This window comes from Crotalus tigris, unplaced genomic scaffold (genome assembly GCF_016545835.1).
Source record: "Crotalus tigris isolate CLP2741 ecotype Arizona unplaced genomic scaffold, ASM1654583v1 scf7180000017735.2152567, whole genome shotgun sequence".
Taxonomy (NCBI): Eukaryota; Metazoa; Chordata; class Lepidosauria; order Squamata; family Viperidae; genus Crotalus; species Crotalus tigris.
Window position 1 is genome coordinate 199,081 of NW_024096601.1, and position 288,358 is coordinate 487,438.

Sequence of the window (288,358 nt, forward strand, 5' to 3'; positions counted from 1 at the left end):
AGCGTACTAACACTTCACGGGATCTTGAGATTTGCCCTAGCAAAGGAACAACCGAATCCACCTTGGCAAGTGAAGGTTCTGATTCCTTCACTTGTCGAGTCATGCTCATTTGGAGCCTTGCACAGTGCATGAATTTAGCCGCTGCAGTTTGTCAATCAAAGTCGAATGCATTATACAAACTGCCTAATTGCCCTCACTAGGCTGTTGACACAGGAACGTTACCTCCGGCTGTTTGCTAAGCGTTTTCTAAAGACAACAACAGCTCGCTCCATCCGATGGTAAGCTGGGCTCTGCCGAAGCATGCTTTGAAAAGTCACAGTAAAAAAAACCAAAAAAAAAAAAACAAGGAATTTATCGGAATGCAAACGGCATCTCAGAAGTCTCACCCTGACGGAGACTATCTCGCCATTTCAATGCGGCTTGTCGAAACCTTGACCAATCCGATGTTCTTGCAACTGAGGCAAGCCTTAGATGGGTTTGTTTCCAAATCAAATTTAATAGGAATTGCAAAGCACAATATGCCAGCGTGGAACAGAATCGCTGAAAGCACACCTGTGGCACCAGGCGGGAGAAGCTGTGCCTTCTATTACACAAATCCGCTGGAATTAAGCTGGATAAAGATGTTTCTAGCTGTTAGCCATGGAAGATCTCCTATCGGTTAAATAAAACTGATGCATTTATTATGTACCAGGAACCAGGTTTTACCAGTTTGGTGGGGAAAAACTTCAATCTGAATTTGCAAAGGACAGTAGAAGTGTGACAATGTACACCTTGAAAAGCCTTCTTGGCAGCAGTCGTAGGAAGAGGGTGGGTAGAATGGATTTCTCCCTGTTCTGTAACACAAAAATGATTTTTGTTTTCTTTTTACCATCCTATAATCCAGTGGTTCTCAATCTGTGGGTCGGGACCCCATTTGGGGTCAAACAGCTATTTCATGGGGGTCGCCAAACAACGCAGTCCGCCATTTTTTCCCCTTTTCCTTAGCTCCCTTTTATTCTATTGGCTTTTGAAAGCCAATAGAAGAGACTCTCTTGAATAGAGTCTAATTCTATTGGCTTTCAAAAGCCAATAGGAATGGTCCAGGCTGTCTCTGCCCTGCTGAGCCCGCCAAAAGTCCCATTCTGCAAACGGTGCTGCACCAGTTGAGTAGTCCTCGACTTACGACCGGTTGAGTAGTCCTTGACTTACGACCGGTTGGGGGTCGCGGCATTAAAAAGGTTGAGAACCACTGCTATAATCTCTTGCTTCGGAGTGGGGTCGAGGCGACTGAGTAGAGGAGCTGAGCATTTACTGGCCGGATGCCTTTCCTGTTGCCTATATGAAGTTCACAGCATTTATTTTCTCATTGCATCTGTTGCTGCCTAGGATTGAACTCTCAACCTTCCGAGTGGGAGGGGAGCATCTTCATCTCTAGGCCACTGCATCGCTCTCTAGGCAACCGTGCCACTTGTGACACGAAAATGAATAACCTCATAATATTTAATAGGCATGAATTCAATATGGAGATAATTCCAGGGGGTTTTTTATTGAGGGTTTCATTATTTGACATTCCTAATAATAGGTGAAAAAGCATGCAGCTGGTGGATATTTTATTGTAGATTTTAAGGACTGGATCACTCGTTTAAAAAGGAACAAATCCAGAACAACTTTTGACAGTTTCAGAGAGTGGCAAGCAAATATTTTGGTGGACAAATATTCACCTCTAGCCTAAGCTAGACCATAGTAGCTTAGGGCCCTACAGTATTTTGCAGCTGATTCTAAAAAACATGGTTTGAAGTGCGACCATAGTCCTGGTGTGCAATTTCGTAAACCAGTTTTCTCTTTCCCTGAGAATAAATAGTCCTGTTAAGTACTAGTAATTGGAATTTTTTTTAAAAAAAAATCAGCATGGCTGCTAGGTTCATGCTCTACACCAGTGGTTCTCAACCTTTTTAATGCTGCAACCCCCAACCGATCATAAGTCGAGGACTACTCAACCGGTCGTAAGCCGAGGACTACTCAACTGGTGCAGCACCGTTTGCAGAATGGGACTTTTGGCGGGCTCAGCAGGGCAGAGACAGCCTGGACAATTCCTCTTGGCTTTGGAAAGCCAATAGAATTAAACTCTATTCAAGAGAGTCTATTCTATTGGCTTTCAAAAGTCAATAGAATAAAAGGGAGTAGCACAGCTAAGGAAAAGGGGGGAAAAAATGGCGGACTGCGTTGTTTGGCAACCCCCGTTGAAATGGTTGTTCGACCCCAAATGGGGTCCCGACCCACAGGTTGAGAACCACTGCTCTACACTCTCGTTCTGTTTACAGCAAGGTTTTCCAACTTTGGCAGTTCTAAGACTTGTGAACTCCCAACTCCCAGAATTCCCCAGTCAGCATGGCTGCCTAATGAATTCTGGGAGATGAAGTCCACAAGTCTTAGTGGCCAGAGTTGGAGGATTGCCCTAGTTTACAGGATGGACCCCCAGATATTCATTTTCTTGCTTTCACGCTCAACATGCAGTATTTTTCAACAGATTCCTCAACTTGTTACCTCTTGTGGATTGGATAACTGTCAAAACTGAAATGGGCATAATTGCTCTGTATTTCCCCAATTTCATGGAAGCCTCGTTGAGATTCTTGTTGCTATGAGACACCTTTTGATGAAGGACTTTGAGATTTCAGGATTTACTCTTCTCCAGTGTTTGTAAGATGGTCCATCAGGGAGAATCGATTGGCTGCTCACTCACCTGGACTTGAGACAAGGGCGCTGGCTCAGGGGTTAAAGATGCTGAGCCAGGGTTTGAGACCCAGAGCATCACACGATGGGGCGAGCTCCGGTTCCTTGTCCCAGCTCCTGCCAACTAAGCATTTTGAAAGCATGCAAATGCAAGTAGATAAATAGGTACCACTTTGGTGGGAAGGGAACAGCATTCTGTGTGCCTCGGCATATGGTCATGCTGGCCACATGACCACGGAAAATGTCTTCGGCCAACACTGGCTCCCTCGACCAAAAATGGAGGAGCATCACGTCTAGAAGAATTGAGGCCTTTGAGCTATGGTGCTAGAGAAGACTCCTGCGAGTCCCCTGGACTGCAAGGAGATTAAATCACTCAGTCCTAGAGGAGATCAACCCCGACTGCTCTTTAGAAAGCTAGATCTCGAAGTTGAAACTCAAGTCCTTTGGCCACCTAATGAGAATAAATGACTCCCTGGAGAAGGGCCTAATGCTGGGAATGATGGAGGGCAAGAGAAGAAGGGGACAACAGAGAAGGAGGTGGCTGGATGGAGTCACTGAAGCAGTAGGCGTGAGCTTCAATGGACTCCAGAAGATGATATAAGACAGGAAGGCCCGGAGGAACGTTGTCCATGGGGTCGCGATGGGTCAGACACGACTTTGCAACTAACAACAACCACGCCTAGAGCCAGATATGGCTGGACAGGGAAACCTTTACCTTTATTGAGGAGAGGAGAGGAGCTCAAACTTGGGAATTTAATCCTTTTCTCATTCACGCCTCCATTTTGTGTGGGTTAAGGATCCCGTTTGTTGGCTGTATTAACATTAAAAGCAATAGTTCTACTTGGTGACCTCAGGGACTCGAGATGAAATTCCTGCGCACTGAAAAAATTCATTCTGAAATCTGTAGCTTTTCTACCAGACTCTGGTCAATGGTTTTAGGATTTCAAATACGAAGGAAGTAGAGTCCGTAAGATTTTTCACTGTTTTCCTATGCATCCTCCCATAGTCTCTGTTCAAATTTAATTTTGTCTTTCCTTGGAACTGTTTTCCTGGCGGTTCCAGATTTGCCCCCTACCATGTGCAACAACTGCTCAACATGATTTGAATTCCCTATTACGATGCCTCAAGATCCTCTTCAGAGCTGCAGAAGACATAACCAGAGAGCAGACATCACATTCTATGGCATTCTCAGCGCTCAGAATCAAAGACTGACATTTCTGAGGCTTGGGAAAGAAACCAGAGACCTCTGACCAAATACAGACAAGGCCTTTCGGCTTTAATCTAAAGCAGTGGTTCTCAACCTGTGGGTCGGGACCCCATTTGGGGTCGAACAACCATTTCACGGGGGTCGCCAAACAACACAGTCCGCCATTTTTCCCCCCTTTTCCTTAGCTGTGCTCCTCCCTTTTATTCTATTGGCTTTTGAAAGCCAATAGAATAGACTCTCTTGAATAGAGTCTAATTCTATTGGCTTTCAAAAGCCAATAGGAATTGTCCAGGCTGTCTCTGCCCTGCTGCGCCCGCCAAAAGTCCCATTCTGCAAACGGTGCTGCACCAGTTGAGTAGTCCTCGACTTACGACCGGTTGAGTAGTCCTCGACTTACGACCAGTTGAGTAGTCCTCGACCGGTTGGGGGTCGCGGCATTAAAAAGGTTGAGAACCACTGATCTAAAGGCACACTTAAAAGTAAGCCCCACTCAATGAACTGGGGTTGATTTCAAGGTAAACATGAGCCTATCTGCAAAGTCTACTGAAGTCAGTTTTTCACCTCCGTTGGTTGTTGATGTTTTAATTGTTTTAAAGAAAGCTTGCAGGAAGAATACAATCAATTCCCTGTGAGGTTTTCTTTGTGCATCACAAGTGTCTCTCGCTGGAAGGCGATTCCCAAAACTGCTCAAAGGCACTTCTGTTATTCCCCCCCCCCCCAAGTTATTTTGTAAAAAGAAAAAAAAGAGAGAGAAAAGAATCCTATTCCTAATCTTTATAATGTTTGTAGCGATGACTATAAAAAGAAGACGTTAGATTATGCATCCATTTCACTTATGCCCTCTCTGATGGCCACAGTTTTTGGAAGTTTCCAGTAGAAAATAGTTTCAGACACACTTTCTTGAGATGCCAGAGATAATGAGATGGTCTCTTGGCCAAATCCCAGACTTAATTTTGCATCTTGGAGAAGGTAAAAACTCTGCAACGAGAAAGGAAAACTGTTCCCAGATGAAGTGGCATAAAATCCAGTGGGTGAATCCTCATGGGGAAAAAAACTGCAGGTAGAAGATGACAAGAACGACCATAGAAGCGCTGAGCTGGATATGTTCTCTACCCTGTTTGTGGGATCTTCGTGTGGATCCAAATTATGATCACGGGGCAGACAGAGATCATTTTTGGCCCTGTAAGGCCAATGGGGAGGAAAATAAATAGTCTTCGATGTGTTGGGTGAAGAAGGGCCTTGTCCATGTCAACCTTGGGGCAAGGATAGAGCTGGCAAGGAGTAAGTAAATGCTCCAACACTGGAAGTTTTTAAGAAGAGACTGGACAGCCATTTGTCCGAAATGGTGTAGGGTTTCCTGCCTGAGCAGGGGGTTGGACTAGATGACCTCCAAGATCCCTTCCAACTTTATTACTATTACTATTACTAAGTTGAGTTCCAGCCTCTTTCTAAGTCCACGGTGGGAGGGCCAGGTCTGTGGAGAAGGCAAGAATCTGTAAGAAGGCATCTGTAGGTTTTGAGTTGTAGGCTTCAAGGAAGAACACCAGGCAATTCCCTCTTGCACCTTCTATTGTCGATGCTGGAGGAAGATCTGAGGAGTTGGCTTGACAACTTCAGCCTTGAGAAGTGGCTATTGCTTTGCCCTCCCTTATTGTCAATCAATTTCTTCAGCCATATCTGGAAAGAAAAGAACAATAACTTTTCAAAACCCAGATATGTTAGTCTGCAAGTGGGTCAAAAGCATTGGGGTGGGGAAGAAGGGAACACCTGAAAGGGTAGCCTATCCGAGTACATTCCTCATTCCATCCAACAGATTCGCAACCTTGGGAACTTCAAGATGAGTGGACCTCAGCTCCCAGAATTCTCCCAGCCAGCATGGCTGGCTCTGGAGTTCCGGAACTTGAAGTCTTACAAATTGTAAAAAGAAAAAAAAATCATTTTTGCGTCCCAGAATAGGAGAAACCCATCTACCCACCCAAGTAGATAGGACGGGGTGGAAAAGTCAGCATCCTCCTAAGCACACCGATGTGCTCTGAATCCATTGGCGATGTCCATTTTGCTTTCCGAGTTCATGGATCCTAACCCTAACCATAACCCTAAGTGGGTTTGTCCCCAATGGGATTTTCCCATGTATTTTACCAGGAAATATAGACAGGGCAGGCTCCAAATCTCAACACCCTCCTAAGTACACAGATGCACTCCGAATCTATTGGCGATGTCCATTTTGCTCTCCGGGTTCATGGGGACCTAACCCTAAGTGAAAATCCCAATGGGGAAAAACCCACTTAGGCTTAGGGTTAGGTCCCCCGTGAATTTGGAGAGCAAAATCCCAATGGGATTTTCCCATGTATTTTACCAGGAAATATAGACAGGGCAGGCTCCAAATCTCAACACCCTCCTAAGTACACAGATGCGCTCCGAATCTATTGGCGATGTCCATTTTGCTCTCCGGGTTCATGGGGACCTAACCCTAAGTGAAAATCCCAATGGGGAAAAACCCACTTAGGCTTAGGGTTAGGTCCCCCGTGAATTTGGAGAGCAAAATCCCAATGGGGTTTTCCCATGTATTTTACCAGGAAACATAGATAGGGTGGGCTCCAAAACTCAACCAGCTGCTAAGCATACCGATGCGCTACATTGGCGATGTCCATTTTGCTCTCCGAGTTCGTGGGGACATAACCCTAACCCTAAGTGGGTTTTTTTCCCCAATGGGATTTTCCCATGTATTTTACCAGGAAATGTAGATAGGGCAGGCTCCAAAACTCAACACCCTCCTAAGTACACAGATGCACTCCGAATCCATTGGCGATGTCCATTTTACTCTCCGAGTTCATGGAGACCTAACCCTAACCCTAAGTGAAAATCCCATTGGGGAAAAACCCACTTAGGCTTAGGGTTAGGTCCCCCGTGAATTTGGAGAGCAAAATCCCAATGGGATTTTCCCATGTATTTTACCAGGAAACATAGATAGGGTGGGCTCCAAAACTCAAGCAGCTGCTAAGCATACCGATGCGCTACGAATCCATTGGGGATGTCCATTTTGCTCTCCGGGTTCGTGGGGACATAACCCTAACCCTAAGTGGGTTTTTTTCCCCAATGGGATTTTCCCATGTATTTTACCAGGAAACATAGATAGGGTGGGCTCCAAAACTCAACCAGCTGCTAAGCATACCGATGCGCTACGAATCCATTGGGGATGTCCATTTTGCTCTCCGAGTTCGTGGGGACATAACCCTAACCCTAAGTGGGTTTTTTTCCCCAATGGGATTTTCCCATGTATTTTACCAGGAAACATAGATAGGGTGGGCTCCAAAACTCAACCAGCTGCTAAGCATACCGATGCGCTACGAATCCATTGGCGATGTCCATTTTGCTCTCCGAGTTCGTGGGGACATAACCCTAACCCTAAGTGGGTTTTTTTCCCCAATGGGATTTTCCCATGCATTTTACCAGGAAATGTAGATAGGGCAGGCTCCAAAACTCAACACCCTCCTAAGTACACAGATGCACTCCGAATCCATTGGCAATGTCTATTTTGCTCTCCGGGTTCATGGGGACCTAACCCTAAGTGAAAATCCCAATGGGGAAAAACCCACTTAGGCTTAGGGTTAGGTCCCCCGTGAATTTGGAGAGCAAAATCCCAATGGGGTTTTCCCATGTATTTTACCAGGAAACATAGATAGGGTGGGCTCCAAAACTCAACCAGCTGCTAAGCATACCGATGCGCTACATTGGCGATGTCCATTTTGCTCTCCGAGTTCGTGGGGACATAACCCTAACCCTAAGTGGGTTTTTTTCCCCAATGGGATTTTCCCATGTATTTTACCAGGAAATGTAGATAGGGCAGGCTCCAAAACTCAACACCCTCCTAAGTACACAGATGCACTCCGAATCCATTGGCGATGTCCATTTTACTCTCCCAGTTCATGGAGACCTAACCCTAACCCTAAGTGAAAATCCCATTGGGGAAAAACCCACTTAGGCTTAGGGTTAGGTCCCCCGTGAATTTGGAGAGCAAAATCCCAATGGGATTTTCCCATGTATTTTACCAGGAAACATAGAAAGGGTGGGCTCCAAAACTCAACCAGCTGCTAAGCATACCGATGCGCTACGAATCCATTGGGGATGTCCATTTTGCTCTCCGGGTTCGTGGGGACATAACCCTAACCCTAAGTGGGTTTTTTTCCCCAATGGGATTTTCCCATGTATTTTACCAGGAAACATAGATAGGGTGGGCTCCAAAACTCAACCAGCTGCTAAGCATACCGATGCGCTACGAATCCATTGGGGATGTCCATTTTGCTCTCCGAGTTCGTGGGGACATAACCCTAACCCTAAGTGGGTTTTTTTCCCCAATGGGATTTTCCCATGTATTTTACCAGGAAACATAGATAGGGTGGGCTCCAAAACTCAACCAGCTGCTAAGCATATCGATGCGCTACGAATCCATTGGCGATGTCCATTTTGCTCTCCGAGTTCGTGGGGACATAACCCTAACCCTAAGTGGGTTTTTTTCCCCAATGGGATTTTCCCATGCATTTTACCAGGAAATGTAGATACGGCAGGCTCCAAAACTCAACACCCTCCTAAGTACACAGATGCACTCCGAATCCATTGGCAATGTCCATTTTGCTCTCCGGGTTCATGGGGACCTAACCCTAAGTGAAAATCCCAATGGGGAAAAACCCACTTAGGCTTAGGGTTAGGTCCCCCGTGAATTTGGAGAGCAAAATCCCAATGGGGTTTTCCCATGTATTTTACCAGGAAACATAGATAGGGTGGGCTCCAAAACTCAACCAGCTGCTAAGCACACCGATGCGCTACGAATCCATTGGGGATGTCCATTTTGCTCTCCGAGTTCGTGGGGACATAACCCTAACCCTAAGTGGGTTTTTTTCCCCAATGGGATTTTCCCATGTATTTTACCAGGAAACATAGATAGGGTGGGCTCCAAAACTCAACCAGCTGCTAAGCATACCGTTGCGCTAAGAATCCATTGGGGATGTCCATTTTGCTCTCCGAGTTCGTGGGGACATAACCCTAACCCTAAGTGGGTTTTTTTCCCCAATGGGATTTTTCCATGTATTTTACCAGGAAACATAGATAGGGTGGGCTCCAAAACTCAACCAGCTGCTAAGCATACCGTTGCGCTATGAATCCATTGGGGATGTCCATTTTGCTCTCCGAGTTCGTGGGGACATAACCCTAACCCTAAGTGGGTTTTTTTCCCCAATGGGATTTTTCCATGTATTTTACCAGGAAACATAGATAGGGTGGGCTCCAAAACTCAACCAGCTGCTAAGCATATCGATGCGCTACGAATCCATTGGCGATGTCCATTTTGCTCTCCGAGTTCGTGGGGACATAACCCTAACCCTAAGTGGGTTTTTTTCCCCAATGGGATTTTCCCATGCATTTTACCAGGAAATGTAGATAGGGCAGGCTCCAAAACTCAACCCCCTCCTAAGTACACAGATGCACTCCGAATCCATTGGCAATGTCCATTTTGCTCTCCGGGTTCATGGGGACCTAACCCTAAGTGAAAATCCCAATGGGGAAAAACCCACTTAGGCTTAGGGTTAGGTCCCCCGTGAATTTGGAGAGCAAAATCCCAATGGGGTTTTCCCATGTATTTTACCAGGAAACATAGATAGGGTGGGCTCCAAAACTCAACCAGCTGCTAAGCACACCGATGCGCTACGAATCCATTGGGGATGTCCATTTTGCTCTCCGAGTTCGTGGGGACATAACCCTAACCCTAAGTGGGTTTTTTTCCCCAATGGGATTTTCCCATGTATTTTACCAGGAAACATAGATAGGGTGGGCTCCAAAACTCAACCAGCTGCTAAGCATACCGTTGCGCTATGAATCCATTGGGGATGTCCATTTTGCTCTCCGAGTTCGTGGGGACATAACCCTAACCCTAAGTGGGTTTTTTTCCCCAATGGGATTTTTCCATGTATTTTACCAGGAAACATAGATAGGGTGGGCTCCAAAACTCAACCAGCTGCTAAGCATATCGATGCGCTACGAATCCATTGGCGATGTCCATTTTGCTCTCCAAGTTCGTGGGGACATAACCCTAACCCTAAGTGGGTTTTTTTTCCCAATGGGATTTTCCCATGCATTTTACCAGGAAATGTAGATACGGCAGGCTCCAAAACTCAACACCCTCCTAAGTACACAGATGCACTCCGAATCCATTGGCAATGTCCATTTTGCTCTCCGGGTTCATGGGGACCTAACCCTAAGTGAAAATCCCAATGGGGAAAAACCCACTTAGACTTAGGGTTAGGTCCCCCGTGAATTTGGAGAGCAAAATCCCAATGGGGTTTTCCCATGTATTTTACCAGGAAACATAGATAGGGTGGGCTCCAAAACTCAACCAGCTGCTAAGCATACCGATGCGCTACGAATCCATTGGGGATGTCCATTTTGCTCTCCGAGTTCGTGGGGACATAACCCTAACCCTAAGTGGGTTTTTTTCCCCAATGGGATTTTCCCATGTATTTTACCAGGAAACATAGATAGGGTGGGCTCCAAAACTCAACCAGCTGCTAAGCATATCGATGCGCTACGAATCCATTGGCGATGTCCATTTTGCTCTCCGAGTTCGTGGGGACATAACCCTAACCCTAAGTGGGTTTTTTTCCCCAATGGGATTTTCCCATGCATTTTACCAGGAAATGTAGATACGGCAGGCTCCAAAACTCAACACCCTCCTAAGTACACAGATGCACTCCGAATCCATTGGCGATGTCCATTTTACTCTCCGAGTTCATGGAGACCTAACCCTAACCCTAAGTGAAAATCCCATTGGGGAAAAACCCACTTAGGCTTAGGGTTAGGTCCCCCATGAATTTGGAGAGCAAAATCCCAATGGGATTTTCCCATGTATTTTACTAGGAAACATACATAGGGTGGGCTCAAAAACTCAACATGCTGCTAAGCATACTGATGCGCTACGAATCCATTGGCGATGTCCATTTTGCTCTCCGAGTTCGTGGGGACATAACCCTAAGTGGGTTTTTTTTTTCCCAATGGGATTTTCCCATGCATTTTACCAGGAAATGAAGATACGATGGGCTGAAAAAGTCAGCACCCTCCTAAGCTTACTGATGCGCTACGAATCCATTGGCGATATCCATTTTGTTGTTCATATTCATGGGGGCCTAACCCTAAGTGGTTAGGGTTAGGTAAGGTGACCAACTTTTTTACAATGAAAAGGAGGACACAAATAAATTGAAGAAAAAAATATTGTAGATAAAAGAAACATTTTATTCATTGCAAAAATAACACAGACAACTTGCATGTGCAAAGTTTGCCGGCTGGGTGTTTTGGCGCGCTCAGCAGCAATTCCTATTGGCTTTCAAAAGCCAATAGGGGGAGTAGCCCAGCTCATGCAAAAGTTGAAAACAAAAACCATCAAAAAAAGGTGCCGGAACGCCGTTCTGAGCGTTCTATGAGGAAAAAAAAAAAAAGCCCTGCAGATTAGTCTTCAAATATCGAAAAGGAGGACATGAAGGAGGACACTTTTTGAGGGAGGACAGAGCTTACAAAAGGAGGACTGTCCTCCCTAAAGGAGGAAGGTTGGTCACCTTAGGGTTAGGTCCCCATGAAATAGTTTTCAATGATTTCGGATCAAAGGCTGTTTCTTGCTTGCTTGGCTTTGGCTTTGAGATAAGAGCGAAGGGTGGAGCCTAATCCGAGCGAGGGAAAAGCACCCGGTTCTTACTTTTGTGTCCTAATCAAGGCAGGGGGAAACACCTAGGAGAAATGCCACGCCATTTGTTGCAAGAGAAGGGTCACAGATTTAATCCGGATTGCTCTGTACGCAGAGGAAATGCACCACTGAGTTATGGCCCCATTCTCACGCTTTGAAAGGACCTGAAGCTGTGGCCTTGGATCGATGTTTGCTACAAAGGGCAACTGCCTTACCTTCTTTGGCATCCATGTTTTTCAGAGGTTGCAAGGCTGTCCATGCAATTGAAAAAAAAGAAGAAAGTGTCAGTTGATTGAGCCCCAAAAGAGGGTGCCGAACGAACAGAGTGAAAACAGAAACGTGAATCTTAGTTGAGTCTGAACGTCTCTCTAGCAGCGTTTCAAAGCGAAGAGTTGGCTGTACTCTCCGTTATTAGACCAACTTTCAACTTTTACATTATGTACAAAAGCAAGTACTGCACTGCCCCCTGCTGCACATTGTCAAACCTGCAATATTCTTCCTTGGAGATATCAGCAGAATGCCAAGGAATTCTCACTCCTTTATCAAAATGCCAAGGAATTCTCACTCCTTTATCGAAATCCCAGCTCAGAGAGGGCTGCAAAGCGCTGTGAAGCCATATATATGTGCTCTTGTGGAGGGAGGGAGGGAGGGAGGGAGGGAGGAAGGAAGGAAGGAAGGAAGGAAGGAAGGAGGGAAAAAGGAGAGGGGGAGAGAAGGGAGGGAGGGAGGGAGGAAGGAAGGAAGGAAGGAAAAAGGAGAGGGAGGGAGGGAGGAAGGAAGGATGGAGGAAGGAAAAAGGAGAGAGGGAGAGAAGGGAGGGAGAGAGGAAGGAAAGAGGGAAAAAGGAGGGAGGGAGGGAGGGAGGAAAGAAGGAAAAAGGAGAGGGGGAGAGAAGGGAGGGAGGTAGGAAGGAAGGAAGGAGGAAGGAAGGAAAAAGGAGAGGGGGAGAGAAGGGAGGGAGGGAGGAAAGAAGGAAAAAGGAGGGAGGGAGGGAGGGAGGGAGGAAGGAAGGAAGGAAGGAAAAAGGGGGGAGAGAAGGAGGAGGGAGGGAGGAAGGAAGGAAGGAAGGAAGGAAAAAGGAGAGGGAGGGAGGGAGGGAGGAAGGAAGGATGGAGGAAGGAAAAAGGAGAGAGGGAGAGAAGGGAGGGAGAGAGGAAGGAAAGAGGGAAAAAGGAGGGAGGGAGGGAGGGAGGAAAGAAGGAAAAAGGAGAGGGGGAGAGAAGGGAGGGAGGTAGGAAGGAAGGAGGAAGGAAGGAAAAAGGAGAGGGGGAGAGAAGGGAGGGAGGGAGGAAAGAAGGAAAAAGGAGGGAGGGAGGAGGGAGGAGGAAGGAGGAAGGAAGGAAGGAAGGAAGGAAGGAAGGAGGGAAAAAGGAGAGGGGGAGAGAAGGGAGGGAGGGAGGGAGGAAGGAAGGAAGGAAGGAAGGAAGGAAAAAGGAGAGGGAGGGAGGGAGGAAGGAAGGAAGGAAGGAGGAAGGAAAAAGGAGAGAGGGAGAGAAGGGAGGGAGAGAGGAAGGAAAGAGGGAAAAAGGAGGGAGGGAGGGAGGGAGGAAAGAAGGAAAAAGGAGAGGGGGAGAGAAGGGAGGGAGGGAGGGAGGAAAGAAGGAAAAAGGAGGGAGGGAGGGAGGGAGGAAGGAAGGAAGGAAGGGGCCCCAATGGCACCATGGTTAGAACGCAGCATTGTAGGCTAACTCTGCCCACTGCCAGCAGTTCGATCCTGACCAGCTCAAGGTTGACTCAGCCTTCCCTCCTTCCGAGGTCGGTAAAATGAGGACCCAGATTGTTGGGAGGGCAATAAGCTGACTCTCTCAACCGCTTAGAGAGGACTGTAAAGCACTGTGAAGCGGCATAGAAGTCTATTGTTATACTCTGATAACAACCGAGAGCAGAAGTGTGCCTGGAGGTATCAATCAAGAAACTGATAGAAAATCAAACTGCTGCCTGACCTGTCTTGGAACCTTCTCCATCATTCAATTCTTCTGTACCTGAAGGAAGAAAAAGAACAGGTTAAAAAAAAAATAAATAAATTCAACCACCCTAGAGCTGCCATCAGTGTCAAATTTGCTGGAATGCTTGCTTGTAAATCCATCTTATCAAAGAAATACCCATGAGCCAGGACTCTGGGTTAGATCAAAGACGGATAATTGGAACTGGCTGATGGCAAACTCAAGAACACCATCATTGGTTTATTCTACCTTCAATATTGTTTAATATTTAGAATAATGAGGAGAGTTTAGTGGCAGCACTTCTCCGCAATCCCTTCAACCAATGTTTTTCAATCTTGGCAACTTGAAAATGTGTGGACTTCGACTCCCAGAATTCCCCAGCCAGCAGGGCTGGCTGGGGAATTCTGGGAGTCGAAGTCCACACATCTTCAAGTTGCTCAAAGTTGAGTAACACGGCTTTAAATGAAAAGCATTTTCCCCCAGGACCGTGAGGCAATTGTAGGAGACAGCCACAAACGCACACACCAAAAAGACACGGCTGCTTTAAAGAGTTGCAGGCAGGTGCTAGCTTCCCAGCTCTACGAAGCATCCTTTTTGCCTTCAAACTCCCAGCAGTGCCTAGTCCGAGAACCATCTGGGGGAGGGGTTTGGGGGGTTGAAAAGTTGTGCAAGGCGTGCCTCAAGACAGAGCAAACCTACACGCGAGTAACTCTTACCGGCTTTCGCTTTCTCCTCTTTGCAACTTTGCCGGATTTTCTTCTGACACACGTACGCCAGGACGATCAGGAGGATGACAAGGCAAATGGACAGCCCCACCGTGACCCAGAGAGCTACTGCTGGAAACAGAAGGTGTTGTCCTGGAAGGAGACAGAGAAGAAAAAGTTATCAGATTGGGATGACCCCAGGAAAACTCCACCACGTGGGTTAGATGTCACACCACCACCTGCTACAAAAAGCTGTTGGCTGCCAACCGTTTACTCAGAACCCAAAATCCTAATGATGCAGCTAAACGCTTCAATTGCTGCTGTTCCTCAAGACTTCCCAGGAAACAGCAGGTTGAATTACCCTATAAAGCACTTCATTAACCTTTAAATAATTATGCTAATAAATTCAAATAAATGCTGATCTATCACCCTCTATCGGAGGAGGAGGAGGAGGAGAAGCTGAACAAGGCGGCATTCAGCCTAATGGATTGCCTAGGTGGTTCACCGTCAATGCGAGTTTTCAGAGGTTGGCAAGGCGAATTCATGTCTGCTGATATTTCCAAAAAAGCCAACACAGTGCTGGGCTGCATTAACAGAGGGATAGAATCAAGATCACGTGAAGTGTGAATACCATTTTACAAAACCTTGGTAAGGCCACACTTGGAATACGGCATCCAGCTTTGGTCACCACAATGTAAAAAAGATGTTGAGACTCTAGAAAGAGTACAGAGAAGAGCAACAAAGAAGATTAGGGGACTGGAGGCTAAAACACATAAGGAACAGTTGCTGGAATTGGGTCTGTCTAGTTTAATGAAGAGAAGGACGAGGGGGGACAGGATAGCAGTGTTCCAATATCTCAGGGGCTGCCCCAAAGAAGAGGGAGTCAAGCTATTCTCCAAGGCACCTGAAGGCAGGACAAGAAGCAATGGATAGAAACTCATCAAGGAAAGAAGCAACCTAGAACTAAGGAGAAACTTCCTGACAGTGAGGACAATTAACCAGTGGAACAATCTGCCTCCAGAAGCGGTGAATGCTCCAACACTGGAAGTTTTTAAGAAGAAACTGGACAGCCATTTGTCTGAAATGGTATAGGGTTTCCTGCCTGAGCAGGGGGTTGGACTCAATGACCTCCAAGGTCCCTTCCAACTTTATTATTATTATTATTATAAGGCTTGGGTTCCTGGATAAACAGCATCCTCTTTGTTTTGGGAGGGAGGGGGGCAAAAATCTTTGCCCTCTCTTCTATGCAGACTTAAACATTGGGGAGGGGGTCAGGTGCAAGCAAAGAGAGCCAGACCTGAATAGCCTAAGTCAGCAACTTTATTGATTTCTACCTATATTACAAGAATTTCCCCAGGCTGTTTGCCTTCTCTTGGGAACAATCAAATCAGGTTCCATGGACCGATCAAGTTTATGTCTTTAGTGGCTGCACAAAGACTCAAGGCTAATTCCCTGCTTGAGTCCTCCTTCCATTCTGGCTGGCAGTTTCCCAACTGGGAGTTTCACAGAATTTTTGCGCACACACACACACACACACACACCAAAAATTACTAACTCTCCTAGCATTTCTAAACAACTTCAAGATCATGCAGAATCTTCCATTCAGGATGTCCATTAAGATGAAGTAAAATTAAGTAAAATTTGCCTTCATTGGTGAATTTAAATAATTTCTCTTGCTGTTCTCCTCAAATCTCCAGGGGAGGGGGGAAACACACTCAAGGCAAGATTCAGAAGTACAGTCTCCACTGAAAACCAAAATTGATAGGGTGTAAATGTGACATAGATACCCAAAATATCTGATTTACAAGGACGAGAGTGATCTAGAAAATCAACTAAGTTAAACTAGCAAGAGATGTCTTTAAAAAAAGGGGGGGGGAATGCATTGAAGCTTGGGCACCCTGTGCTTTAGAAAGCACCAAGAAATCACTGTCACACTTTTGTTGAAATTCCTCATATGAAAAAAAGCTTGATTATTTTTGATGTGCTGCCAAGCCACCGCTGCTTTTTAAGAAGCTGAAATCTGTTCAGTTTCTTCCTTTTTGTTCCAAGTTTTAAGACAAGGCTCCAAAGATGAAAGAGTTTGAGTTTGACCACAATTGGGACATCTGTTTGCAAGGTACATTTTCCTTTAATTAGTGAAGGAAAAACTGTTAACACAGCTGATCTGGCCAAAGGTTTGCTCCCAGATGAGAGAAGGCTAAGGAGGGTTGTTTTTCATGCCAAATTTTGGGAAATTCCTTCTCACAACGGTATGCAGGTCCTCCTGGACTTACCACCATTTGTTTAGTGACAATGGCTCTAAAAAAAGGACTTAGGACCATTTTTCACACTTACGACCGTCATGGCATCCCCATGGTCACATGATCAAAATCCAGATGTTTGGCAACTGACTCAGATTTATGACAGTGGCGGTGTCCCAGAGTCACGTGATCCCCTTTTGTGATCTTTTGCAAAGTTAGCCAGCCAGATTCACTTAACAACTGTGTTACTAACTTAGAAACTGCGGTGATCTACTTAACGACGGTGGCAAGGAAGGTCATAAAATGGGGCGCTTCACTTAGCGATAGAAATCTGGGGCCCAATTGCAGTTGTGAGCCGAGAACTATCTGTATATTCCAGTTGTACAACAGCGGTCCCCCACCTTTCCAGTTCTGTGGACCAGCGGGGATGGCGACAGCAGCGGGGGGGGGGAGAGAGTCCGTGTAAGTGGCAGGTGTGCGCACGCTCACGTGCAAAACTCCATTTACTCCATTTGTGTAAATGGAGTTTCGCATGTTTCGCCCGTCACTTGCACGGCCCGGTTCCCAATGGGCAAAGAGGCCGATACTGGTCAAGGGCCCGGGGCTTGGGGACCCCTGGCTAACAAGATGGATGTCGGCTTTATTTGCATCTCCTTTGCTGCCCCCCACAAAGGCAGTTGCAGCAGATGTCCCACCCTACTGGGCTCCATCAAGTGGCATCGTGTGTTTAACCAAAATGTTTATGCTCCCGAAGGGACCTTCTTTCACAAAGCAGCAATTGCTGTGCCAAGGACAATTAAACCCTAATTAATGTTACCGTCAAGTGAAGAAGGTTAGCGAGAGCTTGGGGGAGTCTATAAAAATTGAAATGACTCGAAGACATCTGGAAGGCTGGCAAAGATAGGTTGGCCAGGCGAGCAAAGTTAAGACCGCTCGGAGAAAAAGGTCAGACTTCCGCCAAAGTTGATCCTTGAAGGCTGCAGTCCCGCAATTCGTTCTAGTCTGGCCAGGTTTGGGAAGTCTTGCAGCTGGCAATAACTGCGGAGTGATTTATTTACTTAGCGCACGATAAGAACATGACAAAGAGAACTAAACATAGCCACACAATCTACATAAGTACAGACAGTTGTCGGCTTCTGTTTACCTAACTGGCAGATGCCACTGCAATGCACGTAGTCCTTGACATACAACCACAATCAAGCCCACAGTTTGTTAAGTTGTTAAGTGAATTTTGCCCCATTTTGCAACTATTCTATTCTATTCTATTCTATTCTATTCTATTCTATTCTATTCTATTCTATTCTATTCTACAATCTATTCTATTCTGCAATTTATTCTATTCTATTCTACAGTCTATTCTACTCTATTCTACAATCTATTCTATTCTGCAATTTATTCTATTCTATTCTACAGTCTATTCTATTCTATTCTATTCTATTCTATTCTACAATTTATTCTATTCTATTCTACAGTCTATTCTGTTCTGTTCTATTCTACAATCTATTATATTCTGCAATTTATTCTATTTTATTCTACAGTCTATTCTATTCTATTCTATTCTATTCTATTCTATTCCATTCCATTCCATTCCACTCCACTCTTTATTCCACAGATGTCTGTAGTTCCAGCTAAGTCCACCCTGCATCCCAGAACAGCCGGTGAAGACCCGCTACTCACTGACTGTCCCAGACATTACCCTGTCCCTGCAAGGCACAGACCTGTGATGGTGACGGAAGCGTGGGTCAACTGTTGAAGCAAAGGATTCTTGATCAGGCAACTGTAGGTGCTGTTAGGTTCAAGCATCACCTGGAGGGTACTCTGGACCTCAAAGAGGCCCTGCTTATTGGCCACCTGGGAGGTGGTGATATTCTCAGTGATGTTGTTGCCGTGGCTATCTTGCCAGAGCACAATAGCTTCAGGGTACCCCGAAAAGCTGTGGCATCTCACTTTGACCAGGTCACCCGGCTTCAGGTTCTTGCTGGGTTCCAAATTTATGTTCGGCTTGGAGTAGACAGCTAAAACAGAAGAATGGATCAGGGATGGTTCATGACCAAACCCACCGCAATACAGGAGGCCCTCAATCTGCAGGCCTTTAATTAGCAACTGTCTGAAGCTACAATGGAAAAAAATGAGTTACAATTGGTCCTCGCACATCACTTACCTAACAATCACTTGGCCTGACTCTCAGCAACCTAGCAAACTTTGCCTAATGACCGTTAGGGACTCAGATTCAGAGAGATTTCCACTGTCTGTTTCTTTGGCAGTTTGCCTTAAATCCTCAAACAAGAGTTCTCTTTAGCAAGATTTATGAAACAAGCGGGTGGGGACTTTTAGAAGAATTCCAGCAACTGAACAACTTCCTATTTGGAATCAACACCGGTTGCCTTTGACCTATGACTGTCCCTTAGTGACTGTTCAAACTCACAACAGATCTCCCTGGGAGCCCTCACAACCATTTCCAAAGTTCTGACAGCCACCCCTCGCTCCCAGACATGCGCAAACACTTGACACTTGCAGCTGTTTTCATCCCCTGCAATCCTGTGACTGCATTTCACAATGTTTTTGCCCCAAATTGGCTTTTATGTCTGATTTTTGACAAAACTGACCCACAACAAACAACGGTTTGGCTTAACCACCAGGGCCTTCAGTTAACAATATCGCCACAAGATCAGGTCGGTCATGGGAATAACCCGTTTTAAGATCTCACAACTTACGTTGCAGGGATCCCCAATGGCGCAGGGGTTAGGATGCAGTCCTGCAGGCTAACTCTGCCTACTGCCAGCAGTTCGATCCTGACTGGCTCAAGGTTGACTCGGCCTTTTGTCCTTCCGAGCTCGGTAAAATGAGGACCCAGGTTGTTGGGGGCAATAGGCTGACTTTGTAAAGCGCTTAGAAAGGGCCGTAAAGCGTTGTGAAGCAGTATATAAGTCTTAAGTGCTATTGATATCGCTGTTATGACCTTAATGGGCAGGTTCCATTAAGGCCATAAGTCAAGGACTACCGATATATTCTCAGTCTGGCAGAACAAAGATTTTCTGATCTTCTTTCCAACAGCATCTCTCTGGTCTGGTGAGGAAGGCAGTCTCCTCACTGGCAGCAGAGAAGCTTGCAGTTGACTTTCTACACAGCGGTCCCTTAAAACATCAGCACAGGTGGTCCTCGGCTTACGACCACGATTGAGCCCAAAATTTATGTTGCTAAGTGAGACCCTTAAGTGAGTTTTGCCCCATTTTACGCATTTTTCTTGTTGTTAAACGAATCACTGCAGTTGTTAAGTTGTTAACCCGGTTGTTAAGCGAATCTGGCTTCCTCACTAACTTTGCTGGTCAGAAGGTCGCAAAAAGAGACCTGCGGCCATCATAAACACAAGCCAGTTGCCAGGTGTCCCAATTTTGATCCCGTGACCAGGGGGACGCTGCAAGGGTCACAAGTGTGAAGAACGGTCATTAAGTCACTTTTTTTTCCAGTGCCGTTGTAACTTCGAGCGGCCACTAAAACAAACGGTTGTAAGTTGAGGACGAGAACCAACCTGACCCCTCACCTTGCTTGAATCTCACCTGCCATTTGCAGAGTAACAGCTGCCCGGCTGAAGTCCCGCACTTTGACGAAGCAGGTGAAGCTCCCTTCGTCGGAGATCTGTACTCGGCGCAGCAGCAGGGACATGTTGCCGTGGGCCAGCTGGTCATAGAAGAGGGCGGTGCGGTTGGCGTAAGTGCTGCCCTGGTACGCCGGCTGCTCCTGACCATCCGTGAAGCCGTGCACCAGCTGGTTGGTGTCTGTCACCTGCCAGAAAAGGCTGAGGTCGTTCAGGCTGAAATTGGCCTCTGGCGAGAAGGAACAGGGGAGAATAGCGTCATGGCCCACGAGGGCCACCACGGGGTCTTCAGAGACCTTGATTTCCACGGCTCCTGAAGGGAAGAGGACACAACACAACACAAAGCAAAGACTTCATTGCCGGGTGAAAGGCAGAAACTAGAGGCAAGCTTTGGGGACGAAGCCTCGTTCTCTGGCGTTCCCTTGGCCATCTGCAGTCTCCATTGAGAACAAGAGTACTTAGACTTATATACTGCTTCACCGTGCTTTTACAACCCTCTCTAAGTGGTTTACAGAGCATATTTGCCTCCAACAATCTGAGTCCTCATTTTACCCACCTCAGAAGGATGGAAGGCTGAGTCAACCTTGAGCCGGTCAGGATTGAACTGCTGGCAGGGGGCAGAGTCAGCCTGCAATGCTGCGTTCTAACCACTCCGCCACCACAGTTCTTAATAGCAAAAGCACTCAGACTTATATACCGCTTCACAGTGCTTTACAGCCCTCTCTAGGCAGTTTACAGAGTTGGCCTATTGCCCCCAACAATCTGGGTCCTCATTTTATCAACCTTGGAAGGATGGAAGGCTGAGTCAACCTTAAGCCAGTCAGGATCAAATTGCTGACAGCTGCCAGTCAGCAGAAGTAGCCTACAGTGCTGCATTCTAACCACTGTGCCACCACGGCTCATCTGAGCTTCTGGTGCAAGCTAGGTGTATCCCATCACCCATGGTGCACCACAAACTAAAAATCCACCTTTTGCGCTCCTGCTCAGCTAAGGTTGGCTGGTTCATGCAAAATGCTCAGGTACCCCCTATTTCCTGTCATTTACAGCTCATGCCCAGCTAGACACTGTGGTTTGTGAACCCTTGTTTACAATGTAGTGTGCTGTACAAACCAAACCCATTGTGGCTTGCTCAACAAAGCGTGTTTAAGACACACCTGACTTTCTGCTTTGGGGCATCCAGCCTTGAAGTGTAGACCTTCTTCTGGAGGGACCATGGTTCTGTTCAGAATGGACTTTTGACACCAAAATCCCCAATAAGAGATAGCCTGAAGTCTAGAGGAATTGTGCCCACATATGAACAAGGTAGAGCAGCCAAACAGAAAATGATGATTAAAAAAAAATTAAAAAATCACACAACCGCCCAGAAGCTCAGATGTTCACCTCTAGATGTCAGTCTAGCTTCATCGCAACAGCTTTATGCCTCATCGTAGCTCTGGATGCATTTTGGGAGAAGCAGGCAGAGCTGACTCCAAGGGTTAGCACTCCAGAGAACTAAAAGACACTGTGATCTTTCATTCATGCATAGATGTGCTTTGCTGAGAACAAAGAACCAGCCAGACGTTTGATATGGAACCGTCACTGGAGCAGGTGAAGCATCCAAGAAGACTAGAAGACCACTTTTGGGAGTGGAGAGGAAATGTGTTCACTATCACGGGTAGTCCTCAACTTATGACCACAATTGGGGCCAGAATTTCCGTTGCTAAGTAAGGTGGCTGTTAAGTGAGCATCCTACACACCATATCTAAAAATGTCATTGAAGGCACCTTAAAAAAAATCCTGCTATAAGTAGCTCTCCTAGTTTCTATGTGGACCTTTTACGGAAGGATTGTTGAAGATGTTTGCTCTTCACTTTCCCTTTCTCAAGATCCTTGTTTAGCTTTCGGTTCTAGCCTATAGAACCTTTTTTATGACCTTTTTGATACATTTGTCACAGCAGTTGCTAACTGAGTCCTTTTACTCTCTGGAAAACTGGGGAGGGTCCTTTCTGAAACATTTCCCCTGCTCTCCCACTTTCTCTGAGTAGGGATACACGCAGGTTGTCTCTCCTTTTTCTCTTCCCAGATCATTCCCACAGACCACTACACTTTAACAGTGAGGGGTCCTGGGCTCTCTCTGAGTTTGTTTGTTTTCTTGCAGATGCTTCATTACCCAACTAGGTAACATCATCAATGCTGGAAGAGAGTGGAGGAGGAGGAGGAGGAGGAGGAGGAGGTGGTGGTGGTGGTGGTTTTTGAGCTTGGTAGTTTTCTTGCAGATGTTTCATTACCCAACTAGGTAACATCATCAGTGCTAGAAGGGAGGGGGGTTTGCAGAGTGGAGGAGGAGGAGGCAGAAGACTATGGGGTCCTGGGTGCTCTCTGAGCTTGGTTGTTTTCTTGCAGATGCTTCATTACCCAACTAGATAACATCACCAGTGCATCAGAACACCGAGCTACAAATATTCGCCTTTATTGGTATCATCCAACAATTCCAGAAATATAAGGAGATCTACGTCATCCTTAACCAAATCAAACTTGGAACCGGGAAGGGAAAAATTAAGACGGCAAGTCCATGATGCTCCTCTTACTTACCTAGCCAGGTGGGCAGGAGAGAGCCCAGAAGCAGCAACTGGACACAGAGTTTCCTTGCAACGGAAGAATTCTGGGAGCCAGGAGACCCGCCAGTGTTGGGGCACATGGTCAAGAGAAACAGTGATCCTCTTCCTGAAGGGAAACCAAACAGGGTAAGTAAGACATGTGCAAAACCCCAGGTTTATTCTCCATGTTACAACGCTACAAACTGCGGACAATGCAAACTATGTTTTTATTTGGTTAGTACTTAGATAGGGTGATAGCCAGGAAATTCTAGGGCCGTAGGCTAGAACCGAAAGCTAAACAAGGATCTTGGGAAAGAGAAAGAGAAGAGCAAACATCATCAACAATCCTTCCATGAAAGGTCCACATAGAAACCAGGAGAGCTACTTGTAGCAGGATTTGTTAAGGTGCCTTCAATGACATTTTTAGATATGGTGTAGGGCAGTGGTCTTCAAACTTGGCAACTTTAAGACTGGTGGACTTCAATTCCCAGAATTCCTCAGCCAGCCCTGGCTGGATGAGGAATTCTGGGAGTTGAAGTCCACTAGTCTTAAAGTTGCCAAGTTTGAAGACCCCTGGTGTAGGGTGCTTTTGCCTTGACTTGCCAAATGATGCACATCATTGCCATCTCTGGGTAATCCTCTTTCTTTGTCTCTCTTAGTTTCCATTAGTTTAGTTTATTAGTTTAGTTTATTAGTTTAGTGTAGGAGAAGGACTGGGTAAACCTGTGGTTGGAGTCAAAAGAGGAATCAACCCAGAGTCTCTACATAGCTACAAAGTCCAACCCCTCTTGAATTCTATTGACCCTTATCTAATGCCACGGTAGTGTTAACCGTTGAATAGATAAATGTCAGGTGTGAAAGATCAGGACCATACGTGAAAGTCCAAATAAACTGATTGATTACATGAGTAGATTCTTCTTCGCACAAGAATCTACTCAACTAATGGTTAGCACTATCTTGGCATTAGATAAGGGTCAAGAGGGGTTGGGTTTTCTTTGTGACTATGTAGAGGCTCTAGGCTGATTCCTCTTTTGACCCCAACCACAGGCTCAGCCAGTCCTTCTACATTTACAAAGAAACTCCTTCCCTGGGGATTCATCCATCTGGGTGATCAGAGAGATGTTTGAAGGCTAGAAACAGACATCAGCACACCAGCAATTCCAGCAATGGTGTTTTCTGCTACCTTCAACAATCAAGTCAGCTCAAGAACATCCTAACAAATTCTCGTGGACCTCCCAAGAATAAGATAGACAAAACCTTTTTCAAGGAGGGGAGAATTTTAGAAAAATGACTGTCTGACACAACACTAAGGTGGGTTTCAATCTTCTAACTGAAATTCACTTCTGCCCAAGAAAATCCATCAGCTCTTCTGCAAAATCCAGATAGTTATATCCGTTTGTTTTTCTTCTTCTGCCTTATCTCCACCCATTCTTGGCCCTGTAATTATGATTGTGACAAGTCTATTTATTCAACGTCATCAGGACTTCTCTATTGATGAGGTCTTCCATGCTTATATTTTTAGCCTCCTTCTACTTTCTCTTTCCCTACCAACAGAACCCTGTAATTGTCAAGGCTATTTTTTTTTCCTGCCAGAAAAGTGTGCCAGCTGCATTACATGGCAGAAAATACAAGCGTGCAAGATAATGCACAATGCCAAATTCTCTTAGAAGGAGCCACGGATTGGGGAAAGATACACGCAAGCTTGAATTACATAATATTCTCCCCCCCCTCTGGAATTGTGCTTGGATGGTCGTCTTAAAGTGTAATGTCCCAATTAAATACATAATATAATTTCTGTATCTCAACTGGGACAGCAGATTTTGAAACGCTTGATTCCATCTTTTGATTCATCTTTCCTGTTGCGATTGAGCAAACAACCTATCTCTGGGCCAGCCTTGGCAAGCCCAGCTGTCTTATGCAGTCCTCAAAACATGCAAAGAGCTATCACAAAAGAACAGCCAGGACTTTCCCTATTAGTCAGGCCCCTTCTTTGCAGAAGTGAAATTGTCAAAGCTTGGTCAATCGGCTTCAAAAACCAGGAGGATGATTTCTGTTGAAAAAGGGATTTTGTGCACCAGTCTTTCCCAACTGGCCTTCAAGTAAGTTAGAATTACAATTTTTCAGGATCGATGGCCAGCAGTGAGGGCTGAAAAGATTGGAATATGTAACCCCAAGAGATCTGGAGAACGTTATGTTGGTCTGTGTCAGTGGTTCTCAACCTTTTTAATGCCGTGACCCCCAACCGGTCGTAAGTCGAGGACTACTCAACCGGTCGTAAGTCGAGGACTACTCAACTGGTGCAGCACCGTTTGCAGAATGGGACTTTTGGCGGGCTCAGCAGGGCAGAGACAGCCTGGATAATTCCTATTGGCTTTTGAAAGCCAATAGAATTAGACTCTATTCAAGAGAGTCTATTCTATTGGCTTTCAAAAGCCAGTAGAATAAAAGGGAGTAGCACAGCTAAGGAAAAGGGGGAAAAAAATGGCGGACTGCGTTGTTTGGCGACCCCCGTGAAATGGTCGTTCGGCCCCAAATGGGGTCCCGACCCACAGGTTGAGAACCACTGCTCTATGTGTTCCCATTGAATTTGTCACTGGAAGTTCCTTCTCAAAAAGGTATAAATGATTAGAGGACCGGAAGCTAAAACATATAAAGAACAGTTGCAGGAATTGGGTATTTCTAATTTAAAGAAGAGAAGGACTAGGGATGGCACAATAGCAGTCTTCCAATATCTAAGGGGCTGCCAAAAAGAAGAGGGGTCAACCTATTCTTCAAAGCAGGGGTCCCCAACCCCTGGTCCGTGGACTGGTACCAGTCCATGGCATGCCAGCAACTGGTTTGCACAAACAAGCAAAGCCCCATCCACGAGATGCAGGTAGCACCCAAAACCACACACTCTCTGGTCCATGGAAAAACCTCTCTCCACGGAACCGGTCTCTGGTGCCCAAAAGGTTGGGGACCCCTGCTCCAAAGCGCCTGAAGGCAGGACAAGAAGCACCAGATGGAAACTAATCAAGGAGAGAAGCAACCTAGAACTAAGGAGAAACTTCCTAACAGTGAGAACAATTAACCAGTGGAACAACTTGCCTCCAGAAGTTGTGGGTGCTCCAACACTGAAGGTTTTAAAGAAGAGATTGGGCAGCCATTTGTCCGAAATGGTACTATAGAGTCTCCTGCTTAAGCAGGTGGTTAGACTAGAAGACCTTCAATGTCCCTTCCAACTCTGCTATTCTGTTAAATTACACTAACAAATCAGTAGGGCTACGGCCGTGATGCCGAACCTTTTAGAGGCCGAGTGCCCAAACTGCAACCCAAAACCCACTTATGCATCGTCGGGTGCCGGGTGTGGCTCATTGAGTGGGCGTGGCCCATTGGGTGGGTGTGGCCCATTGGATGGGTGTGGCTGCAGTGGTAACGGCAGACTGGGTGGGACTAAAAAGTTCAATCAATCAATTCCAACTTTGCAAGATCTTTTTTTTCTCCGCGAGAAGTTGAAATTGACTGATTGATTGAACCTTTTTTTTTTTTGCACACGGCGGCAGAGGCCTAAAGCGAAAAGGTTTTATAAAACCCAGCTGAAGGCCTAGGACTGGGGCGACGGCGTGCGTGCCCACAGAGGGAGCTCTGAGTGCCACCTCTGGCACCCGTGCCATGGGTTCGCCACCACTGGGCTAGGGAAACTGCCCAACCCTCTTCCACCAGAGAAAAGGGTGGTTTCTCTTTGGCTTGATCATTCTTTCCCCTTGACCTAATGACATCCTGTTGGTCTCTGGAAAGAAGATGGTGTAAACTGAGAACCACAATCCAATCAGTCCTAATGCACAGCCATCTAGCCAACCTTGCATAATGGAGCTATCCCGCCAAAGGAAACAGATGGCCAGCTGTGCCACAACAGAGGCATCCTATTCCGAAGGGGGGGGGGGTGATCAGGAAGTGAGGAATGATACACGCAAGTGAGGAATGATACACACAAAGAGACAGACGCCCTTTGGAACTGGCATCCCCAGCAAAGGCTGGGAGATGCTTCAGTCCAGATGTCACAAAGTCAAATTGGGTTGGTTCTCCAACTGAGCCCAAGAAACGGCTTTTGCACTCTTGTGCGGCCAGACCTGAGGAGCAGTTGATAGGGAGCCCACAATCTGCTTTGCTTTGCCAACTTCACCACATCCACCCCATGTGGTGGTCATTTGTCTGGCTCCAAGCCCAGCTGGCCAGATGGAAGTTCCCTGGTGTAGCCACGGCTTCAGATTTCTAAACTAACATTAGATTCTGGAGGTCCAACTTTCTGAAAGGTTTGGGCAAGCAGGAAGATCAGAGAAGTAAGAGGAGGGGGAACAGAACAGAATGTGTATTTTGGGGGATTCCCAAAGCCAATTTTGAACACACTTACACACACAAACACACACACACAAACAGGAATTCCAGTCTACAGTATAGCTAAGGTCACAGTCACCATGCAAATGAAAAGTTTGCTGAACTTCTCTGCTGAATACATTGCAGTGGGTTTTTATCCCACTATCTGTCTGTCTGTCTGTCTGTCTGTCTGTCTATCCATCCATCCATTCATCCATCCATCTAATAGATAGATTCTATCTATCTATCTATCTATCTATCTATCTATCTATCTATCTATCTATCTATCATCTATCTATCTATCCATCCATCCATCCATCTGATAGATTCTATCTATCTATCTTTCTATCTATCTATCTATATCTATCTATCTATCTATCATCTATCTATCTATCCATCTATCCATCCATCTGATAGATTCTATCTATCTTGCTATCTATCTAACTGTCCATCTATCTATCTATCCATCCATCCATCCATCCATCCATCCATCTATCTATCTACCCATCCATCCATCCATCTATCTGATAGATAGATTCTATCTATCTATCTTTCTATCTGTCTGTCTGTCTGTCTGTCTGTCTGTCCGTCCGTCCATCCATCCATCCATCTATCTGATAGATAGAATCTATCTATCTATCTATCTATCTATCTATCTATCTATCTATCTATCTATCTATCTATCTATCTATCTATCTATCTATCTATCTATCTATCTACCCATCCACCCATCTATTCATCCATCCGGCTTCTGAACTATCCTACCATCGCCACACTCTGCAGGGCAAGCCGAATTGCATTTCGGATCACGACACCACCGCCAGCAATAACCCTCACCTTCCCCTTTCAGCCTCCCAGACTGAAGGCCGTTTGTTGATCCCTGCCCGTTTCCACGGATGCGGGACCCTTCCCGACCCCTTGTTCTTCCCGGAGAGGGGCTTGATGGGGCTGGTAAGGTGAACCGTGGGTGGGTGGGTGGGTGGGTGGGTGGGAAGCGGGGGGAAAGCGGAGCCGTTTCCTCTCCCGGCTCCTACCTTTGCAGAGCTACGTGTCCGGCCAAAAGCAAACGGCGGGAACGAAGCGAAAGGGAGTCGCTGGCTCGGATGCCGAGAGGGACGCGTGGCCGGAGTTTCCACGAATCGGGGATCCCGCGCCGGGCTTTGTTTTTAGCGAGTGGGCGCGGCGACGGGAAGGGGGGGGGGAGCAGGAAAAGCCCCTTCCAGCTGCCTTCTAGACCCGGAGAGAAAGAAGGAAGGAAGGAAGGAAGGAAGGAAGGAAGGAAGGAAGGAAGGAAGGAAGGAAGGAAGGAAGGAAGGAAGGAAGGAAGGAAGGAAGGAAGATGAGAAAGAGGAAGGAAGGAAGGAAGGAAGGAAGGAAGGAAGGAAGGAAGGAAGGAAGGAAGGAAGGAAGGAAGGAAGGAAGGAGAGTGGGTGGGTGGGTGGGTGGACAGGAGAGGGTCTGCTTCCTTTCCTCCGGCTAAGACTTTCCTTCTTTCCCTCCGCCCCCTCCCCAGTTCAGATCAGAGAACTCACCCTACCCCGCAAGCCAAAGTCCGTCTAAGTTGCGCCGGCCAGTCTAGGGAGCCTCGCCTGCAGCCTGGCCGGAGTCGGCTCGCCTTACTCGTCCTCCTCCTCCTCCTCCCTCCTTCCTCTTCTCCTCCTCCTCCTCCTCCCGCCGCCCTTCCTTTCCAGCGCCGGCAGACAAGGGCGGGTCTCCACCAGCCTCTCTGCGTACCCTCCGGGCGTGCAGATCCCAGCTTGTCCAGACCCCGCCGGGAGCCTCCCTGCGCCCTCCAGGGTGGGAGCCGAGCCGAACCGAAAGGGAGGCAATCCCAGCCCCCTGGCTTCCGGGGTGGGGAGAGTGAGGATCTGGGACGGGAACGGGGAGGGGGGGCGAGAGGGAGGAGGGGAAAGGGGAGGGGAAGGGTGGAGAGGAGCTCGTGGGGAAAGAGAAAAGGAGGAGGACTAGGGATGATGACCTGACAGCCGTGTTCCAGTATCTGAGGGGCTGCCTCAAAAAAAAGGGGGGGGGGTCAACCTATTTTTCCAAAGCCCCAGAAGGTCAAACAAGAAGCAACGGGCGGAAAACTAAATCCAGGAGAGAAGCAACCTGGAGTTAAGGAGCAACCTCCTAACAGTGAGAACAATGAGCCAGTGGAACGCCTTGCCTCCAGATCTTGGGGGTGCTCCAACGCTGGAGGTTTTTAAGAAGAGATTGGACAGCCACTGGTCTGAAATGGATCAGGTCTCCTGCCCGAGCAGGGGGGGGGCTGGACTAGAAGACCTCCAAGGTCCCTTCCAGCTCTTTTCTGATTGAAAAGGCTCGACCAGGTTGGACGAAGCGACTCCTGGCCACGCAAGGCTGCTGGTTTTCAGCTTGGACAGCTCGCCTCCCCTCGGACGGCCAAACGGGAGCCCCTGCCGTGGAAGCCAACGCTTTTCAGGGCTTCCCCCCGGGAAATGAAGAGGCTCTTGCAGACAGAACCCGACTTCCCGCGACCTGGATCCCCATCCACACGTTGCACTGAAGCCGCTGGCTTTTAGCTTCGGGTTTTGCCGTGTTAAAGCGGGCAGGGCTGGACTCGCGCGAGCTGGACTTCAACTCCCAGGATTCCTCAGGCAGCAATTGGCATGGCTAAGGATTCTGGGAGCTGAAGTCCACCCAGCTTGGAGAGGCAAGGCTGGGAAGCGGGGCTCATCTAGATCAGGGGTCTTCAACCTTGGCCACTTTAAGACTTGTGGACTTCAACTCCCAGAATTCCTCAGCCAGCTTTGCTGGCTGAGGAATTCTGGGAGTTGAAGTCCACAAGTCTTAAAGTGGCCAAGGTTGAGGACCCCTAATCTAGAGATGACCTTGACATATTGTTCGCTGCTTCTTAGCAACCGGGACTGCACAACATGGTTTACATTGGAGGAAATGGCATGGTGGGCATATATGTGCGTCTGTGGTTAGACACCTTTCATCTTCGCCGTATCCTGGTGGCTTAGCAGACAAAGAAAGGAATGGAAAAAGGGAGGAAGGAAGAGACAGCAGGAATGGAAAAGTTTGAAACAACTCTGGCACCAATCCAATAACTCATTTGTGCCAACCACTTGACCGTAGGGTGCCTACTGGGTATTATTGCCTGTCTGGGACTGAACTATAAACTAAATTTAGCAGCACTGGAGAGAAACTGCATTTCCTGTGGAAAACCTAGTCTGAGTCATTGGCTGGTGGACTTTTGAGCAAAGAAAAGCATTCTGAGGACACTAAGGAAGCTGGCGGATAAATAATCAACATGATACGGCGGATTCCAGAGTGTCTGTGGGTAGGGCTGGCCTTTGATTTAACGCGGAGTCCCAAAGGTGCTTTTTCACGAGACAACTGGACTTGTTCTTTGGAGACGTTTCACTTCTCATCCCAGAAGCTCCTTCAGCTCTGACGGGATGGCGGGGAATGGAAGAAGCCTCTTGGAGGAGAAGCAAAACGTCTTCAGAGGAAAACAAGAAAGTCCAGTTGCCTCGTGAAAAAGTACCTTTGGGATAACTATGACCTGGGTGACTGGGAATCTCCATAGTCATTTAACACGGAGCTTTTTGTGTTACAACCTTTTGTGTGACAACCTTACAACCATTCATTTAATGCAGGGGTCCCCAACCTTAGCCACTTTAAGACCTGTGGACTTCAACTCTCAGAATTCTGGGAGTTGAAGTCCACAGGTCTTAAAGTGGCTAAGGTTGGGGACCCCTGATTTAGTGGACTCCTGCGAGCTGCTGAATCCATCATCGGGTGGCCCTTTAGATCTGCATTTCTCAACCTCGGCTGCTTTAAGAGATGCGGACTTCAAATCCCAGAATTCCCCAAGCAGCATGGGCGTGGCTAAGGATTCTGGGAGCTGAAATCCACCCAGCTTGGAAAGGCAAAGGCTGGGAAGCCGCGCTGATCTAGAGAAGACCTTGCAAGCTGATATATTGTTTGCTGCGACGGGGCACAAGCGTTCAAAATGGTCCAGCCCGGAAAAAAATGGCATACAACTGTCAGTCCTTGCACTTAAGACTGTTGCAACGTCCCCATGTTAACAGGATCAAAATTCAGGGCGCTTGGCAACTGATGTGTATTTACAACCGTTGCAGCATCCTGGATTATGTGATCACCATTTCCGGCTTCAGGCAAGCAAAGTCCATGGGAGAAATCAGATTCACTTTAACGACTGCTTGATTCATTTAATGATCGTGGAGAGTTGCTTAACAACCCGTGGCAAAAAAAAGGGGGTTACAGAAACAGGTGCAATTTACTTAACAAATGCCTCTTCCTCCTTCAACATGGCTTGGACATAAAAAGAGCGATAGAGAAGAAAAACAGAGGGAGAAGTGAACAACAGCACTGTCAAGGTCCAGAAGAAAGGAGAGAAAAACAGTGTTTTCTTATTTTCTTTGCAGTGGTTACAAATATATTACCATTTCTGCCCTCCCAAATAATATATTATGGTTCCCTTCTCATACACAGTCCTTTATAACCAGTAAATCCAGAGATCACCCATTCATTTTTATCCAGCAAAAAGTTCATCAAGGGTTTTCAGACTCTGCTAAAAGTAGTTATTGCTACTTCTCTAGTCAAGCAATTAAATTTATGTGGCTTATGGTTTGATCGAACTGGACCAAGTTGATGATTCCAGTAACACTCCAATTCCTCTCATTTAACCTCCTTCTCCCCACCCCTCCAATTTCATTGTATTTGAGTTTTTTATTAGCTTTTAACAAACTTCTAATGAGCCAATCCATCTTAATAAGCACTGGGAGTTGCAACATTCACTTTGCCATTTTAAATACTGTTTATTCCATTTTTTTAACCTCCCGCTTGTCAGTAATGCATTTTTAATTGGATGTTGGGTTTTTAATAGTTGCTGACTATTTTGGAATTCATTCTGAAGGGCAATGTGTAAATATTTAAAACAAACAAAGATTTAATGGACTGTTTAGATTATTTCATGATGATCACCCAGTCACAACTTCTGGTGAGACTGCATTGAAAACCTGAATCATTTCTAAACAAGCACCTGCGCTTGTTAATTAATATACACAGAATTTATGCAAACCTGTCTCTTCTTTTGAGTTGCATTTATTTACTTTGCCAATTCACAAGTGGCTAAATGCCAGTCAAACCAACTAGGCCTGGCAAAGAACAGGTATTTCTCCCCCTCCTAAAGTTGATTTTAGCTTGTTCTTGACACGAGATGACAGGTTTTTAAGTACAATTTCTTTCTCACTCTCGCTTTTAAATATCAATTGTATTAAAAGGATATAAAGGAAGTATAAAAATGAAGCAAAGATAATACAAAACAAAGAAACAAAGAAAAAAGACAGGTGCAGAAACAAGCAATAAAATTAGAAAAAGGATTCCAATTTCTTTTTTCCACGAACACAAGTATAATCACCAAGTTATCTCTTACTCTATGGTTAAAAAAAGCTCACTTTTTTCTATTACCTATTTTTTTTCTAAACATCAAAGCCACGAGTACGTTTTTTTTCCTGTTTTATGCAAACGTCTATCGATCAGCCATACATTTAAATGCTGCCTTTTCTTTCATCAAGAGAGATGAAATTTAGCCGTCCTTAAAATGCTGGTTTTCAGATTTTTAAGCATATAATAATCTTGCTGCAGATGTAAGTTTTAAGTGCAATTCACATTTGGAAATATGACAGCCGCTTCTGAACTCCAAGGGCAGGAAGAGGCATAATTGCCAGCCCAAAACCACACATTTAGATTTCTTTTGGATTTTTTTTCAATCAGAAAGAGAAGCCCACGAGGCTTAAAAGGGCCAAGGTTGAGAAAAAGACTGGAGCCAGCATCCTTCCAAGGATGCCCGAGTGAATAGACCTGTCGGCTTCCGCTGTCCAGAGGTTCCCGAGGGTTAACTCGCAATCGGCCGCATTCACAAGACCAGCAAAAATCACGGTGGAGAAACCACGCCCTTCACAGCACAGGCTGAGCCCCAAAACCACACCAGGGCTGCCTTCTCGCGCCTTATCCACGCCACCACGGTTGCACGCAAGTCCCACGGTCTCCCTCGCATTCTCACAACCCCCGAAAGCCTCATTACGCTGCCTGGGAAACCCGCAGGGAGGCGGTCCCTTCTCGGAACAGCGGGGAGGGGGGGGAGGAGGGGCAGCCACGCCCTCCCCGTAACGTTGCCACGCAAGAGCCGGGTGGGCGGTGCTTGCTGCCTCCTCCTCCTCCTCGCCCTCGCCTTTCTGCGCTCTGCGCTCTCGGCGGCCGCCTCCGATCGGCTGGCTCTCGCGAGAAGTGAGAGCGGAGCTCTCGCGAGACATCCGGCGCTGCCGCAGAAGGAGCCGCTTTGCCGCGCTGAGGGAGAAGGCAGGCGAAGGCGACGCCGAAGGGCGCCCGAGCCTCTGTCGCCCGCCTCATCCTCCTTCCTCCTCCTCCTCTTCCTCGTCTCCCCTTCCCTCGCCTCTCCTCCCTCATCGGCCGCCCCCGCGCCCCCTGCCCGCCCTTCCTCCTCCTCCTCCTCCTCCGCTCGCGGACTCACCGGGACGATGCTGCGGGGCCCGGCCTCCCTGCCCGCGGCCCTCTCGCTCCTCCTGGCCACGGCGGGGAGCCTCTGGCCGACGCCGGTCGGCGCGCAGAACGGTGAGGGAAGGCGGCCTCGGCGGGCGGGGGAAGCCGGGAGGGGGCAAGGAGCCGATCTGAGGCGACGATTGACAGGGGGCGGGGCCGAGGAGGGCGGGGCGCCTCAGGTGGGACAGGAGGGGGCGGGGCCAGGAGGGTCGAAGGAATTCTGCCGCTCGGCTCGTCCCTGGCAGGGCTGAGCGAGGCCGCATCTGATTGGGTCTTGGATGGGAGACCACTAGGACAGTGTTTCCCAAACTTGACAATTTTAAGGCATGTGGACTTCAACTCCCAGAATTCCACAGCCAGCGTTGCTGGCTGTGGAATTCTGGGAGTTGAAGTCCTCATGCCTTAAAATGGTCAAGCTTGGGAAACACTGCACTAGGACATCCCAAGCCACGTTTGGAAAAGGGAAAGAGAACTCAGGAGGGAGGCAGTGGCAGGAAAAGCTGCAGGGAGGTTATCCAGGGAAGGCCAGTTTGTTATCCCGGTTGCCCTTCCCCCCCCCCAGGGTGGATCTGTTGCAGCAAAAGGCAAAGAAGGGTCAAATGGACAAAGATGCTCAGGGTTTGGGCAAGGACCAGGGGAGAAGTAATGCCCTTGAAGCGTAGCCAGGTTGGGGGGTGGGTGGGTGGGTTACAGGCCATGTGGTCAGATGTGTGCATTTATCTACATTAGCCTGCCCTAATCCAAGCCCTCCAGATGTGCAGACACAAGAATCTGAGGTGGCGCAGCAGTTAAGAGTGCAGTACTGCGGGCCACTTTAGCTGACTGTGTTCACCAGGTCAGCGGTTCAAATCTCACCGGCTCAAGGTTGACTCAGCCTTCCATCCTTCCGGGGTAGGTAAAATGAGGACCCAGATTGTTAGGGGCAATGTAAATATATATATATACATTGCTTACTGGTGTACACCGCTTAGAGAGTGCTTGCACTTAAAGCGGTATATAAGTCTCATAAATAAATAAATAAATCTCCAGGCTGCACAGCTAAGAATTCTGGGAATTGTAGTGACAACAGGCCCGGATAAAATAGGTTGGAGGAGGTTGGGGACTAGAGGCATTGGAAATGGATGCAAGGGTAAATTGCCTTTAAGGTACTCCAGTTCATTGTTTGCATCATTGCTTGTTAGCTGGGAGAAGATGAAAGGGATGAGGAATACAGAAGCAAGAATGAAGAAGAGGGGCCGAGTACTGTTGTTAACATCAGTTGGCTTTATTGGGGAAACTGCTCTTGGATCATTGGCAATAAGTCCTGATAACCAAAAACCCAATGGCATTTATTGCTATAGGATTAGGAAACAGTATTGCTATATTGCTTTTAGTGATAGTCTGAAATTTGATTGAAAACTGCCCTCTATTTATACATGCAGTATGTAAGCTCTTTAATATCAAAATACAACATTACTTGAATTATCTGTAGAGGTGATCACAATGTTTGAACTGAAATACAGGAAGCATGTGGAAATCGGATGTACTTGCTAAGATTTGCTACAGGGCAATGCATAAAACAGTTTCCCAACTCAGTATGTCCTAGATGTGTTAGAACTGCAGTCCCTCAAAGTCCCAGCATGGTCCAAAAGTGCAAGATTGGCTGTTAACTCTGCAGGCTAGGTCCAGATCTCTGCATTGCCACAAGGCTGACTTATTAACCTTAAAATGGCTGATCTAGCTTAGCATGTTCCTAGAAGCTGATGGAAGGAAGGCAATAAAAGATAGATAAAAATCTGTGGCAGTATTAAGAGATGAGTTAGGGCAATAAGAAGACAATTAATTTAAATTGGCAAGAGGTTTAATAATATGGGTGGGTGGCAGCAAGGAAAGGACAGCAGAAGTAGAGGGTCAAGAATCTAGAATACACAAAATATATACAGTAGTTATCAGCTGAACCTTTTGGAGGAAACCGTGCTGCTCATGGAGGACCAAAAGGTTTAAAAAGAGAAAATATATATATTCTCCTATGTCCCTTTCCAGGCAGACAGTCAGTCCTTCTATCTTCAGTTGTTTAATGAGGAGGAAATTGGTCCATTTTAATGAGTATGTTACAGCTTTTCTGCAGCCTTTCTGTTCATTCCCAAGCTTTTTTCCCCCCAAAATGCCTAAGAATAGCTTAAGTATAAAGCAAAGAAACGTGGCAATGAAAATGTTTAGAGATGTCTGCATTGTAAGACAATAGCATGCTTTGTTACTGTCGGGATTCCTAAAGGAGTCTGTGTCACTGCTCTTTTGAATAATGGGTGCATTCTGTTCGATCAGATAGAACATCTGTATGCCTTGTGCTCCTTCACAACACGAGAGTTCTTCTGATAGGAAAATCTTTTCTGCTCCAGAGAACTGTGAGAAACATGAGTTTGCATCCGAGTGAGTGATGATTGTCAATAGAGAGAGTATAAAATGAATACAGGAAAGAAGATTCAGGAAGCATTTTTGAGGTAAAAGACCAAAAGATGAGCACTTAGGAGCAATATCACAATTGAACGCTGTAGTAGAAAATTGATTTGTTGTTTTGATACCAAAATTATACGGGTTTTTTTCCCTTTACTTTCTTCCCAGCATGACCAGTATTTTCAGAAAGACGGTTCTGAAAATGATAGAACGTCGATTTCTGAATTCTTCATTTTAAACAAGAAATTGAAGGGGGAGCTGTGTATGGCTTTCATTTTTTCCTGTGATTGTAGCAATTTGGAAAATGATATCAAAATATGAACTGCTTTAAATCAAGTTGACTAGAAACCAAGAAATTACAAATAAGAGTAAACCTGCAGTACTTGCAAAGAACCAGTTTGGACTGTTTATATTGTGTGCTATCATGCCAAATCTGCATGAAGGCAAAATTAGTAATAGAATTGTAGAGTAAGTGGTTAAATCTTAAAATTGTGGTCTAGAAATTCATTGAACAACTTTATGTGACAGATCACTTACAGACTTTGGATATATATTCCAGCTTTCTGGCAGATCAATACAAGAAGATGGTTTATCTAGTTTGCCTACATTTGGCAGTGTAAACAAGGATTGTTTCAAATCCTTTACAATAGAAATATTCAGACTTTTACTCTTTACTAATATATGACAATAACTGGCTTTGATAGGATGAAACAGTCTGCAAAAGCTAATGATAATAAGCAGGTATCTTCAGAATAGTAATTTACTTATATCATGAAAGTGAGACAAGACTGAAAACCTTTCTTTCCATGCATTTATTTGACCTTGAAAATATTACTGTGGGTAGTGCTAATGTTGAAAAGAACAAAGATCTCCATTTTGGTCATTGTACTACAGAGGATTGCTATTAAAATTAAAATCTATTGTCTTGAGTGTAGCTACTATAAAAATTGAAGTGGTCTGGGGCAAAGATACATTTAAATTAAGAAGTTTGCTAAGTAACATCAACTTATTATGCACATTTCACAAAAGTGTCTTGATAGCAGTGGTTAAATATAAATTCTACTCATTACACGACTTATATTTCAATATATACATTTAGTGCCTGTTCATAAGCACTAAATGTATATATTGCTCTTGGCTTCCATGTGAAACCATATGAAAGGATTAGCCTCCTAGATGGAACCCAAAAGCTTGAAAATACAAAGATCACTCAAGCAGAACTCATTTTGAACAACTCCACTTCTTGCTAACTGGTGTAGGATGCACAAAGCAAAGGAGGGATTCTGCTTGTAGTTTTATTAAGGCTATGTATATTTTAGCAGTACTGTCAGAACAGAGGGAGAATAGCTCAGCAGGAGAGTATAGCTACGCACAAGCCTGTATTATGATTCTGCAACATTATCATTATCCAGCAGAGCTTTTAGTGAGGTGATGCCTTTTGGGCCCATTAATAATTTATTATAATTATGGCCCATTCCATGACTTGCTGCATAGAACCTGCAGACAAAACTACCTTAAGATGCATAATGTTGGGATTTGTATTGTTGTTAGAGGCTTTTTTCAGAACGCCTTTCGGCTTGTAGAAATTATTTGCCACCATCGTGAAGGAACCAATTGAAGCTGATTGTACAAAATATCCAGGGTATTCAAAATTATTAAATAGGTATAGCACTAGTCAAGATTATAGCCATAGTCAGAAACTTACCTAGGTTTGCAGACATTCTGTTCAGTTGTGTTTTTATCAGAAGTCTGTTTCATACCTAGGTGGGGTTCCAGAACTGTGAAAGCAAAAATGTGGCAGCTATAGAATGTTACAGCACAATGCATATATATGTATAGCTAGCTGTACTGATTGAGTTTTTGCCACATTAGGATTGAAAATGTAGTTCCAAAGTTTTAACTGTAATTTTTTAAGAGCTTCTTCACTATTTAGAAGACCAGAAACTTTGCAGCAGCTACATTATTAAGAAATAATCAGCAGTGTAGAGTTAAATCAGCAAATCTTTTATACTTTTCTTGCCACCAAATTTGAAACTTGAATGCTTCCTGATCTCATACTGAGGTGCTTTGTCAAATTGGAGGCAAAAACTGAGTTCTACCTTGGCTTGATTTATACCATATTGACTTCCAACACTAGTTGGCTTACTTCATGGTTGAATGCATATTGGAATATGAGGGAAATGGCTATCTCTAACTCTCCAGGTGACTCAGTATATAAACAAGCAGGTAACCTTCTATGTTATCTTGAAATATTTTGCAATCTAGGTTAGGCATTGTTTGACTAACAGAAAAGTAATCTTATAACTTTAGGTAATTAGTAATCTAGATAATTAGATGAAGTGAGAGCCAGTTAAATGTAGTGGTTAAGGCATTAGGCTAGAAACCAATCTCATCCTGCCTTGGGCACAAAGCTAGCTCACATGTACTTGGACATGGGATTGAGAACAAACAAATTCTTAGTCATTATGCAAAACCACATATCCCTCTTACACTATTTTGGTTCCAGAGCTCAAAAGATACTAATTTAAAGGAACTGAAAATGCTGATTCAGTTCTGAGGAATTGGTTGGGAGGGGGGAAGTAGAGATCTACATGGCACGGGATAATTATTTGGTGTGTGACTATAACAGTAGCATGATTGTATGCCTAATTTTTGCAGCTTTGTGGATCCATTTATTTTTAATCAGCCTAAGTTTACAGTAATACAGCGACTATTGCAACATAAGAATTCTTTAACTGCTGGTTGCTATAAGATGTTTAGGACAATTTATCTGACTATCATACCACCCTCTGGGCTTGAAATAAGAGGAGATCAAACCACAAGCCTAGTGAAGCACTGGTTATAATAGAGAGCTTTTTCTAATCCCAATGTTAAATCCAAAGGAGATAATAAAGGAGAATTATTGAAGTGTAAACAAAAGGAGTTCCTGATAACCCAGTTTTTACCTCCTCCCTTGGAGCTATTATTATTAGATGCAACGAAGAGAAAAATAAATAGATCTCTTTCTGTTGCAGACTATAAATAAATCTGTAAAATCTGATGGCTTGTCTCCCCCCTCTCACTTTTCTTCTTTTGAACTCACACTATAACCACTGTTGTAGATGGGCTTGTCTCTCTTTTTGTTTTGGGTTTTTTTTTTGTGTGTTTCTGGAATTTCATTTGCTTTCTTTATAAGATCTGTTGTTGTTTTTTTTCCCCTGTTCATTCGTCATGGCATTTTTGCTGCCCCTTTCCTTTCTAGCTGGGTTTGTCAAGTCGCCTATGTCAGAGACTAAGCTCACAGGGGACGCCTTTGAACTGTATTGTGACGTGGTTGGGAACCCCACCCCAGAGATCCAGTGGTGGTACGCAGAAGTCAACCGGGCTGAATCTTTCAAACAGCTGTGGGATGGCGCTCGAAAGCGCCGTGTCACCATTAACACGGCCTACGGGGTGAATGGCGTGAGCGTGCTGAGAATCACTCGTCTTACCTTGGAAGACTCTGGGACATATGAGTGCAGGGCGAGCAACGATCCCAGAAGGAATGACTTGAGGCAAAATCCTGCCATAACGTGGATACGAGCCCAGGCTACTATAAGCGTCCTTCAGAGTGAGTTCAGTTCCTCAGAGCAGTAGTGCTGTAGTCTCTAGAGGCACTCCCAGTGATCCTCACCCTCTCTCTTGTGACCCCTTAGTATCACCCACCGATTGTCTTTGTTGGAGGGGAGGGAGGGAAGGTGTGTTGATTCCTTCATTTGTGACGTGTCAGTTGTGTTTTTGTCACCTTCTTAATGTGTGTCCTCCTTCCTAGGATCAGAAGTATTGAGGAGAATCTGTGAAACTGTCTTCTAGGTCTTCTGAAAACAAGATGGTATTGGAATGTTTGTTTCCTTTTGCTTTCATTCTTTTCTTTTTGAAAAAAAAACAACTTTTTATAGTAGGCTTTGTGCTCTCCTAGTTTCTCCACGAGTGCCTTTTCTACTTTGTGTTAATTCTTAACCTAACCATTTCTTTTCTTTTTTTTATTTCATTTATTGGGAAATCATGGAGTTGCCTTCCTTTTCGTCGTGGCTTTAAGTCCATAGGCTCTTGTCTGCATCTTTTATGATCTGAAAAATGTTGGATTTTCCCTTTAAAGCTAGTCAGAAGTTGTTTTTTTATACAGACAATACATACTGAAACTTCCCAGATGTTGAGTCTCTGCTTATAGTACTTTCCTTGGTGCCTCTGAAGCTACTGGTTACCTACAATACAAAAGAGGCAGTCAAAAGCCTTTTCTTTCTCATCCCCTTCCTTTAACACTCACTTATGTATCTTCACGTACAAAGCTAAACGGCATGGGTGATCTTGTAACCAACTTTTTTTTATTAAGCCATTGATTATATCAAATGCCTTAGAAACCATGATTACATTCTAAAATGTCTGAGGTGGGTCCTTAACGGCCCCATCGCACAGAGAACAGGCCAATGAACTGTACTGCGTTATGAAGCAAGCGGCAATAAAGAGTTAATATGTACTGTCATAGGATTTTTATTTTGAAAGGTGGCATATAAATTCTTAAAATAAAAATGAATATTCGGTATACAGTAAATTTCACTTTTAGGAAAGATTGGACAACTTCTTGGGGGATTAGGCAATTAATATCTACTAATGCAAATGGATTACTTCCCGATTCATAGGAAATTTATCCTAAATATTGGAACCTGGGAAGCCAACAAACGAAGGAAAACTATTTCCTCTAATTGAGGACTGTAAACTTCCCAAATGCTTGACTAGAGGGGTCCCAATTTATTTTTTTATTTTTTATTTTTTGCCTTCTGTCGAAGATTCAATTGGTATAGTCAATGCCCTGCAGATTTATTTTGTGTCCATTATGTAGATAATTTTCAAACCTCATTGTTCCCCCCTAGAGCTGCTGTTAGAAACCCTTCTGTCTTACCATTTATGCTGGTAAATCTGGAAGTTTCTAGTTCTGAGGCAGATATGATGACTCTGCATCTGCCTTTTTGAGATTTTTAAAAGTTTTTTTTTAGAGTCCAGGATCTACAAAACAGCAGAACCTATTAGGGAATGAGGCTTGTAGGACATTTGACAACATGGTGTTTAATACCGAAATGGATCTTTCTTTCTTTCTTTCTTTCTTTCTTTCTTTCTTTCTTTCTTTCTTTCTTTCTTTCTTTCTTTCTTTCTTTCTTTTGAGTGCCAGGCCCATCTCCATTGAAGGCAAGGCTTACAAGAGAAATTCTACATTGATCTCAAAAAGCAGGCAAGAATATAATGGAAGTAACCTTGATTTTTTTTTTTTTTTTTGACATCTCAGAGATATGAATCCCTGCTTTCTTTTACTATAATACTATTAATTGGTTAAAAAGTTCAGGGGGAGTCTGTCAGCACCTTTTCCAGCAAGCAGGTTTTGTTTAAAATCATATCTTTTTGTAAACTGTTGCTCCATCAGATTCATGGATTGGCTAAAGTTAAACCAATCATAAACACTGGTCTGTAATGTCAGCATTCATATCAAAAGCATAATCTCAGAAGTAAGGCATTACTTTTAGAAGCTTTTAGAAAGATTACTTTCTTGTAGCAATTTACCTTCTGTATAGGTATGTAGATAAAAAAAATAGTTACATTGAGTAGGATATATTGTATTTTGGTACTGTATCTGTATCAAAATGGAGTGTTACAGTATATCAAAGTGTTACAGTGTATCAGAGACTGATGTGTGAGAAAAAATTGCCCACACAGTATATAAGGAATCATGTAAATGTGAAATATTCAGAAAACAGGTGGAAATTGTTTTTTTTTTTTTCTTATTTGTTGTGGCTTATAGCCTTCTCCTGGGCCATGCCATGAAAATAAATCTGGCAATTTAATCTGGATTTTTGATCATAGTGCTGCACCATAAATGTTTTCTGTGTAAACAGAACAGTACAAAGTATACATTTATTAGGATATAGAAAGCAAGCCTATGTTACTTTCTTTGCAGAGCATACAAGCTCCTATTATAGAAGACTTAAAGAACTTCCTGTAGTATATGACTACAACTGATGGGGAAAGCATACAAAACTTTTTTTTTCATGAATTAACACGTCTCTAGTTAGAAATTGGCAGTAAGAACAGCTAACAGTAGAGGATTATTTTATAAAGAGCAAGAATCAGTTATGTGTAATGCTGACATGTACATTATATACAAACATTATGATACATTTTTAATAACTAAGAGAAATACTGGATGGTCAGTTTGATTTTCCAGTAGTAGTTGCATGCTTGTCTTAGTATCAGTTTTATATTATCATTTTGCTAAAATGCATTAAACAGCATGCAATCTAAAAATTAGTATTCTGAAAGCATTTTTTTAATAATATAGAAGAATAATTTTTTGAAACCCAGAATTCTTGAAACTACAACTGCTTGTATTACCCATTTCTAGGAGATACTCTCTGCTCCCAAAGTCTTATGTAGTATTTTCCCATTTACTTCCTTTTGCTTTGTTTCTAACTCTTATTTTAACAACCAGTAGGAAAATATAATATCAGTCTTACCCAGACTGATGCCCTTCAAATATATTTGGATTATAATCCTCAGAATTTCTAATCAGCATAGCTCTTGCATCAGATTAGAGAATACAAGGCTGATTTATAAATTTCTATGTTGGGTGGAGTTGTTTGTGTTCTTGAAAAATATTATTAGTGCCATATTTCATATTGCATGTAGCTGCTTTTCATCAGGTGCCTCTTGCGCACTTATTTAATGTTGTTTAATCTGTATGGTGGGTTTATGAAGAAATGTTTTAACTCATCAGTGGTAAAATAATGGAACTTTCCAAATAAATTTGGGAGGAACTCTAGCTAGTAATGTTTTCCACTGAGCGTGAGATTTCCTAGTGTTCAGGCTGCAGCGAGAGCAAATGCATTAAGTATTAAGTGTTCCACATGGGCAACTTGAAAATCAGGTTTCCCTTTTGTGGATTTAGTTATATAGATAGCTAGTACAGTCATATGCTACTAACAAGACGTGTCTAAATCTCTCCTGTTCTCTATTACAGTAACCAGCATGTTTATCCTGCCACTCTTTTCTCTTCCTGAAAATAATATGTGTCAGGACCACCCATAAAATCAAATGTGTTTGCAACGCATTCTGTGCCAGAAGTAAATCATGACAAGTCTTTCAAATTCTTGTACTATTTCTTTACGCAATTATTTTTAAATAGGGTGGCATGGCTTTGTACTACATCATCTGAGACACTGGCATGGAATAAATGCTTAGCAGTGGGTCTTTTTTTTTTTAAGGATGTTTTAAGGATTTTTGCTCTACCAGTACTTGGTTTAATCCTGCAGTCTGTGCGTGAACACATGTAATTGCAGAACAAAGATTATACTGCTGGATTGGATGGATTCCAAAGGTCTAAAGTATAAAACACAGCGTAAATATAAAGGAAGGATAAAAGAGGTGCATAGCCTTATTTTGACCTGCACGGTGAAATGTTCTTGCTTCAGAGGGATTTGGGTGGGACTGGGTCAAGACAAGGCACATTCCTTAGTTCAGTGGTTCTCAACCTGTGGGTAGGACCCCATTTGGGGTTGAACGACAATTTCACGGGGGTCGCCAAACAACACAGTCCGCCATTTCCCCCCCTTTTCCTTAGCTCTGCTACTCCCTTTTATTCTATTGGCTTTTGAAAGCCAATAGAATAGACTGTCTTGAATAGAGTCTAATTCTATTGGCTTTCAAAAGCCAATAGGAATTGTCTAGGCTGTCTCTGCCCTGCAGAGCCCGCCAAAAGTCCCATTCTGCAAATGGTGCTGCACCAGTTGAGCAGTCCTTGACTTATGACCGGTTGAGTAGTCCTTGACTTACGACCGGTTGGGGGTCGCGGCATTAAAAAGGTTGAGAACCCTGCCTTAGTTGAAGGGTTGGGATAGCAATACATTGGGAATGTGACCACTTTCTACCTAGTAAGGCAAGTGGCCGTACATATAATCCGAAGTAAAAAGCCAGGCACCTCTGCCCAAGCCTTGCAGAAGACCTTGCTGCTCTAGGACTGAAACGTGTAAATTTGGTTTGCTAACTCTGTGCAGTTCCTCTTTCAAATACTTTATGTAATCTGATCACAGGAAAATCCTTACGTTAATTGGGGGAAAGGTTTCAACTTTTTCTCCCTCTCTCTCTCTCTCTCTCTCTCTCTCTCTTTTTTTTTTTAGGTAAAGGGGTTGGTAGAAAAGGGATCCCAAGGAACACAACAGGGCTCTAAGAAGTTAACGCTGTGGGGCAAGGCAAACTGAGAAAGGGAAGGGGGGAGGGTGTTCCTTACTCATCATCTTACATAGGTTGTCCTCAGTACCATAGAAAATGGGAAGAGTAGATTTGCTACGAAACATCATGGTTGCTGCTGATTCCAAAATGGTACCAGCTCTACTTTGGGGTACTAGCCAAATAAACTTTGTTTTCTATCTCATTATAGTTTAAAATCTGCATTATGCAATTGGTGATTTGAAATTGTCTTCCATTATTGAGACACTGAAGGGTGTAATGGCACGATTTTCTTTGCTAGCTTCTTAGAAGACTGGCCTGCTAACACCAGTTGGGGGGGGGAGAGAAATTGCATTTTATGTTCTATTAGATGTGTTTCTCTTGCAGCAAGATCCTTCAACCTAGAACGATGTGTGAAAGCACCCAAAGATTTTATTTTTTTAAAATGGATTAGACTGCATGCTTGCTATATGTTCTTGTGCTATTTTATTTTTCATTTCCCCTTAGTTAGGCTAAAAACAAAAAAATACCAACATATATTCTTTCTTTCTTTCTTTCTTTCTTTCTTTCTTTCTTTCTTTCTTTCTTTCTTTTTGCCCTTTTGTATCAGTAGACTAGTCCTTGTTTTTTTTTTCCCCCTCTGCTGGTCAGCTGTTCATTGTACGACTTGATGCCATCTGAGCTAGTAAAGTTAGTTTTCTATGTCTAGTTTGTTTCCTTCCCAATTGCTCTGCCTTTTCATTGTGCCATGTAGGGCATTTGAGTCGGGTGAAAACTGACAGCTCTTTTAATATGTCTCTTTCTTCTAGAGCCCCGGATCAATTCCAGTAACGAGGTGACCATTACTTCCCCTGCAATTCCTATCCTACTACAGTGCAACCTCACCACTAGCCCCAGCCCCCTCCTTCACAGCTACTGGGTAAAAAATGGAGAAGAGATGCCAAGTACCATAAAGAATTCAGACATGACAGAATACAAGTAAGTCTGAAAAGTAATATTTCATCTCTGAAAATTCAGTGGCGCTTCTGCCGAAGTGGCCGAGTGGCCTGTTGGTAGCTGAACAGCTCTTAATAATCAAAACGAGCAGCTTTAGCTAAGGAGATTTAGATACGGTGCACATCCAGTCCTCCAGTCTTCTGTAGAATGGCACAAAGAAATAACATCCAAAACTTTACAAATGCTGTTGGTCAAGGGGTAGGCTTGGTGCCATGCGTTGTTTGTTTCTTTGTCCATTAACCAGCAGAATGCAGGTAGTCCTTGACTTACGACCACAACTGAGCCCAGAATTTCCGTTGTTAAGTGAGACAGTTGTTAAGCGAGTTTTGCCCCATTTTACGACCTTTCGTGCCACAGTTCTTACGTGAATCACTGCAGTTGACAGGTTAATAACACAGTTGTTACGTGAATCTGGCTCCCCCATGGACTTAGCTCGTCAGAAGGTTGAAAAAAGTGATACACTCACTTTAGAATAGAACAGAGCTGGAAGGGACCTTGAAGGTCTTCTAGTCCAGCCCTCTGCTCGGGGAGGAGGATCTATACCATCTCAGACAAGTGACTGTCTCGTTTCTTCTTCAAAAATCTCCGGTGATGGAGCGCCCACGATTTCTGGAGGCAACTTCTGTTCCACTGGTTGATTGTCCTCTTTAAAGTAAATGTGATAATTTGATTATTTTAACACAGCTTTTTTCTTTTAAAAAAAAAACATAATTTAAAATAGTTCAGAACTTCAGTTTTAAAGAAGGAAGGTCCTATTTAGAATCCCCATTGGCTCTGTAGAATATTAAGGAAAGTGCTCTTTTCAGGATTTCTTATATAGCATTGCATTTATAGGTGTGGAAATTTTCCAGCAAAGAAAACAACTGAGTATTTGTGGCTTCCTAAACCTGGCTAATTTGTCACCTGCTCTTCTGATCCATGTTTCTTTTTCTTTGCAGAATCTCAAAGCCTAGAGCCGATGATTCAGGCGAATATTTGTGTGTATTTGTATTTGCTGGCTCCCCCACAGCAAATGCTACAATAGAAGTGAAAGGTACCCATCATTTTTAATTCATTTCCTTTGTCTTCCTCTTTTTAAGCCTTAGCTTCTAAAATTCTCCTTCTGCAATTCCTCCTGGAACATTTTGTTGTATTTTTTTTTTATTTAGTGCTTCCAGTCTTTACGTATTATGAGCACTCACCCATCCTCAGACAGTGGAACTTCTGAGAAATTGTTTATCTCCAAAATGCCAAAACCAAATATAGAAAATGTAAACTCTTGCTAGATAACCTCAGTAGTGTGCCTTCTTTCTGTAGGCTTTCATTTTGCTTAATGAGCTAACGGATGTTCTAACGGATCTTTTGAAGCTGCTAAAAAAAGTATCCTTGCTGCAACTTTCTCTAAGACGAAGTGTTTTCCTGTAGGAATAAATGCTATGTCTTCCAGCCTAGTCCTAAATTGTTTAGGATTTTTTGCTCAGAAGAGGATATAGAATTATCTGTCTTTTAAGAATGAGAGCATTTTTTTTCTGGCTTTAGTTTATTGCTCCACGCTGTTCTGCTGTTCAGTACAATCTAATTCCACATCTGAAAGCTTTCCCCCAGACTTTTCTAGACACTAATGGCTTACTCAGTGAGGGGCAAGACATTAAAAAACAAAATCCAGAATTGAACACGAATACGCTGCAGACTCTCCATTGCATAATCGTTCAATGTAAAATGGAAGGACGCTCTAAATAAATAACCAGTGGAAAGCTGAATATATTAAGTCAGCGAAAGGCCCACCGCTGTGCTTTCGTGAGTTTTGAACAGCGGGTGACCATTTTGAATTTCATTATATAGGGTTGTGCCAGTTCTATGGAGGAAATGGACTGAATTATAGACCGTTCTCTTTTTCTTTTCTTTTTTTTTCCCTTTTCCTTTTTTGTGTCTCTTAGCGGCTCCCGATATTACTGGGCATAAGCGAAGTGAGAACAAGAACGAAGGGCAGGAGGCATTGATGTATTGCAAGTCTGTTGGCTACCCACATCCACAGTGGATGTGGTACAGAAAAGTCAACGGGATGTCTGTGGTGAGTAGAAGATCGAACTCCACTAGGTAAGCTCAGCTGTTGGCTGAAGTTTGCAATGCGAGGCCAAGGAATGAAACTGTTCCAGTATTGTTGCCTTCTAATGATAGATAATTCTCTCTTGTTCTGCAAAATGGGGTTTTTTTTGGGTGGGGTGGTGGGGGGAAGCTTTCTATTTGTTCATTAAACTTGAGATATGAAGATGAAAACTGAAGACTTCTTAAGAGCAAAGCCAGGCGTGGTCCCTGCACCAGATGCTAAAAAATGTGACTTCTAGGCAGGAAATCTCTCTCCTGCTTTCAAATGCAAAACAAGAATCCAAACATCCAATCGCGTATGGCTTTCCTCAAGCTTTCTGCATCCTTTTCTGACTAACCCAACCTTGCTTTCCCCTCAGAACTGTTCTTCCATGGCTATTTGAAATTCAGGTAATCCTCGACTTACAACAGTATATTTAGTGACTGTTCGAAGTTACAACGCTACTAAAAAAAAAATGACTTATGGCCGTTTTTCAGTGTTGCAGTGTCCCCATAGTCACCTGTTCCAAATTCAGACGTTTGGCAGCCGACTCATATTTATGACGGTTGCAGGGTCCTGGGGTCCTGTGACCATCCCCTTTTGCAACCTCCTGACAAGCAAAGTCAACGGGGGAAGTCAGGTTCGCTGAACAATCACGTTATTAACTTTACAGCTGCAGTGATTTACTTAACTATGGTAAGAAAGATGGTTAAAAAAAAAAAAAACCCGGTCTCGCTCAGCCACAGCCATCTTGAATAAGATACTGTGTTCATGAGATATGGACTGCCTCATGTAGATAATAAAGCACATTAAATTGCAATTATACAGAAAGGAACACTGCCTAAACTGTGTGATAATTCTGGACCAGCCATGTGAGATAAGATAAAAATTTTAAAAGGGTGGTCCTGTCAATAACAAATGCTCAATTGTGTCCGTAAGTCGAGGATATACCTCTATATTTGTCATCTCCCACCACAAATGAATTTAAAGAGGTTTTAAAAGGCAGGGAGACCTCAGCAAGTTGAGTGACTGTGGTAATGAGTTTGCCATGCTTCCCTCATGCCCAGCTGACCAAGCTTTTGGAACGAGGAACGTTAAGCTTGTTCAAAAGATGGGATGTGGGCCTATAGCAGAATAATTGGAACGCTTTGGTAATTTTGCTGTGGCTTACCCTTTTCTCATTAGGGTATTGACAACTCTTCCGGTCGCTTCTTCATTACCAACAAAGAGAACTACACCGAACTCAGTATTGTGAACCTCCAGATCAACGAAGATCCTGGTGATTACGAATGCAATGCCACAAACCCCGTGGGCACGGCCACTGAAATCACCATCCTGCGTGTACGCAGTCACTTGGCTCCTCTCTGGCCCTTCCTGGGAATTCTGGCAGAGATCATCATTCTTGTGGTTATCATAGTGGTTTATGAGAAAAGGAAGCGGCCAGATGAGGTTCCAGATGGTAAGTTTCTTCCACACCGCTATGTTTACCGGGAACCGGGTCCCTCTTCTTTTTCCTTGGGGAGCCTTCCCTTTTAAAAAAGGTGGCGTTATCGAGCCATAGTTCCAAATTTCGGGCTGCTCAAGACTGCTGGAAAATCCTTGTCCCTCAGTCCTCACATGTGAGAAGCCTTGACAGAGACAATACTGAAATATTTTTATCTTTAAAAAGACTTGTCAGGCGAGGGAAAATCAGGAAGTCCAGGCAGTTCAAACAAATATAAAGGTTTATCGGGAGCTGGTGATCTCTGCAAGAATCTGAACTACAGTCAGGGGAAATTAGCGGGAATTAAGAATAGAAGGAATTCAAGGTGGGATGAGATCTCTTGTGGGCACACAGGGACTCGAGACTGATGACGCATTTGACCCCTCCCTCCCTCCCTCTCTCGGGCTCATCCTGGTTGTGTCCTACAGACTTCTTCCTAGCAAGTGAGGCATTTTAAAGACAAGGTTGCTTGTTACTAAATTTGCCATGCGAGGAAAAGAAAGAGGATTTTTTTCAAACTAATTGATACACGTTTTAAGATCTCATGATCGCAGATACGTGCAACCTGCTTTTTGCATGAAAAAAGATCTAATGCTTTAAGCAACTAAAACACATCGTAATGGAAAGCTTTTGCTCATAACTTGCATTTTAAATGGTAGAGATGGGTAGCCTTTTGAAATTGTTCACTGAACCCCACAGTCATCTCATAGCCATCCCGTAATCTTCTGCTTAAGACACCTTGGCGGGAGTGAAGCTTTAATCTTAATTTTATTTCCCCACTGCATGAAGCCCATTCTTCTCAATATGGCTGTTTCTTTCCTATTATTATTTGTGAGGAGACAGTAGTCTGTTCTGTCTTCTAATTCAGTGTTTCTCCATCTTAGCAACAATAAGATAGGTGGACTAAGGTGTGGAAACACTCCTAGCTAATGGCTAGCTGCCTAAGTGGACCTGTCTATATGACAAGCCATAGAGAGACATTCACAATTGAGGGTTGTCTGTCTGTGTGTGAAATATTAATTTATGAGAAACAATAGAAAACCATGAACGTGAGCCAAAAATAAATGGTATCTTCCTTTTAAATGGGAAAGTTATTTTAGAAATAAATTGTTGGCAACTCCCATCTAACATCTTGAATAAGATACTGTGTTCATGAGATAAGGACTGCCTCATGTAGACAATAAAGCACATTAAATTGCAATTATACAGAAACGAACACTGCCTAAACAGTGTGATAATTCTGGACCAGCCATGTAAGATAAGATAAAAAATTTAAAAGGGTGGTCCTGTCAATAACAAATGCTCAAAGCATCATAATGGATTCCATCTGACAGCCCTGTTTTTGCATAGCTGCCTTGGCAAGATGTTCAGCTTTTGGGAGTGAGCAGGTCAAAAGAAAAGCTGCTTTGGAAAGTTTGTAGAAATGTTTATATACATAAAATCTAATAATGTATTTAGGAAACCTATATAGCTGCCTACTCGCAACTCTAGGTTTACAAGCAATAAGATAACCTTTATTGTCATTTTTATACTGTGGGCACAAGGGCACACATCAAAAATGAAATTTAGTTCAATAAAAGCACAAAATAAAGTAAAAAAAAGAACAATAACGCACAGACACACACACAATAATGGCAGTTTTTGTTCTTCCAGTTTCCAAATACACATGCATCTCTTCTGGCTTGGGCATGAATTTTAGCTTGGTCAACTGAAATATATAGCCTATATCCAGAAATATACAAGTCAAATCTTTTCAACAGTTCCCAGTCCCCTTTTTAAAATGCCCTTTTTATTTTATTGTTCTGCTTCTCTGGGGTTCATCCAGCAGTGGCATTAACTGCTAACCATGACAGCTATACAGTGGCTGAAGGAAAATTGCTTGCTTGTATGTTTGCCTACTACCATGGACCAATGCAAGTTCTTTCCATTCAGCCAAAAGAGGTAGAAAGGATTGTCTGTTTCTGCTGCAGCTTCCTGGCCAGGCAGCTTTTTGATAAGAAAGGAGGTGGGGTGGGGTGGGGTGGGGGTGGGTGGGTGGGGGGTTGCTAAGCTCTTCACTTCTAACAAGATGCAAAGGGAATTGGGTTGGCGCCAGCTTTAAATTTGGCATGAAAGCAGTCGTGCACGGTCTCCTTTTGAAGAGATTATTTTGTTTTGTTTGGAGAAGCATTTCCTGATGCTGGACTGGTCTTCTTCATTTGAACACATTTCTAGACAGATGCACGTGCCAGGAATGTGTGTAGACATTCTGGAGAATCCCTTTGGCTTTTCAATGGCTTGAGAGTTTGCTTCCTGACTATGATGGGATCTGGCAGTGGACAATAGGGATACCCTTAAGGATGCATTTCCTCGCCTTTGCAACTGAAGCTTCCTTCTAAGCTTACGGGGACTTCCTTACTGAGCTTCTGAAGAACTTAATTTCAAGACTTGCCATCTCTCAGGAAGGAATGGCTATTTCCTTTTGGCTGTTTCAGTTTTTGCACGAACTATTGGGGGGGAAACCACACAGAATGCACTAACACCTCTGAAGAAGCCACTGGGTCAGTACTCCCAACCCTAAAATGCTGGGCTTAAAACCTAAAGCCCTTCCTCCCTCATCCGTGGGTATGTGCTTCACCTTTAGGGCCACAACGCATCCTTGGGGGGGGTTGAGTCACTTGTGGAACCCAAATTCCAACAAGCAGGCGAACATAAGAACAAAGACTCCGAGACAAACGTGCACAACTTTGTGTTGGTTTAAATTTATGTGTAATTAATTCAGAGAAGCGTGATTGACAGGACCACGCCTGATAATTTTCTCCTTTCTGTCTGCCAGCTGCAGTGGAGGATATCTGAACCGGGCACCTCCTGCACGGATGTTGGCACATGCTTAACAGAAATGATTCGTGAATAACAGTTACGCATAGCTCAGTGTTCTATTTTGTCACAGTGAGCAGTTACTATCAGGCCCAGGCCTGCCATCCTCCTTGCCCTTAGGATCCCATTTTGAGCACCGAAACCAAGAATAGGAAAGCGAGAAGGCACCTACGGCTAGTCCTCGACTTAACAAAAGTTCGTTTAGTGACCGTTCAAAGTTACAACTGCGCTGAAAAAAGTGACTTAGGACCAGTTTTCATACTTGCGACTGTTGCAGCGCCCTCCCCGGTCACGTGATCAGAATTCGAGCACCTGGTAACTGACTCGTATTTACGACGATTGCAGTGTCCCCGGGGGTCCCCTTTTGTGACCTTTTGACAAGCAAAGTCAATGGGGAAGCCAGATTCACTTAACGACTGTTTGACCCATGTAACAACTGCAGTGATTCACTGAACGTCTGTGGCAAGGAAGGTCCTAAAATGAAGCAAAACTCACTTAACAAATGTTTCGCTTAGCAACAGAAAGTTTGGGCTCAGTTGTGATCCTAAGTCGAGGACTACCTGTATTTGAAAATGCGATTAAACGGATAATTTAGTGGCGTATTAGTGATTCCAAGGGTGTGAGGTTAGTCTCTTGGTTTAATCCATTTATTGCACCTCTGTCTTCCCGGCGAGCTTCTGTTATGTTGGAACTGCATCCTCAGAAATTCCCAGCCAGCCTGCTGGAAAAAAAAAATCCTAATTTCCCTATAGAAATGGCCAGGGCTTGACTGTAACTCTGTTTTGAGCTCTCCAAAGACACCTCATCTACTTCACCAAACCAGCATAAAAATCTAAGGTTGCTGTATTCAAAAGGAGGGTTTGACTTCATTGTTGAGCAGCTATTTGTGCCTTCTTTCTCTGTGTGAGACAGTTGCATGCTGTGTGTGGAGAGTGTTCTTCGATTTAACTCCGTTCTGATGGTTTTGTGAATCGGGCTAGCCTCAGTGGATTCCTTTTGTACTCCCAACGACACGGCAGACCGAATTGGTCCAGATATATCTGAGACATCCTTTTATTACCTGGGTATTCTCAGTGTAGTTGGCGTTCCCTACATGAAAACACTTTTAACCTTGACTTTCCAACGTCCTAGATTTCGGTGTTCCTTGGAGCGGTGCTGAGAAACTGCCTCCTTCACTATTTTATGTTCAAATCAACGGCTACTGATTCAGAGAGAGAAATGTCCTGCACATTTTGATGTATATACCACATGCGCAATGGGCACTTTTGCTGTGTTGTGCTGGAGTTATAAAAAAAGCAGAAATGAATTTCTGCAATCATTGCAGAGGAGGTCTTTGTGATACTTTTCAATAACTCATTGGGCTGTAGCTTTTGTTACACAAACAGGGACATGTCTTCATGTTACATTCAAGTGGTTCCATTCCTCTGGCCCTGCTCCTTTCTTCTTATTTCATTCTATCAAGTCTAGTGTATGATGGCTTCCTTGGGGGGGGGGGTCTTTCTATTGGATTAGTGATAAATCAACAAACACATACTTTTCTAGAAGATATGTGTTTTGAATCAAGAAGTAAAAACTTCAGCTGGTTTTCTTCCAGCTCCCCTCTGTGTTAATTTTAGCCTTAAGGTACGGTGCCATGTCGTTTTCCTGTTTGAATTGTTTTGCAATTTGGAATAAAATAAAGAATGCATGGTTTTCTTTCCTTGGCAGGGCAGCTGCCCCATTTTTATTGCATTTTGTTCTAATACTGATTTTTCTTGGCTTGATCCTGGTTATAAATAATAATGTGAAGAAAGCAATTTAAACATTCCTCTTCTTCCTTCCTTCCTTCCTTCTTGTCAATTCCACACTCATCTAACCTCCTTAGCAAAAAGTGTGTTTTGCTTGCCTGAAAGCAAAGGAATTGTTGCTTACAACTGAGGTTTCCTTGTATGCAGAACGCACAAAAAGCCAAGCTTAATGAGTGGCTTTGTCCTTTTATCCCAGGTATCAATTTTTATAGATGCTCTTTCCAGCCACTTTGATTGATTATGGCCAGATGTTACTGCTATTGTTAAATACCAGTAATGTCCCCAGTGCCCCCACAGGCAGGTTTCTATAAAGGTTTTAATATGTTGCAGGCATGTGCATTGTAGCATACAACTGGGCTATTTATGGGAAATATCCCCCAAGTTTTTTTAAAAAATATGTTTATTGTTCTATGCATTTTGGGCTGTTGAAATGTTAAATCAGGTTACTCATAATAGTTTCAAATTTTCTTGGCTTTTACAATAGTTTTCCCTGAAATAGCTATGTATTTGTCCAACACGGTGTTCCTCCCTTTAAACGATGGTATCCAACTTAACGTGATAGCATACTCTTCTGTAGATTTGTTTTTATACATGGTCCTTATTTAGCGACGACACTTGAGGTCAGCAACTTCGTTGTTAAGTATAGTGAAACCGCAATTGTGTTTACAATCTGACTTCTACTTCCTTTTGCTACCTATACCTGCAAAGGTCATAAATAAGGATTGGTCCTAAAATTACTTTTTCATCACTGAACAGTTGCTAAAGGGGGCAGCCACTAAACAGGCACTGCCTGTACTATTGAGGATCCTAGTCCGCGTTGATTGATGGACCTCCGCAAGAAGATCCACTGATTGCTGCTTAGCAAATGCATGCAGTGTGTGGCCTCTATTCCTTGCGCTAATCCTGGTTAGGAAAAAAAGGGGGGGGGCATTTGTTTCCTTCTCTTTCCTCCCCTTAACGGGGTTCCTTCCTTCACTATCCCCTTGTTTCTGATTTTTATTTTGCGCTCTCTCCTTGTCAGGTTGTGACAGGTCATAAATAAGAGAGATCTAGATCTAGGTTGTAGCAGGGCGTGGGGGAGATTTCCAAACCCGGGTCTCTTACAACATCTGTACATCTGTCTCCTCTGTGCTTGGGAAGAAGACAGGACAAAGATCCTTCTCTCCTGCCGACGCCCGATTACAGAGTCCCACTTTATAAGCCATTCTGCTGCTTGGGCAGAGAAACAAAAGAAAAACGAAACCTGGGTTTACAGTAGTGGCCAAAATTGTGGAAACCTTTGGGGAAAAGTGTACAGTAGGAATGCCACCTTTGGTTAAGTTTCCACCCATTTTCTTCTAATTTCTTTATAACTGTAGGCCTGTTCACTTAATAATACTATTTTACATCGCTTTCTGGGCAACCAGTCAACTCTTTGCACCATGACTTTAATTTTATTATGTTTTACAAGCTTACTAAATGAAAGAACACAAAAAACCCCCAACCAACTTGATAGTGATCACGTAACACCCTGACAAATGTCCTCCTCTCAGCTTCAGTACAGGACATCAATCACTGGATCCTATTGTGATCTGATTGGCCCATTGCCAAAACAAGAGGACACCCGATTGGGTCTCTAAACACTGATCCTCATTGGCTACAATCAGATGAAGGAAAGCTACCTGATATCAACCTAAGCAAGTTGTGCTTCCTTTTTCTGGTTATTTGGCTATACCTTTTCATAGAATACAGTACAGATAATTGAACAAACTATGTTGCATTACGTTCTTTATTAAATTATCTTTCATTGATATATAATTTTATGGTACTACTCAAAAAAAAAGTGGTGCTATTAGCCATCAAAGCTCAAAAATACACTTTTCCCAAAAGATTTCCACAATTTTGGCCACTACTGTAAAATCGACTTACTGATTAGCCTGTTCTTAAATCTCTTCCGCCTCCCCCTGCCCCTAAACCAAGTTCCTAAACCTCATTTCAAAAAAGCGAACGTCCCATATTTTTATATAGCGTGTATAGGATTTATGCTTGTCAATTTTGGAAGGGATGCCTTTGTAAAATTCAGCTTGTGATTTAAAAAAATAAAAAACTAAGACTGCTGCTCGGAAGGCTTCAAAGAAGCCATGCCTTTTTACACGCATGTCCTCTTCAGAGGTTCTGTGTTTTGGTGGCGGACTAATTTTTTTGTATCCTAGCGCCAACGTATAAAATGAGAAGTTGGGAGTCTTAACTTGATGACGTCAGTGGAATGCAAGAGGCAACGGTAGTCTGCACCTTGTAGCCAGGTGGAGCCCAGAGGCCTTTCTTAATTGACCTCCGGCTCAAATGCTAGCGAATTAGAGAATTACTAGAACCTGCTGAGTAATATTGTTATTTGTCAGTTACTATGACTTCTTTTTTTCCCCCTTTCAATTGCATCATTCCTTTAAAAATGGTGGTAAGTGAGAGCTTGCATGCTTTGGAGTTTGTTTCTTCTCCGCTTCAGTCTATACAATGCACAGTTCATGACGTTAACACTTTTCCTTAGTTTTTCGCCATTCCCATCCACCACTAATTTGGGCTTCAGTTTGCTATCGAACCCTCCATTTTTTTCTAAGTTGTTCCATTCTTTTTTTCTTTTCCTTCCTACACTTCTGTTTCTCCCCTTGACTGGTCAACTTCTCTAGGGGTTTGGTCCTTTTTGTCTGTCACGTCCTGTATATGGTGGGATCGATTTTTTGTAAAGGCGCAGTGGCTGACCCAGGAGCTATTGACCGACAAAGGCTTTCTATAACAGCCACGCTTGACTTGACTGGGCATAGAAAGGAGAAATGGCCATCTTGCCAGTCCACCACAGAGTTGCATGTCAACCGTATCTCCCCGAGCTCTGCCACTTAATGCATTCATGTTAGAGCATCCATCTTGCTTCCTCATGTAAAATCCAAGCCCAGTTTCGTTCCATTTGTAAGCTCATTCTTGTTCCACCTCCGTGTTTGAGGAACGGTCTGAGCTGTGCTCAGAATGCGTTAGCCAAAACGCTCCCCCAACCCCCCCCCCCCCCCCGTTTCAGGCTGCTGTGAATTGAAGCGAGGTTTCGAGCAGAATGACGGTTTTGAACAGGCCACTACTAACCCTGCTAATTCCTGGGGAATGAAAACTAAAACTTTTCCTCAATGTCAGCCCCAGCAAAGCTTCTACAATAGACCGTCTCTAGCTTAGGCTGCCTTTGAGAGCTTCGGGGGATTGAAAGATGTCTGTTGGAGGCGAAGCTTAGTTTTATCGTAATGTGCTTCCATGTTTTCAAACCTGACGTGTCTCTGTATATCTCCACTGTATATACAGCACATTGATGTCTGATTGTCCTTACTAGTCCTAGTTCTCTGTACCTTGTTCTGATAGTTTGCTGTGAGCAGCAGACTTCTGTGGACACGGGTGTGTTATTTTGGCTGTCCAGCTGTTAGTTTGTGGTTAGCTCTTTTTTTTCTTTTCTTTTGTTCTTCCTTTTTTTCCGTTCTGGTAACTGTGCGGGCGGTGGCTTAGCCGCTCCGTTGCCTCAAAGGTACTGATGGAGTAATGTTCAGCTTGGACCAACATTACTCCTAGTGTGTGCTCATGCAGTTGCTTACACTGTTAAAGACTGTAGTTTCCATAAATGCTTTGTGTGCCCTAAGTCCCCTTGTGGAATCCTGCTGAGTTTGTATCCAAACCACAAATTACAAGAAAGCTTTTTTTTTTTTAGCTTGCCAACTATCAATAAATAAAATAGTGATGTAATACAGAACAGGTTGCCAGTGAAGGTGTTCTACACAGCACATGTTATGGATTCGGTTTTTTTATTGCTTAAAATCTGCCTCTCTTCTATACTCCGTGTAAGGTAAAGTACAAACGAAAAGTCAAGTTGATCATAAAGAAGCCTACGTGAAAAGGGACAAGTTGATTATTATTATTATTATTTTTTCCTAATCTTCTAAAATTATAAAGGGACAAAATTCTGGCCCTCCCAGGTAACAAGCTGAAATGTCTGTGTATTAGCTGGGTAATATCATTTGTGTATGTAATCACAACAAAAGCTTGCTGCTTTTGGAGGGGCCGTTTTGTATCAATCCAAATTACATCTACCACCTTCTGAAATATTTTATTCAGAACTTCGCGCAAAGTGTCTGAAAGATGACTTTGGAAAAAGAGACAGGACACACATGAAATCATGTACCAAGCATTTCTGGGGAGAGCTAAGATGGTGGGGAAAGCATTGATTTTAGAAACAAACAGCAGGATTTTACAACTGAAATGTTGGTTTGTCTTCTCATCTCTCTTGTAAGATTGAACTACTGGAATTTGGGGATAAGATGAGTATATCCACATTTGCAAGAATCTGTCCACTTAACAGTTACAGTTTTCCACGATAAAGCATTCAAAAAGTGTTGACTGAAATGATTTTGAACAGCCGACTTTGTCATCTAAACTCAAATCCAGGAAAAAAAAAAATCCCTTCATGAAATCTTTGCAATTTCAAATGGAATGGCCTTTAGATAAAGCTATTGATAGACAATATTTTGTACTCTCCCTCAAAAGTTTACCACAGAACCTAATAGCCTTTTTTTTCCTTCTCTCTTTCCTTCATTGGATCACAATCCATCTTCTTGCAGACGATGAACCAGCTGGCCCAATGTAAGTATTTCATGGATCTGGTCCTCCTATCCCAGATCATTTTGTGCTCTAAATGTTCCATCTTTCAGGCAAGTATATATGAATGTAAAGCAAAATATTTCAAGGCAATGAAGGGTTGTTCTTTCGAGAGTTAGCGTATAATGAACATTTCCATGTTGCAGAGAAAAGTCCTCATCCAAGGCAGTGCTTCTCAATCTTAGCAATTTTAAGATATGTGCACTTCAATTCCCAGAATTCCCCAGGGGTGTGGCGATTAAGAACCTGTCACGTTGATTTTGTTTTGTTTTGTTTTTTTGTTTGCTTACTCTGGCCTTTTAAGTCTCATGGTAGATCAGTCGAGATTATTTTTGCATGCAATTAACTATCAGAAAAGGGAGGAGCAATAGAAGTGGTGATGTTAGTGCAGTGGTTCTCAACCTTTTTAATGCCGCGATCCCCAACCGGTCGTAAGTCGAAGACTACTCAACCGGTCGTAAGTCGAGGACTACTCAACTGGTGCAGAATGGGACTTTTGGCGGGCTCAGCAGGGCAGAGACAGCCTGGACAATTCCTACTGGCTTTTGAAAGCCAATAGAATTAGACTCTATTCAAGAGAGTCTATTCTATTGGCTTTCAAAAGCCAACAGAATAAAAGGGAGTAGCACAGCTAAGGAAAAGGGGGAAAAAAATGGCAGACTGCGTTGTTTGGCGACCCCCGTGAAATGGTCGTTCGACCCCAGTGGAATTGCTACCTTGAACAGAGTTATTTGGGGAAAAGAAAAATTACATAAAACAAATCCTTCCCCAGAGAGAGAGGAACTTTTAAAAATAGCAGTATAACAAAGAGTATAATAAATAGAAAGCAGTGCATTGTACCCAAGTGAATGTAAATAATGCGTTCAACTGCCGCTAAAATGATTCTTCTGGAAGGTCATCTCTATTTTCTCCACAAGGTTCTGCCGTGGTTTATATCAGTGCTTCTCACCCTCAGCAACTTGAAGATATATGGGCTTTAACTCCCAGAATTCATCATCTTAAAATTGCTGAGATTCAGAAGCACTGGTCTAGAAGGCCCCTTCCTCTCATCATATGGTAAATATTTTTTTGTTCATAACTTTAGTTTTTTCTCAACTTAATTTGGATGTCATTTTGTTTTTATAGGAAAACTAATTCCACAAACAACCATAAAGATAAAAATCTACGTCAGAGAAATACAAATTAAAAGCAACGCTTATGTAAGTTCGTATAAAATGTTCCTCAAAACTGTGTTTTCATATGTATTGATTTACTTATCCGTTTGGGTTTTTGAAAATGCAAAAGGGCTAAATATAATTGCATAAGACTGAGTCATCTATATATAAGAAATTTGCAGGTTAAGCTGCACTAACACTGAATAGAGCCAGCCCTACTGCTGAACATTTTTTAAACATATTTTTGGCTAGTGGGATAATAAAAATTGGACCCGCATTACACACACAGATGGCCCACATTTATACAGGATTATAATGATCCACTGTGGCATGGCTCTTTAAAAAAAAATTGGTGAGCCTTTTTAAAAACAAGCAAACACAGTGATTCTACCTGTTTTCATTTCAACAAAGAAAACCCAATTTTTATGGTTTTTATAAACGCATACACAGCTTTCCTGACAGTAAACAACTTGTAACAAAAAGTTTTTGTCTTCTGCCATCTCTTTATTTGTGTTTAGAAGCAAGCCCCCTAGAACTTGCTTTTGCTTATCTTTGAGAAAGCGTGTAGCCCTACCATTTTGTTCTAGCTTATTGTAATTAGGCATTTCAGTAATCGCTAATTGTTGTTGTTGTTTTTTCCAGAGCTGTACATTTGAGAGACTGATAGAAACGCCACTTGCTAGACTGAACTCCGAAGGTTGATTTGCAAACACCATTTTTCTCTGATGCTTTCCTTTGAAGTGGGCAACGGTGACCGTCTCAAGCATGCCTTATTTAGCCGATACTTTTACTAATGCTTCAGAATAGAAGATGTAAACTATTCTGGGCTTGATATGCTGTGGGAATGTTGCTTTTTTTTTTCCTTTGAGAACACTAAGTATTACAAGTAAGAAGTCCAATCATGCATGCAGCATTTTATTTTTTTTTTACTTAACGTAGCTATTAAAACAATGAGCTCTGAAATGCACCTGCTGCCATCTAGTGAAAACCTTTTGTAAAGTACAGCAAAACCTAAAATATATACAGTATATATTTATATTTGGAGGGTGGGGAAACCAAACTACAGTGAGTATTTGATTTTTAAGCTGCTGAATTCATTCCTTATATTGTACGTCTGAGAGAATTATGTCCAGTATGTAGGAAGAATAGTGTAAACTGATATTGGTCCTAAGGGCTCAATCTGTACAGAAAGAATTGAGATATCCTATAATTATAGAATGCAGGATGTGATCTAACCCAAAAGACAGTGATGGTGAAATACAGTGAGATACTTTTGTTTATATACATATTATGGCTTTAATTTTACCCCCCCCCCTTTAAATCATGTATATTTTTCATCTTTTTTTGCACTGATGGGTTGACAGTCTTGTACATTCAATTCAGGCTGAATTTTATAATTTCTCCTCCCTTTTTGTTTTGTTTTAATGATGTTGAAACAACATCACGGCATGGTGATACTCTATGCAACTCGTTTGTTTCATTTTTGGCATTATTCCATGTTGATTTAGGATGACTGTAGAATCACAGACATTACAGGGTTTTTAGGTGAGGGGCGTATCTGTAGATGCATGAAACTTGTGGTTGTGTATATTGTGCAACGCTAATGTATAAAAGGGATTCCACTGTTTTTAAAAATAAAGCCTAAATAAAACCGTAGCTCTGGGACCATTTTTAAATTGGAACGTTCTTGAATCAGGATCAAATGGGGTGGCTTCGTGTCATTATCCGTTCTTCTTTACTATCTCCCCAAACAGCTTTGTGACAGTCCTGTTCCTCGAGGTTGTACATGGGATACTCAGCTGTTCTCAAAACCTTGTAGCGTTTCATCTACTTCTCCACCCTGTCTACAAATGCATGGAAGATCTCAAGGAGATAGTCTAAATCCCTCTGCCCCACCCGCCAGAGACGCCCTGGATCGGCCCCAACCCTGCCCAGCTCCCACAGGCGTCTCCCCCCCCCCCACGAGCAACATCGAGATGGTCACGCCCACCTCTGCCATCCCCTCCCAGTCTGCCGTGATCACAGCCATGCCCCCCAATGGGCCACGCCCCCCCCCCCTGAGGGCACCACAGCCCTGGCACTGGGATAAATAAGTGGGGTTTGGGTTGCAGTTTGGGCACTCGGTCTCTAAAAGGTTCGCCATCACTGGTATAGGTTCTGCATGAGCGGGGGGCTGGACTAGAAGACCTCCAAGGTCCCTTCCAGCTTCTATTCCATTCTACTCCATTCTACTCCATTCTATTCTATTCTATTCTATTCTATTCTATTCTATTCTATTCTACAATCCTATTCTATTCCATTCCATTCCATTCTATTCTACAATCTATTCTGTTCCAATTCTAACACGTCACCATCAGATACATTTCTGGGATGTGGAGGCTACTTATCTATCCCACCGGGTCAGATATGGTGAGTGCCCTCCTGGTCCCTTCCCTCAAGTCAGTGGTTCTCAACCTTTTTAATGCCGTGACCCCCAACCAGTCGTAAGTCGAGGACTACTCAACCGGTCATAAGTCAAGGACTACTCAACTGGTGCAGCACCGTTTGCAGAATGGGACTTTTGGCGGGCTCAGCAGGGCAGAGACAGCCTAGACAATTCCTATTGGCTTTTGAAAGCCAATAGAATTAGACTCTATTCAAGAGAGTCTATTCTATTGGCTTTCAAAAGCCAATAGAATAAAAGGGAGTAGCACAGCTAAGGAAAAGGGGGAAAAATGGCGGACTGCATTGTTTGGCGACCCCCGTGAAATGGTCGTTCGACCCAAAATGGAGTCCCGACCCACAGGTGGAGAACCACTGCCTTAAGTGGTACTATCTAGGAGAACTTGGAAGGCCGCTTTCTTGTAACTTGACCCTGTCCTGTGGAACCTCCTTCCCCTTGAGATCCCAGCAGCCCCTCAACCGCCTTTCCTTCTAGAACCCCTTGAAGAGCGGGTCCTTCCCACAAGGGCCGGGGTAGGGTGAGCCTGGAGCCCAGAAGATGGCACAAGGATGTCTGGGAGAGGTTGCCCCTAGACACCATTTCTTGAGGCTTTCTTCTGATAGTTGTGGGGAAGGGTGTTTTCATTGGCTCGCGTTCCACCCAGGATTAAGGTTACAATACGGGCAACGAGGTAATTTAAAAAAAAAACACATCAGGAGCCGGTTTGGGGTAGCGGTGAAGGGGTTGGCCTAGAAACCAGAAGTTGGTACGTTCTGGGTCTCCCTTAGGCAAAGCCTGCTGGGTGACATGGGGCCAGTCTCCTGCTCTCAGCCCGACCTACCTCGCCGGGTTGTTGTGGGGAAAATGGAAGGAGGTAGGAGTAGTACCTAGGTTACAGTATAAAGTAATACTCTTACCTTTGAAAACGTCCGGTGGGCAGCACATACATTTAATAAAAGCTGGATAAAAGAAAAATCAAGAATGAAAGGATTGTGGGGAATGTCTATTTGTATTCTATTTCTCTTCACACACACACACACACACACACCCTCTCCCTTTTCCATCTAAGAGGGGTTATTGTCCAATAGGTCAACATTAAAATTACGTCTTCTACCTTCAGATGGCTGCACCTTGCTACTTTTCCAGGCGAGACCTTGCCTTGCCCTTTGCTTGGCGTGTTTTGTCGTTCCCTGCTGTGACTTTGTCACATTTCTCGGCGCCCATTCCTTCTTCCAGCCAGCTGCTGAGGAATCCCTGGGGCCATGTTGAGCAGCCTCTTCCAAGCTGCATTGAAAACCTTCCCTCTGCCTTTGTAGCAGATGACAGGGTTTGTGTCTCATCTTTTTGAATATACTCAGCATGCATTAAGATAAAGCATCTATTCTGGGTATTTCCAGAGACATTTGAAAAGCCAAGGCCGACATAAAATATGCCATAATAGAACATTATTTGCTGCATGTCTAATGTTAGCTTCCTCCTTTCCTTTCTTCTGTCTCTCCTTCCTTCCACCCTCCCTCTCTCCCTTCCTGTCTCCTTCCTTCCTTCCTTCCTTCCTTCCTTCCTTCCTTCCTTCCTTCCTTCCTTCCTTCCTCTAATACAAGAAAATAAAAAAGAGATGAGTGGAATATACATTGAAACCTTGCAAGAAAGAAATAAAAGAAGACCTGTGAATAAGATCAAATTGTGCTTTTAAAAAAAAAAATCTGGATCACCCAGAATCACTCTTCCATCAGTGCAGAGATAACCAAATGTTGAGAGGACAGGTGTTTTATCAAAATGCACTTGCATTTCTCTCATTAGTGAGATTTCAGAGAACCTTCTGCTAGCGCAGTGGTTCTCAACCTTTTTAATGCCGCAACCCCCAACCGATCGTAAGTCGAGGACTACTCAACTGGTGCAACACCGTTTGCAGAATGGGACTTTTGGTGGGCTCAGCAGGGCAGAGACAGCCTGGACTATTCCTATTGGCTTTTGAAAGCCAATAGAATTAGACTCTATTCAAGAGAGTCTATTCTATTGGCTTTCAAAAGCCAATAGAATAAAAGGGAGTAGCACAGCTAAGGAAAAGGGGGGGAAATGGCGGACTGCGTTGTTTGGCGACCCCCGTGAAATGGTCGTTTGACCCCAAATGGGGTCCCGACCCACAGGTTGAGAACCACTGTGCTAGCGTAACCGTACCATAAAGGTAGCATTAGTACTCATGGTTGGTGTTTCTTGCCTGGACTACCTGGCAGGAACGTCAGAAGGGACAACAGGCCAATAAAAGATGGATATATTAGGAATTTAAGCTTTTCGGGAGCTGAAGGCCTTCGCTGCACCCATTTAAAATCTCGGGTAGGTTTTCTTAGTTTCTAATGGACAGGCGGGCAAAATAGGAACCTTGGTTATATTGTGTCCTTAAAACCACTCAGGCCCTCCAAAATGAAAATCAAAAGTCCAGACGTTTTGGAGAATGGCACCATAGGAAGACAGTTGGAAGGAAAGGGAGGGAGGGAGGGAGGGAGGAAGGAAGGAAGGAAGGAAGGAAGGAAGGAAGGAAGGAAGGAAGGAAGGAAGGAAGGAAGGAGAGACAGAAGAAAGGAAGGGAGGGAGGGAAGAAGCTAACATTAGACATGCAGCAAATAATGTTCTATTATGGCATATTTTATGCCATAATAACAGAGTTGGAAGGGACCTTGGAGGTCTTCCAGTCCAACCTCCTGCACAAGCAGGAGTCCCTATCCCACCGGTTGGCAACCTGTGGCTGCAGAGCCGCATGTGGCTCTTTGAGCCTTCCCCTGTGGCTCCCAGCCTCCTCCGCCATTTGCAGAGAGAGACAGAGACAGAGAGAGGCAATTGCGCTTCCCTCTTCTCTCTCTCTCTCTCTCTCTGTGTGTGTGTGTGTGTGTGTGTGTGTGTGTGTGTGTGTGTGTGTGTGTGTGTGTGTGTGTGTGTAAGTAAAAGAGAGGGCACTCACAGTGTTCTCCGACGAGCTGAAAAGCTTATTTTGGCAGCATTCCTCCCTTTGCTGCGTCCCTGCAGGAAGCAGGAAGGGCAGGAGAGAGCTAGCTAGCTCAGCATGGCTGACTCAGGAATTCTGGGAGTTGAAGTCCATGAGTCATAAAAGAGCCGAGGTTGCCTACCCCTGAACTTGTTGGAGAACAGTTTGAAGCCAGTTTGCCAGGTGAGCAGAAGATTGCAGAGGGGGGGGGAGAGAAAGAGAGAGAGAGAGGGAGAGAGAGAGAGAGAGAAAGAGAGGGGGAGATGAAAGAGAGAAAGGGAAAGGAAAGAGAGAGAGAGAAAGAAAGAAATGAAAGAAAGAAAGAGAAAGAAAGAAAGAAAGAAAGAAAGAAAGAAAGAAAGAAAGAAAGAAAGAAAGAAAGAAAGAAAGAAAGAAAGAAAGAAAGAAAGAAAGAAAGAAGGAGGGAGAGAAAGAGAGACAGAGAGAGACCCTTTTGACATCTCAAATGAAGATAACTGCATATATCCTTTTTTACTTTTATTATAGGTGTATGTATGTATGTATGTATGTGTGTGTGTGTGTGTGTGTGTGTGTGTGTGTGTGTGTGTATATATATATATATATATATATATATATATATATATATATATATATTTGGATATATATATGTGTGTGTGTGTGTGTGTATGTATACACACACACACACAATAAAGGTAAAAAAGGATATATGCAGTGTTATCTTCATTTTAGATATCAAAAGGGTTTTGCGGCTCCTGGTGTTTTGTTTTCGGTGGGAAACGGGTTCAAGTGGCTCTTTGAGTGTTTTGGGTTGCCTACCCCTGGACTAGACATACCCAATTCCTGCAACCGTTCTTCATACGTTTTAGCCTCCAGTCTGCTAATAACGTAACATAAGGGTTGAGCGCTGGGCTTGGCTAGTCCAGCCATTTGTTCTCCTAATGACCAACACACGTCTCTAGACAGTCTTCAGAGACAGTCCCATTGCCATTGAGGCTAATAGCCACGACTTACCCAACTCTTTAGAAAATCCCATTTTTAGCAAGTTTCCTAAAAGCTTCTTAAATGGAATTTCTAAAAGGCACCAGACCACATACTAAGAGGTTGGCAGCTAGTTTTGACATATCTCACGGTGAAATTAGCTGAAATTTAGTATCAATTGAGTAAGTATTAAGGCAGTGGTTCTCAACCTGTGGGTCGGGACCCCATTTGGGGTCGAACGACCATTTCACGGGGGTCGCCAAACAATGCAGTCCCCCCTTTTCCTTAGCTGTGCTACTCCCTTTTATTCTATTGGCTTTTGAAAGCCAATAGAATAGACTCTCTTGAATAGAGTCTAATTCTATTAGCTTTCAAAAGCCAATAGGAATTGTCCAGGCTGTCTCTGCCCTGCTGAGCCCGCCCAAAGTCCCATTCTGCAAACGGTGCTGCACCAGTTGAGTAGTCCTCGACTTATGACCGGCTGAGTAGTCCTCGACTTACTACCGGTTGGGGGTCGCAGCATTAAAAAGGTTGAGAACCACTGTATTAAGGCATTGTTTTTTTCTCAGAAATCTTTTTGTAAAGATCATAGTCCCACTGGTTTATTTTTCTGAATCTTTAATGGGAAATCTTACAACAGCTAAAGGTTAAGCTTTCTAAATTCTCTGCTCACATTATAAGGAGTTGAAGGAAGTTGTTGGGAGTTCAGGCATAAAGTGAATTACACACTGATTATTTATGGATAAATTGCCTGCTTTTCAACAGCAATCACTATCGCCTCCTCCTCAAAAGGGCTGGATGGATCTCCAGGATGTTTGTGTCCATGCACAAAGCTGGCTAAATTGTCTGCCTTCTATCGAATTTCCTTGGTCAAGATCACCAGTGTGGGAAGTCAGCCACCCAGAGAAAGAAATATTTTTTGGAAATATTTAAGAGGCAGAATATATTTCCCTAAAGCAGAGGTTCTCAACCTGTGGATCGGGACCCCATTTGGGGTCGAACAACCATTTCATGAGGGTCGCCAAACAACGCAGTCCGCCATTTTTTCCCCCCTTTTCCTTAGCTGTGCTTCTCCCTTTTATTCTATTGGCTTTTGAAAGCCAATAGAATAGACTCTCTTGAATAGAGTCTAACTCTATTGGCTTTCAAAAGCCAATAGGAATTGTCCAGGCTGTCTCTGCCCTGCTGAGCCCGCCAAAAGTCCCATTCTGCAAACGGTGCTGCACCAGTTGAGTAGTCCTCGACTTACGACCGGTTGAGTAGTCCTCAACTTATGACCGGTTGGGGGTCGCAGCATTAAAAAGGTTGAGAACCACTGCCCTAAAGGATTTTAAAAGCAGAAACCATCCCTGCCCCCAAGTCTCTCTGTCCCAAGCAGAAACCAGCTCTGTAGAAATGCAGATGTAAACCATTCAGGAAAATTAAGAAGACAAAGACACCTAAAATCTACATACCCCACCCAAACTCTAAGACAGGACATAATAGAATTAACACAGAGATGCCAAAGGGTCAAAACTCATGCCACAGGAACAACTCCAAACAAAAGGCTCAAGAAGGTATAAAAACCTACTCCCTACATGTGCTCACTCTCTTTTCTTCTAGAGCCATCTTTCTGTCTGGCTCTCCTCTTCAATAAACGGCAATCTTCTTTCTAAAGCAGTCACCATGTTCTTTATTCACGGCTTGGATTGAACCATGATGAAGACTTTTTTTTATTGAAAATTTTTATTTTTTCCATTTAAACATTATAAAAATACAATACAATTTTAAAATAAGATAAATTCATAACCATTAGTGCGACCTGCCCACTCCCCCCAGGCTGCGTCCACCCTTTCTTAAAACATTCCCTACTTCCCTCCTCTTTGATGAAGACTTTTCCTTCAACACCAGCTTCCCAGGTTTCATTTTTCAGAGGAAAGAGCCTCATCTTGAGGCAGATGGACTACCTAAACAATGTTCTAGCTCACCAACTCTTTTAAAGGGCTGGAGGCTAGCCATGGTTTTCCAGTAGGTTTCCAAGCCCAGAGTTCAAAATGCTGGTTACTACCCGATGGATCCACCTTCTCCAGAATAGTTCATCCCTTGAAATCATCTATGGAAGTTTTGCTTAAGGATTTGCCTTCACAAGAAGTCTATCAGAATAGATCTTGAAGGGACCTTGGAGGTCTTCTAGTCCAACCCCCTGCTCAAACAGGAGAACCTATGCCATTTCAGATAGATGGCTGTCCAGTCTCTTCTTAAAAACCTCCAATGATGGAGCACCCACAACTTCTAGAGGCAAAGCTGTTCCGCTGGTTAATTGTTCTCACTGTTAGGAAGTTTCTCCTTAGTTCTAGGTCAGTGATGGCAAACCTTTTAGAGACCGAGTGCCCAAACTGCAACCCAAAACCTATTTGTGTATCGTCGAGTGCCAGGTGGACATGGTCCATTGGGTGGGCATGGCCCATTGGGGTGTGTGTGACCCATTGGGTGAGTGTGGCCCATTGGGTGGGCGTGGCCCACTGGATGGGCATAGCTGTGGTGGTAACGGGTGGGACTAAAAAGTTCAATCAATCAATTCCAACTTTGCGAGATCTTTTTTTTTCCCGCAAGAAGTTGAAATTGCTTGATTGATTGAACCTTTTTTTTTTTCGCACACAGCAAAGCCTAAAGCAAAAAAGTTTTATAAAACCCAGCTGAAGGCCTAGGACTGGGGCAACGGTGCACATGCCAACAGAGAGGGCTCTGCGTGCCACCTGTGGCATGCATGCCATAGGTTCGCCACCACGGTTCTAGGTTGTTTCTCTCCTTGATTAATTTCCATCTATTCCTTCTTCTCTTGCCTTCTGGTTCTTTGGAAAATAAGTTGATCCCCTCTTCTTGGTGGCAGCCCCTCCAATATTGGAACATTGCTATCATGCCCCCCCTAGTCCTTCTTTTCTCTAGACTAGCCAAACTCAAATCCTGCAACCGTTCTTCATAAGCCCTTTAATCGTCTTAGTTGCTCTTATCTGCACTTTTCCCAAAGTGAACGCAGGAGACCTGCATTTGACTTGTTCACGTTCAACAATTCAGGAGGTCAGGCCACCCTCTTGACCTTTTCACTACCTCTTGTCCAGTTGTCCTTGTGGCATCATAGATTACTGAAATTTCACATTCTCTGCATGTTTTGCCTGGGCTAACCAGGAGAAGACGAGGACAGAACCATCCTTCCTCACTAGGTGGCGCTGTCACATCTCCCAGGAAAACGTGAAAGGCTGGTATGAAAATTCTCCCCCCCCCCCCCAACATACACACACTTTATCTCTGCAGGCAACTTTTAGTGATCGAAAAAAATATGCAATGGAAAAGAGGGCTAAATTTCCAGTTCAGATGACTTTTGCTAATAATGATAACTGACGCAGTATTTTTGCATTTTTTTTTTAGGGCTTTTTTAAAAAATTTTATTATTCCATTTTTGCAGGTCTCTCCTTGGCTCCTACTTTTCTCGTTGCTTAGCAATGTGAGCCCTTGATTTTAAGACATCCCACACAAAGTTGTGTTCTCTTCTGGTCTCCCTGAAGAGCTACGGTTTGTGAGATCAGAGAAGGAAGCTTGGACAATGGACGTGCGCTGACTTATTAAGATCCCTAGGTGACAATGGTCTTCTCTCTCTCTCTCTCTCTCTCTCTCTCTCTCTCTCTCTCTCTGTGTGTGTGTGTGTGTGTGTGTGTGTGTGTGTGTGTGTCTGTGTGAATGATCTTAGTGTCTTTTAAAAGACAAAAATCCAGGTCAGTTTGGAGAAACGTGGATGTCAAAATACTCAGGGGGGGAGGAGATGGCAATTCTTCCCTCCCCCCCCAAACCTAAAAACACACATGCACAAGCACCCCGAGCAACCAAACCATCTGATTACTTCTATCTGGACAAGCACAGGGAATCGTTCAGCAGGACTTCCCTGTGTGCACTCAGTTGCTGTGGATGATAAGAATAGTAATAGTCGCTCCAAGATGTTTCTGTTCCTGTGTCCAAAGTCATGGATGCTTTTAAAGCAGACTCTTCCACTTGCAGGATTTCCTTTACAGTCTTATGGGGGGGGGGAAGGGAGGGAAGGAGGGAGGGAGAGAGACAGAAAAAAAATTCATATGCTTTTCCAAGATCTCTCCTCTCATCCCTTCCTCTCCCCTACTCTCCCCTATCTACCTTCTCCTCTCCTCTCGTCTCCTCTCCTATCCTCTCCTCTTCTCTTCCCTCTCCTTCTGTCTCTCCTTCCTTTCTTGTTTTCTTCCTTCCTTCCCCATCTGTCTGTCTGTCTGTCTGTCTGTCTATCTATCTATCTATCATCTACTATCTATTATCTATCTGTCTGTCTGTCTATCTATATCTATCATCTATGTATTATCTATGTATTTATCTATCTATCCTTCCATCCACCTATCTACCTACTACCTACCTACTTACCTATCTATCTATCTTCTATCTATCTATCTATTATCTATCTACTATCTATCTGTGTCTGTCTGTCTGTCTGACTGACTGTCTATCTGTCTCTCTCTCTCTCTCATCTATCTATCCTTCCATCTATCTGTCTGTCTGTCTGCCTGTCTCTATCTATCTATCTATCTATCTATCTAGATAGATAGATAGATAGATAGATAGATAGATAATGATAGATAGAGATAGATAATGATAGATAGATAGATAGATAGATAGATAGATAGATAGATAGATAGATAGATAGATAGATAGATAGATAGATAGATCCTATCTCCTCTTCACTTCCCTTTTTGCAAAAACGAATACAAACCCAAAAACACCTCGGAAAGCCCCTTCCAAAGGATGGGCTGATTCCACCAAAACAAAGCTCTCTCTGATACCAGGTAGTTCAGCTTAAACTTGTAATTTATGCCCTTGTGGAAATCAGGGTCACTTAGGCTGAAGGTTCCCAGAGGTGAGTCAATGCTCGCTTTTCATCCTCTGTTCATGATGCACCTTTTCTTCAGGGAAGTTTCCCCGTTTCTTAACTGGGTCGATCCATGATGATGCTCACTTGGCGTGCTTGAATAGCCCAGATAAATATTTTGTAGCTGAGTTAGCCCAGCTCTGACACTTGGCTTCTTTGTGGTTAGCGCAGGATATTGATCTGGTTAGCCCCACATCTTGCTTTTAATGATCACGTTGAGCTTTGCAAACACCAACATCGTTATAGGAGAGGAGAATTGAAGCTGGCTATTGCAGACAAGTGAAACCCCCCCCCCTTTTCTCTCTCTAATGCACAGGATTGCAAAAGCAGTGTTGAATATGAGGGGAAAAGGCCTTGTTTGAGGCGAGTCGAAGAAAGCAACGCTTAGAAGAAAACGTTTAAAATGGAAACTTACTCCAAATTATCTTTTTCTTCCTGGTGTTATTCCATGCTGTGGTCTTTTGAAGAACTGAAATATGAAAAACCTGGTACAGTGTGTGTACAGTGCTGTTTCTATAAAGCCTTAGAAAATCAATAGATAGAATAGGTTGCACCATTAAAATATGGATTTTTTTTTAAATCTAGTTTCAAAAGCTACTTTGCAGTGGAATCTAACTCATGCTTAACAATATTGCACCCGTAAGGGATCTCTCTCCTGGTGGCTTCATGAGTTTTCATGGAAACGATTGTCCCTTGTCTTCTTCCAAGGAGTTTTTTTTTCAACTTCCCCATCTAGCCTATCCCCTTGGGATCACCTAATGGTATCCCATCCAGAAAACATTTGCTTTGCTTTTTCCAAGATGAGCCAAAGTCAGTGACAGTGTCAGAATCCAATTATATTTCATCTCTAGTTATCAACTATAGAAAATACCATTCCTGCCTTCTCTGGATTCTGTCATACGATGAAGGGAAGGGGGTGAACAAAGGGGCTTTATGGCCCTCACTTCCTTCGGTACACTTCAAAGAAACTGGATGTGGATATCACCAAAAGGACTAACCATAACAATGGGGCTATTACCTTTCATGTACTCCTCTCTGAAGTCTCCATCCAGCCGGCAGTAAGGAAAAGGGGGTGGGAGTGTAATGCCTGAGACTGTCGCTGGAAGAAGGGGGTGATTGGGTGGGGCTACTGGGGAACCCCTTAAAACCTTGAATGGGAGAGCTTGGACCCTAAGTCCTGTCTAGAACGCCTACAACCATTTTCTCTTAATAAAGGATGCCTGTTGGAAGAACTATTCCAAGAGTTCTGTCTTCTTAAGATGCAAAGTAGGGTGGGTCCTTACAGACAGCAAGGTTTTGCCCCTTAGTTTTGCCCCTCATGGAGGCTTGCTTACCTTTCTACTCCGGTGGAGAGATGCTTGTTTTCAACCAGATGTTGGTCCGCATCAGCTACAACATCGGTTAGCAACGTTGAGAGTTTTCTTCATTAGTCTTTTCCACTCTTCTTCCTGTAGTCCTGAAGCTGCTCAGCCAGCAGTCTTGAGTCCTGTAGCCCACTTGTCACCAGATGTCTAAGTGACACCTAGCATGGACCTTGTTGATCCCCATGCAACCAATGTGATATGAGTTTTTGTCAATTACATTTCCCCATATTGTTTATGGGACAGATGCTCTTTGTCTAGGTTGAACCTCTGGCCTAGTTCTCATCTTCCTCAGACCATGTAAGCTCCACAACCACATCAAGAGATTATTATGATGGGCTGAACACTCAGCCAGATGTTTAGATTGGTTTTGGCATTTTTATCCACCCATTGAGTTCTTTTCAAAGACCTGGGATAGGTTGTTGTTTGATGGTGGTATTCTCACAGGATGTAAGCTATTCCAAATAAAGCTGCCTTTTGCAATTGACCGATGGTGATTTTTGTCAACGCCAATGGGGTTTCTCTTTCAGTTATTTTAGATTTTCATTTTATCCGTCTTTGTTAACATCCACACCTCCTCATCCCCACCCTGAATTTTAAATAGTTTATATTAGTTGTATCAGACAGATTCACATTCATAGGGCAAAAGAATTAGTACTCATAACTCATACAATTTTTTTTTGTCTGATGTTTCGTGCATCTTCCTCTCTCTGGGAAATTCAAATTGATGGAAAAAATACTTATTTTTTTCCTCCAAGTAACCTCATCTCAAACATCTATTATATGCAAGAGTGAGGAAAAATGACCTGAAGCCCATCAAGCCATTAGCTAGGAATGGTAGCTGCTCTTTCGCTCTCTCTTTTTTTTTTTAAGTTGAGATCTAATTTCAAACTGAGTCATTTATTTATTGTTTTTCCATAAGCTTTCTCAGCACTCTTTTCTCCATTTTTCCCCACTATAAGAAACTGGTGGGATGGGCTGAGCTTCAAAATGTGTTTGGTGATGTCACCTTGATATCTGAACCTCCCGGGCATCTGCTAATATTTGAAATGTAATGTGGAACCTCAAGGTTTTACAGAAGAGACTAGACAGTCAGTTGTCTGAAATGGTATAGGTTCTCCTGCTTGAGCAGGGGCTGGACTACTAGACCTCCAAGGTCCCTTCCAGATTCTACTCTACTCTACTCTACTCTACTCTACTCTACTCTACTCTACTCTACTCTACTCCACTCCACTCCACTCCACTCCACTCCACTCCACTCCATTCTATTCCTCCCCTCTATTCTATTCTATTCTATTCTATTCTATTCTATTCTATTCTATTCTATTCTATTCTATTCTATTCTATTCATTCTTTCCTCTATTCTATTCTATTCTATTCATTAATATAAAATTACATAGAATCTCACTTCCTTGGTTGTCCAACTGATATTCTGCCTAAGGCAAGTCGAACTCACAGCCTAGATTCACTTCAAGTGGGAGGCCAAATACTTTTCTTAGGAGCAGGGCAAAATCAGTTAGAATTCAACCCCGGGAATACATGATGGGCTTTGATCTTCTACAGTTTAGACCTTCACCTTTTTGGGGGGGGAGACCAGAACTTCCAAATTAAGATAGAAGGAATCAAAGGAGATTTTGTTTTTATGAAGATTGTGATGAGCTTACCTCCTTCTTAAAGAGTTCAGATACCAGATATCTCTCATCCTACAACCATCAGAAACTTTGAGGAACATGTAAAATAAAATGAAATGAAAAAAATATTTGGAAGGGAAGAAACACCGTTTCTACAAAACAGTATCAGATGCTCAGATACCGTTTTGAGATTACCAGATGGAGCCTCTGCTCTTTTTTTAGACTAAAGAGAAAAAGCAGATTGTTGAATCTCATTTCCTTTCCAGCCACTCAAAGTGGTCATTCTGTTGATGTTCATGTTGCGTTCTTACAAAAATGGGTTCTTATATTCACGGTAAGCAAAGACTGAAAGCAATGAGAATTTTCTGTGTTATTTTCTCTCCTTCTTTCATGCATTTGTTCCCCTCTCTCCAAATATCTCTAATGAGGGTGACTTTGGCAAACCATGTCCCAAACACATCACACAAGGAAATCACCAGGCAAATTTGGTCGGTATGATCTTACATGGTCTTTATGAGTGGATGGGTCAAAAAGATAAACTCTGTTCAGCTCTTCTGGAGAGATAGCTTTAGCGACTGATTTGCGGAGCCATCAGTCCCAACTTTAGCTCTGATTGGCTTGTTTTATTGTGCTACAGTTTCTGTTGTGACAGTGTTCTGTTGTTGTCGATGTGTTTTTAGACTTGTGAACTGCTAGAATCGAACCAAAACTGTGGGAGTAAATCCATTTCATAAACAGAAATAAAAGAAGACTCCCTTCTGCCCAAACAGATCAAGTGAGAAACTGAGAAGCTGCAGATCTGTTTAATAAATAAATAGCCACCATCCCTCTTCATCTCCACATGCGCGCACACACACACACACACACACACACACACACACACACACACACACACACACCATACTACTGACTCTCCTTGGACAGCCTCCAGCCTAGAATGGAAATAACATTTCAAATGTCTTCCTTTGTGGTCTGGTAACATAACCTTATACTGAACTCTCCATGGTCCTGAACATCAATTTGATAAGTGAGGTCCTTGGTGCTTTTTCTCCTTCTCCTTCTCCTTCTTCTCCTTCTCCTTCTCCTTCTCCTCCTCCTCTTCCTCCTCCTCCTCTTACAGATGTTTCATTACCCAACTAGGTAGCATCATCAGCGCTATCAACTAAGAGTGGATTCATGATTTGGCCAAATGTTCTATTTCTTTTTTCTTACTTGGACACTACAAAGTAAATGACTTTGGGGTGTATTTTTAATCTCCTATTTTTTCCATTTGAATTGCTGCCCTGGCTTCTCTTTTCTAACTGTTTGCCATAGAGTGCGTGAAAAGGTACTAAATACCCAACAATTTATATAGAATTAGTGTCTTGTCATTCAGATGGTAATTTCATCTAAGTCCTACAGTTTGCCCAGAAAGGAGGATATCGGGTGGCTCAAATGCCAGGCACTAAAGTAATAGTGAATAAATTATGTACGATTATATAGATTATACAGCAATCAATTATATAGATTGCTGTCAAGATCCAAGTTGGCACGCCTTTGCCAATTGGACATCAGGAAAAGGAAGATCATAAATCATCCACAACAGAGATGTCCCTAAGAGGCCACTATCCTTTTTATTAATTGTCCTACACTTTGGGCAAAATGTGGCTCATCCTGAGCCAGAGAGGCAGGTGGAGAAATGAGTCCAGATTCAAACTCTTGCAAAAGCTCCTACAGGTAGTTGTGGGCTTAACAATCACTATCGGGACCAGACCGTCCATTGCTAAGCAAGACAATTGTTAAGTCATCCCCGATTTGAGGATCTTTTTGTTGGTAAACAAACCGCTGCAGTTGTTAAGTAAACCACGTGGTCATTAACTGAATCTAATCTTCCCCCAATGATTTTCCTTGTCCAAAGCCGGTGATCACACGGGTTGCTGCAACCATTCATGCTGGCTGCCAAGTGCCTGAATTTTGACCGTGTGACCTTGGGGAGTTTTGGAACAGTTGCTAAGTGCCAAGACTGGTTGTAAGTCACTTTTGTCTGTGCCTTTGTAACTTCAGACACTAAACAGGTGGTTGTAAGCTGAGGACTCCTTGTTAAACCAGTTTGCTCCCACTTGGCCATAGTTAAGAAAAAAAAAACCAAGCCTTTTGCAATTCCATCGGTTTTCCTAGAATAACTGGAGAATGTATAGAATAGAGTAGAATAGAATAGAATAGAATAGAATAGAATAGAATAGAATAGAATAGAATAGAATAGAATAGAATAGAAAATATGGAGTGGAGTGGAGTGGAATGGAATGGAAGAGAATAGAGAATAGAGAATAGAGAATAGAATAGAATAGAATAGAATAGAATAGAATTAGAATAGAATAGAATAGAATAGAATAGAATAGAATAGAATAGAATAGAATAGAATAGAATAGAATAGAATAGAATAAGAGAAGTGGAATGGAATGGAATAAGAGAAGAGAAATAGAATAGAATAGAATAGAATAGAATAGAATAGAATAGAATAGAATAGAATAGAATAGAATAGAATAGAGCTGGAAGGGACCTTGGAGGTCTTCTAGTCCAGCCCCCTGCTCAAGCAGGAGAACCTATACCATCTCAGACAAGCGACTATCTATCCTCTTCTTAAACATCTCCAGTGATGGTGGCAAGGACTGCTCAGCGGACACTTCCATTTTTATATCCATTTTGGTCACTATCTTGACTTTCTGGATTCCCCTGCAGGTGTGACGTGTTGAAGGCAAATGGAGGAATTGAGCTGAGCGTCAGGAAAGCCTGGATGCTCTTGAGCCAGTCTCCCTCGGTCCAACCTACCTCGCAGGGTTATTGTTCTGGAGAAAAACTGGGAAAGAGCTTGCTGGAAGTATACACTGTAAGGAAACAATAGCTTCCTTGGCCAGGCAGAAGGGATCTGGACCTCTCACAATCCATTTGAGGTTGTTGGTTTTTTTTTAAAGAAGGCCAGCCCAGGGATTTCTTTTAAACAACCCCTGACAGTGACAGGGATTCCTGAAATGTTTGGGGGAGGGCTGAATAGAGACCCTTTCTTCCCCTGCGTTGCTTTCTAAAGCCTAGAGAGGCAAAGAGATGGTTGAGTTAAAATTGGCACCTGAAGGACAATCTAGAAGACTTTTGGAGTGTTGGGTTAAGCTTGACCAGCTTTTTTTCTTTGGATTCTGGCCATTTCTCTTTCTCTCTCCGTCTCCCTCCCTCCCTCCCTCTCTCTTTGTGTCTCTTCCATTCTCTCTCTCCCATTCTCGTTCATTCTCTCTTTCTCTCCCTCATTCTCTCTCTCTCTCCCCTGCCTTTCTCCTTTCTCTCTCTTTGTGTGTCTCTTTCATTCTCTCTCTCTTTCATCCTCTCTTTCTCTCCCTCATTCTTTCTGTCTCTCTCTCTCCTTTCTCCTCTCTCTTTCATTCTCTCTCTCATTCTCTTTCATCTTCTCTTTCTCTGTCTCTCTCTCTCCCTTTCTCTCTTTGTGTATCTCTTTCATTCTCTCTCTCTTTCTCTCTCCCTCATTCTTTCTCTGTCTCTCTCTCCCTCCCTCCCTCCTTTCTCTTCTCTCTCTCTGTCTCTTTCATCTCTTTCTCTCCCTCATTCTTTCTCTCTCTCTCTCTCCCTCCTTTCTCTCTCTCTTTGTGTGTCTCTTTCATTCTCTCTCTCTCTCTCTCTCGTTCTCTTTCATCCTTTCTATTTCTCTTCCTCATTCTCTCTCTCTCTTTCTCTCTCTCATTCTTTCATCCTCTCTTTCTCGTCCTCATTCTCTCTCTCTCTCTCTCTCTCTCTCTCTCTCTCTCTCTCCCTCCCTCCCTCCCTCCTCGGTGATTCCCCCCTGCCCACCCCGAGGGCCGAGCGCCCGACTCCCCCCAAGGTGTCGCCCCTTTAAGAAGCCGGGCGCCGGCTCAGGTAGACCCAGCCGATTGGACGCGGGGACTCCAGTGGCAACCCAATCGGATCGGCCGCCTTCCTGAATGTGCCCAGGCTCCGGAGTTGCTGCCTGAAGCCGGGGAGACGGGAGCAAACAGCAGCAATGATGTAAGCCCAGCCGGGGCGCGCAAGTCCTGGTGATCGCCGCCTTCTCGGAACCTCGGCCGCCGCTTCGGAGCAGAGCCGCCGCGGGCGGGTGTCGCCCGCTCCTCGCCCTCCTCCCCGGCCTCTGCGCCGTGACGACGATGCCGCCTTTCGGGAAGGAGCCCAGGCGGCTCCGGGCTGGCCCTCGGGGAGACGCCCGGCCCAGGGGCTCCGGCGCTGCCCCCGGCTCCTGAAGCGGCTCGGCCCGCTGCTCCGCTGGGCTCGGCCACGGCCCGGCCTCCCCACCTCGGCTAGCCTCGCAGGGAGAGGAAGGGGCGGCTTCTCCGGCGGCTCCCCCCTCCAACTACCCCTCCCCAGCCAGCAAGGAGATGCCCAGCGCGGCGTCCGGGCAGCTGGCGGCCGCCCCCTGAGCCTGGCGCCAGGGGGGACCGGCCCACCGGCGGGGAGGAAGAGGAGGAGAAGGAGGAGGAGGAGGGCGCAGCCGGGGCTCCCCTCCGCGTGCCCGCAGCCCTCCAAGCCGCGGCTCCTGCTGCTGCCGCTGCCGCCGGGGGCTCACCCGACCCTTCCTCGCTCGCCCTTGGGGATCCGGCCATGGAGCGTCTGCCGCCGTCGATGCGCAAGCGGCTCTACAGCCTCCCGCCGCAGATCGCGCCCAAAGCCTCGCTGGTGGACGAAGAGGAGGAGGAGGAGGAAGAGGAGGAGGAGGACGCGGGGGGCGGCGGCGGCGGGGGCTGCAAGGACGCGCGGCGCAAGAGCATCCGCCTCCAGCCGCTCTCGCCCTCGGCCGTCCCCGCCGCCCCGGCGGGAGCTTCCGCGGAGCCGTCGAGGCCCGGCCGGGGCTCCAGAGCCGGCGAGGGCGGCCCTGCGGACGGGGCCGAGGCGGGGGGCGGCGGGGGCGGCCGGCCGGGCCCCAAAAGCAGCACCAACGGCGACTGTCGGCGTCTGAAGGGCAGCCGCTCCTCGCTGGCCGGCCGCCACCCGCCCGACTCGGGCGAGGGTCGCCGCCTGATCGGCCACGAAGGCGAGGCCGCCTCCCCGGGCGACGAGCGGGGCCCCTGGGGGCTCGCGGACGGTCCGGACCCCGCCGCCGCCTCCTCTTCCTCGCCCCCGGCGGCCGCTGCCCCCCGCCAGGAGCCGGCGGCGGCCGCGGCGGCCTTCGTCAAGGTGGAGGGCGCCGGGCCGTCGGGCGAGCAGATCAGCCCGGACGACGAGCAGCGGCTGGACCCAGCCGGTTTCATGCAGCGGCAGTTCGGCGCTCTGCTGCAGCCCGGTGTGAACAAATTCTCCCTGCGGATGTTCGGCAGTCAGAAAGCGGTGGAGCGGGAGCAGGAGAGGGTCAAGTCGGCCGGCTTCTGGATCATCCACCCTTACAGCGATTTCAGGTATTCCGAGGCTGCAAGTCGCTCCGGATTGAAGCTGCCGGCGGGAGACGACGGGGCGTGGAGCTGCCGGCACTTTCCGTGCTTTTCCGCTTTCGCGCCGGGCTTACATCGAGCCCGTCTCGCTGGCTGGCCGGCCCATGGGATCCGCGCCAGAAATCAGAAATCCTGTGAAAAGCTCCTCAAAGGGCACCCCCAAAGGGTACCCCCCTTTTCGTTAAAGTGATGAGCCGGGAAAGGGGGTCCCCTGATTCTGGAGTTTGGGCCACGGAGACTGGCTCAATCAGGTGGGATACATTCCACCCATAACTCGGAAGGGGGAGCTGGGGTGAACATTATCTTCCTAAAACTCCTGCAAGAGGGAGTGATCCCCCCCCCCAAGGGAGTAGGGAAAAAGGACTTAAGTTGGGTTCTCCCATCAAAAGGAATTCTTTAATCCCAGGAGAAAACTGAATTCGGTGCAGGAGGGTCGCCTCTGGGTTTCTCTAGTGAAAAGTAGGTGGGAAAATGGCCTTGGGGAGGAGAAGACATACAGCCAGAGGGATAAACCAGAGGGATGTGGACAATGGTGGGGTGCGATTGTTTTATGCAAGGCTATTGATCAATGTTTCTCAATCTTGGCAACGTTGAGAGGTGTGGACTTCAACTCCCAGAATTCCTGGGAGGGAAATGCCCCATGGTGGCTGGGGAACTCTGGGAGTTGATGTCCACACATCTTAAAGTTCCTTAGCATGCTGATTGGGGGATTCTGGGAGCTGAAGTCCACACATCCAGTAAGACCCAGTGAATCTTCCTTCCTTCCACTTGCCCAATATATTTGGTTCCTTCAAGTACAAAAATTCAGCTCTCCTGCTGGATCCGATAAACCACCACAATGTCTTTTCGTTGTAAAATTAAGGAGAGATTCATTCCTGGCCTGTCTCTCTAAGGCAAGGATCAACGTCTTAATTTTGTTTTAGGATATATATATATATATATATATATATATATATATATATATATATGTCCTGCTAGCATTGTTTTGTTTTGTTTTGGCTCAACAGACTGCCTGAATTCGGTGGGATGGGGAGAGGTTAAGGGGAAAGAAGTGGGCAAAATTAACTTTGGTGGCTTTTTTTCCCCCCTCTCCTTTTTTCCCATTCCTTGTTTGAGCTCCAGGAGGGGTTACGTTAAAAAGAAAAAAAAAAAGTAGAATTAACTGGTTGCAAAGCAAGCTTTGTGGTGCAATCCAACTTTCCAGGCCTTAAGAGATGGTTTAGCGTGCAATCAAGAGCCCTATGGTGTTGATTTTAATTACAATCGGCTTATACAACAACTTTGTAGAAATTAAAGAGCCGGGCGTCTGGGGCTCTTAATATGTCCACTGGAGGAGGGGGAGAATCCTTTCAGGTTTAAGAAACGAGGCACGTATTGGGGAAAGTATTTTTGATGGGTTTCTTCAGCTTCGCTGCTTGGTTGCTTTCAACCAGGGTTGCCCATTTAATACAGGGGGTCCTTGACTTACAACCGCTGTTGGGTGATTGGCTTAACAGCTGCAGTGGTTCGTTTAACGACCGTGGCGGAAAGGCCATAAAAGCAGGCACCACCCAACCACCTTGCTTAGCAATGGGCCTTCTGCCCTCCTTCCACTGCAGTCATAAGTCTGTGTAAGACAGTGGTTCTCAACCTTTTTAATGTCGCGATCCCCAATCGGTTGTAAGTCAAGGACTACTCAACCGGTCGTAAGTCGAGGACTACTCAACTGGTGCAGCACCATTTGCAGAAGGGGACTTTTGGCGGGCTCAGCAGGGCAGAGACAGCCTGGACAATTCCTATTGGCTTTTGAAAGCCAATAGAATTAGACTCTATTCAAGAGAGTCTATTCTATTGGCTTTCAAAAGCCAATCAAAGAAAAGGGAGTAGCACAGCTAAGGAAAAGGGGGAAAAAATGGCGGACTGCGTTGTTTGGCGACCCCCATGAAATGGTCGTTCAACCCCAAATGGGTCCCGACCTACAGGTTGAGAACCACTGGTGTAAGAAATGGGGGAACGATGGAATTGGTTAGGTCAGGCAGAAAGGATGTTGGAGTTTCTGCTCTCCTCTGGACTGGGATGGGCTCCAAGTTGCACTGGGTTTTTGGAAGGATGATGCAAACGATGGAAGATGCCTGCATTCGTAGGCACGTGCTCCTGTAGTTAAGCAAAGCCTCCCTGTTCTGAAGCAGTGTACCTTAAAATATCCATCCCAGGGAAGCTAGTCATGGGCTAGGATTGTCTTCTTCCCCTGGGAAATGCATGGGGATGATATGAATTGCTCTCCTGTTCCTCGAAGGGTGATTGTAAATGCCTTAATATCTCAGCAGATCTGTAACGCCCATAAAATTGGACAACTCCCCTTATCTGCAAAGGCCATTTAATATTCTTTTTACCACCAACCATCTCCACAACTCAACTCTTGAGTTGAGAGGATGGCCTTCAGGTAGGAAGAGAGAATCCCCTTTATTCCACAGCCTTCCTTGTCTCGCTTCTTGGGTGCAACCTGTCCCAAACAGTAGTAGAACAAAACTTGAAAGTTTTCTTATTAACTCGTTCTGGGTCAGGGTGGGACCACCACTGTGGGAAAAATTCTGAAGTTGGACTCTGGAGTGGTCAGCTATGAACGTGGGCTGTGTTTCTGGGTCGCTCTGTCAGAAGTGAATAAAATGCCTCTTCTTCCTTCCATCTTTCATCTCCTTCCTTCTTTCCTCTCCTCCTTCCTTTCCTTCCTTCCTTCCTTCCTCCCCTCCTTCCTCCCTCCCTCCTTCCCTCCTTTCCTTTCCTTCTTACTTTTCCCTTCCTTCCTTCTTTCCTCCCTCCCTCCCTTCCTTCCTCCCCTCCCATCCTCTCCTCCCTCCCTTTCTTCTATCTTTCCTTCCTTCCTTCCTTCTTTCTTCCTCTCTCCCTTACTTACTTACTTCCCACAGTTATTTGGTCTTTATTCATGAAAATATGACAAAGTTGACTAGGGAGAAAAAAAAAACCCAGGAAGGGCACCAGTTTGGAAAAAGTTGTCCCAGGAAGTATTTTTATTTTTTTTAAAAAAATGCATTTCTCCTTCTAATATTGGGAGCCTGGCTGATTGAATGTCCCTGCTTTTAGTTGATTGCACAACTCAGAAAACACCTCCTGGAATTAGCAACTGGAATTCCTTGCTGTATAGCCAGTGATTGCAGCTCCTGGCTGAGAATGCAAAAGGCAATAGGTCACATTCATAAGGGATATTAATCACCACCAGTTATTAGCAGCCATGAGAGCAAAAAAGATCATGCATATTCAGTAGGTCTCTGAATATTGCTAGTTGTCTAACAGTGAGTCTTTGAAGTCCTCCTGGAAATGTCTAGTTAGTCACTGAGAATGACAGAGCTTCTTAATATTGCAAAGCTTTCCTCCCCAGTTTGGTGGACCAAGAGGATCAAAGATGTAACCCAAACTTGAGACATATTAGAAGCAAACCAGAGTGCCCAATACTAATAGGACCCATAGATTTGCCCTAGGAATAATCTCTGTGATCCCCTGGAACACTGGTTCCCAACCTTTTTAATGCTGCGACCCCCAACCGGTCGTAAGTCAAGGACTACTCAACTGGTGCAGCACCGTTTGCAGAATGGGACTTTTGGCGGGCTCAGCAGGGCAGAGACAGCCTGGACAATTCCTATTGGCTTTTGAAAGCCAATAGAATTAGACTCTATTCAAGAGAGTCTATTCTATTGGCTTTCAAAAGCCAATAGAATAAAAGGGAGTAGCACAGCTAAGGAAAAAGGGGAAAAATGGCGGACTGCGTTGTTTGGCGACCCCCGTGAAATGGTCGTTCGACCCCAAATGGGGTCCCGACCCACAGGTTGAGAACTACTGCCCTGGAAGGACAGCCCATAATCAGAACTCTACTAGCACATTTTTCAACTCATAAATTGTATTAAAAGCTCAAGAAAGCTTATGTGTTTTAATAAAATGGGTTAGTTGGAAAAGATGCCTACTAGAGACTCTTGATTTTGGGTTACCCTAGATTTAGCCAGCTCTCTACCAACAACACTGGAATGGTGTCTGTGGGGCGAAGCAGATCAACATTATCTCCTTCTCGTTCTATCTCTCTGGAGAAGACTCTAAGATTGTGGACAGTGGGGGGAAAGAGAAGGAACGGTTGCTGGAGTTGGGTATGTCTAATTTAATGAAGAGAAGGACGAGGGGGGACAGGATAGCAGTCTTCCAGTATCTCAGGGGCTGCCCCAAAGAAGAGGGAGTCAAGCTCTTCTCCAAAGCGCCTGAAGGCAGGACAAGAAGCAACGGATGGAAACTAACCAAGGAGAGAAGCAACCTGGAACTAAGGAGAAACTTCCTGACAGTGAGAACAATTAACCAGTGGAACTACCTGCCTCCAGAAGCAGTGAATGCTCCAACACTGGAAGTTTTTAAGAAGAGACTGGACAGCCGTTTGTCTGAAATGGTATAGGGTTTCCTGCCTGAGCAGGGAGTTGGACTAGATGACCTCCAAGGTCCCTTCCAACTTTATTATTATTATTATTAAGAGAACAACCTGTAGCAAGTGGAGGGACTCAATGACAGTAGTGATGGAGAACTGTTGGAACTCCTGAAGATCAGGATCCTGCAATAATTGGTCTCTCTCCATCAGCAAGATCAATTCTGGAACCTGAGGGGGATGAGACTAGAACTGGTATTGTAGAAGAAGACAGAGATGACAGTTCAGATCTGAAAACGGGTCAGGCGAGAGGACACCCTCCACCCCCTGCATCTCTAGGATTATAGGAGACCTGTGAGCTTGGAATATGGGTGGCTGCTTCATCCCAGCCCCCTCCCTTCTGTCAGCTGATCTGATCCAGAATGGAGTGTATGCAACTTTTCTGGGTAGATGAGGATTACTATTATTATTATTATTATGCATCATCGCACAGTCAGCCAGATGTTCAGACTGGATTTGGCATTTTGTCTACCTATCGAGTCCTTACCCAGGACCTGGGATAGGCAGAGGTGGATGTTTGATGGTATTACAGGTATCGTCGCAGGATGGAAGCAGTTCCTAGTAAGGCCGCCTTTTGCAATTGACTAATAGCAAATTTGTCAATGCCAATGGTGTTCAAGTGGTGCTCCAGTTGTTTTGGGATTGCACTCAAGGAGCCTATGACTATTGGTACTACCTTTGCTTGCTCTTGCTGCAGTCTTTCTATTTCTATTTGTAGGTCTTTGTATTTTGTTATCTTCTCCAGTTCTTTCTTGTCTATTCTATTCTATTCTATTATTATTATTATTATTATTATTATTATTATTATTATTATTATTATTATTATTATTATTAGGAGACTCCCAAGTTGGCGCTTTAAATCAGCAGTTAAGTTGCTTTCATTAACTGAGTGTCCCCATGGAGAATTTTGGAAAGTATATATCATTTATCTAGTTAAATTGAACTGAAATTAATCTCTCTGTTTTTTGCATTTGGGATACAGCTCTTGGGCGTGCCTCGTCTCACACACAACTAGGTTGCATCGGATCATCCCCTGTCCTTTGGGGGAAGAGTCAGGTTCAAAATGCCACAGCAGGTGGAGACAGGGAAGGCACCAGCTAGAAAGTGGGAGCCTCTGATTTCAAGGGCCTCCTTATCCATGAAAGCCAGCTGGGGAGGGAAGGAAGGAAGGAAGGAAGGAAGGAGGGAGGGAGGGAGGGAGGGAAGGAAGGAAAGGAAGGGAAGGAAGAAGGGAAGGAAGGAAGGAAGGAAGAAGGGAAGGAAGGAAGGAAGAAAGGAAGGAAGGAAGAAGAGAAGGAGGGAAAGGCAGGTAGAGAAGGGAAGGAAAGGGAAGGAAGGAAGGGAAGAAAGGAGGGAGGAAGGAAGGAAGGAAGGAGAGAAGGGAAGGAGGGAAGGAAGGAAGGGGAAGAAAGTAGGGAGGGAGGGAAGGGAAGGGAGGGAGGAAGGAAGAGGAAAGAAGAAGGGAAGGAAATGAAGGAAGGAAGGAGAGAAGGGAAAGAGGGAAGGGAAGGGAAAGGGAAGGCAGGAAGGGAAGGGAAGGAAGGAAAGAAGGAAGGGGAAGAAAGTAGGGAGGGAGGGAAGGGAAGGTAGGGAGGAAGGAAGGAAGAAGAAGGAAGAACGGAAGGGAAGGAAGGGGAAGAGAGGAAGGAAAGAAGGAAGGAAGGAAAGAAGAAGGGAAGGGAAGGAAGGAAGGAAGGAGAGAAGGGGAGGGAAGGAGAGAAGGAAGGAAGTTTGAGTAGACAATATGTTGCATTGATTGACGGTGTTAACATCTTTGAGGGATTTGATTCCGGATGACTTCAGGGACACTTGGATGTGGTTTTCTTGGCAGCAGCAAGGAGATGGTTTGCGGCGACCTTTTTCCAGAGTGTTTTTCAAGTTTGGCATTTGTCTGGCAGTCTCCCATCTAAGTACTAACCAGGTCAAACCTGGCTTAGATTTTGGAAATCAGCCAAAGTCAGCTAGGTGTTGTCAGGGGTGAAGGGCTGGCGAGGTTTTGAATAAAAAGGAAGAAATTAAGCTTTTCGGGAGCTGAAGGCCTTCGCTGCACCCCTTTAAAATCTCGGATAGGTTTTCTTAGTTTCTAATGGACAGGCGGGCAAAATAGGAACCTTGGTTATATTGTGTCCTTAAAACCACTCAGGCCCTCCAAAATGAAAATCAAAAGTCCAGACGTTTTGGAGAATGGCACCATAGGATAACAGAATAACAGAGCTGGAAGGCACCTTGGAGGTCATCTAGTCCAACCCCCTGCTCAGGCAGGAAACCCTATCCCATTTCAGACAAATGGCTGTCCAGTCTCTTCTTAAAAACTTCCAGTGTTGGAGCATTCACCGCTTCTGGAGGCAGGTTGTTCCACTGGTTAATTGTTCTCACTGTCAGGAAGTTTCTCCTTAGTTCTAGGTTGCTTCTCTCCTTGGTTAGTTTCCATCTGTTGCTTCTTGTCCTGCCTTCTGGTGCTTTGGAGAATAGCTTGACTGGCTCTTCTTTGGGGCAGCCCCTGAGATACTGGAAGACTGCTCACAGTTCAGCCCAAGTCGCAATGTGGACCCCAAGATGAAGGAAATTTCCTACTTCCTACCGTAGAGGCTTCTATCTCCATACAGCAGGCTTAAATATGCAACTGGGAGCCCACCGTCTACGCTGGAAACTGAAGCCACGCCATGCCCAATTCCAGCTCTCTTCCATAACTATGTTTGTCTGGGCACAATGGGAGTCACAAAGCCCCCCTCTGGAGACCCCGCTGGTAGGCAGGGCTTAGACGGAGGTGTTCTTCAGACTTTCTATCTGCTCTTTAAATTTTCACACTCTGCATATTTGGTCAATGCACGCACAGGTCCTGATAGCCTCTGCCAAGAAGGTCCCGGAATGCTTCCCGGATTCTCTAAATGGGGAAAGCTTTATCTTCCGTAAGCTGATAAAGCCACATTCTCAGGACTTGTTGTCTCCCTCATAACAGCCCTGATTTCTTAGCTCTCCCAGTTTCCTAGCAAGGTGACTTCTCTCCTTGCCACCCGGACCCCGCTGGGAGTTGGGGTTGCATTTGGCAGCCCCCGATGTTTGATTTCAAATAATTGAATAGCTCATGTCATTGGGATTGCCCACATTTTTTTTTAAATTGAGGGATGTAGTTATTTTAGCAAAGGAAGGAAGGAAAGATGAAAGATGGAGGGAGACAGAGAGAGGGGAAGGAAGGAAGGAAGGAAGGAAGGAAGGAAGGAAGGAAGGAAGGAAGGAAGGAAGGAAGGAAGGGATGGAAGAGAGGAAGAAAGGAAGGAAAGTGGAAGATGGAGGGAGATAGAGGGGAAGGAAGGAAGGAAGGAAAAAAGGAAGGATGGAAGGAGGAAGGGAGAAAGAAGGGAAGGAAGGGATGGAAGAGAGGGAGGAAGGAAGGAAAGATGAAAGATGGAGGGAGACAGAGAGAGGGGAAGGAAGGAAGGAAGGAAGGAAGGAAGGAAGGAAGGAAGGAAGGAAGGGATGGAAGAGAGGAAGGAAGGAAGGAAAGTGGAAGATGGAGGGAGATAAAGAGAGGGGAAGGAAGGAAAGAAGGAAGGAAGGAAGGAAGGAAAAAAGGAAGGAAGGAAGGAAGGAAAGAAGGAAGGAAGGAATGGAAGAGAGGGAGGAAGGAAGGAAAGTGGAAGATGGAGGGAGACAGAGAGAGGGGAAGGAAGGGAGGAAGGGAGGGAGGAAGAGAGGGAGGAAGGAAGGAAAGTGGAAGATGGAGGGAGACAGAGAGAGGGGAAGGAAGGAAGGAAGGAAGGAAGGAAGGAAGGAAGGAATGGAAGAGAGGAAGGAAGGAAAATGGAAGATGGAGGGAGATAGAGAGAGGGGAAGGAAGGAAGGAAGGAAAAAAGGAAAGATGGAAGGAGGGAGAGGGAAGGGAGAAAGGAGGGAAGGAAGGGATGGAAGAGAGGGAGGAAGGAAGGAAAGATGGAAGATGGAGGGAGACAGAGAGAGGGGAAGGAAGGAAGGGAGGGAGGGATGAAGAGAGGGAGGAAGGAAGGAAAGTGGAAGATGGAGGGAGACAGAGAGGGAAGGAAGGAAGGAAGGAGAGAGAGAGGGACGGGAGAAAGAAGGAAGGGATGGAAGAGAGAAAGGAAAGAAACTGGAAGATGGAGGGAGATAAAGAGAGGGGAAGGATGATGGCAGAGGAAAACTCCCTGCTTCAAAGAAAAAATGGATTCTCAAATGTGTTGATGTTCACCTAACCTTGCCATTGATTTGGTCTACTTCCTCATGTTTAAGTAACTTTGAACCTGTGGATCTTTATCTCCAAAATTGATGGTGGGAGTCATTTTTGAAGTCTTAATAAAATAGAATCCAACGGTGTCATATCTGGCACCTCCCTTCCATGCAGAAAGTCCACCAGCACTACGGTGTTAGTTGTAGAAACTTGTCTACTTCAGCCACAGATTTTCCTCCCTTGTCTTGTCTTTTTGCAAGTTGTCCTCCTGCCCTTTGATCATGTTTTCCATCTGTCCTTCAAAAAACTTTGAGAAGTTTGCGGGTATGGTCTCGACTGACATCAAAGAAACTGGATGAAGAATATTGTCCTCAGGTTATCTAAGATGCTTCAAAAAAAGGAGAGGATCCATGAAAGAAAATATATTGCTAGGTTGATTAACACCGCAAAGAATGCCCACTAAACTAACCCAACTTTGCAATCTTGAAAGAATCTGGAGAAAGCTTCTCCAAATTTCTCCAGGAATAGTTCAGCAAACCAGTCCCACATGCATTACTCAATATTTGGGCAACAATTGCCAAGATACAATACCGCCTACACATGTCTCAGCGTCAAGTCCCTGCTTTGCTCATGCAGTTGTTGTTGTTTTCAAGTGTTTGTTTTGCACTGCAGTGGGGTGTCATTTAGAAGGGGAGCCCTCAAGTTGTCCAGAGCCTAGAAGTCTTTGAGATAGGAATCAGACCAAGATGCATAGCTGCTTTTCGTCAAACTCCGATCTCTGCTGCAAATGTGACATGCTGGAGAAAAGAATGATTGCAGAATAGGAAGCAACACAGATTAAGAAGGAAAAAAGGGGGGGGGAATGATTTATTCATTTATTTATTCCCTAAAGGTGCATTCCGCCAGCCCCGAGCCTCTAGGTGGTTGTTAGTGCACAAAACTTGCCATGAAAAGATCTCAACCTGCTAAAAAATTCAAACTATACTAATTAAAAATGATTGTACTTCTCCAATACTAATATTAAAGCAAGGCACCAAAATCCAATAGGAAGCATTTCGAATGCCATTTAATTTTGAACAGCTTGGCAGAACAGCGCTGTTTGGGTTTTGCTTTTTTAGCAAAATCAGCAAGTTGTGTGGTGTCGGGGAATTGGACCTCCGGGGACAGGTGTTCCATGAAGGTAGTTTTGGGGGGAAAGAAATAAAGATCAGCTTGGTATGGAAAAGACGTGAAGTTGGACCTGCAGAGCAGATCAACCTCTTCAGAATTACAGGAGCATGAAATGGCAACTCAAAATAACCCACCTTGATTTTATTAAGAGCAAGATGAGTCAGAAATAAACCTGAACAGGCTTTTAAGATTCTGTGGCTACACAGGTAGTCCTCGAATTACGACAGCTCAATTAGTGATTATTCAAAGTTACAACGGCGCTGAAAAAAATGTGACTTCTGACTGTTGTTCACACGACCGTTGTGACAGCCTCGTGGTCACCTGATCAAAATTCGGTCGCTTGGCAACAGATCCATATTTATGACAGTTGCATTGTCCCAGGGTGTGTGTGTGTGTGTGTGTGTCATCCGATCCTCTTTTTTTTGTGACCTCATGACAAGCAGTGTCAATGGAGAAACCACATTCATTTAACAACCGTGTCACTAATGCAACAACTGCAGTGATTTGCGTAGCAGCCGTGGGAAGAAAGGTTGTAAGATGGGGGAAAAACTCACTGAACAAATGTCTCACTTAAGAATATAAACTTTGGGGTCAATTTTGGTCGTAAGCTGAGGACTACATGTATCCTATGGTAAGCATTTTCAGAAGACACCGAGGTTAGGAACACAAGAAACAGCAGGACCAGCATCGGACCGTTGGTCTAGAGCAGTGGTTCTCAACCTTTTTAATGCTGCGACCCCCCAACCAGTCGTAAGTCGAGGACTACTCAACCGGTCGTAAGTCGAGGACTACTCAACTGGTGTAGCACTGTTTGCAGAACGGGACTTTTGGCGGGCTCAGCAGGGCAGAGACAGCCTGGACAATTCCTATTGGCTTTGGAAAGCCAATAGAATTAGACTCTATTCAAGAGAGTCTATTCTATTGGCTTTCAAAAGCCAAAAGAATAAAAGGGAGTAGCACAGCTAAGGAAAAGGGGGAAAAAATGGCAGACTGCGTAGTTTGGCGACCCCCGTGAAATGGTCGTTCAACCCCAAATGGGGTCCCAGCCCACAGGTTGAGAACCACTGGTCTAGACCAACCTTGGCTCTTTTATGACTCGTGGACTTCAACTCCCAGAATTCCTGAGCCAGCCACTCTGAGGGGAAAGGGAGAGGTTTCCAAGCTGAGCCATGCTGGCTCAGGGATTCTGGGAGTTGAAGTCCACGAGTCATAAAAGAGCCAAGGTTGCCTACCCCTGATCTAGATAGTCCTCAAACTCCAGCTGCGGTTGGCTTTACTGAAATGATGGCTTGACGTGACAGGCTCTGGTTGACAGTGTCAGTGGTTCCTTGCGAGGGAGGAAAATATACCAGGCGTGCTTCCTTGAAAGGATTACAGTGTCATCAAATGCTGAAGAAAATAATCCAGGATGAATTTTGTGAAATGTTTGCAAGGCTTTATTTCGGTAAAACCTTCCTACGGTTGCAAAAATTTCCAGCAGACTGCAAAATCTGTAGAGTGCTTCACTCTTTTTGCTGACTTGGGCCTCTCCTCCCAGCTGGCCCCTTCACTGGATAAAGCACGAGATCTAGTTTTTGAGCAGAATTATATTAAAGCAGCTGAAGAGATGATCCATAATTATCCAGATGTATATGTTTTAGATGTCGGAATGACCTTGGAAGATGCAGGGGATTAGATGCTGCCCAGGGAATGGTTGGAGAAGAGACAGCTTAGCCCTCACTGCATAAAGGGTGGAGAAAGAGACTGAGAAGGGACCCTCCCTAGCTCCTCCAGCTGTATAGGAGATGGGGGGGAGATGTTCAGACTTAACAAGGGTCCCTTAAGGTAGCCTTAATAATATTAAGATTCTCTTAATGTAGACTTACAATAAAATAGAATTAACTCATCTGGTCATATTTCCTTTCTGGTCTATCTGAGAAGGCTGACATTACCAGAATAACAGAATGACAGAGTTGGAGGTCTTCTAGTCCAACCACCTGCTCAGGCATGAAAAACACTGTGCCATTTCGGATGAATGGCTGTCCAATCTGGGAGGGAGGGAGGGAGGAAAGAAGGAAGGAAGGGAGGGAGGGAGGGAGGAAAGAAGGAAGGGAGGGAGGGAGGGAGGGAGGAAGGAAGGAAGGAAGGAAGGAAGGAAGGATAGCAGAATTACAGTGTTGGAAGGGACCTTGGAGGTCATCTAGTCCAACCCCCTGCTCAGGCAGGAGACCCTATGCCATTCCAGGCAAATGGCTGTCCAGTCTCTTCTTAAAAATCTCCGGTGTTGGAGCATCCACAACTTCTGGAGGCAAGTCGTTCCACTGATTAATTGTGCTAACTGTCAAGAAGTTTCTTCTTAGTTCTAGATTGGTTCGAATTTTTCTTTCTGAAAAATCAGATGCTATTCTGCACATAGAGGAGATCTATCATCAAAGTCAAAGTGTAATGAAATATATCATCCATGGAGAGAGTTAAGGACTGACTGACTAACTAACTAACTAACTAACTAACTAACTAACTAACTAACTAACTAGCTACACTTTCTTGACCTTTCTTGGAGTTTGAGTAAGTGCAGGGAGGAGATGAAGAAGGTTGTTCTTAAAAGTTGTGAGGATGGAATTAAATCTAGTCAAGTGAAAAACAAAAAACCAAGAAGTCCAGTCTGGAATTTCCTTAGAAAGAATCCTAGCAGTTGCTCTCTGGGTTTCGTTTTTTTTTTTCTTGGCATGAAAACCAAAAGAAGGCGAAAGGACCGTCTCTTTTAAGAGGCTTTCTCGTTTATGATGAGAACGGTTTCGGAAAGAATGGAACGCGATGTCGCCCAATGTGGTCCATGACTAATTGATGGCTGAGCCCAGGGATTTAATGCAGCTCCTATCTTTTTTTTTTTTTTAATAATTTTTTATTTTTCAAGCTCTCCCCCATCCATATACCGTAATATTTATCAGATGTTAACATACATTCTTTTTACATTCATATATAAGATACTTTTAATAAAATGAAATAAATACATACACATGACTTTTGGTGTTGCTCGCCCATTTCCCCTTTCACCGTATCCACACTCCTTCTTCTCTTCCTTCTTTCTCCCTTTCTTCTCTTCCCTACTTCCCTCTTCTTCCTCTCCTCTTTCCTTCACCACTGTCCTCCCCTTCCCCACTTCTCCTCTTCTCCTCCAACCTTCCTACTTCCTTCTCCCCTCCTTTACTCTTTTCTCTCTCCTCTCCTTTCTTCCCTCTCATCCCTCTTCAGATACAATTCAGGGGTAATGTCCGAGCAACTCCTCTCTCCAAATTTCCCTATCTGTATTATATACAATAAGATTAATTTTCTCTTACATTAATACTTCTATTTATCTAACCTTCTCGGTATATACTTCTATAAACATTTATACAACCTCCAGTTATTCAACACTGTGTCGCCTGGGTCTCCCTCCTTGTCTGCTCCTTCTTCTTCCATCTAAATTGATGTTAACTATCTTTTAACCATATTCTCTTTCCAGCCAATCCTAAGAAGTTCCCCAGATTTCATAGTAGTCTGACTCTGTCTTATCTTTAATTGTCATTGTTAGTCTATTCATTTCTGCACATTCCAGTATTGTCCCAATCACCTCTCCCTCTGGGGGGGCTTTCAGCAATGCAGCCCCTATCTGTCCTAGAGCGTTAAAGCAGATGAGCCGAAAGTGAAAGGGAGCTGAGTAAATTTCTCAGGACATCAAGATGCTCTTCCGTTGAAGAGAGTGTCTGTGGTCGTTTGGGTATTTATGCACATACAGCTCCCGTATCTCCTTTAAGGGTGGAGGATGAGTAGCTATAGAGGGTCCCCACTGGTCTCCCATCTTGACTTGTGGGGGATGGACAACAGCAACCATCATCCATGCTGGGTAGGAATTATTGGGCCTAAGTTACTTGGAAGGTGTCAGAGTGGGGAGAAAGTGTCTACAAGAGGTTGAGGAGAAAAATGTAGGTACAGCTTTAATGATCTTGAATGATCGTCAGAAGCCGGCTTCCCGTTAGCATTTAAACCTGAGGATTGAGTTGCTGAAGGTGATCCAACCTGTCAGTCCTAGAAGAGATCAACCCCGACTGCTCTTTAGAAGGCCAGATCCTGAAGTTGAAACTCAAATACTTTGGCCACCTAATGAGAAGGAAGGACTCACTGGAGAAGAGCCTGATGCTGGGAAAGATGGAGGGCAAGAGAAGAAGGGGACGACAGAGAATGAGATGGCTGGATGGAGTTACTGAAGCAGGAGGCATGAGCTTCAATGGACTCCAGAAGATGGTAAAGGACAGGAAGGCCTGGAGGAATGTTGTCCATGGGGTCGTGATGGGTCCGACACGACTTCGCAACTAACAACAACAATTTCCCCCTGAATTGGTAAATGTGTGTCAGGCTTAGCCCAAGAATGGCCTAAAACAATCCAAAGCTCCACTCTTTATTGGCTTACAAATAACAGACAGAATCTTGCTGGACTAAATCTTTGTTATTCTCACCCTAAAAGATACACTCCCGGAGATTCTAGGGAGCGGCTCCATTTCTTCCTCTCTTTCCTATCTGGTTCTGGGCCAGGCCGTCTCTTGTCTCATCCCCTTCCTTGGCGTGTGCCGGGGAAACTGCCACTCCACTGTAGCCCATCACACCAGCTCAGAAAATCTGGTTTCCCAACCTTCTGGACTATTTACATTTATGTAAGAATGTCTCTGGGCAAAGCTCCTGGGAATACGGTCATGCTCTAACAAGTTGAGAGATTAATGAGAAGAAAAGAGACGACAATATCAATTTTTCCATGTACGTAACTTTTAAGACTGTTTTTTTTAAAATAAAAATTGGCAAGTGGGGCTGAACAAAGGACCCCCAAGAATCGTAAGGTAGAAACCACTACCATGAATACAAGCAGGGGAGGGAGGGAGGGAGGGAGGAGAAGATAGAAAGAGAGGGGAAAGGAAGGAAAGATAGAAAGCAGAGGAAGGGAAGGAGAAAGGAAGGAAGGAAAATGGAGAAGAGAGAAAGAGAAAAAGAAGGAGGGAGGGAGGAAGGGAAGGGAGGGAGGGAGGAGAAGATAGAAAGACGGGGAAAGAAGGAAAGAGAGAAAGAAAGAGAGAAGGGAGGGAGGGAGGAAGGGAGGGAGGAAGGGAGGGAGGAGAAGATAAAAAGAGGGAGAAAGAAGGAAAGAGAGAAAAAAAGAGAGAAGGGAGGGAGGAAGGGAGGGAGGAGAAGATAGAAAGAGGGGGAAAGAAGGAAAGAGAGAAAGAAAGAGAAGGGAGGGAGGGAGGGAGGGAGGGAGGAGAAGATAGAAAGAGGGGGAAAGAAGGAAAGAGAAAGAAAGAGAGAAGGGAGGGAGGGAGGAAGGGAGGGAGGAGAAGATAGAAAGGGGAAAGGAAGGAAAGAAAGATAGAAGAGGGAAGGAAGGAAGGAAGGAAGGAAGGAAGGAAGGAAGGAAAGATAGAGAGCAAGAGAGCAAGAGAGAGAATTAGTCTCATTCTAAATTAGTTTCTGGTATGACTGTAAGCAAATTTGGCTCTATGATGTTGCATTAAAATTCAGTCCAAAATAGCACAAGAAACATCAGTAGAAGATGGAAGAAAAGTGCATGGAGAGGTTGATTCTGGGGAGAAAAAAAGCCTTTTTAGCTTCCCCAGAGACTCCATTTGGGACTGAAAAAATTAACTCAAGAACTTTCAGTTCAGCCCTACCCAAATAATAATAATAATAATAATGATGATGATGATGATGATGATGATCTGGAGTGATGATGATGATGATAATAATCCAGCTGCACACTCCAGATTACTTGGAATTAATGTGGCTTTTGTGACTGATATTAATATTTCAGAGCGTTGCCTTTTGACATGGCCAGAGATAAATCTGTAGAGCATCTCACTGGTTGTAAAACATTGAAGAAATACTTGCTAACAAAGATTTATATAGAGATAATTATAAACTGGGAACAAATTAAGAAACAAAAGTCCTTTTTCTAAAAAAAAAAAATGGAGCCTTTTTGTTGCATTAAAGTTAAATTGCTGTTTGTAATTTCTTTTTATTTGGAAGAAATATTCCAGTTTTAATCTCCTTTTTCAATATTAAGGAATGATGCAAATGTCTGTGGGTTTTTATCTGGGGAAGTAAGCAAGGAAAACAATGGAAAAGCAATGTTAAAAATTGGGACAAAATGTTCTGAATAATGTCATGCATTATTCTTTCATTTGCAACTACACAGATCCTTTGTAGATGAACATACAAAAAATATCTAGCAAGCCTAGATAACTTAATAGGAAATGTTTGTTTTGACCTATATTGCTCTCTAGCTTAGATATAGCTTATATGAATTTATTAAAAGAATCTCATTATCAGAGTTCATCATCAAACATCAAAATGCAAACCAACATAAAGGGAAAAAAAGGAAATGGAATGACAAAACAAGTTAAAAATGACAAAAATATACATCAAATAAATATAACAAAAGTGGCTTCTAACATTTAGTGCAGAGATATTAGCAATGCAACCAGCTTTCTCTAAGTTTAAACAAGTCACCCCAATCTACAAAATATCTTAAAATATCAATAGTTGAATACTAAAAATCCAGTATTCATAAAATGTTCTCTTAATTTCATCTAAAAGGTAGTAAGTGATCATATGTAAATAACTTTATATTTAAAAAGTTAGAAAATTTCTCTAAGTCAGATCTAATTTTCAAATCCTACAGCCAAAAGTTGATTCTTCTGTTTATCCTGCAAGAAATTAGGGGACTGGAGGCTAAACCGTATAAGGAACAGTTGCTGGAATTGGGGATGTCTGGTTTAATGAAGAGAAGGACTAAGGGGGGGGGGGGGACATGATAGCAGTCTTCCAGTATCTCAGGGGCTGCCACAAAGAAGAGGGAGTCAAGCTCTTCTCCAAAGCACCCGAAGGCAGGACAAGAAGCAACGGATAGAAACTAATCAAGGAGAGAAGCAACCTGGAATTAAGGAGAAACTTCCTGACAGTTAGAACAATTAACCAGTGGAACAACCTGCCTCCAGAAGTTGTGAATGCTCCAACACTGGAAGGTTTTAAGTATAGACTGGACAGTCATTTGTCTGAAATAGTATAGGGTTTCCTGCTTGAGCAGGGGGTTGGACTAGAAGACCTCCAAGGTCTCTTCTCTTCTCTTCTCTTCTCTTCTCTTCTCTTCTCTTCTATTCTATTCTATTCTATTCTATTCCATCTCTCTTCTATTCCATCTCTATTGTATTCCTTATTCTATTCTATTCTATTCTATTCCATATTTATTCTATTCTATTCTATTCTATTTTACTCAACATCTAACAGTGGCTTCTGAGTTGCAAAAAATTTACTTAATTACTGTCTCTGAGCAAAGCAGTTAATTTATCAGTCAGTGTTATATCCATTTTTTTTTTTTTTTGGTGTGATTTGTTTCCTGGTCATGCAGTTCCTTTGTGGGGATGACTTGTGAATGGCTGCCCTAAATGATATCCAGTTGTTCTGCAACCGAAGAAAATGTCTGCTTTGCCTCTTCAAGTTAGATGAAAGCTTAAGAGGAAAATTCAGGTCAATCATTGTGGGCAAAGGATAGGGACACGAGCCCTGAGAGCAAGTTTTTGAACTCCATGTGTGCTCAGAGGTATCTTGGTCCTTATTTCTAAGAGGAGTCCTTGGTGCTCTTTGAGCTGGGTGGTTTTCTTGCAGACATTTCAGGGCCAAACTAGGTAACATCATCAGTGCTAGAAGGGAGTGGGGTTTGCTACTTTCCAACACTGATCATGGGAATGAATTGTCTTCAAGAAAACAACCAAGCTCGGAGAGCATCAAGGACCCCACTGTTCAACGCTGAGCTGCAAATATTCTCTTCCACTGGTTATTTCTAAGTGTTCCCCTGCTGTTAATTGTCTAGTAGTTCGTGGACAAAGTTGATGCCTCTCTCAGGTCTTAGATCCCACTGGTGTTTTCTTTCCGTTTGACCCAGGTCTCTATCTTGCTCTCTAGATTCTATTGGGACCTCACCATGTTGCTCCTCATGGTTGGAAATCTGATCATCATCCCAGTAGGCATCACCTTCTTCAAGGATGAGAACACCACCCCATGGATTGTCTTCAACGTGGTCTCAGACACCTTCTTCCTCATTGACTTGGTCCTCAATTTCCGCACGGGGATTGTGGTGGAGGACAACACGGAGATCATCCTTGACCCCCAGAGGATTAAGATGAAGTATCTCAAAAGCTGGTTTGTGGTGGATTTTATCTCATCCATCCCAGTAGACTACATTTTCCTGATTGTGGAGACCCGCATCGATTCGGAGGTGTACAAGACAGCCCGAGCTCTGCGGATTGTCCGTTTTACCAAAATCCTCAGCCTTTTGAGACTTCTGAGACTGTCTAGGCTCATACGGTATATTCATCAATGGGAAGAGGTAAGTAAAGATGAAGTAGATGCTAGAAGAGCAAAAAGGAAGGGTGTGAATGACCAAGTCTCCATTCTAAGGCAGAATATATTGAACACTGATGGGTTGACCTGAATTATTGGTTACTCTCAAGAGAAGCTGATAGAAATGTATTCCTTTACTTCAGCTAAGGTGAAATTCTGGAGTTCTGGGGGCTGTAGTTCCAAACTCTTGGGAGGGCACCGGATTAGCCAAGATTGACAAGGATATTAAGTTCCTTTAGGATTGAATTTAATAATGCAATGGGAACCCATTCAGATAATTGGCATGCAGGCAGTATGTTGTCTGGTCTTCTCTTACGTCAAGATCTGTTAAGCCAATCCTGCAATTCTGGGGCTCTCCTAGTCCTTCTGCAGCAGGAGACTCCGGGTTTCTGTCCAAGTTCTGCCCTTGAAGCCACCACTGGAAATGGCTATTCATCCACTGGTTCTGTTGCTTCTCCAGCTGGATTTCAGAGGAAATGGAATCTCTGCTTCTCCCCTCCTAGTTGTGTTCTTTTTCTGAGCAGCCGAGGAGAAAAATCAGTTACCAGTGGTGGAAGTTTTATAGGCTGAACTCAGACGTTCAACTCTTTGGAGGAAATGTTGAAGGCAAAGGAGATAAAATTCACTGGTGAGTTTTTCATGCATCATTTTAAGGCAGAACCACCACATCTATGTCTTTAGAAAGTCTAGAGCAGTGGTTCTCAACCTTTTTAATGCCGCGACCCCCAACCGGTCATAAGTGGAGGACTACTCAACCGGTCGTAAGTCGAGGACTACTCAACTGGTGCAGCACCGTTTGCAGAATGGGACTTTTGGCGGCTCAGCAGGGCAGAGACAGCCTGGACAATTCCTATTGGCTTTTGAAAGCCAATAGAATTAGACTCTATTCAAGAGAGTCTATTCTATTGGCTTTCAAAAGCCAATAGAATAAAAGGGAGTAGCGCAGCTAAGGAAAAGGGGGAAAAAAATGGCGGACTGCGTTGTTTGGCGACCCCCTTGAAATGGTCGTTCGACCCCAAATGGGGTCCCGACCCACAGGTTGAGAACCACTGGTCTAGAGATTGGTGGTGTCAATGTGGAGTTCTTGATGTTCTCTGAGTTTGGCTGTGTTCTTGCAGATGTTTCATTACTCAACTAGGTAACATCATCTGTTCTACAAATGTTCATTGTTCATTGCTGCAAGTGTTCCCTTCCTGTCATGCATGAGAAATCAGGAAATCCAGACAATTCAAATGAATATAGGGGTTGATTGCAAGCTTAAGCTCTCTACAGCAATCTGAACTACTAACGGTCAAAGCAAATTGATGCTAGATAAGAGTCAGTGGAATTCAAGGTGGGTGGGACTTAGATCTCTTGTGGGCATGAAGGGATTCGAGACTGATGACGCGTTTGATCCCTCCTTCTGGCTCAGCCTGGTCATCTCCTACACTTCCTCTCCCACACCAGAATTTCACTGCAATGAAATGTAAAGGAAACACAGTGTTTTGTCGATCCTTTGGTTTAATCTTCCTCTACATTTAGGCTGGCAATTCTTTGACGAGAATGTATGGCAAAGCACTGAGGGTGAGGTGCAGTCGTGTTCCCCTTCTTCCCTCCCTACTTATCCATTTCTGTGTCCCACCATTCATCATGTGGGTCATCAGGAGCCGTTAGACTTTGGATAGTTCCTCAATATGCCGCAAAGTTCAGATTCCAGGAACAAGCATCCCAGGGAACCATAATGTAGGTTGAATGATAGATTGCTTGCAAACATCACCTTTCCTTTACACTTCCCTCTATTCAGTGGTGGGGCCAGATGTTTCTTCCTGCTCACCCCTCCCCTCCTCTTTAGAAGCTGCAATCTGGTTTTCCAGCAGAGCTAGGACAGTGCCTGATTTCTGAAAAGGCTAATGGAGGGATGGGTAGTGCATAATAGGCTAAAAATCAAAGGTAAATATTTGAATAACTTCATTGCTGCAATCTGGAGCGAGGGTGAAGACAGGAAAGTAAAGTAGGTTTTAACGGGCTAGTCTTGGTAACCGCGGTTTGAATTCCGTGGGGTGTTCTGTGATTAGGGAACTTAATACGGGCAGATGGATAGCCTGGAGATAATAAAAGTGGAGTTTGGTAAGCTTCGTGGGTGGATTTAGGAAGGACCAAGAAAGGATTGTGAAATAGCCTGACTACTGTGAGGTCTCTTATCAAGGACATTCAATGTGCTTGGCTCCTAATAGGATAACAGAGTGAGATTCAAAGCATTGGATTGGTGAGAACTGATAACTGGAAAGAGAACGCTGCTGAGCACAAAAAAACAGGATGGAGAAAAGGCCCAACTTTCTTCCATGGGAACCTTTTTTTCCTCGTGTAGATTCAGATTCTGAACTTCAATGGCAGCGAAATCTCTTTGGTGACTTGAAAGACCAGCTTCCAGCACTGGGGGGAACAGCTGGAGTTGCTTAATTCTGGTGGGGCCAACCCAGCCTAGAATCTTACAATGTCCTAGGCTGAGGACATTGTAAGAACCCCAGCTTGGTGTTTTGTGACTATTTGATCAGTTGCGTGTTATATCTTAGCTTTGTCCAGGTGCTGATAGTGATAGTGATCTTCAAATTAAACAAAAGTCTCAACTTTCCAGACCAGGGGTAGGCAACCTTGGCTCTTTTATGACTCGTGGACTTCAACTCCCAGAATTCCTGAGCCAGCCATGCTGAGGGGAAAGGGAGAGGTTTCCAAACTGAGCCATGGCTGGCTCAGGAATTCTGGGAGTTGAAGTCCACGAGTCATAAAAGAGCCAGGGTTGCCTACCCCTGGTCTAGACTCTAGAAAGAGTGAAGAGAAGAGCAACAAAGATGATCAGGGGACTGGAGGCTAAAACATATAAGGAACGGTTGCAGGAATTGGGTCTGTCTAGTTTAACAAAGAGAAGGATGAGGGGGGACATGATAGCAGTCTTCCAGTATCTCAGGGGCTGCCCCAAAGAAGAGAGAGTCAAGCTATTCTCCAAAGTGCCTGAAGGCAGGACAAGAAGAAGCAACGGATGGAAACTAATCAAAGAGAGAAGCAACCTAGAACTAAGGAGAAACTTCCTGGCAGTTAGAACAGTTAACCAGTGGAACAACCTGCCTCCAGAAGCGGTGAATGCGCCAACACTGGAAGTTTTTAAGAAGAGACTGGACAGCCATTTGTCTGAAATGGTATAGGGTTTCCTGCCTGAGCAGGGGTTGGACTAGATTACCTCCAAGGTCCCTTCCAACAACAACAACATCATCATCATCATTATTATTATTAGCTCTTCCCGTGTTTGCCCAGAAATTCTAACCACTTAAGAAGGAGAAGAAGGTGTAACTTTGATTTTTTGCAACCCATTTTCTCCTTCCTTCAGCTACATCATCCTTAGTTTTCCTTCTGTTCCTGGATTTTTTGCAACCCATTTTCTCCTTCCTTCAGCTACATCATCCTTAGTTTTCCTTCTGTTCCTCTCTTACCGGTTTCACCTTCAGCAGAAAGATATGAGATTGCGTGTTACTCCTTCTCCCATAGAAGATATGCAGTATATATTCTACACCAGTGTTTCTCAACCTCCATAATTTTAAATGTTAAATTTAAATTTTAAATGATGGTGTGGACTTCAATTCCCAGAATTCCCCAGCCAGCATGCTTAGAAGCCAATGAACCAATGGGGAAGCAGGCTTACTAGATGATCCGTTGGCATGTTAACATTCCGCATCCTATCCCTTTTACGTATTTTTCAGAGCAGTATAACTCGATTGGCGTGCACCAGTTTCCGTAAATGATGAGAATGACATTCACACACTGTGAAGGTGGGAAATGATGGAGAAAGCTGATTAACCAGGCAATGTTACAATTAGTGAAGGAGTTGCCAAACAATTATTCATAGCCAGTTGAAGACGGGTTGATCGTTCATCACCCAATGTCGTGTTTTACTTGACTAAGAGGCCTGCAGCCCAGCTTGGTTCTTTTCTTTTGTGCACAGGAAGTAATGAGAAACCAAAGAGGAATGTTACTTTTAGTGGCGGTAAGGATTGTCCCAGGAGAGACAGTTTAGTGTGGTGGTTAAGACACTAGCCTAGAAACCAGGAGACTGTGAATTCTAGTCCTGCCGTAGACACCAATCCAGAAAAGTGGCCTTGGGACAGCCACTCTCTCTCAGATCTAGGAAAAAAGAGGTAAGCCACTTCTGAAATCTTGCCAAGAAAAAACTTCAGGGGCTATCCAGTCACCAGAAGTCAAGACTGACTTGAAGATATAACCCTCCCCCCAACACACAAACAAACACAAAAAGTCCTCAATTTCAAAGTCACTGCCACCAAGAAATCACACCATTCAAATTAAAAAAAGGAGCCCATTTGTAGCTTGTATACAACTTCAGTTATAAAGCAAAAGGTTCAGTGCCTCGTCTGTCATTACGTGAACAAAGAGCAATTATTGTGAAGGCCTTGGTGCTCTCTGAGTGTGGTTGTTTGCTTGCAGACATTTCATTACCTGACAAGGTAACGTAATTGCTCCTTGTTTTATGCAGTAGTTGGTCCTGGCGGTATTGATGCGGATGTGGTTTTCTCCTTGGTAGTTCCTTTATTAGGATATTGTTTTCTGCTTATTTGTCTGGTGTTAATCCCCGCTTATCTGGGTAGAGACTGCTGGAGAGGATGTTTTCTGGTCTTGTTGCTTCCTTCTTATTTATTTTTATTGATTGATTTGTATCCCGCCTTTATTATTTTTTTAACAAATAACCCAAGGTGGTGAACATATCCGACACACCTTCCTCTCCTTATTTTCCCCACAACAACATTCCTGTGAAGTGGGTTTGGCTGAGAGACTGGCTCAAATTCTCCCACCCTGCTTTAATGGCTAAGGCGGGACTAGAACTCACAGTCTCCTGGTGATTGGCCCAAAGTCATCCATCCTACTTTCATGACTAAGGCACTACTAGAACTCACAGTCTCTTAGTGATTGGCCCAAAGTCACCCATCCTGCTTTCATGGCTAAGGTGGTACTAGAACTCCCAGTCTCCTGGTGATTGGCCCAAAGTCACTTGGTCAGCTTTCATGATTAAAGTGGGACTAGAACTCCCAGTCTCCTGGTGATTGGCCCAAAGTCACCCATCCTGCTTTCATGGCTAAGGTAGGACTAGAAGTCACTGTCTCCCACTTTCTAACTTGGTACCTTAACCACTAGACCAAACTGGCTCATACTTGTAGGTCTGGTGTTATGATTTTCTGTTTCTTTCCTGCACCGCTATTTTGGGATATATATCAGAAGTTATAGCGTGGTTTGTATGCTTATCCCACCCTAAAATGATGGGAGACAGAGGTCTCGACGCTTAGCTCTGCTCTGTTTGGGAGCAGAAGCTTAAGGTGCCATCAAAAAGCTTTCGGAGCGACAGGTTGATGATCTGTGGATGGAACCTTCCTCTTCCTTAATAACCTTGACCAATCAAAGAGCTTGAACCCATCTCCAGTGCTGAAGTCCAGCTTTGTCCCCAGGTTGGCTGTCAAGAGGTGTGAAGGTTTAATAGATGGTATCCAGGTGGATTAAAATTATTTTCTGAGCACCACTGTGAAAATAAGCACCTAAGAGACACTTGGTGGACACGTAATTATCATCCTGTTTGCCCGATTAATGAATTCGGGTTCAGCTCAGGGAGGAGCTGTGCTGCTTGTTTTCCATTCGCCCACGAAGTTGCCTTCCGGGGGACGTTTGGGCAGGAACAGCCCCCGTTTCTCACTTGATTCTCAAAAGCAGATTTCCTGAGCAGCCTCTTTTTTTTCCCTTCAGTAAGATGTGATTGTTTAACAACTTGAAATGTGCTCAGTTGCTTGCAGCCGTGTAAGGAAGCCATTTTAGAGGAGAGTGAGGAGACTTTGAAAACCCACATAGATAAACCTCTGAAATTTCTCTGTTGTGGGGTAGAAGAAGAAGGAAGCCTTGGTAAGACCACGTGTGGAAGATTGTGTTCAGTTTTGGTCGCCATGATATTAAAAAAAGGACGTTGAGGTTCTAGAAAGAGGGCAGAGAAGAGCAAGAAGAATGATTAGGGGACTGGAGGCTAAAACATATAAGGAATGGTTGCTGGAATTGGGTATGTTCAGTTTAATGAAAAGAAGGACGAGGAGAAACATGATAGCAGCGTTCCAATATTTCAGGGGCTGCCCCAAAGAAGAGGGAGTCAAGCTATTCTCCAAAGCACCTGAGGGCAGGACAAGAAGCAACGGATGGAAACTAATCAAGGAGAGAAACAATCTAGAACTAAGGAGAAACTTCCTGACAGTTAGAACAATCAACCAGTGGAACAACCTGACTCCAGAAGTTGTGGGCGCTCCATCATTGGAGGTTTTTAAGAGGAGATCGGACAGCCATTTGTCCGAAATGGTATAGGGTTTCCTGCTTGAGCAGGGGGTCAGACTAGCAGACCTCCAAGGTCCCTTCCAACTCTGTTATTCAGTTATTCTGTGGGAAGCATTTTTAAATATTCAGTTTAACATTTAGAAATAGTACTGTAGCTTAAGGGCATTTCCTTGTCAAAAGGGTAACAAAAAAAAACAACAGTCCCCTTTTCAGCAAGCATGCTACAGGTCATCTCAACTTATGACCATTCATTTAGCAATGGTTCAAAGTTACAACAGCACTGAAGGAAGCGACTCACGATCAGCCCTCTCACGCACAACCATCGCAGCATCCCCACAGTTACATGACCGAGATTTAAGCCTGTGCATTTACAGTAGTCACCGGATCACCATTTGCAACCTTCCCGACATGCAAAATCCATCGGGAACCCTGTGATTCACTTAACGACCATGTGATTCCCTTAATGACGGTGGCAAAAAAGAGATGGTGAAATCATGAGGCCTTGCTTAACGACCGCAGCCCTTACTGATGAATCTTCCAGCCCCTATTGTGGTCATCACTATTGAAATTAAGTCATGAGCAACTGGGAGGGGTGTGTGTTAAGGAATACCAAACATGTGGGCTCCAATTGGGCACCCGAAGCTGCATGTGACCACGCACCTGTACCTCAGGTGGCCTGATCCCTTGCAGTTTGCTCCAATGGGAGAGGCTGGAAGTCTCACTCCTCCATCCAGCCTCGTCTGCAGCTTGTCTGATATGGTTTTCTTTTGGAAAATCTGAATTAGACGTTCCCCTCAAGAGGCAGGGACCAGGTGCCAGATCCCATCTTGCAGTCAATTAGCTGCTTTCCTGTTTCATTTCCAGCCTTCATTTTCAGCTCAGCAAGAAATCCTGCTTGGTTTTCGGAGAGAAACCGCTAACAACCCCATTCCCCGGGGTTGTTGTTTTTTTAACAGTTTCTTAGCAGTAGATCTGGGCCTGCAAGAGCCGACCTGTCATTTTGCTTCCAAACAAAAAGCCCAGGTGTTCTTATATTAGACAGGAGTAGATCCCACTTGTCGGGCTGTTGTTTTCTCGTTCTGTCCTGCGGTTCCAGTGAGATGCAGCATTCAGCTAGGAGAGATTTTGGGAGGCCTAGTGCATGCGCCTTTGGCGGAAAATGTATTTGTAGTTTCCTGTCTCTTCTACTGTCACAGACAATCACGCACACGCTGGTGAAACACGGCAAAAAGGCGATCTCGGTGGGACCGGAGCGGTGATCGTAGCAAGATTTTGCCTGCGTCGTATCTAAATGATACTCCTGTCTGCTCCTGTGCGGAGTGCAACACTATCAACAGGGTTCCTAATCCAAATTTTATCACAAGGACGCAGAAGTGTAATGTTGGCAGGGATCACAAGGTGATCTAGTCCAACCCTCTGAAATCTGCAGGAAAAAACAACAACAGCTGGACAATTCATGAGCAGCAACTGTCCAGCCTTTTGTCCAAGAACCCACCATCTCCATACGTAGGTAGACCAGGGTTGGGCAGCTCTGGCCCCTTGACGACTTGTGGACTCCGATTCCCAGAGTTCCCGGAGTCAGGAATTCTGGGAATTCTGGCAGTCGAAGTCCGCAGGTCATAAAGGGCCCATAGATGCCCACCCTGGATATTCGACTGCTCCGCTGTTGATGGATCTTATTGTTTAGCTATTTTTTCTTTAGACCTTCCTCTTCTCTGCTTTAGATTGTGACCATCCATGGTCTGAGTCAAGAATAGCAAAGAGGAGCCTACATTTTCATGGATGGCTCTTCTCCACTTTTACTTATTATTTATTGATTAGATTTATAATGCCGCCCGTCGCTTTGATAGGACAACTCTGGGCGTGAAGTCCCAGGAGTGCGGTGTCAGATGAATGCAGAGTTCACACTCACACAAAGCTCAGCGGCTGGTCTCCTGCCTTCAACAGCCGGAGTCAGACGTTGGCAAGCGGGCAGGGCCGGATCCTCCCACACTGTGGAGTCAGAGGAGTTGGCTCATCTGGGGTGCCCTCAATGGCGCCCGACTGCATCAGCATGCCGGACAAAGCGACAAAGCGTTGCGTTGTGCCTCGTGCGGAGAGAAAATCCCTTGAAGAGAGAAGCGAGTGGGCTGAGCAAGCTGTTTATTCTTCAGCCCCCCCCCCACATCCCAATGCTTTGGGGGAGGGGAGGGAGGGCTGGGGAACAGCTGCCCTCAAGAACACAGCTGGCCCAGAGATGATGCCTAGCCAAGCCTTTGGCCTCCCTGGGAGCAAGAGGCATGGCTGGGAAGCACCAGCACCAGCACCAGCACCAGCACCAGCACCAGAACTTACTTACTTACTTTCTTTCTCTCTCTCTCTCTCTCTATCTCTCTCTCTCTCCTCTCTTCTTTTTCTTTCTTTCTTTCTTTCTCTTTCTTTTTCTCTTTCTCTTTTTCTCTTTCTTTCTTTCTCTTTCTTTCTCTCTTTCTTTTTCTTTATTTCTCTTTCTCTTTTCTCTTTTTCTTCTTCTTTTTCTTTCTTTCTTTCTCTTTTTCTTTCTTTCTCTTTCTCTTTTCTTTTTCTTTTTCTTTCTTTTCTTTTTTCTTCTTTTTCTTTCTTATTTCTTTCTCTTTTCTCCTTTTCTTTCTTTCTTTCTTTTTCTTTCTCTCTTTCTTTTTCTTTCTTTCTCTTTTCTCTTTTTCTTCTTTTTTTCTCTTTTTCTTTCTCTATTTATTTCTTTCTCTTTTTCTTTTCTCTTTTCTCTTTTTCTTCTCTTTTTTCTTTCTTTCTTTCTTTTCTTTCCTTTTTCTCTCTTTTCTTTACTTCCTCCTTCCATTCATTCATTCATTTGGCTTGTTTGTCACCCGTCATGCCTGGAGGCAATTCTGGGTACCTTACAAACATTGAAAGCCAATAAACCAGGGGTTCCCAATGGGGGGGGGGTAACGAGACAATATTCCAGGGGGTGGGAAAACTTGGGTTTTCAAAATTACAGTGTATATGCATAATTTGTTGCCGTCATTCTGGACTTTTGCAAGGGGTGTGAGAATATATCAGGAGCGTTCTAGGGGTGTGGGGTATGGAAAAGGTCGGGAGCCACTGCAATAAGCCCTGGAAGCAATAAGCACTGGTGAGCCTTACATTCATCCAGGTGCAGGTGACCATGGCTTGAGCTGAACCAGCCAGACCTGCCCCCCCCCCCCAAATTCTTTGCCACCAGGAACCAATGTGCTCAGAGAAGAATGGAGAGTCCCTACTTGAGCAGAGAAGGGGGGCTCCTTTCTGGAACAAAGCACTAAAGAAGCGATGGGAGAATCTAAATTTCTTTGCAAGCTGCTATTCTGAGCACACACACATTGTCGGTCTGATCTCCTGGCACTCCGAATGGAATTAATCAGTCCGTGTGGGCGGGCTTTGCCCAAACAGTGGCTGATTTCATGTTTATTCAGCCAGGAATATTGACAGATTATTAGCATATTTGTAGATACCTGGAAATTTCCAGAAGGAGGGGAAGAAAGGAGGAGGAGGGGGGGAAGGAGGAAGGAGGAGGAGGAGGGGAGGGAGAGGAGGAGAAGGAGAAGGAGAAGGAGAAGGAGAAGAAGAATGCTTTTTTAGTGTTTGCTTTCCTTCTCTTTCATCTGTCATAGTTTTGAAAGGAGAGGATCAGGATGGCCACAGGACATGGTTCAAAAAAAAAAAAAAATGACTGTAATGGTGTGGTCCAGGTCCACCTCTCTCCACATCTGTCTGTCTGTCTCTCTGCCTCTCTCTCTCTTGTGTGTGTGTGTGTGTGTTACCCATACAATACACATTAAAAACAAGCACATCTTTGATCATATCAACCCAAATTGAATCAAAAACATTGCTAATATCCTAGTGTCAAGCACAAAAGACTTCTCTGCGAGAAACATTTAGGAGAACATTTGAGGAACATGGATCCAGGAGATCTTGAAGAATTAAGCAGTAACAGATCAATGAGTCCTGATGGCATTCACTCAGGACCCCTTAAAAATCTGAAATGTAATATTTATGATGGCCTAGCAAAATAATTTGATACTCAAATATTTGGATGGATGGATGGATGGAGGGAGGGAGGGAGGGAGGGAAAGAAGGAAGGAAGGAAGGAAGGAAGGAAGGAAGGAAGGAAGGAAGGAAGGAAGGAAGGAAGGAAAAAAGAAAGAAGAAGGAAGGAAGGAAGGAAGGAAGGAAGGAAGGAAGGAAGGAAGGAGGGAGGGAAAGAAAGAAAGAAGGAAGGAAGGAAGGAAGGAAGGAAGGAAGGAGGGAGGGAAAGAAGGAAGGAAGGAGGGAGGGAGGGAGGGAGGGAAAGAAAGAAGGAAGGAAGCAAGGAAGGAAGGAAGGAGGGAAGGAGGGAAAGAAGGAAGGAAGGAAGGAGGGAGGGAGGGAAAGAAGGAAGGAAGGAAGGAAGGAGGGAGGGAGGGAGGGAGGGAAGGAAGGAAGGAAGGAAGGAAGGAAGGAAGGAAGGAAGGAAGGAAGGAAGGAAGGAAGGAAGGGAAGCTTGCTGAAGAAAATCGGCATGGATTCTGCAAAGGTAGATCCTATCTCACTTTCTTTGGTTTTGTCAGGCTTTTTGAGTGTCAATAAGCTTGGGGAGAGAGGTAACACTCTTGACATTATACTCTGATTTTTCAGAAAGCCTTTAAGGATGTTCCTTATGAAAGACTCTTGAGTAAACTTCAACATGTTTCTCCTCTAAATGGCCAGCTTCTCCTCTTAATAGCTGCATGTCTGCCTCAGTCACCCTTAAGGACACCTTGCAAGATTCCTCCCTGCAAATTGCCCTATGAATATTTGACTCTAAAATGGAACTTCTAAATAAATAAATCAGCTCTGCAACACACCTAATGCATTTTAAGTACACTCTGGGTAAACCAGTGCACCACGGACCAGGAAGTACATTTAGAAATCCTCTTTATCTTTGTATGCTTACATTTCCAAGTTGGTTTCCTCCCCCCCCCCTCCAAAATCTCAAACTGAAAATTGCATCAGTGGAAACTGGATGATTTGTGTCTTCAGAACGGGGAAGCATAAAAGTGAGATAACATATATGTATATATAAATAAAAAAAAACTAAAAGAAAGCTAACAGCCGAGAAGAATAGAGAGTCGGAATATAGAGAGAAATAGCAGATTTGTGCAAAAAGATTAGAAACAAACACACACACACACACACACACAAAGACTTCTGACTTTTTTTACGGCAGATAAAAATAAAAGCTGAGCTCAGCCTTTGCTATACAATTGCAATAAACTCCCTTTTCATGATCCTGTAATCCCTTAATTCGGGATAGTATCGGGGTGACTGGATAGAGCTGAGCATTTGCTGGCTGGAGGCCCTTCCTGAAGCCACACAGAGTTCACAGCAGTTTTTTTTTTCCATTGAACCCTGGGAGAGAAACATCTGCCACTCCTTAGGATTGGACTCTCAGCCTTCTAAGTGGAAGGGGAGCATCTTTCACCTCTAGGCCACCATGCCACTCAATACAATTGCAATGGACCCTCCATTTTTATCACTCTACAAATATTGCTAGCATTTGAAAGCAAGGTCTTGATTTAAGAGACCAAAATATCCTACAGCCCATTCCTAGTAAAGAGTTGGGCTTGTGTGTCTTCAGCTCCCAAAAATTGAGGACTCTCCACATTTGGAGATTTGTAGAAACCTCGTTGCCACATCTGTTCCAGGATTCAGCCTCTCTGTGGTTATCCTTGAAAAGGCAGCGGTGTTCATTTAGTGCACGGTGAACTTAGTCCTAGAAGTGTCAGGAATTCAAAGACCTTTCCAGCCATTTATAGCTTCTCCACCTTGGGGGTGAAAGGTCCAGTGGAAACCTCAAGAACAAGCTGCTCTAAAAGGAAGCATATCATCAAATGCTTTTCTCTTATCTTCCATCTCAAGACATTTTCATGCTTGGAGATGAGACTCATCTGGGCTGTCAGCAGCTTCCTTTCTTATCTCCGGCCAATGCAGGGCCCCTTCTAGCTTGGAGTTGACCAAAGGCCCTTCATCCTTTCTCAAGCACAAAGCAGCACAAGAACCTTCGCCCGCTTTTCAGCCAGCTTGTGGGTTGGCAGCAAATCTCCTTGGACAGAGGTCCTTTCCTTGCAAACTCTCAAAGAGGAAAAGATGTAGCCAAAACCACAGAGGAGGGGGGAAAATAGGAATTTTCAGGCTGCTCTGAGTTCTTTCTAGCCGGGGGTACTTAGCAAGTGGCTGTCCGGATGTTGCTAATGGGCAATTCTCATCATCTCATTTTATATCTCATGATATAAAAAAAGATGTTGAGACTCTAGAAAGAGGGCAGAGAAGAGCAACAAAGATGAGGTGGGGCCTGGAGGCTAAAACATATCAGGAACGGTTGCTGGAATTGGGTATGTCTAGTCTAATGAAGAGAAGGACGAGGGGGGACAGGATAGCATGTTCCAGTATCTCAGGGGCTGCCCCAAAGGAGAGGCAGTCAAACTATTTTTCCAAAGCGCCTGAAGGCAGGACAAGAAGCAACGGATGGAGAAACTAACCAAGGAGAGAAGTAACCTAGAACTAAGGAGAAACTTCTTGACAGTTAGAACAGTTAACTAGTGGAATCACCTGCCTCCAGAAGCTGTGAATTCTCCAACACTGGAAGTTTTTAAGAAGAGACTGGACAGCCATTTGTCTGAAATGGTATAGGGTTTCCTGCCTGAGCAGGGGGTTGGACTAGATGACCTTCCAGCTCTGTTATTCTATTAATGTCAGAAGGGCTGAAAACAAAAGGCAATCACTGTAGAAGAGACAGCTATGTTAGATCCCCGTAAATGGGCAATAAATCAGGTGGGACCTCTTTTGGGGCTTGTGTGGATTCTGCACCCTAATCTTTTAGACATCTCTGAGACAAAGGTAGCATTCACATCTCAGCTACTGCAACCGTTAAGGTCCTCTCTCTTTCCTTCATAATAATAATAATAATAATAATTCTCTTTCTTATAAGCTATTTTGGGTAGTGAGAGCCAGGGTGGATAGTGGTGAAAGCCCCTGGCTAGACACTGGGAGACAGTAAGTTCTAGTTCCACCTGGTACACAAGGACAACTGGGTGACCTTCGGCCAGTCCTCCTTTCTCAGCCCTAGGAAGAAGAAGACAAGGTCAAATCACTTCCAAAATTTTGCCAAGGAAACTCAAAGGCACACAAACACACACAGCTGTTTTTACTGCCCATTTAGCTAAGTTTCTAGGTCAGTGATGGCGAACCTTTTAGAGACCGAGTGCCCAAACTGCAACCCAAAATCCATTTATGCATCGTCGAGTGCCGGGTGGGTGTGGCCCGTTGGCTGGGTGTGGCCCATTGGGTGGGCATGGCCCATTGGGTGGGTGTGGCCCATTGGGTGGGCATGGCCCATTGGGTGGGCGTGGCTGCGGTGGTAACGGCAGACTGGGTGGGACTAAAAAGTTCAATCAATCAATTCCAACTTTGCAATATTTTTTTTCCCGCAAGAAGTTGAAATTGACTGATTGATTGAACCTTTTTTTTATTTTTTTGCACAAGGCGGCGGAGGCCTAAAGCGAAAAGGTTTTATAAAACCCATCTGAAGGCCTAGGACTGGGGCAATGGCCCGCGTGCCCAAGAGAGGGCTCTGAGTGCCGCCTCTGGCACCCGTGCCATAGTTCGCCACCACTGGGCTAGACTTATTTTTCAGCTGAGTACCCACCCTATGCTAAGCTCTGGTTACAAACGCACACAGTTGCTGTTTTCATACCATTGTGTAAAAACCATTTTACAGCTTAATAAGGATCATCTGGTTCACACATCTGGCAAAGACAAATGCAACATATGGAATCATAAATTAGCCCACTTTTTTATATCAACTCTAGAGTGATGTTGAATCATGATCAAAACTTTGGAATTTGATTGTTTGTCAGGAATTATGGTTGCATCGTGAATGGAGGATGGTGAAAAAAAAAATAACATTGAGCAATTGAAAAAGGATGATTATTTCAGGTGTTAAGTTTTAGAAATGTATAAGTTACCTGTCTTACAATCATATTCATTAATCGAAGGATGAAGTATTATTTTCTTCTTTGGCAGAGAGATTATATTGTACAATAACATTTTGTATCTGATTATACTATAGTACGACATGGCATTTATTACTAAATCAGTGCCTATCTGCACTGCAATATATAAGGAGATTTTTTTTTCTGGTTTCTCCATTTTTACCTTCTCTTCTTTTTTTTCCTGGTTCTTATGATTTTTTTTTAAAGTTCAGGTTTAGAACATAGACCATACAATAATTGGAAGGGACCTTGGAGATCTTCTAGTCCAACCCCTGCTTGAGTTTGTAGGAGTTTGTTTAGTTAACTTTTTTTTTAATTTGTTTAGTTTAACTTTGTCCTTTTTTTCTTTTTCTTTTCTAAAATAAAGATTCATTTGTTAAAAAGAAGTGATTTGCTTGATAAAACATACATATATGCACACACAAAAACCTTAAGGAGATATATTTGTATCGGGGCAGGCTCTGTCATTAAAGAGAGCCTCAATCGGTGATATCATAAATTAGTTGCAAGGAATACTTTTTTTTTTTCTTCAGAAAAGGTAGGATCTTCTATAAGTCACGGTAGCCTCTTCCTGTGTTTTTCTTGACTGCAATACAAAAAATGGCTTGCTGGTGCTGTCTTCTACACAAGAGGTCCTCAACCTTTTAGGGACTGGTTCCGTGCAGAGAGACTTTTCCGCAGACCAGAGGGTGTGTGGTTTTGTGTGCTGCCTTCATCCTGTGGATGGGGCTTTCCTTATTTGTGCGGACCGGTTGCTGACACACCACTGACTGGTACTGGCCCATGGATGGGGATTGGGGACCCCTATTCTAGACTGATTCTTCAGTTTTTTTCATTTTGCTTATTGCTCTGGACTTTCTTCATGGTCTTCCTTCTAAGCGCATACCAGGTTGGACCCTACTTAGCATCTCCAAGATCAGCCGAGACTGGTTAGCTACTGCCATCTACTGTGTTACTCTGTTAGTTATTTTGTCCTTGTAATTTTACTTCCAGGCTTGGAGAGAAATGTCTTTTGATTTTTGTCGTTGTCGTGGTTTATCTCACATGCCGAAATAACCGTAGCTGATCTTGGCTGCCACTTTGATTTAGAAAGGCAGGAGTGTTAGCTGCTCCTGTTCTTGAATATATACAGATACAGACACACACACACACACACACACACACACACACATGCAAAGCCCAATTTTTCATTCAAATTTAATCTGACTCTTGGGGGGGGGAGGATTTTGGTAATGTTGTTCTCCCTAGGGCAGTGGTTCTCAACCTGTGGGTCAGGACCCCATTTGGGGTCGAATGACCATTTCACAGGGGTCGCCAAACAACGCAGTCTGCCATTTTTTCCCCCCTTTTCCTTAGCTGTGCTACTCCCTTTTATTCTATTGGCTTTTGAAAGCCAACAGAATAGACTCTCTTGAATAGAGTCTAATTCTATTGGCTTTCAAAAGCCAATAGGAATTGTCCAGGCTGTCTCTGCCCTGCTGAGCCCGCCAAAAGTCCCATTCTGCAAACGGTGTTGCACAAGTTGAGTAGTCCTCGACTTACGACCGGTTGAGTAGTCCTCGACTTACGACCAATTGGGGGTCGCGGCATTAAAAAGGTTGAGAACCACTGGTCTAAAGGGATGTTAATCCCCTCTCTTTTGCCTGCTGCCTCAACTGACATTTGCAGAGTTTTGATGGAACAGTTCTACCTTGTGGATAAAATAAGTCACTTGAACAATAGATAGATTTGGCTGCAATGTCCACGTAAATAAGTCATCTACGTTTCCAATATCTCCACACTCTGCCAGATCAACTTCTTCTCCAATAGCAGGAGAACTCTCTCAAAAGAGTCCTGCCAGTTCTCAGAGTTGGCAATGTGGAAGCCGAGCCATCTCATCAATAGATCCCTGGGGTCCAAGAGGCCATTTGCACCAAGGCTAGGCTTTGAAAACTATCCTCTCTTGGCATGCCTTAAGCATCATGAGATACTAACTGTGCGTTTTTGTTTAGAAGAGGACTGTAGACTGGATGGGCTTGTTCTTGAAGCAGAGCTGCTACTTCAGAAGAAGGTGGGGTGGTTAGAGAATGGAACTGGATTTGGAGCAGGGGTCTTCAAACTTGGCCCTTTTATGACTTGTGGACTTCAACTCCCAGAATTCCTCAGCCAGGCACATGTGCCTGGCTGAGGAATTCTGGGAGCTGAAGTCCACAAGTCATAAAAGGGCCAAGTTTGAAGACCCTTGATTTGGAGTATTTAGATTTTCCCATGGAGTCAGGAAACTCCATGGGTGAGGTCAAGCCAATCGTGTCCTGGCCTACTGGCTGGTTAGGTGGTCTAGTTTGAGAAGTCTGTCATCCCAAGAAGGTAACTTCAACATTTCCATATTTTTGGCAGTGAACTTTACTGGTGAATCCTCTTCTTCTAGATCTTCCATATGACCTATGACCTGGCCAGTGCCGTGGTACGGATCGGCAACTTGATCGGCATGATGCTGTTGCTGTGCCATTGGGATGGCTGTCTCCAGTTCCTGGTGCCCATGCTCCAAGAATTTCCGGGGGACTGTTGGGTGTCGCTGAACCGCATGGTGGTGAGTTACTGAAAGCCTGCACGGACCCGCTTGGCACTGGTGAATCACCTCTAGTACAGCAAATAGAGCTGAGGTGTCCCCCAATTTCCATCTAAGAAGCCCACTGTTTGATGATCAAACATTTCCTTCCAACCTTACGTCTAGGTTCTCTGGTTTTATCCATTTTCCTTGCAGGCCAATCAAAATATGGGGAAGGTTGACAATCATGGGAAGCTGACGATCGATAAATCATGTCCTCTTGCAATCACAAAAGTGTCTTCTTCCAGATCATTGCTACGATGGGGCCAGCTTGTTCTCAGCTGGTTTGAGAATGGTTTCCAATTTTTTTTTTCCTACGTGATGCTTCTCAGCTGGGTTTCACAGGCGAGGTGCCATAAAAGTCTACTAAAAGATACTATTTTCAGTTATATTTCTTTCCGTTGTTCGGGGGCTGCCCTAACTGCCCATAGATCCCAATCTGGAAAAGGCCCATGGAAAGATGTGCTAAGGAGAGCTTTGCTTGGGATTTTGCAGAAATGGGGGGGGGAGTCTCTAGATCCAACAGAGAGAGGACTATACGAAAAGAAGCAGGATTTTTTTTAACCATTCCATGGCTCCCTTATTTATTTATTTATTCAATCATTCATTCATTTATTTATTAAATTTTTGTGTCATTCATCTCACCTATAAGGTGACTCTGGATGGCTTACCAATTATAAAACAAGCCCAAAAATGAATACATTAAAAAAGCGTTAAAATTACTTAAGATTATGATGATAAAACTATACCGAAAAGATTTGCTTGTTTGTTTATTTATCAAATGTATACCCCTATCTCACCAAAGGCGACTCTGCGGTGGCTTACGGACGTTGAATAAAACGCAGCATAAAATATTAAAACAATAAATAAGGGAGCTTAAATTCAAAACAAATGAAATTAAATTAAAAGCGAAACAGGATAGAAAGGGAGGGAGCAAATTGTGCTTGGAAAGGAGGTGTGTGTGTGTGGGGGGGTGTGTGTGTTTCTGTGTTCCATCAGCCACCTCCTTATCATTCAACGAGAGCAAAACACAGGACATTCCACCTATTTGAGTTTGCTCACCATTCTTTGCCAGAAAATTCCAAATCCCAGTTCTTTTTTCGTCCATTCCGATAAGAATTATTAAAGGGAAAATACACACACTTCCTCTGCCAGGCACCAACTTCACACAGATGGAGTGTGAAGAATCTAAGGTATGGATTACCAAGGCACGTAGGTAAAAGATTGAATGAAACAGGTCCAGGTAATCAAAGTGCTGGGAACCGATTCACACATGTGCACGCACACCCCAGCAAGAAAAGTCAATCTAAATTTATAACCTCTAAAAAAAAGGGGGGGGGGGATAAATCTAGATTAGGGCATGATCACAGTCTAAAAATACTTCCACATTTGTTTAACGGAGGAAAATGACTTCCTGAATGGCAGGCTTTGTGGTTTTATGAGAGGAACAAGAAGAAACATTTTAAGGAAATATTATTATGACTATCATATCCTCCTGTAGTATGTCAAAGATGTGTAGATGGTCGCTTCAGGGCACCTGCAGTGAGGAAATGATCTTAGCCCCATTTAGAAATTGATTGATGGATGGATGGATGGATGGATGGTTTAATGAATGGATGGATTAATGAATATCAATGTATCAGGAGAGAGTATAAATAAATTATTTCCTTCCCTCCCACCTTATCTTCAAAGTCCTTCATATTTTGTGAATGAATCCTTCAGGTAGAATCCATACATCGGGGGCTGGGAAGCTATGAAATTCAAAGGCTGTAGTACTACAGTTCCCAGCAACTGCAGCCCTCATGGGGAATGGATTACAAATCCTCATGTAATAGTTTATTGAGCCATTTGGGGAAGGAAGGAAGGAAGGAAGGAAGGAAGGAAGGAAGGAAGGAAGGAAGGAAGGAAGGAAGGAAGGAAGGAAGGAAGGAAGGAAGGAAGGACGGACTTATTGAATTGGTTGGCAACTGCTGTATGAGCTTGAGGTAGGGGCCCCAAAGCCTGGTCTGGTTGGGTCTCTTCTGCTCAAGTCAGGATAAGAAGCAAAGTTGAGGTGGATCCAGAAGCAGCTTCCTGCTTTGAGGATCTGGACCCAAATCAATCGGATGAGAAGAGATAGAGCCAGGGGTTGGAGTCAAGAGAGGAATCAGTCTGGAATCATTACTTGTCCATAAGCAAGCCAAGTCTGGGCAAGTCCAGCTCTCCCCTCCCCACATTTATTCCATTAATGGTTACAGATTTAGCAGTTCCATGCTGAACGTTGTTCATTCAGTTCAGTAAAATTAGTTTCGAGTTTCAGAACATCAGTGTTGGCTGTTCTCTTGACTTGGCCCCTTTTGGGGGGAGCGCAGCTTCCGAGCACACAAGCTACTCTGGATTCTGAGAACATTTTCTACCTGACTTTTCAAGGACATTCAGAAATGTGGACTGGAAGGAGCAATTCAGAAAAAGATTGGCAAAGAAGGCAGTTCCGGCCTTTCTCACTTAGCTAAACACTGGATTTGGGATCACACCAAAGTCCACACAGTAGCTAAAAGTGACATTTGTCTTTTCAGGATAGCACCCTGAAGGTCAAAAATGGTAACTCCAGACAGCTTAAAGAAATAAAATCCCAAATAAAAAAACCCCAATAAATCATCACACATACACACACACACACACACACACCAGAGAAATCACTTGATGTGCTCCATATCACCCTGGGGTTCCCAGGCCTGCTGGCAAATCCATGTCTTTAGGGCAGTGGTGGCGAACCTACGGCACGGGTGCCAGAGGCGGCACTCAGAGCCTTCTTTGTGGGCACGCGTGCCGTCACCCCAGTCCTAGTCCTTCAGCTGGCTTTATAAAACCATTTCGCTTTAGGCTTCTACCGCCGTGCGCAAAAAAAAAAAAAGGTTCAATCAGTCAATTTCAACTTCTAGCGCAGCGGTTCTCAACCTATGGGTCGCAACGCCATTTGGGGTCGATCGACCACTTTTCGGGGGTCGCCAAAGGCGGCGATCCGCCATTTTCTCCCCTCCAGGGGCGGCGCCGCGCATGCGCGCTGTGCATGGGTGCCGTGCATGGGGGGCGGCGGCGCGCCTCGGGGGCGCTGCCGCGCATGCGTGCCGCGCATGGGGCGGCGGCGCGCCTCTGGGGGCGGCGCTGTGCATGCGCGCCGCACATGGGGCGGCGCCGCACCACGCATTCGCATAACGTTTGTGTGATGGGGTCGCCGTCACACAAACGTTGAGAACCGCTGTTCTAGCGGGAAAAAAAAGATCTTGCAAAGTTGGAATTGATTGATTGAACTTTTTAGTCCCACCCAGTCTGCCATTACCACCACAGCCACGCCCACCCAATTGGCCACGCCCACCCAATTGGCAACACCCAGCCAATGGGCCACACCCCGGCACTTGATGATGCATAAGTGGGTTTTGGGTTGCAGTTTGGGCACTTGGTCTCTAAAAGGGTCACCATCACTGCTTTAGGGCCTTTCAAAAGAGTATCAAGGTGGATTATCTCTGCAGGGATGATGTTCCACTGGGAGGAAGGTCCTTCTTCTTGGTCCCACTAGATCAGGGATCTCCAACCTTGGCAACTTTAAGACTTATGGACTTCAACTCCCAGAATTCTGGGAGTTGAAGTCCACAAGTCTTAAAACTGCACTAGATGGATCTTCTTAATGATCTGTAACTTACTTTGCCTTATCCAACAATTATCATTGTTTTGTCCTACGTGTGCCTCCTTCTGTGTACATACGGTGTGCTAGCTTGCAACTTCCTTTGCCCTCGTTCCATGCGGATTGCATTTCCTTCATACGGGTGCGCATGAGGCTGTGTGTACATAGACAAGGGGGCCACCCTATCTCCACTCTCCAAAATGAAGAGCAGATTCTTCCCCCTCTCACCCCCACCCCTGAAGTAGTTGCATGGGCACCGAGCCAAAATAACATTTGCCACCTCTCCTGGAGAAGCAGCAGTACAGATGTGTCATCATGCCGCAGGAACAATTTGTTTATTAAAAGAGGGATCTATTTTTGAAGTGCCATCAGCTCCACACAACTCCCCAAGTGGATGCTGCAACAGGACGGGTAGCAGAACGCAGGCTTTTGCAAACGGGTAATAGTTGTAGGGGGTTAAAGCCCTGAGATTGATCTTTCTTTTCAGCCTGGAAGATCTAGAGGCTGGTTCCTGCTTTGCAAATTTGTTAAGCCGCTAGAAGAATAAGAAGAAGGAACATGCATTGTCTGGAGCTCAAAGAAGGAAGAGGAACCTAAAAATAGAAGTTCAAAAAGTAGAACAAATAAAATGCGGAATGATTGATCCGCACAAGGGCAGAACCAGTCCGATGAACACTCTCTCAGTTGCCTCTAAGCCATCTAAGCATCTATGGCAGAGGTCCCCAATCCTTTGGGCACCAGGGACCGGTTCTGTGGAGAAAGGCTTATCCACGGACCAGAGAGTGCATGGTTTTGTGTGCTGCCTGCATCCTTCACATGGGGCTTCGCTTCTTTGTGCGGACCGGTTGCTGGCATGCCGTGGCCCAGTACTGGTCCATGGACTGGGGTTTGGGAACCCCTGATCTACGGCATTCAGCTCAGAGGGCGTATAGATGAATTTTTGGATGTGATGAAGGCTTTGGAAATGAGGGTCTGTCATGGGTTTCTTTCTAATAGTTTTATAAGATGTCTCCTTAGATCAGAGGTCCCCAACTTTTTGGGCACCAGGGACCGGTGCCATGAAGAAAGGTTTTTCCACAGATCAGAGGAGATGTGGTTTTGAATACTGCCTGCATTCCGAGGATGGAGCTTTGCTGGTCCATGGACCAGGGGTTGGGGACCCCTTCCTTAGATGCTAACATATTCTCTGGATTCAGATGGCTTAAATGATCCTCAATTTAGACAATGTGTACATTTAAATTGACTTGAAGTTATTTTAAGGGTGGTAGACAAGGTGCCTTGGATCATGCTGAGATTACATGTTGTTTCATGTCTGTCTATTAGGACATCTTTGTGTTTGCTAAGACTACATTCAAAAGCCTCCTGTATTTGTATCATCTAGAACAGTCTTTCTCAACTTCAATAATAAGATGTGTGGACTTCAACTCTCAGAATTCTTGTGCGTGGAGTTGACGTCCATACAATTTAAGGTTAACAAGGTTGAGATAGACTGATCGAGATACAGATACTTAATGTAGGAAAAAATGCAAGGCCAAAGAGGGACTTTTCAGGAAGATCAGCCCAGGTTCCAAGAGGACCTTCACCAATCTAGGACCATATTCCAAGCACCACAACAGCTTCCTCCCCACATTTCAGACTAGTGGTATACATGGGAGTGGAAGTCTCTCCTCCCCCCCCCCATTAAAAAAAGGCAAGGACAAAACTTTGATTGTACTGTTGTAAGTGCCATCGTGCCTTTTTGGACACCCCCCATGGACACCACTGTTCCAGACGGATGCTAGTCAAGTGCATCTTGAGAACTTAGAAAGAGAACTGGTTACAATTCGCCTGTTCTGACTTGAGGTTCTCACCAACCACCCGTGGTGCATTCAAGCGTGGAACTAGCAAGGTGTGGCAAGCCTGGTGGTCATTTTTTTTAATTAAATTTTTTATTCATAATAAAATTAAAACAAAAATGGACAAACATGACATTCCAGAATGAATTTTCCTATCAGTTTGTTTCTCATGGTACAAAAGTTTAATACATCGTTCTTAACCTCTATATAAGCCTCATTCTTCTATACAATACAATTATATATACAATTATATGTACAGTTATATATATCTTTTAATTCTACCATTAACTTGAAGTCCGAGCAGTTCTCCTTAATTCATACCAACGGTAAAATTTATCCCAGATTTCGAAGTATTCGTGTTCTGTCTGGTCTTTCATAATCATTGTAAGCCTGTCCATCTCAGCACATGATAAAATTTTATGCAGGATCTCTTCTTCCGTTGGAGTTCCCTTATTCCTCCAATTTTGAGCAAAAACCAGTCTGGAAGCCGTTAAAATGTGTAGCATTGAATAAAGTATGCCTTTGTCATGCTTTTGCGTAGTTAAACCTAATAGAAAGAGTTCTGGTTTTGATTCTACCACTTGCTCTAATATTTCTTCCAACCATACTTTAATCCTGTTCCAAAAATCACGAGCTCGCGTGCATTCCCACCACATATGATAGTAAGTTCCACTTGTCAAATTACATTTCCAACATTTAGGGGAGACATTGGTACACATTTTAACCAATCTTGTGGGTGGGAGATGCCATCTATGAAACATTTTGTAGAGGTTCTCTTTGTAAGAGGTGGCCAAAGTAAGCTTCTTGTTTCTTGCCCATAGCCTGGTGGACATTTGACCCTCACTGACCCTTCAGAGTTGATGGGAGTGGTGGTGGAGCACCGAATGCAGGGAAAGTAGTCCCACCTCATCCAATTGTGTCCATCTCATTTTGTGTAACTCTCGTCTGTCTGTCTCTTCAGAATGATTCCTGGGGAAAGCAATACTCCTATGCGCTGTTCAAGGCTATGAGTCACATGCTGTGTATCGGCTATGGACAGCAAGCCCCAGTGGGCATGTCTGACGTGTGGCTCACAATGTTAAGCATGATCGTTGGTGCCACCTGCTATGCCATGTTCATCGGCCACGCCACGGCCCTTATCCAGTCTCTGGATTCCTCACGGCGACAGTATCAGGAGAAGGTAAGTGGCTTCTTAGGGGGCTTTGGTGATGAGGTTCAGCAGCTGGATGACTCTGGGATCCAGGTGCTGCTGAGATGTAGTCTAGGGAGTGGATCCTTCTCATCAGTTGTCCCTTCTTTCCTTTACCCCAAGAACGATCAGAAAGAGAGCAGAGGAAATGGTAGATGATAGATCATATAGACTGATATAAAAGAGAGATAGATGATATATGATAGATAGATGATAGAGAAAAAGGATAGATGACAGATAGATGACAGATAGATATAGATAGACAGACAGATAGATGACAGATAGATGACAGATAGCTAGATAGATAGCTAGCTAGATAGCTAGATAGCTAACTAGATAGATAGATAGATAGATAGATAGATAGATAGATAGATAGATAGATAGATAGATAGATAGATATGAATGACAGATAGATGATAAGAGTTCACTCACAGGAAATATTGCTGTTTCTTTAAAATGCATTATCTTGCAAAGTCAGTACCACAGACACAAGGCTGAATGTATTCAATTTAAAAAAAATTAGCTTAATTCCCAATTAAACAGAACAATCTAAGAATAAGCAAAACACTCAATGTGCTACCAAATGCAAACAATCAAGAAGATGCTTCGTTGTTCCAAAATAACGTTTGCAGCAAATCTTGCCTGCAAACAACCCCTGGAGGACTCATGCGTGATAAGGGCAGAAGGGCCAAAGCAGGGGTGGGGAGGCCAAATTAATGTGTTTGTTGTCTGCTTGTTTCACGTTGGCACTTACAAAATCCCCGCTACATTTGATTACTAGTGACAAGCAGCCTAGGTTCAAAGCTTCATGGCGACAGCATCCCCTTTGCTTGAGTGGTGATTCAAAACTTGACCGTGCTTGGCCCAGGTCAATCCCCCAATCAATTGATTGAGCAAATGCATACATTGGTGAGCTGAAAGGCCAAACCCAACTTAGATATATAAATTAAAAGATATGCACATTGGCATATTGGTGGCCATGCCATCATTGAGGGCTCTTTTGTCATACAGGCTAAAAAGTGTTTGGAAAACCTTGTATGAACCAGTGAAAATTAATGCATAAAATTCCTTGGGGGATGATCAGATTTAGCCATGCAGTCGGCTTGTGTTCCTGTGCTTTTTAATGATCTGTACCTCATTCTGTGGTCTGCCCGGTAGATACGTTTAGTTCCATCTGTTGGTTCCATCCAATTCGATTCGTGCGATTTTTGTCTTTGAAGTCAACCGAGTGTGTGTTCTTTTCTGTGGTCGATGAATTGTCTCGTCCTCCTTTTGTGATTTCTCTTTCCCTGTCCGTTTTGGACTGCTTGTTGGGGGATGATAAGTGGGTAGACTTAATTATGATCATATGTGGGAGACAGAAAAAGAGGCGTGGGTGTTTTCTTCAGCGCAGGGAGAGATCAAATCTGAAGGACCAGCAGCAGTGGAAAGCAAACGCAAGGAATGCTGTTCTAATAAAATTGGTGTGAAATATTTGAATGGCAAAAGGAATCTTTTAGAGGGAAAAGAAATGGATTTGAAAGACAAAAGCTACACTTTTGAAGCCAGCAAAGTCCACATTCTGGACAGAGAGGGGTCAAAGAGGCCATCTAGGTACCTTGCTAAATAGTAGTAACTGAGAGAGGGTTCTTGGAGTCCTAGTGGACAATCACTTAAATAGGAGCCAGCCGTGTGATGCAGCAGCCAAAAGGCCAACACAGTGCTAGGCTGCATTCACAGAGGGATAGAACCAAGATCACCTGAAGGGTTAATACCACTTTACAATGTCTTGGTAAGGCCAGACTTGGAATATGGCATCCACTTTGGTCACCATGATGTAAAAAAGATGTTGAGACTCTAGAAAGAGTACAGAGAAGAGCAACAAAGATGATTAGGGGATGAGGCTAAAACATACAAGGAACGGTTGCTGGAATTGGGTATGTCTAGTTTAATGACGAGAAGGACGAGGGGGGACAGGGTAGCAGTGTTCCAATATCTCAGGGGCTGCCCCAAAGAAGAGGCAGTCAAGCTATCCTCCAAAGCACCTGAAGGCAGGACAAGAAGCAACGGATGGAAACTAATCAAGGAGAGAAGCAACCTAAGAACTAAGGAGAAACTTCCTGACAGAACAATTAACCAGTGGAACAACCTGCCTCCAGAAGCGGTGAATGCTCCAACACTGGAAGTTTTTAAGAAGAGACTGGACAGCCATTTGTCTGAAATAGTATAGGGTTTCCTGCCTGAGCAGGGGGTTGGACTAGATGACCTCCAAGGTCCCTTTCAACTTTATTATTAGTATTAGTATTAGCATTATTAGTATTATTACGTTAAGACTGAACATCCTTCTCTCAATGGAGGGGGAGGGCTGCAATCACCTGTTTACTACAAGGTCCTTTCAGCTGTTCCAAGCAGGCTCCACGCCCATTTGCATTATTCAGGTGACCCCGAGGGCACAGATAAACCTCCTAGTGGCCTCAATAACTCTCAGAAAGAATACTAACGACCAGAGGACTGCAAGGAATACGAATCCTTCCATCCTCCACCATCCAGTCGGAACTAAAGAAGCTTCTTGGATGAGAAGCGAAACGCTTTCAAGGAAAAACAAAGAAAGTCCAGTTGCCTTTTGAGAAAAGCAGCCTTGGGACTTTTGACCAGAAGACACCTGCCCCAAACAAACTGATATTTTGAGGCTTTTCCATTGTTAGGTTTTATTCTTTAAATTCCGCAGATACGGTTCTGAGCTTCTGAATAGGCTTGAGAAGATGAAAGTGGACAACACGATTAGCTTAGCACTGATGACCCACATCGGTGCAAACAATCAAACCTTAGTTTATCCCAGTTTAGACCCCACTCTAACACTAATAGTTAACCACCTTTGTCTAGCAGTAATAGTTAAAAAAGAAAATTATAATCTTGCTAATTTGGGGGGAATTGGCGTTTTTTTCTCTATTTTTTTTTAAACAATTACGATCATTTTAGCCTCATTTCATGCACTTTCTAATTCCAAACAGCTGGTATGGGGCACTTTATTATCAAGGGTGGGATGGGGTTCAAAGGGGTATCAGTAAATTGTTCACCAGCTCTGGTTTGCTGTGGGAATTCCATATTGCTTCTCCAGGCAAAAGGGAAAGGCAGTAATTTGCAGGGTTTTTCATGTGGATCTCATTTCAAAGTCATGGTGTGAACCTGCTTCCTTTCAGCTTGATTCTGTCCATAAAAATGATGGATGGATGTCCCATGGCACAGATGGGGGAGAGGTTGAAAGAGAAGGAGGCACGTGAGCAGAATTGAATGAAAGGCTGCCACCTGACCCAGAGATCCTTTGCTAGCACAGCTTCTGGATGGATTCCTATTGTACTGTCATGGTTCTGACAGATGAAACTCTTCAAAGGACTTTGAGGCATTGTTTACCTTAAAGAATCTTTATTCAAGGAGCATAGCATCTGCACGTACATAGCCAAAGACAAAATCTGAATTCCCCTCCCCTGAGCACATAGTATCAAAGCACAATTCCCTCCTCTAATTCACAGTCATAAATTACATTCTCCAATTAGTTTGTAATATTTGTAATAGTAGTAAAGTTGGAAGGGACCTTGGAGGTCATTTAGTCCAACCCTCTGCTCGGGCAGGAAACCCTACACCATTTCGGACAAATGGCTGTCCAGTCTCTTCTTAAAAACTTCCAGTGTTGGAGCATTTACTGCTTCTGGAGGCAGGCTTTTCCACTGATTAATTGTTCTCACTGTCAGGAAGTTTCTCCTTAGTTCTAGGTTGCTTCTCTCCTTGATTAGTTTCCACCCGTTGCTTCTTGTCCTGCCTTCAGGTGCTTTGGAGAATAGCTTGACTCCCTCTTCTTTGGGGCAGCCCCTGAGATATTGGAACACTGCTATCATGTCCCCCCTCGTCCTTCTCTTCATTAAAATAGACATACCCCATTCCAGCAACTGTTCCTCATATGCTTTAGCCTCCAGTCCCCTAATCATCTTTGTTGCTCTTCTCTGTACTCTTTCTAGAGTCTCGACATCTTTTTTACATCGTGGTGACCATTCCAGTTTGAAATGCAGATTCTCCCTCCAGTTCTCCAGCCCGCCAATTCTTATCATCTCTTATTTCAATAACCTTGGTTCACACACTAGGTCCAGTATTGTTATGTCTAACTAAACTCCCATGCACATTCCTCCTCCCCCCCCCCAAGTATCATCTAATTCTAACTCTAATTCTAAGAGTAAAACACAAGAAGCAAAATGGTTGCAACTCCATATGTTGTCAAAGCAGAAACATTCGATGTTAGCAGCGTTGACCTGTACTGTGTGAACGATGATAGATCAGGCATAAATGTATCCTTCAAACATGTCCTCCCAGCATCTCAGAATTCCCGTTGCTATGTAAGGCGGCTGCTAAGCAAGTTGCATCCAATTTTATTCATCTTTTTTTGCCATGGTGGTTAAGCAAATCAGGGTGGCCATTGGGGGAATCATGAGGTCCTTAAGTGAATCTGGCTTCCCCCATTGACTTTGCATGTTTGAAGCCACCTGGGAAGGTCAGAAAGGGTGTTCACAGACCCCGGGATGCTGCAGTCCTCGGATATACATGCTGGTGACCAAGCGCCTGAATTGCCTTCTAAGTGTCTTTTTATTTATGAGACTTATATACCGCTTTAAGTGCAAGCACTCTCTAAGCGGTGTACACCAGTAAGCAATGTATGTATATATATTTACATTGCCCCCAACAATCTGGGTCCTCATTTTACCTACCCCGGAAGGATGGAAGGCTGAGTCAACCTTGAGCCGGTGAGATTTGAACTGCTGACCTGCTGAACACAGTCAGCTAAAGTGGCCTGCAGTACTGCACTCTAACTGCTGCGCCACCTCGGCTCTATACAGTCTTCCCAGTTGTGAGGAGAAAAGGAGCATGGCGATGATCTAGCAATGTCCATTTCTGGACTGGAGAATATAAGTAGCCTGCACTGAAGTTATGTCAAAACCCGTCTTGATGAATCCTGTTTTTCTCCCCACACAGTACAAGCAAGTCGAACAATACATGTCTTTCCATAAACTTCCAGCTGAGATGCGCCAGAGAATACATGACTACTATGAACATCGGTATCAGGGCAAAATGTTTGATGAAGAGAGCATCCTGGGAGAACTGAGCGAACCCCTTAAAGAGGTGAGCAGTAGAAAGGTGAAGGAAGCCCACGTCAAAGGTACCGACAGAAGAGAAAATATGTGTAGCTCAGGGTTGAACTATGGGGTCTTTGGTGCTCTCTGAGCCTGGCGGTTTTCTTGCAGACGTTTCATGACCCAACTAGGGAACATCATCAGTGCTAGAAGGGGGTGGGGTTTGCATGGAGGAGGAGGAGACGTTTCATGACCCAACTAGGGAACATCATCAGTGCTAGAAGGGGGTGGGGTTTGCATGGAGGAGGAGGAGGAAGAGGAGGAAGAAGACTGTGGGGTCCTTGCTGCTCTCTGAGCTTGGTGGTTTTCTTGCAGACATTTCATGACCCAACTAGGGAACATTATCAGTGCTAGAAGGGAGGGGGTTTGTGGAGTGGAGAAGGATTGTGGGGTCCTTGGTGCTCTCTGAGTTTGGTGGTTTTCTTGGAAACATTTCTGATGATGATGTTGGGTAGTGAAATGTCTGCAAGAAAACCACCAAGCTCAGAGAGCACAAAGATCAAACGTGCTGAAAGAGCTTGGGACTGTCTAGGATATTAAACAATTGTGCTGCTTCACATACTGTATGGGAAGGATAGATTAACCAACTTATACGTAATGTGTTATGCTGGTTAATCGACTGAATGATGAAGCATGAGTCTACATAAGAAAGAAGCTCCAGAAATGGAAAAGATGAGCATCGGTTTTTCATGCCTGCTGCTACATTGCCGATAGGGGGAGGAGGGGTCAAGAAGCATTATTTAAACAGCTAAAATCCCCCGTATCTCACAGGGTTTTTCTGCTTCTGTTGGGACTAGGAGATCATCAACTTTAACTGCAGGAAACTGGTGGCTTCCATGCCTCTATTCGCCAATGCCGATCCCAATTTTGTAACCTCCATGCTGACCAAGCTGCGTTTTGAGGTCTTCCAGCCAGGGGACTACATAATTCGAGAAGGCACCATCGGGACGAAGATGTACTTCATCCAACATGGGGTGGTGAGTGTGCTCACCAAAGGCAACAAGGAGACCAAGCTGGCCGACGGTTCCTACTTTGGAGGTATGGAAAACCATTTCCCTCTCTTGGCTATGCAGTTCAAACAAAGATCAAAGAGTGCCAGATTTCTTTGCATAGAGTTGATTATCTGATCTTGATGTTTTATCGAATAATAGAATGACAGAATAACAGAGTTGGAAGGGACCTTGGAGGTCTTCTAGTCTAACCCCCTACTCAAGCAGGATGTACCATTTCAAACAAATGGTTGTCCAGTCTCTTCTTAAAAACCTCCGGTGATGGAGCACCCATAGCTTCTGGAGGCAAGTAGTTCCACTGGTTAATTGTTCTCACTGTCAGGAAATTTCTCCTCAGTTCTAAGTTGGTTCACCACTTCAGGTGCTTTGGAGAATAAGTCAATCCTCTCTTCTTTGGGACAGCCCCTCAAATATTGGAAGATTGCCGTCATGTCATCCCTAATCCTTCTTTTCATTAAACTGTTAGTTGCAAAGTCATGTCCGACCCATCGCAACCCCACGGACAACATTCCTCCAGGTTTCCTGTCCTCTACCATCTTCTGGAGTCCATTTAAGCTCACACCTACTGCTTCAGTGACTCCATCCAGCCACCTCCTTCTCTGTCGTCCCCTTCTTCTCTTGCCCTCCATCTTTCCCAGCATCAGGCTCTTCTCCAGTGAGTCTTTCCTTCTCATTAGGTGGCCAAAGTACTTGAGTTTCAACTTCAGGATCTGGCCTTCTAAAGAGCAGTCGGGGTTGATCTCTTCTAGGACTGACCAGTTTGATCACCTTGCAGTCCAGGGGACTCGCAGAAGTCTTCTCCAGCACCATAGTTCAAAATTGTTTGGCACTCAGGCTTTCTTATGGTCCAACTTTCACAGCCATACACAGCCATTCATTAAACTAGACAGACCCAATTCCTGTAACCATTCTTCTTTTAGTCTTCAGTCCCCTAATCATCTTTGTTGCTCTTCTCTGCAATTTTTTTTTAGATCTTCCATTGAAGTGCTTAGTAGTTTGATTGACTCTCCGATTGGTATGCTCCTCGCCTCTAACTGTAGTAAGCAACTACTACTACGACTACTACTAGATTACTTGCCCTTGCTGTAGGCCCTGAAAAGCCTGTGGTCCACACCACAAAATAGATTTCAAGGTATTCTTCTCTTGTAGAAATTTGCCTGCTGACTCGTGGCCGACGCACAGCCAGCGTGAGAGCTGACACGTACTGCCGCCTCTACTCACTTTCGGTGGACAACTTCAATGAAGTATTAGAGGAATATCCCATGATGAGAAGGGCCTTTGAAACAGTGGCACTGGATAGATTGGACCGCATTGGTAAGTACACACACACAGATCTGGGATTCAGGAGACAGACTGAATACTGAAGGTTCTCTTCTGATATTGCTGATGTGGGTATTCAAAGCTATCTAAGGTTGAGGAACTCATCTCCAAAGCTTCCCCTAACTCCATTCTTCTTTTCTTCTTAAGCACAGATCAGGTTAGGAGACTATTACTGTGGCATCTTAGAATGTGTGAGATGTAGAGAGCGACATGGATCATGGGAAGAGTATGAAGAAACGTTCTGCTGATGATAGCTGAAGGTTCACCTGGTCTTGCATCTTATTTCCACCCAAATGTTCCCAGGAAGTTCATCAGCAGGGCTCAGAGGCCCTAGTCTTCTTTTGTGGATCTCCAGCAATGATATACTGTATATATACTGTTATATACAGTAACCTTTCCAAACATGGGCCATGATAAATCATCAGAATTAACAGAAAACAGAGTTGGAAAGGACCTTGGAGGTCTTTTAATCCAACCCCCTGCACAGGCAGGAGACTCTATACCATTCCAGACAGTATTCCCTGGCAGTGGCTATAATGGCTAGGAATGATGGGAATTGTGTTCAGATATCTCCTGTAGCACCTACAGAGGTAAGCCAACTCTGAACACGGAGGTCCACTTTAGCACATGACTGAACAACCACTTGAAGGCAAGGAACCAAAGTTGACACTGAGTCAAGGAAGCAAAATTGGATTGTGTGATGTGTCCACACCAGTATTTTTCTCTCTATGTTTTTAGGGGAGTTGAAGACTAGACTAGACTAGACTAGACTAGACTAGACTAGACTAGACTAGACTAGACTAGACTAGACTAGACTAGAATCTGGAAGGGATCTTCGAGATCTTCTAGTCCAGCCCTCTGCTCAAGCAGGAGAACCTATGCCATCTCAGACAGGTGAATGTCCAGTCTGCTCTTAAAAATCTCCAGTGATGGAGCACCCACGATTTCTGGAGGCAGGCTGTTCTACTGGTTAATTGTCCTCACTGTCAGGAAGTTTCTCCTTAGTTCCAGGCTGCTTCTCTCCTTGATCAGTTTCCAACCATTGTTTTTCGTCCTTCCCTCTGGTGCTCTGGTGAACAACCTGGCCCCCTCTGCCTTGTGGCAGTCCCTCAGATACTGGAACACTGCTAGATGGCCTTGTTCCCATAATACACTTATCCCTGTCTGCACTGTGGGATTCAGCCAGTTCGCACCAGTTCAGCAGAACTGGTAGCTAATTTTTTGTTGCCCAGGCCCAGAATGGACTTCCCGAAGCGGCATCCACACAGAGAAACAGTTGTTCACATATTTGAATCCCACCACTGCCTGTCTGCCATTAACCCAATCAGTCCTTAAAACTCTTGGGGAAATCTGGTATTGCTACAATATACACAAACTTCTCTCTGTAGGGGGGTTGGTTTATTTTTTGTGTGTGCTGCTCGTTTCTAAAGGCTCTGGGTGTCTAATAGTTAGATAACGTGGTCCTCATCCCACAATATAAGTCTATTTTAAGGATTTTTGCTTCAATTTCTGCTACGAAATGTTGGGGGCCCATGCCACGCATCGAGGGTGATGCAATTCAGCGCTCAAAGGGAATTCTGGGAGGGGCCATTTGGCCCAAGGAGTCGTTCACTGTCCAGACGTGGACCAGAAATGGCCTTTGAAGTTTTTGTCATTCACCGCAGAGTCTCAGGAGATCCTTGCAGATCTCTCGGGCTGTGGCTTTTGTACCCCCATTTTGATTTCCCATGGAAATGAATCCTCTGCAGACGTTGATTGAGGCGGGCAAGAAAGTCATTCCTGGACTTTTTGAGAAGGACAGGATTTTCACCATTTCTCCCTGGTTGGTGGCTCCTCAAAGACAGCTCTTCAACTGTCCTTCCTCTTCCTTTCAGGTAAGAAGAACTCCATCCTTCTCCACAAGGTCCAACACGACCTCAACTCGGGCGTCTTCAATTACCAGGAGAACGAGATCATCCAACAAATTGTGCAGCACGACAGAGAAATGGCCCACTGCGCCCACAATGTCCAAGCGGCAACGGCAGCAGCAGCCTCGACTCCCACGCCTGTTATTTGGACCCCGCTGATCCAGGCTCCTCTGCAGGCTGCTGCAGCCACCACTTCAGTAGCAATAGCGCTGACTCACCACCCACGCCTTCCCACAGCCATTTTCCGCCCGCCGGTCTCCGTTCTGGGTTCTCTGGGGCAGCCGCAAAGCCAGACTCCGAGGCGCTTGAGGCGGCTCCATTCCTTGGTGTCTTCTGCTGGACCTTCCATCGTGGGATCCCCGTCAAGCACGCCGTCCCAACAGCACACGCCGGGGTTGGAGACCCTTTCCTCCTCCTCCTTCCAGATCCAGCAGTTGGCTGGGTTTTCCGCATCAACCAGCTTGGGTCCCTTGCACCGGTCCTTGGCCAGCTCTCCTTCCGTTGGGTCAACGCAACAAAACCTGGGCAGCCCCACCTCTACCAGACTGGGGCAGCTGTGTCCTGGGCCTCTAGATCTGACTGAAGGGGCCGCTCAGTTGCAGCCTTCAGACACCAGCTTTGGCCCATTCCAGAAGGCTCCCCCGAGTTCGCCACCAGCCACCACCCCCTCCTCGTTCCCTCAACTCTCCTCAAATTCCCCTGTTAGTCCTTGCAGCCGCTTGCAACCTACGGGCAGGCCTCACTCCACGGGGCAGCTGTTGCAGCTCTCAGGAACTGGAGGGACCAACCACTTCCAGTTGCCCCCTTTGTCCAGTTCTCCCTCTTCTGGCTTACGCCAGCTAGCCCAGGCCTCAGGAGGCCCCCCTCCTACCTCCAGCCCCACCCAGCCAAGTGCATTAGGCCCTTCTGCTGAGCCGGCCACTGTCGCTCAGTTGCACCAGGAACGGTCCTCCTTCACCTCCCTGACTCCCTCAAAGCCCGGTTCCATGGCCCCACCCTTGTACCCACGACCATCAGGCCTTAGCCCTCCCAGTCAAAGCTTGCCCTCCAGGACTTTCCAGTGTGGCCCGTTGGGGACGCTGGGTTCTCAAGACTCTTTGCTCCTGCCTCAGACCTCCAGCCCACCTGCCCAGGTGCTCCAGCCTCGGAGTCGACCGCTGATTTTGCCAGGACGATTAACCCAGGACCTCAAGTTGATCTCCGCTTCCCAACCGTCTCTGCCCCACGAAGCAGCGCAGACTTCAAGCCCCCATTCCTCCTCCCGAGAGTCCATTTCTAGCTTCTCCTCATTTTCCGGCGGAGGCAACGGCAGTGACATCAGGGGAGGCCCCAGACCTCTGGGGAAGCCATATAGCTCGGGGCCAGGACGGATCACCTTACCACGCCAAACATCCTCAGGTTCTCTGCCCCAACCCCCACCATTTGCCATCTCCTCCTCTCTGCCCACTGCTGAGAGGAAAGGATCTCTACAGCTGAGTGGGGAACAAGAGCCCACCCGCTCAAAACTTCCTTCCAACTTGTGAGATGCTCTCTCTCCCCCCTCCCCTCTGGCCTGGCCCACCCCCCCCCTTTCTTCCTGTTTCCTGGAGCCCCCTTAACTTTCATTTTCTGCTTTTCAGGTCCCAGCGAACGTAGACGCGCCTCGATTTCCCATTTCTTTGAGTTTAATAACGAGATTAAAAATAAGAACAAGGGCGATATCACACACACACACACACACAGATACACACACACATAGACACACAAGATAACCAGGTATTCTTAGAGCTATAGATTTTCAGTCACTTTCTTTTATAGAATATTTTACTACATGGAGCAAGAGATTGGAAAAGAGGCACGGGATCGATGTGGAGAGATAAGGTGGCACTCGGTGAACTCTTTAGCTTCCAGCTAAAAAAAAATAGCTTTCCTACAGAGAGATTCCACTCCCAGGATTGGCGTTCAAGGGTCTTTTCTCGGTAGGGGTGTCCATCTTTTTTCCTCATTACAATCTGGAGCATTTTAGCCTTCAGGATTGTACCCACCCAGGTTCTGATCTAAGGGAGCTTCAGATGAGACCTTGGGGCAAATATAAGGGTGGGGGAGACAAAAGGATCTTCCCTTGAGGGACATGTAGCTGATGCAACCAAACCTTTAAGCTGGCTTCCCAATTGAGCAGTTATGGAAATTAAAATACCTCCAGGTTCCTATCAAGAGTGTCACATTTTAATGGGAAGATCTTAAGTCCCGATCTAGATTTCAACGCCCCCCCCCTCCTCCAAGACTAAAGATGCACAGATACGGTACTTTCCGTTTCCTCTGGAGAACATTTATTTTTCTCTTCTGCAATGCAAGCGATAGCCACGGTTTAGCTGAAAAACCAGCATAACCCTCCTCCTGCACTTTTGCTGAAAATGACCCTTTTCCCCTTCCCCCCTGCAACATCTGATCCAAGAGAAAACCAACATATTCAGCTGCTCCAAACATTCAGAGCTTCCAAAAATTCAGAGAGAAGGGAAGTCCTTTTAAAACTGGAAGGGGGTGAAATACAGGTAATCCTCGATTTAACAACCAGCCGTTTAGCAATTGTTCGAAGTTACAACAGCACTGGGGGGGGGAGAAGTGGTTTTAATGACGGGTCCTTGCAGCATCCCCAAGGTCACGGGATCAACATTCAGGCTCTTGGCAACCAGCGTGTAATTTACAACTGTTCCGGGATCCCAAGATTGCCAATTACGACCTTGACGATTGGCTTCTGACCAGCAGAGGCAACGAAGGGAAGCTGGACTTAACGGCAATGATTCGTTTAACAACGGTGGCAAAAAGGTCATCAATGGGGTGTGACTCGCTTAACAGGGGCCTTGCTTAGCAATGGGAATTAGCTAAATCGGGGATTAGCTGTGGACAGGTTCCCTTTCTTAACAGAAGGAATAACGCCATTTCTTTCCCGTATGAGTGATATATTTAAAATGGGGTGGGGGTGGGAACGACATGCCACAACGTCAAAAATACATGAAAAGCGCAAGGAAGTGGAGGTCAGAGGTCCAGCCAGAGAGTGCTCTTTTCCTTCTGCATAGCTTCCTTCCTGGTGCCATTTTTAGATTTTTTTTTTAAAAAAAAAACAATCCGGCAGCGACGGCCATTGGTGCTGACCGCAATTTCTCCAGTTATGGGGAACTTATAGAATGGGGAGGTGCTAGCATAGCCCCTCCCCTATTAATTTATCCATCACTTCAGATTGCAGATTTTGCCACTGTTTGGTTGTTTTGCTGCAAACCCCGAAAAGCCGATTCTGCATCTATTCCTCCAGCTAGCGGTCAATTCATCGACCACATAGATGTCACAGGTAGTCCTTGACCATTTGTTTAGTGACCGTTCAAAGTTACAGCGGCCACTGAAGATTGAGACACATGACCATTTTTCGTAGTTATGGCCTTTGCGGTATCCCGATGATCAAAAATCGGAGTCTTGGCAATGGGTTTGTATTTAGGACCGTTGTGCTGTGTGTCCCAGGGTGTGTGTGTGTGTGTGTGTGTCACATCACATGATCCCCTTTTGTGACCTGGACAAGCAAAGTCAATGGGGAAGCCAGATTCACTTAACCGGGTTACCAACTTATCCATCGCAACGATTCGCATAACGACTGTGGCAAGAAAAGTCGTAAAATGTGGTGGTGGGGGGGGGGAAGAAACTCAGTTAAGCACAGAAATATTGGGCTGTCCTGGAGCGTGTTGTTTGAAGGTGGCAAGGTTTGGAACGCAGGAGCCTGCAAAAACATCCCAGGCACATCTGATCATGTATCCAGTGTGCTGGTTTTTAATAGGGGGTGTCTGTTTATGTGTTCATGTGTGTAATAATCTCCAAAGCTCAGTGAAGATGTCCCCCCCCCCCATGGAGATGAAACATTTGCAGCCAAATCGCCAAGCTCGGAGATCAAAGCCAACCAGTAACCTGAGCTACTAATATTCAAACTCATCTCAATCATCACGGTTTCTGAGCAACGTCTGAAATGGAAATGCCATCCCTTTTCATCCGGTGTTGCAAAGTCGACAGCAGCTTCCTGGTTCCAATTTATCCCGCAGGAGTGTAAAGCCACAATCAACAATTCTGGCCAACCTCATCCAGATAATTGGCCTGGTTGTTGAACAAAGCCAGCTAAGGACTAGGACGGCAGTATAATTTGTGACCGGTCTTTTCGCATGATAGTTTTGCAGCTGAAAGAACAACGCTTTTCCGTTGGGCGAGAGCAGGGGTAGGCAACCTTGGCTCTTTTATGACTCGTGGAATTCAACTCCCAGAATTTCTAAGCCCGCGTGGGGGAACTATGTCCCCCTTTAGGACTCGTGGACTTCAACTCCCAGAATCCCTGAGCCAGCAAGGCTCAGCTTGGAAACCTCTCCCTTTCCCCTCAGCGTGGCTGGTTCAGGAATTCTGGGAACTGAAGTCCACGAGTCATAAAAAAGCCAAGGTTGCCTACTCCTAGGCTAGAGCTACAAGTAGATCTCAACTTAAACAACAGTTCATTTAGTGGCCATTCAAAGTTACAACGGCATTGAAAAATTTGGCTTATGATCGTTTTTCGCAATTCCAACCTTTGCAGCATCCCCATGATTGTGTGGTCAAAATTCAGAGGCTTGACCTCTGGCTCACTGATGGACATTGCTGTGTCCGAAGATCACCTGACCTCCTTTTGCGACCTTCTCACAAAGTCAATGGGGAAGCCAGTTTCCTTGAACAACTGGGTTGCCAATTATCAGCTGCAGGGATTCATCTAACAACGGGGGCAAGAAAAGTCGTAAAAGGGGGCAAAACTCCGTTAACCAATGTCTCACCTAACAATAGAAACGTTATGCTCCATTATTGTTGTAAGCCGAGGACTACCTTGTACATCTCTAAGGGAGTTGGTCTACTAGGCTCTTCCTTGACAAAAGAAAATCAAAAGGTAGAAAAGCAATTTGTACGAAGGTGGACGAGATATATGGCTTCACCCTTCTGCCATTACCAAGGGATCATTACTGCATCTTGAAACGACACCGTGAGATTCACCTGCCTACCGAAACCCTTTGAAAAGCTGAGACCTAGAAGTGGTTTTTATTTTTTTTCAGTTGTGCGAGTCCTACAATAGGCCATTTTTTTAAACGAGACACAGAACTCGGACTTGACTGTGTCCTATGATGTGAGCAATAACACTCGCGTTCCTCCAACGCCTGAACTAATTTATGGGTCCCCTGCAAGACCCTCGTGACACTGGAGTTGACTCTCTCTTCTCAAGGAAGACGGGAGCCTAAGATATTGATCCATGATAAGATAAATGGTGTTTCTCAACCTTGGCGACTTTAAGATGAATGGACTTCAGCTCCCTGGCTAGAATTCTGGGAGTTGAAGTCCACCCACCTTAAAACTTGACGAGGTTGAGAAACACTAGATCAGAGTTTCCCAACTATGACAATTTCCAGGTGTATGAACTTCACTCCCAGAATTCCACAGCCAACATAGCCATTGCTGAGAATTCTGGGAGTTGAATTCCCAGAATTCTCAGCAATGGCTATGTTGGCTGTGGAACTCTGGGAGTTGAAGTCCATTCAGCTTCAATGTGCCAAGGTTGGGAAACAATGCACTAGATAAACCGAGGAGGTAGGCAGCTAGCTTTATCCAAGCTGTGATTTCATCTCTGTATCGATCCGTGTTAATCCTTCTCCTCCACCTTCTTTTGCCTTTCCTGTCCTTTCCCCATAATGCTGGGAATCTGACTATCTCCTTAAGAAAACAAGAAGAAAAAGAAGAAATGAGCCATTTTCACTCGGAAGTCCTCCTCTTCTCCTCTGGAGCCCTCTGGAATTTTCTGCCACTGCAGAGAGAGAGAGGAATTCAAGGAAAAAAAACAAGGATCCCTCACAAGGGCGCCCAGATTCACACGGGGGACAATAGCACTGATTCTTTCAGCAACCCTGGGCTCTCTCTAAAATATTTTGCTCGATTTTATACCAAAATGTATCGGGAGGGTCTTTTTTTTTTTTGCACAAAAGAGAAAAAGAAAAAAAAAATCCCGTCAAAGAGAAGCAAGAAATCGACTCTTAAAGATGTGCCTCTTAATCTTCAAATGTTTCCCCCCCCCCCCGAGAATATAGCTAGCTTCTCGTGCTTCAAGTGCTTTTGCTAGGTGGGAAATGAAATGTAAATTAAGCTTTGGTCTTCCTTCAAGGTTTAAGAGTATTCTAGGGAGAGGGAGGTCTTTTTCTAATAAAAATGTTAATGAAAGAGCTACAGAAGTGTGTGTGTGTGTGTGTGTGTGTGTGTGTCCATGCATAGATGCATGCATCCAATTTTTCAGCTACTAAGACTGTCGGGTGAGCAGGCACAAAAACAGCCAGGGAAATGATTGAAGCCTGGGAAACGGGTGCCTCCTTAGTCAACAGAAGTGCTGATTTACCACCAGTCAACCACACTATTACAGAGTGGGAAAGACCAACCTCTCCACCCCTTGCTGGAAAATCACAAGAGGTGCTTGTTCAGCCTCTTCCTGGAGATTTCCAGGGATGGAGAACAACTCAACTCCATAGAGAGAGTGTTCAACTTTTGGATAGGACTGGTGCACGCTGGATGTAAATAGATCTATCCCTCTGCATAGCTGGTCTTCAGAATTACAATTTCACAGTTGTACACTTGGAAGGGACCAACTCTCCACCCTGTGGTGGGAAATCGTGAAAGGTGCCTGTAGAATCTCTCCATGGAGACCTCCAAGGATGGAGAAGCCATCAGCTCCACACAGAGACCCTTCAACTCTTAGATCGCTCGATTTCCCAGGGACTCACGTTCCCACGTTTGGTAACATATCCATCCTAAGCAGCTTTTGATGTATAGGTAGTCCTTGATATCCAGCAGTTCATTTAGTGACTATGATGGCACTGAAAAAAGTGACTTATGACCTTTTTGCACTGCAGGGGTTCCCTTAACAACTGTGGTGTGAAAAGCCGTAAACTGGGCAACATTCACTTAATGAGTGTTTCACTTGGCAACGACAATTTTGGGCTCCATTGTCTGAGGACTACCTGTGCTGAGTTACAGTGCAGTGGATGGAGAGTGCAGATAGCTTCTCTGCCTTAGTAGGAACATGTAGATGATGGTTTTCCTTTGTTTATAGTTATGTTTGTCACTAATGCCTTCCTTGGGAAAGGGCTTCCTTTTTTTCCCATAGCCTTGCCTGTTGTTCTCCAATATGGCTTTCAGGGGTGCCATTTCCACAAACGAGCAGCGGGCGCTGCGGCTGCTCCCTCTGCACGAAGCAAGCAGGGATTTCCCCAAAGTGCCTTTTTGTTTCTGTCTCCTGGCATGATGGATGCTGCTTCAAAGTGGAGCTGCAGCCCGGGAATTGCCGTAGCTCCATGGCAACGGTAAGAGGTGATAAGCAGGCCGGAGTGTTTTTTTGTTTTGCAAACAATTCAGGCGCCAGTCATTAAGTTGTCCAAAGGATTTGTGCACACACTGAAAGAAAAGCAATGTTTGCCCGGCCAGTTATTTTTAAAAAGGAGAAGTTATTTTTAAGAACTCACAGTCAAGGAAGTGAGAAGAGCAAGATGAAGAATAAAACAAGTAAGGCAAAGAACATGTTAATAGGGCAGGGAAACCAAGGTAACAGAGTTGGGAAGGGACCTTGGAGGTCTTCTAGTCCAGCCCCCTGCTCTAGCAGGAAGCCCTATACCATTTCAGACAAATGGCGGTCCAATTGTCCAATCTCTTCTTGAAAATCTCCAGTGTTTTCTGGAGACCAGCTGGTCCACTGGTTGATTGTTCTCACTGTTGGAACATTTCTCCTTAGTTCTAAGTTGCTTCTCTCCTTGATTAGTTTCCATCCGTTGCTTCTTGTCCAGCCCTCAGGTGCTATAGAACCTATAGGGAGACTACTTCATGGGGGGGGGGAAATCCTTTGGACAGCAAAGGTGAACCCAGGTCATTTCTCTCTCCTGCTTGAATCCGGCCAATTCAGGCGCCTGAATTGCAAACATTATCACTGCAGCCGCAAGAGGGCACAAACGTCTTTCCAAAAGGACAGTGCTGAATTTAGTTACAAATGGGGAGATCCCGACGGTTTCTGAGGTCGCCGTGGTCCTTGAATATGTTGGCTCCGCAGCGAAGTATAGCACAATTCAGAGATTCTACCTCTGCCCGATCTGCTGCTCTCCACCTCTGCCTAACCCCTCTGTTCTGGCCATTAATAGTAACGGAGATGGTTTTGCTTCAAGAGTACCAAAATTAAAAAAAGAAAAGAAAAAGTGGAGCACTTAAAATACTAGTTGCTGTGACAACGCAGCAGCGGATGGAGCCTCAACTAAGGCTTAACAGCTGGAAGACCAGGGCTAATTAAATACCAGCCTGACGGAGAAATTAATAGATGAGAGATGAGCCTCGTCCAAATCGGCAGTCTTCAGATTGGTGTGACCTGGACTCCTCTCCTAGTTCCTTTCCTTTCCTTCTCCCTTTACCCTTTCCTTTCTGATCTAAGCTGGTGGTTTGCCCACATATAAGTCCACAGCCAAATAAGACGATGGGGTCCTGGGCAAAATAGATTGAAGGCAAAAGTCCTTTTTGGTTGTTGGAGGGATTTCAAGTCAAAGAGGATGTCATCCCATAGAAGGGTCAATGCTGGTTCTAGCCCAGTCTTTCATGGCATCAAAAAGTCCCTCGTTTCTAGCAAGGCAATTTGTTTTTACAACAAACATCTTTAGGGAAGAGGCAACGATGCCACAGAGAGATAATTGGGCTTCAGAATACTTACCGTGCTTTCCGGCGTATAAGATGACTTTTGGAAGCGTTGAAATCGGCGCCGAAGTCGGGGGGGTCGTCTTATACGCCGAGTCGTCTTACATGCCGGAAATTACGGTAGTTTCCGGCGTATAAGACGACTTTCTAGGCATGTGACTCGGCGCCGAAGACGGGGATCGTCTTATACGCCGGGTCGCCTTATACGGCGGAATATATGGTACTTTGAGTTCAGGAAGTCTCTGGTCCCTTTTTGCGGCCTCAGAAGAAAGAAAGAAGGTGCTCTGAAGAGGAAGGGGGAAAACTCTGGAAAGCCATCAGCACAGATCAATTTTTCCCAAGGAGGCATCTTCCATGTTTGTTAGCCTTCAATTCCCAGTCCCAGCTGACCAAGATAAGGGTGGAAACCCTACTTATCTACCCATCTGACTTCCTTCGCCGCATAAAGTCCGGCACAACCAAGGAATCTTGACCACATTCAGAAAAACTTGCTGATCCTTCTTGTTTCATCCCTCTCCTTTCAGAATTCAGGCGAATGACGACGAGAAACAGCCTTTTTTCAAATTTTGTGCCCGGTTTTTGAACAGCTTTGGCTAGAAATATTCAAGCAGCATCAATTTCACAGATTGCTATAGAGGCCACGTCATTTTTATTTCCTTAAGCCTCCCCCCCCCCCGAAAATTAGGAGAACATATTTTATTGGAAGACATTGAGATTTTCCCCAGGTAAAGCAAAAAGCCCCCCTTGTAACAAAGAAGAGAATATCTGTAGCTTAAGGTCAAACTATGCAGCTCTTGGTGGTCTCTGAGCTTGGTTGTTTGCGTGCAGACATTTTATTACCCAGCTAGGTAGCATCATCAGTGTGAGCGTAAGCATTTCTACATCATGCACTAAAGTAAAAAAACAAAAACAGGAAGGAAATTTAAAAAATAACACATCCCCTCCAGTAGCCCAGATTCAAATAAGCAGGCTTTAACACCAGACAAGCAATCAAACGGAAAACAATACCCTAATCAAAGAACTATCAAGGAGAAAACCATAACCCTATACAAACACTGGGAGGGTAAGCGACTGTAATAAATAGGGAGAAATCCTACACTCATCACACTGAAGATGTTACCTAGTTGGGCAATGAAATTTCTGCAAACAATCAAACTCAGAGAGGACCAAAAACTCAAAAGCTGGTTTTGATCAACTTTGAGAAAATAACGTGAATTATAACCCTCAGGATTCATTTATCTCAGAGGGTGCAGTGTTTAATTTGTGAAATAGAGATAAAAGTATCTGTCTTCCTTACTAAACCCTTAAAATTGTTGATAACGATTCGCATCTATCCTACACGCTTAAAGAGAGTTATGATCCTGTCTCCCATAGCAGCAGCTAAACTACGATGCTTACATCCTGAATTTCTCATAGCACGTGGGGCTGCTGAAATGGGAAGACAAACTATTAAGACCAACCAACAAAAACTCTTGACAAAGTGGGAACTGGATTTAGATTTTAAAAAAAAAAGTGTATTGGAAATCCAATACCAAATAATAAACATGACAGTATTAAAAATGTAGAGAGTATACAGCAAATACTACAGAAAAATAATGTACAGAAAGTCTTCAGAATTCTTCTACATCAGAACTGTAAAGCAATATACAGGAGTCTCTTCTGCCCCCCCCACCCCAAACCGCCCCCCACCCTACCCCATCCTCTTATTCAAGTGGAGGAAGCTGCACAGAGCAGCCATGAGGGTACAAGATACACAATGTCGCAAATTTAAAATCACAAGATATGTAAAAAAACAGTGTTAAAATGTAAAAAGTGCAATACATATTATACACTGGCTTGAATAAATGTTTTCTTTTTTTTGATTCAACCTTAAAAAACCAACTCTGAACAGTTGCTTCATTATTATTAAAAATATTCCCTACCCCAATCCCACCCCTTCCCAGACTCGTGGCGGTATCATCAACATTCTTGATGTTCTACGAAAGTAGCAATATAGTATAATATAACAAGAGCCCACCAACGGGAGGAATACTGAATATACAAGATGATGCTTCTTTGGGTCTAGTAAGAGAGAAAGGCACACACACACACACCTGGGGAGCAGAGTGTGTGCACCAACTAAATTCACTGGATGCGGCGAGAACTCCGAAGATAGAAAAGACTTCATACTCTTGGCTATGAAAAAGGGTCCGTACAATGAAAAAAAAACGGTCGTACAAAACACTTTTGGCCACAAAAAGACCCATCTAATGTCATTTTACCTTTTACATGCCTGTCTTGCCTTTCCACCAAAGGGTGGAGCCGGTTACTGTCACTCACCCTGATGGACACCCAACTTTAGGTCACGTCCATGGTTCGATTCAGAAAATTTCAACATGTGTACGCCTTAGGGTGTTTACGGTCCTCTTTTAGCATCTTCTAATGAGGCAAAAGTTTCTTTAAAAGATGCTTCTGGCTTATGAGGATGAGGAAGGGTGAGATCTTCCACCTTCTAACAGGGAAACTGCTCTCCAAGCTTCAAAAACGCATATAGAAGACATCTAGATACAGGTCAAGGTGTGAATCGTGAATCGTTCCACTCCTTGGGTTGAACTGAAAGCTGGTCACCCTTTATTATTAATTGCTCCACCTCAAACCAAACAGGAGGATCAATTAACTTACCAGAATGAAGCTTACACCTTAACTGTAAACAGCATGGATTATCTCTGAGGTGCCACACAAAGAGTTACTACTGGAAGACAGAGCACTGAGTAAGGTGGTCTACTTTTAGCTTTCATGGCACTTCTTATATAATTGCAAAAAACATTCTTTTAAAAAATAGATGGCTTGTTTGGATTCAGCGTGGCCGTTCTTAACGCTCACGCTAAGCAGTGGCTAATAAGAATGAATCAGTTCAGCTCTTTGGTGCAAACAAAGGCTGAGCTGGAAGGGAAGGAAGGAAAACAGTGTGGGAAAAATGATAGATGGGAGGGACAGAAGACAGACAAAAGGGTGATATAGGTCTCTTCTTACCTGCTCCTAAAAATATTTTCTTCTCTGTACAATTGGCGGTAACATGAGCCAGGTGACTCTAAACTTGAATTGCTCGCAACATGCAATCCAAGCTTTGAACATATGGGAACTTAAAAGAACTTACAAAATCTCTAACTGATCCCATCTTATCATAATCTTGTTATCACGGAACTTGGTACAGCAGCAACAGCCCTTGGACTTATATACCGCTTCACAGCGCTTCACAGCCCTCTCTAAGCGGTTTACAGAGTCAGCCTATTTGCCCCCAACAATCTGGGTCCTCATTTGACTGACCTTGGAAGGATGGAAGGCGGAGTCAACCTTGAGCTGGTCAGGATCGAACTCCTGGCAGTGGGCAGAGTTAGGCTGCAATACCGCATTCTAACCACTGCACTACCAGGGCTCCAATACCACTTAAGTTGGTTACAATAAAAAAAAAATCAAAGCCTCCCATTCTTCGTTATCTTTTTAAGCCAGCATCATTCTATGTTTGTTTTTTTTTTTAAAAAAGTAAAATATTATTTTTTCAGCATGTTAAACTGTCATCGTAGATTATGGGCAGAAAACACAGAGAGGAAACAGAATTTTACCAGCTTATTAGGAATTTATTTATCTCTCCCAATCCACTCCTCTCTTCTACTGGCTTGGGCAGCACCTGAGTCACAAACATACACATCTACATTTTTTTCCCCGCCTCTCTCCTGCAAAGTTAATTTGTTTTGATTGTGGTTCAATACTGGAAGGTATTTCCCCAAAACCTTGAAGATGATCTACAGCTATACAGAATGATGTCTCACATAAAGCTTATGATTGATCATTGTATGCTAAAGAACCTGGAATAAAACTCCCACTTCAACGCAAGTATCAGGAAAGACACAACTTTAAAATCAAACATTCAAACAATAAGAGCGGTGCTGCTAAGGTACGCTGCGGTATCTGAGCTTAAAGAGCTTATTAAGAGGGTTTTGCTCAATGGAGCACCCTTTCCAATTGGCAAGAAACAGACTAAAGCAGGGGTGTGCAATCTTGGCGATTTTGAAAGACCGGTGAACTTCAACTCCCAACATTCCCCAGCCAGCCAACTCCCAGAATTGACTCCCAGTCAATTCTGGGATTTGAAATCCACAAATCTTACGTTATCAAGGTTGAACACCCCTGGACTAAAGGATGAATTTATAAAGGAGATGATAACTTAAGTCTTCATTCCATTTTGACGATTCCCTTTGATGAACTGGGGCTGGTTGAGATGGTATCTTTTAAGCCACAGGTGTGCTGCTCGCTTTCTTTCGCTAAGGCCTTGGATGGACAGAGGTAATGACCAAAGTGAGTAACTGCAATAGAATTACGTCGTAGCCATCCTTCGGAATACTGTGTTATTTTTTCCAAGTCACTGCGATTGGGGAAATTTCTCGTAATAATAATTTATTTAAGTCACAACTGGGCATATTGCAGGGGAGGGTTTAAAAGAGTTCGACAGACAAAGTTGCATTGCATTGTCCCTGTAAACAATGAAACTTCCTACCACTCTGTGGCTCCCAGCCCAAGGCTACTTATTCTACTCCTGTACTGGAAATGCTCCAAAACGAAAAAGTTTCCTCGATGTTACATTTCAATCCAAACAGACAGTTAACCTCACAGTGATGAGAAAGGATCTAGTCAATTATTATAATATAAAAATAAAAAAAGCTTACAAAAAGCAATGCAGCATACCCCAAGGCCATGGATTAATTGCTGGGAGGTGACAGAATTATACACGCTATAAAATAAAAATTAAAAATCCGAACGAACAAATGAACGGAACAATCCACACTGGCAATGAATTCCCGTATACACAATAGAACAAGCAATCGGACATCCTTCTAGGCTGTGGGGAAACAACACAAATTTCTTTTTTTTTGTCAGATTACACTTTTTAATTAAAAAAAAAAGATACAATAAAATAAAAACACACAAATAAAATTTTACATAACTGTGAATGTCCAACACTGAAAAATCAGGGAAGGTCACAGCTCCGAGACAAATGCGGTCTCCGATGGAGGCTAACTTCGTCTGGATGCTGGATTCCATCAGCCTGAGACGTCGCCCCATCCCTTCTTCGCATCAGCATCATCGTTTCAACAGGAAGCGGAAATCCCAACATTCAAAGAGGTCCGTTTCAGCCCCATGAACAAGAAGAGTCACTTGGCTAACTGGAAAGAGGCCCTGATGCTGCTGCTGCGGCTGGTGGCAGGTCTCCTTTTGTGCTGTCCCCTAGTCTTTATACATTTCCTTGTGCTCCAAGGCGAAGTCCCAAGACCTGTGATTTGGAGTCATTCCTTGGGGAAGGTGATCACGCTGTGGTGATGGCGTTAAGGTCCTTCATTAGTCCTTCCAGGTGGGCCATCTCTTTGGTGAGTTCATCCGGTTCGTAATTCTGTAGGAGATTTAACAGGGTTATTGGACAAGATGAACTGCCTTGTGTGGGGAAAAAGGAAGGTTACCAAGAGCCCTTAGACCAGTGTTTCTCAACCTTGACAATTTTAAGGCACGTGGACTTCAACTCCCAGAATTCCACAGCCAGCAATGAGAAACACTGCCTTAGACTTATATACCACTTCCCAGTGCTTTACAGCACTCTCTAAGAGGTTTACGGTGTCAGCATATGGCCCCCAACAATCTAGGTCCTCGTTTTACCGACTGCCAAGCGCCAGGAAAATCAGAAGATCCAGGCAGTTCAAATGGTTATAAAGATTTATTGCAAGTTTAAGCTCTCTACAAGAATCTGAGATACTAACGGCCAAAGCAAATTGGAGGTAGATAAGAGTCAATGGAAATCAAGGTGGGCTGGACTTAGCTCTCCTCGGGCCACAAAAGGCATATATTTATGCAGCATCCTGGTGGTCACGTGATCACCATTTGCGACCTTCCCAACTAGTTGGCTTTTGATGCTAAGCAAGTCAATGGGGGAAGCTGGATTTGCTTAATGACTGTGTGATTCACTTAACAGCCGAAGGGATTTGCTACATAAAGAGGCCAAAAAGGTTGCAAAGTTAGATGGTACTCCCTTAACAACCTCCTTGCTTAGCAGTGGACATTCTGCTCCCACTTGGGTTTATAAGTTGAGGACGCTCTGTATTCAGTCTAGTTCCCCTCTGCCTTCAGTGTGCAGTGGGGAAGGGTCTGCCTGCTATTACTTTTATATTTATACACCGGCACGGAGCCAGATATGATATCGCGTGATCAAGTCATAGTCCAGAAGTACACTTACACTTTCTGTGTCTTCAAGCATCCTTGTGGTTTCCTGCACTTCAGGGGCACTCGGGACTACAACTGGCATGGGAGGCCGAGTCCTGCCTAGAGTTCCAATGGATGCTGTCTTCACTGAATGAACTGGATGGCTAGAAGCTTGACACAGGTATAATCACGGTCAATCTTTTCACTGACAAACGTATATAATGGCATGTGGGTAATGAACCAGATTTGTGGTGATTCAATACAGTCAGATGCAATGACATTAGACGGGCATATCCACTCAGGAGAAGATGGGGGGAAAGAGGTGAGGTGGAAAGAAAAACAAGGGAAAGGGGGGGGAAATCCCCATCCTGGATTTTAAACTTATAGCAACAGCACTCGCAATAGCCCTTAGACTTATATACCGCTTCACAAGGCTTTACAGCCCTCTCTAAGCGGTTTACAGAGTTAGCATCTTGCCCCCAACAATCTGGGTCCTCACTTTACCGACCTCAGAAGGATGGAAGGTTGAGTCTATCTTGAATCAGTCAGGATCGAACTCCTGGCAGTGGGCAGAGTCAGCCTGCAATGCTGCATTCTAACAACTCTGCCAACACAGCTCTTAATAGCAAAAGCCCTTAGACTTATATACCGCTTCACAAGGCTTTACAGCCCTCTCTAAGCGGTTTACAGAGTCAGCATCTTGCCTCCCAATACTTTACCAACCTCAGAAGGATGGAAGGCTAAGCCAACCTTGAGCTGGTCAGGATCGAACTCCTGGCGGGTGGGCAGAGTTAGCCTGTAATCCTGCATTCGAACCACTTCACCACCACGGCTCTTAAGGTTGCCTATTTTCGTGGAATTGAGTCCTATCAGTGCACCCATGGCAGAACCAGACCCACCTAGCCTATACGAGTATCAGTAACATTTATATCCAAAGTGCAAAAAGATGGAAAAATCTTTATCTTTGGAAGAATCCCATGGCAATTGTGGTTTACTCAGGAAGGATTTATTTGTTCCAAATATTCAACTTTCTGCAACCAGCCTTGATTTAGTACTAGCTATATTTGGGTGATGTCATAATTTCTGCAGCATTTTGACCTTGTCTCTGGCCTCACGACCTCAAAATTCTCGTTTGCCTCAGACCGATGGGCAATATCTTATTACTTGCCACTCCTTAGGGCTTTTTCTTCCTTATCACTTTTTATTGGTACAGAACTCTGTACGCACTGAACATTGGACTGGACCCAAAGAATTTAGAACTCCTGATTATCTGAGAAAGCAATGTTTTAATTGTGACGTTTTGAAAAATGCGATGATGAGTTTGAACACAACTCTGTGAGTAGAATTAGAAGGCTCAAGAAAAAGGCAAAATCATTTTTATATAAATTGCACAGAATTTTTTTTTTTTAAAAAAAGCAAAAGGTGGGAACGTGGCTATTTTCTTCTAAACTTCCCTGTTAAATTGGCAAGACAGGAGAGATCAGTTCTTTGCATTAAAGAAAATAAAAGGGTGAGTGTAACAAGAAAAGTGATTTATTCAATACCCCCTCCCAAGACATTCCTGCAGAAGAATGCCATTAAGCTGACCTTCTACAGTAATTGTGACTTTGTAGCAGTTGTCAAAAACTTCAAAGAAGTTCTGACATTTATTTATGGATCAGCGTTTTTCACATTTGGCAACTTTGAGATGTGAGGATTTCAACTCCACACGTGCTGGCTGGGGAATTCCGGAAGCTCAAAAAAAGGAAACACCAATCTAGAACAGGCGTCCCCAACCCCTAGTCCATGGACCAGTACCGGTCTGTGGCATGCCAGCAACCGGTCCGCACAAAAAAAGCCCCATCCGCGGGATGCAGGCAGCACACAAAACCATGCATCCTTCAGTCCACGGAAAATCTTCTCTCCACGGAACCAGTCCCTGGTGCTCAAAAGGTTGGGGACCTCTACTTTACAAGCATGGCTATTGTAACTATTGGCTGTATTTGCCCTTAATACTAAGCTAGCAATTTAAGGATGGTTTAACGCCCTGGCATTGCCTAGTTCAGGGTTCCCCAACCCCCGGTCCGTGGACCGGTACCAGGCCGCGGCATGCCAGCAACCGGTCCGCACAAACAAGCAAAGCCCCATCCGCGGGATGCAGGCAGCACACAAAACCACGCACCCTCCAGTCCACGGAAAAACTTCTTTCCACGGAACCAGTCCCTGGCGCCCAAAAGGTTGGGGACCTCTGATCTAGAAGATCGTGTTAAGGTATCGCTCACCTATCCTCTCCATTCAACTGTCCCTCTTCCCTACTCACCTTGCTGGGATAGTAAAGGGGTGCTTGGCAAGGCAGGGTCGTAAGCGCTGCCAGAGGGCGGGACGGCTGGCACAGCGAAGCTCTTCAGAGGATGAGAGGGACGGACGTGGGCAGTGGGGAGATTCTGGCCCGTTTCCTCTTCCTGGGTACTGGGAAGGTAGGATGCCGACGCACTCTCTGGCTCTTGGTGTTCGGCACAACATGTCTGAGACGAAGAAGCTGGCATGGTGTCTGTGCTGGGCGTATTTCGAATCGTTTCTGGAAATGAAGGAAGGAAGTGAACCGTTAGCTTTAATTTTTCAACCTAACACTCAGAGAGTCCCTGAAATTGCCCGGCGCTTTCAATGGTATTCGTTGGGTCACAAGCTCTCTTTAGTGCCGAAGAAGGCCAACAAACTGAGAGAATTGAAAAAAAATCACCCCACAGCTCATTTAGTTAGCACTTATACGTGACTCTACACTGCTGCTAAAGTTTTATGCTTTTCATTTAGGCTACATAAAGGGTTAAACTGTTTTTTTTTTTTAAATCTTAGCATCTGATATAATCACTGAATAATATTAAGCTTTCCAAATCACCCACTGAATTTTCTATCTTGTTCATCCCTTCAGTGAAGTGTCTGGAGATTTCTTAGTTGGCTAGCTTACAGGTGGTTTTATTAATGCTAGGTATAGATTCCTCTAAGCTGTTAGTTTTTCCATATGCGATGCAAAAACGGGGACTCTTGATGTTGGAAATTAAATCAGATGCTACTAGCGCTCTACAATTAAACAAGGAAGTGTTCTCACTTCAGAGTCATTATTTGCAGCTTTAATAATAAGAGAGCAAATTATGCAAATCTAAATTCTCAACAGAGAAGCTGAATTACCATCAGATACAAGATTAAATAAAATTCCAAACGTGCCGTTAAATGTGCCGTTCACTAAAAACACAGAAACGACCACCTTATTCTCAGAGCTTAAGGTGTGGAGGGCTGTTGAGCAGTTAACAGTTCGACTTCAACAGAACAAAAGTGCGGCAAAACAAACCAAATCCGTCTACAGCGTGTGCCGTTGCAAAAGGAAAAAGGAGCACATAATTCGTTCCAATCAGCAGATACAACCTTCCGAGTTTGGTAGATTTGGGCTAGAGATGGCCATCCCAGCATGTCGTTTGATACCTGCAATTAGATCGTGTGAGGTTCTGGTCCTCACGATTCTCTGGTCCTCCAAAAACTAACCGTCCTTCTCACCTGTGGAATTAGCCCTGTCTGAATGGGACACAGATGTGCCAACTGGCCATAGGTTTGCCTGATGATGGAGATAGTTGCAGGTTGGAGAGGCCAGGCTGCCGGAGTGGAAATGATGGTGAGGGTTATCAAGAGAATGGATGGGATGAGCACTAACCACAGCTGCGAACGAACATAAGACAGAAAAAAAAAAAAGCTTAACAGAAGACCAACCGGCATGCGGGCTGAAGTGAAGCCCCCCACCCCACTTTCATCCACAAAAATGCATTGAAACAAACAGACAGAGAGACCAGGACGCCCGGTTCCAGAGACCTGGAAAAAGAGACCACTGTTCTGTCAAGAAATCCCCAGGGATACAAACATTAGGAAGCAAGAATTGCAGATGCTGGCCTGGCTGGATGGTAAAAAGCATCTGACTTGCTTGAAAGGAAACCTACTGGTTTCCCGGCACCCTACGCTGAGGTGAGACGTGAGACTGAAGCACAGATGATCAAAGTGAAGCGTCTGCCATATATGAGCAAAGAGGAATTGTGGTACCTGAGGATGGATTGGCAGCTAGGCGTTGGATCATAATTAGGAATGGGTAATTTCGAACAAGATGTCTCCAACTTTATGGCATTATATAAACGTAATTGGATGCATTCCGCCACATAAAATTGTTCAGTTGATGAACTCGATTTAAAGTGTACAGAAACACATCCCCAAATAAATCACTGATATGATAATTTCCCTTCAGTTCACAATTTCTGCACTCATGCTAATGCTGAGTTCGTTTATACATCTTCGATTCTTAAGTAACCTTAAAGGATCATATTTTCACTATATAGATTATTTCCTGTGTTGAAATCAACAGAGAAATCCTAGGTTGTAATTGAGCTGGCTGCAGATCCATTACTTTCCGCTTACTGTAGTTAGGTTATGCTTTAACCCATATAAACATATGGGTTATATGTTTATATAACCATATAACCCATATAATGGGTTAAATGGTTATATAAACCCAAAGAAAGTTTAATTCTCTGTTCCCACACTGTGAATGGAAGGGAATATAGTTGTGAGGTCATGATAAATGATAGACCTGCAATGTATTTTATAATGAATAGTACCAAAGATCTGAATTGTTTGGATATATTGCAGACTGGAATAAAATAGAGTATAGCTTACAACAAATTCAGTAACTCAACTATTCTCATGTTACTGGTTCCATTATTCTATGCCAGCCTTTAGCCATAATAAAACTTAGTTTTCCAATAAAAAGAACCACACACAAATGCATTAACAGCACACCATGATAGAAAGAAATAATCTCTGAAAATGAAGGAATGTTACTGATCTCCCTTGATTAATGAGGAAAAAAGCAACAGGAAAGGATTTGTAAAATTATGAAACGTTTCAAACATCTCCACTTGGAATAATGAAAGTTTTCTTACACTATTTGTGAGAAAATCACTGTAAAATATTCCCACCCTCACAATCCATATTAGCCTGAATATTGCATATAAAAATGGTTCACCTTCTTGATGGGAAGACTGACATTTGGATTTGTATAACCATCGGTGTTTCTGAAATACCTTTTAGATCACAGTGATTAATTAATTGTAAGTATCTTTTCCTTGCCTCAATTTCTCAATATATTTTTCTTACTGTTTCACTAACTCGAGTGAGGAGGAGCCATCAAGCATAAACTTGTTCCCTTCTTCACCTCCAATCTGGTAACCTTCACTGTCCAAATACATCTCTGTTTCCCTCTAGCCCTTTCCCAACTCTTTTAAAGAAAAATATATCCATCTAAAATCTTTGTAATTCCGTGGCACACAAATTAGTATGGCATCACTCTAATTATACAAGTTACGATAAATAGAGGCTCTCAACTAACGCCGTTGAAAGAAAAACTACTTTCCTCAGCTTTTTTTACTACCTGTGTACATGATTTGTAATCAGTATTAGCAGGATCTGGCTAATTTACAATTGCAATCTGGCACTGATCTGTAGGGTTCTGGCGTTTATCTACTCCCTAACAGTTAAATAGATTAAATTGTTAGAACCCTCAGTTGTACATGACATTTCTTGGACCAGCCATACATAAACAATGGCTGTGCAAACTCCATTTTTGCTGGTAATATTTGTTATTTAAATCTGCTAGGCTTGTCATTAGCATATCGCTATGGAGAACCATAAATTACATCCCCATACTAAGGTGAAAAGTCCAAGTCGGTTCATTTCCTGGTGTAAGTCTAACCTATGATATAACGCAGGCTATTCTGTTCAGAATATCTGCACGACACACAGACAGGCAGGGTGAATTATTTTCTGCCGCTGGGATGAATCTACAAAAACAAGGGGTTGAAGTCCCAGTCAAAGGAAAATGTAAACAGGCTATTTAGCTAGAAGTTTAATTACTGCTCTTAAGACTTGGGCATTGGACTATTGCTTTAAATGTACGGCAAGCTAATCTTGCATGGATGAGATGGAGCCAGAAACCATGTTTGACTCAATCAAGCCAGCTTTGGGAGATAAACCCTGAAGCTAAGACTTACGTTGAGGAGGTTGAGAATCAAAGGGCATCATCATCTTTGGCCGCATCCCTCTTCTTCCTGCCAGGGTGGACATGCTATCCTCTGACTCATGCCCTGGATTCAGAAGATCAAAAGTTAGGTTCTGCTCGTCTTGATGTCCATGTTAGGAAACAGTGGTGGCGAACCTATGGCACGCGTGCCAGAGGCGGCACTCAGAGCCCTCTCTGTGGGCACACGCGCCATGCCCCGGAGATGGCAACCGTCCCTCTTCAACCAGCTGCCCGCTAACTCGCCGAGGTCCCACGTGGCTGGATGCATCCCGGCACGGCTGGTTTCCCCCCCCCCCCCGTCCCATCCCTCCTGGCCTCACATGCTCTCCTTTTCCCGGGCACAACCCACTGCATCGCCTCCTCAGCTGTCAGCCGGCTGTCCAGCTCAGAGGCGGCTTCTCTGAACTGCTGGCCACGGGCTGTGGAGCCCCAGAGTGCGCTGTTTGAGGGGCCGGCAGGCTGTGGCTCCTGATGGACACTGTCGGCCCCCATGCACTCACTGGCCTGTGTGTGCAGGGGCCGATGGTGTCAGGCAGCAGCCGCCCCGGCCTTGCCTTGCCCTGCGACAATGGCACCCCCGCCCTGCCGTGCCTCACCTCGCTTTACCCCATAGGACGAGCCTCCTGCCCACCGCCCCACCTGCCAGAGACCCCCTGGATCTCCCTCAACCCTGCCCGGCCCGGCCCCGACAGGCGTCCCTCCCCACAAGCAACATCAAGATGACCACACCCACCTTGGCTACACCCACCCAATCTGCCATGACCACCACAGCCACACCCACCCAGTGAGCCACGCCCACCTGGCACCCAGTGATAAATAAGTGGGTTTGGGGTTGCAGTTTGGGCACTCGGGCTCTAAAAGGTTTGCCATCACTGTTAGGAAAGAACCGTAAGATTCAGCAGGGAAGCATTTTAAAAAATGCTCTTTTCCTAAAGAGGGGCCCTTCAAATATTGAAAAAGTATTTTCACTTCCTTCCAAAAAAAAAAAGTTTCATTCAAAGAAATCTGCAGCCTTTACGGCTGAAATTCTCAAAAGTGGGGAAGAATCCACTTTTTAGTAACACAAATGATATGCTCGACAATAATGAGCCGTTAATAGCATTACTACTGCATTTTTTTTTTCTGATTTACATCCTGATTGTCAACCCTGCTAACATCGGATGTTTTTGCATTGACAAGAGATGGAAATGTAGCCATCTTTTACCTTTTTGCTTTTAGAGTTAGATGATTGCTGGGAGGGGGGACGTGAACGAGAGTCCAGCTAGACATAACAACACTGGACCCAGCGTGAGAAACAAGGTTATTCTAACCTGAGCTGATAAGAAATTGGCAGGCTGGAGAACTGGAGAGGAAGCCCGGCTTCAAGCTAATTGGGGAATGTGATTTATGACTGTTAATTGGAGGAGGGAATTGTGCTTTGATACTATGTGCCCAAGGGAGGGGAATTCAGGTTTTGGCTTTGATTATGCAGTACCAATGTTATGCTACTCAAAATAAAGATTCTTCAAGGTAAACAATGCCTCAAAGTTCTTTTGAAGAGTTTCATCTGTCGGGAACCATGATATCTGTTATATAAACATGGAATGGTTAATATAAAGAAAATTTGTGGCCACTGAAGTGAGCTGTCCTAATAGGGGAATTTTCACAACTCTTCACCACAATCTATTCTATGCAACTTTGTTACGTTGGGTTCTATCATTTACCACCAAGCTAAGAATGAGGTCAGCATCATCTATCCTCACCTCTGTATGAGTTTCGTCTCTGGTGAATGTTGCTGTCCATAGAGTTGTCAACGGGTGTGATGTCTTGGGAATTACGAGGGATTGGCGTATCGGTCATGATAGGATTAGGATCTGGAGATTTATCAATAGGCTTCAGCTCCAGCCTCTCGTGATGGATCCAAAGATCCGGTGGCTTGACGTCCTTGGAATTGCCTTTGTATTTATGAGACCCATTCACAGATTTACAAGCGGCTCGTTTTCTTTGAAAGGAAAAAAAAAAATCACTTATCCCATTTTCCTGCAAGAATTATCTTCTATAATAGTATCTTTGTGAAGAATAACGCTGCCCAGTAGTACTTTTTGTGAGGGTCCTTGGTGCTCTCTGAGCTTGACTGTTTTCTTGCAGATTACCCAAACTAGGAAACCTCATTAGTACAAACAACCAAGCTCAGAGAGCACATTTCAACCCTGAGCTACCAATATTCCCCTTTATTAATATGCTTTGGATTGTGCATGAAGGATCTTCATTCCTTCTTTCCAAATGCTCATCTCAAAATAGTGGGAAGGCTCCTTGCGTATCTTACTTGGATGCCAAAGTCCATTCGGTACCATCAACATTTTTAACCTCTCAAGCACCGAGAAGCAGCTTGAAGGCAAACAGCTTCTGTTTTCATTTCTGCTGACCTTAAATACTGGGGACTGTCCTGCCACTGGCTGCTGCATATCCTGTGGCAACGAAAATCACCTCATCCACACTTCATGCAGAAGGGGAAGGAAGAAGCTAGGGAGATGACTTTGGAGAAGTCATCCAGAAGCTGTTAAGACCACCGGATCTTATCACTGTGAGCCTATCTCAATAAAGCATAATTTTAGCCTTCCTGCAGAATCAGTGTCTTCATCTGATCTATTTCTATGCTGACAAACCAACAGAAAAAAGAAAAGAAAATGTTATCAGGGAAGACTGAGACAAATGTTCCTACCATGGAGAAACAAGAGGCACAGCAGCTGATTAAAAAAAAAAACATACCCATCCACCCAAAATATAGTTCTGAAATGGTTTCAACTATACTGAATCTGAACCATTATTAACTATCATTGCGTATTAGCTGAATACATTAATTCACCCTCCAACATTATTCACAATATAGAATCAGAGAAGTCTAGAGCTGTTCAACAGGCACAGAATTTTTATGTGAGAAAGCCCTAAAATTGAAGTCCACAAAAGTACAATAGGCAACTTTATTGTGCCTTTTATTTTGCTTTCATTGTAAATCTGTATCCTTGAAACCAGCAGAAAGACACACACACACACACACACACACACACACACACAGCAACTGAAAACAAAACCTTACTTTTTTTGGTGAGAGGTGGTCCGTCGTGTGCAAAATACAGCAACAATCACTACAACCACAATGGTGATCACTCCCACAGACACAATTATTATCAGAAGCATATTGTATTCTAGGGGGGAGGGGCTGCCATGAGGGCTGTTGCTTCCTAAGAAAGAACAGAAAAATTACTCAACATTATTTTAGAGCTGTAATTTCAATGTGAATGAAAGAATTGAAAATTACTGCTTATGCTAAATCAAAACCCATGTTATGCGAGAGACACATCCTGCCTTGGCAGGAATTTCAACTGAGTTTTTCTCTAATAAGCCCTTGACACTGAAAATTGACCTGAAAATCACTATCTTTTGGGGAAATTATAACATGAACCGTTTCAAGCTCTTGGCCACTAACAGAGATGAGAAGATACTGACCACTGATGGGTGTTTTATAATCTGTTCCAACATCCACTGGCCGATTTCCTTTTCCTGCAGATCCCAATGCTGAAAAATAAAAAAGTAACAGTGTTCAGGATTTTGACTATCTCATCCTGTTCACTTTTGAAAATTTAATACATTGTTCTTTTGGTTTTACACAGATCACAGATAGGGAATTTGTGGCTCTCCAGTACCTATTCAGCTTGAGACTGCATTGCCCCAAATATTTTAGTGGAAAATTGTTACTGCTTTTTCAAAAGAGACAGGAATGGGAACAGGAGGGTTCCAATAGGCCAACAACTTTTTTTAAAAAAAGAGCCCTCTCAAAAACATCAATGCCAAATTGAAGCCAGGGAATTTAGATTATTTTGCTAAAGAATTTTAGTGGAAAAATATTGGACTTCTTTGGGGGGGAGGGAGTTAAAGGAGGAAATAGGAACAGTTCGATTCTCATAATACTTTTGCTTCAATCCCCAATGTTAAAACTCTAAAAAAACAAACCCTAAAGCTCCTAAAAATATATCTGGAAGTGTTAATTACATCCCTTTTTGTAATCTCATCAAATAACAGGATGGTCTCTGAAGCCCTCTAAGAGCTGAGTTTTGTCTGATTGCCAACCTATCTTCAAGATAGACACATACTCCAAGTACACACACACACACACACACACACACACACACAGATATACACCAAGAGATTGTAGCAGATATTTAAAGATGTCAAACCAATTATATTAATAGCGATAATATACCTTTGTAATCAAAGCCTAAATCTTTTCTGATAACAAGACAAAATGTAATTTTCTATACGTGTAATTTTCTGTACATGTTTTTTTTTCCTAATTCCCTTTTCCCCATTTTTGTAAAGCTGGAGCCTAACGCTTATCTTACAAGAGCTCATACTCAATCACTGATATGGCAGGTATTTTCAAGACATATTAAATCCGAAAGGGAAGTGGGCACATTATGATTATCCCCCTGCTTAATCCTTTCTATCAAAGCCCAGATCACATGTAAGAATCTCTACAACCGATGCAGCGTTCAGTTCTTGACAAATTCCAGTTGATAGATGTTCCTGTCCTTTGGGGGCTGATAAGAGGTAAATGTAGTGAAAAACTCACTTCAAAGAGAATACAAGGCTGGATGATTGCAACCGGTCTTTGCCACTGAGGGCCTTTATTATTCTTATTGCTTTCTTGCTTTTGTTTATTTCAAGCTATTGTATATTGATTTTGGTTTGTGATGACTATATACAAACAAATCCTTATTTATTTATGTGAATTATTTTTGCCACAGTATTGTCAGGCCTTCTACGAAATAAAGGAATACTATAAGAGTAAAAAAAAAAAAACCTAAAAGATTTAAAAAAATCAAAACTCCCACCCAATAAATGGAATATTTTGATTTTAAAAAGAGTGAAACGTAGTGGCATACAGAGAGTTTAAAAGTCACTGTGGAGTTTTTAATTTGCAATAATTTCACTTTAGATTAAAAAAAATTGCATACATTCCAAATATACTGTTCGCCAAAAGGAGCCCCGGGGTTTTATATTTTAAAATTTCACAAGAATATTGTCATTCAATAGCACAAGTAGAACAATAATACTCATAAAAGATAGCACCACACATAAAGCAGATTTATTGGTTTACCTTGATCATTAGACATTTTATCTGATGATTCAGCTACCAAGGCAAGCACAGGGGAAGAAGCACAGAAGAGAGCAATGTTCAGTGACATGGAAAGAACAATCTCCGAAAATGGTAAATGATACTCATACTGGACTCTATGAAACTCAAATGTCCTTGATTACCGAATGGTCACTTAGTAACCATCCAAAATTCTGATGGGACCTCCCTGGAGGGTATTTATGACCCAAATTCAAAGTTCTGATAGCCCCACCTCCCTCCATTATTATGTGACCACATTTCAGGTGCTCAGCAACCAGCCCGCATTTACGGCTGTTTGTAGCATCCCATGGTCATGTGACCACATTTTCCTGACGATTTGGTTGAAAACTGGCTTTGGTTAATGACTGCTGTAAAAGTCAGGTGGGTCACACACGGTTTACCCAATGTATAACCAGCACTATAAAGGGCAGGTTCCAATACGGTCATAACTTGAGGCCTACCTGTACTACTGCTAAAAACTTAGGTGGAATCTTTCACCTAATGACAAAACCCTTTGCAAGTTACAAAGAGCTTCTCAAACTTTGGGCTGAGAAGAAGCAGAGGCACCCATTTGTACGCTTTCCTTAACGGTCTGTCGCTTGAAGAAGAAGAAAACAGAACGAGGAAGCAGCAGGCCAAAAAGACAGCAAGGAAGGAAAAAGGCACGAGGGGAAAAAAAAAACAGGACTTCTCTCCCAGCTTGCTTCAGCTTTGACCAGCCTTGGCATGCTATCCAGCTCCCAAAAGATGAATCCTGGGAGAACCCATCTCTCAAAGAGACACGGTTGCCCACCCCTATGCTAAAGCCTTTCAGAAAGCATTAGTTCAGTGGTTCTCAACCTTTTTTATGCCGCGACCTCCAACCGGTCATAAGTCGAGGACTACTCAACTGGTCGTAAGTCGAGGACTACTCAACTGGTCGTAAGTCGAGGACTACTCAACTGGTGCAGCACCGTTTGCAGACTGGGACTTTTGGCGGGCTCAGCAGGGCAGAGACAGCCTGGACAATTCCTATTGGCTTTGGAAAGCCAATAGAATTAGACTCTATTCAAGAGAGTCTATTCGATTGGCTTTCAAAAGCCAATAGAATAAAAGGGAGGAGCACAGCTAAGGAAAAGGGGGGGGGGGAATGGCGGACTGCGCTGTTTGGCGACCCCCGTGAAATGGTCGTTCGACCCCAAATGGGGTCTCGACCCACAGGTGGAGAACCCCTGCATTAGTTGCTCTTCAGATCAACCAATATATTACATAAATCACAGAAACCTATTTCCTAACAAAAACATTCTAGGCCACTGCGTTTGCAGCGTAGAAATCCAGATAATAATAAGTTCTTCTAATGAGGACAATGCCTGATAAACAATCTGCTCAAAAACAAAGCATGTAAAATATTGCTTATCACAAAAATACCCTTTACATTTAGTGCTTATTGGTTTTCACCCTGCAGCAGGGATTCGAGACGATATTCCAGGGGGTGTGAAAACTTGGGTTTAGAAGTTTCAAAATTATAGTGTATATGCATAACCAGGTATTACTTTTGTAAGGGGTGTGAGAATATATCAGACTCTTACTTAATAGGCTAAGGAGATTTTAAAAGATATTGATTTAATAATTAGGACTTAGATTTATAAGGGAAATGAAAATTAGCCATTAGAATATAGTTTTGAATTATAATACGGAAGTTGGATCGAGACAACAAAGGATACTTTATTAGTAAGTGATGAAGTACTAGGATGAGCAACAGAATATATTTATGAAATAAAGTAAGAATGTACTTAAGTAAACAATATGTGTATTTTAGATATGACAACTATTTTGTAATGAAATAAGGGAAATTTGGGTTACCCGAAGTCTAAACATTATGGATGTTAAAGGCTAAATTGGAATACTGTAATTGAAATTAGATAAAATTTAAAAACAGGACATGGATATGTATAAGTTAAAATATATTGATAAATGCCTTAATTAATTGAGTTATAATTATAAATGTATTAATTTGAATGTGATATAATAATCAAGAGAAATAAGAGAGGGAATTTTTGATGATCTAACCTGAGACATGTACAAAAGATCTTGTTACTGGACTATTGATTACCCAATCATCACGCTGCTGGATGTAAAACTGGAAAATTAATAAAACTTGTTTTTTTTTTAAAAAAAGAAGCATTCTAGGGGTGTAGGGTATAGAAAAGGTTAGGAATCGCTGCCCTACTGAAATAACATGAAAGAATGACTACCTACCTTTCCTTTATCGCAAACGTTTTAACAACTGTTTGTTTCTATCCACCTGGGTCACGGCAAAGTAGAACCAAAATCCCAGATAGACAATTACCTTTTTTAAATGTTTTACAGCTCCCGGTACCAGGTGAAACCCTTTTTTCCTCATCAATTGCTTGTTTCATATAGTAAATCAAAAGTGTTGGGCCTTCCTCTGCAACCTACCTTTAGGTGTCCTGAACTGAACGGCCTCTGACATAGGGCCCATGCCTTTGGAGTTCCGGGCTTGGATCTTGAAATAATACGCTGTGTCAAGGGTCAGCTCTTGAATCTGGTGGGTCAGTCTATTGCCTACGACGGGTTCAATGACCCAATCGTGTATTTCAGCATTGGCATCGGTGTTATAGTAAATTATATAGCCTGCGTAAGAAAAACAGAAGAGTCGGTGAATTATGAAGGCATGTCTCCAAGCTCTGAAAAAAAAATCACGTTTTCAAGTTGTCGTCTTGCAATCTCTTCTCCTAAAAACACGGGTTTTGAACTATTCCCATTAGAAAAAGTGTGTGTGTCTAATGAGGACGAGACCATCCCTCCCCATCCTTTCATTTTCTTTTAGCCCAGTCCTCAACCACATGTACACCTTCTTCCAGATGTTGCGTCAACTGGCAAATTTTGTATGTGCCCAGAGTTTGTAAACATATGTAGTAAGGTTGTACAGCACTTCCCATTCAATTCCCCAAAGTGGTTCAGAGCGCCCAAGAGCACAAATATAGCATCTCTTTTGCAACTCTGTCAAGGAGCTATTTCTTTTCCTACCATTGGGCAGCTGCTCTCCACAGCTGTTGTGCAACTCTGCCTGGGGTGGTGGGAAGCTACTTAAGAAGTTGGAGACAAGCAATACATCTCTAGTCCTCCATACTCAGAAGTATCTTTCTGAAATCATATCTGAAGCATTGCACAACTCAAACATTTGCACAGGCAAGGGACAACTGCATGCACACTGTTGCATTTGTTGTGCATCCGATGAATCATCCCTTTGGCTACCCAAAAATATATAAGCACAATCAATAAAAAAAAACTTAAGAACGGATCCAACATAACTAGTATCTTTCTTCTCGTTTATCTGTAACATCATCCTCACTGTATTTTATCCAAAAGACATTTCACCTGTAATTTTGCCATTGGCTTCAGATGGAGGCTGCCAGTTGACAATTATAGTCCTGGGCTTTCCTTCTTTGCTTACCACCGTTACATCTTTGGGTGGAGAAGTTGGAACTGCAAGAAAATGTCAATTAAACACAGAACTTTATAATCCGGAGTGTTTTCTACAAAAAAAAAAAAAAAGCTAAAGCAAAGGAAGTAACAACATAATCCTGTTAATAAAGGCATGGCATATGACGAATACCTTGCTCAAAAGTAGTGCCATGGGCTGTCATGCTCCATGTGCTTGCTCTTCGGCCTTTTGTCACCATGACAGAGAACTCGTATAAAGTGTTTGGTTTTAAGCCGGTGACCAAGAAGCTTAAGGTTGTCGTATTTGCTGTCTATGAAAATCAGAAAATAAAAGTGTAAAATATTTCATTCCTATTGTTCCCCTTTCTCTTCCTCACTCATGGAAACACACATTCAATTTCTTTTTTGGTTGCAGAAGATTTGGGCAAAATTCCTAGAGATCTCACCATTTCCCTTACCTTGTACTTTGTGTTTGCAGGGATGTTGGTTTTCCAGCGGACTGTATAGTAACGGGCATCTGAAACCTTCTGGTTCTTTGGCAGAGAATTGTCTGCCCAGGTAATACGAACGGTGTCGTGGCTCAAGATGGAAGCCTGAACTCCCACGGGTGGCATCATGGGGGAGGGGTCTGGCACTGGAGTGTATGGAGCATTAACAACAAATAAATCAACTTCAGAAGTGTCTAAAGAATTGATGGGTAAAATGTAGGGTATTGCAATACAAAAGAAAGGTGGCGTTTTATACGTGAATAGAAACAAAAGGGTGGAATGCAGGGTAATACAATGGAATGAGAGGTGAGGAGTGGAGAAAAAGAGAGAAAAGCCAGAGTTAATAGGCAACAGGGCACCAGCAAAAAAAAAAAAAAAAAACAAGTTCTCAGTGATTATTTTGCTTCCTTTTAAAAATACACGGCATCCGCAGATTCTACAGGACTTAGCATTTGAGTAGGTTATCGAAGATAACAAGGACAATGACTTTCAAATCTGGGTATTCATTTGAAAGTTCACTAATTAGGATATACAGTATTATAGTTGCATTAAAATATTAATTTGTTCCAACTCTGGAAAATCAAGGTAGAATTAGCATCCAATAGAGACAGTGATAGAGGAGTAAACAGGATTAATGCCTAGTATTAAAAGGAAAGTCTGCATTTCTGCAAGCTGAAAGACATTCAGAAAATATCTTTATAAGAACAACTAGGATCTAGCAGCTCAGCAACAAAATACCAAATCAGTGTTTTCTTTCAAATTACCTACCAGATAGTGCCCTTTGGCAAATAATAACAATTTGACAAACCAGCTAGGATGATTAAAGGCTTGGAGGCTAAAACATATGGAGAACGGTTGCAGGATCTGGGTTTGGTTACTCTAGAGAAAAGAAGGACTAGGGTGACAGTATTCCAATATTTAAGGAGATTGCCACAAAGAAGAGGGGCTCAACTTATTTTCCAAAGCACCAGAGGGCAGGACAAGAAACAACGGATGGAAACTAATCAAGGAGAGAAGCAACCTGGAACTAAGGAGAAACTTCCTAACAGTGAGGACAATTAACCAGTGGAACAGCTGGCCTCCAGAAGTTGTGGATGCTCCATCACTGGAGGCTTGAAAGAAGAGATTGGACAGCCATTTGTCTGAAATGGTATAGGGTCTCCTGCTTGAGCAGGGGGTTGGACTAGAAGACCTCCAAGGTCCAGCTCTATGCTGATTGACTGGTGGATTGATTGACTGACCTCTCTACAATGTTTAAAAGTTTGGTTTTTATCCAACTAGTCATTTAGTTTAAAAAATGATAACGACACACAGTACTGAAAAATATAACATGTTTTTGATTGACATAGGTCTATACCAACATGCTTACAATTATAATACTGTAGATTGGGAAGCTCAGCAAACAAATTTAAGAATGTATAATTCATGCTATGGCCAATGTCTCAAACTGATAGTAGGGGTTATAAAGGAAATCAGGAAATCACTGATCCAGATTTCAAAGTCATTGCTCAGAAGACAGTTCAGCAAATCATCTCTGAACACAGAACAAGGAAACAAGCCATCAGCAAATTAGAAACGGTTTATACTCCAATATATTTTCTGGCTAAACCATCTAGGATATCCTATCTTTACCTGTATAGGCTCTAGTCACTGCACTTTCATAAAGAGGAATTCCTTCACCAACGTTGTTATATGCTTTCAAAGTTATCACATAATGGGAACTGGGATCTGGGGAAAAAATTATTAATTTAATTTTTATAGCAAATTATTACTTTTTTCTATTATAATAAATGTGCTTGATATTTTCACATACAGCAAACAGCATGAAACCGCATGATGCACACTAGAAACATCTGTTTTCAGAGATAATTCAAAATAATTTAGCTTTGTTGTATTAACTCAGGCACCACAACAAGAATTAAAGAAACTTAACATGCATTCATTTTGCTATTATTTCCGAACATGAAAACTAGAGTGAATATAGAAACAGATACTTTTATCACCAAAGGAGGACATAAAAAGCAAGCATTTGGATCAGCATTGATTTTATATTGTTACTTAGCGAAGTATCAGATTAAAATCTTTTGTAATTACCCAAATTTTCAATAGTGTAGTATCGTTGCTTATAATCCACCTTGATGGTCTGAGCGTGGGGACTGCCTACGCCATACCCTATAGCATAGCCTCTGACCACAATGTTTTGGTTTTCTGGTGGGGTCCAGCTGACAACAATACTGGTTACAAGTGGACGTACGTGCAAGGAACTTGGCACTTCTGGAACACGAGTTTCTACAAAGAAGAGAACTTATTTAAATACGTTAAGCTAAGAAATAATAAACCTAAAGGACTTATTTACTTTTAAGTGACGTCACCAAGTTATTTAAACCATTATATCCGCCCAGAGTCACCTTATAGGGGAGATGGGTGGCACAAACATTTAATGAATAAATAAATGTAACATAAATAAAATAAAATAGCTTCTCAGCCCTATAAAGTACTACCGATGTCAGGACTACTTTTACTGTAACAGCTAGAGTGACAGAATCTTGCAAGTCTGGATGTGCCTCCCACCCTTCATCCTCTGATGGAATGTAAAAGATTTCTGTCTTTTCTCACGAAGCTTTCGCGTTCGTAACACATGTACTCTGGTTAAATCTTGGTTAACCATACCATCGAGGTCGCTTTCAAATGTTTCTGCTGATATCCAATCCGTAGCTATTCCTGTGCCATTAACTGTTAAGGCAGCCACTCGGAAGCTGTACTCGGTACCTCGTTCCAAACCTGGTACAAAACACATCATACCGAAATATAGTCTTCAATATTAATTGCAAGCAAGCTGTCTGCTTCTAATTAGAATAGCAATAGTTCCATTATCCTGTTACTTCAAAGTGCCCCAATGAGTATCTTCAAATGATTATTATTTCGAAGTTATCATTTGAGTCACGGCTGACACAGATCTAGTTAAACAAATACTTTATGTTTTGGCCTTTCATCTTCCTGATGATTACTGGAGCACAACCCACAGCTAAGCAGGACAAATCAACAATGTTTGCCGTAAGGCTCCAAAAGATTCAGTTGACAGAAATTACTATCTGTCAAGCCTCAGAGGACTGACACACTGCAATGACCTTTCCTGTATGTTGATGGCAAAAGACTATGTAATTTTCCTTCAGCAAATAGAAGGGCTAAGAGTTCCAAACGATTTACTCATTTTATTTCCACAGCAGGTGGTCTTAACATTTTCTATAAAAACAAAACACCTAGACAAACACGTTAACAAAACAAAAGTGAATTAAAATATTCTCATCTGATACATCTGATTTAGGGGGACATTTCTAGATGGGTTAAGCCTTATTTCAAGGACAGAGAAGGCAGAACAAAAGAGAGACTTCCTGAAAGATAAGAAACGCCCGCCAATCTTTAGGATGGCTTGACTGAAAAAGGAGCATCTGCGATGAACCCACAAACTAGAACAAGCTAAGAGCAAAAGAAATATTACAAGGACAGAGAAGGTTATTCTTATAATAGACCCTCTTGTTTTCTTAAAATAAGAAGCTTGCAGTTAGTTTAGGTTATTATTAGATTGGGAATTCCAACTTATTCACCTTCAATGAGCTGTGAAAGTTGTGTCCCCACAATAATTTCGGTGACATCACTTTTGCGTATCACTTTTCGGTAGCGAATCTTATAGCCAGTAATTTGCCCATTGTGTGTTCCTGTGGGAGGCGGCTGCCAATGCATCATAATGCTCTGTGGGAAGTTAAACGGCATTATAAATCATTTATTTATTTATTTATGAGACTTATATACCGCTTTAAGTGCAAGCACTCTCTAAGCGGTGTACACCAGTAAGCAATGTATATATATATATATATTTACATTGCCCCCCAACAATCTGGGTCCTCATTTTACCTACCCCGGAAGGATGGAAGGCTGAGTCAACCTTGAGCCGGTGAGATTTGAACCGCTGACCTGCTGAACACAGTCAGCTAAAGTGGCCTGCAGTACTGCACCCTAACTGCTGCGCCACCTCAGCTCAATATCAATATCAATATCAATCATATTCTCTCAATTAAATTAGGCTAACTGTCATGCTTCATTAATCTCCACTATACTGGTCCGAGAAATAGTTTACACATACTTAGAAATATTATATATAAACTTAATATCTCTGACTTTAAAATTATGTATCTGGAAACAACTCAATTGTGTAACTTGCAAATAATATTGTTATGTATGTATCAATAATTTCCACAACATACTTCGAAACATCAACATGACTCTTCACCATTGGTCCTGAAGCAATGAAAATCTTCACTATTTGCACACTGAGCTAGTACAGTCAATGATTACTGCAACTTTTAAGCATGCAAATTGAGATTTTACCCAGTCCAAAAATAGGGAAGTTTATAAATCACAGCTGATTCATCATACATTCAAGATCTAAGGAAGAAAATCAAGTGCTTCATCTACGTCTAAAGAGAAAAGTGTCTTACCTTGGAGTTTTGCACTTCTAGTGTTAGATTCTGGGGCGCAGCACTGGGAACTAGAAATATTAAAAGAAGTTATTCAAATCTGCTTCAGAACTGAACATCTCTCAGGGAGCCAGTGTAAATTAAAAATGAATTATAGCTGTTCCAGTTTAAAATCAAGTAGATTTTACCATGATCTCCCAACTTCACTGAATTTGTGGGTGTGTACGTGTATGTGTGTGTGTAAATTTTCAGAGCAGTATCTACAAATCTACTGCCAACATAATAATACTTTGTGTTGATGGAAGCAAATTGGTCATATATAAAATGCAAATAAATACATGTGAATTCTTTCTGTAATTGGAAAACACTTACCATCTGACAGGGTTCGAATGACAACATCTTGAGTAGAGACTCCTGGACCATGCTTATTGTAGGCCACAACTCTGAAACTATATTCTGTGTATTTTTTCAAACCAATTATTGTATAGGAAAGACCTCCAACATCAATGTCCTATTTAAAAAGATGAAAAATTATGATGTATAAATCATAATTTGGGCTCGATAATATATTTAATATGCTCAATCCACATGAGGCTACATTATGGCTATACTTGAATATTTGCTCATTTCTGGTTCTGGAGATTTTTCTCTCTCTCTCTCCTAGCTATCCTGTGTTCATATCATAAATACAATATAATCGAGGACAAAATAATCTATTTAGATTCAAAGCAAAGCTTCCTAACCAGTCAGAATAACAAAGGCATGGTTTTTGAATAAATGAATGCTTCTATAGTTTTGCACCAATAAGTTCAAAATAAAAGGAAGTATTGACAAAAATATTTTGATAAAACTCCCAAGATCTGGATTTCAGTATTAATTGAAATACCTGCCATAGATAATAAATACTAGCCTATCTCAAGAAATGCTAGTCTTACTATCTAGCTATTTGATTAACAATGATGGTGAAGATGTTTACGTGGTCAAGGATCCAAAACGAACAAAGGTAGCTAATCCTAAAGAGAATTGTCATTGCTGACAAGACTGTCACTCAACATTGGATAAATCCAATGAACTGGATACAACAATATATCAGAAAGACCAAAACTGTTGGTTTATCAAAATAGACATTGGTTTAAAACTTGTAGTGCAGGCATGTCAAACTTGTGACGTCATGTGACATCACGCAATGTATCGGGCTGTTTTGCCAATGCCGGCAATGGGATGGGCATGACTTCTACATGACGCGTCCAGCCCGAAGGCCAGCAGTTTGACACCCCTGTTGTAGTGGGTGAGGGTAAGCCATTGTTCAAAGCCAAAGCAAAACCTGGATTTTAATATATATGAAAATTCATCAGAAGGTCACTCCACCAGACAATTATCATCAGGAAAAAGTCACCTCTTCGTATATTGCAAGCAACCGCTCAGAGAACAGGGGCATCCCTATCAGCCCATGCTTTCTTTGAGGAGACATTCTGATCTAACTGGAGTAGAGGGTTTTTTTTAGGTCTTAGCTATTAGCAGCAGCAGCAGCAAATGATAAATAGATCCAAGAATTATATCTCATAATCATGATACGCAAATGTAAAAATTACTTTCTTAACATACACACTAATGTATCTCACCTGTTCATTCTCTGTCCCTTTCTCCATGTAATACAGTTTGTAGTTCTGAATCTCACCATTGCCAGATAAGGGTGTACCCCAAGTAACAGTGATTGATGTGGGAGAGGTAGCGTACGCACGAATGTTGGGGGCTGGACCTGGAAGCTGAACTAAATAATAAGCAGGGCATATTACAAAATAATAATAATAATAAAATATTAACAACAAAACTATAAAAAGAGCAATTTTTAGGTTGCTAACAAAGAATAAAGAGAGAACTGGGATAGCTATTTCGAGTTCCTTTAACTCTCTTCAGCCAGACTTACTCTTCTGAGATTCGAACCTGGGCTATCTGCATGTTAGGCAGTTGTTATAACCTCTAAGCCACAGGCTCTCTCTCACTTTGTCAGCTGTATCAGGAGAGAGACAGGGGGAGGAGATTTTACCTTGAATGTGCACCCTGTCAGCCCAAATATGGGAGAAAAGAAATCTTTCTTTTTCTTTTCTTTTGCCTGTATCAGCTCAATCCAGAGCCATCCACAAGCAGCAGTCGCCAACTGCGACATCATTTTACATTTTTAAGTTGCTAACAAAGAATAAGGAGAGAACTGGGATAGCTATTTCGAGTTCCTTTAACTCTCTTCAGCCAGACTTACTCTTCTGAGATTCGAACCTGGGCTATCTGCATGTTAGGCAGTTGTTATAACCTCAAACCACAGGCTCTCTCTCGCTTTGTCAGCTGTATCAGGAGAGAGACAGGGGGGAGGAGAGCAATGTAAACAGCATTCTATGAAATATATAGACCCGCCCATATTTAATGCTTACCCTCAGGTTGGGTGGCTACTTTCAACGGTACTGAGCTCTCCCCAGGTCCATGTTTGTTTTGTGCAACCACTCTGAAAATATATACTGTTTCAGGCATCAGGTTTTGGACTGTCACTTGCATTTCTCCGGGATGACTGGTGTTTTCAACACGCTCCCTTTATTAAAAAAAAAAAAAAAAGATTTGGAAGTGGAAATGGGCATGTTATGACATATTAGGACAGATTATTGTTGTTTTGTGTCAGAATGAAATTGTCAGTTATGGATGAATATTGATACTGCTGTTTTGTAAATCATCCAGATCCAAGTATCTTAAAAAGTTAAATCATGGCGACAGTTGCCATGATTTAACCATTTAAGATATTGCTGTTTTGATTTAATCTAGGTCTAGGACAATCAATTGGGCAGCCATAGATTTGCATTATAAAAGATGCAAAGTAACTATGATAAACTTCATTGAATTAATGTGGCCCAGATGAAATAAAATAAACTCATTTGTAACCCCCTTGGTCTTCAAATAATTGGTCTTCAAATAACTTTTAATAGAACTTGAACAAAATATGACTTTTCAGTGAGAAATTTGTACAACATGACCTACTTAAAAAAAGCACTACAATGTTTTTATCAGGATTTACAACCTGGGAGCCCAGACTGTCAAAAGATCTGCCACAAAAAGATGAATAGAAAAAAATGAAGCAAATAATTATTGCAGAACAGCATATATTGTACAGCATATAGAGACTCATGACTGCAAGTATTTATACAATCTTTGCACCAGTGGAATCTGAAGGTATCTTCCATCAATGATCTATGCCTTTGGCATAACTTGATATCTTAGCATCACAAAAAAGCCTGCACAATTTTGTGAAATCAGCTGAACTAAATATCTAATTCTGATTATTTTCATATTTAAACTTCAGTCTGTAGTACGTACTAAAATTGGAGGCTGTTATACTTCGCCTATCAGCCCAATTACTGTTTTTTAGTTATCGGCCAATACTCCTAAAGGCTCACAGTTCAGCAATATTTAAATAAGCACACCTGTTACTCATTTCCTTGGTGTAGAACACTGAGTAGGTAAGATTGTCTCCCTGTGGGTCAGATGCAGGAGTCCTCCATGTTAGCTTGATGAAACGAGTAGACACAAGGGACGCCACAACGTCTCGAGGGGCAGAAGGCAAAGGTCCAGTTGTAGCTGGTGCTAGATGGTCAGTAGTGGCACTGGTCAGTGAAGTGGGAGGTAATGTTGGGATGGCAACATCTTGTCATGTGCAAACATTGGGGAATATGAAGGGCAAACATCACGACGATTTAAGGAGAAAACAGAAAAAAAAACCAAAAAAAGAAATAAACAAAACCACGATGGAAAATAAAATAAAATGAACACACAAAAAAGGCCATTAAACTGAAAGCTGGCATGCAGGCAAAAAGGTAACTACTGAAAACTAATGGGAAATATCAAGGAGACATCACTATTGGAGAAGCAATCAAAAATCTCCATTGTAATGAAAGTGAGAAGGAAGGGTAGGATGAAAATTACAGATCAAGTATCATTTTACCATTAAAACATTAGTTTCTGAAAATTAAGTCTGGTTATGGGGTAATAGTTAATTTTTAGAAAACAAATCTGTTCAAATCTGCAATCAAAGGCATGGAGGATTATGACATCTGTCCTTAGCAGAACTAGGACAGAAATGCAGAACATACAACGTGGCACAGTAAAACGTCTTAAAATATTGGTAAATTACATAATTTTCCATTTGGGACATTTATTTTTTACTGATCTCAAATGCCTCACTCTGAACTGTCATATTAAAGTGGTCATGCTAATTTAAAATGGCATTTCTTTTTAATGCAACAATTATATTTTAATTAATTGCTCTGAACAAAGAAGAATATTCAATTAAAAAAACTTTAAAATAGCATATTATATCCCTCTTCATTAAATCTAGTAAAAGCTCATTAACAAAGTCATTATAACTAAATTCCATAATATGATCATCCATTCTAAAACAGAACGATTGTTTTCTTCCCCAACACTGGCCAATGATATTCTGCCTTGTGCAATCATATTGAAGAACAATAATTAGAATAGAATCCTTTACATGTTAACAAAAAAGTCTTTAAGTTATCTCTTCTTTTATCTTCTTTAAGCAGTGTCATTTTTCAATATTAACTGGAGGCAATCATTATTTGATACAGTATTATTTATGCATTGGAATAAATTTCAGAGGCAACCCAAGTGCCTTGACAGATGTGGAGAGTATATAAAATGGTTTGGCATAATGGTGAATAAAAGATGAATTCTAAAACAAGGGAAGGGGGGAGAGAGGGAGAGACAATTGAAAGTGAAAAAAAACAAAAGATGGAAAAAATTAAAGAGATGAATAGTAACACTCATACTGAATAATACTGTAGAGAAGTTGAAATACTATATCAATGAGGCATTTCTGTGATGTATACACAACTTGGCTGTAAAGCAATGGGAAGTGTATGGAAATTGCCAATTCAAAAGATTGGATGTTATGGTTTCAGACTGTAAATTTGTTTTGATCAACTGCAACACAGACATTCCAACACTACCTGTTATAATTGTAATTCTTGAATGGCGATGGACAATATGAGGATATTTTAATTATTTAAAACTTTGGACAGTTGATTTGTTTTCTGATGTTTGAAGTTACTAAAAGTATATCTGTTGAGCTCCCTGACAAATGCATTAGCATTACTATAGTATTTTGACTAGGATGTTTTATTTGATCTCTTTTTTCCAGTGCAAACATTTAAAGGAAATCATAAAAGTACAATGAAAACAACCCTCCCCTATTTGGGAAATATTTTGTTTTAAAGGAAGTCATTTCATTCTTTACTATCATGCCCAAATAATACAAAGGTGTGTCACCATCAATATATCAACAAAGAACATTTAAAAAGGAAAACAACATTTCCTGCCAGCCCAACCAAAAGCGGTGCTGTATTTTAGATAAGATAGCAAAGTCAATTGTTGGTGTAATAGGAACACAAGGAAAATATTTTGCACCTGTCCAGTAATACAATATGCTCAGGCCTTTCACTTAGAGGTTAAAATCCAATGAGGGATTTAATATGCTCTAACATGCTCTATTAGCCAAGAAATTAAAAGACGCTTGCTCCTGGGGAGGAAAGCTATGGCAAATCTAGACAGCATACTAAAAAGCAGAGACATCACCCTGCCAACAAAAGTGCGTATAGTCCAGGCCATGGTTTTCCCAGTTGCAATGTATGGCTGTGAAAGTTGGACCATAAGAAAGGCTGAGCGCCAAAGAATTGAGGCCTTTGAACTATGGTGCTGGAGAAGACTGCAAGGCGTTCAAACCGGTCAGTCCTAGAAGAGATCAACCCTGACTGCTCTTTAGAAGGCCAGGTCCTGAAGTTGAAACTCAAGTACTTTGGCCACCTAATGAGAAGGAAAGACTCACTGGAAAAGGGCCTAATGCTGGGAAAGATTGAGGGCAATAGAAGGGGACGACAGAGAATGAGGTGGCTGGATGGAATCACTGAAGCAGTAGGTGTGAATTTAAATGGACTCCAGAAGATGGTAGAGGACAGGAAGACCTGGAGGAACGTTGTCCATGGGGTCGCGATGGGTCGGACACGACTTCACAATTAACAACAACAACAACATGCTCTATTAGAACTTGGAAAGACGAACAGCAAACAATAGTGTCTTTATAAACTAGCAGTCTCACAGACACATTTATCTTTTTGAGAGCTGTGAAATCTTCAAAATCATAGCATCAAAATCAATTCTGAACACTCAGGTTTCACATATCATGCTAAATCATAATATGGTTCATATCATAGTTTGTATCAAACCCCTATAGCTTTTTCAACAAACTTAGCCTCAGGGTTATGTTGTAAATAGTTGCAAGAATGGAATATTACCTCCAATAATAAAAACACATTACCAACGGATCTCCTTAAACCGATAGTATGAAGTAGATTTCATTTTTTTCTGATACTGGTTTCAATTTCATATTGACAGGACAAAGTATTGATTTTAAAAGTCTTTATAAGTATAGAATACTAAAAGGGCATGTGTTAATTGTAGACGGAGACCATGAGTTCTAGTCAAAGGCAACTGGGTAATCTTGGGCCAGTCACTTTCTCTCAGCCCTAGGAAAGAGGCAATGGCAAACCACTTCTGAAAAATCTTACCAAGAAAAGTGCAGTGAATTGTTCAGGCAGTACCTGAGAAAAACAAAAATTATAGACAGGAGCAATCTATCCATGGGTGAACAGTGCCCCATGGGGAGGAAAATATAGCTCAATATTTTGCCCTATATTTTAACAATGTATGACTCTACTTTCTTACCATGATCCAGTATTATCAGCTGGGCTCCAGACTGTATATTTCCCACATCATTTTCTGCAATACACTGATAAAAACCTTCATCTGATTTCACCAAACCCAAAACCTGTAGGTTGTGCTCATTCTTTAAGAAAACAAAACAAAACAAAGATGTACAACATTCATTATAATGTACTCTATAAGCTATAAAAATGAGAGAGAGAGAGAGAGAGAGAGAGAGAGAGAGAGAGAGAGAGAGAGATATTGTGTGTTATGTATATTCACAATTATCTTTCCAGCCTTATCATTCTGACTTGTCCTTATTTTGTTTCTCACTCCCGCTATTTATACCATTCAATGCTGACAGAAGTAATTTAACAAGTGCTTCGTTATTTATTTACTTGTGTCATTTGTGTATTGCCCAATCTGCAAGAATTCCTGCTGCCTTATGGTGATCTCCCTGTGGTGGCTCAACCTCTAGCTGTTCTGCCCTATCAGCAAGGCCGGGAACAGACATTTTGCAGGCAAAGGGCAAGGCAGTGCTGTCTTTCTGTTCAATGTCCATAAAGCAACTGAACTGTAACACCATTTTTTGTTTCAACACTAACAACTTGATTGCATTCTTTCCTATGCTATCCACAGATAGCAGGTTGGTCCATATCTTCCAACACAAAGCAGTTGCTATACTTTATGTAAAGACAGATTGATCTTCTCTTTTCTCTAGTTTTGCTGTTATAAACTTCTAGTTGTTAGCTTTTCTTTTCTGCCATTTTACTACCATTGAGGATTTTAAGCTTGACTATAGTGAGGGGACCAATGGGGAATAAATTTTCTCCTTAGAATTGTACTCCCCGTGCCTTCAAATCAAACATGAATCTAATGACAGTACTCTTTGCAAAATAATCTAAAACTGAACTGGTACATTTTTTAGTGTCTTAGCTCTAGGATGCAGTTCGTATCAACTGTATACCTGGAAATATTTTCAGCCTAAAGATGAGGAAGAAACAGTCATGTGACGCAAAAAGCTCTTCCAATTATCTAGGGGCAAACTGTTGTGACTGGGCTATTTGAAGGGAAAGATTTTTATATTTACACTTTCTAGGGAAATATATTAGTATCTAAACCATTTGGCATTCTTTTAAGCTTGAGCTTGTGATAATTAAACCAGACCAAATGTCTTATTAAATATGTACTTACTACAATTTTAAAGTAGTCACTAGGGATAACCACATCTCCATTCTTTACCCATTTGACCACGGGAGTTGGCTTTCCACTCACATCACATTCAAACACAATATCCATGGATTCATGTGCATAAATATTAGTGGGCTGCTTCAGAAACGTGGGAGGCACTTCAAAGTGAGAGAAAGGTCAATTACTAATTATTGATCAAACAAAAAAATTGCTTAATTGGACAAGATGATATCTTTCATTTATATTTCAAAGATATCTAATTTTATTCTAAGAGACTTTCCAAAAATGAATGGTTATTGGTAAAAAAACCACAAATAATTAAACAATACAATTTTACTAAGGATAACTTGTGGGAGATTTTATTTTATTTTTTTTAAAAAAAATATCAAATTATATTTTAAACAAACAAAATCCAATTTATGAGAAGCAAAGGCGAACTTTAAAGCTTACTTTTATATTTCCTGTCATTGGCAACTATCTTATGAAACCTCAATTAAAGCTTTCGGCAATATTTTTTATATCTATCCACAGGTCAAGATCAAATGTCCTGCTTTAATGAGTGAAATACAATTCTGAGTGTCTAAGTTCAAGCATATGCTCAAACATCACCCACAAATGATCTTTTCTGAGTGCCAAAGGGAATAATTTTGTTTTGTAAGAAATAAGTGAGCCGCATCTACTGCTATGATGTTTTAGTCAGCAACACCAGACCTGATTCAAATAAATGGATCTGAAATATATTCTAACCATGAATGCTTAGAATTGTACTGTTGGAACTGTACACTTTAATGTGCATCAATACATCTGTCTTTAGTTTCTACAGGTCCCATTACCTTTCATAACTTGTTAATAATTTGCCAGTCCAGAGCCAAAAGAAGATATTTTACAAAACATCCCACTTTTAATTTTAAGATCAATGATTTCAGATAAGTGCCAGAAGAGAAACACAAAATTTCCCATTGTTGTAGAATTTAAAACTGGAAAAGCAAATACACTATTGCCAGGATATAATCTTTTAAAAGTGGCAAGCGATCATAAAGCAACAGCTGGCATAAAGCTTTGTTAATATATTATAAATCAGTTTTTAAGACATCCTAGTTGAAATCTAAAAGCTATCAAATACAATTCTCTTGAGTATCAACAACACTACCATAGATACTTTATGTATATCCATATCAACTACTCAGGGATATATTTTGGTCTCACAGGATTTGATGGGAAGCTCTTATTGAAGAAACCATTTTTCACAAAAAATGAATCACTATCTTGGTTTTAAGTTTCATAATACCTCTTCATAAAATTAAAAACAAAGCAATTCTCATTATTTCTAAATGATGTCTGTAAAGAATTAAAACAATGAAGAAGACTGTTGATGAACAATATTACTTTGGGTATGTATCTGTCAATATTTCCATCTTGTAACTCTCATTTAAAGCCTAGAACAATTTGTAACATAGCAAGGATGCTTTTGAAAATAATTCTAACCAGAGCCAGTTGCATTGCCCACCCCAGCTCCAGCAATGTGAAAAAAGTCGCGATACGTCCGCAACATGTCATATGACGTGGCAAGTTTGACACCCGTGTACTAGACACTCTTAAGATTTCCCAGGTGTCAAACAAAAAGGCAGAGAAACCACTTAAAGATGATTATAAAGGCTTTTGCTTTATTTCATTCAATGAATGAGAGCAATAGGAATGTTCTAAGTTCACACACATTACATGGAATCAATCCTATTTTTTAGCACTGAGATATTCTTTAAATCAGCTTATATATCCTGGCTGCAGGAATAATCTGAAGGACCTATCAGTTCATTTACGTTTTTCAAATGTTCATTTTAAATCTTCACTTAACAAGGAGAAAAAGAAACTCCACTTGATAGAATTTTTTAATAATAACGTTTGATATTGACAGGCCAGGAAACTCAAAAACCAATGGAATTTGCGTCATACCATTTTCAGGAATCTCCTGCAGAGCTAAATACAGTGGCTGACATTCCCAGCTGAAAAGTGAACTTATAACCTTGTCTTCCTCTGTCTGTCTCCATGTTACTTCCTGAATTACAGTGATAAAAGAGAAAACTGCCTTCTGATCATTTATACGGGGGTGGGGGGGTGGAAATCTGGTAAGTGAGATCAGATCAATTTCCTCTTCCTTAATGTACCTTTTAGTACAGAACCCTACAATTGAAAGTTGGAAATTTACTGAGGTCGAAAGTTGTTTGAGAGCGAGTTTGGTGTCAGGAGCAGGCTAGACACTAGGAGACTGGGAGTTGTAGTCCTGGTTTAGGTGCAATGCCAGCTGGGTGACTTTGGCAAGCAATTCCCTCTTATCCCTAAGAAGGAAGCAATGGCAAACTATTTCTAAAAGTGTTTCCACAGAAAGTCCTTGCAGACATCAGAAGACAGGACTGATGTTTAGTACATATGCAGATGGATAATATTATCCACCAATGTATGTATTACACAGTCTTTGTGTACATTTATCCAGATGATCTACCTTACTATATAAAAAAGTGTGTGTCTCTACTGAAGAATATAGCACACTCTTGGGATTAAAAAGTTCTTGCTATCTTCAGCCACAAGATAGCAATGTCAGCTGCGTATTTGCAAAGTAATAAATGGAGCATCTTTATCCACTGCAGACCATCTGTTTATCTGTCTACCTAGCACTGTTTTCAAGATGGAATCTTTCCAGGGGTTTAGGCTGAGCTCTTTCCCAACTGTGTATAGAAATGTTATAAATTTAATTTGCAAAATATTTATTATTCCATTGCTAAGCTATGATAATACTCTTGCTTCAATCATACTGCTCTCCAGATACCTGGGATCAGTAATCATAACTACATTTATTTTGCTCCTAAACAAAACAATGTTTTTTTTTTTTAGAGTTCAACTGCCTCAGCTATATTAGCACGGATTTTTTTTTAAAAAAAAAGTATATATATCCACATATATTACCCTGCACAGTGAGATCAGCTGGAGCTTCAATAGTTTCATTCCCATTATCCGCGATGCAAGTATATGTTCCTGAATCATCTTCGCTGATAACATTTATCTTCAGAGTTCCCCCAGACAGGAACAGAAATTTGTGAGAACTGTATAAAACAAGACACATTGCTGGAGTGATTTTTTTTGTTTTTTGAAGTGTGAAGGATTTGGATTTTTTAAACAATACAAACATTTACAACATTCTTCGGAAGCCCGGATATCTATTTTTAATGTCCTTTCTCTCAAACCATTTTCAACTGAAAATATTCTGGCTGAAAATCTGCACTAATTATTACAGGTGATATAAGTCAACATTGCCATAGCAACTATCCAAGGCTTAGGAATGTTTAAAGAGTTAATAACTGGCACAAAAACAATAATTAAAAGAAAAGCTCCAATGAACAAAACTAAAAAGCACTGAGCTATGATAACATATAACAGCCTGAATACCAAGGGGAAAAAAAAGGGGGGGGGGATATTTCCAAAGTATATATAGTTGTGTCATCAAATACTGTATGGCTTAGAGATTGGAAAGCTAGATAGACTTATAGCACAACAAGGCATTTGGTTGCATGGATCATGACGGAATATGAAATACATATCAAGATAAAATAACCTTTACTGTCATTTTTTTTACTGTGAGTACCCAGACACACAGTAACAATGAAATTATGTTGCCTGATCAGCATGGCCATTCATCCAGAACCTGACAGTTGCTCCCTAACAGAGCTGTGCCCTTTCCTAATCTAGGATCAGGCATTTTTGAAATAAGGCGGGCAGCCCTACTGCGGCCACTTCAATGCTTTCTTAACTCTTAAGACCCAAATTTGATCCTCCTTCATCAACATTTTTGGGGTTGTCAGGTCCCTCTTTTTAGCAGTCTCCATGATACGGGATAGTAGTTGCTGGCTCTGTCTGCTCTCCAGTTCTCCCAACAGCAACGATTTCTCTGACTTCCACGGGGAACATCAGAATTAAAAACTCACTTTTCGGTAACAAGCTCTTCTGCGTTTCTTGTCCATCGGATCAGAGGAACAGGAATGCCTGCAGCAACACACGGTAAAACTGCGCTCTGCCCAGTCACCTTGGTGAGGGAAAGGGGCTGTTTCAGGAAGAGCAGGTCTGAAGAAATGTCAGATTCTGCAAATAATATCACCAGGAAAATAGCAGGTTACATTAAATGAAAAGTGATGGCAATGTAATGTTCTAACTAGTTTTTCACTTGCTCATTTATTTATTTATTTATGAGACTTAGATACCGCTTGAAGTGCAAGCACTCTCTAAGCGGTGTACACCAGTAAGCAATGTATGTATATATTTACATTGCCCCCAACCATCTGGGTCCTCATTTGACCTACCCCGGAAGGATGGAAGGCTGAGTCAACCTTGAGCCGGTGAGATTTGAACCGCTGACCTGCTGAACACAGTCAGCTAAAGTGGCCTGCAGGACTGCACTCTAACTGCTGCGCCACCTCGGCTCAATTTATTTGCTTCCAATTAAACATTTCACAGCAAATTAGAATTAGACAAATGAACTTGAAACTGGCATAAATACTGGCCTTATCTTGCCATAGTGTCTAAAACTACATCTGTCTTGCACAAACAGGTGTATCATAAGTTTTGTTAATATTCACGAAACCTCCTGGCAAGAAAATTGAAACCTTTAGAACAGAGGTGTCCAACCTTGGCAGTTTTATTCCCCAGCTAGCATGAAGCCCACAGGTCTTAAGGTTGCCAAGATTGGACACCCTTGCTTTAGAATAAACTTTTATAAGGACTTTTAGAGGTCCCAGAGAAGCATCTATTTCAAATGAGCAAGTTTGAATGCCAAGTTTTTAGAATTTCTGACACCCATTACTCGTGATGCACGAGGAAGAACTAGGAGAGGAAAAAACCTCAGCACACGTGCCTGTACCTGGAAGAACTTTAATCTCTGCTTCGTCACTGTATTTGGGAGATCCACCAATTTCAATAACACAACAGTATGTTCCGGCGTCCTCATCTGTAGCATTGCTGACAATTAAAGTTCCACTTGGCAATCTGAGTACACGATCATCCAGAAAGAGGGGCTGATGGTCCAACTCCCACCTGACAAATGGTGCTAGATCAGCATTAACTTCACAGTTAAGAACTATGGGGTTTCCTCTATGGACAGAGGCAGACTCTGGCTGGGTAATGAATCTTGGAAGCCCTAAGGACAAAAAAAAAAAAAAAATGAAAAATGAAAAAAAAAGCCAAAACAAGTAAGCAAACAATGCAAGTACATTCCTGTATCTTTTCTTTTGCCCTGAGAAATTAAAACAGCATTTTAAGCTAGTATTTTTATGCAAAGAAAAGATTCATAAATTCATTGTCCAGGTGTCTTGTGAACATTAGGAATGCAAGTTCTTGTGTTATTAAAGATTCTAGTTTACCTCTGAGAAATTACTTTTGAATGCCATAACCAATAATGAGACAGTAGAAACTGATATCATACAGCTGCTCCATATTATATATTTAATTAAATTAGAGCCTAATTGGAACCACAGATTAAAATCAGAAGGGAGAAAGTAGCATGTCAGATGAATAGTTAAGTACAGCTAAAAAATTCATGAACTAAAAAGAAAAACATAAGAAGAAAAGCTGTGATAAAATATAAAAGAATAATCTTGGGCCAGTCTCTCTCTCTTAGCCCTAGGAAGCAAGCAATGGCAAACATTTCTCCAAAATCCTACCAAGAAAACTTCAGAGAGTAGAACAGGAAGTAGCCAGGAATCAACATTGACTCAAAGGGAAAAAAAAAAAAAAAGTCACTAACACAAGTAAGTACAACACAAGTATTTATTCTGCTGTTGAGTCCATAAACGGCAACAGCATAAAATATTGAATTTGCATAGCTGCCATCCAAGTTATTATAGTAGTATCCCTTGGAAAGCTTATTATAATATACCACACTTTTACTTCTAGTATTATAAAAATGCAAACATTTAGATGAATGGTCTAGGATCAATCATGCTGAAAAAAAATCTTTATAGCCTAAATATGAAAAAACTATAAATAAATAAATAACAATATCTCCCAATGATTAAGAGTAAGAAAGTTAAGGAAAGAGACAGAGGGGCTTAATTCTGGCTGCATAAGAACAAATGGACATAAAGTCAACATTGATAAAAGAGCAACAGATGACAAATGCCGGCTGCTTCAAAGAAGGAAAGTGTGGGCCACCTAGCTAATCGCTGCAAAAAGATCACACAGGCTGCTTACAAGCATCAGCATAACAAAGTAGCAACAAGGGTACATTGGGAGATCTGCAAGGAATACCATTTGTCCCACAAGCAAGAACTGGTGGGACCACAAAAGAGACAATCATAGAAAATGAAGAAGTTGGAAGAGCTTTAGAATTCGACAAGTAGCTGCCACATAATGCTCCCAAATAAACAATTATTGATTAAAAAAAAGACAAAGAAATCTGACAGTAGATGTTGCAATACCCAGAGGCAGCAGAATAGAAAAGAAAGAACTGGAGGAAATCAAAAAATACAAAGACCTGCAAACAGAGGCAGAATGACTGTGGCAAAAGAAAGCAAAGATAGCATCAGTAGTCATAGGCACCTTGGATGCAATCCTGAAACATCTGGAGCACCATTTGAACACCATCAGCATTGACAAGATCATCATCAGTCAACTGCAAAAAGCAGTTTTATTTGCAACAGCTTATATATCCTGTGATGATACCTTTAACACCACGAACAACATCTGCCTATCCCAGGCCCCTGGGAAAGATTTGATAGGTGGGTAAAAATGTCAAATCTGCAGCCAGCCATACTAATGCTATACCCTTTTCTAAACAATGAGAAATGAAAGAGGAAACTATAATTGCAAATGGTGATCAAAGTAACCATTCACCTAGATAGAAAAAGCTTTTTAAATGCCTTAAAACAGTTCGTGGCTAATAATTCTTTCGAGATATTTAATGTACCATAAAATAAATTTGGGCTGCACAAATTTGCTGAACAGCAATATATTCAATTAAAACATATTCTGACTGTTTAATCTGAAGCTAGTAAATTAGCAGCTTCTAAAAACTCCCAAATTATTTGACTGAGAAATGTTTGTTTGACTGGAAGATGTCAAAGTTCACAAAGTAATGAGGAAAGTAATAAAATGAAGGTTCACTATTTTCACTCTCTACTAAAGGAAAGTAGGCTTTTGATTTCCTGACAGCTTCAAAAAATCAGAGGACAGTAACAATGATCTCATGAGACAGATCGTCTCCCAAATTAAATGAGAATCTTGGCTATCAGAAGGGCCTGAGACCGTACTTCCATCTTGTCAGTAACAAAGTATTATTTTACTAGTGGTGGTTGGGAAATGGCTGTGCAATACACTCAAACATAAGGCATTCTGTAATGATATCAGGCAGGAAAAACCCCTGAGGAAGGAAAACACCATAGCTGCTTCATGTGGAAAAGTCTGAGGCAATGTTCACCCAACCTTTCATTGTTCTCTATTTCACTTTAATATTTTTTTTAAAAAAATTAGGAAATGACCTCCATAGAGTGGGGGAGGAAATGGCAGAGTCAGGAATTATACTAGGTTATTTAGCTATTTAATGTGTACCTGTAACTAACCTCAATATGAATAAATCAAAATGATATATAATATAAACCAGACATAGACCTTGACTTATGACTACAATTGAGCCCACGATTTTGGCTATGTAGTAGTTGTAAAACCTGTCCTAAAGTTAACCCTCTAAAGCAGTGTTTCACAACCATGACAACTTAAAAGTTATAGCGACTTCAACTCCCAGAATGTCCTAGTCAGCCATTTTCCATGCTGGCTGGGGAATTCTGGGAGTTGAGGTTCACACATCCTAAAGATGCCACGGTTGAGAAATATACTGCCCTAATGCTTCAAAACAAGAAGTGGTCTCTGAGGACTGCCTCTTTTTAAAACAGACATTGCTTTTTTGGACGACTACCTTCTCAGCCTGTTTCTCCTGTAGTACGCAATATATATTTATTTCTGCAGAAATATTAACCTCAGATTTGGAAAATGTAGGCAATAGATATTCGAACAAGGTTTTCACCTGCAACTGTAAGCTTAGCTGTCCTGCTTACAATGGTGCCAAGATTCTCCACCGTTGCCACACACTGGTAATGACCTTCATCAGGTTTATTGTGCTTGGAATGGACAACGCTGTTGATTAACAAAGATCCATCTGGTAATAACTGCCGGCGGTCGTCGGATACCAAGTTCAAGAAAGTCCCATCCTTTCTCCATTCAATTTTTGGAGGTGATTCACAATATGCTGAACAGTTCAGTATAACAGAAGAAGCTCTAACTGACAGAGTGTCCACTGGTTCTACTAGGAAATAAAACGGAGTAAAGGTTCTCACCGTGGGTTCTATAAGAGAAAGAGAGAGAGAGAAAGAGTGTTATTTAGGGCATTCCAAATATATTATGCAGAAATCTTAAATTATTACAGATATAAAAAAAGACTTTCACTGCTCCAAAATCTACCTTCCCTGTGTATCATACTAAAAAATCCTCAAGCTTCATCATCATCATCATCATCATCATGTTGGAAGGGACCTTGGACCTAGTCGAACACCCTGCTCAGGCAGGAAACCCTATACCATTTCAGACAAATGGCTGTCCAGTCTCTTCTTAAAAACTTCCAGTGTTGCAGCATTCACCGCTTCTGGAGGCAGGTTGTTCCACTGGATAATTGTTCTCACTGTCAGGAAGTTTCTCCTCAGTTCTAGGTTGCTTCTCTTCTTGATTAGTTTGCACTTTGGAGAATAGCTTGACTCCCTCTTCTTTGGGGCAGCCCCTGAGATACTGGAAGACTGCTATCCTGTCCCCCCCTCGTCCTTCTCTTCATTAAACTAGACATACCCAATTCCAGCAACCGTTTCTTATATGATTTAGCCTCCAGTCCTCTTACACCAGGGGTAAGCTGGCTCAGAAATTCTGGGAATTGAAGTCCATGAGTCATAAAAGAGCCAAGGTTGACTACCCCTGTCTTACACGAAGAAGGCTAGATTAGCAGAAGAAACCACCATCAATAGTCCAAAGAATGACTTTTGCAATCTGGCAGGTAAATACTAGAGAAGAACAGGAAAAAGCAGTAGCAGCTTCTAGACATTTCAAAAGAAAGAAAGCCTCTAGTTATTCTCCTTTTTGGAGGATGGAACAAGTGTCTCACAGAAGCCTTGGCTTCAGGTGAATATACATTGCCCTTATATTCTCTTTTTAAAAAGGAGACAGAGCAAGCAACAGTATGTGTGCCACTAGAAAACCTATGGCCCCCAAATTAGCATGCACAACTTGTAATAGGCCATGCTCAGATATTAATAAAAACCTTGATCTCTCTCTATCAATACAACTGTAAATAAAAAAAGGAGAGAAAAAAAATGCAGATCGTGGCTTCTGGGATTCTTTCCAACCTTTTCATCTATATTCTTTTCTGTCTGACCGAGTACAGTAATCTGTTGAATCTCTGATATACAGTGGAAACCACAGGGCTAGTAGCATGTGCTTTATTATTCATCACATGACCAGAAGAAAGGTGGCCTTGGAATGGAACAATCAGCAACATTTTGAGCACCTAAGTTCTATCACTGGGGTTCACTGGAATTTTTTATGGAAAGTTTTTCTCCATAATTTTCACAGATCCAGCCCATTACTAAGCTCAGTGTGTTGCTTGCCAGCTTCCCCTATTCTGTTCACTCTGCAGATAATTATCCTATGAATCAACAGGATCTGGAGAACCTTTATATCATTTGTTTCCAACATTTCAATGGAATTGAAAGAATAAAAATGAAGATCCATTCTGCACAAAACCTTGAATTAAATTATGCAAGATTATGCTGCTGTGTTAATAAGTATCTTCCCTCCCTTGTAATATTACTGATCCAAAAGAGAATGTGCTTTGTTTCTCCAATATTTTTATATAGTAATTCTGGCATTTAACAACAAAAATTAAATTAGGCCTTTTATGTATCAATGAACTTAATGCAGGTCCTAATGTGGTTTTCTTATAAACGTATCTTACAATAACTACAGGATTTAGAATTTAATATTTCATATTCCATATGAACAATTTCATGAAAACTTTTAGAAATTATTTTGCATCTTGGGGAAGATCTTAAGAGTGGGGGAAAGCCTTAACGTACAAAAAGAGATTCCATCGCCACATACATTTTCCCCAAATCATAAGCTCTTGCAAGTACAGCATTAAACTAGGCAGGAGAATTAAAACACTGTAACAAACAGAACAATAAGCAGGACAAAGGAACAATTCATAAATATTTACTTATCCTCTTTGTTCTCCTTGTGCATTACAGCAACGTCATAGCCACTAGATGGCATTCAAACCAACAAAATAAATGCCCAATGGTGCTCAAAATTAAAATTTTGCACTGCTGTAGGACTGCTCCTTTATGGGCAAAGTGTCAGATGCTCACTTCTAGTATATTTATACAATTTCAGAGGTTAGATCAGATATTTTTATTACAATTCTGAAGCCTACCTTCTAAAGATTTTTATATTTACACATTAAATTTCCTCTTCCCTAAGTGTGTATTGGCTACAAGATACAGAAGAGAAAAAAATAATGTAGTCAACATATCCAACCCATAAATACAGCTCAAGCTGAACAGTAACTTTAGAAGGTATTAAAATGTTGATATGTCTTATATATTGAGGAAGTCAACTCTTGGTTCTTCGAGGTCATTACTGATCCCTTGCCTAGCCAGCCGATCTTGGGGTTCCAGCAGAGTTCCTTCTCAATTACTAACAAAACTTTAGGGATACTAATGTTACATTATTAAGCTACTCCTCCTCTCTTGCCTGCGAAGAGCATCCTATCTTGAGTAGGTACTCCCTGCCACTGCAGTCAGAACTACAAGCATGCAACCTAATAACGAAAGCAATAAGGATGCACAGTTTGGAGAAATTTATATTGTCTGCAGCAATTGACAGCTCTGCTTGGGTCTGCTAATTCTCCATATATAAACTGGAAAAATGCTTTGCATTTTAAGGATATACATCCTGGCAAATGTAGGCCTTAATTGCCAATCGGAGACAAAATGCATAAAATAAAGTGTCAGAAACGGAGACAATACTCTAATAGCTTTGTTTAAAAGCTTATTAAGAGTGGAAACAAAACGTGTTCCATAAGAGCCAGACCCCCGGCTAGTTTCTCTACTACTGAATCATCCACCTTCCCCTATAAGGGAGAAGAGGTTGGGGGAAGCAGCTGGCTGCTCTAAATGTAGCTCCTTGTGACTCTGGTGGTAAAGGCAGTCCACGCTCCAAAATTATTTCCGTAAATCACGATCTGGATTTCAGCAACAGCTTTCATCAGCACTAGCACTGGATTCCAACTCCACAGCCAAAATATATATAGGAAACTGATTCACCGAACTCTCAAATGTCCAACTGATTTAGAATCAACTTGATCCCCTTTTAAACATTCAAATCAACTTTCTGATTTGGTCCGGAAAGTTGAGTTGATTCAACAATGTGACTGAAATCGGCTTTGAACAGAATCACCAAACTTGAAGTTTTGCACAGCCCTATATACTCAAAAAATAAAAATAAAAATGAATTTATCTCCTCAATGCATTCTCCCCTCCCCCCCCTTTTTTTAAATGATATGAAAAGACGGGAATTGTACAAGTAGTGGCTGAATATATTGCACTTATTCCTTGCACTGGTTGGCTGGCTCTTTCCAAGTACAATCCAAGGTGTCGATTTTGATCTTTAAAGGCCTATTTACATTTTTAAAGCCCTGAATAATCTTGACACTTCCTATCTGCAGGCCTGATTATACCTATATGAGCCTACAGAGAGATAAGAGAAGTCCTCATTCACTGGCTTACCATGTATCTTACTAGATAATAAAGTTCTCCCAGCAACAATCCCTTTCCCTTGCAATTTCCTCTCTTTGCTTTAAAGACTAAGGACACCTTTTTCTTCCCAATCTGCATTTGGCAATTTAAAAAGATGATAATAAATGAAACCAGCTTTTTAAAGATAATTTCAGAATAATTACTTCTGTGTTAGAATTGCCTGCCTTGGGAGTCCGTTTTTCCCACAGTAGATTTCAAATCTCCAGATAATTGACTAAACAAAATGAAATTAGTTGGTAGTTTTGTGCAACACATTTGGAACCAGGAACAGTATTTCTGCATGCATGGACAACTGACTGCAAAGAATACTCTGTATGCGCATTTAGATATGTAGATCTGTTCCCTTTTCACTGAGCTATATAGAACAAGCAACATGCAACAAATTCATTTCAAGGTATCTTTCTGTTCCCATTGTTTTGCATGTATCGTTGCTTGCCTAGTCTTGCTACAAAGAAGCACAGCTTATTCAAACCGTTTACATATTGTCAACACCTCTTGCATCTGCATCAGTCAACTTTCAGTATGTAACTCTTGCAATGTTTACTGAAGGTCACTGACATCAATCCCGTCTTTTGACAGACAGGCACAGCATTGAAAGAGTCCTAAGAACAGGGACTCGGCTGCAGGAATTTGCTTAGTAGAATACAAATAATAAGCGTGATGATTTTAATCTCTGTTATGATCTACATGGAATAAGGAAATCTATCTCAATTTCTAGATTACAATCAAAAGGGAAAAAACAACGTTAAAACAGAACTCTGCTGGAACAATTGAAGTTGTTAAAGAAAGCAAAGGATGTGCTGCAGCCAATCAGTTAAAGTACAGCAAACAAAATTTCATTAATTGTCCTTTCTGCTGTTGTTTCCCAGTAACTGATACCAAATAAATGTTGATATCAGTCACTGTATTGATTATGTCACTATGCCGATTAATAACTTTGATAGATTCATCCTTTATCTCTTTTAAAAGGGGATTAAAATAATTCAGATTAGTGTTAATCAGTAGATGTTATCACAGCATATTCCATGACTTAACTATGAAATTTCTTTCAAAATATAAGAGACAAGAGTTAGGTAGAATATTTCAAATGTGCCACATACACTATATATGCCTATCACAACAAAGGTAATTACTATATGTATTTCCCAATTACTCATTGCCAACACTAACCCCCCATCCATTATTATTAAATTCCTCCTGGATTTTAATTATTCTGGATCAATATGGCCTTTGTTAGAGAAATGAACGTAAGAATTAATTTGCTCCATAAGGCAATACTAATCTTGATCTAATGCAATGAAATTAATCTTATAGTCTCTCTCATTGGCCAAATATTACTTAAAGTCTTCTATAATAACAGGAATCATTTCTCATGGCAATAAATTTTATGCTAATTATGTATAGTATATAACACCTTGCATCTGTCCTGTACCACTTCTAATCAGCAGCTAAGTGCCAAGGTCTAATACTGCAGGAAAATTTCTCTATTCACTTTGATTGTTTCAAAATGTATAAACTTTTTAAATTCTGTAAAAAAAATCATAGGGAAAATGATACTGCATCATTTTAGCAGCTATTTTTTCTATATTTTCCCTCCTTTTCATTAATTTTGTGATTAAATTACAAATAAAATCAATTTGGTATTCAGATTGCTTTACATATTTATATAACTGCACCATATTTTTATTTAACTGTTTTGTTTATAGTTCCCTTCTTAGCACTAAGCCAGTGGTTCTTAACCTGGGCGATATCGCCCCCCATGGGGCGATTTCATTTTTCAGGGGGGCAATGGAACGAAAAGGGGCGACACGGGGGCGAAGGAATGAAAAGGGGGCGATATGGGGGCGATGGAGCGAGAAGTTTTGGGGACACTTTTGAGACTTTTTCGTACAGTGAATCGCTGTATATCTGTCGTACAAAAACATCAGATCGCTCGCTATTAGTGGATTGAATTGTGTTTTCAAATGTTCCTCCAGCTAGCTTCAGTACAGACCACCGTACATATGTGAATACTCATCGCTTATCTTCATGCGCGTTGCGCAGCAGCCTCTACCCTTTTTATATTTCTTTTTGTGTCTTAAATTTCACTTGTAATTCAATCATTAAATGTTACTGTTTTTCTTTTCGGGCATTTCACTTTCTTGCAATTGAATTTTGTTTTCAGTGGTCAGTACATTTAAGTGTCTTGAATAAATAAGATAATAATGAAATACATGTATCACGAAGTTTGGGAATAAAGTGACGGGTGGCACCAAAATTTTTCACACAGTTGAGATATGGGAAAAAGAGTGGAAATAAATTATTTGCATGGATATGTCCTGATGACAATTTTAAAGAAAACAAAAAAAATGTTTGCATAAATTGAAGAATTTATTTCCTATGTGGTGATTGAGAGGTTATGTTGGGGGAGGGGGGCGATGACAACTTCCTCGTTGGCTCAAGGGGGCGATTCGTTCAAAAAGGTTAAGAACCACTGCACTAAGCAATGGACACAGCTTAGAGGTAAGTCAGACCCTTTGGCTGCAGAAAATTTTCCTTTGCAGAATCACCTTTGTTTTAATACATGAATCCCAAAATTCTGCTTTCCACAAAAATCATGGCTAAAGTTATATTGCTGGATCTAATTTTCTACATCCCCAGGTACTTTGATTATACAGGAAGTTGTATGTTAATTATTTGTAGCAAAATAAGAAATATAACTCTTGTTAATCATTTTCATGTAACATAGTAACCCTTCTCTTGATATTTACAAAACACTCAAAAATTCCCAGAAGAACCTGAAAGAATGCCCAACTGCAGCAAATCCGGTGCCAACAATCTACTATAGTTTCATTACTGGAATGGAAGCACATTCTAATCTAAAACACCAATTAAACTAGGGTTATACTTTTGGATCTGGTGCTAAAAAGAAAGCTGCAATCCTTATAAAAATGTGCACTAATTAGGAGTTTAACTGAGATTTAATTATACATTTAATAATTTTGGCCCTCCTTGCTCACCATCTGGGGGAGACAGGCAAGCTGTGTGTCTCAGAATGAAGGAAAGGGGACATATGACAGAAGCAAACCAGCGAAGCAGGCACTATTGTTACTGATCAAAAGAAGAAAAGAGAAATGAAATGTTCTTTTTGTATTTATAAAATGTAACTATATTACTTGACAGTTGTTTAGAACTCCTATGCTAATAACAGATTTCAACAGAGCTGCATACGTGTATGTGGTTCTACTTGTGATGGAAAGAATACAAAAAAAAAAAACCCCAATACAAACCCTGATTGTTTTGTGTCTTTACTTTTCTGTGGAAAAAAAAATAGTAGTTTGTATTAAATAGTTCTAGTGACTCGTTCACATTGCATGGAAGACCTATACAGTATATGGTTTTTGTTTTGGTAGGTTGCTGCTTTAACCAGGGCATTAGGAGTTATACGTTGTGGCGATGGCTTTAATCTTCATACACTGCCCAAAGTCAATGCAATTAGGAGAATCTATAAATAAATGTATGCCCGGCATATTAAGCAACAGCATAATGTCTTTGTGTGTCTCCTTGATATGGAACACAAATATATTAGTGATGGACTTTGCATCATGACTCAAGTTTATTTATTTGCCCCTTTGCCTCCACTATGGATGCTTACACTGCTAATATCACCTAATGATATTAAAATTATGTCCATGCCATACCGGAGAACATAATGCCAGAGTTGGAATCTAGGTAAGAGGTCTGTGAAATGATTCGGATTCAGGAAGAAAAGGGTTACTTGTTGCCTGCTTGGAGGCACACATCACACCTGTCGGCCATTCATTATAGAAGAGACACGTTTCAAGAGATGCCAACTGGTGTAATGTTAGAACAGAACAGAACAGAACAGAGCTGGAAGGGACCTTGGAGATCTAGTCCAGCCTTCTGCTCGAGCAGACCTATACCATCTCTGACAGGTGATTGTCTAGTCTCTTCTTAAAAACCTCCAGTGATGGAGCACCCACAATTTCTGGAGGCAGGCTGTTCCACTGGTTAATTTCCTCCCTGTTAGGAAGTTTCTCCTTAGTTCCAGGTTGCTTCTCTCTTTGATCAGTTTCCAACCATTGTTTCTCGTCGTTCCCTCTGGTGCTCTGGTGAACAACCTGAGCCCCTCTGCCTTGGGGCAACCCCTCAGATACTGGAACACTGCTATCCTGTCTCCCCTATTTCTTTTTTTCTTTAGACTAGCCAAACCCAAGTCCACGTGTGTCCATGTGTGGCCACGTGTGGTTTAAATCACCTTCTCCCGTTTGGATCTTGGACCCTCCCAATGGCTCCTAAAAGACAAAACTAAACTGTTCCTGTAGTTAGTGCTGGCATTTTCACAGGCCTTGACTTGTTCTGCTTGGACGAGTTTCCTTTCCCCACCCACTTCAGTGACATAATTAAAAGCTGCTTAACTCCATTGCAATCTTAGGGAAAGATGAGGGAAATGGTTCATTAACATTTATTTGACTTAGATAACCCAATGCCTTCAAGGCATTCTAGACTGTTTGATTAAACCTCACAGAAACCTTCAGCCCTACTAGTCATGAGGGCTAAAGATAAGAACATATGGGTATTTCTAGCTTATTTACTATTTACTATTATTTACTATTTCATTAGAACAATATTTCTTCTCTTAGGAAGCTGAAACAACTTAATGCATGCAATTGCAACTTGACTTTTAAAGCCTGAATTTTCTCTAAATGGGATAGAGAAAGTATTTTCAAAGTTTCAAAACTGGTACTAAGCCAGAAGAACTCAATGTGTTCAATATGAAAAGGCTTTCACTGAAGCAGACTTTAATGCAGAGAATGGTACTGTAGCATTATCACTGAGATATATTTCTTCCTTACTTCGGTCAAAGCTAAATTTAATGGAACTTTGGGGAAAAGAATGTCTGTTAAAACTGAGTGTCTGTTAAATCTGAATTTGCATCACTGCCATAATTTATGTTGTTCATTTGATTACTCAATTAAGGTTTTCATTCATTTTAGTTTGTCTTCTATTTAATTATATAAATGAGGCAAATAACATCAAAACACTAATCATGTAATTTATTCAAAATAAAACAAATGGAGGCAAATGAAATAACCTGCATCAGTGATCCAGACTGCTAAGATAACAAGAAAAACATCTGATCCATCCGAAATAAAAAAAAAAATTATCTGCTTCATTCAAAATCTGCTGAATGCCAGTCCAGAAAATTGGGGATTTGTTCTATGACAAATTAAGTTGGTATCTGTCTTCGCAACAACCTATACCTTTATGCCCTAAGTTGTCAACTTGAAGCTTGTTTGTTTGTTAATGGAGGGAAGGAGATATAAATTTGTGCCTTTATTAAAAGAACAAACTGAGGAAATACATTTTTCGGGGAGGTTAGGGTTAGGGTAAAATTAAATTCCTCTGTAAGTATAGCAAATATTTATGCCCACTATTTTCTTTGTTGATTGGCATTCTATCACGTGCCACATAACTATGCATGTAGTGTTTGCTTTGCCTGCTTTGGGTTGTTTTTTTTTCGTACTGCAGCCATGGGAAGAAAAAAAATTATCCATTGAAGATGCATTAATTCCTAAACATAGAAAATGAACATCACATGAATAATGAATTAGAAAATTTTGCTACATGTCAGCAGCTTTGTAGGAGGAAGCAGTATTTATGAAGTCCCTTAGGAAAATAAGAAGTTAAAAATGGAAAAGACGCACACACTAACATTAACGCCGTTAGAAAGTTTGAGAATTCGTAGTAGTAACATACCATGGAGAGGGAGAAATATATTATACAGGCACATTCAGAAACAAACTACAGATGTTGTGTAATCGATATAGCTTAAAATACATTCACCCACACTAAATGAAGCTCCAGAAGAGACAATCTAGTACAGAAGAGTGGGGATAGGGCAACATATGGTTTTACTCAGTGCTTTTGGGGGGAAATCCATTACAATATGAGTCCTGCCTATTTTCGCTTCGCACTTGTTGCAGCTACTATCAGTTGTGTCTCTGCAGAAGCCAGACAACTGGGCCTTCTTATATACAAGAGGACAATATGGTCACCATGCTTTGCAGAAAGAAAAACATGAAGGTAAATTGAAGGTGATAACTGTAAGAGTAGCAAGGAGGAAGGGGGCAAGCAAGGAAAAGAATTGAGGAGGGGGGCTTCAATCTTCCTTCACCTGCAATGCATTAAAATGGCCAAGTGATAAAATTTGGTCGTTTCTTCTTTCCAACTATCATGGTGAGACTGAGAATGCTGGAATGAGGTTAGGTATGATGGAGGGAAGGGGACAAGGTAGCCTTCAGAGAGAAAAAGAAGTCCATTCCTGATCTATAGGACACAGGCACACATAGATCACTGGATGATAGCCTGGAACAGGAGAAAAAGGGGCCATCAAACCCACATAACTAACAAATTCCAACTCTTCTAAGTTAGAAAGCTACGCCATTCATCATCACCATCATCATAATGCTGAAGTCGGCAATTCCCGACGGGTGGAGTAAATGAGATGATATGAAGAAATCAATGCAAACATAATTCCTTCATCCCGTAATTATTTCTGCAATCCCTATGAAAACATTTCCAAGCGTTGGACAGCATTCAGATCATCAGGGAAAACTGAAACATATAAATTTGTTCTTCCAGTACTGCAAAGAATGAATTCGCAGCACTATGAGGTCCAGTAACTTTGGCTTATTTTACCAGTGTTTTATAACTTGCCAATGAATCAAAGCCTTTTCACAGCGGATATTTCCAGTCCACATGCATCCAATTAGGCTTAAAAAGAGTTCAACGAAAAGTTGTTTGACCTAAAATTATGACCTAATTGCTTCCAAACTGCCCAAAGTTTTTAGTAACAATAGCTACTGAACTCAGAAACTCTGCCTTCATCTTTCCCAAGAATGATTGTGCTCATGTGGGAAAGGAGTTTTTTTGTTTGTTTGTTTTTTTGCCATTAATTCTATCCAGACAAATGTGGGCAATTGCTATCAACAGATTCTAAAAAAACATGCAGTACTCAGATCCCCCCCCAAAACCACATCAACAATAAATGGAGAAGCAGTTTCCTACTGATTTTCCAGATAACAAAAGAAAGATGGGTAAATCATAACATAGACAGAATAGATCTATAAAAGATCTATTAAGATCTATTCAGGTCCTGCTGTCCTTGTAGAATACCCATAGTCTTTCAAAAGCTCCTATAAGAGCTAAGGGTTATTTGAGGAACTGACTCTTCCCAATTATGTCAACTCTCCCAAATAAGGCAGAGGTACCCAACCTTTTGAGCACCAGGGACCAGTTGTGTGGAGAGAGGTTTTTCCATAGACTGGAGAGTGCTTGGGCTTGTGTGCTGCCTGCATCCCATGGATGGGGCTTTGCTTGTTTGTGCGGACCAGTTGGTGGCATGCCACGGCCCGGTACTGGTCCACGGATCAGGGACCCCTGCCATAAGGTCTAGCAGGAAGGGCATGCTCCAGGTTTGGATTTTAGGGAGAGCCATCTGGTGGGGTTCAGGAATACAGCCTCTTCTGTAGTTGCATTCACTTTTTGGAGCATCATTTTCCCCAGAGATTAGATTGGAACAGACCTCATCAGCCTTTCACAAGGCCTTAAAGACATGGTTGTGCGACCAACCTAGGGATCCAGATTTGTGTGTGAGCATCTTAAAGGGCTATGCTGAGTTGTGTTGTATTTTTTATCTCAGCTATGTGTTTCTTTATTGTTTTATGTTTGTAATTATTGTTAGCCTCTCAGACACAGGGAGGGAGGGAGGGAGGGAGGGAGGGAGAGAGGGAGAGAGGGAGGGAGGGAGGGAGGGAGGGAGGGAGGGAGGAAGGAAGGAAGGAAGGAAGGAAGGAAGGAAGGAAGGAAGGAAGGAAGGAAGGAAAGGTTGCTCCTCCAAGTTAAACTCTTTACAACTGGGGGGGGGGAATTGCTGTGTATCTTTTGCATGCATGTTTTGTTGACAAGTAAAATATTTTGATATATTAAAATTAAAACTGTCAGAGTTGCTTATAACAAATAGTTATAAATTAGGGAGGCATTAAAGAGGTAGCAATAGCACATGGTAATCTTGTTGCATGCTGTTGGTGCTTCCTTAATTGAATGCCTATTTTTTCTAGAGCTACGTGGCTACTATGCAACTTCAGGGAAAAGTGCAGCTTTTAAGCAGCCACCAATAGACACAATGAACAAATGTAAAGTTAAGTTATAATACTTCTAGGAATTCATTTCTTATTAGCATTTTAGGTAAACATAATGAATAGGATTGTCCAAACAGGGTGCTTGTCTTCCTAAATATCAATTTATAATTAAAACAATTTATAAACAATATATAAACATTAGAGTCATTCCATTCAAAGCCCTTTAGGAGCACTGCATGCCAACAATCAATCTCTATTCAAATGATCATTAAAAGACTTTAATAAAGTTAAATTTTCTGAAGTCAAAATCACTGTAGAAAAAGGCTCCCATAATAATCAATCAATCCAAAATTATGGGTTTCTTTTTTTACACAGCAGTATCTGCCAGAGAAACCTTCTGCCCTTTTCATAAAGACAAAGCAAAAGCAGAAATCCTCATTTCCTAATTATTTCCTAGTTATTTTACAATTACTTCCTTTCAGGAAACTTATGCAGTCTGACTAGCTCCAACACTAATAACCTTCTTCAGAACTAAGCTATCCAAATATCATAGGAACTTCTAGACTAGAAATAATGATAAATATGGGGTTCTGTGTTGACCAGCACAGCTTTTATTTTGGGAAAATAGCTTTATTGGGAATCCTATGAATCTCATCCCTAACAAATCCAGATCTCCACAAATACAAATAATGATTTGATAAGTCTACTGAAAATTATAATTGCAAGGGACTAGGAAGCACAAAGAGATTTCCCAAGCAGGAATGTACAAGCAAACGATCCCATTTATTAGTAAAAGTACTTGCTTGTGTTTGAGTGTAGTAGACGTGCTAAATTCAGTTTCTACCCAATCAATGCTCAGGGGGCGTATGTAGATTGTGGCAGTTATCGTAGCCAATGAGGTTTATCCAAGGCACGATTATTGCTAATTGAAAACTTGAGAATGTGGTGAATTGGTAATGGCTGATGGCAAAAAGACAGAAAAAAACAAGAAAGTCCCACTTGCCTTTTGGGAAAAGCAGCTTTGGGACAACCATGACCTGGACGGTTGAGAATCTCCATAAACAAAAAGGCAGAATGTTTCATTCCTCTTTTGCACCTTTTTTCCTCTCAGAAAGGAAATGAAGCTCCAGCTCTTTCACTGTTACATCTCTGGGGGAACAAGGGAACTGCAGCATAAGATAGACAGAGAGAGGATAAGAGAGAATTTAGCTAACTTAAGTGAACTCAAAATTCCAGGGTTAGGTGGATGACCCTGTCTCTAAGGCAGCGGCCCCCAACCTTTTGGGAACCAGGGACCCGTTCCGTGGAGAGATGCTTTTCCATGGACTGGAGGGGGCCTAGTTTCGTGTGCCTGCATCCTGCAGATGGGGCTTTGCTTGTTCGCGCGACCCAGTCTCTGGCATGCTGTGGACCGCTGCCGGTCCACGGACCAGGGGTTGAGGACCCCCGCTCTAAGGGTCCTAAAGAATCAGTGGGGCTAATCACAGAACCATTCTTGGAAACGTTGAACAACTGTTGAAGCTTCAGAAGACTAGACAAGAAGAAACATCATCCCATCTTCAAAAGGAGGAGAACCTGGAAAATTATCAGCTTTTTTGCTATTCTACAAAATCTTAGTGTGGTGGTATGTTTCTTGACTACCGGTTCCTTTACTTAAAAGGCAGAATCTGTCCATGACTTCAGTATCTTTACAGGTAGTCCTCAACTCACATCATTTGAAGTTACAACAGCACTGGAAAAAGTAACTTAGGACTGTTTTTCACACTTACAACCATTGCAGCTTGACAGGGTCACGTGATCACCTTTCTGCACCGTTCTGAGAAGCAAAGTCAAGGGGGGAGCCAGATTTATTAACAGCCATGTTACTGACTTAATCACTGCAGTGATTCCCTTAAAAACTGTGGCAAGAAAGGTCGTAAAACAGGGCAAAATGCACTTCACAAATGTCTCACTTAGCCACAGAAATTCTGGGCTCAACTGAGGTCGTAGGTTGAGGGCTACTTGCATTGTGGCTTCTAAGGCTGACTGCTATCCTTGTTGCTATTAGTTTGCTGTTCTTTATATTTAACTTTAGTCCCATTTTTCCCCCCACTATGATCTCTGATAATATATTAGCTGAAGCAAGAAGGAAGGAGGTGGATATAAATATCACTGTAAAACATTTATAAATGGTGACCTAGAAACCAGAAATTATTGCCATCCCTATTTTGACAAATGTACTTCAGCAGTATATTTTATGTATAGGATTAATTGAAGTAAGCTGACTTTCTAAAAATTGCACGAGTTAATTAGATTTGTATTGCACTCTTTGAATATGTTCATAGGTTATGATGGAAGTTTCTTGTCACAGCAGTTTTTTTTTCTTTTAAGGCAACTTCCTAGGCTATTATTATCATCATCACCATAATCAAATATGGAAAATGAAGATTACTGATTAATTAAATACCGACAGAACAAGGATCCACGAGTTATAGCTTGGTTGAATAACCAGCTTTTTCTTATATTTATCATTCTTTGCTTTTTATTAAGTCTCTACAAAGGGGGAGGTGCCCCTTACATGGTTTCTAACAATTTTATTTCTTATTTCTTAAACAGTTTTATCCCACCCTTTCTTTAAGATATTTAGAGCAGTGTATAATCTCCACTCTTTTTTCCCTCTTACTGACATACATGAAGCAGAAATACAGTGACTACAATCCCACATCAACTTCATGAGGAAAGAATTTAAATCCAAATCTGCATGTTTTAATCGCAATATTTAGCCATTGTCATGCACTGGTCTGTAGAATACTATGTTCCCTCTGCAAACTACAGTGGCAAGCCACTACAGCTTTAAATCCCAATTGTCTTATTAACACAGGATGCTATTTACATTAAAATAGCTGCACATTTCCATTTAGTTTTGCATACAATCACTGTTTTCTGTCTCCTGCTGTGGCTACAGATCCTTAAATACTGTTCAACAAGAAAGCAAAAGTACCCAAGCATTACTTGGTGGATTTTCCATTTTATATATGTGGGCACACAAACATTAAGATTGTAATTCTGTATTCACTTCTTGGAAAATAAGACTTACTGAATCCAAAATCCTAATTTTAAAGTCTTATTATAAAAGAATAAGCAAGCATTCATAGAAATAATAGGAAAAAAATCTACTAACAAAAAGAAGACTATTTAGACCAGGTAACATTTTACAAATATTTCATTTAATAGGGTTTTTTGTTTTTTTTTTAAAAAAGGACTGTTTTAAGGAATACTTTTTCTAAACTGAGAGAACACTGACTGTTTTGTTTGAGCCTGCCAAGAGCCATACACCAAAATCAGACTTTCTCCCCCCTAAAGTACACAATATTAGTTCACATCACACAAGCTTCCTTGTTCCTACTTAAGTGCTCTCTTCTGTGAAGCAAGGCTTTATATGCCTGTGGTGGAATAAGCCCACTAGTTTATTTCTCTTTCAAAATGTATGCAGTTAATTAAAGTGTAAAGTAATACCTGTTTTGAAAGTTTGGCACAGAGGAGTGACATGTTCTTTTAAACTGAGAATGTGTCAAAAAGAGGTCAATTTGTGCTCAGGAGTCATGCACGTTTTTAAAAGGCATGGGGAATTAGTTTGGTTATTATAAGTTCATCAATTTCGTGCAACGGCAGGATTTTTCCTTTCCTTTTATTTTTCCCTTTAAATTAAGAGAATGAACTCTTTATTTCCTACGCAGACAATCTGAGAAAGATTTAAACAATAAAACAATTCATTTTAAAAAAACAAACCCAGGGTACAAAGAGAAGTTATACAGCCTCTGCTGAGATGCTCAAGAGTTATTTAGGAAAGAGTAACTTTTGGGAGCTTCCCAGTAACAATCACCACATGTCATTTTGCTGAGACTACAGCACCACTGCATATTTTGCCTACTTGAACCTAAGAAACGTGTAACCCAGGGTGAACAATCAGTGGCCTTCACCCCTTAAGTAATCCTTGGTCTAATCTTTTATGGCCCTCAATTAATTTCAAGAGCCCTTTAAAGAAAATCAATTCACCTTGAGTAGGAGCAATCTGTCAAGGAAGGATAGACAAAAGTATCAGAAAGAGAGAGAGGAATATTGTAACTTTACTGTCATACTCCAGTCTTATTTACTGCTGGTTGAACTCTCTATTCATTACTGACATGCAGTTCTTACAGATTATTTCCAAATAAATATGAACCTCAACAGAAAAAAAAGATTTCTCATTGTGTACATTTTCCTACAGATGATCATTATTTTACAGTCATAAGGTCGTGTTCAGCAAAAGCAATACTTTAGGTTAATAATCACTTTCGTTTCCTAAAGTATGCTAAGGAGAAACATCTTTGCAAACTCCCTTTAAAACATTTAAATGTATTATGAAAAGTGTGCATCAAAGAAACATTTTTATTTCATTTTCTAGATTATTTCCCCCAAAAATATTATTTCTAACAACTGTTATGATGTGCATATTATCAATACATTAAACACATTTCCAACTGCATTACACGACTACACAGTGGATTCCAGTGATGATAAATGCATTCATTATTTTTTGTGTCAATGAAGACATTTTCCCTCCTAAGTGCAAGTTTGCTTAAACAGTTGTTGATCAATATTCTGGGGAAGGACTATAAAGCAGCAATAGAACTTGTGCTTCATATATACACAAGCACATTAAATAAAAAAAATCCATTATTTTTACATTCAACCTAAGAGTTTTTTCAAATGATTATTTTAAATCACTACAAGATGTTTCAAAATTATGCTTATAAAGTGACTATTTACACAAGGTATAGACTGAAAAACTATATTCCACAATGAATCAATTATTTTCCGAAGTATACTTTGCCTTGTTACATCCTTATAAGTGAATTATAAAAATTCCGTAAGCAAACTCTGGCCAAGAAACTAAATCCACTAAAGAAATTCAGATTAAACATCTAGTCTACAATTTCAAAATTGTATATACTAGTATAGAAATTTACAGAATCACTACATTTGATACAAAAATCACAGATCAAGCACAACTTTCCAAAGGGAAAAGTGGCTGAAATACAACCATACCAACAGGAACCACAATTGTCTAAGTTATCTGCTGAATTTCCTCATAGCAGCAAAGCTTAGTACAGCTTTTGGCAATTTGTATTTAAATGGCAGAACAGATCTCAGCCTTCCATATTCTATCAACATACTATAGCTGAATTCACACATTATAAATAAACCAACACTGTCTGGATTAAAAGAAAACTTTTGAAGACTCAATCAGAAGTACAATGTCTGTAATCATACAGCATGCTACCTCCTGTTTAGGGCTTCAAATACACCTGGGATATTTTGCCCATTGCATCAAAGCTTTTTTTAAAAAATCTATTTTATATTTATCTAACTTGCCATTGCTGGTGACTTTATCATTCCTCTGAGATAATAAGGAAGAGTAATCATACAAATTCTTCTTCAAGCTTTAAAGGGCCTGATCAAGTTCCTGTATATTGGCTGAGTCAGGGAAAGTTCTCTAGGAAATCACAGCCAAAGCACATTAACAAAAAAGATGCAACAACTAGAAAGATAATAAGGCATAATAAGTAAAAATGAACAACTATTAAAGAGATAAGTAAGTGCTATTTTAATTAGGACTTTGAAGTCTCATAATGAGATGCATCATACTGCAATTCAATTAAATCACATTGTGTGTTTTCGAATAATCTACAAGCTACCTTCGGACTTGATTAGTTTACTAAAAATACAATGTAAACATATATACATGCTCACTCAAAAATACACATAGTTAGTTTATGTTAGTTAGATTATGTTTGTTTATTTGTTGCCCTGTAATCAGCTCTGGGAAGTGGGGGAGGGGGGGAAGGGGTGGGGGGGTTTATATTGTAAGAAATTTGTAAAACTTTTAATAAAAAAAAAAACACAGGATGCTAGATAGAAGATTTTCATTAGCTTACAAGCCATATTATGAGTGTTACTAATGTTATTTTATGTAAGGTACAGTTTGGAAACATTTAATAATAATAAATATCTCCATCTCCATCTCTAAGCAGAGCAGTATACAATAAAGCAGTGGTGGCGAACCTATGGCACGGATGCCAGAGGCAGCGCTCAGAGCACCGTTGCCCCAGTCCTAGGCCTCCAGCTGGGTTTTATAAAACCTTTTCGCTTTAGGCCTCTGCCACCGTGTGCAAAAAAAAAAAAAAAAGTTCAATCAGTCAATTTCAACTTCTCACAGGAAAAAAAAAGGTCTTGCAAAGTTGGAATTGATTGATTGAACTTCTTAGTCCTACCCAGTCTGCCATTACCACCGCAGCCACGCCCACACAATGGGCCACACCCACCCGGCACTCGATGATGCATAAGTGGGTTTTGGGTTGCAGTTTGGGCACTCAGTCTCTAAAAGGTTCGCCATCACTGAAGTAAAGTATCACCTAGAAGCACAAAGATATGAGTGCATTGGAGCCAAGTTACCACTAATTCAAAACTGACATGGAAAAAAATTAGCCAATCAATATATTTTTTAATTTCCTTTTCATAGCTCTATGCAGGCATCCATTCTGATATGCCAACAGTTTTTAGTTAACTTATTTTCTGTGGTAAATAAATATCAAACTGTTCAATACCTGTAATGCTGATTATTGTGGAAGGTTATGATATTATTTACTCATTCATTTCAGAGGCAAGGACAAAAAGTAGTTGAGTTTCACTGTAGAAATAAATTTAAGATTAAATCGTGGAAGATACAGCCTCTCCAGGGATACAGCCATTCATCTACAATGTATGGTTTTTCTTTTATGCAAGGAGAATAAATGCTGATAGATAACCTGTTCAGAGAATCCTGTGCCAAGTACTCTTGAGACTTTGGCCAATACCAATCAAACTAGTATGGTTACTGAATGGGTAATCAACGTTTAAGCAGTAGTACAGATGAAAAAATTTAGGTGACACATGACTTTTAATCAATAAGTATAAACTTCTTGCTCTTCGCTTATAATTCCTGCAATTACTGATTCCTAACATTTTAATTGTATGATTGGCTATATTGTATTGCTGCTGTAAACTGCTGTGACACTATTGGTTGATTGGTATACAAATGCAGTAAATGAACTGATACATTCCTGATGAAATCTGCCATCACATTTTGGATATTTTTGCTTATTATCGTCATCCACAATTTCCTACTTTAGTAAACCGTAAGCATCAAGTTCTGTTTCTTATCACAAAGGAATAAATCTCAGTATATAATTGGCAATTGCCTCCCTGAAGTTCATACATTATATCTCTGCTTTGATAGCTGGGACAGCTGGGTCTCTCTCGCACAGATATTCTCCCTCATAGTGTACAGTATTCTTCTTCAATGGCAATTCAACAGTGCTGCATCAGGCATTTTGACTATGAAACCATTAACGCAGGAAATCCTCACGTATCCTTTTATATACTTTCGATTAGCAGGTTTCAGACATAATGAACAAAATCTGTCTGGTCATTTTATGCTTTTGCAAAAAATCCCATTCCTATGCATAAAATACCATAACTGCGGGAAACAGTGAAGGAAGGGGACCTGGTGTGCCGTGGTGCAGGGGGTCACGAAGAGTCAGACAGGCACGTTTTAGTGACTAAACAACAGCAACAAACGCATGCTAAAAAATCCCATTCTTATGCATGCATAAAATTACCTTCAGGTTTAATAAGGTTCTGCTTTAATGCATAACTTTTCATACCATCACCTTGTTAAATCAAGAGATTACTGTGTGAAAAAATAAAGCTAGTAATCTGCACACCCAGTTCTACCACAGCCAAAATGCTGTCCGTACTTTTTAACCTTCTCTCAGTGGGGATCAATGGGTGGAGAGACACAGGTGTCATCATCAAGCAAAATGGTGCAAAGTCATAATGCACAATGATTCCAGTATGTAATTCATGATTAGCTGGTTTATCATTGAGCAGATGGTTGGGAACCAGCCCAACAACAAACTAGCTAAGTGCCAATCTGACACCAAGGAATAATGAAGAATTCTCACATTTTCTCCAAAGAAAGTATTATGTGAAACTAGGTCACTGACCCAAAATAATCATATCTGAATTTGAATTATCTGAAGCAACATGATTTGAATTATGTTAAATAGAGCACTAAGCTGGACAGACTAGTTCCTCAAACTAACATAGCATTTACAAATTCCTGGAGAAATATACTGCCCTTCTTAATCAAGCTATGTTAACTTTCCATATACCTGTGCTATAAAAATAAGCATTGTTTTGCTAGCGAATATATACAAACCCAGGTTTTGCAATAGATTATGAAGAAATAGCAAAACCTGGAGCTTCCCCCTCCCTTTTTTTTTCATAAAGTTCTTTGCCACTCGTCACAACAATAGCCCCAAGAGAAGCCATTTACTCTCCTTTCCATGAAGGAACGGATCACACTATTCACGCCAACTTCTGTTCCTTTATCTACTTCTACATAGTTTCATCCTACACTGGGACTCAGTACTGTGAAACTGATTTTTAGAAGCAGAAGTGTTTTAGTTGTTCACTTCAGCTCTACTGCAGAATTCCCTTTATCTCAGTTCCTATCTGGCTTATTTCATCTGTGATGACAACAATCACAGCAATAGTGAGGTATAGATATTATTTCACATATTCCCCCCACCTTCCTCTATTATATTGAGACCACTACAATTTAGTGGAAGGAGGGGAGGAGCCAGGATTCCCTTTCATTCAAAGAAACACCAGCCTCCATAACCCTACAGTCCCATCTTGCTCTTTGATGATAACAGCAATTCAAACATGAACATTATAAAAATCATCACCCTTGTTGAAAAACACAATGTTCCAATAATGTATAGCGGTAGGGGAGTTTTGCTTTTTTATACTTGTTTATACTATTTTTTATACTATTTCACCATCTCACAAATTTTGTCTTACGACAGTTGCCTTGTGAGATGCTACAGAATCATAGTTGTCTGTTTTGAGTGACTCACTGGCAATTCTCAAGGGAAACAATTTAGAGACGAAGCCATTGTATCCCACTCTGTTAGTTGCTACTATTCATTACCTCTGTCCTAGAGGACGTTTTGCATAAGATCACTGGGACAGTTGCACACCCCCACCATTTTCTCCATCTTCTGGCCATTTTCAAGGACAGAATTTGTTTATTATCTATTTATCTTTATACCTATCAGTCATGTTGATATCCTACTGCAGTCCAAGGACTTTTGGCAGCTTCCATTATGTGAAAAATTAAAAGACCCACAGTACATAAAACATAAAAAAATAAATAAACCATAAAATCATAAACCAATAAATTCTGTCAATTATTACAAAAACAAAGGCAAAACATAAACGTGAATAAAAGATGGACAAGTCATGAACTCAGCTGAAAAGCTCTCCAACATCCTTCTAAAAATCATCAGGGAGAAGGCTAGTCTGATCTCCCTTGGGAAAAGTCCTTGGCTTGCCACCATTCATTTAGCAACTGTTTGAAGCTACAACAGCTCAACCAGTCTTCCCGCTTATGACCTTTGCGGCATCCTCATTCCTACATGACGAAAATTTGGGCACTTGGTATGGTCTCAAGGCCATTTGGACTTTCCCCCAACCTCCTTCTGACAGCAAAGTCAATATGGGAATCTGGATTCGCTTGATGGTTTTGTGATTTGCTGAACAATTGCAATGATTTGGCAAGTCCTAAAAGTCCTAAAAACAAGCATGACTCATTTAACAACCACCTTACTTAGCAATGGAAATTCTGATCCTGACTATGGTTGTAATTCAAGGACTACCTGAATTCCCAAATCTGGTGATGCCACTGAAACGTAGTACTTCCTGACTTCAGCTCCTTTCACTTCCTTGACGTGCAGGATCATAAGGAGCTCCTCCTTAGATCAGGGGTCCCCAACCCCTATTCTGTGGACTGGTACCAGGCCATGGCATGCCAGCAACCGGTCCGCATAAACAAGCAGAGCCCCATCCGTGGGATGCAGGCAGCACACAAAAACACGCACTCTCCACTTTCTCCACAGAACCGGTCCCTCGTGCCCAAAAGGTTGGGGACCTCTGCCTTAGATGCTCTGGTGTATTGGGTCAATTCAGATTGGTGGAGACGGTGCTATAAGTACTAAATCTTGAGCCACTAGTTCTAAATCTACCTTGAGAACATATCACCAGAAGCCCTTTACAGAATATCAGAGATGGAAACTTTCAATGAGCAATTACAATAGTTTTCAGCCGCAGCCTCCTAATAGTAATTCCTTTCCTCAAAAAAAAAAAACTACCTGAGATTTTGTTTATTGCCTCTTTAGCACCTTTTATCTTTCTAAGTCTTTTAAACTGCAGCGATTTTAATGCCATTTGTGGATTGTGCTTTTTATCCCCCTGCTCTTTATTTTAATCACCTGATGTTTTTTTTTTCCCTTTATAGTATCACTTCTTGCAGTGATTGTTAGTTTTATGTTGTCAGCCACACAAAGAAATTTTGTTGCAGAATAGCACATAACCAAAAGTAAATTGAAAAAAAATGAAACATTTCAAGTACTAAGTACTAAGTCACTCTACAAAGATGTAAACATTCGAAGAGCACAACCAAACATTTATGACTGACTTTTCAAACTGCAGTATCAGTAGCTACAAGCACTGCCATGTCAGGACTTTTGCATGTCAGTCATCTAAACTCACCTCAAGACTGAAAATACACAAGGATGCTGAGCTCAAATATATACTTGAAAACGGTTAGTAAAGATTATAAGGCATAAACTAAAACCAGCGCACAGTTTTAATAGTACTATTTATTACCATTCAGAATTTCAGTCTTCTCCAACATGTTTGCCCTCTAAATGTTTTGGATTACAACTGGCATCATCCTCAGGCAGCATGTTTAAAGTGGTAATAAAACCAACTGGAAGATATGAAATAGCTGAAATAAGAGCCATTTGCAGTTTACATGCCTTTTCTCAGCATTATTCTGATTTCAATTCGAGGTAGCATCCCAGCTAAACAGTAAAGAAATGTACTCCAATTAACATTCTGTTTGTGTGTACACATTTACTACCAAAAAATATACACTGCCAACTTGTTTTTTTCAGTTTCAGCCATGTACCATAACCACAGGATACTCCAGGAATAGTACAGGTACTAAAAAGCTGAGATCGCTACAGATCTAATACACTGAAAAACAAAATCCATGCCAGATATAGTAAGTACCTTGATGTGTAATGTCAAAAAGACAAGCATAACCATTCGAGGCTGTTTTAGACATTTCTGACGGGACTGAATCTGTTTTCATCCGTTTTAATATCTGGTCTCCTTAACTGTACAATAAGAACCCAGCCTCTTATAGTGCAGGATTAAGGTATGCACATTTTTTATTGAAAGCATTTCAAATCTGAAATGTTGCAGGTTCAAAAACACGTTGCACCTCCCTAATGTGGGGCTGCAACTTACACATTCCTCTGGCAGTTAATTAACTTTACTTTCCATAACACAAAAAGCCATTTACGTGGGCAGCTCCCTAATTGCTAACACAAGCTTCCCATCCTGCCCAGGTTTTTAGAAGTAAACAAGCCCGGGATCACACTACACACCCACAAGATTGAAGGCTAGCTCTTGCACGCCACTGCACCTGACATAACTTAAGGACAATGCACGCAGTGCCGGCATCACACACCAGCTCCTTTTCAGGAGTAAAAATACACTGATTGCAGAAAGCCAAGCAGGTGAAGGGGGGGATTTCCCCTAAAGAAATACCACCAGGTTCCCCCTACCATTTGTCTCCCATCTCAAAAGAGCACCACTCATCCAATGCAATGGGGAGTGGAGAGAGGAGGGGTATGCGCTGATGAATGACCAACCAAAGACGCACTTCTGCAGGGGCTCTCCCTCCTGCCTACTTACTCTACAGCCACGTAGTCGTAGTAGCTGTAGTATAGTAATAGTAGTAGTAGTAGTAAATGGCACCAGTAACTGTCTATTACGGGGAGGCGCAGTGGCCTCTGCTGGCACACCAAATCCTTGTGAAACACCTCCGGATGGGACTCTTACAAGTGGAAGCAACCTGTGTGGCCTTTTTTTTTTCCTGGGGGAGGAAAAGTGGGCAGAAGGAGGAAATGCAGAAAGAGAAAGAGAGGGGGGTGCAGGGAGGGGAGGAAGCACCTCTTTCCATCCTTTGATGTCCGTTTTTCTGGCTGGGGGGGGAGAAAGGGACCCCTTCTCCCCCCCCCCCTTCGCAGGCAGCATCAGCACCACTGCCTGGATCGCCAAGAGACGGCTGAGAAAAGACCCCACACACCGGCAAACCCCGCGCACACACACACACCCACACACATTCAGAGACACACAAACACAAACAGCCACGCACGGGGAGGGACGGGGTCCCCTGCCTGGGGGAGGCCAAGGGAGAAGGAGGAAGAGAAAGAAAGGAGAGAGAGAGAGAGAGAGAGAGAGAGAGAGAGAGAAAGGAGAGAGAGAGAGAAAGGAGGAGAGAGAGAGAGAGAAAGGAGGAGAGAGAGAGAGAGAGAGAAAGGAGGAGAGAGAGAGAGAGAGAGAAGGAGGAGAGAGAGAGAGAGAGAGAGAGAGAGAGAAAGGAGGAGAGAGAGAGAGAGAGAGAAAAAGGAGACAGAGAGAGAGAGAGAGACCGGGGGGGGGGTGAAGAAAGGAGCGACCCCCGCCGGCTCCTGCAGCCGAGGCCGGCGCCTGCGGGGGGGGGGAAGGACCCTGCGCGGCGTCCCCGCTCCGAGGCCAGCAGCCCCGCCGAGACCCCGGGGTGGGTGTCGGGGGGTCCCTTTCGGAGGGGGGGGATTCCGGGCAGGGTAAAGGAGGCGACGCCGAGGAGAGAGAGACCCTCCTCCTCCTCCTCCTCCTGCCCTCCGCAGGCGCCCCCCGAAACCCCCTCCTGGCTGCGCCCCCCTCCCCCCCGAAGCCCCCTCCCCACCGGCCGGGCACTCACCTGCGGGCTGCTGCTGAGGCGGCGCGGCGGCGGCAGCGGCGGCGCTCCGGGCGGCCGAGTCGGGGCGCTGCCCGCCGAGCAGCGCGACCCAGAGCGAGCTGAGCAGCAGCAGCCGCCGCCAGGCGCCCCGCGCCGCCATCGCTCGCTCCCCCTCACGCCGGCGGCCGGGCACGCAGAGGGGGCGCGGCGGCGGCGGCCAGGGCAGCCGAGCGGGCTCAGCGCCTTCTGCGCCCCGCGCCGAGGAAGGGAGGCAAGAAGGCGGGCAGGGAGGGAGGCAGGGGGGGGGGTCACTCCATGGCGGGCCGGTCCCGCCGCCGCGGAGCCCCTTTTTTCGCCTCAGAGAGTCGCGCCGACAGCGGCGGGCAGGAGGAGCAACAGCCCGGCGCGCTCCCGGCTCCGGCGTGCGTGCGTGCGTCCGTGCGTGCGGCGCGCGCTCCCGCACCCCTCTCTCTCTCTCTCTCCCCTCCTTTGCTCCTCACGCTCCTTCGCCCGTTGGCCGGCCGCGCAGGCGCACCCGCCTTTCCATTGATTTCCCCCCCCCCTCTGTACCGCGCGCGCACGCGTTGTGTGTGCCTGGGTCTGTCAGGGAGGGAGCGCGCGCTGAGCTGACAGAATTCCAAAGGAAGGGAGAGGGGGCCGAGGAAGCCCCGAGGAGGCGTGTCCGCCTGCGCACGCGCGCCGGCTCGCCCCGAGCCGCGGCAGGCGATGCTCGGCTTCCTCCCTCCTCTCTCTCTCTCTCTCTCTCGCTCAGTTCGTGTCTCACGGACATTCCCGAACTCCGCCCCGACGAGTGACGGAGGGCAGCGGGAAGGAAAACCCGGCGAGAGGGAGAATTCCAAAGAGGAGGAGGAGGAGAAGAAGCAGAGGAATCGGTTGCCCTGAAAGAGACGGGACGGGGAAGAGGAGCGGGACGAAGGGAGGGAGGGAAAACCCGTCCTGGCTTTTCAGGTGTAGGGGACGGGACGGAAGGAGTCCCGCGGGGCTAAGGGAGGGAGTTTGGGGGGTTGAAAAGCTGCACCCTGCGCCATTCTTAGAGGACCAACCTCCCCCCACCCTCCCACCGCCCCATTCAGTGCCTGGAACCGATCCACGGTAGTTGAGCAGGTCGTCCTTGATTCGCAACCGCAATGGAGTGACACGCGAGGGGTGACACGCTGCACCCAATTTTACAACCTCTTTTTCTACAGCTCTTAAGTAAAAAAAAATCACTACGGCCATTAAGTGAATCGTGCGGTTGTTAAAGTCAACGGCTCCCCCAGTTCATTTTGCTTGTTGGGAAGGTTGCAAATGGTGACCACGCAACAGGCGCGTACACACACACACACACACACACACACACACACACACACACACACCAGGATGCTGCAACTATGGTAATACGGGTTGCCAAATGCTGGATTGCCAAATGCCCGACTTTTAATCACGTGGCCGTGAGAATGCTGGGAGGGTTGCAAGCCTGAGGAACCGGCGCAAGTTGCTTTTTTTTTTTCAGCGCCGTTGTAACTCGGAACGGTCGCTAAAAGAATGGTGATAAGTGGAGGACTGCCTGTATTGATAGGTTGAAGGGGAGTCTAGAGCAGGGCTTTTCAACCAGTGGTATGGGTACCACCTGTGGTACATTGGCACCTGGCAGGTAGTACGCGACCATTCTAGGAAAGTGGTAGCAGGGGAGGGGAATGAGCTGAACTGGTAGCAGCACCGCACAAGCCTGAGCGAGAGACGGCTGGAGCTGCAGGGCTGTCAGGGCTCAGCGGAAGCACCAGGATCAGCACCTGGCATGAAGCGCCCATCAGCTGGAACATTGCAGCGTCTCCAGGGTCTTGTGATTTACATTCAGATGCTTGGCAACTGATTCATATTTATGACGGTCACAGTGTCCCAGAGTCAGGTGAAGTGACCAAAACCTGTTGCAACCACCCAGCAGACGGGTGAAATAAAAACCAAACACCCCCCCACCCCACCCCCGCTGCCAATCCTCAACAAAATGCCCACAATAATGAAAACCTCAGACAGGAGAAAGAGCGCGGCCGGGCGGGCAGGCAGGTGTCTTGCTCGGCTGTGGCTTGGGGGGCACCTTTTTCAGTGCCATTGTAACTTTGAACAGTCACTAAGCAAACTGTTGTAAGTCGAGGACTACCTGTACTTTATTACTTTTTTCCTTCTCTTTTTTTTTGGTCAAGTTTTTGACCCCTTGCTAAGCGACTGGTGGTACTCGGATGTTGCCATATCCTAAAAGTGGCACAATGGGTGAAAAGATTGAAAAGCCCCGGACTAGAGAAGGTTGACGAAGATGCTGCCAGTTTTGGAAAACTTGTCCCTAGGAGGACAACTTGAAGGAATCTGGAGAAAAGGAGACCCAAGAATCATGGTATCCTGTCAGAGGACATAAAAGGAGGCCACAGAGAAGTTGGCCATTAATTTTCCAAGTCCATGTAACTAAGTAAAAAAAAAAAAAACTGAAAAAGTTGCAACGGGTAGATTTCATTTAAATGTAAGGAAAATCTTCTTGAAAGTAAGATCTGTATACGGCAGATCAGTGTGTACCTACACAAATGTGTAGGGTAGGGGTAATGTAGAGAAAAGAAGCACTAGGGGTAACATGATGGCAGTATTCTAGTATTTGAGGTGCTGCCACAAAGAAGAGGGGGTCAAATTATTTTCCAAAGCACCAGAAGGCAGGACAAGAAACAATGGATGGGAACTAAAGGAGAGAAGCAACCTGGAACTAAAGAGAAACTTCTTAACAGTGAGGATAATTAACCAGTGAAACAGCTGGCCTCCAGAAGTTGTGGATGCTCCGTCACTGGAGGCTTGCCAGAAAAGACTGGACAGCCATTTGTCTGAAATGGTATAGGTCCTCTGGGTTGAGCAGGGGGTTGGGCTAGAAGACCTCCAAGGTCCCTTCCAGCTCTATTCTGATTGATTGATTGATTGATTGATTGATTGATTTGCTTCAGTTCTCCATCTCTGGATGCTTCCAAGAGAGGGATCCATTGCTCCTCTTGAGGACAGTTTAAGTAGTTTTCCTGCAGATTGTTGAGGCTTTGACACGATCCTGAGGATCTCTTTCAATTTCACCACTTGATTCTTGGTGGCCTCCCAGATCCCACCCAAACCTAAGTTGATGCATTGCACACTGGATGTTCCTGCAGCCGACAAGGCATCTACACCCTAGAAAGAGCCTAGGGGAGATACGTAGGCTTGCAAAAAGTTTGGTGTGCGAAAACAAATCTATCAACATGTGATTAAAATCCAGAACCATTTTAACCTCTCAGCAAACTGGAACCATTCCATAAATTTTACCTGCAACACACTGAGAGAGCTTCAGAGTGGAACTGGATGCCTACTTTGTAATCTGTACGCTCAGGAATATTCATTGAGGGAGAAAAAAAAATATTCAAACAAAAACTGAAATGCACCAGGCATACCAAACCACCAATTGGACCATTTATGTCTAGGATTTCAGCAATGGGTCAGCATGCAAAAGGTGGCCCATTCTGGGTATTGCTTTGGCGTAGTTTGGCAGAAAAACCTTGCCTTTGGCCCCCAAACGCCCATTGTTCGTCACAGGCCCAGATTTTAAATTATTTAAAAACTCATTTCCCTGGTTATCTTGGCAGGCAACCACTTTATCCAAGTGCAAGCCATGAATATTTTAAGGTTTTCTTTCTGAGATGTTTTGAAATGTCTGCTTTGTTTATGTTTTTTTATTTTATTTTATTTTATTTTTAAATCCACACGTTTCAAGAACTCTCTGTTTTCAAATCATTTATCTTGACTTAAGGAATCTGGAAGAAGTTCACCCCTCCTCTCCCCTGGATCTGTTTTGGACACTCGGGAGAGCAGTGTCTTGTTTACTTAATGCCTGAGCCCAGAGCAGCCCTGGTGCCCCCAATTCAACTTGGGCCAGAGCTAAGAGCCATATTGCTTTCAAAGGCTGGACTCTGCCAATCTCCAATCAGTTTCCCACAACTATTTAAATGATGGGCATATCTCCACTGCTGAACTGAAGCCCTTCCCACCCAGCTCCATCTGGCAGAACACTCTAAATTCCTTTTTTTGTATTATTATTATTAGTTTATAATACAAAATACAAAAACCTCAAGGAAAATAGTAGGAAAATAAAGGAGGCAGAAGGGGAGGGAAAGGTGTAGGGAAAGGGGGGGAGAGAAAGAAAAGGCGTTGAATTCCGACTGGCGCAGTAGAATAAGGAGAGAGCATCAAACCTCATCTTTCCTGTTGTTAGTTGCAAAGTCGTGTCCGACCCATCGCGACCCCATGGACAACGTTCCTCCAGGCCTTCCTGTCCTCTACCATCTTCTGGAGTCCATTGAAGCTCACGCCTCCTGCTTCAGGGACTCCATCCAGCCACCTCATTCTCTGTCGTCCCATTCTTCTATTGCTCTCGATCTTTCCCAGCATTAGGTCCTTCTCCAGTGAGTGCTTCCTTCTCATTAGGTGGCCAAAGTATTTGAGTTTCAACCTTGATCTCTAGGACTGACCGGTTTGATCACCTTGCAGTCAAGGGGACTCACAGAAGTCTTCTCCAGCACCATAGTTCAAAGGCCTCCATTCTTTGGCGCTCAGCCTTTCTTATGGTCCAACTTTCACAGCCATACATTGCAACTGGGAAGACCATGGCCCTGACTATATGCACTTTTGTTGGCAGGGTGATGTCTCTGCATTTTAGTATCATCTTTCTACTTTTACCTAATAATATAAACTAGCCATTTCTATAACAACAAACGTACCGAATTGGTAAAACCCAAAATCAAAGTTTCATTTTTTTTCCCCACCTCAGGCACAAAGTCCAGAAGCGGTTTCCAAGTAGAAAGATAAGTACGGATATTCCTCAACTTACGAGCCCAAAATGTCTGTTGTTAAATGAGGTTTTGCCCCGTTTTGTGACCTTTCTTGCCACCGTGATTAAGTGAATCACTGTAGTTGATAAGTGAGTGACCCAGTTGTTAAGTGAGTCTGGCTTCCCCCCCACTGACTTTGTTTGTCGGGTTAGGTTGCAAAAGAGGATCACACGACCTTGGGACACAGCAACGGTCACAAGTACGAATCAGCAAGCATCTGAATTTTGAGCACGCGACCATGGGGATGCTACAAAGTTTGTAAGCGCGGGGGGAAAATAGTTGTAACTTTGAACGGTCACGCAATGAATTAAAACTGTGGGGTTTTTTTTTCTTCAACCAAGGCAGTCGGTTTAGCCATCTCTGCTAACTCCATCAACTTTTGCAGCCATTCATCCCTTGTGGGAGTCCAAGCATCCTTCCATTTTGGGGGATGAAGTCAGTCTTGCTGCCGAACCCTCGTAATTCTAGTCTAGACATGGCAAACACAAGGCCCGGGGCCTGATGTGGCCCGCAAAGCCATCTTGGAAACAGTAAAGGAACGGCCCCCGCTGCCTTGGCCCTGGCCCAGGCCAGCCGGGAGCCAATGTAGAATTTTGTGGTGGCCATCTATGCTGAAACGCATTCAGTCTTAGCTCCAGAAGGCTGTCTGGAAACAGCGAGGAACCAGCCCCTGCCGTGTCGCCCCCCCCAGGTGCATGCTGGGGAGGGGTCACCCTTTGTGAGGAATGAAGAAATGCACCATCGCCTGGAAGTGGCCACCAAACAACCCTCACCTACTTCACCTATCCGGCTTGATGGGCTCCGGGGGAGGGGTTTCAGCAGGCAGTGAGGCTCCTTCAGTGGACCATGCCTTGGCACTTGCCCTGGTTCCACCTCTTTCTGCCAGAGACCCTCAGATCTGTCCCACTCCTGCCCAGGTCCCCACAGGCACCCTTGACGCAAACGATGTAGAGCTGGCCACGCCCACCCATTTGGCCGCACCCACCCTGGCCACACCTACCCGGCCCCCCTGAGGACAACCGCAGTGCTGATGCGGCCCTCAATGAAATTGAGTTTGACACCCGTGTTCTAGTCCCTGTTGTTGCTCCTGCCTCTGTTTGCTCTGCTCCCGCTCCCTGCCTCCCTTCCAAGGCCTGAGAGATTGCACGCACCTTGAGGTTGTCCTTGGACACGGTGGCAATCCAAAGAGGAAAAGACGACAAGCGCACCAGCGAAGCCAAGCTTTCTTCCCTCCAGGCCTGGGGGGGAGGGAGGGAGGCAAAGTCGTAGGACCATAGCAGGAGGAAAAAAGGGGGGACGGATAAGGGGGGACTGTTCTAGGCAAAGGAGCGCTTGACTTCCAATGATTTGTTTAGCGACCGTTTGAAGTTACAGTGGCCCTGAAAAAAAGTGGATGGCAACCAGTCCTCACATTTACGACGTACAGCGTCTCGGACTCAGAGGATCGACATTTGCGATCTTCCGTTTGGCTTCTGGCAAGCGAAGTCAACGGGAGAAGCCCAATGCGCTGAACAACTTGCAGTGATTCGCGTAACAACTGCAGGGATTTGTTTAACAAGCATGGCAAAAAAAGGGGGGGGGGTCTTCAAATTCGTGAACAGGAAGAGGGAGAGCTTGCCTGTTCCTGTAGGGCAGGAAACCCAGGAGGGAAGCAGGTCTTCTTGGGGCTAGGAGGATCTTCAGTTGATAGCAGAAGGACAGAAGGAGCAAAGCGGAGGGCTGCTTTGGCCAACGATTCTCTCATCATATGGAACGACTTCCCAGTTTTCCAAGAGCCTCTTCCCCACTTTTCCTGCCCTGATTTTCTTGTCGTGGGAAGAAGAACGAGAGAAGACAGATCCGTGAACTGAAGATCAGACCTTCCTTCCTTCCTTCCTTCCTTCCTTCCTTCCTTCCTTCCTTCCTCCCTCCCTCCCTTTTTTCCTCCCTCCCCCCTACCTTTCCTCTCCCTATCTCCTTTCTTTCTTTCTTTCTTTCTTTCTTTCTTTCTTTTTCTTTCTTTTTCTTTCTCTTCCTTCCTTCCTTTCTTCATCTCTCCTTCCTTTCCTCTCTCCCTCTTTTCCTTCCTTCCTCCCTCCCTCCCTTTTTTCCTCCCTCCCTCCCCTCCCTTTCCTCTCAGTCTCCTTCCTTCCTTCCTTCCTTCCTTCCTTCCTTCCTTCCTTCCTTCCTTCCTTCCTTCCTTCCTTCCTTCCTCTCTCCTCTCCTTCCTTTTGCCTCTCCCTCTTTTCTTTCCTTCCTTCCTTCCTCCCCTCCCCTTCCTTTCCTATCTCCCTCTCTCTCTTCCTCCTTTCCTCCCTCCCTCCCTCCCTTCCTTCCTTCTTTCCAATTCCTACCATGGCCCAAACCTTCTCCTTCTCCAGCCAGAACAAGGATTAGAGACCCAGTCACCTCTTCTTTATTGTAAGCCGGCTCGCTTGCCACCCCCCCTCCTACCCGGCACTGATTTAAAATAGGACCCAGAGCAGCTCAGACCCAAATCCACTCCCCGTTCTTCGCCAGATGCTTCTTTTCATCCCAGCGGCTTCATGTAGGAAGGAGGGTGCTGAATGGAGAGGGTGCTTGTTGATTTTGTGCAAATTAGCTTTCAACAAGTACCTTCTGATTGAGGCCAGTTCGTGTTTATTTTTTAAAAAATCTGGCTGCCACCGGCGACTTCGAGACGAAAGGGAACTTCTCCCAGAAAAAGGCTAGTCATGAGAAAGCTACTAGTCAACTCGAGTGGAGTTAATTCTGGTGACTAGCTAAACAAAGGATCCCGGGTGCCATGAAACGGAGGGCAAGATGGGGAACCGTAGCAAAACAAACAGCTTGTGGGAACTTGTTTCGTAAAGTGGGTGGATTCTGTCCAAGGGGCTGGCAACTTCTCAAAGAGCAAACTTCTTGTGTGCCCAGGGAGTCTGAAGGCCTCCATATGTATACAGTCAGGAAATGCTGAATGGGTCTCCTGGAAAAAAAAAAAACAGAAGAAAAGAAAAAAAAAGAAGCAGACACTGTGAAAGGAGGAGGAGGAGGAGGAGAGGGGGAGGAGGAGGAGGAAAAGAAGAAGAAGAACACATTTCTTCTTTTTTTGTAATGACATAGATTTCCTACACAATCACAATCGCTCCAGAGCCGTGCTTACCACATTTGGATTCCGGCTGCTGAATCTGATTTTGCATTGTTTTGCAAAACAAAAACAAAAACAAAAAACCAAGGGAAAGCTGCCGAGATATTTTCTTCCTGTATGAAGCCTCGGAAATAAGATTGGGTTGATTATAAAACAAAATCCAGCTAAATAACGCCGTCAGCATTCTTCTCTGAGGGTCTTTTTTTTTTTTTTTTGCACGTTCACTTTTCCCGATTATTTCTAATTCTTTCTTTTAAAAATGATTGTGGTTTAATTTAGGACTTTTCTCTCTCTCTCTCTCTCTCTCTCTCTCTCTCTCTCTCTCTCTCTCTCTCTCCCTCTCTCTCTCTCTCTCTCTCCCTTTTTTTCTCTCCTTTAGATCATAAATTATATAGCCCGAGGCCCATATGGTCCAGTATTAGTAGTTGTAGCAGATATCCACTCCCCTGGGACATTCAGATATGAAAGGGAGAAGGATGGACCAGGACGGCTAGAGTGAGCCACGGAAATAATTGCTCTCCTTCCCTTTTCCTTTCCTCCAAACCTCCATCTACAGATAGTCCTTGACTTACAGCCACGACGGAGCTCTGAAATTTTCGGTCACTAAGCGAGACAGTGGTTAAGTGAGTTTTGCCACAGTTGTTAAGTGAATCACGGCTGCATCTGGCTTCCCCCGGACGTTGCTTTGTCAGAAAGCAAAAACAGGACACTTCACTCCTTAACATTCTTATCAAAAATTCTCTTCTCTTTTGAAAAGGAGAATCCTTCTGAGAACTGAATGAAAGTTGATGGAGGAAAATCAGAATAAATTTTCTACCCGGTACTTATTATGAAGCAATACCTAGGATGCTGTCTAGCCATGGCTTTTTGCATCAGTGTCTACCTTTAAAAGCTTCACCTTACCCTACCTGACCCATCTCACTTTTCTACTGGACTGCCAAATATACAATTTCCACCGCAATCTGTTTTTCCTCCTTCCCCTAATTTCTATAGCCATTGTAATCTGTGGACAGCACTTAATTTTGTTGTGAGTTACACAATGACAATAAAGATATTCTATTCTATTCTATTCTATTCTGTTCTGTTCTGTTCTATTCTATTCTATTCTATTATTCTACTCTACTCTACTCTACTCTACTCTACTCTACTCTACTCTACTCTACTCTACTCTATTCCTATTCCTATTCTGTATTTTTATCCTATCCTATCCTATCCTATCCTATCCTATCCCATCCCATCCTATCCTATTCTATCCTGTATTTTTATCCTATCCTATCCCTATTCTGTATTTTTATCCCATCCCATCCCATCCCATCCCATCCTATCCTATCCTATCCTATCCTATCCTATCCCATCTTGTATTTTTATCCTATCCTATCCTATCCTATCCCATCCCATCCCATCCTATCCTATTCCTATTCTGTATTTTTATCCTATCCTATCCTATCCTATCCTATCCTATCCTATCCTATCCTATCCTATCCTATCCTATTCCAATCCTTGTCGTGTCTCATTGTAACCTCACAAGGCGAGGTCTCAATTCCACCCCGTGGATTATTATTTATTGTGTGTGTATGAATGTCCGTGTGTGTGTGTGTTTGCGCATGCACGCTCATACAAAAGATCTCACTTGCTGACTATTTTCAGAACTGGCCTTGTTGGGACTACTCAAGTGTTTCCTTTTCACAAATCTGCAGCGAAGAAGCTGCGAGCTGCCATTAAAAGTGCAGGCATATGTGCGCCTGTTGTTGAAATTAATGCCGACTCAGCCAAAGACTATTTTATTATCTAGTTGCCCATACGCCTACACCCACGTACACACACACACAGACCCACAGACACAAAAGACACCATGACTGAAACAATTTACATTGTTTGCTCTGGAAAACAATAGAGACTCCAAAATTAAAATTAGATTTCATTGTAGCACATTGGTAATGCAGCAGCTTGCTTAACCTGCTGAACGGTCCTGCCAAGCACCCCATCTGTTTAGCAACGGTTGCAAAGTGCAGCCAGGTGTTCCACCTGCTGGGTGAAGACAAAGTGCAACTTCACCATTTCTACAAAGGAGGGGAGAAACACCCCTTTACCCGGTCACATATGTACACAGCCATAGACCAGCCATAAGTTCCTCTGGTTCCCCAGCAGTGGTGGGATTCAGCTGGTTCGCACCAATTCAGCAGAACCGGTAGCTAATTTTTTGTTGCCCAGGCCCAGAATGGACTTCTGGAAGCGGCATCCACACAGAGAACCGGTTGTTCACATATTTGAATCCCACCACTGATCATATCTATCTATCTATCTATCTATCTATCTATCTATCTATCTATCTATCTATCTATCTATTTATCTATCTATCTATCTATCTATCTATCTATCTATCTATCTATCTATCTATCTATTTATCTATCTATCTATCTATCTATCTATCTATCTATCTATCTGTCATCTATCTATCTATCTATCTATCTATCTATCTATCTATCTATCTATCTATCTATCTATCTATCTAGTGGTAGGATTCAGCCACTTCAGCAGAACCAGTAGCTATTTTTTTTTGTTGTTCAGGCCCAGAATTGACTTCCGGAAGTGGCATCCACACAGAGAACTGGTTGTTCACCTATTTGAATCCCACCACTGTTCCCCAGCTTCCTCTCTTTGCAATGTGTGCAAAAGGAGAAGGACAAAATGGAGAACAGATTGTCAGAACGAAGAAAAAAAGAAAGGAAAAAAGAAACAGATCTAATGAGATACAGGTAGTCCTTGACTTAACGACCACAACTGAACCCAAAACCTCTCTTGTTAAGGGGGACATTTGTTTACTGATTTTTGTCCCCATTTTGCCAGCTCCGTTGCCACCATTAAGCGGATCACTGCAGTTGTTAAATGGATCTGGTTTCCCCATTGACTGTCCTAAACACGAGCCAGTTGCCTCTGAATTCTGATCATGTGATGTTAGGGATACTGCCAGAGTGAAAAATGGCCATAAGTCACTTGTTCCAGTGCCCTTGTAATTTCAAATGGTCGCTAAATGGACTGTTGTAAATCAAGGACTATCTGTACACATCCCACTAAGGCCTTGCCTACGGTTTATAAGTCAACAATGGAGGCTCAAGCATTATACTAAGCCACACAATCAACCATTCAACCACAGTTGAATGCCAGATGTGAACCCAGTTGGGTAAGAACCCATTTATTCCCATTTTGTGCATCCTTTTAGTCATCACCTTCTACTTTCCATCCGATCTTCTTTGACCTCCTAAGGGCTCTAAAACATCAAAGGAGAAAGACAGATTCACCACATTACTGGGGCAGCAATAACCTCATTTCTTTGGGGATTCTCTAAGAGACTTTATGGGCCAACATGTCAGGTTTTCCCTTCCCTTCCCACTTCAATATTTAATTTTAGCAGAGCTGGCCATGCTTGGCTTTTTCTTCCATTCCTTGCCCTTCTCTCCCTTCCCATGTTTCCACCTCTGTAAAGTCTCCCTGGGGACACTGAGGCCTTCGGGCCCAAAGCTTTGCAAGACCCAAAGAGCTGTGTTTCTCCAGTCTGGGGCCAGGTTGCTGTGACCCTCAACGTGTCCGATAAGGCCTCGGGGAATCACCGTGACAGCAGCATTGACACTATCATTACTGCTAAGGTGACCAACTTTTTTACAATGAAAAGGAGGACACAAAATAAATTTAAGAAAAAAATATTGTAAATAAAAGAAACATTTTATTCATTGCAACAATAATACAGACAACCTGCATGTGCAAAGTTTGCCAGCCAGGTGTTTTGGCGTGCTCAGCAGCAATTCCTATTGGCTTTCAAAAGCCAATAGTGGGAGTAGCACAGTTCATGCAAAAGTTGAAAAAAAAAACATCAAAAAAAGGTGCCAGAACGCCGTTCTGAGCATTCTATGAGGGGGAAAAAAAGCCCTGCAGATTAGTCTTCAAATATCGAAAAGGAGGACATGAAGGAGGACACTTTTTGAGGGAGGACAGAACTTACAAAAGGAGGACTGTCCTCCCTAAAGGAGGACGGTTGGTCACCTTATTACTGCTCAAGAAATCCACGATTAACTTTGATTTAAATTAACTAGAGTAGACATCTTGCTCAAGCCAAGACTTGGATTCCCCGTGGGTTTTGCAGCCAACTGGCCTCTGAATTCCCCTATATTTATCCAGCTCTTCCTCCTAGGAACACAAGGCCTTCTCCGTTTCTTGCCTCCGTCGCTTTGTTATTCATATAGAAAAACCACGACTCGTTTTTCATTTCAAGAAATCAAAGTCAGAAGCGACTGGGGAATTCACACAACGTAGATTACATTTTTTTTTTTTTCCTGGTGCCCTGGAATCGTCTGAGTCGCCAACAGGTTGTGATTTAAGTGTATTCAACGAAAAGGGGAACTGAAGACCTTGCTCACCATTGCCAAGAATGGCTGGCTTCATAAAATGTACAGGTAATCCTTGACTTACGACCACAATTGAATCCAACATTTCTGTTGCTAAGCGAGGCATTTGTTAAGTAAATTTGGCCCCATTTTACGAACTTTATTGTCGTGGTTGTTAAGTGAATCTGGCTTCCCCAGTGACTTTGCTTGTCAGAAAGTCACAAAAGAGGATCACGTAACCCCAGGACACGGCAAACGTCATAAATATGAGTCAGTTGCCAAACGTCTGAATTTTGATCATGTGTTCCTGGAGATCGTAAGTGTGAAAAACAGTCGTAAGTCACTTTTTCAGTGCCGCATTGTAACTTTCAACAACAGTCACTAAATGAACTGTTGTAAATCGAGGACTACGTGTATTCAACTGTGATTTGCTTCAAGAGAGGGCTTCGTGATTCTGAGTTCTTGGGTCAGGCAAGACATCCCAAGAACCTCGACCTTTAAGGAAGATTAAGAATGGATGTCATTCCGGAGAGGGTTAAAAATAGATTGACTGATCTTTCCTGCAAAATAATCTTTCCTGAAAACAGGCACGATCTTTCTTTTCCAGCCCCCTTTAGTCGCTGCTTCCAAACCCATTTCTAAAACAGTCGATCCCAAAAGAATTGCACTCACAGGGGTGGGAATTCATCTTTTGCGATCCCTCCAGCGGTTTTCTAAGGAATTGTCTCCCTCTTTACACGCACACACACCCCTCCAGAACACGTGGAAAATGTAGGGGATCCTACCCGTGAACACTTACAACGCCCGTGATAGATGATGTGCTAAAAATGCATCTGTATTTGTGCCCTGGTGTAGCTTGAGCACCCTTGATCTTGACTGACAGCGCTTCCAAATTAAACAACCGCCAGCCTGGCGCGCGTTGAGTCCTCGAGTTGAGCTTTCAGACAGCAGGTGAATTGAAAAATAAATTCTGTCTTACACACAGTTTGTGTGTGGCATTGTGGTCCTGCACTCTAAAAATGAAAGGAAGTTGTAGGATTGGTTTGCTTCAGGTCTTAACTGTTGCTTTGCTTCAGCTCAATTCCAGAAGACACAATTCTGTGTCTGGAGCATCCATGCAGAGAAGCCTCTTCCAATTGAGTACAGGAAATCAGATCCTGGAGTTAACAGGAAGCTCTTCAACAAGGATTGTGTCACTGCTCAGTGGTGCAAATCTCATTATTTTTGTGGCATGAAAACTCCTCAGTGACATGAAGCATCTAGGCACACTTGACACACAAATTATTTATCTTTCTTAACACAGAGACTCTGTATACGCTCTGTCTCTCTGTCTATCTATCTTTCTTTGTCTATCATCTATCTATCATCTATCTACCTCTATCTCTTTCATCTGTCTGTCTGTCTGTCTCTATCTCTATATCATCTATCTCTATCATCTATATCTACTGTATCTCTTTCTCTTTCTCTCTCCCTCCCTCCCTTGACTCTACTGTAATATCATTTAGTTCCTACTCCTGTCACAAAATGGATTGTTACAGTCAAGTCACACAAGGCTTCAGAGTACGCTTTCAGTTGCAAATTGCATTCATTCCATCACAAAATATGGGGGAAACTTCAGATTTTTTTTGAGATTTGGCAGGCTTGCAATTTTTTTCAACTCCTTTTGACTAGTCCAAGAACATTCTCTCAGTGCCAGAATGAATCTTGCTGTTTTCTCATGCCTCAATCGGTGTCTGATTTTTCTGCCTTCTTCCTGCTTCTTTGTTAGAACAACCCAATTTAGGAGGGGGGGGGGAGGAAACCTTTCATTCTTGCTCTAATAAAGCAACTGGAAACCCAAAATCCTTAATCTTCCATTGCCAATCACCTCAAATAAGGGGACTTGTCTAGAAGATGACGATCTGTCTTGTTCTTTCTAGCGCCTGGAGGAAATAGAAGTTATTCTTTTAATAACTGTAGAAATAATTGTAGAAATGTAATGCCATTATATGAAACTGTCTCTCTAGTACAGTGGTTCTCAACCTTTTTAATGCTGCGATCCCAACCGGTCGTAAGTCAAGGACTACTCAACTGGTGCAGCACCGTTTGCAGAATGGGACTTTTGGCGGGCTCAGCAGGGCAGAGACAGCCTGGACAATTCCTATTGGCTTTTGAAAGCCAATAGAATTAGACTCTATTCAAGAGAGTCTCTTCTATTGGCTTTCAAAAGCCAATAGAATAAAAGGGAGTAGCACAGCTAAGGAAAAGGGGGGAAAAATGGGGGACTATGTTGTTTGGCGACCCCCGTGAAATGGTCGTTTGACCCCAAATGGGGTCCCGACCCACAGGCTGAGAACCACTGCTCTAGTATAAATGTAACACTGTAATGCAAATATAACAATGCAATGCCAATATGATCAAATGTTTATTATTTCCTGCCTAAAAATCCTCTGGAAACAGGAACTTACACTTTTGAGTAGAAATCACTATCAAAGAGGGGGATTTTGATCCTAGGTGAAAATTACAAATGAACAAGATAACAGCAGATGGACGGAAGAAGTCAGGTTAACAAAGTACAACTTCAGAGTACATCTATAAAGATGAAAGAGCTGTTTAGATGTGACATGCATTGTAGGGGTATAAAATGCAGATCTTGAAACCAGGCCAGTGTGCTCCTGGAATCCAATCCATAGGGAAGAATCCAGGGGGGCACGTTTGCAAACACTCCTCTCTTCTCTTCTCTTCTATTCTTTTTCTTTTCTCTTTTATTCTGTTTATGTTATTCTCCAATAAACCTTTGTTTCGTTAACCAGACTTGTCTTCGTATTGTGAGTATCAACATTTGGGGTTTTTACATCTCACAATCTTGGTGGAGAATGTGGGCATTAAGAGCTTCTAGGGGACACTGTTCTCAGTAAAATCAGGAGCGCGCCTGTTGATTTCAACTGCCTGGAGTTATCTGAGATCTCGTTTCCCCTTGCAGGCTCCGAGCCAAACTAAATCGACAACTCTGGTTTAAAAAAAATCAAAGGACAGGAAATAGGAAGAAAGTCAACAACTGAAGCCCAGACCAGGTAACCCAGTGCACTGGCCCAGGTAAAGAACTTTTGCCCCAAAGGAGGGAAGCATGCAATCATATCTGGGTGGTCAGGAGAGCGATTGTGGGAGGATTTCTGCGATAATGGCTGTGTGAGTGTGATGGGCTGTGTTCTGGGAACACTGGTAAGTCCAGAGGAGTGCGGACCCAAAACGTTGAGGTCCCTTACTCCTGCAAGGGGGGAGGCCAGCCTGAAGGGAAGCAAACTGGTGTTAAGAGTTTTGAGTGGCCGTCAAATCGAGAACCTCAGGGAACCATAATCAGGGAAACTCTCAAGAAGATGGGTTGTTGTTGTAAGTCGTTGTTGTAAACCTAAAGAAAAAAAATAACTGTAAAATTGAGTAGCTTCAAACAGGAAAACGCATCTTGCTAGCAGCAGATGCCTTGTGTCTGTGAATGGGTTTCCCAGGCTCTGCCCATGTGGGGCTAGGGTAGAAAAGGCGTGGAATTACGCTTTCCCACAGCAAATGGCAGCTTTATCCTTGCTGCTGGCTGCTTTGGAGACTGGGTGCCTCTAAGAGTCACATGGAGCTAAACTGGCGAAGGAGAGCCTCATTCCGCCGGCCAACATGGCTGCCGCCGCCACTGCTGCTGCTGTCTTCCACCCAGCTGGGAAGGTTGGATGAACGTTTGCAATAATTAACCCTACAATTATGTGCGCTGAGCGAAGCAAACAGCCAAAGGATTGAGGCACTGGGAGTGTCCTTGCTTTGAAATGGTTCACCTGTTTTTAGGAGGCAGAAGAGAGACACACAGACACACCTTGCTGCTGGGTGCAGTTTCGTTCTGTGATTGCAACAGCCCGGGCAGGATTGCTTTGGGAAGATGATGCGGCCGATACAGAAAGGGTGGAACGTGAAAGGAGGGAGGTAAATTGTGATTAGGAGGACTTAGCGTTACTTAATGAACCAGATGGGATGATTTATTCCTGCAGAATAGCCTGAGCTCACCTGCTGTAAGCTGCAACGTGGTGGTTTGTTCATGACGGGTCCGTGGTGCTCCCGGAGTTCGCTTGTTTTCTTGCAGATGTTTCATTACCCAACTAGGCAATATCATCAGTGCTAGTGCTGATGATGTTACCTAGTTTGGGTAATGAAGCGTCTGCAAGAAAACAAGCAAACTCCGGGAGCATCATGGACCCTACAGTCCTCCTCCTCCACCCACTCTACTCTCTTCTAGCACTGATGATGTTACCTAGTTGGGTAATGAAGCGTCTGCAAGACAACAAGTGAGCTCAGAGAGCAACACAGACCCTACAGTCCTCCTCCTCTACTCTCTTCTAGCACTGATGATGTTACCTATAACATAATGAAATGTCTGCAAGAAAACAAGCAAGCTCAGAAAGCACCAAGGACCCTACAATCCTCCTCCTCCTTCTTTTCCTCCTCTTCCTCCTCCCACTCTACTCTTTTCTAACACTGATGATGTTACCTAATCAGGTAATGAAACATCTGGAAGAAAACAAGCAAGCTCTGAAAGCACCAAGGACCCCACAGTCGTCGTCCTCCTCCTCCTCCTTCTTTTCCTCCTCCTCCTCCCACTCTACTCTCTTCTAGCACTGATGATGTTACCTAGTTGGGTAATGAAGTGTCTGCAAGACAACAAGTGAGCTCAGAGAGCACCACAGACCCTACAGTCCTCCTCCTCTACTCTCTTCTAGCACTGATGATGTTACCTATAAGATAATTAAATGTCTGCAAGAAAACAACCAAACTCAGAGAGCCCAAGGACCCTACAATCCTCCTCCTCCTCCTCCCACCCTACTCTTTTCCAACATTGATGATGTTACCTAGTTGGGTAATGAAGCAAGAAAACAAGCAAGCTCAGAGAGCACCTGGGACCCCACAGTCTTCTTCTTCTTCCTCCTCCTCCTCCTCTTCCTCCTCCTCTCCACAAATTCTAGTCCTGATGATAGGACTAGACAAGCTTAGAGAGCACCAAGGATCCCTCAAAACTAGTCCTGGCTTAACATTCTATGCCAACTCCCAGTAAATAAGTTTCATTTTGTCACAGAGCTGGCATATTGCAATGATTCTGGCCGTGGTATTAACAGAGCAGATTCAGTGTTAAATCACAGGATTGTAGGGCCTTGGGTAGGGAATGAAAGGAACTGCCACCGACTGCCCCGGTGTGGGCGCAGACAAGAATCCCCACCTTCAGCTGCACAGTGGGGCAACATCAAGAGACAAGCAGGGGGAAATGGACGTTTCATGCGGGTTGGGATGAAGAAGAGCACAAACCCCGAATGAAGGCTTGACAGCAAATCCTCTTCCCAATTTTGCCACTAATGTTCTTTCCCACAGAGAGTTATTACATCACTATTTTGTTAAAGCAGTGCATCTGAAAGAGAAGGCTGTTTATGTAAAAACCATGTTAAGTGAAGCCTTATTTTTAAATTTCATTCCCTGAGGGTCTCTAACCTGGGATTTTTTTTATCGCCGCTATATGGCGGCTGGAAGTAAATGCCATTTTTCAGCAAAACTGTTGGAAAACACAGTCACATGACTGTGGGACGCTGCAAATTGCTATGTGTGGCCACATGACTGGGGGTGGCGACTGTCACCACTTCGAATCTGGTCCATAAAGACCCTCCCCCAGGTAGGTCAGTTGGAACTTCAACCAGTTGTAAGTCAAAGACTATCTCCATGCGGCTAGTTTTCATGCCAAACATTAAACCCCAGTTTACAAGCCACAAATGTTGGTTGCATGCAACATGCGAAAACTCACGCAGGAAAGCCAATTCACGGCAAACTCCGTTCAGCCCCAATAACTCCCAAACTGGGAGATCAAAAAGCAAGTTATTGCAGATCTGTGCTTTTTCCCCACTGTCCTCCTGAGAACCAAAACCAGCTCCGATCTTTTTTTAAAATCCTGCTGGTTTAGCAAGTACTGTGAGATGTTTTATGCAGGAGCCCTTTGGGATTTTTTAAAAAAATAATCTTTATTTTTGAAGAATGAAAAATAGAAGCAACCAAGATTGGGCAGCCTTAAATGACAAAAATTAAACAAAACACTCCTTTAAAAAAAAAAAAGAATAAAAGTAAGAAACTGGTGGAAAAATGAGAGAGGAAAAACCAAACAAAAAATAAACATTGTCACCAGTTTGCTAATCAATACCGTGTCCTGTTATAGTGTAAACTGACGTTCCTCTAATCATCTTTGTTGCCCTTCTCTGTACTCTTTCTAGAGTCTCAACATCTTTTTTACATCGTGGTGACCAAAACTGGATGCAGTATTCCAAGTGTGGCCTTACCAAGGCATTGTAAAGTGGTATTAATACTTCACGTGATCTTGATTCTATCCTTCTGTTAATGCAGCCCAGCACTGTGTTGGCTTTTTTGGCAGCTGCAGCACACGGCTGGCTTCTATTTAAGTGAGTGTCCACTAGGATTCCGAGATCCCTCTCACAGTTACTACTATTTTAAGAAGAGACTGGACAGCCACTTGTCCGAAATGGTGTAGGGTTTCCTGCCCGAGCAGGGGGTTAGACTAGATGACCTCCAAGGTCCCTTCCAACTTTACTACTATTATTATTATTGAGCAAGGTACCCCTATACTATACCTATGCATTTGGTTTTTCTTGCCTGAATGTAGAACCTTACTTTTTTCACCATTGAATTTCATTTTGATGGATAGCGCCCAGTGTTCAAGTCTGCCCAGATCCTCCTGCATCCTAAGCCTGTCGTCTGGAGTGTTGGCTATTCCTGCCAGCTTGGTGTCGTCTGCAAATTTGATGAGTTCGCCATCTATCCCCTCGTCCAAATCGTTGATGAAGATGTTGAAGAGCACTGGGCCCAGAACAGAGCCCTTACCAGAATAATGTGCAAACTCTTGAGAGGATGAATCTCAGCTTTGGCCAGCTCTGTGATCTGGAGTCTGGAGTGTGGGAAATGGCGAAGAGTGTTGTTGCTGCCCTCAGCAGGGTCTTCCCGATGTACCAGCTAAGCCGTTCGGGCCTGTAGACTCAGCACAGAAAGATGTGCAGGCTGGCTTCCACACTCCCCCCCCCCCGAAGAACAGGGAAGATTAAACATCATGCACCAAATAGTTAAGTGCTGTTCTTTGCACTCTGACATTAAATCACTGGTGCATTCCTTTTTTTTTTTATGATGATGATTACTTTTCATGCGTGGGGAAAGAATCTGTTCGGAGGGCAGCTGGGATCTGCTCAGATTCTGAGCTAACTGTTTGAAAAGCTGTACAGAGAGTTCTCGGTGTACAATCCGAATTAAGCCCCATCTTTTCCATTGCTAAGCAAGACAGTTGTCCGATGGGTTTTGCCCCATTTTATGACCTTTCTCGCCACCGCCGTTAAACGAATCACTGCAGTTGGCTTCCCCATTGCCTGTGCTTGTTGCAAAAGCTGATCACAGGATTGCCACAGGAGGCTGCAGCTCTCATAAATACGAGCCAGTTGCCAAGCATCTGGATTTTGATCATGTGACCACGGGGATGCTGCCACGGTTGTACGTATGGAAAACAGTCCTACATCACTTTTTTTCCATGCCGTTATAACTTTGAACCGTCATTAAATGAATGGTTGTAAGTCAAGGACCACCTGTAGGGTCTCATAGCAAACAAAAAACACAGGGTCACAGCGTCGTGGCACAAATCCAGGAGATGAGCAGCTAGGTTTGAAGGTGGAGTTAAACGTGTCATCACTTTGGAATCGTCGTGCAGCCAGAAGAGAAGCGAATTTTGCTGACTCTTTTATCTAGCACCAATTTGCCTTGACTATTAGTGGTCCCTATTCTTGTATACAGGTAGCTGAAATAAACTCTTAGTCCTTTGAACTCAGCTCCTGTTCCTGGTTTCCCGCACTCAACAAGCCCCATGCTGCGCTTTGGAATTGTGTTACAGCATTACTGGTCCTGTCCAGCCAGCATATTTTAAAAGGTGTGGAATTCAACTCCCAGAATTCTGGGAGTTGAAGTCCACAGTTATTAAAACATGTTTGCTGGGGAATTCTGGGAGTTGAAGTCCGTACCTCTTAAAGCATGCTGGCTGGTGAATCCTGGGAGCTGAAGTCCTTCGAACCTAAAGCATGTTGACTCAGGAATTCTGGGAGTCAGAGTTTGCCTAACTTAAAGCAGGCTGGCTGGGAAATACTGGGAATCAAAATCCATGCCTCTTAAAAGATTTTAGGAAGCAGTCTGACCAGGTCTTAATTTACGGACATCAATTAGTCCTCCCAAATTACTCCCCGAGGATTTGTTCCCTAAGATTTCAGCCGCAGCTCTTTGGCCTCACCTGAAACCCCAAACCTTTTTAACAAGAGAGCAAGAATTCAGACTGCAGCCTCCTGCTGTTTCTGAGAGAAAAAAGGAGATTTATAGAGGCTGGCGCTCTGCTAGTTTTCCTAGTGGAATCTGCAGAGGAAAAGAGCATGCTCTAATTTTTGGAGTGAGAATTAAAGGGGAGGAAGGGGGGGGGGTTCCACGGATATGATGATTTATGAAATTGACTAGAGTAACTTGCACATTTTCTGGGGAGCGGGCAAAATGCCAAGTCAAGGCTGGAGAAGGGAAGAGATTTCTGCTTCTCTCAAGACGAGGGGTTTTTAATTGGCTTAAAACAATCCACTGCGCAGAAATGGGAGGAAAAGGATTTGCAGAGAGACGCTTAACAACCGGATAGTCTCTGGAGCTCAGCCAGCCCGATGCAGTGGCTCTCCAAGAATTTTCTAGCTCCTTCTCCCCCCCCCAAAAAAAGGCGAATCGGTAATTACAGGCAATCCTCAACTTACTGCCAGAATGGAGCCCCAAAATTCTGTCGTTAAGTGAGACATTTGTTAAGTGAATGTAAGCCAAGCCCCACAACTGGCGGGGGGGGAACGCTGCCACAGATGATAAGCATAAGGGGCTTTTTTACAATGGACCTTCAAACAGTCACTAAACGAGTAAGTGGTTTCAAATTGAACACTCCCTGTAGATATCTGAAATGGTACTATAGGGTTTCCTGCCTGAGCAGGGGGTTGGACTAGATGACCTCCAAGGTCCCTTCCAACTTTATTATTATTATTATTACTATTATTATTATTATTATTATGGATCATCGCACAGTCAGCCAGATGTTCAGACTGGATTTGGCATTTTGTCTACCTATCGAGTCCTTACCCAGGACCTGGGATAGGCAGATGTGGATGTTTGATGGCATTACAGATATCGTCGCAGGATGGAAGCAGTTCCTAGTAAGGCCGCCTTTTGCAATTGACTAATAGCGAATTTGTCAATGCCAATGGTGTCCAAGTGGTGCTCCAGTTGTTTTGGGATTGCACCCAAGGCGCCTATGACTATTGGTACTACCCTTGCTTGCTTTTGCCACAGTCTTTCTATTTCTATTTGTAGGTATTATTATTATTATTATTATTATTATTACTGTATTATATACAGGTGATCTGTTGTAAGTCAACGACTTCCAGAGAAATTTTCATTCCAACTAGGAGGAATGTTCAGCTGCCAATTATCCACCAGCTAATTATCAATTTGACCATTTTCTTTGCACTGTTCCAGCCTCAGTTTCTCCCTCTCCCACCTTTAAAACCTTAGTGGCGAGGGAACTAAAGCTGTTTGATGTTGGGTCATTATTCCCCCCCCCCCAAATAAAAAAGGCTGTCCTAGCTGTAAGATTAGATTGCTGCTTCTTGAACTGCAGCCAGGATAAATTCTTGATGCCCGCGGTTACTTTAATCTCCAGTACCTTACTTAAAAAAAAAAAAAAAAATCCATCAAGCATTACAACATGTAGTATAAAACACAATGAAAAGCTACCAAGGTGAGCAAGGAGCAGCGGACGGAACCTCAGGATTTACGGTCAAAGCCTTCCCCCGAAAAGGAATAAGGAAATGGTTTTAATTCCCCAGGATGCCAGGCAGCCTATAAATAAGGCCAATTGATCTTCCTAACTTCTCATCTATCCCCATAACCAAAACTAACACACACACACACACACACACAGACACACATGGAGCACGACGTTTTCAGTGTAAGAAGCTGGGGGGCTGCTAAAAAAAAAAAGAAAGGAATCACTCACCGGCTGATTATTAAATTGTTTACACTGCGCCAGCCTCCGAGCTTGCCTCAGGTCGCTGGGTGTTTTCATGAGCCCGTGAATTCTCCAGAAGGCACTCATTGGCAGTTCAATTGCCAACCTCATTGAAGAGAAGTCAGAGGTTTTAAAATGCAGGTAGTGCTCAACGTAGGAGCACAATTCAGCCCAGAATGGATGTTGCTCAGGGAGATGCTATCGTTCGTACCGAAGGGAAGAGGCTTAGGAGAAAAATGCACGGGGCTTGTACAACGACAGAAACGGGAATCTGGCAGGAGTCGGTGGTTCTCCTTGGGAAAGTGAGGAACAGGGTTGAGGAAATGGACTAGAGGAGAGGCCCCCAACCTTTGGGGCACCAGGGACCCCGGTTCCGTGGAGACACGTTTTTCCGCAGACTGCAGAGGATGTGGTTTCATGTACTGCCTGCATCCCGTGGATGGGCTTTGCTTGTTTTCTGCCGATCGGTTGCTGGCATGCCGCGGCACAGTGAAATGGTGTAGGGTTTCCTGCCCGAGCAAGGGGTTGGACTAGATGACCTCCAAGGTCCCTTCCAACTTTACTACTATTACATATTACTATTACATTACATTACATTACCCCTGGATTAGAGGGGAGTGGAGGGCAAAACTGCCCGGAGAAGAGGAGCTGAGCTCATCACATCTCCAGAAAGAATTGATTTCTGGAAGGTATATCGCAAAGAAAAAGGGACAGTGATTCAGATAGTTATAAATCGATCCAGAAAAAGCAGAAAAAAAGGCTATAACTGGGTCCTTGACGATAGGACCACAACCGAGCTCCAGATTTCTGTTGCTAAGCGAGACCGTCACAAAGTGGGCTTTGTCCCATTTTACAACCTTTCTTACCGCAGCGGTTAAGCAAATCCCTGCAAGTGGTTAAATTAGTCAGACGGCTGTGACATGAATCGGGCTTCCTCCGTTGACTTGGCTGGTCTCAGACGGTCGCAAAAGGGGATGGCGTCATAAAGAGGAACCAGGGGCCGAGCAGCCGAATTTTGATCACGTGACCATGGGGAGGCCGCAACGGTCATAAGTGTGAAAAACGGTCATAAGTCACTGTTTCCAGTGCTGTTGTAACTTTGAACAGTCACTAAATGAGGACCACTTCTTAAACTCTGCCTCTGCTGCAGATGGAGGTGGTTTGACTCCCTTCAGGCTGATGATGGGAAGAGCAAGTGGAAGTAGTGATCACAAGGGTCTTTTGCCCAATTGTGAATCATGCACCAGTTACGTCCTTTCCCGCCCTGCTCACAGTTAACCGCGAGGTGGTTACCTCTCTACATGGGGCTGCCCTTGAAGAGTATCCAGAAACTTCAATCGCTTCAAAATGCAGCAGCCTGCATGGTTTTGTGTACGCTTCGAGTTGCACATGTGTCCTCTCTCTTGCTTGAGTTGTATCGGCCACCGATTGGCTTTTGGATCCAATTCAAGGTGCCGGTTGTCATTTTTCAGTCCAAAAACTGGGTGCAGGGAAGACGTAGAAGACAAAGCAGGGTGGTCTGGCTGAAGCCTCAGCGAGAGGCAGCCTCGGCAGCTCTTGAGGGTCAAGTGCCATGTCAGCAAGGACTTTAATCGATTGTCCAGGGCAGGGGTCCCCAACCTCCGGTCTGTGGACCGGTATTGGGCCACGGCATGCCAGCAACCAGTCTGCACAAACAAGCAAAGCCCCATCCATGGGGCAGGCAGCACACAAAACCACACACTCTCTGGTCCATGGACAAACCTCTCTCCACGGAACCAGGCCCTGGTGCCCAAAAGGTTGGAGACCCCTGGCCCAGAGAGACAGTAAGAAGGGATGGGGACTGTGCAGAATAGTTTCCAGCCAGCTGGATGCTCCCCCCCCCCCAAAATTGCAATAAAGCAGTTTGAAGGTGTCAGATTTCCTTGGTTGAAAAAGGGGATACAATTCCAGATGGCAATTTGCAAAAAGAGGGCTGGAATTCAAGGGGCGACTGCTGGGTGCAAATCATCAGGAGCATTCGTGGAGTTCAAAGCACCAAAGAGTTTCTTATTGCTACCTCTAATACCAGACTTTAGTCAACTAATGTTCAAAACCAAATTGGCTCTAGACCAGTGGTTCCCAACCTGTGGGTCGGGACCCCAGTTGGGGTCGAACGACCATTTCACGGGGGTCGCCAAACAACGCAGTCCGCCATTTTTTCCCCCTTTTCCTTAGCTGTGCTACTCCCTTTTATGCTATTGGCTTTTGAAAGCCAATAGAATAGACTCTCTTGAATAGAGTCTAATTCTATTGGCTTTCAAAAGCCAATAGGAATTGTCCAGGCGTCTCTGCCCTGCTGAGCCCGCCAAAAGTCCCATTCTGCAAACGGTGCTGCACCAGTTGAGTAGTCCTCGACTTACGACCGGTTGAGTAGTCCTCGACTTACGACCGGTTGGGGGTCGCGGCATTAAAAAGGTTGAGAACCACTGCTCTAGACTCTGGGGATTGAAGTCCACAAGTCTTAAAGTTGCCCAGGTTGGCGACCCCCTTGCTTTGGATGATCTGGGACTCTTCACAGTCCTAAGCAGCACTGAGAATCCCAAGTTGAGAAAGGCTGTAAGATAGGGGTCTTCAAACTTGGCCCTTTTATGACTTGTGGACTTCAACTCCCAGAATTCCACAAGTCATAAAAGGGCCAAGTTTGAAGACCCTTGCTGTAAGACAATCAGGTGGGGGAGGGGCAGTCTCAAAAGTTGCGCAAACTTTCCAGAAGTACTGCTTCCCTCCCAACAACAAGGCTTTTCAGCAAAGCACACTTTCAAAGGATGAAATCTGAAAGGAAGGAGTGGACGCCACTCAGCGATCTGGATGGCCTTCCAGTGAGACAGTTCTAGACTATATTAATCAAGAGGCTTGCCTTCATGTCTTTTGCCCCTTCCTCATTTGCCAAAGCTTAGAACTGATCTCTGGAATTAAACACATCTAACAAGTAAATACAGCAACAACAAATATCTCGAGACACTTTATCATCTTTAGCAAACTTTCAACTCATCCCAATTCTCCAGATTCATTTAGATACAGACTTAAATATTCAGCCACGAAGACTCCACGGCCAGGGAGAATCCCTCAGCTGATTATTCAAAGAAGAAAAGTAATGGGGTCACCCTCATTTACAATGAAAGTTGCTGAATTTCCAAGATTCAAAAGCTGAGGGTAGAAATACTAATTAAACATAAACTCTTTATATCAAACATATTGAAAAAAGAGATAGATTATTATTGTTGTTGTTGTTGCTGCTGCTGCTGCTGTTATTGTTGTTATTGTTATTATTGTTTTGTTTGTTGTTGTTATTATTATTATTATTGATCATCGCACAGTCAGCCAGATGTTCAGACTGGATTTGGCATTTTTGTCTACCTATTGAGTCCTTACCCAGGACCTGGGATAGGCAGATGTGGATGTTTGATGATATTAAAGATATCGTTGCAGGATGGAAGCAGTTCCTATTATTATTATTATTATTATTATTATTATTATTATTATTATTGATCATTGCACAGTCAGCCAGATGTTCAGACTGGATTTGGCATTTTTGTCTACCTATTGAGTCCTTACCCAGGACCTGGGATAGGCAGATGTGGATGTTTGATGGTATTACAGATATCGTCACAGGATGGAAGCAGTTCCCAGTAAGGCCGCCTTTTGCAATTGACTAATGGTGAATTTGTCAATGCCAATGGTGTCCAAGTGGTGCTCCAGTTGTTTTGGGATTGCACCCAAGGCACCTATTACTATTGGTACCTTGCTTGCTTTTGCCACAGTCTTTCTATTTCTATTTGTAGGTCTTTTATTTTGTTATCTTTTTCAGTTCTTTCTCGTCTATTCTGCTATCTCCAGGCACTGCCACGTCCACTATTCAGACTTTTTTGTCTTTCTTATCGACAATTGTTAAGTCCGAGGTGTTATGTTGCAGGTTGTTGTTGTTGTTGTTGTTGTTGTTGTTGTTGTTATTATTATTATTATTATTATTATTATTATTATTATTATTATGGTAAGGAACCTTTTTTAAGGGTCCCCAGAATATGGGTTTTAAAATAGGAGAAAAGGGTCAATGTAATCTGGTTGTAATTAACACAAATACTACAGGCATGCTTTAATTTATTCATTGTTAATGCTTCTTCACATAATGGGAAAATAATAAAATGCCCACAAATACACTTGGTATCACTGAAGTAAATCAACCCCAATCATATCTGCACTTGAATTAAACAAAGAATCTTCTAAGAGATCACTGATAAAAGCAATACAATGTATAAATACTTTGAGACTATCAACTATCAAAGTGTTCTCTTATATATTAAACTGTTTCCAGAGGGGCAACAGTGCTAGTCTTGAAATAAAAGCAAGAGTCTTTCATGGTATCTTACCATGAAAAATAACTTTATTTTAACGTAAGCTTTGCTCACTCACATTCATTTCATCAGAACCACATAAGGTTTAATATCATCTATCAGTCTTGGTTACATCAGCTGGCTTTTCAACCTCATCCTGTAGGGCTCTTTGATGCTCTCTGAGCTTGGCTGTTTTCTTGCAGATGTTGCATGACCCAAATAGGTAACATCATCAGTGTTAGAAGGGCGTGAGGTTTGTGGAGAGGCGGTGGAGGAGGAGGAGATGACAACTGTGGGTTCCTTGGTGCTCTTTGAGCTTGGCTCTTTTCTTGCAGATATTTCATGATCCAACTAAGTAACATCATCAGTGTTACAAGGGGGTGGGGTTTGTGGAGTGAAGGAGAAGGGAGCAGGAGGAGGAGGAGGATAATTGTGGGGTCCTTAATGTTCTCTGAGCTTGGCTGTCTTCTTGCAGATGTTTCATGACCCAACTAAGTAACATCATCAGTGTTAGAAGGGAGTGGGCTTTTGTTTGCTCTCTTCTAGCATTGATGGCATTGCCCAATTGGGTAGTGAAGACAACAGCTAAGAAAACACCAGGAAAACAGCCAAGTTCAGAGAGTACCAAGGACTCCACAGCTCCACTCTGAGCACAAACAATCTCTTCTATCAGTAATCTCATCTTTTTAGGGAAGCTCCAGCTGATCTTGGAGGGTGGGGCTCTACTCTAGCCCAGCCTGCCTTATCCATTGCAAGACTCAACGTGGATTCTAGTCAAGAGGAACGATGGCTTGATGATGTAACCAATGTTATTTCTCATCTGTCAGATGTTTCTATCTGTCCATACTTAACCGCACCCCAGCTTTGATTTATTTATTTTTTTTTCAAATCAAAGGACTGCTTTGTTCAAAAGCCTGCATCTTTCATATGAACATCAAGGTCACTTGCAAAGACTCACCATCTTCTTGGTCATTCGTATCTAGCAATCAGAATGATGCTAGCTGAGGTCACGTCTGATACTAAGCCACAGCAAAGCTGTAAAGTCGCTTGCTATGATCCAGAAGTCTTGAAGTTCTCCCGAGTGCAAAGTTAGTCACCATTACATGAGAGTCAAACCCCTGGCCTTCAATCAGATCAAAGTTGAAGATGTCTGAATATTCGTGTTTCATGAACACCAATCTCAAACGGGATGATTCATTCCTGCTGTAAACATTGCCTCCTTCCAGCATAGGGGATGAGATAAAAGACGACTCTGAGATTGGGAGAATCAAGTTACGGTATTATATAGTACATGAACACTTTGTTCTTAGATTAATTCCAGATGGGCATCTTTGACACTGAACAAAAAAATGACGCAACAGGTTAACGGTTGTATCAACTTTTGCAAATTAGAAAGTCTTCATCAGATACCCGGGATGTTTTGATTGGCTAATAGGGAAGATACACCACAACAAAAGTCAAGATGGCAGCCAAGAGCTTGTGATCAAAGCCCCACCCTTTATGTAAAAAGGAGGTGGGGCTTTGATCATTCAACCATGACAGCCATCTTGTTTTTTTGGGATACCTAAGAGAACCCACAAAGCCAAGAGACACAATTATAAAGGGAGAATAACCTAATAAGTGACAAACTCATAAACTACACAACATTTGTACTTTGCTTGTTCCAAATACTTGTTTTTAAAGATGGAGAGTTATATTGAAGATCACTCCAACTTTTATATAATTTCTGGCTCGGGCCTTTAACTGCTTCTTTAGATGCTAACACCGAAGGCCATTTTAGTTCTCCAAGCCACTTCTCGCAAGAAAGAACGTAGGAAGAAGAAGAAAGAGGAGGCAGAAAGGTAGAAAGGAAAGAGAAGAAATCACAGGGTCTGCAAAACAATCTCCTTAAGTAGGATGGACAAACCAATGAAACACTATAAGGTCAATCCTGGGCCACAATTCTTTTCAGGTGGAAACGCAACGAAAGCTGCAAAACAGCCAAACCTCAAGAAATTCCTTTGCTCACAGGAGCTCTGAGTAAACCCCCTTCCTACCTCTATCTATCCCAACCTCCAACAGATTTGAGGTGCTCGAATTGGGATATGCAGCCAGTACTTTTTAACTTCCTGGATGCATTTATAGACCATTCTTTGTGATATAATTCTTGCTTGTTCTCCAAGCCAGAAAAGCACAAAACCTTCAACCAGTCCAATTTCGCGACGAAACGAAAGAGCTGGAAGAGACTATCTAAGCTAGAGGCCCCCAACCTTTTGGGCACCAGGGACCGGTTCCGTGGAGAAAGTTTTTTCCACAGGCTGGCAAGTGTGTGGTTTTGTGTGCTGCCTGCATCCCGCAGATGGGGCTTTGCTTGTTTGTGCGGCCCAGTTGCTGGCATGCCACGGTCCGGTACTGGTCCACAGACTGGGGGTTGGGGACCCCTGCTGTAGGCCAACATGGAGAGGAAAGGAGAAAAGGAGAATGAAAGAGAGACTTGAGATACACAAGACCCCCCCTCCAGGAAATAAGACCCTATCCTCTTTCTTTGTGCCTTTGCGACTGTTTCTTGGATCCAGACCCAATCTGATTACCCTCCCTAATAATGAAAGCAAGCAAAATAAAACACACACCCTTCCCACTGCATTTTGTCTCCGACACAGTGCCAATATGGAACATTACAGCATTTTTGTTACAGTTCATGGTCTTTGCATAAGAGCCCCAAGATGCTAGATGCAATTGCTAGAAAGAAAGGGAGGGAGGGAGGGAGGGAGAGAGGAAAAAAGCGTTCTTGAATCACCTCCCACTGTTAGGTTACTTAAAAGCAAATGGTGCATAAGGTTAGATAGAAGAAAAAAAACCCTAACCCACCCGTAGCCTATTTGGTAAATTTTAATCACAAAGGAAACATTCTCTGTTTTCTTGCTGGAGTTTATTCCCTAGATAATGAGAATCCCCAGAAATGCAAACTCACTTAGCTGCAATTCCGTTATTTGTTCCCTTGGCTTCGATTTTAAACACAACAGAGTCACAAACACAACCTTCTGCCTTGTTTATAAAAGACCTCTGATATAATAAATCCACGCCAGACAGAGGGATGTGAGATGCTATGGAGATTAGAAGCAGCTGTGAGTTGATCGGAGGATCTCAATTGGTGCTTGTCAACCTTGGCAACAGTAAGATGGATGGACTTCGACTCCCAGAATTCCACCGCCTGGGGGATTCTGGGAGTTGAAGCCCACCCAAAGTTGCCAAGGTTGAGAAACATTTAGAACAACGGCTCCCAACCTTGTCTCTACCCCACACCCCCTAGAACGCTCCTGATATATTCTCGCACCCCATACAAAAGTTTGAAATAACGGCAACAAATTATGCATATACACTATAATTTTGAAAACCCAAGTTTTCCCACCCTCTGGATTATCGTCTTGCACCCCCGGTTGGGAACCCCTGATTTAGAAGATGCTGGGGAATATCCCTCCCAGGATGCAATAGGGAAAAATCCCCTAGACTCACTCCTTCCTTCCTTCCTTCCTTCCTTCCTTCCTTCCTTCCTTCCTTCCTTCCTTCCTTCCTTCCTTCCTCCCTCCCTCCCTCCCTCCCTCCCTCCCTCCCTCCCTCCCTCCCTCTTTCTTTCTTTCTTTCTTTCTTTTAGCTACAGAAACACAATCCTGCCAGTCTGAATGTGTAAACAAGGGAAGGGCATGTCTGAGATATTGACTAATGTTACATTCTTGGTTTGGGGTCAACCCTTCTTATCTAAGCATTGCCTTAATAGCAGCTCCTCCTTCTGTCCTTCAAGGCCATTTCTTATGTCCTCTATAGTATACATAACTTTGGCCTGGTCTGTTGTTCCCCCATTGGCTCCAGGGCCAAGGAAGAACACATCAAGTGGTCTTTTGCTTGGGCCTCCAGGCCAGTGGGAGATATTAGCCTCAGCCTGGACGCCCCCAGCCCACAACCAACATTTCTGCTGGTCCTTTCTAGAGGGAGGCCTGGGCTGGGTTGACTAAAACCAGATGTCCTCCTTGTTAAACTTTCCCTGCCTCCTCCTAGAGGGAGGCTAATAAGTCAATGTCACGTCACTCTTATTGACTTCCACTCGGCAGCCTCTCCCTGGCCGGGGACTATGGGGACCCTGGCTGCTGAGTTGGCTAGGCAGCCACTTCACTTGCCTTGTCAGGCATCGATCTGCTTGCCTCTTTATGGGCTGCCAGGGAAACAGGGGGCTCCCTCCTCAATTATCTCCCATATTAAAGGTCGGGCTCAGTGAGTGTGTGCTTTAATGTACATATAGATGTTTGGGGAAGGAAGGAAGGAAGGAAGGAAGGAAGGAAGGAAGGAAGGAAGGAAGGGAGGGAGGGAGGGAGGGAGGGAGGGAAGGAAGGGAGGGAAGGAGGGAAAAGAAGGAAGAAAGGAAGGAGAAAGAAAAAGAAAGGAAGAAAGAAAGAAAGAAAGAAAGAAAGAAAGAAAGAAAGAAAGAAAGAAGAAGGGAGGAGAGGGAAGGAAGGAAGGAAGGAATAGAGGGAGGGAGGGAGGAAAGAGGAAGGGAGGGAGGAAGAAAGGAAGGGAGGGAGGGAGGGAGGGAAAAGAAGGAAGAAAGTAAGGAGAAAGAGAAAGAAAGAAAGAAAGAAAGAAAGAGGGAGGAGGGAAGGAAGGAAGGAAGAAATAGAGGGAGGGAGGGAGGGAGGGAGGGAGGGAGGGAGGGAAAGGAAGGAAGGAAGGAAGGAAGGAAGGAAGGAAGGAAGGAAGGAAGGAAGGAAGGAAGGAAGGAAGGAAGGAAAGAAGGAAAAAAGGAAAGGAAGTCAACCAGCCATGCCTAGGAAGTTAAATTAGTGCATGATCAGCAACCATATTTACCTAACTGCATTGCAAGATTGATTTCTGCAAAAGTCCTGGGTTATTTCAGGGTTTTGGAGTAGACTTGAATGGGCACAACATCAATTGACAAGTATCAAAGCCTGGATGCAAGCAGCAATCTGGGCCAGGTCAGAATGGAAAAATCAAGGGTGAATAAGACCCAAAGGGAGAACTCAGACAGGTGGCTAGAACATAAACCAGAATACTCTGATGCTCCTGCGTGCCCAGCTCACCACAGGCAGCAGCCAGGAGCAATTCCTGACTTCATGCCTAGGATAGGTAGGATCAATGATGCTGAACTACAAACACCAGCATCCTCAGTTTTTTGCATATCTGGAGTACCTTATTCCAGCAAGTCTTCCACTGAGCAGTTTTTCAAAGATCATATTTTGCAGAACTGCTATGTGCATAGAAAACACCAACATAAAATAACCTCCAACATAAAATAATCTCTCTCTCTCTCTCTCTCCCTCCCTCCCTCTCTCTCTCTCTCTCTCTCTCCCGATATATAGATGACAGCCACACAAAGAGCCACACCATGAAGAGATGAGACGAAAACATAAGACTATTGAAAAAAGACAAAGCTGCTTCTCTACTTTATTCTGAGTCCACGCGTTGATGCTTCTTCCAGCTTGGTATGATAGGGCTGGCTAATCTGGCCTGCAAAAATCCAACTGGCCACCAGGGGGCAGGAAACTTTGCCTCCCTTGTGGCCACCTTGTGGGTTTCTGGATGTTTGCAGGCGCAAATGGTTAACCCTGATCTACTGCAGGCAGAAGAGAGAGCATCCTTTACTGAAAACCTTTTAAAACCAGAGATGATGGAGATAACGCCCGGAGGAACTTCCTATTGCAAAGCTTCTGCTGTGCCATTGAGCTGTAAAACCCCCTGATGGATGAATCTATTAGCCTCAGAATCGCTCTCTAGGACACCTTACCTGTAACCAGTCAAGAGCAAAAGGAAATCTGCTCTGCTTTCCTGAAAAGAAAAGGCAGAAAATAATATTGCCCCTTTCCTGGCTTAGAGGCCATTTTTCCCCGTCTGATTATTTCTACGCTAGGACATTTGGGCCGTCACCGATCCCGTCGGCTGTCACATTTGATGTATTTCAAAGTTATGAGGCTATCGTTCGTACCGAAGGGAAGAGGCTTACGAGGAAAATGCACGGGGCTTGTACAACGACAGAAACGGGAATCTGGCAGGAGTCGATTCTCCTTGGGAAAGTGAGGAACAGGGTTGAGGAAATGGACTAGAGGAGAGGCCGCCCAACTTTTGGGGCACCAGGGACCGGTTCCGTGGAGACACGTTTTTCCGCAGACTGCAGAGGGTGTGGTTTCATGTACTGTCTGCATCTCGCGGATGGGCTTTGCTTGTTTTCTGCCGATCGGTTGCTGGCATGCCGCGGCACGGTGAAATGGTGTAGGGTCTGGGGGTTGGGGACCCCTGGACTAAAGAGGAGGGGAGAGCAAAACTGCCCAGACAACAAGAGCTGAGCTGGGCCCTCATCACATCTCCAGAAAGAATTGATTTCTGGAAGGTATATTGCAAAGAAAAAGGGACAGCGATTCAGACAGTTATAAATCGATCCAGAAAAAGCAGGAAAAAAAAGGCTATAACTGGGTCCTTGACGATAGGACCACAATGGAGCTCCAGATTTCTGTTGCTAAGCGAGACCATCGCAAAGTGAGTTTTGTCCCATTTTACGACCTTTCTTGCCGCCGCGGTTAAGCAAATCCCTGCAAGGGGTTAAATTAGTCAGACGGCTGTGACGTGAATCGGGCTTCCTCCGTTGACTTGGCTGGTCTCAGACGGTCGCAAAAGGGGATGGCGTCATAAAGAGGAACCAGGGGCCGAGCAGCCGAATTTTGATCACGTGACCATGGGGAGGCCGCAACGGTCGTTAAGTGTGAAAAACGGTCATAAGTCACTGTTTCCAGTGCCTGTGTCTGAATTTTGTGGTGGTTTTGAATGTTGGGGTCATAAGCCAAGGACTGTGTGATTGTGTGTATGTGTGTGTGTATATATGAGCACATGTGACATATATATGTGTATATAATTATAATTATATATTATATAATATTATATATATACATTATATACATGTGTGTGTGTATGTTTGTTTGTATGGATGCATACATGATTTATCTCCTAATGCCAAAACCACCACAAGGGATAAGGGGCTTCTTTCATGTTATTCAATTTGGCTGCCAGCCAAATGAGTCCGTCAGGCTCTCCTTCATTTCTCGTGTCCTTCAAATTTCAAGTTGTTGCTTTTCCAACTGTTGTTGTTGGTTTTTTTTTTTTTCCCAATTTTTTTTTCCCGCAGGGTCCATCTTCCCTCTATTGGCTCCGCTGTCCCGGGTGTGTAATCTTTTGCCAGCCTGGCTGTTCAGAGGCGATATAAAATGAATCACGGTCGGCTTTCGGCTTTCATCACCAAATCGGTGGGGTTCCCTGAATGCAAGTAGAACAGAAGCTGACCCAGTGCATTCACCTTCTGCTTCGGGCAGATTAGCTGCTTGCCTCCATCTTGGGGGGGGGAACGTATCTTTGTAAGCTTGGCCATAAAACAAGGAGCAGCCTGGGGGGGAGGTGTTCCCCCTTCATCAAGAACCAACTCGTGGGGACTTCATTTGGCCACGTCTGATCTCCCCCAGGCCTTCTCTTCCATGCCTTCTGATTTTGCATCCTTTTGCAGCTTCTCCTGGCGAAGCAAAAAAGATGCAGCCACTCACATTTCAAGCTTTGCATTCGTGTTAAAAAGGCAGAGAGCTTCAGTTGGGGGACAAACAACATACTGTACAGATCTGGATTTTTTTATCTTTTCCAATTTGCAATAAGCCAGCAAGCTCTTCTTTCTTTCTTTCTTTCCTTCCTTCCTTCCTTCCTTCCTTCCTTCCTTCCTTCCTTCTTTCTTTCTTTCTTTCTTTCTTTCTTTCCTTCTTTCCTTCCTTCCTCCCTCTTTTTTTTAAGATGACATTTACTCCTTCTGCCTACTTGAATTACATTCAAGCAGAGCTGAACATGAAGAGGTCTACTTGATGATGGCTAAGAAAGACTCACGTATTCTTCAGAATTAGTGTTTCAGAATAACAGTCTCGGAAGGGACCTTGGAGGTCTTCTAGTCCAACCCCTGCTCAAGCAGGAGACCCTAGACCATTCCAGACAAATGGCTGTCCAGTCTCCTCCTAAAAGCCTCAAGGGATGGAGCACACAGAACTTCTGGAGGCAAGCTGTTCCACTGACTAATTGTTCTCATTCTTAGGAAATTTCTCTCACTGATTTTTTTTTCTTTACTGTTTTTTTTTTTTTCTCACTGAGAAGACTGAGACCAAGACAGAGACTCCAGGAGCAAAAAAACCAGAATGCATCCACTCCAGCAGCCACCACCCAGATAAGCAGGGATTAACACCAGACAAACAACCAGGCTGAGAATAATACCCTAATCAAGGAAATATCAAGGGAAAAAAACAAAAAACCACACCCCACCAAAACCGGCAGAGCGAGCTACTGCACACTATATAAACAGGGAACAAACCCCACAATTTCTCACACTGATTATAGTAATTTAGTTGAATAATGAAACATATATAAAGAAACATATAATATATATATATTCTCTTCTACTGATTCCAGGAAATGTAATCCAGCCACATGCGGAGGCTAAAATTTCCCTAGCCTAGCCATTTCCATCAACCCAGGAATAAATTTCATCAAACTCAGCAGGACTTTTTTTTTTTCCCCTGAAGTTTCACGTACAGAGTTACACTTTGCAGAAACATCTGTTCTTAATACAGACCCAGGGCTTTGCAAAACGTAGCTTGATAGCAACAAATGGTTTTTAATTTACATTTTTGAAAATGTACAGAGACAAGAACGATGGTCTTCCAGCATATACTTCTTAGCAATAAGTTGAAGATACGGTTATCATACAGACCCCTTATCTACTAGATTTTTTTTCTCTGCCTTTCAGTCCAGTAAGACTTCTCAAGTCAGCCATCGGAACAAAATGGGTGGGTAAACAAAATACAGCTCAGAATATATATATATATATATATTAAAGTCTTTAATGAAATCCTTCAAGCAATTAGAAGATTGGGCCCCCACCAGATGGTATTTCAGTTGCCCTTGAAAACCTGGCTGTTCTCCCAGACTTTGGGGTAAGGTGGCCGTAGTCCTTTTGTTAGATTTTTATTTTATATTTAGAGTGTGCTGTCCTGACAAATGCTGACTATTATTATTATTATTATTATTATTATTATTATTATTATTATTGATCATCGCACAGTCAGCCAGATGTTCAGACTGGATTTGGCATTTTGTCTACCTATCGAGTCCTTACCCAGGTTATTATTATTATTATTATTATTATTATTATTATTATTATTATTATTATCATTATTATGGATCATCACACAGTCAGCCAGATGTTCAGACTGGATTTGGCATTTTGTCTACCTATCGAGTCCTTACCCAGGACCTGGGATAGGCAGATGTGGATGTTTGATGGTATTACAGATATCGTCGCAGGATGGAAGCAGTTCCTAATAAGGCCGCCTTTTGCAATTGACTACTACTACTACTATTACTACTACTACTACTACTACTACTACTAATAATAATAATAATAATAATAATAATAGTCTATCTGATATTCTACATCATGTTTTGCATACTGTTGTAGCTTTCCGTTGTGAGCTGCCCTGTGGAGCCAGGAGGCCTCAACGGTGAGTGAGATCAATCATTTTTCTCGAAGCAGTGCGCACCAGACTTTGAAACAGAAATCCGAAGCACAAACCCTTGTGCAGAAACAGCGTCCAAAATGAAAGCCTAGAACCTGCTCTTGTAGAGCTTTAAGAGCAGGAAGCTGTTGATGAGCTTTTAAAGTAAGCACAGATGTGCAGCTATGTTAGCGAGCACTTCACTGCTGATGTTCAGTACCCTACTCTGTGGTGGAACATTCCTCATATAACCAGATGGGAATGATTTCAAAGCGAGTAAACTCAATGCAGAGAGAGAGAGAGAGAGAGAGAGAGAGAGAGAGAGAGAACAGAGGAGTTTATTCTGAAGTCCTGGTCGAAAGCATTGGGGATGCCCTTTTTTTTAAAAAAAAAAAAAAGGAAGAAAGAAAGGACAAATGCTCCAGAGGATTACTGTATGGTCTGGAATCAAAGGTTCCCCTTGCAAATAGCGTCCTCCAAAGACAGAATAACAAAATAGCAGCATTGGGAGGGACCTTGGAGGTCTTCTAGTCCAGCCCCTTGCTCAAGCAGGAGAGCCTATACCCGGGATGGCGAACCTTTTAGAAACCGAGTACCCAAACTGCAACCCAAAACCCACTTATTTATCGCCGGGTGCCAGGTGGGCGTGGCCCACTGGGTGGGCGTGGCTGTGGTGGTCATGGCAGATTGGGTGGGTGTAGCCAACGTGGGCATGATCACCTCGATGTTGCTCGTGGGGGCTGGGCAGGGTTGGGGGAGATCCAGGGGGTCTCTGCCAGGTGGGGCGGTGGGCAGGAAGCTCGTCCTGCAGGGTGAGGCGAGGCAAGGCAAGGCGAGGCAGGGCAGGGGTGCCATTGTCACAGGGCAAGGCGAGGCAGGGGCCGGGGTGGTTGCTGCCTGACACCATCGGCCCCCGCACACAGAGGCCAGAGAGCGCATGGGTGTTGGGATGCATCCAGCCATGTGGGACCTCGGCCAGTTAGCGGGTGGTTGGTTGAAGAGGGATGGTTGCCATCTCCGGGGCATGGCGTGCGTGCCCACAGAGAGGGCTCTGAGTGCTGCCTCTGGCACGCGTGCCATAAGTTCGCCACCACTGCCCTATACCATTTCAGACAAATGGCACCCACAACTTCTGGAGGCAAGTTGTTCCACTGATGAACTGTTCTCACTGTCAGGACATTTCTCCTTAGCTTTAGGTTGCTTCCCTCCTTGATCCGTGGCATCTTGTCCTGCCTTCTGGTGCTTTGGAAAATAGATGGATCCCCTCTTCTTTGGGGCAACCCCTGAGATATTAGAACGCTGCTATCATGTCAATCCCCTAGTCCAGTGGTTCTCAACCTTTTTAATGCCGCGACCCCCAACCGGTCGTAAGTCGAGGACTACTCAACCGGTCGTAAGTCGAGGACTACTCAACTGGTGCAGCACCGTTTGCAGAAGGGGACTTTTGGCGGGCTCAACAGGGCAGAGACAGCCTGGACAATTCCTATTGGCTTTGGAAAGCCAATAGAATTAGACTCTATTCAAGAGAGTCTATTCTATGGGCTTTCAAAAGCCAGTAGAATAAAAGGGAGGAGTACAGCTAAGGAAAAGGGGAAAACAAAATGGCGGACTGCGTTGTTTGGCGACCCTCGTGAAATGGTCGTTCGACCCCAAATGGGGTCCTGACCCACAGGTTGAGAACCACTGCCCTAGTCCTTCTTTTCATTAAACTAGACAAACCCATTTTCCGCAACCCTTCGTTGTGTGTTTTAGCCTCCGAACACAACAATTGTGCGAGAGAACCAGCCAGCACCATGGAACAGCTGAAGACCTAAACACCTTATTTAAAGTCAGAAATGTGGTTCTTTTCCTCTGGAACCTCTCGGAGGGAGGGCGAAACCCAAACTAAGCTCAAGACGCAACAGGGAGTGTAAACGGAAGAAAGGGAGTCCTTTTTTTCAACTTAATTGAATTTCCTTGGGATATTTAGATTTCACCCTTTCCTTCCCCAAGATTGAGCAAGCCACACAGGGTTGCTTTTTCGTGAAACGGCCCAGGGCCTGCTGCTTATGCTGAAGTCTCTCGCTTCTCCTCCAAGATCTCAAGATAAATGGAAACATTTTAAGTGATGGGATCAGGTTCTGCAAGGCAGCGTAACACTTGGCTGCTGTGTCAGCCATTTAAAGAGGAATCTAGTTAGTCAGTCAGTCAGTCAGTCAGTCAGTCAGTCAATGTCTTGCCTTTATTATTTTTACAAATAACTGAAGGCAGTGAACATATGTTTAAATGTGTGTTATGTATGTGTACACTTTTGAGAGCAAGCAACAAAAATTTCAGTTTTGATGTGTGCCAATGTGCCCACAGTAAAAAAAAGTGACAATAAAGATTATCTATCTATCTATCATCTATCTATCCAACTATCTATCTATCATCTATCTTTTTGCCTATCTATCTGTCTATCTATTCATCTATCTAGCTATCTATCTATCTATCTATCATCTATCCAACTATCTATCTATCATCTATCTTTTTGCCTATCTATCTGTCTGTCTATCTATCTATCTATTCATCTATCTATCTATCTATCTATCTATCTATCTATCTATCTATCATCTATCTATCCAACTATCTATCATCTATCTTTTTGCCTATCTGTCTGTCTGTCTGTCTATCTATCTATCTATTCATCTATCTATCTATCTATCTATCTATCTATCTATCTATCTATCTATCCAACTATCATCTATCTTTTTGCCTGTCTGTCTGTCTGTCTGTCTATCTATCTATCTATCTATCTATCTATCTATCTATCTATCTATCTTTTTTGTCTGTCTGTCTGTCTGTCTGTCTGTCTGTCTGTCTGTCTGTCTATCTATCTATCTATCTATCTATCTATCTATCTATCTATCTATCTATCTATCTATCTATCTATTCATCTATCTATATCCAACATACCCTCCTCCTCCTATTTTCCCCACAAAAACAACCCTGTGAGGTTGGTTGGGCTGAGAGAGAAGGATTGGCCTAAAGTCACCCAGCCAGCTTTCGTGGCTAAGGCAGGACTAGAACTCAGGGTCTCTTGCTTTCTATTTGACGCCTCAATCACTAGACCAAACCGGCTCTATGTAGGTTTCCTTAGGTGGGAATCCTGTTGATTTCAGTGGGATTTCTCTTCTCTACTAATCTAGAGATGCGGAAACTGCTTTTAGTAAGATATCACAATTTTTTTTAAAAAAACTCTCTCCTAGTTTTTTAAAGTTAATTTATTGTATGAAACTAACAGAGAATCACTTTCTGTGTTAACAAAGGGGAGACAAGTGCAAAAGGAATGGAGGGGGGGGGGGGAACGGGAAAGGGAAAGACCTGGAAAATTTGGTCTACAATTCTCATTTTGTGGGACAAGATTGCTTCCCAACCCAATCCTTTGCCTTTTGGCCCAAGAAAATCATGTAAACCTGAAACGCCCAAATAAAAACCTTTGCAGTGAAATCGGGGGCAGAATGTCCTTCCAATGCTGAGCAATCGCTTTTTGCCCAGCCATCCTTCACAAAAATTGTGTGAATGGTTGTGGGGAGGCTGGAGGGGGGGGGGAGAGAAAGACAGCTCATCTCTTGAACCCCCACTCACTAAGAGTGCCCAGCAACCTGGAAGAAGCATTTTGATCCCACCAAAGAGATTTTGCTTTACCTAACTCACTGAAAATGAGGCTGGGAAATTCTTCTTACCCTTTCCAAGCTTCTGCATCTTCCCCAAAGGGATGTTAAAGATAAGCTACTGAAAAGTGTGCCATTTTTCGCTTCCTTGATCTGGCCCAGCTGGGTGGGGTTTAACAGGCTGGCACTAATGAGCGCAGGCAGGATTGAAAATTGCCACTTGCTCAAGGGCCAGAATTAAACTTTGCATCCAACTTCCTCAATCTCTTTCTAAGGTTGTTTCTCAGCCTTGCAATTTTAAGATGGGGGGATTTCAACTTCATGAATTCCCCTAGCTGTTAGACTTTAAATTCGGTGGACCTCAGCTCCCAGAATTCTCCAGCCAGCAGTCTTTAAGATGCATGGAGCCCAGTTCCCAGAATCCCCTAGCGTTTAGTTTTAACACGTATTGAACTTCAACTTCCAGGATTCTCCAACTTGAAGGCTTTTAAGATGTGTGGATTTCAGCTCCCAGAATTCCTCAGCCAGTAGGCTTTAAATTCAGTGGACCTCAGCTCCCAGAATTCTCCAGCTAATGTGGAATAATGAACAATCACTAGAATAATGATGTGTCTGCATAATTACTGGAATAGTGCTGTGTTAGTAGTATGTGACTAACCGAATGCGCATTGCACTTGGATACAATGTATGTAGAAAACTCTCCATTGTATACCTGTGAGAAACGAACTTAATGTATTACAATGTGTATTTCAATGTGTATTCCTTTGTTCCTGAGGAAAAAAAAGAAAGTATAAAACTGAAGTCTGAACCCGCCCTCAGGGTTCAGAATTGCTTGTTGCTATTGCTTCTGAACCTGTGCAATAAATCTCTCTGCTAAAACCCTCTGGAATTTGTAAGAGTCCTTTCGTTTTTTCCCGCAAGACAGCCAGCAGACTTTAAGATGCATGGCACCCAGAATTACCTAGCCAGTTAGTTTTAAGGCAGTGGTTCTCAACCTGTGGGTCGGGACCCCATTTGGGGTCAAATGACCATTTCACGGGGGTCACCAAACAACGTAGTCCGCCATTTTTTCCCCCCTTTTCCTTAGCTGTGCTACTCCCTTTTATTCTATTGGCTTTTGAAAGCCAATAGAAGAGACTCTCTTGAATAGAGTCTAATTCTATTCACTTTCCAAAGCCAATAGGAATTGTCCAGGCTGTCTCTGCCCTGCTGAGTCTGCCAAAAGTCCCATTCTGCAAACGGTGCTGCACCAGTTGAGTAGTCCTCGGCTTACGACCGGTTGAGTAGTCCTCGACTTACAACCAGTTGGGGGTCGCGGCATTAAAAAGGTTGAGAACCACTGTTTTAAGGTATATGGACTTCAGCTCCCAGAATTCTCCAACTTGAAGGCTTTAAGATGTGTGGACTTCAGCTCCCTGAATTCCTCAACCAGCAAGCTTTAAGATGAATGCTATAACGTAATGGCCTAGTCCAGTCCGTGAGGTCAATTGGCTGTAACTGGGAACACAAAATCAGCAGACCAAAGACAGTTATCAGCCAGGCATACTTTATCCTGTTCACACGAGATGCTTGGCTGACATCAGCAAAGACGAGATTAAAGGAATACAGCCAAATTGTTTCTCTCTGAAGATGAAAACCCCAGTGGGTTTCTGGTTTGGGCTATACTTTTCTGGGGGTGATAGGCTTGGATGGGGATAGTTTGGCGAGAAAAAAAAAGGATTTTATTTCCCCCCGCCCTCCCCCCCCCCGCAAGGCTGATTCAGGACATCTGGTATGAACAGTCTCCCCCAATGTGGACCATCTGTTAGATGTCACAGGAAATCCCCTAATCCCCACCAGCATGACCAATTACCTTGGTCTTCTCCTTAAGGGACCATATCTGACATACCTATGCAGGTAAACTGCAGGTTTTTCACAAGGCATCAGAAGCTAGTTTTCAGGAAAAATTGTCCTTCAGTCTTTCCTACACCAGATACGGACAAAATATGGACATGCATTTCGAAGACTTTAAGAGATGGTGAAAAGGAAAAATGACAATGAGCATCTTGACTGGTAGACCCAGAACAACAGAGTGGGAAGGGACCTTGGAGGTCTTCTAGTCCAACCCCCTGCTCTGGCAGGAAACCCTATAGCCATGGTGATGAACCTATGGCACGGGTGCCAGAGGCGGCACTCAGAGCCCTCTCTGTGGGCCCACGTACCGTCGCCCTAGTCCTAGGCCTTCAGCTGGGTTTTATAAAACCTTTCCGCTTTAGGCCTCCGCTGCTGTGTGCAAAAAAAAAAAAAAAAAAAAAAAGGTTCAATCAACCAGTCAATTTCAACTTCTCACGGGAAAAAAATAGATCTCACAAAGTTGGAATTGATGGATTGAACTTTTTAGTCCCACCCAGTCTGCCGTTACCCCCGCAGCCATGCCACCCAATGGGCCATGCCCACCCGGCACCTGATGATGCATAAGTGGGTTTTGGGTTGCAGTTTGGGCACTTGGTCTCTAAAAAGTTCGCCATCACTGGTATAGATTCTCCTGCTTGAGCAAGGGGCTGGACTAGAAGACCTCCAAGGTCCCTTCCAGCTCTATTCTATTCTATGTCTATGGAGCTTCTCAGCCATCCAGGTCCTGGTTGTCCCAATGATGCTTTTTTTCATAAGCAAACTGGACTTTCTTGTTTTGAAGACATTTCGCTTCTCACCCAAGAGGCTTCTTCTTCCTTGATCTCTAGGCTCTGCCCATTCATGGCAAAATTTTCTAGAAAAGTGCAAAAAAAAAAAGAAGCTAGACCAGCGGTGGCGAACCTATGGCACATGTGCCAGAGGCGGCACTCAGAGTCCTCTCTGTGGGTATGTGTGCCATGCCCCAAAGATGGCAACCATCCCTCTTCAATCAGTCGCCCTATAACTCGCTGAGGTCCCACATGGCTGGATGCATCCTAGCATGGCTGGTTTCCTTCCCATCCCATCCCATCCCTCCTGGCCTCGCATGCTCTCCTTTTTCCAGGCACGACCCATTACATCTATGCTTCTCTGAACTGCTGGTGGTGGGCTGTGGAGCCCCAGAGTGTGACGGTCAAGGGGCCGGCAGGCTGTGGCTGCTGATGGACGCCATTGGCCCCCATGTGCTCTCTGGCCTCTGTGTGTGGGGGCCGATGGTGTCAGGCAGCAGCCACCCCAGCCCCTGGCCCACCTTGCCCTGCGGCAATGGCACCCCTGCCCTGCCTCGCCTTGCCTCGCCTCACCTTGCAGGATGAGCCTCCTGCCCACTGCCCCACCTGCCAGAGACCTCCTGGATCTTGCCGGGCCCCCACAGGCGTCCCTCCCCATGAGCAACATCGAGGTGACCACGTCCCCCTTGGCCACACTCACCCAGTCTGCCATGACCACAGCCACGCTCACCCAGTGGGCCATGCCCACCTGACACCCAGCAATAAATAAGTGGGTTTTGGGTTGCAGTTTGGGCACTCGGTCTCTAAAACGTTCGCCATCACTGAGCTACACCAAGCTCCTACTGTACATCTACTGAGCATCCCCTGTTTTTTTCCACTTCCCAGGTACTGGAGGAGGCCACGGTAGAGATGTGTAACGCTTCAACAAAGTAAATAATATTTCTTCTTGAGTACAAAGAGTCTCATTGGGGTGAATTACAGTGGCCCAACACAGAAGCAATTATTTCTAAATGTTTTTATTGATCGATAGGTATTTTTTTTTCCTTGCCTGTACTGCCAGAATCGGTAAAGTTCCTAGCAATTTCCCACAACACAAATGTACCAAAAAAAAAAAAAAAAAAAGACAAAGAGAGATCAGTGCTCCAACTACAAAATCCCACTAAAGTCTTGGAAAGAAAAGAGAAATTATAGGGGAAATCAAAAAGGAGAGTTATAAAATAGGCTTAAGATACAGGAGGACCTGGACAGACTTGAACACTGGGCTCTATCTATCAAAATGAAATTCAATGATAAAAAAAGCAAGGTTCTACATTTAGGCAAGAAAAAACAAATGCACAGGTATAGTATAGGGGGTACCTTGCTCAATAGTAGTAACTGTGAGAGGGACCTCGGAGTCCTAGTGGACAATCACTTAAATAGAAGCCAGACGTGTGCTGCAGCTGCCAAAAAGGCCAACACAGTGCTAGGCTGCATTCACAGAGGGATAGAATCAAGATCACGTGAAGTGTTAATACCACTTTACAAGGCCTTGGTGACCAAAACGGCATCCAGTTTTGGTCACCGCGATGCAAAAAAGATGCTGAGACTCCAGAAAGAGTACAGAGAAGAGCAACAAAGATGATCAGGGGACTGGAGGCTACAACATATAAGGAACGGTTGCTGGAATTGGGTATGTCTAGTTTAATGAAGAGAAGGACAAGGGGAGACATGATAGCAGCCTTTCAGTATCTCAAGGGCTGCCCCAAAGAAGAGAGAGTCAAGCTATTCTCCAAAGCGCCTGAAGGCAGGACAAGAAGCAACGGATGGAAACTAGTCAAGGAGAGAAGCAACCTAGAACTAAGGAGAAACTTCCTGACAGTGAGAACAATTAATCAGTGGAACCACCTGCCTCCAGAAGCGGTGAATGCTCCAACACTGGAAGTTTTTAAGAAGAGACTGGATAGCCATTTGTCTGAAATGGTATAGGGTTTCCTGCCTGAGCAGGGGGTTGGACTAGATGACCTTTAAGGTCCCTTCCAACTTTATTATTATTATTATTATTATTATTATTATTATTATTATTATTATTATTAGTTATAAAAAAGGGGGGTTCTACAAGGGCTGGGCCAACTCCGCTGCAAAGAGCTGGATTTTCGAATGAGGATTTCATGGGAAAGAGAGCTCTGTGGAGCTCTTTGGGATGGCGGCTTTGTTTATTAAAAAAAAAAAAATCCCCTGCTTTTCTCAAACTGGAGGGGCCTGCCGACAAATCTTCTCGGCCCCCACCTAGCTAAGTAGAAAAAGTCCTCGACTTACAACAGTTTATTTAGTGACCGTTCGAAGATTCAACGGCACTGAAAAAAGGGACTCAGGACCATTTCTCGCACTAATTATCATTGCAGCATCCCCAGGGTCATGTGTTCAAATTCAGACGCTCGGCAACTGACTCGTATTTATGACGGTTGCAGCGTCCCGGGGTCACGTGATCCCCTTTTGCTCCCTTCTGACATGCAAAGCGAACGGGGGAAGCTGGATTCACTTAACAACCGTGTTACTAATTTAATAATTGTAGAGATTCACTTTCTGTGACCAGAAAGGTCGTAAAAACGGGGCAAAAGTCCCTTAACAATGTCTCACAGACATTTTGGCCTTGGTTGGGATCGTAACCGGAGGACTCCCTGTTATCGCCTATCGTGCTGGAATCCCGAAACAATTCCATGTTAAAAAAGCAAAAAAGCACCAGGAATGATAAAAACCCCGGACAGTTCATTCCCAGGGCAAATGCTGGAGGGATTTTCTTTCGTGGGACGAGCTGCTTCGGGGATATTTTCTGCGAAGGAATTGAGGTGGATTAAAAAAACAACAACGTGGCTCTGCTTGCAGCAATTTTCCCTAATGATGAGAAGGAACTGATTTTTTAAAAAAAAGAACAGAAGAGAAGAGATTAAAAGAAGAGTGTGCGGGATACGTGCGTGTGCGAGAGAGAGAGAGAGAGAGAAAACTGAAGCTAAAGTGGAAAAAAAGATTAAAAAGATTGGAAACGAAACATTAACTCAGCAGCGGAGAAAATTACAACACAAGATATTGAATTAAGAGACATACAGAGGTCAAAAGACCAATCAAATCAATATTGTGCGTCGCAGGGGGAAGAGAGAGAGAGAGGAAATGTTTGGGGAGGAAAATTCATATTAAATTCTGCAGCGGGATCAAGGCCGTCTCCAAAAATGGGGGGGCAGTTTCTCAAAAGCTGAGGCATTTTCAGTGAAATTTTGGATCCGGCAATTGGGCCATTTAGGGTGTTGTTGTTTTTCGGCTTCTGTTCTAGAAGACAGCGCAGAGACTCCTCGCCTTAACAACAGTTTGTTTAGTGATCATTCACAAGTTACAACGGCACTGAAAAAAGACGACTTATGACCGCTTTTCACACTTACGACCATTGTAGCATCCTCACGGTCACGTGATCAAAATTGCTTGGCAAATGACTCATATCAATGACGGCTGCAGTGTCCCGGGGGATCACGGGATCCCCATTTGCGACCCTCTGAATGGGGAAGCGAGATTGGGTAACCATGTTACCCATTTAACAACTGCAGCGATTCATTTAACAACGGTGGCAAGAAAAGTCATAAAACGGAGCAAAACTCCCTTTGCAAACGTCTCACTTAGCAACAGAAAATTGAGGCTCCGTCATGGTCGTTATGTCAAGCTGCAAAAAAAATGCATTAGAAACCACCAAGATTTTTTTTAAAAAAAAAAATCTGTAATTCAATATATACTGTATGTTGTATTTCGTGAAGCTGGACTGTCTCGTGCAGCCGTTGGTTTGAGATCTTTAAAACGTCTTTCCCTGACTTTGGAAAAGATCTTAGGTCACACTAAGCCACCAGGTAAGCTTGTTTGCATGAACCTGCCCACGGTAATTGACAAATCATGGTTCGATCAACTTAACGAAGCCTTAAAACCAGTGGTGGGATTCAGCCAGTTTGCATCACTTTGGCAGAACCGGTAGCTAATTTTTTGTTGCTCTCGAAGCAGCGTCCACATAGAGAACTGGTTGTTCCCTTATTTGAATCCCACCACTGCTTAAAACTCTGATTAGGAATCAGCAAACCTGGATTCAACAAGCGATGGACAATCAGGGCGAGCGAGCCACTGTTTAGCTCTCCCTTTCAAGCCGTGCCAACAGAACTGGCCTGACCCTTATCTTACACTGACAACATGGTGCTGGCAACGTAGGAACCCAACGGCAAGCAGCGTTGTGGGTGGAGGAGAGGAGACTGAATGATGTTGATTCCTGGCAACAGTATCGCACAATTGCAGGTGGAATTGGTGGCAGCAGCTGCCCGCCGCAAGCAGGCAGAGAAGGGACTTGTGCTGACGGAGATGGGGTGGAGGGCAGAAATTGCGGGGGGCTCTCCTTTGGGGCATGTCTGCCCCATCGCTTCCCTCCTGTGCATTAAAACCTCTTCCATTAAAGCCATAGGCAAGACTCTTCCCATCAGCCCAGGAAGAGTCCCCCACGCATAATTTGATGTGTGTGTGTGATGCAACAACTCCTGTCCTGTCTGCTGTGCTTCCTCCCCACTGCTATTTTTTCCCCACCTACTGTGTAGGATGGAGTCTCCGCAAGGTCAGTCTCTCTCCCAGTGCCCCAACGTCTCTTTTTCGATGCTCTCTTCAACAACAAAGCTGCAGAGATGGGATTTATATCCCTTCGCCCCTGGGACAACGCTGTGGAAGCCGTCACAATGCTGGGGAGATGTGCTTTTGAAATTGCGCACGAGGCATCAGTCCCATATCTGAGTCTACCCCTGCCTGGGGTTGGGTGGGTTAATTTACAGCTCTTGTGGTCTTTCCTGGCATAGGTGGACAATAGTGAAGGAGCAGAGGGCAGCTAGAGAGGGAGGACGAGCCATTGTCTCCTGAATCAAGAGGGCCCCTCGGTCTTCCAAATCAAGCCATTCATCTTCCTTAATTCCACCCTTTGAAGAATTTCCCACCAAAGGTGATGAGTGGCTTAGAATTGCTGATGGAAATTTGGGGTTTTATCCCTTCCTTCCATGGGAGGCAGAAGTGTTTTTATATATATTATATATGTATATATGACAGTGATGGCAAACCTTTTAGAGACCGAGTGCCCAAACTGCAACCCAAAACCCACTTATGCATTGTCGGGTGCTGGGTGGGCGTGGCCCATTGGGTGGGTGAGGCCCATTGGGTGGGCGTGTCTGCGGTGGTAACGGCAGACTGGGTGGAATTAAAAAGTTCAATCAATCAATTCCAACTTTGGAAGATCTTTCCCCCCCCCCCCGGCAAGAAGTTGAAATTGACTGATTGATTGAACCTTCTTTTGTTTTTTGCACATGGCGGCGGAGGCCTAAAGCGAAAAGGTTTTATAAAACTCAGCTGAAGGCCTAGGACTGGGGCGATGGCATGTGTGCCCACAGAGAGGGCTCTGCGTGCTACCTCTGGCACCCGTGCCACAGGTTCGCCACTACTGACCAATACCATCTCAGACAGGTGATTGTCCAGTCTCTTCTTAAAAATCTCCAGTGATGGAGCACCCACAATTTCTTGTGGCAAGCTGTTCCACTGGTTGATTGTCCTCACTGTCAAGAAGTTTCTCCTTAATTCCATGTTTTTTCTCTCTTTGATCAGACATCTAGAGGTCAAGGACACAGCTCAACCAAACATGCTGAAATTGACAGAAATCTGCCAGAATTAGGCCCGTTCCAGTCCTCCCAGGATGCCTGAATCTTGACAGCAGCATCTGTTATTCTTTTACAGAGATTCAATTTCACTTCCATCTCCTCTGCGGCCAACGGTTGGCTCCCCAAGAGTTTCAGCCTGGTAGTTTTTCACTTCTTCTTCTTCTTCTTGTGCCATATCCGTTATCGGACGTTGGCGATCATGTTGACGATCCTGTTTTTATCAGCAGCCGCACGAAAAAGTGCTGCTGAGTTTTGTCCGAACCAGTCCCTGTGATTTTGAAGCCACGATGTTCTTCTTCTGCCTGGACCTCGTTTGCCTTCAATCTTTCCCTGGAGGATTAAATGGAGTATGGCGTATTTTTCTGGGTGTCGCGTCACATGTCCGAAATATTCTAATTTTGGTTTTTTAATTGTTTTGATGATTTCCCTTGGCTTTCCCAGGCATCCAAATCTTTCTGGCTCTTCCATCCATCCTCCTTTTGCTCCTTATTATCTTTTTAAATATATAGGCTCTACAACCTTGTGTCTAGGTTAGGCAAAGATCTGGGTGTGTGTGTGTGCTTTGAGAGCAAGCTGAACATTTTGTAGTTTCAGTTTTTCCATTACTGTACATACCACGGGTGAGGAGTCAAGATGCAAGCTTGGGAAGCTTAATTTCAGAGTCCCGGTTCTTGGAAAGGTTTCAAGGAGTGATGATCTCATTGGCAAGAAAGATGCGAATTCTAGTTGCGTTCCCCCTCAAGTTGGCATCAGCTCTTTGTTGGCTTCCGTAGCACCCAGAAAAATTGATTCACTTTCCAAAAGCCTTAGAAGCTAGGGAAGCAGAAACTGGAAGAAAGATTTGCAGAAACTTCATGTTTTGTACTGGAGATCCGTTTATCCTCATGATCTCCTGGAAACTGAATTGATGCAGTGATGTATAGAACTTTTTGGATCAAGAGATGACCTGGAGACCATGTGTCTTTAGTGACCTGAAAGACCACATATCTCCCAGCAGAGAAGGCCCAGCTCAAAATCAACAGTACACAAATGATGAATTATGTGTGTTGAATAATTCAGGGAGGTGATACTTCTGGATAACGTGGATGCAATTTTAGGAACCCCCTTCTCGCACCACACTTCATTTTACAGTGGGTGGCAGCTCTTCAAAGAGATTGGACAAGGAGAAGGAGGAGACCTACTTAATGTTCATTCTTGTGAGACCCTGGCCTAGAACATCGAATAACAGAGTTGGAAAGGACCTTGGAGATCTTCTAGTCCAACCCCCTGCTCGAGCAGGAAAACCCAATATCATTTCAGGCAAATGGTTGTCCAGTCTCTTCTTAAAAACCTCCAGTGATGGGGCACCCACAACTTCTGAAGGGAAGCTGTTCCACTGGGTGATGGCCTTCACCATTAGGAAATTTCTCCTTAATTCCAGATTGCTTCTCTCCTTGGTTACTTTCCAACCCTTCTTTCTTTCTTTCTTTCTTTCTTTCTTTCTTTCTTTCTTTCTTTCTTTCTTTCTTTCTTTCTTTCTTTCTTTCTTTCTTTCTGAGACTTATATACCGCTTTAAGTGCAAGCACTCTCTAAGCCAGTGGTTCTCAACCTATGGGTCGGGACCCCATTTGGGGTCGAACGGCCATTTCACGGGGGTCGCCAAACAAGGCTGTCTGCCATTTTTCCCCCTTTTCTTTGGCCACGCCCCTGGCACCCGGTGATGTATAAGTGGTTGGGGATCACCACAACATGGGGAGCTGTATTATGGGGTCGCGGCATTAGAAAGGTTGAGAACCACTGCTCTAAGCGGTGTACACCAGTAAGCAATGTATATTTACATTGCCCCCAACAATCTGGGTCCTCATTTTACCTACCCCGGAAGGATGGAAGGCTGAGTCAACCTTGAGCCGGTGAGATTTGAACCGCTGACCTGCTGAACACAGTCAGCTAAAGTGGCCTGCAGTACTGCACTCTAACTGCTGCGCCACCTCGGCTCTTGTCTTGCCTTTTGGTGCTTTGGAAAATAGCTTGACCCCCCTCATTCTTGTAGGAGCCCCTCAAATATGGGAACAGTGCTATCCTATCACCCCTGGTCCTTTTTAAAAAATATATATATATTGATCTGAAGTCGTAAAAAGCTGCTTTAAAGAACGGTTTGGGGTCACTGATTCTGGGGGGAAAGCCTTGTACACACAGAAGAGACACACAGAGACGTTTGCCTCCCTTCCCCCCCCCTGCTGGGGAACATTCCTCCCCGCTCAAGCCAGACGTAATTTTACTTCAAGGACTTGGCACCCGTTGCAAGATTTCAAGGAAACCGCTGCTTAAACCGAAAATCTCCTTCGAGAATTTCTTCTATAGGACAATTAAAAGGGTCCCTGTTTGATGAAGCATCTCTGGTGCAGCTGCTACTTAAGAGAGAGGGATTTTTTTCTTTTTCTTTTTTTGGAAAGAGGACGAGTGGGAAGAACATATGTGCACGTAGTACAGGCGGCCGTCAGGAGAAGCAGCTTCTTGGCAAAAGCTGCCCAGTGAGAATCCCTCCCTGCCTGACTCATGCTGAACCTTCCGAAGGGCTGTTAAATCCGCTATTTGTTTCTTTGTCTGGAAGGGGACACTGGCCCTCCCCCCCAGGAGCAGAGGAGCAGAGGCATAAATCATGCAATTTACAAGGCCAGCAATGAAGAAACAAGGCAGGAGAAGAGAAGGCTCCCCCCCCCCCAAGCAAGGACGTTGGAGGGTGCTAGCAAACATAGAGCTAATAGGCTTTCGGTCACCCTCCTGACCCAGGTCTGCCCAATGTCTCCCCTTCTGCCTCGCCCTCCCTTTTTATTCAGTAATTTGGGGGCCAGTCCTGTGAGCAAGATGGCAGATAGCAACCTGGTGTGGGACAATGCACGGGGATAAGTCATTCATCCAACCTTGTTTTAGGCAAGATGTCAAGGGTCTTCAAGGATTCCTTAACCCAGTGGTTCTCAACCTTTTTAATGCCGCGACCCCCAACCGGTCGTAAGTCGGGGACTACTCAACCGGTCGTAAGTCGAGGACTACTCAACTGGTGCAGCACCGTTTGCAGAATGGGGCTTTTGGCGGGCTCAGCAGGGCAGAGACAGCCTGGACAATTCCTATTGGCTTTGGAAAGCCAACAGAATTAGACTCTATTCAAGAGAGTCTCTTCTATTGGCTTTCAAAAGCCAATAGAATAAAAGGGAGTAGCACAGCCAAGGAAAAGGGGGTGGGGTGGAGGAAATGGCGGACTGCGTTGTTTGGCGACCCCCGTGAAATGGTCGTTCGACCCCAAATGGGGTCCTGACCCACAGGTTGAGAACCACTGCCTTAACCAGAATAGAGCCAGAAGGGACCTTGGAGGTCATCTAGTCCAACCCCCTGCTCAAGCAGGAGACCCTATCCCATTTCAGACAGGTGGCTGTCCAGTCTTTTCTTAAAAACCTCCAGGGATGAAGTACCCACAACTTCTGGAGGCCAGCTGTTCCACTGGTTAATTGTCCTCACTCTGTTAGGAAGCTTCTCCTTAGTTCCAGGTTGCTTCTCTCCTTGGTTAGTTTCCATCTGTTGCTTCTTGTCCTGCCTTCAGATGCTTTGGAGAATAGGTTGACACCCCCTCTTCTTTGCCCCTGAGATATTGGAACACTGCTATCATGTCCCCCCTTGTCCTTCTTTCCTCTAGAGTTGTTGTTAGTTGCCAAGTTGTGTCTGATCCATCTTGACCCCATGGACAACGTTCCTCCAGGCAGGGAGGGAGGGAGGGAGGGGAAGAAAAGAAGGAAGGAGGGAGAAAGGGAAGGAAGGAAGAAAGGAAAGAAGGAAAGGAAGGAAGGAAGGAAGGAAAGAAAGGACAGGAAGGAAGGAAGAAAGAAAGGAAGAAAGGAAGGAAAGAAGGGAAGGAAGGAAGGAAGGAAGGAAGGAAGGAAGGAAGGAAGGAAGGAAGGAAGGAAGGAAGGAAGGAAGGAAAGAGCAAAAGGAGGAATGAGGGAATGATAAGGAGGCACAATTGCTTTTGGATAAAAAAAAACATATTTTTCCAGGAGCCACCAGCTATTAGAAGAAAAAAGGCAGATGAGCGTGACCCCATTTAACGGGGCCTTTCCCACCTCTTCAATTCCATCCAAGCTCTTAGAGAGGCAGTGCAGAAATTGCATCTTCATAGCAACTGCCTCTCTACCATGTTCACAAAAGACACAAGTCCTTATTCTGCATTTGAAATGCTAAACAGGTTGTGTCTTTGCCCTACTAAGCATCTGGTACACCAGCAGCTGTGCAGGGGATGAAAGTTGTTGAGTCCACATTTTAATGCATAAATTGCTGGGGATCACAATTTTGAAATGTGAACTGTAGCAGAAGGAGACTTTCGGAATTCACACTTTCCTGATCTGTGAAATGTAATTTCCCCCGTCAAAATATATGTACAACACACACATATTCTTGTAAAACGCTTGTTTTCTAGAAAATAGGATGTAAAATCTACGTGGAAAGATCCTCCAGTGGGGTTGCAGACCTGTCATTATCCAATAAGAGGGAGAGGATGAACCCCGCTGTCCTTCTAGCACTGATGATGTTACCTAGTTGGGTCATGAAACATCTGCCCACAGCCGCCTCCTCCTCCTCATCATCATCATCCTCCTCATCATCTCTTCTAGCACTGATGATGTTACCTAGTTGGGTCATGAAACATCTGCAAGAAAATATCCAAATTCAGAGAGCACCAAAGACCCTGCAGCTTCCGCCTCCTCCTCCTCCTCCTCCTCCTCCTCCTCCTCCCCACCCCTCTTCCTCCTCCTCTTTCCTTCTAGCACTGAAGAAGTTACCTAGCTGGGTCATGAAACATCTGCAAGACTATAGCCAAGCTCAGAGAGCACCAAGCACCTCATATTTTTCTTCATTCTCTTCTCTTCTCTTCTCTTCTCTTCTCTTCTCTTCTCTTCTCTTCTCTTCTCTTCTCTTCTCTTCTCTTCTCTCTCTGCAAATCCCACTCCCTTTTAGCCCTGATGATACTGCCTAGCTGGGTCATGAAACATCTGTGAGAAAATATCCAAATTCAGAGAGCACCAAGGACCCTGCAGCCATCTCCTCCTCCTCCTCCTCTTCCTCCTCCTCCTCCTCTTCCCCTCCCCACCCCTCTTCCTCCTCCTCTTTCCTTCTAGCACTGATAAAGTTACCTAGCTGGGTCATGAAACATCTCCGAGAAAATATCCAAATTCAGAGAGCACCAAGGACCTCACTGGACTCTGTTTGCAATTAGGTTGCACTTAAGAAGGATGGCTGGACAGCTGCCTGGCGCCATCTTAGAATTTCATGGCGATCTTTGCTTTCTGGGAATTACTGAGGAACTTTTCAGTTACTTTATCCATTGTGTCTTGATGCATTTGTTAAATGAGGCCCATCTCCGCTTTCTTTAGTACGGAACTCAATGGTTAGAAAGGACACGTGCGAAGCCAACCCTGAACCGCAACGTCTCTAGGCCTTCTTTTATTTTGAACCTGTTTTGAAGTTCATCCCTAAAACTGGGCTTGCAATCCAGCCTTTTCCTGCTGGGGGAAAAAAAAAAAAGGCAGCCGTCCAACAGCCCAGGTGTGAATCCCTCCCTACCTGCAGATAAGCTGAAATGTATCTCCAAGCACTTTTCTTGACCTCCATATGGCAGGTCAAGCAGACAGGAGGTTTTTCTAAGCTAGATAAGAAGCCATTTCTCTAAAAGGCGCTCCTTTTAACTGTTGGGTTGCAAGAAGATGTGAAAGGGGAAATCTTAGAGGGAAGGGGAGGAGAGGGGGAGGAGGATAATGGCTCACAAGGCCAGAGGTGATGAAGATGGATTAAAAAAAAAAAAGTTTGAAATAGAATCCCTAAGAAAGATACGAATCACCCGTTTTGGGTAGAGCTATAATATTTCTCCAAAGAAGGTAGGGCTTTTCCCCAGCTGATAAATGGAGAGAACGGTCATAAATCATCTCCTCTGGATTGCAGACACTTTAAAAAAAGACACAAGCCAGCAGGGCCGGCAACCACACACTCTAAGAGGCGATCCCTTCATCTGTTCTTCAAGCCACATCTTTGCCAGAAGGACCTCTTAAATTTGCTTCCATGCTCAGATTCTCCTCCCAAGAGCTGTCTCCTTCACTATCAGATCACAACATCTATCTGGGCGGGAATCGTTGCATTGCTTCGTTCCAGGAAATCTCTGCCCTGGTGACCACATCTGTGGGAAAGCTCAGTTGATGTAGACAATTTTCACACAGAGGTTGGAGGGGTTGGGTTGTGGGAGAATGCCAGAAAGTGCAACTCCCTTGAGCTAACTGCTCTCATAGGTGTCCCTCAAGAAGCTATTCTGGGAAAGCAATAGCAATAGTCCTTAGACTTATATACCGCTTCACGGTGCTTCACAGCCCTCTCTAAGCGGTTTACAGAGTCAGCATATTTGCCCCCAACAATCTGGGTCTTCGTTTTATCCACCTCAGAAGAACGGAAGGCTGAGTCAACCTTGAACCGGTCAGGATCAAACTGCTGGCAGTGGGCAAAGTTAGCCTGCAATGCTGCATTCTAACAACTCTGCCACCACAGCTCTTAATAGCAATAGCACTTAGATTTATATACCACTTCACAGCCCTCTCTAAGCCATTTTACAGAGTCAGCATATTTGCCCCCAACAATCTGGGTCCTCATTTTACCGACCTCGGAAGGAGGGAAGGCTGAGTCAACCTTGAGCTGGTCAGGATCGAACTGCTGGCAGTGGGCAGAGTCAGCCTGCGATGCTGCATTCTAACGACTCTGCCACCACAGCTCTTAATAGCAAAAGCCCTTAGACCAGTGGTTCTCAACCTGTGGGTCAGGACCCCATTTGGGGTCGAACGACCATTTCACGGGGGTCGCCAAACAAGGCTGTCCGCCATTTTTTCCCCCTTTTCTTTGGCTACGCCCCTGGCACCCGGTGATGTATAAGTGGTTGGGGGTCACCACAACATGGGGAACTGTATTATGGGGTCGCGGCATTAGAAAGGTTGAGAACCACTGCCTTAGACTTATGTATCGCTTCACAGTGCTTCACAGTCCTCTCTAAGCGGTTTACAGAGTCAACCTGTTGCCCCCAACAATCTGGGTCCTCACATTACCGACCTCGGAAGGATGAAAGGCTGAGTCAACCTTGAGCCGGTCACGATCCAATTCCTGGCAGTCAGCACAATTAGCTTCACTTAACAACTGTGTTCCTAACTCAACCGCTGCAGGGGCTCACTTAACCACGGGGGCAGGAAAGGGTGTAAAAAGGGGCAAAACTCACTTCACAACTGCTTTCCTTAGCCACAGAAATGTTGGGCTCAACGGTGGTCATAAAGGACCACCTGCAGCTTTTCAGATGTTCTCTATTTCCTTTCAATTCCAAGGGAAGCAATAAGGAATTCCTCTCTGGGATTATTTCCCCCCCCCCCCCGCTGCTCTGCTGTGGCTGGCTGTCCCCGTGAAGTTCTGTCCTTGAGGATAAAGCTCTCCTTCTCCTGTAGGAATTCAGAGAAGGCATCCATCTGAGGTTTTTACCCGCAAAAGTCTGCTGGGGAATTTTGAAAAAGGCCACTTGGGCCCAGTTTCAAGAGATGAGCAATTTGGGGTGGAAAAAGAAGAGAAACCCCACCAGCTGAAGTTTTTCTTTTGAAACCGAAATTAATCCGCAGGATAATTGGGAAGGGATAAGAGAAGGTTTTTTTTTTTTAATGCTCTCCAAGCAAAGCAAATGAGCTTTGGGGGATGAGTGGATGCAACCGACAGTCTGGAAAGGACTCCAGATTTTTCTCTCTCTCTCTCCCATTGGTAGGTCTGAAGAATTGAGTCTTTGCATATTTTCTTCTCCTCCCCAATCTCCAGGGTTCATTTGCAAGTAATCAGAGTCATTTTTAGGTCAATTTGGCATCGCTCCAAATTAGTATTATAAATTCCATTTTATTATGTTCCGGCTGTGGAAAGGGAGGGGGGAAAACGCCACTGTTGCAATCCTGTTGCATATTTAGAGACTGCTGTGTTTGAGAGAATTGTCTTCCTGGGGTCCCTCAGCGCTGCACAAACCTCTTTATAACTGATTAGCATCTTCTAAACCCACCACGTTTGTGCTGGATGGAATAGATGTTCCCCAGTATGCACCTGCAGATTTGCAAAGAAAAAACTCAGCCCTCTCAGATCCCAACGCTGTTTCTAAAGAGGAAGGCCAATTCAACAGAATGGGAATTTATTCTGCTAAATTCATGTGCCGTTGCGCTGTGTAGGATCCTAGGGCAGGAATCTAAAAGGGCTTCCAGGCTCTAGGTTTTCATCAAATTGAATCCCAAAGTCAACAAGGCCTTCACTTAAGCAAGAAACAATTAGTAAACCCATCCTTATCCAGAGAAGCCAATAGCTATCCACAGTGCTTTTTTTGTAAAAAAAAAAAAAAAAAAAAAAAGTGCCGGAACAATCCACCTTGCCTACCCTACAAGGTTCCATCCAAAAAAAGGTGCCGGAACTCCATTCTGGATGTTTATGAGAAAAAAAAAAGCCCTGGTTATCCAAATAAATGGAGCTTAAAGTCTTCTATTTTTTCCCCCTTTTTAGGATCCTGTAATCCCTTTTATTGGGGCAACTAATTGGAGCTGAGCATTTACCGTCCGGATGCCCTTCCTGATGCCTATGTGGGGTTCACAGCAAATAAGAAGAGATTGGACAACCATTTGTCTGAAATGGTCTAGGGTCTCCTCCGTGACCAGGCGGTTGGACTAGAAGACTTCCGAGGTCCCTTCCAGCTCTATTCTGGTTGGTTGGTTGGTTGGTTGGTTGATTGGTTGATTGATTGAGCTAGTCCATGATCTGTTGGGCTGGCCTGAGCTGGCATCTCCTGCAAAGCTGGGAGCTAGATTCAACGAGGCCTTCCCGCTCTACGATTTTAAGAGCATTGGCTTTAGCTGCTGGATCCCAGTCTGACCATTTTTCATGGTTTGGAGAAGTTCCATTTTTCCATTCTACCTTTCAACAACCAGCCAGCCCAAAACGGACTTGGAAGAGCAAACGGTGTTGAAATCACACACCAGATTTTGCTTCTCATCCCTTCTCCTTCTCTGGGGGAGCAGATTGCAGGGCTCCTCTCTTAGGGGAACCAGGAAAGATAACGAAGAGGCTGAACCCGGGTTTGGCTTGAGAAGACCATCACTTCTAATGCAAATCGGTCTGGAAGCTACACGCTGCCCCCCTCCCCCTGGCGGCTGTGCTGCGTATGGCTAGAACAGAGATATTTATGAGCACCGTCAGGGAGACGCCGATGGTTTCTGGCTAAGGAACAATAATCTTTTCTTCTCCTGCTGCTGGCATCACCAAGCGCTCTGTAAACACCTAACCCCCAAAATATGCCTGCCGAGTTCCAAACGCAGCCTCTATTCTCCAGCTGTCAAGCAACAAAGTCACCCTTATAGGCTCTTTCCTGGAAAAAAATTGGGAGGAGGAGAAAAGAAAGGTGGACTTTTAGGGGCCCGGTTGGGTGAGGTCTGCCTGCAAAATTCAGCGGAGAGAGCAAAGCAAAGGTTCACTGCATGGGCATCCAACCTTAGGGCGGCTTCCACTTTTTCACCCACGAAAAGAAGGGCCTGTTTGTAATTCTCTTTTCTGTCGCTCTGCAATTCTCACCTTGCAATGTGAGCGTTCTCGGGATTACGCCATGCCAAGGGATCCCACCCGCCCGGCTCTAGCCTTTATCCATTCACTCAGGGTAGGGTGGAGGAATCTATGGATTCCCAAGCCAAGGACTGGCCTGTTCAGACATTCTGCGGAAAGTCAGGAAGGACAAAATTAAGCTTATTTGTGGTCCAGCTTTCCACGGACTTAGTTATAAATCCCTCCTTGGCATCAGCCTGTGATTTGCACATTTGTAATTTGCAATAATTCTCCCCAAATTCAATAGTAGTCAGATATTCTGTCTGGCTTGTCCTGAAACCCCCAGAGCCAAGAGGAGCAGATCCAAGGGAGAAACAATTCAACATAAAGCTAAGGAAGCTACTCAGAGCCTTCTAAGAAACCTCATATGTGAAGAGTGGTTGACTCCACCCAACGTCTGTTGAGAAACTCCAGGGAATAACAGACTTGGAATGGACCTTGGAGGTCATCTAGTCCAACCCCCTGCTCAGGCAGGAAACCCTATACCATTTCAGACAAATGGCTGTCCGATCTCCTCTTAAAAACTTCCAGTGTTGGAGCATTCACAACTTTTGAAGGCAAGCTTTCCCACCAATTAATTGTTCCTCACTGTCAGGAAAGTTCTCCTTAGTTCTAGGTTGCTTCTCTCCTTGATAAGTTTCTATCCACCGCTTTTTGTCCTGTCTTCAGGCGCTTTGGAGAATAGATTTCCATGGAGAACCATTTCCATGGGGAAAATCAGATGGTTCATTCAGGATTCCTCATCTGGGTTTTCCCGTTAATGATCGCCTGGAAGTATCTCAGAGAAGAAATTCTAGCTCTGTTGTGTGGACATTCCTCTCTTTTGAAGCTCCTGTTTGATTAGGAACGACTGAAGCTTTGGGAGCTGACTGGGGGCCCTTCAAAGCCATTTAAGTGTGAATAAAAGTCCTCACCACTGATTGTGCAGTCACAGACCACCCTTTTGATCAATGGGGGTGGCAAATACCCTCTTCCACGTTTGGGTAACCTGCGCCTGTGGAAGGAAGCTCAATCAAGTGATGACAGACACAAACCTTCTCCCTTTGCTTAAGCGCCACTTCAAATGTTTCTTCATCCACAATCCACGGTCTTCCCAAACGTCTGTAAGTATTATAGTTAATGACTTCAGCTGCCATTGTTTATCCCCGCTGAACTCCATCGGGAACAGTTCAGAGAGATTCTAGGAAGGGGTGAAAATGGAACATGAATGTCATTTTGTCTTCATGTTTACCCAGAAGAGAAAAATGTGCGCGCCCTCAGGTCTGGTTTTATGTTTCATTTCTGCTGCGTCTTTTTCCTCCAGAAGGCACAAAGGGGCTTATGGAAAATAATATTATTTATCTATTCCTTTTGCACCTTTCTATCCCACCGCAGACTGAAGACACTTGGTAGCTGACGGAGACTATAAAAACCAATTAAAACCTCCGCATCACACACTTCCAGAGTACCAACCTTTGGTGAGAGTAGCAACAAGCAAAAAGAGATGTTAAGGATGGCACGATAATGGGGCGTGGAGTTTGTGTGGGGTGCATGTGTGTCTGAAACAACTTTCACCCTGTTTGATCTAGATCAGTTGTGTTGCTATTGCTTGGAGCAGACTTAGAGTCATTACGGAGGTAAACTTTTCAAATTGGAGGGGGTTGCGTGGATCTGGAATTTCTTCTTAAATTCGGATCATCACGGGGACATTTCTACTGCTCTGTTGGCCATTAAATTAGCCATAGCCCAAGGGTCTACATCAGAGGTCCCCAACCTTTTGGGCACCAGGGACTGGTTCCATGGAGAGAAGTTTTTCCACGGACCGGAAGGTACATGGTTTTGTGTGCTGCCTGCATCTTGCGAATGGGACTTTGCTTATTTGTGCGGACCACTTGCTGGCATGCCGCAGCCCAGTACCAGTCCACTGAGTGGGGGTTGGGGACCCCTGGTCTACATGCTTATTCTAGTGATGGATGAACTGACAGCCTTGAATATAATCCTGGGTTCCGTGCTACGAATCCAGCATAAACTCGGAGGAAAGTTTCCCTGTTCCTGCGAGATTCCAAAATGCCTTCCGGTTCTTTTTTGCGCGAGAGCTGCCGAAATATACAAGGTGAGTGTTTGTTTCTCTGCTGCAAGTCAAGGCAATGCCAGCTGTCCTCAACATACGACCAGAACTGGGGATAGAATTTCCATTGAGAAGCAAGGCAGTCGTTCAACGAGTCACGGCTCCTTGTGCAGCCTTTCTTGACACGGTTGTGGGCTTCCCCCACTGACTCTGCTTGTTGGGAGCCAGCTGGGAGGGTTGCAAAGGGCAATTACATGCCCCCCCCCCAAGATGCAAGCTTGCTCAGAAGAAGAGCAAGGACACCTATCTTATCTCCCATACAGGCAGTCCTTGAGTTACACCCGTTTAGTGACCGTTCAAAGTTACGACTGGAAAAAGTGACCGTTTTACGGGATCAATGGACGCTTGGCAACTGCTTCATATTTATGACAGTTGCAGTATCCGGGTCCCTTTTTTGCGACCGTTGGACAAACAAAGTCCACGGGGAGGCCAAACTCACTTAACAGTCGTGTGACTATCTTAACAAGGGCAGTGTTTCGCTTAAGGAGGATGGCGAGGAAGGTTGTAAAATGGGGCAAAGTGTTGACCCGGATTTAGAGGACAGTATCAACTGTGAATACCTGCAGATGGCCCCGCTGTCTCTGGCCACTTGCAGAACCATGAATGCAAGGTCATAAAAGGACAGCAAAGGAAACACCCACTATCCTAACCCACCCGGGAACATATGGTGTCTTAGGGCAGAGGTTCTTAACCTGGGCGATATTGCCCCCCAGGGGGCAATTTCATTTTTCAGGGGGGCGAAGGAATGAAAAGGGGGCGATATGGGGGTGATGGAGCGAGAAGTTTTGGGGACACTTTTGAGACTTTTTCGTACAGTGAATCGCTGTATATCTGTCGTACAAAAACATCAGATCGCTCGCTATTAGTGGATTGAATTGTGTTTTCAAATGTTCCTCCCGCTAGCTTCAGTACAGAACGCCGTACATACGTGAAGACGCATCGCTTATCTTCATGTGCATTGCGCAGCAGCCTCTACCCATACAGTGGCACACCTTTGGCCAGAATATGGGAGATATGGGAAAAAGACTGGAAATAAATTATTTGCATCGATATGTCCTGATGACAATTTTAAAGAAAACAAAAAAGGGTTTGCATAAATGGAAGAATTATTTCCTATGTGGTGATTGAGAGGTTATGTTGGGGGAGGGGGGCGATGACAACTTCCTCATTGGCTCAAGGGGGCGATTCGTTCAAAAAGGTTAAGAACCCCTGTCTTAGGGGAACACCTAAACCACCCAAAAGGGAACATGTGGTGTCTTGGGGCAATACCCAAGAGGGAACATTTTTAGCTACTTCTGCTTTCTTCCTTCTTATCTACAGAGTGCCAGCCTTAAAGGGCGAAGTCTTTATCTTACATGTGTCAGCTTTGCTGGGTGAATTGCTTATGTAATCAAAGAAGGCATAAAAATAAAGCTTTTCTGAGATTTGGGGCTTTTTCTCTCTTTTAGAGGAGCCCGTCTTTGTCCGGCTGAATAAAAACGTAACGCTTGAAGGCAAACTTCTGGTTTCCTGTGTTTTTTTATCAGGCAAAACCTCAGAACCTGCACAGCAAAAGCTCACCCAAGAACTGTCTTGCTTAGCGACAGAAATTTTGGGGTCAGCTGTGGCCGTAAGCCGAGGACCACCCGGACGTGAGGTTGCAGAGGGTGGGAAAACGCATCGCTCCTTTTTCGTCAGACCAATCTATTCCACAAGCTAAGGGGAGCCAGACAAGCCGGGAAGCATTTGTCACTGGAAAAGGGATTGGCTCCCTCCTGGCAGAAGCCTGGCAACAATTATTTAAATTAAATATTATGTTTCATTAACTGGGAAAAATACAATTAATAAACCGCACGCGCGCACGCACACACACACACACACACACACACACTGCTTTCTCCTTTGATTGCAATTAAATTTTGCTGCAGAGACTTGACTGCAGAAAGACAATCTTTTCCAATCATGTCCACAAAACAGGAAACGTAGGAGAGGAGTAATGCCCGTGGCCGCGCACAGGCGCGCATGTGTTTCCAATACAAGCAACAGGTTTTATTTATTTGAGGGGGGGGGTAGGAAAATGATGCTCCTCACTCACGGGGGCTCCGTAATTTCTTGCAGACCAAGGACTGCGTTTCTCAGAGCCCCATAAAAAGAAAGCAAAACCTCTCCTTTAATTTCCTTTGCATTTAAATTAGTAAAAGCGTGCATAAATCCAGTGAAAGGGGCTTTCCTCCAATGTATTGAACCACTCTTCCCCTCTCAAATAGTAAATTGTAGTGTGGGGCCAAGTGCGAAGCCGTTCTAGGGGCCACACCATCAATTTCTGGAGGGTTGTAGGTGCCCTGTCATTTCAGCCTGCACGGCTGTGGTTGCTGATGTGGCTGTCCAGCTGTTAACAGCTTTAAAACCCGGGTAGACTTTAAAAAAAAACATTTCTGATACATCTGCTAGCAAGATACAATATTGGGTTTATTGCTCCTGCAGGTCCCTTCTGCAACAGAATTTGTGTAAGACGCCAGATTGTAATTCAGAGGTTCTTTATTAACATGTTGTTTGGAAAACAAATGTGGAGCCACAATTTATCCTGCTAATTTCTTTCTTGCCCACCCCCCTCACGGCCCCCTGCGGCAGAACCAGCCCTGACATTTTCTCCCATCACCGGTTTTCAAGACAATGAACCTAATAAGCGGGAGCAAAAGTAAATGGCATTTTTTAAAGAGCAGAAACAGCAATGGCTGAGCAATCTGATTCAGGGTCAGGCTTAGGGAGAGTAGAGCAGAGTAGAGTAGAGTAGAGTAGAGTAGAGTAGGGTAGGGTAGGGTAGGGTAGGGTATGGTAGGGTAGGATAGAGTAGAGTAGAGTAGAGTAGGGTAGGGTAGAATTACAGTTACAGTTACAGTTACAGTTAGAGTTAGAGTTGGGATAGGGGTAGGGGTAGAGTAGGGTAGAGTACAATAGGGTAGGGTAGGGTGAGAGTAGATAGAGTAGAGTAGAGTAGAGTAGAGAAGAGAAGAGAAGAGAAGAGAAGAGAAGAGAAGAATGTGGTGCATTCAAGTTGAAAAAAATGGATATAGGAAGTCCTCAATTTACAACCATACATTTATGGACTGTTTGAAGTTGCAACAGCACTGAAAAAAGTGACTTTTGATCAGTGCTCGCACTTACAACTATTGCAGCGTCCCCTACAGTCACATAATTAAAATTATGATTGCCTATAAAAGCACTGAGGTAGGATATTAAACAGACACCAACAGCCAGGTCTTTTGAGCTAGCACATTTAGCTCTGACTGAGGAGCAGCTTACAACCCCCCTCCTTTTCAGGAAACTTTGTCCATCCAAATCTGATTGTGGCTAAATTCAATATGCATAAAATTTATGCCCTCCATAAATTTCTTTCAGTGCCTGGGGAAAAAAAATCAATTTAGTTTGTCTCTTCTTTTTCCATGTGCAGATGGGCTTCCTCTCTTTCTTTATGATGCGCTTCTAGCCTTGTTCTTCGCCGGTCTTTGAAGAGCCTCTGGAAGCTCAGCCTTTGAGCAGAGAGGGTGTCTGAGGGTGCATACCCACACCAAAGCAGAATGCGGATCCTGCTGCTTCTTCAAACACCATAGCTTCAAAAATCTAGCTCCAACCGTGGATAGGGCTGGTGGGCTTATATTCAAAGAACATGCCCAGTATCAAAGGATAAACCCATTGAAGTCCCTCACAACTCACACCTGTCCGAGACTTAAAAAAAAATAGACAAGAATCTTTTAATAGTGTGAGGTTCAAGAAGAGATAACCGTAAATTGTGCTAGGGCAGGGGTAGGCCACCTTGGCTCTTTTATGACTCGTGGACTTCAACTCCCAGAATTCCTGAGCCAGCATGGCTTAGCTTGGAAACCTCTCCCTTTCCCTCAGCATGGCTGGCTCAGGAATTCTGGGAGTTGAAGTCCACCAGTCATAAAAGAGCCACGGTTGCCTACCCCTGTGCTAGGGTCTTCGGCTTCTTGGCTTAAGCTTCCATTTAATTTTGCTTTCTGCTGAGACAACATTCACCCATCAGTTCAGCCTCAAAGCTCCTGTGGAGCTATCCAAGGTTCTGGATCCAATCTGAGCCAGTCACCAGGACCAAAGGCTTATTTGTCCAAGCTTTTGGGCTTGTGCTGGTGCTCATCCCCAGGGAACTCTCCAGAATGTCCAAGGTCCTATCCGTAGCTGTTTTCTGCATAAGGACTGTCCAAAAGCCCTTCCGAACATCCTAAGGCAGGGGTAGGCAACCTTGGCTCCTTTATGACTCGTGGACTTCAACTCCCAGAATTCCTGAGCCAGCATGGCTCAGCATGAAAACCTCTCCCTTTCCCCTCAGAAATTCTGGGAATTGAAGTCCACGAGACATAAAGTGGCCTAGGCCTAGAGAGGAGGGCCAGCAGCCCCAGAAGAAGAAACAAGAGGCATCTATCACAAACAATGTAATGACTGCAACAACCACTATGGAAGACGAAGAGACAGAAACCTGGCAGAACGCATCCACGAACACCAGCTAGCAGTCAGAGGACAGGATGAAAACTCTTTAATTTCACAACATACAGACAGACTTAACCATAGTTTCCATTGGGAAAATGTGATCATCCTAGACCAGGGGTCTTCAAACTTGGCCCTTTTATGGCTTGTGGACTTCAGCTCCCAGAATTCCTCAGCCAGCGTGCATGCTGTGCTAGACCAGTGGTTCTCAACCTGTGGGTCGGGACCCAATTTGGGGTCGAACGACCATTTCACGGGGGTCGCCAAACAACACAGTCTGCCATTTTTTCCCCCCTTTTCCTTAGCTGTGCTACTCCCTTTTATTCTATTGGCTTTTGAAAGCCAGTAGAATAGACTCTCTTGAATAGAGTCTAATTCTATTGGCTTTCAAAAACCAATAGGAATTGTCCAGGCTATCTCTGCCCTGCTGAGCCCGCCAAAAGTCCCATTCTGCAAAGGGTGCTGCACCAGTTGAGTAGTCCTCGACTTACGACCGGTTGGGGGTCGCGGCATTAAAAAGGTTGAGAACCACTGTGTGCTAGACCAAGCCAAGTCCCAAAATCCCAGGGAATTTCTAGAAGCCTGGCACTCTGACAAATTAGCCATCGATAGACACATAGACATCAGCAACATCTATAGATTATGCAAAGGAAACAATCAAGCAGCCAAAAAGGGAAGAAAAAGATTTAAGCACCTCTCCACCCGCAATCAACACCCAGATCAGGTAAACTCCAGGATTAACATCAGACCAACAATCAAGTAAACAATACCGCAATCAAGAAACTGCAGAAGAAGCCAAAGCAAATAGCCCAACCAAAAAACTTCCAAGACAGGGCAAGCCACCCGAATATAAACTGACAGCACACCACACTCCTTACTAGCACTGATGGGGTTACCTAGTTTGGGTAATGAAACGTCTGCAAGAAAACAAGCAAGCTCAGAAAGCACCATGGACCACTTATCCAAAGTCTTGTCGGAAGCTGTTTTCTGCGTAAGAATTATCCTTTACTTTTGCCTGACCGGCATCACTTGATTAGATAACATGTACTAGTTCTGCTTGCCTTAATGCCACTGCTTTACCTTGACTAAATGATAGCAACCTAGTCTGGGCTCCATCAGGTACCAACGGCTTCTTTTATGAGCTCAGATAACTCAGAGCAGACCTCGCAGGCGATGGAGACGTTGGCTTCCTTGTCATCCTACCGAATAGCGCAAGATTCAATTCACCAAGCCAGTCATTGTGACGGCATTAAAATTGTGCACTAAAAATCTACAGCAGCCACGGCCAAGTTTACGGCTTTATGCAAATGGGCTCCCCCTATGCAAATCACCTCATTAATGATTAGCATAAAATATTCTTGCAACCAGAATGGGATACCGTCTTAGGTTTCTTCCTCCCTCTTATTTCACAAGATGAACACAGGAGAGCAGGAGATGCGGAGGGAATAAATCGTCAGAGAGAAACGGGGTCTACGTGCTTGTTCAGTCTCCCTTCGATGACGGCTGCTAATAAATTGTCCGTTTATGCTTGGCTTTCATTGCTGAAGAACAGAACTGCTTCCCGCATAAGCAAGGTGAGATCCAAGGCTTCTCGTTTTATCTCTTGGTCCTGAGGATTGGTGTAATTGGTAAGAAAAAGATGGAGTTGTTGTTGTTAGTTGCGAAGTCGTGTCCGACCCATCGTGACCCCATGGACAACGTTCCTCCAGGTCTTCCTGTCCTCTACCATCTTCTGGAGTCCATTGAAGCTCACGCCTCCTGCTTCAGGGACTCCATCCAGCCACCTCCTTCTCTGTCGTCCCCTTCTTCTCTTGCCCTCCATCTTTCCCAGCATTAGGCTCTTCTCCAGTGAGTCCTTCCTTCTCATTAAAATGAGTTTGTTGGCAAGAAGTCAAGGTCAACTTTTCTGCTCAGCTAGGAGATTCAGTGGGTGGTATTGAGCAAAGAAACACCTTCAGCAAGGATCAAGGAGAGAACTCTCGCTGGAGAGAAATCCTTTAGATGTGTATCTGGATGTAATTCCTTTGGAGAAGAAAGAAATATAGTAGGGCAAATGGCTAGATTGCGCAGACTTGTTCTCCAACCTTACCATCCCTACTCGGTGGAGTATCTCACTTCAATATCCTTCCACCCTGCCAGCTTGAAGTCGTATGTTGTCAAGTCTCACCCTCCATCTGCTCCTATTCAACTTGTCAGGAATCGTGGTCCATGTACCGTCCTACTTTTCCTATTACAAAACCTTTTTCAGGGAAGCCATTGTCGTCTTCTATCTAGCTCAGTGGTTCTTAACCTTTTTGAACGAATCGCCCCCTTGAGCCAATGAGGAAGTTGTCATCGCCCCCTTCCCCCAACATAACCTCTCAGTCACAACATAGGAAATAATTCTTCCATTTATGCAAACACTTCTTTTGTTTTCTTTAAAATTGTCATCAGGACCTATCGATGCAAATAATTTATTTCCAGTCTTTTTCCCATATCTCCCATATTCTGGCCAATGGCGCGCCACTGTATGGGTAGAGGCTGCTGCACAACGCGCATGAAGATAAGCGATGCGTCTTCACATATGTACGGCGTTCTGCACTGAAGCTAGCTGGAGGAACATTTGAAAACACAATTCAATCCACTAATAGCGAGTGATATGATGTTTTTGTACGACAGATATGCAGCAATTCACTGTACGGAAAAGTCTCAAAGGTGTCCCCAAAACTTCTCGCTCCATTGCCCCCATATCACCCCCTTTCGTTCCTTCGCCCCCGTGTCGCCCCTTTTCGTTCCATTGCCCCCCTGAAAAATGAAATTGCCCCCTGGGGGGCAATATCGCCCAGGTTAAGAACCACTGATCTAGCTGATGTTCCTCATACAGCAGGAAAAAAAAAATTGAGGGATGATCTTCAGCCTAATGGCTATGAAAAAGGGCAATGCTGATAGCCCAGTTTTGACCCTAGCCCTGTTAGATGCATCACAAAAAGGATTAAGTCACAACACATTAAGTCATTTGTTTTGGTTGGATTAAAGTGACCCAACTAATTGAGAAAGTACGGCTAAATTTCACAATTCTCAAACATTTTTGGTATCAGGATCCTCTTACATTCTAATCTGCATTAGAAGTTAAATTAAAACTGAGAACTTTTAATATAGTTAACTTCATGGACCTCTCGAAAGGGTCTCGGGAACCCCAAGATTGCACTTTGGGACTTGCTGCAATCTATTTTGCTTTCAGGGGGGAAGGGGCATTGGGGGGAGGGGGCATCATCTCACTTCCCCAAATACCACAGGTTTTTCACGGTCCGTATATAGAAAGAGCAAAAGAGCAAATTTGTCCATTTGCACATATTCTCCTTTCAAACTGAGTTGGCTGATTTCTTGGCGAAGAAACCAGCTGTTATTTCAAGCTTTTGCCAGCCTGCCTGAGCAGACCCAAATCTGCAGGGTAGCTACTCGTATTTGGTTATGACAGAACAGTAACAGTGTTGGACTCAGGCCAAGGAAACGTGGGTTCAAATCTACTGTCAGCCACTGATGTTCATGGATGATTGGAAATCAGCCACTATCGCTCAGCTGGTTTCCAGGCAGCCTCAACCCACCCACTTACTCCTTGATTGTGTTGGACTGTTATTGAAAGGTGGGCTACAAAAAAAAGAAAGAAAGAAAGAAAGAAAGAAAGGAAGGAAGGAAGGAAGGAAGGAAGGGAAAGAAGGAAAGAAAGAAAGAAAGAAAGAAAGAAAGGAAGGAAGGAAGGAAGGAAGGAAGGAAAGAAAGGAAAGAAAGAAAAGAAAAGAAAGAAAGAAAGAAGGAAGGAAGGAAGGAAGGAAAGAAAGAAAGAAAGAAAGAAAGAAAGAAAGAAAGAAAGAAAGAAAGAAAGAAAGAATTTGGATGCTTGGCAACTGTCTCCTACTTACGACGGTTGCAGTGTCCCATTGTAACCTTCTGACAAGCAAAGTCAGATTCACTTAACAAACGTGTCACTAATTTAACAATTGCCGTGATTCAATTTAACAATTGCCGTGATTCACTTAACAACTTTAGCAAGAAAACTTCTAAAATGGGGAAAAACTCTCTTAACAAAGTGTCTCACTTAGCAACATAAATTTCCTGGCTGAATTGTGGTCGTACTTTGAGGACACCCTGTCTGCAGATTTCATTCACTATGACTGTTGCGCTCCCTTTGATCTTCTTTCATTGACCTCAGAAAAGTAAGCGTGGTCCTCTTCGGCCAAAGATTCATGCCACGTCCCCATTAATGCAAACGTATCCGAGACTAAGCCCCATTTAATTCACTGGGATGGCTTTCTCAACATGTGGGAGCCCATGGGCTTGGGTTTCAATTATTCCACTCTGCCTCTCCCAGGCTCAAAAGAAGATTTCAAACCCAATACGGCCGGTGGTGACAGTCACACCCAGGGCAGAGGTCACCTTGACCGACAGACAGGAGACTCGCTTCTTCCTGTGCTGGGAAGCTGTGAACACCCAGATCTATCTCGCCGCCTCAGACAGCCCCCCACTGCCCAGGGCCAAATAGCCTCTGGTGGAAGGAAGTACATCAAGGCAAACATGAAAGACTCTGGAAATGGATCCCTGATCCCTGTTGACGTCATGCTTTGAGGGACAGTCACACCCCTATCTCCTGGGATGGGGTGGGTGGGGTAGAATGCTTTTTTGTAGCTGTTCCCCTCTCCCTGTTGTAAAACTACAATGAAGCCATGAGCCCCTAAGTTGGCTTTTTCCTGAGGCTGCCGGATTGTTGTTTTTTCCCCTCTTGTCCTTCATGCCCTTGTTTGTAAAGATTCACAGTTATCCAGGTCGTAATTGTCTCCAAGGTGCTTTTTCAAAAGGCAATTGGACTTTCTCCTTGAGGAAAAAGATGATGATGTTTCGCTTCATTGGAAGAAGAGGAAGGAGGAGGAGGAGGAAGAAGAAGAAGAAGAAGAGGAAGAAGAAGAAGAAGAAGAAGAGGAGGAGGAGGAGGAGGAAGAGGAGGAGGAGGAGGAAGGAGGAGGCCGCAGCAATTTGATCAAAAGGAAGCTGATGTGAGACACACCTTGACACATCTACCTAGCAGCTGTGTGATTTTGGAGTGACCAAACAGGGAGGGAGAACTTCATTGGTGGACCAAGGCTCATTTATTGAATAAGTTTTTATCTTGCCAGCTTATTTCAGGAGGCTGAAATAATGAGATTCAGGAGGATGCAGCCATGTGAGTGTTTGGATTGAGGTGGTGGGGGAGACCATCACAATTTCAAATCCTGGTTGTACGCACCCCCAGGTAGATCCATCAGAACTTTGAATGGTCACTAAACGACTGGTTATATGTCTACTTGTAGACACCTAGTAGAAGCCATAATGGCATAACATGTGATGTCATCGTTGCCCCAATACCCCAATCATGATGTAAGGACACCTGTGATGTCACTATACCCATGCAATTGCAGACACGAAGAAGACTCAGCTGTGTTTCTTAACCAATGTCACTCCAGAAGTGCAAAACACACCAGAAAGACAAGCTCATCATTCTGGTGTTCACCGTGCCAGCTTTTTCATTCTCTCATTCACTCCTTCTTCTTTGCCTAGGGCTGAGCTACAGTAGCACCAAGACTTTAATTACCTCCCCCTGTTATTTCTCCAAATTTACATCCTGCTTTTCCACCCAGGCCAGACGACACCCACACGCCCCAACCCAGCAAACGGGCAAGTGAGAAAAACAGGACCATGGGAAGATAATTAAACAGGCGGCCCCCATGTCAGTTCATTCAGAGGAAGTTCTAGCAAATAAAAGGAAGGTCGTCTGTCTGCTCTTTGAATTCTAGGAAAATATTCCCAGCGGTACAGACAACCCACATGGTGGTGCTGCTTTGGACACCCGCCAAGTATTCGTGGTTTTTTTTTATTATTATGGACAATAGTTTTGTTTTGTTTTTTGTTTTAAAAAAACAAACAAACTAAGCCTGTATTGTATATGCATCCTTTATTGCTTGCACAAGATGGATAGAGGTTGGACAATATTGGCTTTTCAGAAGCAGCAGACAAGAAAAATAATCCAGCTATTCTACAGTTTGGAGGGACAAGGATGCATAACCAGACATGGAAAGAATGGGTCACCCCGTAGCAGATGATCCAAATGCATTGTTTGAATTATGGAACATCTGTATTATCCCAAAGGTGCATTTTGCAAAAGGCAACTGGATGTCCTTTGTTCTTCCTTGAAGACGTTTCACTTCTCATCCAAGAAGCTTCTTCAGTTCTCCAGACAGCTGAGTGTAAGGAGAAACGGGGGAAGGATTCCACATTTGCCCGATCCTGCCTTTTTCATCAAGCTGGGATCCCATCTTAGGATGGACCCTCATCCTGACGTCATCAGCTCAGACAAATCAGCTGACAAGGAGAACCGGCTGGGTTCACACGAGCATTAAACAGTGAGCCACGGTTCATAAGCCACAACAGCTGAGTTTGCAGAACTTTCTCGACCCAACCCAGACTCGTTAGGGTTTAGCAAAGTGGTCCCACCAGCTGCCCTCGGGTTAAACGAGGCTGATCTGGGCAGAATCTGCTGAGATCAACCGAGGCCCAGCTGGAATGGGAAACACTTCTTGCCACCTAAGCAACTAAGGTGATGAACGCTCCCTGCATCCTTGCCGGGGGCAACTAGAATCTCTGAATCACGTTGCGTAAGAGGCTAAATCATGGCCAGGTTTAATAAGTCTAATGAGAACTGGCTCACGCCCTAGAGCTCAGGTTGAGACGTGCTCTGAGCCAGATTGTCAAGTTGGAGTGAGGGAGGAAGCTAAGCTAATTCTTTTCTCCACCCCAAACCTTCCTTGCCACCCACCCCACCTTGTCTTGGGTGGGGTCATAGAAGAGAAGTTGGTTTCATCTGCATTTTAAGGAGCATCTGCCCCAGGAGTGTCCAACTTTGGCCATTTTAAGACCTGTGGACTTCAACTCCCAGAATTCCCCAGCCAGCCATGCTGACTGGGGAATTCTGGGAGTTGAAGTTTACAAGTCTTAAAGTGGCCAAGATTGGACATTCCTTGATCTAACCTATTTTGCAGCTCCCCAACCCAAAATCCAGGCACAGCATGAGTTTTCTCTGTGGATTATTGTTACTGTTGTTGTTAGTTGCGAAGTCATGCCAATCCATCGCGACCCCATGGACAACGTTCCTCCAGGTCTTCCTGTCCTCTTCCATCTTCTGGAGTCCATTTAAGCTCACACCTACTGCTTCAGGGACTCCATCCAGCCACCTCATTCTCTGTCATCCCCTTCTTCTCTTGCCCTCCATCTTTCCCAGCATCAGGCTCTTCTCCAGTGAGTCCTCCCTTCTCATTAGGTGGCCAAAGTACTTGAGTTTCAACTTCAGGATCTGGCCTTCTAAAGAGCAGTCGGGGTTGATCTCTTCTAGGACTGACCGGTTTGAATGCCTTGCAGTCCAGGGGACTCACAGGAGTCTTCTCCAGCACCATAATTCAAAGGCCTCAATTCTTTGTCGCTCAGCCTTTCTTCTGGTCCAACTTTTACAGCCATACATTGCAACTGGACTATTAGCAGAGTAAAAATCTTGTTATAACAAAAGCTGTTGCCCAGAGATGTTTAGTTGATTAATTGCAGGAAGATTGGCTCATTAAGCCATTGATTAATTGTATCTGCATAAATCTACATCCAGAAAGGAAGGGGAGGGGGAAAGCATAATTAAAGAATCGCTACTTAAACGCGGTGAACAAGTATGGTAGCCTACTCATCCCCTGAATTTGACTTTTCTTCAAAATCAGGGACTACAGCTATAGTTCTACAGCTCCAAATATCCAAGAAATGGGTGGATCCTTCAAGACTCTAAAGGGATAGATGAATTTAATTTGCCTCCAATGAAGAAAGAGATCATCTTGCTTTCCGTGGGCCTGGTTTGCATTGTGCTAAGCCATGGTTTAACCTTGGGCTGTTAGATAAGTCACAAGGAACTGGGTTTTCACTTCAGGCTAAGCCTTCAATCATCTTTTGAAATCTCAGTGGTAGTGTTCACTGAAAATATTAAGCTCAAAATCAAATAAGCAGCCCGAGGTTGGGCTACAATGGGTGATCTCAGCTTGTATGTTAAGGAGGAGAGAAAATGGTAGTTTGTCTGAGAGGGAGGGGGGGCTACCCTGAGCCTCAGAAAGTGGCTAATATCAGCACTCACACTGCAGGGAAGTGAATTTGCACCTTGCAGCATAGTGAAGCCGGCTGCTTCCACCTTTGCTCCTCCAGTACGGTTATAAATCAATCCAATTATGAGAGAAGCGTCTGAAGCCGCCTGTGAATTTCTCATTTCCAAAGACAGCTAAACCTGGGCGTGCATTGCTACTCCTGGAATCTGGAGTTTCTTCTTGCTCAGCACCATGGGAAGTGGGGAAGGGCTGTTTTCCTTTAAAGGATGGTCGATGGGTGGAGGAGCAGATGAGATCTTGGTGACTACATTGTACGTTGATTTACAACTGCTCGTTTAGTACCATTGAGGGAGAATATTTGCAGCTCAGGGTTGAACTGAGGGGTCTTTGGTGCTCTCTGAGCTTTTGGTGGTTTTCTTGCAGACGTTTCATGACCCAAACTAGCTAACATCATCAGTGCTAGAAGGGACAGGGGGAGGAAGAGAAGGAGGAGGAGGAGGAGGAGGAGGAGGAGGGGAGTTGAGGGGTACTTGGTGCTCTCTGAGCTTGGTGGTTTTCTTGCAGATGTTTCATTATCCTAACTAGGTAACATCATTAGGACTAGAGTTTGTGGAGAGGAGGAGGAGGAGGAGGAGGAGGAGGAGGAGGAGGAGGAGGAGGAGGAGGAGGAGGAGGAGGAGGAGGAGGAGGAGAAGAACTGTAGGATCCTTGGTGCTCTCTGAGCTTGCTTGTTTTCTTACAGATGTTTCATTCCCCTAACTAGGTAACATCACCAGTGCTATAAGGAGTCCTTCTAGTCCTGAGGCTGATGTCTTTGCTCTTCCAGATCTGTGACAGCCAGTATATAGGACAGACAGGCAAAAGACTAGCCGAGCGCATCCATGACCACTAACACGCAGTCAGGAGATACGATGAAAACTCCTCAATTGCACAACACATGGACAGATCTCATTGCAGCTTTAACTGCATCCCAGACCAAGCTGAATCCAAAACCACTAAAGAATTCCTGGAAGCCTGGCACTCAGACAAAGCAGCCATCAGCAAAGCCCACATCTGCATACCATTCAAAAGAGACAATCAAAAAGCGAAAGACCGCAAGGTCTCCTTGGCAGCAATCAACGCCCAGATAAACAGAGATTAACACCAACATTAACGCTAGACAACAATCAAGCCGTAAACAATACCTCAATTAAGAAATTACCAACTCAGACAAACAATCAAACAGTAAACAACAGCCCAATCAAGGAACTACCAAGACCACTGCCATCAACCCTGACCAGGGCAAACCGCTTGTATATAAATAGAAAGCAAACTCCTTTCCCTTCCAGCATGGATGCCGTTACCTAGCTGGATAACGAACCAGCTGCAACAAAACACCAAATTTAGAGAGCATCAAGGACCCTAAATGAATCCTATTATGTCCTGCTTATCTGGGAGGTGGATTGCTGGTGAGGAGGTCTTTTGGTATTTTTGTTTCCTTTTTAGCTTCTGAATTGTCTCTTTTGAATGGTGTGTACATGTAGTTTATCCTTATATGCCTGTTGATAGCGGATTTGGTTTATCCTTATATGCCTGTTGACGGTTGGATTGGTTTATCCTTATATGCCTGTTGATGGCAGATTCGGTTTATTCTTATATGCTTGTTGATGGTTGAATTGGTTTATCCTTATATGGATGGCGGATTCAGTTTATCCTTATATGCCTGTTGATGGTTGAATTGGTTTATCCTTATATGCCTGTTGATGGTGGATTTGGTTTATCCCAATGTGCCTGTTGATGGCGGATTTGGTTTATCCTTATATGCCTGTTGATGGTGGATTTGGTTTATCCCAATGTGCCTGTTGATGGCGGATTTGGTTTATCCTTATATGCCTGTTGATGGCTGATTTGGTTTATTCTTATATGATTGTTGATGGTTGAATTGGTTTATCCCAATGTGCCTGTTGATGGCAGATTTGGTTTATCCTTATATGCTTGTTGATGGCGGATTCAGTTTATTCTTATATGCTTGTTGATGGTTGGTTTATCCTTATATGCCTGTTGATGGCAGAGTCAGTTTATCCTTATATGCCTGTTGATGGTTGAATTGGTTTATTCTTATATGCCTGTTGATGATTGAATTGGTTTATTCTTAAGTGCCTCTTGATGATGGATTTGGTTTATCCCAATATGTTTGTTGATGGCAGATTTGGTTTATCCTTATATGCCTGTTGGTGGCTGATTTGGTTTATCCCAATGTGCCTGTTGATGGCGGATTTGGTTTATCCTTATATGCCTGTTGATGGCTGATTTGTCTGAGTGCCAGATCTTCAGGGATTCCCAACCTTCCCGGACCCAGGGGACCAGGACAAAAAGGGCAAGTTTGAGGCTGCCTTGGGGGAAGGGGGGGATTCACACAGGACATTTGAGAACACTAGCAAAGAGCCAGAGCCCAAGGCAAGAGTGACCTTCACAAGATCTGGCATTTATGTGAACAGCCGTAGCATCTGCGCTGACATTCAATATGCCGAGAATCATAACAGGCTATCGATTGATTCTGCCGTTGGGCTGCAGTGAGTAGCCAGCTGGGTTAAATCAGAAATCTCTCCCAAAGGATAAGATTGACAATTAGGGACATTATTAGACCTTTTACGCCTTTTGCTCGACCATTTCTGGCCCTGACTGGCTTCTGGAGACACAGCAATATGACTAGATGGAACGCAGATCGAGTCAGCCCGGCCAGTTTTATGTTCTAATTCAAAATTTATAACCCTCGGAAAAGACCACAGCAGAGCTAATAATTTTGCTGTCCTTTGGATAAAGGAGACAAGGGATGGAGGGAGCTGAATGGCCTTCTCCAACCTGGCACCCTCTGGAGAAGCTGGACTACGACTCTCAGAAAGCCAAGAAGAATGACCAGGTTGAGGAAAGCTGGTTTATAAAATAGTTACAGTGTTCTACTTCTGAGATTGCTACTGTCACTACGTATGGGAGAGAGGATCAATGTTAGCCTGGGGTTAAACACACACATATATAAACACACATGCCGGATAATCCATCAGGAGGACTATGCTATTGCAAGGCTGCAGGTGGGATTTTTAAGGGATGTGGAGGGGGGGATTATAAGCTCCAATGGGGAAGAAAGTTGGCATCTTGCATCAATGGAGGCAATGACTGGTCATGGACCTCTCTGATTTGGGAGATGGATCTTCTCCAGATGGCAGCAGATCTCCAGCTAGAAGATGATTCCAGATCATGCACTGTATACCATTATGGTAGAGGGTCTCCAGATAGCAAAGATCTCCAGATAGCAGAAGATCTGCAGTGGAAAAGGTCAGATAACAGATTAGCCACTGGAGATCTTCTGCTATCCAGAGACCTTTGCCTCTTGGAGATCATCTGCTACGATGGACATATCGTTTGCTATCAGAGCTTTTGCTTCTGGAAATTTTCTGGAGCGCTTCTTCTCCCTGGAGACCATCTGCCTCTCTGGAGCTTTGCTTTGATGGAGCTCATCTGCTGTGATGGGGCATAAGATCTGGACATCATCTGCTATCAGGGCTTTTCCATTACGAAGAAGATATGCTGCTCCCTCTCCTGTAGAAGACCATGAGGAGACTTTCACAGACAGGCAAAGTCTAACTATCTTCGGTGAAGCTTGGAAACCTGCAAAATTGCATCCAAAGGGGGTGGGTGGGTTCAAGCTAGTCTTTAACTCCAGCTGCAACAGTGGCATATTTTTCCCTCTCTGCCCCGTCTGTCTGCCTCTTTGAGGTCACTCTAACCCCCCCCCTCCCATGGCTGTCCATGCTCTTTCAAAACACAAAGAAGATATACGGCCCTGGGTGCGGTGACAGGCTGATCAATGTGCTTCACGCAGAGCCGTGCTCTCTGCCCCTAATAAATATTGATCCCTTTTGTTCCCCAGCAAAGAGAGTCTAAGCATCAGCCATATTTAATCTATCTCCAAGCCTTTATATGCAAAGATCTACCAAACTACACCTTATCCCGTGGAGAACACTCAGGATTCAAAGCATTAGCTCAATGAGAAGGGACAGCCTTCTCTTCCTAAGGATTTACCCTGTTTTGTTTTGTTTTTAGACTACGTTTCCTATCAGGCCCAGCCAAAAGGGCCCAGTAGTCGGGATGACAGGGGGCTGCAGTCCAAAATGCTTGGACGCCATAAAGCTCAAGAAAGCTGAACTGGGAATCAGAACGAATTAGGTAATTCCAGTAACATCCAGGGTTGAAAATGGGAGACCTGTAGAAGCTCCTGTTCAGTTTACATTGTTGAAATTCAATGTCTTTGTGTGTGTGTGTGTGTGTGTGTGTGTGTGTGTGTGTGTGTGTGTGTGTGTGTTGGGGCTAAATTAAAGGAAACATGACTGCATTAAGCCCCAAAATTAAAAGTGTCCCAAGGATAGGAAAAAAAGGGGTGCAAATCCTGACCACAAAGCTAGGAATCAGTCATTTACAGGCCAGATGGATAAATTATATTAATGAGTAGCAGGTATCTCCAAATGAAAGAAGGAAAAAGCTACAGTTTAAATCCTGGGAGTGAGGAAGAAAGAAAGAAAGAAAGAAAGAAAGAAAGAAAGAAAGAAAGAAAGAAAGAAAGAAAGAAAGAAAGAAAGAAAGGAGGGAGGGAGGGAGGGAGGGAGGGAGGGAAGCAAGGAAAGAAGGAAGGAAGGAAGGAAGCAAGGAAAGAAGGAAGGAGGGAAGGAAGGAAGGTGGGAAGGAAGGAAAGAAGGAAGGGGGGAAGGAAGGAAGGAAGGAGGGAAGGAAGGAAAGGAAGGAAAAAGGAAGGAAGGAGGGAGGGAGGGAGGAAAGAAAGAAAGGAAGGAGGGAAGGAAGGAAGGAAAGAAGGAAGGAGGAAGGAAGGAAGGAGGGAAGGAAGGAAGGAAGGAAGGAAGGAAGAAAAGAAGGAAGGAGGGAGGGAGGGAAGGAAGGAGGGAGGGAGGGAAGGAAAGGAAGGAGGGAGGGAAGGAAGGAGGGAGGGAGGGAGGGAAGGAAAGGAAGGAAGGAAGGAAGGAAGGAGGTTGCATATGTAAATAAGCAGATCTTCTGGAGGTAAATATAGTCTGCAGTAAAGCAATTTAACTAGCCACAGCAAATCAGTGAAGCTTCTACTGTTACTGAACTAGCAGAGATGGGAGTCTGAAAAGTCAATATTTATGGCCATGCTTGATGGCCTCTTAACACCCAGCCCTGCTCTAACATCAGAAGGATGTCAACACTGGGAAAGGATGCTTCAAATGACTCCAGGCCATATTAGAGAACCATACCCAGCCAGGGTTTCCCAAAAGTTACAGGTCAGCCTCTCTCCACTTTGCACCAACAGCTGGGGTGAATTGAAAAGCCGTGTCTAACCACTCACAACTGCCTCCCCATCTGGGTTCCTTTCGTCTTGGCCTGCCTGGGGCTTCCATTCATGTGGAAAGAACCAAATGGAATTATGCAAGTTTCGTTTTAAGTTTACACTGAAGGTTTCATTGAGAAGACTAAAAATTCTGTTCTTCCAGGGTGGGGGGGGGGGGAAACAAATCAAAGTCCCTCCTGAAAGAATATAAAGCAATTCTCCCAGGAAGTTGAAGCCAACTCTTCTCAGAATCACTGAGAAGCAAGAAGAGCTAGATGGCTCCACCTTGTACCATCCCACCACAGCCAGGGAACCCCGCCGAGGTATGGATTGAGGCCAGAGATATGGAGCATCTTCTGCCAAAGCTCCTGGAACAAATTCTTCCGAGCAAGTAGAAACAGCTCAAGCTAAGTTGAAGTTAGTCATCAAGTCTTTGATCCGATGCCATACCGCCTGCTTCTTCTGCCAACTCAATTCCAGGGCAAATTATACACAGGAAATATTGTGGGAGGGTTTTTTGGGGGGGAGGGGGGGAGCCCCTTTTCCTTGCAAGCTGTTTTTTTGGGAAGCTTGTTGGCTGACCGAAAGGAGATATGGATCTCACACGAGCTTCCAATAGCATTTGGCAACTTCTACTCATCGGATGCCAAAGCAATCAAAGACGAAGATCTAAGAACCAGATGAATTTTGAAGGACAGGGGAGGCCTCTTGGCTTAAGACACCAACCTGTTTCTGCCTGAACCAGGAGTCAAAAATCACACTCTTTCGAAAGGAGATATCACTCTCTGGGTGAGAATCGTATTTCATTGCTTGATTTCCATCCATCTAGCCAGGATGATGTGGGTGACATAATCAGAGTTCCAGGTATTGAAGGGATAACGGTGGGAGAAAGATATGGTCATAGGCTCTGCAAGCTCATAGTAGCCATGGTTGGAGATGGATTTTCCCTTTCCGTTCTGCTCTTTCTGTTTGTTAATGGAAGGGGGAAACATCCTTGCAACCTGATAAAGAATTAGAATCTGATTAGGAGCTTCCATATACAGTAGTCTCCCAAAACTAGCTCCTGTCTTTTAGTTCCTCCTATTGGTTGCCACAATATATATAAAAAATGTGGAGACTCTAGAAAGAGTGCAGAGAAGAGCAACAAAGATTATTAGAGGGATGGAGGATAAACCATGCGATGTGGGGATTGGGAACGTTTAGTCCAGGGGTAGGCAACCTTGGCTCTTTTATGACTCGTGGACTTCAACTCCCATAATTCCTGAGCCAGCCTTCAGGTGCTTTGGAGACTAGCTTGACTCCCTCTTCTTTGGGGCAGCCCCTGAGATATTGGAGCACTGCTATCATGTCCCCCCCTGGTCCTTCTCTTCATTAGACTAGACATCCCCAATTCCAGCAACCGTTCCTTATATATTTTAGCCTCCAGTCCCCTGATCATCTTTGTTGCTCTTATCTGTGCTCTTTCTAGAGTCTCAACATCTTTTTTACAATCGTGGTGACCCAAACTGGATGCAGTATTCCAAGTGTGGCCTTACTTCAGGGGCTGCCCCAAAGAAGAGGGAGTCAAGCTATTCTCCAAAGCACCTGAAGGCAGGACAAGAAGCAACGGATGGAAACGAATCAAGGAGAGAAGCAACCTAGAACTAAGGAGAAACTTCTTGACAGCTAGAACAATTAACCAGTGGAACAACTTGCTTCCAGACATTGTGGGTGCTCCATCATTGGAGGTTTTAAAGAAGAGATTGGAAAACCATTTGCCTGAAATGGTATAGGGTCTCCTTCTTGAGCAGGGGGTTAGATTAAAATACCTCCAAAGTCCCTTCCAACTCTATTATTCTGCTAATAATAATAATTCTGATAATACTGGTTTCACTAGTTCATGTGGCGGTGATATCAACGGTCAAATTAAAAGTTGCAAATATGATGGCTACTGCAGCATTTGAATAATTTACTATGGGTTGACTTCACTGACACAACAAGTTTGAAAACAAGACAAGCTCACTAAATCAAGATTTAATAGAGGACTAGTTAATAAACAGAGTGCAAAGTTAAGCCAAAGTGAATTAATTTCACTACGGCAGAAGCTCCAAAGCCAGACTGTGGCCTTCTTTAGAAAGAATATTCCCAAGCCATCACAGGATATTCTTTCTTTCAATGGGAACAACAACAAAAAAAGCTTGAATTTCTGCCTCCTGCAACCATAATTTATTCTGGGTTTGACTTCAGGTAAGACTTTCCATTTCTTCAACCGACTTTCCCAGTCTGGACATCTAAATATTCCCCAGATTTTTGCTAGTTAATGAATAAACGGGAAAAAATTTCAAAGATGTGAAATATATATAAAGTGCTGACTTTCTTCCTAACTTCTTTTACTGTGTGCAAAAATCTACACTGAACTGTTTATGCTTAGCATATCAAATTGTACCATGCAGGAATGTTTATAAGATATTCTGGAGCAACTGTTCCAACTAATTGATTTGAATATTTTTCTAGGTCACCTTTTTCCAATTTTTTTTTTTAAAAAAAAAAACTCCAAGGAAATACCTGAGGACCTGCAGAAGTAAAATCAGGCTGCTTAGCCGAACATATTCACAAATAAGCACAATGCCCCGATTCTAGCCTCAAAAATGTAGCTTTTAAAAAAGTTTTAGTTTTGTAATATCACAAGAAAGGTCACAAAAAGGCTCATGAAAACACCTCCAGGGGGACAGAATCAAGATCACGTGAAGGATTAATACCACTTTACAATGCCTTGGTAAGGCCACACTTGGAATACGGCATCCAGTTTTGGTCACCAAGATGTAAAAAAGATGCTGAGACTCTAGAAAGAGTACAGAGAAGAGCAACAAAGATGATCAGGGAGGCTAAAACATATAAGGAATGGTTGCTGGAATTGGGTATGTCTAGTTTAATGAAGAGAAGGATGAGAGGGGACAGGATAACAGTGTTCCAGTATCTCAGGGGCTGCCCCAAAGAAGAGGGAGTCAAGCTATTCTCCAAAGCGCCTGAAGGCAGGACAAGAAGCAACGGATGGAAACTCATCAAGGAGAGAAGCAATCTGGAACTAAGGAGAAATTTCCTGACAGTGAGAACAATCAACCAGTGGAACAACCTGCCTCCAGAAGCGGTGGATGCTCCAACACGGGACATTTTAAAGAAGAGACTGGACAGCCATTTGTCTGAAATGGTATAGGGTTTCCTGCCTGAGCAGTGGGTTGGACTAGATGACCTCCAAGGTCCCTTCCAACTTTATTTTTACATTATTTGGAAAATAATAATAACAACAACAATCATCATCATCATCAATAGGTAGATAAAAATGCCAAATCCAGTCTGAAGATCTGGCTGTGTGAATAATAATAATAATAATAATAATAATAATAATAATAATAATAATAATAATAATTGGCTTTGGAAGAATATCTGAAGAACAATGATGAAGATGCACTGAAATTAGTATATCAGGAAGGCTTACTAACTACTGGAGAGACCAAACTGGCCTACAAGAAAGACCAAATGAAGAACAGAATAGAGGCATGGGAAGACAAAGCACTACATGGCCAATACATGAAAAAAATAGCTGGGAAAGCAGATAATAATAAAACCTGGCAATGGCTAAGAGCAGGAAAATTGAAGAAAGAGACCGAGGGACTAATTCTGGCTGCACAAGACCAAGCCTTAAGGACAAATGCATACAAAGTCAAAATTGAGAAGACAGCAACAGACAGTAAGTGCCGCCTATGCAAAGAAGCTGAAGAAACAGTGGACCACTTGGTAAGCTGTTGCAAGAAGATTGCACAGACTGATTACAAGCAGCGGCATGACAAAGTAGCAACAATGGTGCATTGGAAGATCTGCAAAAAATATCATTTGCCTGTAAGCAAAAACTGGTGGGATCATAAAATAGAGAAAGTCATAGAAAATGATAAAATTAAACTGCTCTGGGACTTCAGAATTCAAACAGACAAGCACCTGCAACATAACACCCCAGACTTAACAATTGTCGATAAGAAAGACAAAAAAGTCTGGATAGTGGACGTGGCAGTGCCTGGAGACAGCAGAATAGAAGAGAAAGAACTGGAGAAGATAACAAAATACAAAGACCTACAAATAGAAATAGAAAGACTGTGGCAAAAGCAAGCAAGGGTAGTACCAATAGTCATAGGCTCCTTGGGTGCAATCCCAAAACAACTGGAGCACCACTTGAACACCATTGGCATTGACAAATTCGCTATTAGTCAATTGCAAAAGGCGGCCTTATTAGGAACTGCTTCCATCCTGCGACGATACCTGTAATACCATCAAACATCCACATCTGCCTATCCCAGGTCCTGGGTAAGGACTCGATAGGTAGACAAAATGCCAAATCCAGTCTGAACATCTGGCTGACTGTGCGATGATTGAGAATAATAATAATAATAATAGTAATAAAGTTAGAAGGGACCTTGGAAGTCATCTAGTCCAACCTCCTGCTCAGGCAGGAAATCCTATACCATTTCAGACAAATGGC

At 43.6% G+C, this 288,358-nt stretch overlaps 4 protein-coding genes and 1 long non-coding RNA gene across 23 annotated transcripts; 2 read left to right on the top strand and 3 right to left on the bottom strand.

The window, feature by feature from the left end:
* Positions 1 to 4,478: 4,478 nt before the first annotated feature.
* On the bottom strand, positions 4,479 to 33,705 carry CD276 (CD276 molecule). 5 transcript variants are annotated; one of them, XM_039339435.1, is made up of 8 exons: positions 33,576 to 33,705; positions 22,692 to 22,823; positions 20,084 to 20,434; positions 18,245 to 18,541; positions 14,299 to 14,439; positions 13,583 to 13,621; positions 11,855 to 11,890; positions 4,479 to 5,593 (listed from the first exon to the last, which is right to left on the bottom strand). In XM_039339435.1, exons 2-8 carry the CDS (start codon positions 22,795 to 22,797, stop codon positions 5,571 to 5,573), a joined length of 993 nt encoding a protein of 330 aa, XP_039195369.1. In that variant the 5' UTR covers positions 22,798 to 22,823; positions 33,576 to 33,705; the 3' UTR covers positions 4,479 to 5,570. The 5 variants fall into 5 exon arrangements, with proteins under 5 accessions (XP_039195369.1, XP_039195368.1, XP_039195370.1 ...); XM_039339434.1 differs by lacking the exon at positions 33,576 to 33,705 and adding an exon at positions 28,784 to 28,909; XM_039339436.1 differs by lacking the exon at positions 33,576 to 33,705 and adding an exon at positions 28,582 to 28,687.
* On the top strand, positions 33,318 to 60,931 carry NPTN (neuroplastin). 2 transcript variants are annotated; one of them, XM_039339433.1, is made up of 9 exons: positions 33,318 to 33,676; positions 39,279 to 39,626; positions 45,076 to 45,244; positions 46,201 to 46,295; positions 47,179 to 47,312; positions 48,513 to 48,786; positions 58,088 to 58,097; positions 59,238 to 59,311; positions 59,909 to 60,931. In XM_039339433.1, the coding sequence occupies exons 1-8, from the start codon at positions 33,583 to 33,585 to the stop codon at positions 59,296 to 59,298; spliced, it is 1,185 nt and encodes a 394-aa protein (XP_039195367.1). In that variant the 5' UTR covers positions 33,318 to 33,582; the 3' UTR covers positions 59,299 to 59,311; positions 59,909 to 60,931. The 2 variants fall into 2 exon arrangements, with proteins under 2 accessions (XP_039195367.1, XP_039195365.1); XM_039339431.1 differs by having other exon boundaries at positions 33,324 to 33,676; positions 58,076 to 58,097.
* Positions 39,633 to 64,700, bottom strand: LOC120306346. The gene is made up of 3 exons (XR_005556251.1): positions 64,645 to 64,700; positions 62,606 to 62,647; positions 39,633 to 40,260 (listed from the first exon to the last, which is right to left on the bottom strand). It is a non-coding gene; the product is annotated as an uncharacterized LOC120306346 (long non-coding RNA).
* Positions 64,701 to 78,158: 13,458 nt separating this feature from the next.
* HCN4 (hyperpolarization activated cyclic nucleotide gated potassium channel 4) lies at positions 78,159 to 131,760 on the top strand. The gene is made up of 8 exons (XM_039339441.1): positions 78,159 to 78,949; positions 96,754 to 97,177; positions 113,971 to 114,132; positions 120,608 to 120,826; positions 125,834 to 125,980; positions 126,789 to 127,029; positions 128,151 to 128,315; positions 130,196 to 131,760. Exons 1-8 carry the CDS (start codon positions 78,159 to 78,161, stop codon positions 131,749 to 131,751), a joined length of 3,705 nt encoding a protein of 1,234 aa, XP_039195375.1. The 3' UTR covers positions 131,752 to 131,760.
* A 12,100-nt stretch (positions 131,761 to 143,860) lies between these two features.
* Positions 143,861 to 206,277, bottom strand: NEO1 (neogenin 1). 14 transcript variants are annotated; one of them, XM_039339446.1, is made up of 29 exons: positions 205,771 to 206,272; positions 180,852 to 181,169; positions 177,696 to 177,971; positions 176,767 to 176,920; positions 175,751 to 175,887; positions 172,796 to 172,950; positions 171,623 to 171,743; positions 168,310 to 168,469; positions 167,272 to 167,426; positions 166,468 to 166,616; positions 165,218 to 165,356; positions 164,867 to 164,916; positions 163,976 to 164,120; positions 163,041 to 163,151; positions 162,465 to 162,659; positions 162,003 to 162,098; positions 160,341 to 160,564; positions 160,055 to 160,193; positions 159,817 to 159,924; positions 158,875 to 159,069; positions 156,418 to 156,450; positions 154,767 to 154,835; positions 154,357 to 154,501; positions 153,023 to 153,261; positions 151,252 to 151,344; positions 148,718 to 148,876; positions 147,489 to 147,746; positions 145,224 to 145,360; positions 143,861 to 144,389 (listed from the first exon to the last, which is right to left on the bottom strand). In XM_039339446.1, exons 1-29 carry the CDS (start codon positions 205,907 to 205,909, stop codon positions 144,306 to 144,308), a joined length of 4,383 nt encoding a protein of 1,460 aa, XP_039195380.1. In that variant the 5' UTR covers positions 205,910 to 206,272; the 3' UTR covers positions 143,861 to 144,305. The 14 variants fall into 14 exon arrangements, with proteins under 14 accessions (XP_039195380.1, XP_039195376.1, XP_039195383.1 ...); XM_039339442.1 differs by having other exon boundaries at positions 168,310 to 168,529; positions 205,771 to 206,271; XM_039339449.1 differs by having other exon boundaries at positions 160,341 to 160,516; positions 205,771 to 206,270.
* Positions 206,278 to 288,358: the final 82,081 nt, after the last annotated feature.

What these genes read in the sequence shown, in the direction of transcription:
- CD276 (XM_039339435.1), bottom strand. Translation starts at nt 22,797, where the DNA reads ATGTGCCCCAACACTGGCGGGTCTCCTGGCTCCCAGAATTCTTCCGTT. An exon ending in TCTCCTGCCCACCTGGCTAG is followed by an intron (nt 20,435 to 22,691) that starts GTAAGTAAGAGG and finishes TCTTCCCTTCAG; the next exon opens with GAGCCGTGGAAATCAAGGTC. An exon ending in TGTTACTCTGCAAATGGCAG is followed by an intron (nt 18,542 to 20,083) that starts GTGAGATTCAAG and finishes CTTCTGTTTTAG; the next exon opens with CTGTCTACTCCAAGCCGAAC.
- NPTN (XM_039339431.1), top strand. Translation starts at nt 33,583, where the DNA reads ATGCTGCGGGGCCCGGCCTCCCTGCCCGCGGCCCTCTCGCTCCTCCTG. An exon ending in GCCGGTCGGCGCGCAGAACG is followed by an intron (nt 33,677 to 39,278) that starts GTGAGGGAAGGC and finishes TTTCCTTTCTAG; the next exon opens with CTGGGTTTGTCAAGTCGCCT. An exon ending in TACTATAAGCGTCCTTCAGA is followed by an intron (nt 39,627 to 45,075) that starts GTGAGTTCAGTT and finishes TCTTTCTTCTAG; the next exon opens with AGCCCCGGATCAATTCCAGT.
- HCN4 (XM_039339441.1), top strand. Translation starts at nt 78,159, where the DNA reads ATGGAGCGTCTGCCGCCGTCGATGCGCAAGCGGCTCTACAGCCTCCCG. An exon ending in CACCCTTACAGCGATTTCAG is followed by an intron (nt 78,950 to 96,753) that starts GTATTCCGAGGC and finishes CTTGCTCTCTAG; the next exon opens with ATTCTATTGGGACCTCACCA. An exon ending in GGATAGATTGGACCGCATTG is followed by an intron (nt 128,316 to 130,195) that starts GTAAGTACACAC and finishes TCTTCCTTTCAG; the next exon opens with GTAAGAAGAACTCCATCCTT.
- NEO1 (XM_039339442.1), bottom strand. Translation starts at nt 205,909, where the DNA reads ATGGCGGCGCGGGGCGCCTGGCGGCGGCTGCTGCTGCTCAGCTCGCTC. An exon ending in GCCTCAGCAGCAGCCCGCAG is followed by an intron (nt 181,170 to 205,770) that starts GTGAGTGCCCGG and finishes TTTCTCTTATAG; the next exon opens with AACCCACGGTGAGAACCTTT. An exon ending in TGATTCTCAACCTCCTCAAC is followed by an intron (nt 148,877 to 151,251) that starts GTAAGTCTTAGC and finishes GTTCGTTCGCAG; the next exon opens with CTGTGGTTAGTGCTCATCCC.